Consider the following 208442-nt stretch of genomic DNA (forward strand, 5'->3'; position numbering starts at 1 on the left):
TTCCCTTCTCCATGGCATTGACTTTTTGCTTCTCGCAAGAACAGGTTAAAGAATATAAGATATAACATTCAGCTAAATCAAAGAGAGAGAATATGGACAAAAGGTTTTATGTTTACCTTGAATTATGATATGGAGGAAAAAATTATAAAATGATGTACAAATGCTTTTGACACCAAAAGACTCTTGAAGATGTATAAGAGTTTCTCTATCATATGTTGGAAATATAAGCAAAAAGAGGAGACTTTTTATCATATGTGGTGGACTTGCAATAAAGGAAGAAAATACTGGATTCAGAGACTTTCTACAATGGAAGACATCTTGAAGATTAAAGATCAGTTGAAGCCAGTATTTTTTCTATTGGGAATTTTTGAAGAAATATGGAAAAATTGCCCAATATATGTTTGTTACAGCAAAAATACTATATGCGCAGAAATGGACAGATGTAGACCCTTCATCACATGAAGCATGGTTGATAAAATTGTGTGATTTTGCAAAAGTGGACAATTTAATTTATTTGATTAAAGAAAGATCAGTTAGTAATTTTTTTAAAGAATGGGAACTGAGAATGGACTTTCTAAGAAAAAAGGGGGTGGAATAGAAATTTTGGGGTTTGAAGAAGAAGGACTAAGAAGTAGGAATTGATTTTATATATTTGTTTAGAGGAAGTTTAAAAATTTAATAAGTATAACCATCATTTAGTAAGTTGGAATTCATAAATATCTCTTTTCTGTTGTTGTTGTTGTTGCTGCTGTTGTATTGTCATTATATGCAGTAGTTTAGTGTTAATGTATGTATGTATAGCCTATATAGTGTAGTATTTAGATGTAGTAGTTTTCCCCATGTGTGTTGTTTTATAGTATTAAAAGCTGTGTTTTTAATAAAAATATATGTTTTTAAAGATTCGTAGTGTTGGTGCTTGTGTCATGATAGCCCCTCATCTTTATATTTTAGGCATATATGTCTATGTAGGTTGTGCAGTTCTTTTTAACATTGTGTAGGGAGCTAGTGAAGCATTCCTCTCTGCTTTCCTGTTTTCTCTCTGTTTTGTTTTGCATGCATGCTCAGTAAAGGATTTTGAAGGCAGCCATTTACTTTGCCTATTCTAGACAGACGCACATGGTTACAGAAAGATCCAGTCGAGCAGAATCTTCCTGTTTTCCAGCTCAAACATTGCTTATTGCATTGCTTACTGAAAATCTGTGTTTTGACAGCCTGCCTTCATAATCCTCCCAAAGCCAATGCTACCAAAAACCTCCCAGTTAAACAGAGGTTGAGAAGGAAAAGGGGAGCTAGTTGAACATAAGCCTGGAGTTTTGTTGTCAGAGGCTTTTCTTAAACAAAGATATGTCTTTTCCAGGTAGTACCTGATGTCATAACTGGGCTAGGACTTATCAATAAAGATTTGGGAACCTTACCTGAAAATATGTCTTATTCACATGGATATCTTTAATGTCCTCATCTCAGAAGATATATCCACACATATGTACAACTTATGGCAAGAAGGCAGGATCCCAGCCCCTTTTCCATTAAGTATCTGTCTCTCATGTTGAAACCAATGGAGGCAGCTGGCTCTGATATCAATGGGGCAGTGCATCTGGGTTTTAGTCCAGACTTTAAAAGAGCTATCCAAAGGGGTGAATTTTATCCTCCAAATAGCATCTCAAATAGGCTTCTTTAAAGTTCTCCAGATTCATTGCTCCATTGACACTGAAGCTACTGGTCACAACTTGTTGAAAGCTCGGTGTAGGCTTCTGGTAATTCTGAATATGTTTGGCTATCTTATAACACAACACACCTTTGAGGAAACACACAGAGAAGTTGTAGCTTCCTTTCCTTATAGCTAACTGAAATGGCAATTAAAGGAAATTATTTTTGCTACATGTCACTTGAAATTCCCTAAGGCCAAAAGTCTAACACATTGTAAACATCATGTCTTCTTCTGACCAAAATAACCCCACAAACTAACTGACTCTAGTAGCCACTGCACAAAGCAATTGCTCCATTTGTCTAGAGGAAGGTGTGTTTTATTTAACTTAATTTTCCAACACCCACAGGGACTTGATTGTTCCTTGTAGCCATAAAACTCAATAACGTAAGTTTAGGTTTTATCAGAAGATCAGGATTCATGCCTCCCCTGGAAATTTAGCTCCTAATGCGGATTGAGCAGGAACAGAGAGACGTAACTGAAACTGTGAACAATTACTAATTTGATCTAAGAGCCTGAGATCACAGTTTATACAATAGAACAATGGTGAACGCATACAGTTATAACCTGCAGAGCAACTCCAAGTCCATTGATAAACATGGTATTTGAAATTAGACTGAGGAGCGGGGGAAAGCCCCTTAAGTTGTAACAATCACCCAATTTGCAATATCACAAGCGATAACTCTTCACAGCAGACAAAACTGTCTTGAGGTTTTCTATTTTTTAGAAAAATTTCTTCCTTGATATTATTTTGGACTCTCTTGACAATCAGATAACACACACCAATGGCAGGAACTGTTTGGTTAAACTAAGGATTGGAGACCTGTAACTCTTCAGATGTTGCTGGACTATATATCAAACCCAATCACCTACAGCCAGTATAGTCAACGGACAGGGATGATGGGAGGTGGAGTCCAATATCTAGAGAGCCACAGGTCCTTCACCCATGAAAACCCTACCAGCAGTTCTTGTCCATATCTAACGTATTTTTAAATGCAAAATGATCAGAACAAGGAAGGGGAAGATTGCCAATATAATGATTTCAAAAGCTCAAAACATATGGGAATACTTAGCTTGCAAAATTTCTGATTTACCAGCATTTCTTTGGGGGCTCTGCATTTGAATCCTTTGCTGGGGGCTTAATTGAAGCTGGTCGATAAACAGCCATCATATTTCTCTCCAAAGTATTCTCCCTTTCTCAAATTGCAACATTCAGTTTCAGTAAAAGACTACTAATTTATTCTCTATGGAGCGCTCCAGGAAGAACTGAAATTTGTGTAATATTATCAGTGTGTGAGACTATAAGTAATCTACATTTTCAGCATGCCTTCATTTCACATTTCTTTGATTTTATGAAGTGCCAAGAGTAAAAACAGATGTTACATTATTCCACATGTTGGATATCGTATCCTAAACCAGTTCACATATATCTCCCAGAAGGGACTATGGATTGCCTAGTAAGGTTGGGGATAAATTAAGAGGCCCCCAAAAATGCCTGGCTCCAACATTTTTATGCCAAGGTTTTCAAAATGCTCAAAATAAATATGATTCAAATCTAAACTCCAAGAGTGTAGTCAAGCATTACTGGGGTGAGGATTCGGTTTTACAAATCTTAAAGGTAAGGGCCAACTTCAAATGCCATTAGCTCTTGGAATATGTTTATATGGGAGCTCTTCCAGCAAAATCCAAAGAGCACATTGAGCATGCCTAAATCCCACTAAAATCAATGGGGCTTGAACCTCTGCCCATATGTACATGCCATAGTAATGACTGAACTTTCCATAAAGGTCAATCTCTTCTTATGGGCATTTGTTCTTTTACTCACTACAATATTCTATAGATTTTTATATGCTCCTAGATAGCATATTAACTGCTATTTTGACTCTGCACAAACAACTGGTCACTGTTTAGGAAATTATCCATTGCAGGATGAAGCAATCTGATCACTCAGGAGAAATTTACCATTTCTTATTACCATTATTATATTATTACCATTATTTCAAGAAGGCAAGCAGGGTTGATGCAGTTTCCATCGGATCTCATTGAGAAGCTGCCCTTTCTTTGTAAACACTGAATCTGGTTTTTATTGCTTTTTAACTTTTGTATCCTGTGAATTTTTAGCTATGTTGTTTTAATTGTTGTAAGTCACCTGGAGTCACAAACTGAGAAAAGGACAGGATGATGATGATGATGATGATGATGATGATGATGATGATGATGATACCCATATGGAATTTTCCAAAGACCTATCTAGTTCAACATTCATTTCTCGTAGCCATCAACCCAATACCTGTGGAAAGTCTTGAAGCAAAGCAAGAGTGAAATAGCACCCACATCTCATAGTCCCCAGCAACTGATATTCAGACCCAATACTGCCTCTGCTACTGGATGTAATCTAGAATCACAGAGTTGGAAGAAACCCTGAGGGCCATCCAGTCTAATACCCTGCCATGCAGGAATACAACATCAAAGCACTCCCAAAAATGGACATCCAGCCTCTGTTTAAAAACTTCCAAAGATGGCGACTCCATCCCACTCAGAGGCTGCACATTCTACTGTCAAACAGTTCTTACCTGGTATTTAGGTGGAATCTCTTTTCCTGTAATTTGAATCTATTGCTAGTCTCTGGAGAAGCAGAAAACAAGCTTGATCTATATGACATCCTTTCAAATAGTTAACCATGGCTATCATGTCAACCCTTACCTTGTCTTATCCAAGCTAAACATACCCAGCTCCCTAAGTCTCTCCTCATAAGGCATAGTTTCCCAACATTCTGCTTCATTGGATGACCCTGGGATTATGTTTTTAGGAGGGAGAGGAACTTTTATATTCCCACAGCTTCCAGGAATGTAAAAATATTAAGCAAAGCATTTTTAAAGGGGTTGCAGTACTGCTTATGAAAGACAGCATGGTGTAGTAATTTCAGTGGCAGGCTAGGACCAAGAGGACAGGCTCAGTCATGGAAATCCCTGTGTGGACTTGTGCAAGTCACTCTCTCTCGGCCTTAGAGAAAAACAATGACAATCCCACCTGAAGCAATCTTGTCAAGGAAATTCTGTGATAGGGCCACTGTAACTCAGAAATCACTTGAAGACAAGCAACGACAACTACTAGACTGTTTTTTATTAATTGCATGTTTTCCATTGCTGTTAATGTTGATGACACTTTAATTGCATTCCAGTGTTAATCATTTTCATGTTTTACCTATGGAATATTGTGTTTCTTATCATTCATAAGCTGCCTTGACTTCAAGGTTTGGGGACAAGGGCAGGATATAAATATAGTTAATTATTTAATAATAAACGACTTTCCTAACATCATGATTAATTTCATATACTTCCATCATGTCTCCCCTTGTTCTCCTTTTCCCTTAATGGGCCCCAAAACATTACATTTCTTCATAGAAGGGCTTGATCATTTTGGTTGGCCTTTTCTCTGTCTTCTCCAGCTTTCCAATATCCCTTTTGAGATGCAGAGACCTGGGGCCCTCTCACACAACTCTGTTACAGCAGTTTTTTGTGGGTTTTTTGGGCTATGTGGCCATGTTCTAGAAGATCTCTTATAGCACTATAATTTTACTTGGACTATCATGGCTGCATCCTATGAAATCCTGGCATTTGTAATTAGGTGAGGCTCTATGGCTCTTTAGCTAAGAGATGTAAATACAGAGGTACCTCAGGCTGTATTTACACTGTAAAATTATTGCAGTTTGACCCCACTTTAACTACTATGGTACAATGCTATGGAATCCTGAGATTTGTACCTTTGTGCCATATTTAGCCATTTCTGTCAGAGTGCTGTGGCAGCACTGCAACCTACAAATCCCAGGATTCCATAGGATGGAACCAAGACAGTTAAAGCAATGTCTAGCTCACTGTGGAGATAACAAAGAAACTTTTTTACCCCCAAAAAGAAACCCCCAGGAAGAGGAAGGGTATGGGAAGTTACCTCTTCACAAGAAACACTGACCAAATGATCTTGAGATTCATGTGGTACTTCTATCCTTGCAATGTAAGAAAAACCTAGAGGTAGTACTCTGTTTGTTTGAGATGAGAGTCTGAGCTGTGATTCTGGAACCTTGTCTGCTTCCTTAACAATGTCCAGTTCCAAACCATCAGATTTTCTTGCATGGATTGCTACTGAAATGCACATCATACACTTTGTAAGTTTGTATGTAAGTGTTTATATGTTTTGATATTCAATAAAAATATGTTTATAAATAAATAAATAAAATGAGGTTTAATGAAGCTAGAGGCGACTACAGTTCAGCTTTGTGGTCACTCCCCCTCCCCATGTGCCAGGGGAACTGTAGGTGCTTTCCATCACCCACGCACCTGGTTTCAAGATGACAGTTTGTCCACACCAATGTCCTATTTTTAATTAATGTCCTCTTGCTGACGATTCTGCAAGCTTCCTGTTATTCTCTGTGGTTCTGCAAGCTTACATCTGTTCTGTTGGATTTGCCCTGTTGCTTTTGGCTTCAACCCTCGTACCCAACTGTTATGCTTTCTTCCACTTTATCATCTCGTTTGGACCTTCTTCTTTTTTGTGTGTGGAACATGAGCATAGGCTCAGCCAAAAACTCTGATGTGGTCCATGCTTGGCTTTGTGTTGTGCCATAGTTCAAATGGGGTTCATAGTTCAAATGCTTTCATTGTCATCCTGTTTTGTAAATAAGTTGCATCCTCTCCTCAAAATTGGTTGGGAAGTCTAGCATCTGGCAGCATGCATCTGGCCATCTCTATCAAGGATCTGTTCCTTCTTTCAGCAATCCCATTCTGTTCATGCACATAAGGAATGCAACATCTATGTTCAGTACCCATCTGAACAACATCCACCCTAACGTCCAATTCACTATGGAAAAAAGAAAAGGAAGGAACACTGCCATTCTTGGATGTCCTAGTCATCCACAAACCGAACCAATGTTTGGGTCACACAGTATACAGAAAACCCACACATACAGACCGATACCTGCCACAAGAACTCCAACCATCGCCCAGGACAAAAAAGAAGCACAATCAAAACACTGGTAGACCAGGCAAAACGCACCTGCAAACCCCACTTCTTGGAAGATAAATTGAAGCACCTAGACCAGGCTTTACAGGCAAATGGTTATTCCAGCTCAGACATCAGAAGGGCTGCCAGGTCCAGGAAAACCCAGAGGAGTAAAGACTAGCAGCCACCCAAAGGGAAGGTATTTTTACCATACATCAAAGGAGTCACAGACAGAATAGGCAAAGTGGTGAGGAAGCACAACCTGCAAATGGTTTACAAACCGATGAAGAAAATCCAGCAAATGCTTCGCTCAGCCAAGGACCAGAGAGACCCTCTCTCAGCCGCAGGAGTTTACTGCATACCATGCAGCTGCGGACAAGTCTACATAGGGACCACGAAATGCAGTGTGCAAATAAGAATCAAGGAACACGAGAGACACTGCAGACTGGGCCAGCCAGAAGAATCAGCAGTAGCAGAACACGCCACAAACCATCCTGGGCATAAAATACTGTTTGAAAACACCAAAGTTCTGGACCATGCCAACCACTATCATGTCAGGATGCACAGGGAATCCATTGAAATCCAGAAACATCTGGATAATTTTAACCGGAAAGAAGAAACCCTTAAAGTGAACAAAATTTGTCTACCAGTCCTGAGGAATAGCAAAATAAGGATTCAGCAAATGCAAATGGGAAACCATTCAGAGTCAGGGGCTTTCCCAGCAGATAATGATCAACAATTAGCAGACATTAATCCTCTTTTGCATTAGCCTCCCAGCCTGAGGCCTGCCATCAGCAAAGAACAATACACATGCAAATCACTCCTGCATTCCAAGGCTCACACAGTATATATAGACCCACTTTTTCCAGGCAAGCATTCTCTGAAGATGCCAGCCACAGATGCTGGCAAAATGTCAGGAAGAAAATCTTCTAGAACATGGCCACGTAGCCCGAAAAACCCACAAAAAACTATGGATGCCGGCCATGAAAGCCTTCGACTTCATTTTGTAGTCATCTGTTTGATGTTTAATGTCTGCTTTACCATAGTATTTCAAGAAGGCAGGCAGGGTTGATACAGTGTCCATTGGATCTCATTGAGAGAAGCTGCCCTTTCTTTGTAAACGTTGAATCTGCTCCGCTTCTGACTTAAATCTACGCAATACATCATCAACCATCAGATTTTCTTGTATGGATTGCTGCTGAAATGCACATCATACCCTTTATAAGTTTGTATGTAAGTGTTTATGTTTTGATATTCAATAAAAATATGTTTAAAAATAAATAAATAAAATGAGGTTTAATGAAGCTAGAGGCGACTACAGTTCAGCTTTGTGGTCACTCCCCCTCTCCATGTGCCAGGGGAACTGTAGATGCTTTCCATCACCCATGCACCTGGTTTCAAGATGACAGTTTGTCCACACCAATGTCCTATTTTTAATTAACTGTCTCTTGCTGACGATTCTGCAAGCTTCTTGTTATTCTCTGTGGTTCTGCAAGCTTACATCTGTTCTGTTGGCTTTGCCCCGTTGCTTTTAGCTGTTGATATACATTGCACTGTTACAATAAGTAAAAAGAATTGCAAGAGCTATTGTTCACTGTCCCTGAAGTCCATTCTTCTGCTGATGCTCTTCTGATAACTATGCAGCCTGTGGATGACTGGAGTTGTAGTCCAACCCATCTGGGAGGCACTTGCTCCAGCACTTCTGAAGAATACCAAATATGAAAAATCTGCCTTGAACTGAAGTCTTCCAATCTATGCACCCATAATGTTAAGACTTTTGCAATACTTACCAGATGTTAGAATTATGGTTTGGTTATTTGTGGTTAAAAGGAGTTTAGCAGCAGCAGCAGCAGCACAGCAAGAAGTGTGTACTCTACAGGTATTTGGTAAAAACAATTAGGTCTGAGCTTCTGGTAAATAAACATCACCCATGAGCCTGGTTTCAATCTGGCAATTTTTTATTTTTAATTAACATACTCTTACTGACAATTCTGCTAGCTTCCTGTTATTTTCTGCAGTTCTGAAAGCTTACATCTGTTCTGTTTGCCTCTCCCCGTTGCTTTTAGCCATAAATATATGTATGTGCCCTGTTTCAATAAGCAAAAAGAGTGCAAGAGCCATCATTCAGTGGCTTTATGAAGCAGCATAGCTGGAAATCTTTATGTATAGATATCTCTGCCCTCGTCATACCAAGTTAATGTGTCTCTTCTATCCTGTCCCTCAAGGCCATTCTTCTGCTGATGCTCTTCTAACTATGCAGCCTGTGGGTGATAAGAGTTGTAGTCCAAATCATCTGGAAGGCACTTGCTTGACATGCTCCAGCACTTCTGAAGAGTACCAAGTCAGAAAAAAAATTGCCTTGAACTGAAGTCTTCCAAGCTATGAACCCATAATTTTAAGATTTTGGCAATACTTACCAGGAACTTAAGCTAGACCTACCACTGCACTTTGTACATTCGTCCAGCTGTGTGGACAAGCTAGATAAAACTGAAGCTTTTTCAGCTCTGGTTGCCTTTTGGGGTCTTCTTTCAGTTCATTCTAGCATGACAGACTTCATCTGCAACAAACAAAGAAGCTACTCAGTTGAAGGCAGTAGGAAAAGGGGAAGATTGCATTACAGATGGATTGACTCTGTCAAAAAAGGCACAGTCCTGAGCTTGCAAGGCCTGAGCAGGGCTGCTGATAACTGGGGAACTTGGAGTCCTCTCAGCCATCATGAGTCAAAGCTGACTTTACACTTCATATTAAGAAAAATCCTTAAATCCAAGTTGTACCAACCACATCAGCAGATAGGTGAATGGATGACAGGTCATGATTCTGTAGAAGATGCTTTTAGCATGAAGATGTCAGTTCCTGGGACTTCCAAGGGTTAGATCCAAAGAACCGATATCTATTAAATGGAAGCACCGGATGGTCTTACTTAACAGCCTTTTATCCACTGAGAAATGTGTCCCCCTCCCCATGTTTGTTGCAACTGAAATTCTCACAAGCGTTAGTCAACAGAGCCAATGGTGAAGGATGCTACAAAATGCAGTCCAACAACAGCTGGAGGGCCTCCTCCTCTGCTCTATACATACACATTTATATGTATATATGTAAATGTGTAAGTGTTCATATGTTTTGATGTTCAATAAAAATATTTTTTAAAAGTAAAATAAAAATAAAACGAGGCTTAATTAAGCTAGAGAGTAGCACATGTCCACAGTGGTGGTTGGTGGCTTCCATATCAGGGAGGTTTGGGGCTTTAGTCTAAACAGGTAAAGAGCTGTCCATGGTGGCTGCCACACTGCAGAAATAAACCAGTTTGACACCACTTTAACTTCCATGGCTCAGTGCTATAGAATTCCAGGATTTGTAGTTTGGTGGGGCACCTGTGCTCTCTTACAGGGAAGGATAGATAGCTCACAAAAACTACAAATCCCAGAAGTCCACAGCGTTGAGCCATGGCAATTAAAGTGGTGCCCAACTGCTTTATTCCTGCAGTATGGCAGCAGCCCTAGACCCTATCCTCATCCCCCCAAATAGTTCAGCACCTTGGAGAGAGAGCCAGTGTGGTATACTGCTCTGAATGTGAAGTCGAAGGCTTTCATGACCAGCATCCATACTTTTTGTGGGTTTTTCGGGCTATGTGGCCATGTTCTAGAAGTGTTTATTCCTAGAACATGGCCACATAGCCTGAAAAACCCACAAAAAACTACTGGTCTAAATGTTGGACTAGGACTCTGCAAGCCAGAGTTCAAATCCTGCAATGCCTGCCATGGAAACCCACCAGGCAACCTTGCACAAGTTGTATTCCCTCAGCTTCGCAGTACCAAATCCCCTCTGAGCAAAACTTTCCAGTAAATCCCCATGACAGGTTTGCCTTTGGGTCTCCCTAAGCTGGAAAACCAGCATGCAAAGGACTCTTGTAGCACCTTTGAAACTTAACTGAAAGCAAGAAGTTGGTAGCATGAGCTTTCTACATCCTCAGGTGCAAGCTGGAAACAACTCAAACACAGCACACAGCAACCAACCTTGGACAGGTCCCTGAAAGTCCTCAGGACAACCCAAAATATATCTGGACCCAGAATCCAGTAGCTCCCCTTCAGTGGCTTTGGCATCTAAAAAGAGACCTTCCCTCAGGGATGTATTTTGCAATCTCTGAATATGAGTTCCAATGACTCCCAAACTTTGGTCTCCCGGATGTTATGGACTTCAGCTCCCAGGCTGTTGGCCAATCTGGCTGGGGATTCTGGGAGTTGAAGTTCAAATTGCCTGGAGGACCAATGTTTGGAAACCAACCATTCATGCCTGTGGTGCAGACTTGGCAAATGGATGTGTCTCTTCTCTCCTGTCCCTGAAATTTGTTCTCCTTTTTTCTATCATCATCGTCATCATCCTCATCATCTATTTACGGCCCTAGACCAAAATATACAATACAGTTAGTTATAGCAACAAAATCATAACATTCATAAAGCATAAAAGTAATAATAATAATTAAAATCACTTCCAATTAACATGAGAGTAATTAAAAATTAATTAAAATTGTGATTTTAACTCCTTTTTCCCCTAGCCCTTTGAACCAAGAAGCCTGTGGAGGATAGGAGTTGTAGTCCAAACCATCTGGAAGGCACTTGGCTTGACAAAAGTCCCAGCATTTCCAATACACCAGAGAAGAAAGGCAGGCAAAGCCAGCAGCCAGCTCTCTCTCTCTCTCTCTCTCTGCCTTTCCAGCTTCAGCCTCCGGCCAACAGCGCCGCCTAGTGCCTACTCCGCTTACTCCACCTCTCCTCCAAAAAAAAAAAAAAAATCCCAGCCAAAAAAACAGGCAGCTTCCAAAAATCCGAAAGTGGAGGAGGATTCTCTCCGGTGGAGAGGTTTCCCAGCGGAGCAGAGCTCAGCAAGCAAGGCAGGCTTAACCCCAGAGAGTCCGGGATCTGCCCAAGAGAGAGAGCCCCAAAGGCAGGCAAGAGGCTCCCCCAACTCTGGGGCAACCCAAGGAGCCATCCCAGGTACGTGAGCTCCCCGTTCTGGGACCTGGGCAGTTGTTGTTTGTTAAGGGCATCTGGTTTGGCCCCGCTGGGAGGGCCGGGCTCCGTGCTCTGGGATTCTGGGATGTGTAGTTTGTTGGGGGGCACCTCCGTCCCTACACATCCCTGAATCCCAGAGCACGGAGCCCCGGCCCTCCCAGCGGGGCCAAACCGGATGAATGCTGCAGTGTAGATGCAGCCCTGGGTGATCTCTGGCTCTGTCTTGTTTCCCTTCGCCCCCTTCCCCCAAAAGCCTTCCCTTCCCGACCCCCGTCGCCTTAAATCGGAAGCCAGAGAAAGCCTGGCCCCGACTCCTCCTCCGGGGCAGCGACTCCGGGCACCTTCCTCCTCCTCCTCCTCCTCCTGGGCTTTCTTCGCTCTTCTTCCTCCTCTTCATTGTCCACGTCTTTCTTTCTTTCTTTCTTTCTTTCTTTCTTTCTTTATTCCTTCCTTTCTTACTTTCTCTTTCTTTCTTCCCCCTCCGTTCGTCTTTTGTCTTCCTTCTTCATCTCCACCGTTTCCTCCCCGTCTTCCTTCCTCTTCCTCCTTCGCTGCCTCGCCCGCCTCCTTCTCCTTTCCTTCCCCTTTGCTTCTCCTTCCTTCCGCCACCTCTTCCTCCTCTTCTCCCCGTCCTTATTTCTTCTTCCTCCTCCTCCTCCTCCCTTTCCCTCGTCTTTCCCCTTCCTTTCTCTTCCTCCGTTTCACTGCCCCGTCCCTTCTTTCTCTTCAGCCCCGTCCTTATTCCTCCCTCTTCCCCCTTTTCTTCCTTCCTCCTCTTCCTCCTCTCCTCTCCGCTTCCTCCCTTCCTTCCTCCTCCTCCTCGTCATCCCCTCGCTCTCCTTTCTTCCTCCTCCTCTCCCCCGTTCCTTCCTCCTCTTGCTCCATCTCCTCTTGGTGTCTCTTCCCTTCCCCCTCCTCTTCCCCTCTTCCTTCCTCCTCTCGGCAGTCTCCTCAGAAGGGGCTGCCTTCTCTTGCTGCCCCCGTCTCCTCTCCCTTCCTTCCTTCCTTCCTTCCTCCTCTTCTCCAGAGGGGGGTCCTTCCTTTCTCCTCCTCCTCTTCTCCTGTCCGGGGCTCCTTCTCTCTCTCTCTCTCTCTCTCTCTCTCTCTCTCTCTCTCCGGGAGCCCCCCTCCCCCTCCCCCTCCCCCCCCCAGTCCCAAAGGGGGCGTGGCCTTGTGCCGTCGGAGGGGAAGGGGGCGGAGTCCCGGGGCTCGGGGTTTAAATCCCCGACTATAAAATGGGCTCCAGGAGAAGCGGGAGAAGAAGAAGCGCCTGGGCTCAGCGGCCGCCCGGAGCAGGGCCCCTCGGAGGGAGCAGCCAGAGCCGGAGCAGCCTTGGGCTTCCGCTGCCGGCCGTCGGGGCTTGGGTTGGGGCGCCGGTGCGTCCTGTGTCCCGGAGGGGCCTTTCTTTCCCCGATGGGGGCCCAGTCTCCGTCCCCGTCGTCCTTGCAGCAGGCCTTGGCGCAGGTGGGCGCCTGCCTGGTGCTGCTGCCGCGCTTCCTGCTGACGGCGCTGATGCTCTGGCTGCTGGACTTCCTCTGCCTTCGGAAGAAGCTGCTCTTGGCCGCCAAGGAAGCGGAGGAGGAGGAGGAGGAGGAGGAGGAAGGGGAGGAAGGGGGAGCCGAGGAGGAGGAGGAGGAGGAGGAGAAGGAGCCGTCGGAGGGCGACCCGCCGCTCTGCGTCTCGGACTCGAACCGCATGTTCACCTGGGAGTCTCTGAAGGCGGTCTGGCACGGGCAGAAGCTGGACTTCTTCAAGGCGGCGCAGGTGGGCTGCGCGGCGCCCAACCCGGAGGTGATCGGCCTGGAGGGACGCCGCCGGCTGCGGCTGCTGGACTTCGCCCGGGGCCCGCGGCCGCTGATCCTCAACTTCGGCAGCTGCACCTGACCGCCCTTCATGGCCCGCCTGAGGGCCTTCCGCCGCCTGGCCGCCCGCTTCCTGGACGTGGCCGACTTCCTCCTGGTCTACATCGAGGAGGCGCACCCCTCGGACGGCTGGGTCAGCTCCGACGCCGCCTTCCAGATCCCGCGCCACACCTGCCTCCAGGACCGCCTCCGCGCCGCCGAGCTGCTCCTCCGCGACGCCGCCCTGCCGCCCGGCTGCCCGCTGGCCGTCGACACCATGGACAACGCCTCCAGCGCCGCCTACGGGGCCTACTTCGAGCGCCTCTACGTCGTCCAGCACCGCACCGTCCTCTACCAGGGCGGCCGCGGGCCCGAGGGCTACAAGATCGCCGAGCTCCGCGCCTGGCTCCGACGCTACCGACGCCGGCTCCGCGAAGGGCCGGCCCCCGAGGGGCCCAGCGCCGTCCTCGTCCAGGCCTAAAGGGAAGGCCCCGCCGGGGATGGAGCGGACAGGGAGGGAGGGAAGGGAGGAAGGGCCCGGGGGGGGCTTGGAGGGAGCCCCTTCCCCTTCCCCTCCCAAGGGGCCTCCGAAGGGAAAGAGAGAGACCCACCCCCTCGAAGCGCTAGGAAGAACCTCCTGAGAGTAAGGGCTTGTGATGGGGAACCCTTGCCCTCCCTTGGAAGTCATCTCTTGGGAGGGCTTTCATTGTGTATTTCTGCATGGCGGGGGACTGGGATGCAGGACCTCCGAGGACCCTCCCAGCTCCAGCAGCCTCTCCTGGACCCCCTTTTCCTCTCCCAAGTGGCCCCCCAAGAGATGCAAAGCCAAGGGAAAGAGATTCCGACTAAACGTTAGGAAGATCCTCCTGGTAGTAAGGGCTGTTGGCAGGGGAAACAGTCTGTTGGAGTCTCCTTCTTTGGAGGCTTTTCAACAGAGGCTGGATGGGAGAGCTTCAGTCCTGTGTTCCTGCCTGGCAAAGGGTCAGGCTGGGTGGCCCTTGGGAGTCTCTTCCAGCTCTTATCCTGTGAGGCTTTGTTTTTATCCCCTTTTCCACCCGCCCCGTCCAAGCCCCAAACTCCCAAGTGGCCTCCAATGGATGCAAGCTCCAGGAAAAGAGATTCTGCCTCAACATTAGGAGGAACCTCCTGAGAGTAAGGGCTGTTCGACAGTGGAACACACTCCCTCAATGGAGTGCAGTGGAGTCTCCTTCCCTGGAGGTCTTTATCTGTCAGTGGGGATGCTTTGACTGAGAGTTCCTGCATGGCAGGATAGGGTTGGACTGGATGGCCCTTGGAGGTCTCTTCCAACTCTAGGAACCTATGATGCCGTGTGAGTTTTCATGAGAGATGTGCCCTAAGACTCTTTATTTTTTTATTATTATTGTCGTTGTGGTTATGATTCTTATTATTATTATTATTATCTGTATTATTGTTATTCTTTTGCACGCACCATTGGAATCACATTGATTTGCCGAACCTCTCTTGTTAACATTCCTTCCTACGTGCAGGTCTTTTTATTATTATTATTATTATTATTATTAAAATAAATGTCTTTTTTTACTTTTCTTTAAAAAAAGACCGAAAGGAACAGCCTCTGCGTGTGCGTATGCGTGCGTGAATGGACTAGATCTCTCTTTGGGGAGCAGTAGAAATCATGGAGTTTGACCCCACTTTAAATGCCTACAGAACCCTGGGATTTGTAGTCTGGGGAGGCCCCAGGATTCTTGGAGAGAGAAATGGGCCATCCAAAACTACAAATCCCAGGATGCCATAGGAGGGAGCTGTGTGTGTTGTTTGCCTTCAAGTGGTTTCCAACTTATGGCGACCCTAAGGTGAACCTATGTTTTTGTCTTGCTTCCCTCTGAGGCTGAGAGAGTGTGACTTGCCCAAGGTCATCCTTTGGCTTTTCATGGCCAAATGGATGGTGCTACAGCACTTAAACTGGTTTCAAACTGCATTATTTGTATGGTTTGGGTGCCCCCCTTTGATGCGTGGGGTAGAGAGAGGAAGCATTTACTCTTTCCATGGACATTTCTAGGGTGTGTGTGTGTGTGTGTGTGTGTTGAGTTTCTTTTTCTGGAGTGTTTCCAATGGGAGCTGTCCCTGCACTTGTGACTGCTGTCTGAAGGGCAACAAAACCCTTCACCAAAACTGATCTAAGCCCAAGTGGTCTTCTGCAAAAACCAAGATAAAGAGCCCTTTGCTGGGATTTCTAGTGTTTCTGTATGATGACCGGTTTCGAAATGGTGGATCCAGCGCCAGGAAATCGAGTCTGATGTTCTGAGGTACTAGACTTCCCAGTAAAACAACCCTCAATGGAGAAGAAAGTGCTAAAGAATGTCTATATTTATGTGATCTCTTGAGTTGGTTTGTTGGACTTTTTATCATTATTATTATTATTATTATTATTTCCCCTCCTTTCACTTGTTTGTTTGTTTTTTGTAAAAAAAAAGAAAGAAAGAAAAAGAAAAAGAAATCTGTTTTTTTATGAACTTTTTATAACATTATTAATAAAGAGAAATTGAATAAAAGAGACGCCTGGTTTAGATCTTCGGGGAAAATGAAAGGGGAAGAGAGGAGAAAAAAGGGGTCTTCCCAATCTCCCATTCTTGGTTTGCTGCTTGGCCAAAGCAAAGGGTCCCCAACACTGAAAATGAAGTGTTATAGTTGTTGGACTATAACTCCCACCCTGGAGATATGAAGGACAGGTGGGTATCCTCTCTGAGTTGCCAGGAAGGATCTTCTTTCTAGCCAAACTTTTGTTAAGCCTTATACACCTAGATGCCAGGCATCCCCATGCGCTCAAGTCCTGCTTACCTGTCCACTTAGATGGGGCTTAGACCTAAGTGAGTATACAGAGTTTTGTGGGTTTTTCAGGCTATGTTGCCATGTTCTAGAAGAGTTTGTTTCTGACACTTCACTAGCATCTGTGGCTGGCCTCTTCAGAGATGATGCCCGAAAAACCCACAAAAAACTATGGATGCTGGCCATGAAAGCCTTCGACTTCACATGAGTATACAGAGCTCTGAAGTATTGAAGTTTACCACTGCCTTACAAGAATTTGCTAGTTAACCCAAGCAGACCTCTTCTGGTATGGAGAAGCAGCAGAAACTTTTACCTGTGCAGGATGCCTTTACTGTGCGTTTGGGAGTCTTAAACCTCCCCAGGAGAATTCCAAAAGCTTGCTGAGTTGTCATCTAGCAAAGACGGTCGTCGGAGTCCCAAACAGTGATCCCAAGAACACACACAAAATCCTTAAGACTCAGTGCCCTGTCAGAATATTGTCCTTTTATTTATTAGTTGTGTTCCTATCCCACTGCTCTTCCAGTGACCTCAAGACAGTATATATCGCTCTCCTGCTCTGCACTTTATGCCCACAACAACCTTGGGAGGTTGGCCAGACTGACAGTGAGTGACACAAGGTCATTCAGGTGAGTTTTGTGAAGAGCCTATCTGGGATTTGTTATGGCTCATTCTGATGCTCTAACCACCACATATTTAATGTTCCATTTAACTATTGTTCCAACTCTTCCCCCACATGAATTAAAAGAAAGTACATGTAAAGACACGAAAGCCAGTGTGGCACAGTGGTGTGACTGTTGGACTATGACTATGGAGACCAGGGTTCATTTCCCTGCTTGGGCATGAAACCCGCTGGGTGACCTTTGCCAAGCCACATGCTCTCAGCCTCAAGGGAAGGCAATGGCAAATAAAAGTCTTGCCAAGAAAACCCCATGATAGGCTCTCCATAAGTCCCAAACTTTGAAGGCACATCTAAAGACAAAGTTAAATTACAATTAAATGGACTACCACAGTGGTTCTCAAACAGTGGGGCGAGACCCCCAGGAGGGTGCAAGAGTTGTCAAGGGGGCTGCGAGACTTGGAGACCCTGATCCTTCCTCTTCCTTTTCTTCCCCACTTTCCCAAACTTTTTGTGTGCAAATTTTACATATGCCTTGAGTTAAATATTGAATTTACTTAAATAAAACTGCTCTAATTTGAACAATATTTTATTTCCTTATAAAATGTTAAAATATGGATATACCTGAAAATGCAAATGAAAATACAAACACTAAATGCAGAAAATATTTTTATTCATATACTACATTGAGGGGAAGGTGCGGCATCCATATATAGATGTAAAGGGAAGTCCCGAGAGCAGAAAGTTTGAGAACCGATGAACTACCATATATGAGACTTTTCCACAAATAGATAAAGTAGGCATTTGTTGTTGTGTGTCTTCAAGTCATTTCTGTCTTATGGCGATCTTAAGGCAAACCTACCAAAGACTATTCTTGTTAAGATTTGTTCAGAGGGGGTTTGCCTTTGCCTTCAAGACTGTAATTTAAAAGCAACATTTTCAACCCATCCCAGATTCTTTTATGGAGCTTGTAGTTCATTGACAAAGTTTTTTACTACTCCACAGGCCTTGTCTTTTGGGAGGATGTATTATTATTATTATTAGTAGTAGTAGTAGTAGTAGTAACCTTTATTTATATAGCGCTGTAAATTTACACAGCGCTGTACATACAATCTTTTAGTTAGACGGTTCCCTGCCCTCAGGCTTACAATCTAAGAAGACACGACACAAAAGGAGAAGGGAGTGGTGGTGGGGAATGGGATGTATTTATGAACCCCTCCCTCCTTCCTTCCCACTTTGCAGTAATTTTTTAAACGTTGCCCCAAATCATGCAGAACACTAACACAGTAGGACCAAATGTGGCATTTTACCAGTGTTTGTAAAAACTTAACATTTTTGGACCTCAACTCCCGGTATCTGCTCAGGATCCAGCATTTTTGGAGTTACTGTCCCCAAAAATCAGTCCCTCCTCCCAAGCTCCACATTTTCGATCCAATCGCTCTTCTTCCCGCTCAGACAAGGTACATGCCCCCTTTGCCATAACTTTCTAGCTTCTTTAAGAAAGCCTGTCTCACCTCAAGTGCCATGACCCCAGTAACCCTGGAAGAGTCAACAGCTTGCAGCTGAGCAGAGAATGCTTATCTGTTGCTGTTTCCTCCATGTCTTCTGGGCTCTCTGTTTATTTGATTTGAGCAAGAAGGGATTACTCATCTCCCAAGTGATTACTTATTTATTTGTTATATATTTTAAAAGTTATCATTGCATGTTATGCCAAATGCTCTCAAGCAGGGAGACTAGAGCATTTGAATAACTAGCCTATAACTTGAAACTCATGTGATATAGCGGATAGAGCATCAGAGGTACACCAAGGTAATAGACGGTTGAATCCCTACCCAACTGCAATGCTATTGCTGCACATTAGGGAGTGGGTTGGGAATCTTTGACCTCCAGGTGTTTTACAGCACGACTCCAACAACCGTTGGAGGCCATGCCAGGTGAAAATAATTTGTAGTTTGCCCCATGAGGTTGTGTGGGGAGGGATATATTTCAAATTGAGAAAGGGATACTATTCTGTTTAAAGTTGGAGAAAGATGAATTGAAATATCCACTCTGCCACTCATTACTTCTTCAACTACATTGAAGAAATAATGGAGGTTGACACCACTCTAACTGCCATGAATCCTGGGATCTGTAGTTTTGTGAGGCAACAGCAATATTTAGGATAAAACTACAAATTTTGGGATTCCATAGCTCTTCATGACTATTTGTGATAAAAGCACAAGGTTTTGCAGCACCAAAGGTGAATTGTTGTTGTTGTTGTGTGCCTTCAAGTCGTTTCTGATTTATGTGACCCTATGGCTAACCTATTATGGGATTTTCTTGGCAAGTTTCTTCAGAGGGGATTTGCCATTGCCATCGTCTGAGGCTGAGAGTATGTGACTTTCTGAAAGTCACCCAGTGGTTTTCATGGCTGAGCCAGGATTTGAACCCTGGTTTCCAGTGTCATAATCCAAGGCTCAGACTACTATGCCACACTGGCTGTCATGTGATGATGTTTATTGCATTGTGCCAAGTGAGACCACTCTTCTCTGTGGATATATTGCTATGTTTTCTCCACGTCCTCATCCCTACCTAGTTCTCTCCATCATGTCTCTCTGGGGCTATGTACTTGGCTGAGGGAGGCATTGTGGTCTCCAGTTCTGCCACATAGCACAAATGATGCAAATTGTTGTTGGTTGGCAGGGGGGTGCCATTGCCTTTCTCTGTGGCCAAGCAAGTGTGACTTGCCTAAGGTCACCCAGTGGGTTTCCATGGCAGAGTCAGGATTTGAACCCTGGTCTCCCAGAACTAGTCCAACACTCACACCATTATACCATGACAGCTCTCTAAAGAATGCAAAACCAGAGATATTGTGAGCTCTTCACATAGATTTGTATTCTTACATTGTCATAGAACTATAGCGTTGCAATGGACCAATCCCTTGCCAATGCAAGAATCTACCATTGAGCTATAGAAATAAAGTTTCTCCCCCCCCCCCCCCCATTACAGGAGTGGCTAACACTTGGTCAGTGGGTCACATGCAGCTTTTCTATCCTATCCAGTTTTGCAGCCCCACAAATCTTCTGCCCTGCCCCCAAACAGTTTTGCCACTGTGACCTATTGGGAAGAGGTCCATTACTCGTAAGTCCCCATTTGTGTTCAGAGCAAGGTAACCCTCTCCTTGTTGTTATTATTATGATAGTTTATTTCTATAGCACTGTAAATGTATACAGCGCTGTACATACAGATAATCAAATCAATAAAAATATAAAACCTGCCAATGGCATACAGTCTACAAAATACATATATACAGTAGGTGGTAATACAAAATAGAATTTGTTTAAAAAAAAAACAGGCAACAATTAAAACATCAACATCCACTATTTAATCAAATATGAGATAAATATTCACACAGTGCCTGGGAATGCTTCCTTGAACAGGGTCGTCTTCAACTCAGATTTAAAAGTCGTCAATGAAGTGGTGACCCATGTTCATGGGGGAAGAAGGTTCCAAGAGTGAGGGGCAGCAATTGAGAAGGGACAAATCCGAGATGGGGCAGTGGAGATCCTAAGCTGGGACAGCAGACCTTGACTACTAGAACAGAGGGTACGAGTGGGAATGTAAGGAGAAAGAAGTACAGATAAATAAAGGGGGGAGGCAGCCCATGCAGGACATTAAAAGTTAACAACAGAAGCTTACACTGGATACGGAAGGGAAAGGGGATCCGATGAAGGGGTGATAATAAAGGATAAAGGTCCTTGCACAGAACCAGATTAGTGTTCCCAAGAGGTGAAAGTTTACTGAAATACCTTATACCGCATAGCTTTTCCAGTGTTCGTCCTTGTTAAGCATCACAGTGAAACCTCATGCTGCCAACCTCTTTATTTCAGTTAGTCTCAAAGGTGCTACAAGATCTCTCTACAAGAATCACTGCTGGTTAATACCACAACTGACTAACTGAGCAACTCATTTGTGGTGAGCAGCTGTGTATGCCAGCCTTCCACAACCTAGTCCTTATCAGATGTGTTGGAATATAATACCTACTATCTCTAGGTAGGCCAGCCAAGCCCATATGGCCTTCTTCCTTCAGTTTTTGTTGTCAACAAGCCTGCAAGGTCAGTTAGGCTAAACATTGGTGACAGGCCATGGCTGAGTGAAGATTTGAACCTTGGCCTCCTCTGTCATAATTTGACATCCTGACTACTACACTCTACTGGCTCTGTTGCATTGCTTCTGTTCTTCTGAAGGACAAGGTCCTCTGGATTTATCTCCCCAGTAAATATAAAGGCTTGGGTAGAAAATCCAGTTGTTTCCGTTCCACTGTACATCCATCAGTCTGCTGTTGGGAAATGGCCATGCTTCCGTTTCTGCTTACATCTCCATCAGTCCAATTTCAACCATGAGTGAGGGGAAAGTGATAAAACATTTCTTCCCCTACCAAGGAGGTACAACTGAGGATGGGACACCACCACAACATGGAAAATTTTGTTTGCTGGAAAAAAATTCCCAGGGTCCCCCCAGCCAGCATGATTAGGTCAGACATCTAGGTAAACATCTAGGTAAACCTTTACCCTCTTCCTCCCCCTATGTTTCTGGGCTAGACTATCTCCATGCTAAGCTGTTTGCACTGTAAGGTAAGCTTTGTCAGGGATGATGGGAGTTGTAGCTCTTCACCTCTGGCTCTAACTCACCACCTTGTTATGCAGCGGAGCTGACCAGCTTTGGTCAGTGGTTAATGCTTTTCTTCAAAGCAGCAGAGTTTCAGAGAATAGGCTGAAGACCCTAACAAACTCTCCAAGCCTTCTCACTCTTCTTCCTGAGATGTCTCCAAACTTCTCCAGGATTCTGCTGGCTCTTGTATCTTCACTCAAGACACCAGACAACTCAGTAGTCTTATATAAAAGATCTACTTTATTCTACTATATACAAATACTATATGCCCTACAAATCACAATCTCTACAATCTCCAATACTCCACAATATCTCCAAACAACTCCAACTACCCAAACAATACATTGGCAAACATTGCAATTATTATAGCCATTGTTAATCACCACCCACTAGTCAGTTTCCACCCAGTGGGTGTGTACACTCATTTTGATTGGTTCACATAGTTCAACCCACACTTAAGACCAACCCAAGTATTTCATCATTTTACCTTGTACACTTAATGAATCTCAGGTGTTTCCAATTGTACATTCTATAATTCTGTCCTTGACTTTCAAGACTTCTAAATTACATTAGCTTTTTCACCTGTGTAGCTTCTTAATTGCTCTTGCTTAGTCATTGTGACTTTCACATACATATTTTATTTCTATTACTGTATGTCCCATGTTGCATTTTCCTTAACAAGCTTCTGTTTCCTTTTGATACAATCAGGCATGTGAAACCCAAGGTGGGCTGAAACCAAGTGGTATGACATTGTTCTTGGTCAATATGGTAGGTGCACCTATTTACTCTTTTTTTAAGCAGTTCACAAAACTGCTACTTCATAACTGATGTAACAACATAGTGGTGAATTTGACAGGTGACAGTGGTGGTGATCGCAATGATCTTGTAGCAAATCCCTTGCTACAACCTGCTGCTGGTCTATGTTCAGGCTCAATTCAAAATGTGGGTTATAACCTATAAAGTCTAATCCATCTGCGATCCAATTATACAGAGTATGGGACTGTACAGACCAGCCATTAAGGCCAGCCTGGGGCGTGGAGTCAGGACATGGCGTCCACATGACGCACGCCCCGACTCCACCCCCAAGCCAACGTGATACCGCCTACTGAACCACATGGCGCATGACATCACGGTGCTCCTCTGGCACTGCATCTACATGACACAGCACCAAAAGAGCATGGAAAAGCTGCACATCAGTGGCTATGGTGCCCTTTCCAGCAAAAAGTGGCTCCTTTTTTGTGCTGAGAAAGGTGAGATCAGGGCCGCAGCCCTGATCCAGCGCTAAAAGGGGCGATCTGTTGAGCCCCAAAATCTCCTCATATTAGCCTATCTGGGCCATCAGATCCTCAAGAGAGGCTCCCCCCCCCCCCCCCCCCGCAATCCATCCACCTTCAAAGGCACACTTAGTACAGATATATGATAAGGCCTTCTCAGTGGCTGCCTCTAAGCTCTGGAAATCCCTACCTACAAAGTAGCCTACAAAGGCTAGAATGGCTCCCTCCTGGCTTTCTTTCCATACAAAGATTTTTTTATTCCAACTGAATTTTGAGAACTGAGTATTTTAAAATAAGGGCTTTTACAAATGTGCTATACTGATAAAAATGTATTTTTAATTTCCTTTTTGCTTTTTAATTGTATGTTTTGAATTAGTTTAGTGTTGTTAATAATGAAATTTTGTTTTAAGGTTGATCTTTTGTATGTGTGTGTGTATACACACACACCTGTGTTGCATCTGTTTTAATTTGTAAGCCACTTTGAATCCCAATTTTGGAAAAGATTATTATCATCCTCTTCTCCTGCCCCATCCTTATCTAAACATTGCACTAGTCATGTTAATGTACTGTCAACTAACATTATTTATTTTGCAACTCTGCCCATGTATACAATGTTTAATATGCATGTGTTCTAATGAGTTTAATGGGATTTATTCTCAAATAAAAACAGGAGAGCGGGTGCTGTTGCTTGGTTTGCACCATGCATTTAAAAAGCATCACAAACATGTTCTCATCATAGATTCTAAATGTATCAAGTTTATTAATAGACTACCAAAAGAAGATCCTTCAGATTCATCCCCACAAAACTTATACGGTGGAGAATTCAGCTGCTTCAGTTGCACTATAGATCCATTAATCTCCAACACACCTTGTCTTTTGGAGAGAACTGCTCACAAACATCTCTGCCCTTTATCATAATTTGTATACATGGTCCCACCGTAAGGGAAATCCAAAACATCACAGTTCTGTTGTTGTTGTTGTTAACTGCTCTCAATTTGACTTCAACTCATGTTGACCATATGAATGAAAGACATCCAAGTCACCCTGTCATCAATAGCAATAACCTCTTGCAGACAGTTCAAGAAAGGCTAAAGTTATAACCCCAATTACCCCAAGGTTGCTTATGACTGAGCAGAGAACTGCTATCTGTTGCAGGTGTTTTTTTGTTGTTGTTGTTATCTTCATGGCTCTCTGTTTGCTCTGAACAAAGAGGGATTGCTTAAACCCCAGTGATTTTTTTATTTATAATTTTTATATAAACTTGTTTATTATATTGAGGAAGGAGATAATGTCCCAGAGGACAAGTTCAGAATGACCATAACAGACTGGAGAGCCAAGCCAAAACTAACAAAATGAATTTCAACAGGGATAAATGTAAGGTATTGCATCTACACTAGAAAAATGAAATGCACTAATATAGGATGGTGACACCTGGCATGCAGGCAGAACATGTGGAAAGGATCTAAGGCGCTTTGCAGACCAAAAGCTAAAGATGAATCAACAATGTGATGCAACAGTCAAAATTGCCAATGTAATTCTAGGATGCATCAATAGGAGAATAGTGTCCAGATTAAGGAAAGTAGTAGTGCCATGCTGTTCTGCTTTGCTCAAACCTCACGTGGAATAATGTTTCCTGTTTGGGGCATCACAGTTCAAGAAGGATATCAAAAAGCTGGAACATCTCCAGAGAAGGGTAACCAAGATGATCAAATTTCTGGAGAACGATGCTTATGAGGAAGGGTTTAGGGACCTGTGAATGTTTAATAATAATAATAATAATAATAATAATAATAATAATAATTTTTATTTCTATCTTCCCGCCTCTCCCAATGGATTGAGGCGGGATCACAGCAGAGTTAAAATTACACTTACAATATTGCAGCATTAGTTACTGCACAATTAAAACCACAGCTAAAAATGTAAAAACATAAGAACATAAAAGCTTAGAAACATAAAAACATAAAACATCAATCAATCACAGGGTCAGCTGTTCTCGTTCCATACTAGTGGTCTTCATAGGAGGTCAGGAGGGTATGTGCAGCAAAAGAGCTCTGTCTTTACCGCCTTCTTGAAAGTTTCCAAGGATGTGACAAGGCAAGTCTCCTCTGGGAGTCCATTCCATAGTCTAGGGGCAGCTATACTGAATGCCATTTGGGAAGTAGAAACATGTTTGGATGCTGATATCTCAAACAGGTTCTTCCCACTTGTTCTAAGAGTGTGGGGCGGATTGTATAGGGAGATGCGTTCCCATAAGTAACCCGGACCCAAGCCATGTAGGGCTTTAAAGGTAATGACCAACACTTTGTACTGTGCCCGGAAGCTAATTGGGAGCCAGTGTAGATCTTTCAAGATAGGTGTTATATGGTCAAGTCTCAAAGAACTAGTGAGCAACCTGGCTGTTGCATTTTGCACTAGTTGAAGTTTCCAAACTTGATACAAGGGTAGCCCCATGTAGAGCGCATTACAGAAATCGATACAAGAGATTACCAGAGCATGTACTACAGCTTCAAGGTCCCTTCAGTTGAGGTAGGGTCACAGTTGGTGTATCAACCAAAGTTGGTACCAAGCACTTCTGGCCATCGCATCCACTTGAGATGACAAACGTACAGACCGATCCAGAAGTACTCCCAAACTGCGAACTTCATCCTTCAGGGGAAGTGTGACCCCATCAAGGAGTGGTGGACAATTTCCCTCCCCGGACCTAAGGAACCTATGGTAAGTATCTCTGGATTCAGCTTGAGTTTGTTTTTCCTCATCCAGCCCATTACTGACTCAAGGCAGGGATTCAAGAGAGAAGTCATCCTTAGTCGCTGTAGCAGTTGGGGACATAGAGAAACATATTTGGGTGTCATCAGCTTGGAGAACAGAAGGCTGAGAGGTAACATGATAGCCATCTTTAAATATCTGAAGGGCTGTCATGCCGAAGATGGAGTGAGTCTATTTTCTGCTGCTTCAAAGATTATGGGCCTTTATAGATGGGTAGTTCAACGCCATCCCTTTGAGCCCTGGATTGAGGCCACGGCAACCACATGCTGCAGCCTCCAGAAGGAGCAAAAGAAAGCCCCAAAATGGGGGTTCTTTTTGCATCCCGGAAGGGGTGTCATAAGCACTGTGGCACAGCGTCATGATGCCCCTTCTGCGCAGCACCATTTGAGCACTGTGCCCAGCATACATCATTATGGCATGTGCCATGTAAACGAGTGCACGCCATGATGGCAGCCAGGCAGCACAGTAAGGGCTTTGAGCATGCAAACGCTCAGCCCTCACCATGTGGGTCAACTTAGGATTCAAATTCTTATTAATTTGAGCAATGAGACATTACTCAAGTCTATGTGATTAGCAAGTTTTGATTTATTTGCATTTCTTTTCTTTTTAAAATTGCATTTCTACAAATGCAGATATTAACAAGACATGGTTTTGAGAAGGAGTAGTAGCCATGTGTGATGCAGCAAAAAAAAAAACAAAACAAAACAGGGAAGAGGCTTGTGGCACCTTAAAGACCAACAAGTTTTATTAAGCATAAACTTTCATGGACTGCATCCCACTTGCCTCTGATGAAATGGGCAAGAGTCCATGAATCCTTCTGCTAAATAAAACATTCTAGCTTTTAACATACCATAAAACTTGCTGCTTTTTTAAAACATAGCATAGAACATGGGATGTGTATCAAACAGACCTCCAGAGGGTTTTGGAGCTCAAGTACTAGGAGCCTTGTCAGCATAGCCAATGGTGAGGAATGATGGAAGACGCAGTCCAACAGCATCCGGAATGCTGGATGATTCCCAGTCTGGCTATAGAACATTAACGATTTATGAACAAATAAAGGGGGAGGAGAGAACATCAAGCCAAAACAGACCCCAGGGGTACTCCACTGTCTGTGTGTGATTAGGTACCTTGAAGCCACCTGTAAAGGTGACCTCATGAATTTCGTTGGGTTTTCTCAAGTAGGAATATGCAGAGATAGCCTTCTTCTGAATATATCCTATAGCACCTGGCATTTGCTGGTGGTCCACCATCTAAGTATTAACCAAGTCTGATTCTGCTTTGCTTCTAAGATCTAACAGGATCTGATGCCTTAATGATATTTAGGTTCTTAATTCTTTTGCATCCCCTTATTCTAAAAATAATTCAGAGCCCTCCCTCCATGGCCAACTGTCATCATCCAGCCTGGAGGGAGTGAGAGGGCAGGTCCAATCACCATCGGGACTGCCCTGAAGGGACAGAGCCCTCCCTCCACGGCCAACTGTCATCGTCCAGCCTGGAGGGAGTGAGAGGGCGGGTCCAATCACCATCGGGACTGCCCTGAAGGGACAGAGCCCTCCCTCCACGGCCAACTGTCATCGTCCAGCCTGGAGGGAGTGAGAGGGCGAGTCCAACACCATCGGGACTGCCCTGAAGGGACAGAGCCCTCCCTCCACGGCCAACTGTCATCGTCCAGCCTGGAGGGAGTAAGGGGGTGGGTAGGGGCTAATTTTGTACTTCAATTTTTATTGTACACCGCTATGATCATTGCGGAATAGCGGTCTATAAATAAAACATATTATTATTATTATTTCTTATTATTCTCTGCTTCCTGTTCTTCAACCGGTTTTCAGTCTGTAGAGGGACACACACACACACACACACACACACACACACACACACTTTCTTTTCCTTCTTGCTGGAATAAAGTTGATTTTTACTTTTCCTTGAATTTCCCACTTTCCAGAGAACAGTGGGGGAATGGTTTTCAACCTTCCCCCTTGTGTTTTTCAGAAGTGCTTGAGAAGCAAATGTACCGGCTGAGCATTCAAATCTCCAGCACGTGTATTTCTGGATAATAACATCCCATGTTTGCAACACAACAAACATGTGCAGCAATGGCACATTTCATTCTTTTATTAACAGCACACATGCACACTTGCCCATATTGCCAACAGGAAGCTAAGGCAGAAACAAGAATGAATTGACTCAGACCACCCAGTGCGCTGATGGCAGAGTCCTGATCTTATGGCATCTTCACCCAGGAGACTTAAAATAACTCTTGCTCCGTTTGAATTTGGAAAAAGCTGCATGAGAAGGATGTCTGTTTGCATTAGAAAAAACTTCCTTCTGCTTTCTCACCCATTTAAATAATAATCTGAGGAATCAGTCCTTTACGCCAATAGCACCAGAGGTCATCAACAGTAACTGCAAGACTGGATTTACACACAACCTAAGTGAGCTACATATAGTACAGTTTAGATCAGGAGTGTACAAAGTGTAGTCCATGGGCTGCACATGGCCCCCAAGGGCCATTTTTGCAGTCACCAAGCCCCCTGGGGTTTAAAAATAAGACCTTTTCCTAAACCAGGAAAAATAAGAAAGAAACCTCTCTTGGTGGGCAGGGGGCCATAGTGAAATTGTCCCCCAGGCAGAGGGCATTGTGGAGTGAGGGTGCAATGGGAGTGTAGCTATCCAAGGTCTCCTGGGGGTGCTAATGCTCCTAGCCTCCCACAGTTGCCCACCACTGGATTACAGCCTCTGCTTGTAAATAATAAAATAAAATAATAAAATAATAAAAGTTTTATTTTTATACCGCCCTTCTTGCAATCAGGGCGGTGTACAGCAATAAAAACACATTCACATAATCAAAAAAAAAAAACAATACAGTTAAAATCACAATAAAAAACAGTTCTGGCCAGCATGCCAGTGCTATCAGAGGGGGGAAGGCTAACTGGAGCCTATATCCGGGAATGCTTTTCTGAACAAGGTAACAAGAACAAGAAGGGAGGTGGCCGAGCGGAGCTCTCCGGGCAGCGAATTCCAGAGGGTCGGGGCCAAGGTGGTAAAGGACCTCCTAGAAGTGGAGGCCATTCTGGCCCCTGGAACCCTCAATAGTTGCTGCCCAGATGTTCTGAGTGTGCGGGGCGGATTATATGGGGAGAGGCGGTCCTCTAGGTATCATGTCTTGCTTCCAGAGTATGGAAATGGCCTCGGAAGCTGAAGCAGTGGCCTTGCTAGGAGAGAGTTGACTGGATGCCATTTACCTGACTTGGATAGTGAAGAATTTTGTTTGGGATATAAGGCTTGTATTTGCTAAAGTAAAGTAAGTGCTGAACTGTAAGCTGCTCTATGGCTTTGCTTGCTCATTAGCTCCTGGTTATCAGCTGTGTAGCAATCAGCCTTTGGCTGGTTGCCAGGAGTGTGTTTGGGACAGAAGGGCCACTGAACACCAAAATAGCAACAATACCATTTTGAAATGGTAATGTCACTGGCATTGGTGCCACCAAGTGTGGGTTTGGTAAAGGTCTGTGGGACGTGCAAACAGCCTTGCCCTCCTTCCTTGCTCACCTCCCTCCCCAACTGGTCATTTGCCCCTGAGCCAGACCGCTGCAGCATCTGGACAGCTTGTTCAGGGTCTGGCATAGTTGTTCACCCAGCAGCCACACCAGACTCCTGCCGCTGCTGAGGGAGGTGGAGTTGCAGCCTTTGGGAGGTCCATTCAGGGTCTGGCAGGGCCACTCACCCAACAGCCTTACCAGACTCAAAACAGAAAAAACTGCAACCCCCCAGAATGGCCACTGCTAAGGTGGGGGTGGCACTGAAGCCTCAAGAGGGCCCAATTCAATGTCTGGAATGGCTTCTGGACAAGTGAGAAAGGGAGGTGACACCCTTTCTGACTCATCCAGTAGTTGTGGCTGTCCCTTGAGGTATACCACCGTACCAGGTGTACACCCAGCCACTGGGATGTCACCTGGTGTGCTCTGAACTTCCTGCACCCCCTAATGGCACCTCTGTTTTGAAAAATAAGCAATGCTAGGGTGTTGCATGCACTTGACGTAGCTTGCAGCCCTCAGTGAGTTTTATTATATGGAAATGCACTTAACTATGCTATATCAGTTCTCAAGACTCCACCTCTGGATTCTCCAACATCCAAAGATTAGTAACCGGCAGTGGTTCCATTAGGGCAAGACCTGGGACAGCAATTCAGCAACCTGCCAAATAGAATGAGCAGGAGGCCCCCTAAATACATGCTACCATCTAAAGAGCAGTGGTTGTGGAAAACCATTAAGTTGAGAGTCTAAAATTATCAATGGTCCAAAACACACTGCAGAAATAATCCAATTTGAGACTGCTTTAACTGCCCTGGCTCAGTGCTATGGAATTCTGGGAACTGTAGTTTTGTGAGACATTTAACCTTCTCTATCAGAAAACTCTGGTACCACAATAAACTACAATTCCCAGGATTCCCTAGCACTGAGCCAGGGCAGTTAAAGCAATCTCAAACTGGATTATTTCTGCAGTGTGTTTTAGACCTAAGTGCACCACTGTAGTTGGGCAATAACATTATTGCCCCACTGCTGTTTATTAGGACACCTTAGGGTTGACATAGGTCGGAAATGACTTAATGACACACAACAACAACGACAATGACAACAACAACAAGAAGAAACTAAAGCATTTAGAGTTGTAATTGATCAACTCATCTGTCTGCTCCCCTGGAATTTCCCACCCCGAAATGGAAAATGCCACAGTGTTTCATGATCATCTATCCTTGCATACTCTTGTTGCAACCATCAACAGAAATTTCCCAAAGTCTGGTAAAGTAACTTGTTGGGACAACAGATCTCAAAATCCTTCAGCCAGTTTGACCACTGGCCATATTGACTAGGGAATTCTTAGAGCTTTCATCCAAGTAACATTTCTAGGCATTGAAACTTCTTTCTCTGGCACTGTTAGGGGGGATTTCAGAATACCTGGACCATGCAAAGAAAGGGTCAAATATACCATCCACCCACCCCAGAGTTTGACCTCACTTGCCCCCCCAACTGCTGTTTAATGTCTCCTCTTGTGGATTACCATCACAAATTCAATCTTCAGTGATCACATATTCCAAAACTTCTCCTTCTGGCCAATGACAAACCTCAAAGGACTATAAGAAAAGGTTTTTAAAATTATTTATGACAAACGATAACAGCAAATCAAGACAATAAAAAAAGAAGAAAAAGAAAAATAGGTGGAAGCAGACACATACACCCTCCCAAAAACAGCATAATGTCTATCTAGTAACACAAATTTTGTTTTTAAATTGAGCTATTATCCCAGTGCTGTCAGCCCTCCATATCCACAGATTCTTTATCCATGGATTCGACCATTCACGACTTGAAAATATTAAATATGAAAAGCAAACCTTGAGCCAGTGTGGGGTAGTGGTTTGGGTGTTGAACTACAACTCTGGAGACCAGGGTTCAAATCCCGGCTTGGCCATGGAAACCCACTGGGTGACCTTGAGCAAGTCCCACTCTCTCAGCCTCAGGGGAAAACAAAGGCAAGCCTCCTCTGAACAAATCCTTCCATAGAAAACCCCAGGTTAGGGTTACCTTAGGATTACCAGACGTAGGAATCCATTTCTCATATTGTACAAAAAAGGTGAAACCCAAAATCTTTGTTGATGTGACAGTGAGCCTCACAATCCTTGGTCAGATCTTGATGAAAGTAAAAGGAAATCAAACCAGTTTATGAAAAACTTGAACCATGCACTTTGTTATAAATCATGTCACATGAGAACATTGGTGGGAACTTGTCAGATTTAAATAAAATGAATGAATCAATAAATTAAATGCTGTGATTGCCAAGGGAAGAAATTTTTATGAGTGGTGTGCTGTACATTTTCACAGAATCATAGAATACTTAAAAATGGCTATCATGTCACCTCTTAACCTTCTCTTCCCCAGGCTAAGCAGACCCAGCTCCTTATGTTGTTCCTCATAAGATTGATTTTCAGACATTTGATCATCCTGGTGGCCATCATCTGGACATGTTCCAGCTTGTCAATAACCTTCTTGAGCCACAGGGCCCAGAACTAGACACAGTATTCCAGGTGAAATCTGATCAAAGCAGAGTGTTGACGTCTTTTAAAGTTGCTTTGAATTCACTTGTGCTTTGAAAGCATAATTTGTTTAATTTTGTTTTAATATTGTAAGTTTTTATTTTTTTTATCTTATGAGTTAAACATGTTGTGAACCATCCTGAGTCTGAGTTGAGAGAGCCAGTGTGGAATAGTAGTTTGAGCACTGAACTACAACTCTGGAGAATAGGGTTCAGTTTCCAGTTCAGCCATGAAACTCACTTGGGCAAGTGACATGCTTTCAGCCTCAGTGGAAGGCAATGACAAACCTCTAATCAAATCTTGCCAAGAAAATCCCATGACAGGTTCACCTAAGTCAGAAATGACTTGCATAGACTAAATCAGGGAGACAATGGGCCTGAGCCTATAGGACCTGAGCAAGGAGGTAGAGGATAGTGGGGCTTGGAGATGTCTCATTGATAGGGTGGCCATGAGTCAAGGTTGACTCGAAGGCTACTAACAACATACAACAAAGGAATATGTCCCACTAAAGGACCTTAAGTACATTTTATATGCATTTTTATTCATTTCCCCAAAGAGGGGTAAGCAACCTGTGATCCTGTAACTAATTTCAAGTGGCCCTCATCCTAATTTCAAAAGCCCTGTGCAAGGGATGAGTTCATGTTTTTTGCAAGATCAAACTGTCCCTTTCCCAGCAATCTGCTAGTTGGAGAGAAAAAGAAAGGAAAAAGAATGATGAGAGAGAGAGAGATTCCTTTCCCTAGTTTCAGCTACCCTATCCTGAGCTTGGAAAAACTATTGTTTAGGCTACAGCTTCCAGAATTTAGTCCTGGGAACTGTGGCCTCAAAAGTCATTCCTCCAAACTCTGCTATCATAATGTAGCCCCCCACAGTTTACTCTAAAGAAGAGAGAAAAATATTGCCCTGTTTGGGGTAGTCTATACATTTAAAATACTCCTTCACATTTTCACAGCAGAAATGTACACTATCGTATGTGTGGCCATCTGCATTTGGAGGATGTGCATTTCAAGAGAGGGTGAATAGATACAAATAGATGTGAATTTGCACATGAAAGGGAAGTCAAAGGGAAGTCAAAGGGAAGTCAATGCAAATGTGCAAAAATGTGCACCAATTAACATAGTACACTTATGTGTAGACTTTGCTGTAAGATTATCTGCTCCATAACAGGCAACTCAAAGGCACCTACGCACATAAGGTTGTCAAGTCAACCAAAAGTAAGTCAGCCAAAACTACACTCTCCATCGTGCATATGCATTTTCAACTGTTGCTTTAAAAAACCCTGTGTAAGTCCTCTGCTTTCAACAACAATAATAACATATTTGCCCATAGCTACACATGCTCTTTCCACTACATTGTACTTGGTATATTACTAGACATGGTTTACAGCACTCAGTTTCATCAATAATTGGCTGTTTGCTTATTTGTTTAAGCATTCCCATGCTGTTTGGGGGCTGAACCTTACAAATGTGGTTTCCTAAAATCATTTATAAAAATGGTCATCAATAAAAATCAAATAAGAAAGACAATGAAAAACAGAACAGCAGGAAGGAGGAGGAAGCCAAAACCATTAGACTAGACCAAAATATATGCAAAGCCAAGCCAAATAAACAGTCTTTACTTGAGCTGAATGCGCTCCATTAAACCCTTTCAGTGTCAAACTAGAGAGCTACATTTAGCACATTTTGGACTAAGACCTGGAGCAGATTTCTTCCCTTAGATGATGAAAGTCATTTGTTTGTCATAGCAAGTGATAGTCCTCAACAGTGTATCTTGCATTTAGCATGCTTGGTTTTGTGATTAGTCATCAGAAGCTTAACATGGGCTTTATTATCTCACTGAGATGGAGATGCTGAAATATCCCTGAGGAATCAACCCCTTTGAGATGGAAATTTGTTAATTCTGGGGAATATATATATCTCTTTAACATCTAGCTTGACCCACAGTAAAGCAGAGTATTAGTTATGCTGGTTAGGGACTCTGAAAACTTGTAAACCAAGAAAATAATTTTCCCATATTCTGATCCTTTCCTGTTAATATATTTGGCTGAATTTTTATTGACTTATCATCATGATCATCATGATCATCATCTAAGCACTTCCTATCATTCTTCCAAGCTCTGTATTAAGTATAATTCAAATAACTGTCTATGCTTTCCTCATCTGCCATGTCCTCTGTTTCCTTAGTTCTTTCTTCTTTGTTGAATTCAGACTGTACTCATACATTCTTTGGGACAAGGACCTGCCCTTCTGTACTTTGCAAAGCATGCACTTTGATAATGCTAAATCATGGCAATGATAAATCATGATAATCATTATCCAAAACAGAACATATCTGTAATTTACAAACTATATCTGTAACACAAGAAATTAACCACAGCTGCATCTACACTGTAAAAATAATTCAGTTTGACACCCCTTTAACTGTCATGGCTCCATCTACAGAATCCTGGCACTTGTAGCTGTGGGAGGCACCAGCACTCTTTGGCAGAGAAGGTTAAAAACCTTGCAATACTATAAATCCTAGGATTCCATAGGATGGAGCAACAGCACTTAAAGTGCTGTCAAACTGCATCATTTCTACAATGTAGATGCCACCCACTTTGTCTTTCGGCAACCAGCTCAACACTGGCCAAATGCCGGACAATGCAGAAGAATGCCCATGATCTCTTGTTGTAAGCCCTTTTTTCATTTACTTTCTCCACTTCCTGTACATACTATCAGTTTAAATTAAAGTGGATGACAACTCCCCCTCCACCACCACCTCCCAAAAAACTAAACACTTTCCATCAGTAAAGAAAAAGAATTTGTTCTGTGTAGTGGGAAAGTCCCTACAAGAGGTCATCCTTCCCCTTTGCGTAAATCAAGGTTATCTGATCACATCATCTCTCAGTGAATCATAGCTTGCAGTCCCACTGGGTGCTGGTCAATCTTTAGAGGCTTGCTTTAATCAGATTAGAATGAAGGACGGCAACTCTCTGACAAAGCTCCTGCCTATCAGAAGTGCATTTTAGCTGATAAGAGCGCATTGAGAAATAGCTCAAAAACAAATCAGATAATTTTTATTTCCTCTTCTTATTTTTTCTTTCTTTCTAAAAGATCCTCCAACTTACGTATGATGAGCTGCAATCAAAAGATGGCATGTTTCAGCAAAGATATTTACTTGGCAATTGTGTTGTTTGAGTTTTAAGCACAAAAAAGATTTATATCTATGGAAGTGTTTCTAAGGACAAATATCGCAAAAAAAGAATATTACACAATATAGTAGTGTGTATATGTATGCTGTGTATGTGTGTGTTAGTAACTAGATATACACATATTGGGTACATACATCAAACAATAAGAACATTCATCAATCTGCAGTTATTTTTGTTGTGTTTTAAGGTTTTATTATTTATTATTTATTGATAACTTGTTTCTCAAGGTGGATCTCCCTTCCTCTGCATTCTATCTACTTAACAACCCTCCAGTGTGGGTTAAGTTAAAAGTAACTGGCTCAAGAACACCCAGTTAGCTTCAAATCTAGTTGAAGTCTGATTTTTCTGAATACTAGTCCCAAATCAATCATCCACAAGTTGTGGTTGTTGTTGTTATATTTATTTATATCCTGCCCTTTTCCCAAAACTGGGACTGAGAGAAGATTACAAGATTAAAAACAGTACAATTAAATAACAGAAAATGATTTGGACTAGAATTCCAATCAGCCTCAGCTAATAATACTGATGATGAGGATACCTGAGGTCCAAATTTCTGGAATGCTTCAAGTTGAGAAAAACTATCCTACGCTCCAACCATTACACTACATTGAGACACACAATGGGGCTGTACAGACCGCCCTGAAAGAGCGGTCTACAGCCACCTCTTTCAGTTCACGAGGGACGCCACAGCAGCCATACCACATGGGTTCTTTTAGGAGTGAACACCCGACACCCGAGTGTGCCCTTAGTGCACTGTGGCACATCAGTGATGCAAGCACAGCGCATCAATATACACATGCTTGTGTCTTGGATGTGTGCCCCATGTGGGTGGGGCTGCACAGTCATGGCAGTGCCCATACGTCCTAGGGTTCAGGGGCGTGTGGTTGCTGAGCGCTTCCAAACCCTTGTATCAGCGCCACCATGCTGTTTTTGGCCCGTCTGTACTGGGCCAATATATAGTCCACATAAGGTTCATGGCTGGATTCAATCATTCTAAATAGTCTCAGCTGGGCAAAGAGATCGCCTTGGGAGTGACTTATGTAAAGGATAGTTTTCCACCTTGAGTCTAAGGCTGCTGCCACACTGCAGAATTAACTATAATGGCTCCATCCTATGGAATCTTAGGAGTTGTAGTTTGTTGTGGCACCGGAGCTCTCTGTCAGAGGCTAAATAGCTCAGAAAACTACAAATCCCAGGATTCCATACAATTTAGCTATGGCAGCTAAAGCAGAATCAGACTGCATTATAACCACAGTGCCGATTGAAAAAGCTTATGCTACACCTTCTTTTAGTCTCAAATGTGCAAGAAGATACCTTTTCATACTGATATTCCAGAGACAGATGTCAAAATGCATGAATTCAGTGTAGACTGAAAAATTGTCAATGCACTGTTCAGACCCAACTGCTGAACTGATGTTTGAAGTAACTAAAGGGCCAGTAAGTTGAAGGTAAAATCCTGACAAAATGGAGGTGCTATGGTTAAGTGGTTCTCCATACCCTCCAACATTTCAGAGATGAAAACACATGTGGCCAAGACACATTGGAGTGAGATCTAGATGGCAAAAGTTATTAATGTGGAAGAACAGATAAGATAGGAGAGGCAGGAGCAGTTTGTTTTTACCTGCATCTACTGAGAAGGGCAATATTTCATCCCTCCTCTCCTCTCCCTCCACTTTGAATGCAGTTTGCAACAATTGAGGTAAGCTAAGGAGAAAGAAACTGGGACATTTTAAAAGCAGTTGAAAAAGTGGGTCAGCAGAAGATTAATCTGAACTATCCCTGCCAAATCAGAATAGTAAGAGGGTATGGCTCTCCTGTCTGGGGAAAGGGCGTGTGCAAAGTTCTAGATAACATGGCACTCCCCCTGAAAATTCATATTTATCACTTGACAATACACTTGGCCCTCCACATTTGCAGCTTTGACTTTTGCGGATATGATTATTTGCAGTTTTGATTCTTGCAGTCTCTTCCAACTCTATTATTCTATGATTCTATGATTCTAGATAAAACAGTGTTATTTTTATGTGCAGATTTTCCACATTCATGCAGATTCCTTCACCCCTAACCCCAGAAAATATGGAGGGGCAACTGTATTAGAATATTTTATGGCATAGCCAGGAGGAGTTAATATTTCATCAGTTTCAAATTAGCTGCACTGACTGCTTAATCATCTCCAACTCATGTCCAAGCTGATGGCATTTAACAGAGCCCACAATGGACTGGGACCCAAACACCTGAAGTAGCACCTCTATTTTTATCAGCCTGCTATGACTTGAGAATTTCAGGGGGGGCTTCTCTGCAAATATCCTTGTTACCAGAAATATGCAGAACTCAAGAGGGAAATTGGTATTCAACTGCCATAATTTCAGTTCCCAGCATGGGCATGTGGGCTTGTGGGAATCATACTCCAAAAAGATAACTTTTCCAGAGTCTGGAGATACGTTAAGAGATTTTTAGGAAGAGAGACCCAGTTATAGAATAACCTCCGCAAGGAGTATGACAAGCATCAGCTTTGCCATTTTTATTGTTGTTTGCCTTCAAGTTGTTTCTGACATATGGTGTGTGTGAGAGAGAGGGGTAGTGTTTATTTGCAGTGCTGGCTTGTGGTGACTCTAAGGAGAACCTATCAAGGGGTTTTCTTGCCAAGATTTATTCAGAGGGGATGTGTGACCTGGCCAAGGGCACCCAGTGGCTTGCCATGGATGAGTGTGATTTCAAACCGTGGTCTTGCAGAGCCCAAGCCCAATACACCATGCTAGATCTCTGCAGTCTTGTTGCACAGGTTCAAACCACTGTATCTACCCAGGCATCTGATATGGCTTTCTGTTTGCTTGTCTGTCTGTTGGATTGTGTTGGGTGTCTCCTTAATTGTTTCATCTTAGGGGATATTTTTATATAACTTGCTTTAGCTATACCTATTGTACACAGTCCCAATATATAAGGAAGACAAATGAGGATAGAAACTAAGAAATGGACATGGGGCAGTGATTTGCAGTCCCTGACAGATAACTGAGGGAGAGCTCTCACAATTCTTCAGACTTTCCACTTGGATAGAACTTGGAAGAATTACTTTTCTGGAGGACAGCTCTCCAAACTTCCTAGTTGCCAGTCTGGCTGGGGGATACTGGGAATTTTATTTCCACGCATCCCTCCCCCAAACAAACTTTTTCAGTCTCTGCTTCTGAATTTTCTGGCCACACTTATCTGCCCTAGGGGGACAGAGATGGGTGGAGAACTCTTGTCTTGAAATAAAGATTCACCTCCCAATCTAAGAAATCCTCCAACATTTCACAGATTTAAACTGGGACATATATGGCTGAGCCACACCTGAGCATATTCAAGATAGCAAACATCATTAATGAAGAAGACACAAACTAGGATGTAGCAGTTTGCTTTTGCCTGTATCTACTGGAAAGAACAAGATTCCACCCCTTTCTCTCCTCTCCCCACCCATGGGGAGCTACATGCAAGCTACTTTTTCACTTTGAACTCAGGTTGCATCTGCATTTCACAAGTAATGCTTTTGACGCTACTTTAAATGCCATGGCTCAATGCTATGGAATTCTGTGATTTGTAGTTGGGTGAGATATTTAGCCTTCTCTGTCAGAGGGCTCTGGTGCCACAACCAAATCCATAGTTTTTTGTGGGTTTTTCAGGCTATGTGGCCATGTTCTAGAAGAGTTTCTTCCTGACGTTCCTCTTCTAGAACATGGCCACATAGCCCGAAAAACCCACAAAAAACTATGGATGCCAGCCATGAAAGCCTTCGACTTCACAACTTCAAATCCCACAATTCAATAGCATTGAGTTACGGCAGTTAAAGCCACAACCAACTGCATTATTCCTGCAGTGCAAATGCAGACTGTTTGCAGCAAGGGAAGTATGCTGAGATGCAAGAGGGAACGTGTGAAGAGGAGAGGAAAGCTGGAATATTTTAATAGCAACCAAAAAAGAAGATCAATCAATACTGTCCCTGCCTGACTGGGACAATTGGAAGCTATGATCTAGTTGACTCAAGGTGTGGAATTGGCATCTGTTCTGTACCAGATGTAGGTATTGTTCCAGGCCTTCCCAAGACTCCATTCAGTGTTGAACGGTGACAAAATTTACTGCTGTAAGATAAGCTTTATTGGTAGTGAGTGATGCAGCAAGTGTTACAGAAAGCAGAGGAGCATCCCAGTCCTTGTGCTGATGTGGCCCAGCATCCTCTCACAGCCATTGGTAGAATTGGGTCACGAAATAACAAGTCAAACTATCCTTATCCAGCAATTCAATTCCCCACCACTGGCTAAATGGGCCCCCTGGGCCGGTATGCATCCCGCACTTGGATAGGGCCGATTCAAGATGGACTCCCAAAGTACAGAAGGAAACCATGAAACAGGGTGCAAGTGTGTTCTGTTTCTTTCATCATAGCTGTGAGAACTTTGCAGGTCAGAGAAAATCCATTCCCCCAATCTGTTCTCAGCCTTCATATTTTTCCCATACTGCCAATATAATACAAAGAGTATCAAAGGAAGTCACTAACACAAATTGGCTCTCTATACTGGAGACTTACAGTATGAGCATTTGGCATAATGCTAACAAGGTCCAAACACATTGCAGAAATAATCTAGTTTGAGACCGCTTTAACTGCTCTGGCTCAGTGCTACGGAATGCTCGAAACTCTGTGTCAGAGAGTTCTGGTGCCATAATAAACTACAATTCTCGGGATTCCCTAGCATTGAATCAGGACAGTTAAAGCGTCTCAGACTGGATTATTTCTGCAATGTGTTTTGGACCTCAGACTTCAAAACCCGTGGCTGAGGAACTTACTACAAGGAGTATGAATGTTGCTCCAATATTACCTGAACCGAAAGCAGCCACTTCTTGACAATATGCAGGCTTGGAACTAACATTGTCTTAATTTTTTCTCTTTCTTGTATGATTTTTAACATATTTGCCTGATGAAGAAGGCAGTGGAGGTTTGAAAGCTTGCAACGTGTATTTTGTGCATTTTGCTGGTCAAATGAAGGTATCAATGTTTTATGGATTTTGGATGTTATTGTAAGATGTCTTGAGATAACCTTGTTCCCCAGGGCTTTGGGATCCTTGCCTGCCTGCATCAGAACCTAAATAGTGGCTGGTTGGGACCCTGGTGTTTACTTTTGGGCTTACCTCCCCCTGAAACACATTCTAGAAGCAACACCATGCTGAAAGTAGGGGAGTTGAGGGAGAGAAAACTCCTGAAAAGTTTCAGTCATTTAATAGCATCACTTAACATTTCCATTGAAGGACAATCAGGAAGTGCAAGGCTGTTGTCAACCAGATTCACAGCACATGGACGTTGGAGAACAGGCTGTACTTGAGACACATGCATGCAAATCCAAACAGCAATCAAAATTAGTCCAAAAGTAGGAAAGGCGGAGGAAGCTGTGCACATTAATGCTTGCTACAAAGGGAACAATTTATTGGGGAAAACAACAACTGCTCTAAAATGGGAGAAAACTGACAAGACTTATGCTTATGTTTCTGTCTTCCCCCATTCCCTTCACTTTTGCAAAAATTAGAGTCCTGAAACTTAACTATATGCTAGATAAAAAGTAGACTTTGTAAAAAGTTGACTTTATAGCAGTGCTGAGTGCACAGAAACTGGAATCACCTATTTCTGTCAGCAGTGCTGGTTCAGTTACAAATCTCCATTAAGGTATTTTTATCAGGTACATCAATATTTGTAATTTTGGGACCACAGGATTAGTACAAATTACGTAAAACCTAGGAGCAAACTGCAGCCTGACTCCATATAAGTCATTGTGACTCTAACTGTGTGTATATTTTAATCTGTTGTTTTGTTGAATTATATTGTGTATTAATTTTGTATTATATTCCATTTTCTAGAATGTACGCCACTGGCAGGTCTATTTTATTTTATTTTATTCCATTTTATGTACAAAACTGTGTAAACCTACAGTGCTTTATGAATAAAGTTTAATAATAATAATAATATCTGAATATATAAAACCACATTGCCAACATAATCCCCAGTGAATGTAACTAAGCATGTTATGTAGATGACATGCACACTGCTCAATTATAGCACTTTGATCCCTTTAATGACCATGGTTTCATCCTACAGATTTCTTGGATTTGTGATTTCATGTGATACTTAGAATTCTCTGCCAGGGAGTTGTAATGCTGTGTTTTAGGGAGTACACTAGAAAATGCTAAATATCTCATGAAAGTACAAATCCCAGAATTCCATAGGATAGAGCCATGGCAGTTAAAATGGAATCAAAGTGCCCTGTTATTGGAGTGTGGTTATATAGCCAGCATAGGGCTATGTGGATAGAAGCACTTTTTATGCTTTGTGGCTGGCAAAAACTAGAAGCAGCAGATAAATTCAGTCTCCTCTAATGTTCTTCTAGATAATAAGGAAATAGAAAGAGTAAAAGAGTCCCCATACCTTGGATCAAACATTGATCAGAACAGGGACTGCAGTCAAGAATTCAGAAGAAGACTTGGAATGGGGAGGGCAGCTATGAAAGAAGTAGAAAATATCCTAAAGAATAATGATGTAAATCTAAGAACAAAGGTTAGAATCGTACAAGCCATTGTATTCCATATTTCCAGTTACAAATGCGAGAGCTGGACAGTTAAGAAACTGCATAAGAAGAAACTCAATTCATTTGAGATGTAGGGCTGGAGAAGAGTGCTGAGGGTACCATGGACAGTTAAAAAATGGGTCCTTGAATAGATTAAGCCTGAAATCTTCCTGGAAACCAAGATGATTAAACTGAGACTGTCATACTTTAGCCATATCATGAGAAGGCACAACTCATTGGAAAAGACAATAATGCTAGGAAAGGTGGAGAGAAGCAGAGGAAGGATGAATAGACTCTATTAAGGAGGTCACAAGTATGAGTTTACAGGACCTCAGCAAAGTACTGGAGAATAAGAAGTCTTATAGATGTTTCAACCACAGGGGTGTCTCAAGATCAATTTGAAAATGGTTAACAACAACAATGTTCTTCTGCAAGCCAGAGGTGGGAAACATGAAGCCCTCCAGATGTTGTTGGCAGAACATGGAAATGTTATTTCTGGGGGACCATAGTTCCACAAATTCCCGAGCCAGTGGGGACACTGACTGTGGGATTCTAGGAGTTATAGTCCAAAACATCAACTTTTCCAAGGCCTGGTTGTTGGGCTGCAGTTCCCATGATCCCACACTACTGGTTACACTGGTCAATGAGATGGAGGTGGCAGCCTTAATAACATCTGGAAAGCCCCAAGCTGCTCACCCTTGACATAAGAGAGTGGCTGGGCCACAATAGAAAAATATGTGACTGTGTAGACTAAGGAGAAGGGTGATTGAAGGAAAGAAAGTCAAGGAAATTATTATCAGAGAAGGAGGGTGGTGGTAAGTGTCAAGAGTGAAGTAAAGAGGCTGGGTTCATCCCTCTCCTTTGGTCTCTGTTGTGAAATTTCACAAGCCTTTACTCAGAAGGAAAGAAGGAAGGAGGAAGGAGGGAGATGGGTAAAATATATTCTGCATCCAGCATCCTCAAGCAGGTTTATGGAGACAGAAGAATACTTGCTTCTGATTGACAGGTGTCCAACAATAGGTGTAATAAAAATGCATACAGACACACATCTATGTCCCTGCTGACATCATTAAAGACATAGTAAAGTATTGATTTTTGCTGACAGCATCAAGATGGCAACTAATCAGTAGGTTTCCATCTAGAAAGATGTGGATTGTTTATTTCTTTCATCAAGCTCTTTCTATAGTATGTGTGCATATAACTCAATCCAAAGTTTCACAATAGGATTTATGACAGAACTTGAAAACTGTCTTTTAGGAAGAATGAATACAATGACATTCTCAAGCCATCCAGACCTCAGCAGAAATCTTATTATGCCGCTCTCTCGGTTATGGATGAATTTAGCATGTCATTATAAGCATCCTCCTGAAAAAGAACTTTTCAAATTCTGATTCAGGACAGTATCCCAAATCATTGTGCAATGTTGCTGGTCCCATTTTGGGAGAAAGGTGGGATATAAAACCAACAAATAAATAAATAAATGTAATATGCTGAAGTTAGCACCATGAGTTGAATTCCACGTTTGATTAGCTATTATCCCTGTCTTATTCCATCCCTGACACTTGGTTTGCTTTTTGAGTCCAAGGATCACTAAGGAAGTATTAGATAGGACTATGGGCCAATGTCTCCTTACCAAGAAATGGAGTTGCTTCTCTAAGGCCACATCTACACTGCAGAATTAATGCAGTTTGACACCACTTTAACTGCCATGGCTCAATGCTATAGAATTCTGGGGTGTATAGTCTTGTGAGATATTTAGCCTTCTTGGTCAGAGAGCTCTCTGGTACCACAACAATCTCTGCTCATTATATGACTGGCACTGTAGCACACCAGAGGGTCGATCAATTGTGATGGCACAAGAAGTTGGACCTTCCAAACCCTGTTTCCAGAATCCTGTACCCCAGCTCTTGGAATTCATAGCAGAAATAAATGTTTGTAGTCTTATTTTATCCAATCATTAATCAAGCCCTCACATTTTAATGTCCCTCCCAAAAGAGCTCATCTCAGCCCTAAAACCACCTTTGCTGAAATGGCATTACCCACAGAGCACGGGAAGTTCTCATGACTTCATGGGAAAAGTAACACTGGTTTAACAACCAAGAAGGAAAATATTTTCAACCCTGAAGTAGCCCAAAGTCAGGCTTCTTAATCCATATTTAATTTCCTCAACAATGCCATAATTGGAGTGCTTTTCAATGAAATCCCCTTGAACTCCATTGGAGCAGCAGGCGCTCAGCTCCATTGAAGAGCACGCCAGTTCTTTTGATTTTTTCCTTTTGTTCATTGGTCTAAATATGGGTTGATGAACTTAATTTTAACACAACTTAGCATACGTTAATATTTTTGGCCACTGAGTAAAGTAGCTGACGGGATGGATTTGGAGCTTTGGTGGCCACGGTGTGTGTTCATTGGCTCCAAAAATAATAATTTGCTATTAACATCATTTCCCCTCGCTCTCTTAGCAGCTTACTTTGATTGCCTTTAAAAGGCGCTTAAGCCTGGTATTAGCCATCCTCAAACAGAGAAGTGTTAAGTAAGTCTTAACTGTCTTATATAGCTAGGAACATTATGCAAGTCCATACAGGAACAATACAGATCTTTTATTGACTCCCCCCCCCCCAAGAGGATACGTGGTTAAAATGAATACAGAAGGGAATAAATGAATCAGCAGAATTAACAAACACACCATGTCCAGTCTTGAGACAAGATAGAGAGATGATAGATGATAGATAGATAGATAGATAGATAGATAGATAGATAGATAGATAGATAGATAGAATCTCAGCCCCAGGATTCCATAGGACATTGCCATGGGTGTCAAAACAGAATATAGTGCTTAACTATGTAGTATGATAGGGCCCATAGTTATGGTCCCAGTGATTGTTTAAAAAGCCTTTAAAGATTTTCTTAACATTTCTGACTGTGTTTTATTATGTTTGGTATTTCTTGGCTGCTGCTTATGCAATTGCCCAAACATTTTCATTCCTAAAAAGCTCAATGGAGTATTATACCTTAAAGGATGATTTAGAAATCTTTGAATAAATGGTTTTTTAAAATCTTGTGTCTCTTTCAAGTAGGTCAGGGTATCACACAGAGGTCTCCCTCCACCAACCCAATTTAATCCTGAAAACAATGCTGTGAAATGAATTTAAGCTTTCCTTCAATTCTACAATATTGCATAGTATGATAGGACTATACAGCGGAGCCTTGTTCTACTCCAAGATTTCCCATGTATAACAAAATTGGTGGGTGCTCAAGTCCCATTAAATATAATGACATAGCAAAATGGTGTCCCTAATAAAAAATGGAAAAGCAAGATTTGATCTTTGAAATTTATACTTTTTTAGAACATTTTCAAACCGTGGATGCTTGAATCCATGTATAAAAAATCCATGTATAAGAAGGGCCAACTGTATATCTTTGGGAAGGGACTTCCAAATGTGTGGGGTCACTGCCAAAAACCACCTTGTCTGTTAGTTGCCAATCTTGCCTATTATTGTGTGTCAAAGAGCAGAGCCTCTGAAGCTGTGTAGTTGGGTGTCCATTACATAACCTGGTCCAAATCATTTAGAATTTACAGTGTAAAAGCAGCACTTAGATTGTACTTTAAAAGTTTGTTCTATAATGTTTGAGGCACCTCCTGAAAGTTGGCACAGCTGCCCAACTGAAAACTAAAATAACTCTGCATGAAATGATAGCCCAATAACCGATGGATAACTCAAGAGTCACCCTACAGTACAGTAATTTTAGCTGGTTCAAGTAACACTCTCAAGGTGCAAAAAAGTCAAAGTTTGGCCAGATCTGTACAGTTAGTTCTTTGACCTATAACTCCTAGTTGCAGCGGTGGGCGAAGGGATTCTGAGTAATCTCCTCCAAAAGTGATACTACTTCAGTCACCATTCATTAAGAGAGAACACTAACTCACCATCACCCCATTTCTTTGCAAACAGCATACCCTCCAACTGTCCTGACTTGACAGCGACTGTCCCTATTAATCCTCTGTTGTCCAACTCTTTCAGCTGCTTTTAACATGTTCCAGCTTCTCTTTCTTCCTCCCACTTTCCCACTTTGTCCTCAGCATACTTCAGTAGTTGGAAACTGAGTTCAAATTACAAAAGTAACCACTAAAGAAAAGAGTTGATGAGTTCAAAAGAAATCTGTGTATTAAGATACACAATATACAAGAAGTAACTTAAAAGAAAACGATTTTTCTTTTTACTTATTTTCCATTAGATAGAAATGTAATGTTTAGTTACCTGAGGTGGAAACAGACCAGCAGAGATTATTTCTATACATAAGATTGAAGAACAGGAAGTTATAAAAAGTAATAAAAATCAATATGTCTATTGAGCTATGAAAATATGTTTGTTAGCAATTTTATTGGGTTTTTTGGAAATATTAATTTAATTTTTTTTAAAGTAGTTTTCACTCAGGAGTTTGTACTTGTGACGGGGAGAGAAGAGGAAGGGAGTAATTTTTATGTTCCCAGTAGGCTCAGACAAAAGCAAACTGCTGCATCACCTCTTAGCCTGTGTGTTTTTTCTCATGAATAACTTTAGCCATCTTGACAATACACAATGTTCCTTGGCCACATGTTTTCCAGTTTTCATCTGCTGGAGAGAATGGAACAACACTTTAACAAATAAGGCTATATTTCAGTGGCCTTGCTTCAGGGAGTTTCGCAGGGTCAGTCTGGACTGCAAAAGAACTATAGCTGGCTCTAGTGGTGAATCAAGGTGTGCCCACAGATTCATTCATAAGAAAGAGAAAATGCTAATATTGGCCAGCATCTCAGCTCTTGGGGATCTGTGCTAAAGTCAAAGAATACTTTGTTCATCTCCAGCTTCCAATGAGCTTTACACTTTCACAATTAAAGCCACATTTCAGTGGCATCACATCAGGGAATTTAGAGGAAGAGGGATTACTATACTCGAAAGTATGGGCAGAAGGTAAGATGGTGGTAAACACTTTTCTCCTGATTGAAGACCTCTGTTTTGCAGATGCAATAGAAAGGACAAGGGGAAAGAGAAAACAACGTTAATGAGAAGAACACAGAGAAGGCAAGGGTCAGCCCAGGCAACCCAGAAAATATTAAGCTCAAGACAAAGGATATTGGCTCTATTAGCTGTATTTGAAGAGCATATGGGAGGGTTGATTCCCCTGCCTGCAAAATAGAAGAAACCAACCATGGGACTAGGAAGCAATTTTAAAAAAACAGATCTGAAGAATTGCTCCCATGTCTGCCAATAGCAAAAATAATAGGCTGGCCCGGGATGCTATATCAGCTTATACTTAACTAGGTACTTAACTAACTGTAACTGTATTGACAGCTAATCAGCCACAATTTTGATGATCAAAACTTGCTCCCCAACCTGCTTAACCAGACATTAGCTGCATGGAAAGAAGCAAGTTTATTCTGCCAACAATCAGGGCATGGTTGAAATAAGTTCCATTAGGTTTGGAGGGGTTGGGCCAGGAGAAGTTACTTGGTTAAGTTTTTACTTAAGTATAAAATGATTCAGGATTCTGACCATAATAAATAATTTTTCTATATAATGTTTATTAATGTTTTTGTAAAGTTTTCATCTGTATTTTTTAATATGTTGAAAGCCAGCATGACAGTGGTTTGAGCATTGGACTACAACTCTGGGAACTAGGATTCCATGCTCAGCCATGAAACCCACTGGGTGACTTTGGGCAAGTCACACTCTCTCAGCCTCAGAGGAAGGCAATGGCAAACCTCCTCTGAATAAATCTTGCCAAGAAAACCCATGATAGGCTTGCCTTAGGGTTGCTATAAGTCAGAAGTGAGCTGTTTTAGCCTCAGAGGAAGGCTTTGGCAAACCCTTTCTGAACAAATGTTTCTAAGAAAACCCCATGATAGGTTCACCTTGGCCATCATAGAATCATAGAATATCACAGAATCGTAGAGTTGGAAGAGACCACAAGGGCCATCCAGTCCAACCCCCTGCCATGCAGGAAATCACACCAGCCCCAATTCTAAATTACCTGAAGGCACACAAGAATAAACTGATTTACAGCTATCTGTAAATTATCATGGTGAAGGCTATGTTGCAGGCAACCACTCATGAAACTCTGTATGGCATTGCTTGACCTTACTTATGTTAATGTTTCCTCGACTATAGCTTGCTTTTAGGTTAAATCACTATAGCTGACTGGCTATAGACTTTGATTATTCTCAAACTGGTTTTCATACTTAGACCACGGATAGCCTCATCTATGTTTCTGTTCTTACTGACACTCTTTGTATGATCCTGGATTTGATTGATTTTTCCCTCTGGCTGTTCTTCATTATTATTATTATTATTATTATTATTATTATTATTATTTCTTACCAACCCCTCACCATGGATCAAGGCAGAGAACAACAGGCCAACAAATACACATCAGTTAAAAACCTCGATCAATTTAAAAGAACAAATGAAACCATCTAGATAGGCACGTTGGAAAAAACTGGTACTTAATGCTGTTTTAAATTTGAACAGCGTATTTTTCAGCTGTCCAAGCTTTGACTATAGGTATGCTCATCCGGGCACTTACTGCTCTTGAACAGGACAAATAGGTGGAGATAGGTTTGTTATTGTTGTTGTCATTGTGTGCCTTCACATCCATCTGTGGTGACCCTAAGGCAAGCCTATCATAAGGTTTTCCTGGCAAGATTTGTTCAGAGTGGGTTAGTCATTGCCCTCCTCTGAGGCTGACATACCGAAGGTCACGAAGTGCATTTCCATGGTCAGGTGGGGATTCAACTTTGAATATAAAGAACCCATGCAAGCATCCAATAAACTTGGTGCGCTCTCTCTCAATCTCTCTCTCTCTCTCTCTATCTCTCTCCCTTCTGGAAAAATTTTCCAGAGTGACATCTATCCCATAGACCTTCCCACCACCTCACTGGGGAAATGTGGGTGGTGTTAGCACTTCTCCACCACGGACTCTGGAAGAGGGGGCTCAAGCCCCACTGAAACTAGACTGGAGTGGCTAAGCCACTCCCCCACCCCAAAAATGATCAGGCCAAATTGGGCCACCAAGACTTCTATGTACTTGAGTCCCCTCAAGAGTTATCAGACAGAGGTCTACTAAATGATCATTATTTTACTAGTGCTTTCATGGTACTCCAATTGTTACCATCTTCAGCTGGAGGAGGAGGATTGTTTTAATGCCATGTCCTGCATATTCATTGGTTTGAAAAAACGTACCTGCAAACAATCAAAAAGAATAATGACTTGCTTGCCAATGTTGAGGCCCCTGCACATTTTAAAATTTGTACTTGGATTCCTGCTTTCCACCAGTGGCTCAGAATTTCTTTTGGCAACTCAGCTGTTGCAAACAGGATTGCTCCCTGAATTGCCTCTTCTTTCCTCAGATGTTTAGACTGTTCAATCCCTCTTGATCATTTAAAAGATCCAGTGAGATAGGAAAGGGGCATTGGGAGGCATGCCTTTAGTGAACAATACTGTCCCCAACCCTTAAATCTGTGTCTCCTTTTCCTCCCACCTTTCCTTATAGAACACTCAGAAGAATAAAAATATCTGATGAGTCTTTCATGTTGTCCAGCAGTTTCAGCAGATCTATAAGAAAATTACATGCCATTTCCACGTTTGGTGCCCAATTTTTTAGTTCACAAGAACTGTCTATTTTTAGCATTAAAAACATGAATCTTTATTTGTACTGGACTCTTCAAAGAAAGACTCTTTTACTGGACTCTTCATGGAAAATGTTGGAAAACATTTTGTTTTGAAACAACCCTGTTTATCCTTCTTTTCTTTGCTGGGACTCTCTTCTTCACACACTCCTTGGCTCCTGCTGGTTAATAATCCCCCTAACTGAGAGCATCCTTTTTGTCCTAATCCCAATCCTACACCACACTGGGCACCCAACACAGAACAAATTTGGCACCATGCAGGACCTGAATTTATAAATGGTACAATTTATTATAGACAAGGTGAATGGAATGGCAAAAGCAATGGGGCTTGACAAATATTTGACGGCTGCAGGTGAGTGGTGAGCAACTGAGGAAGACTAGGGGATAGCGTAAGTCCTCCAGGAAAGCTGCACCTGGTCTTGCAAAAAATAAAAATCCATCTTTTGCCCCCAAGTCGACTCTAGGAGACATGGGGGGCATGTTTTTGGATCTTCTTGGGCCCCTAGAATGTATTTTGGGGCATTTTCAGTTATAATATTCTTTTGAAAAAATTGAAAAATTTCATTTTGACCCCAATGTGAAAATGCTCTCCGTCCCCACTGAGATTGTTTTTGAACATTTTGCAGAAAAACAATTTTTTTAGGCCACAGAAATGGCCCTGGGGGACCACATTAGACCTGTGGGCCTCACTTTGCCTACCTTTGTTATAAAAAGTGACAACAATTCATTTGTGTGGGTGAAACAGTGGGCTCCTCCCAGCCAGGTAAATGTGCTGAGAGATTTTGATATGCTTTGCTGTAGTTCTCAGGACTCTTTAAAAGACCCAAACAACCTTTCTGTTGTCCTGGATTGTTTTCTGGCAATTTCTGGTACCAGCAGCAAAATTTTATTCTCAGTCCTTTTAAAACTTCTAAAAAGTTCCCTTTTAATTTCAATACATATCGGAACAATAACGTCTCCTCCTTCTCTCCTTTCTCTCTTTTTCAATTATAAGGCATTAGTTAAATTGCACTTTTTCATTCAAAGGCATATTGAAACAATAACATCTCCTTTTCTCCTTTTTTAAAATTTTGTTTAGTTATAGTGCTTCAGCAAAATTGCACTTTCACACTTTAACACTAGAAGAACAAAAAAAAATTAAAAATCAGAGAGGAGAAACTTCACCCTTGAAATCATAGACCACTTCAACAAATGATGCTGTTGGGGTTTTTTTAAGCCTCTTTTGAATAGTCTACTGCAGATCTAAATAATCACTAGAAACATTCTCCAAAATGATTGCAATGAGTGGATGCAGAGGCGATAACAAATGGCAAAGCCCAAGGCGCTACAATCAGCCCTCCACATTTGCGGCTTTGACTCTTGCAGATCTGATGATTCTTGGATTTGATTAATATGTTCTCTCTAGGAATTTCTGGGATCTTCTCTAGGTATTTGTAGGTCCTCCAGAGCAATTCTATGGACAACTCTGAGCATTCAGTTGGCATCCTCTGGCCACAAAACAGGCTCAGTTCTCACTGAGGTGTTTGCAGTGATTCCACCATTTTATGGGATTCCTTGCTAAAGATTTATCCTACTGCAAATCTTAGGGTTCCTCACCCCAACTCTTTAGCCCCCCCCTCTCTCTTCTGCTTCTCTTAATTATACAAGCGAGCTTTCCTCAACCTGATGCCTACCAGATGTGTTTGATTACAATTCCCGTCATCCCCAACGTTTGACTCTATTGGCTCAGCATGGTGAGACTTTTAGTCAGTCACATGTGGTGATGTCCCAGGTAGTTATTTTCCTCACCATCTGGACCCAGTTATTTGTTTGTTCTCAGTTTGTCAATGGGATCTGCAAATTTTCTCATATTTTCCTCAAACTGCCTTATCGCACATGTCAATTCAGGCATGGACATATGCCCAACATTCTCTGAAGTTTTTTAAAAATGCAGATAATTCATTCAGCTTTAGAGTATCAGCCACATCAAGTGGTCCAGGTTTCTATGAATTATGCCACTTCAAACTGCAAGGGGAGCATTACGGTTTGAATGGAGAAAACTCCATGCAGTCAAGAAAGTCAGCCCATGAAGAACACAGGCTCAGCCTAGCCACCCACTGAACATGATTTTCGTATGTGCATGAGGGAGTCACCCAAACACATTATGTCCTCTTACTGTCAATGTATGCATTTCTACTGACCTCCACTAAGGAAAGCCCTACTGTTATATAGACCAAGAGCGACATTCATGGATTGAGATCTGCCGAAGGGACCCTTTTCTGTGTCCCACCACTGAGGATAATAAGATGGGGGAGGCCATGCACTTCCCTTGAATGCCTGACTGGTGCCAGTGTTGGGGAGTTTTCAGTGCCAGCTCAACACATGGCTTTTCATTAAAGCCTTTATGGCTGAATTTTAAACCTGCACCTGACTTTAACCTTTTTAAAGCATGTTTAACTTATTCTAATTGTTTAATAGGTTTTTAGCTTGTTTAAATTACTTATGGATTTTTATTTGGAAGTGTGTGCGTGTGTGTGGGTGTGTGTGTGCGCGCGCGCACATCTGTTTGCTGCCCTAAGATTTCATAATGAAAAGGCCAAATAAAAATATTGAACTCAATAAATACCTCATGAAAGAAATGTTTCCAGTAAAGTTCTCCAACAGAAAAGATGCTACTAGCATTATGGGCAAAATAATACAGCTTGCCCAAATCAAGGGACGTAGGGGAAAATACAATTAGCGATAACTATATTGTCTTGTTATAGACAGTTCTCAGCTTAATTTCAATCTGGCCCTTGCCCTGCTCATCCTATTTCCTTGATGAAATTATGGCTGTGACAAAAAGTTATTGGTTTTTATGGGACAAGTAATAAAAGCACAAGTCAAAGTAGGTTGACTTTGGGAGTGGGAGTGAATAGTTCTGCACTGCAATACAAGGTTAGCCTTTATTAGGCTGAAAAAAGTATCTGTTCAAGGGACTGAGTGTGACAGGCAGTGACTCACACTCACATACACCCAACCCAAGGGACCCATCTGTAGCACCAAATTTCAGTGTGGTGATGTCAAAAACAGAGTGTCTACTTTTCTTTTAAAAAAAGTTTAGGTATGTATATGTCCTGCCTCCCAGAAGCACTAATCATCTTGACAATGTCTCCCCCCAGAGGCCTTAAAGGCAAATCACTGTTTTGGTGGGGGAGGTTCTGAGGGTTTGTTTTGCTGTTGCACCACCAAATGTGGGTGGCAGTGGGAGGATATGGAGGACTGCTGGTTTCATGGGTACAGTGTACACCACCCACAGAAGTCGTCCATCCCTAGTTTACAAGACATCAGGAGAACTGGAGAAATAACCAAGTAATGTCTATGTAGGTAGATCTTGTAGCACATGTCAGACTAACAGGAAAAAAAGTTAGCAGCATGAGCTTTCATAGACTTAGGTGTACTTCCTCAGATGCAATTGGAAATGCATCTGGGGAATGTATCTGAGTTAGCAAATCCCAGTGAACCACTGTGGTGTAGCAGTTTAGTGCTAAAGCAGAGAACCATGTTCTGATCCCCACCTCACTATAGAGCTCAGAAGTTGACTGTTTCCAAATGTATCTGAGGAAGTAGAGCTAAGTCTACAAAAGCTGATGCTGCCATCTTCTTTCTTTCAGTTAGTCTCAAAGGTGCTACAAGATCTCTCTACATACTGTTTCAACAGACTAACACAGCTATATCTTTGAATTCTTCAAGTAAAGGCTAGATATTCCTTTCCTTTTCGTTGATGGGATTCCTACTTCATATTGGCATTTTAAATGGGAAAACTTTGCAAGGGGTCTTGCCTTTCTGATTAAATGGAAAGAGTTTCATTTCAGTGGGCTGACAATATTTTGTTCGTAAAACTCAGTGTACCTTCCAAGTTGAATTTGTATTATCAGAAGGAAGTGCATTAAATTCAGTGGAGCTTACGCTCAAGTCACTGTGCATAAAGCCATGCTCCATCAATGTAATTGTGACTTTGATTTGTGGCTTAGATTCTTTGCATATAAATAATGGAAAGGCAGGATCATCATAACAGCTTCCATAACCAAAGAGAATCTCTTGTGATGTAGAAGGAGAATCCAATCTATATTTATATCTGCATTGAAAATATTTAAAATCTCCTGGAGCATGGGTTGTGGAGGTTCTCAGCTGTCCTGAATTCCTGCACTTCATAATTTACCTCTGCTACACTGCTGTCAACTCAAACTATCAGCAGCCACCACTTCTCTAATCCATTTCATCAATTTGGGAATGAGAAAGATGGATGGGATGCTTTTACTTAGAAGTGTGTGTCTCACCCATTTCTACAAAAGCTTCTGTCTAAAGAGGGTGGGGGGGAGACAACAGCCACATGTAAATCGGTTACATACATCCATTTCCAAAGAAAGATCTTGCGGGGGTTTTATAATGCTGTTGAGAAAATGAAATGTCTTGCCCAAAAAAAGCTTAGGTTTCAATTAGCTAAGAATTGGATGATCTCTTTTTCAAATAGCCAAAGGATTAGAGACCACCAAACTGCTGGTATTTTAAGAATCTAACTGTGTGCTGCTCTGGACTTTATCATCTGTGGTTGAAACTCTCAAGCACTTTAAATTCTTTTAGTTATGGTGTGTTTTTTTCCTTTCAAGGGAGACAAATAGAAAATGATTCCAAATGGGCATTCATGGTGTTCAGAAACATTACAGGCCATCAAAATAATTTCTTTGTAGGTGTTCCGATTTTTTAAAAGTCAGATATTTTTATATTTTTAAGTGGGGGAGGAGGCAACTCTGTTTTCATCTAAAATTTAATTTCCTGTATATGAGTGGAAACGAAAGGAAATACTGAATGTTTAGGTATTTGGGACCTAACGTTTAGTGCCTACACAAACAAGTATTACAGGCATGGTGCAGCCAAAATTAAGCACTTTTAAGTCTCGTTGATTTTAATGAGAAGGAAGTAATGGTATATGATGAGGTTCTTAAAGGCATAACTTGGACTGCTGTGTATTTCATGTCTTAGGCTGGCAAAAAGAGATGTCATAGTTTAAGCAGGAAAGTGTTATTTGGGGGGAAAGTGGATGGCTTCTGTTTGCAGTCTGCAAGTATTTCTTGGTGCCCAGGTGCCCAATGTGGCAAGGAGTACTTTTACTGAGCTTTGGCTGGTACATCAATTGTGGAGTGAAGCATACCACATTCACTCTTCATTATGGTATTTCAAAGCACACTGTATAGGATTACTCTTTAAAAAGTGGATGTTGTTGGTGTTAGATTTATTTGTACCCCGCTTTTCGCCAAAAATTAGGACTCAAAGTGGCTTACGTCTAAAAACACAGTATAATTAAAAGCCTACATAGAATTAAAATGTAATTAAACTATTACAATATTAAAACAGATCATTTGTTAAAAAGGAAGACAGTGGACGTTTACCTTACATGGGGGATCTGTTCTGGGGGGGGCCTGCGTAAGGCAAAAAATGTGTATGCTCAAGCCCCATTGAATATAATGGGGCTTGGGCGCAGTGGTGAACCACGGGCATAAGCACCATTCATTGTATTGCTGTGCAGCTTCAGCATAAGCTGAAAGCCATGTATAGCGCACCCGTGTATGGTGTGGGTGTACTGTACAATTTTAAAAGATAAAAGCACTTAAAAACCATACACTTTAAAATAATACAACACCTCCAGTAAGTTATACTTAGTTGGAGCAAAAAACCAGCAACCAGATCACTTTCTGATGTGTGTATGGTTTGCTATCACATTTCACTGGTTTTATATTAATTGCTATGGTTTCTGTTTTGTTTCCAGGGCCAATTCAAGTGGCTGGTGCCCACCCACGAAGACCTAAATGTCTCACAGCCCGAATATCTGAAAGACTGCCTCCTCCTATGAACCTACCAGTGAGCTGTGATTATTTTATTTGTATGTCTCATCACCAGACAAAAAGGTTGTGTTGATGGGTATCATAACAGGGCCTTTTCAGTGACAATACACTGGTTGTGGAAGTCCTTGCCAGAGGAAGCTGGAATAGTTCCACCTCTGATGATTCTGAAGCAGGCAGGAAAAACATTTTTATTCCACCTGGCTGTAGTAACAATACAGCCTAGAAAAGCTACTGAAGCATTTCTATGCAGTCATATATCCAGTTAGCAAAACCCAGATGCTCTGAAATCCCAGTGAACCACTGGTGTAGCAGTTTAGTACTAAAGCAGAGAACCATGTTCTAATCCCCACCTGATTATAGAGCTCAGCAGTTAGACATAATAATAATAATAATAATAAGTTTTATTTCTATTTTCCCGCCTCTCCCGACGGCGCGAAGCGGGATTACATCCTGCCATGATTGCTGGCTAGATATTGTGTATATGCTTCACTTGTAATACTGAGTGAGGGGTTATGTTATACTAGCAGTGATGCTGGGTGAAAAGAATGTTTATCTTTTGGGAAGCTGGTTAATGAGCAGATAGAAGGAAAGAGAAAAATGTGCTTCGAACTATCAAGGTCAAATTGACGGGAATTTTTGGTACAGAGTGGAAAAGAAGGGCAGTCTTACAAACAAGATTGTTTGAGTTGAAAGATTAATGGGGTGTGAGCATGGGAAACTGTTTGAACTGCTATGTGCTTTTAATGTACTTTGTAACTGAAAACTGCTTCACTCCTGACAATATCATTTATGATGTGAGCATCTTTAGTTTCTGAATAAAGTTTTGCGAACTTTCCTGAAACTTGTGTTTCTGAACTGAAGACTGCCAGTACATGACAATGACCCTGGACCAGATGCTATCACTCAGCCTAACTTACCCCCACAGGGATGTTGTGTCAATAAAATAATAATCATCATCATCATCATCATCATCATCATCATCATCATCATCCAGTTGTGTCCTATCTTTTCCCCATAACTGGGACTAAAATGGATGGGGAAAAACTGTGCACAGTGTTCTAAACATACTGGAGAACTAGGGGAAATTTTTAAATGAAATAACAATAATGTTGTTTTCAAATATTTCTAGAGCCTGGTCATGATTTATGGCCTCTGTTGGAAGGAGAGTGCTCCTTATATTCGAAGCATCCAGTCCCCAAAATTAGAACTTTCTAAGCATTCCCTTAGTTGCTCCTTTCAGCAGTGTATGTCCATGTTTTCCAAAAATACAACAAAAATGACATCTTGACTTACCACCTAGGAAGTGTTTGGATCTTTTTGCTAGCCAATAATAGAAGTATAGCTCTCTTCTGTTGGAAGAAAAGTCTTAGAAAAATATGTTAGATTGTCAAAGAAACTAGTCAAGATTCTAAAGAATGTGTCTGTGGCAGAGACACTAAAGCTTTCATCACTGGTCAGGATATTTCTGGTTTGGATTGTTTGTGACCATATGTTAAATCATGTGGTATTCTTCTGTATGTTTGACTTTGTGTTTTATGATTTTTCACTATATTTCATTTCCATATGCTATTTGGCTTTTTATGAAATGGTGAACCACTTTCTTACAGCGAGTCGGGGGGATGTTCCTATCATTATGTTGCCCCTGTTCCAACAACTGGTATTTTTGAAGCTTGTTCCTATTAAATCATGCCTTTTTTTCTTTAAGGCTGAAGACTACTCTTGCAGCATCCTGTTAGGGAAAGATCTAATCTAATTCAACTGCATTTACATTAGAAAAGCAAAATACATAACACAATGAGGTTTATCGCATGGGGGGAAAACGTTCCCCGATGCATTTTAACAAGCACGAGCGCGGGTGCGCATGGAGCGTGATGGGAACCCGATGGGTCCCAGAATGCTAGTTTACCGCACGGCGGAACACTGCCATCGCCGCCAGGCGTTCCCATCGGGTTCCCAATGTGTTCCAGGGGGCACCATTCTGGGAACGCTTTTGAAACTGTTCCCAGAAATGGCGCCCTCTGGAACACATTGGGAACCCGATGGGAACACCCGGCGGCGGCATTCCACCGTGTGGTAAACTAGCGTTCTGGGACCCATCGGGTTCCCATCATGCTCCGTGCGCGCCCGCGCTTGTGCTTGTTAGAACGCATCGGGGAATGTTTTTTCCCCCATGCGATAAACTTCAATGACATTAAATTACCATTTAAGTTTAAGTTAAATGACTTAATTAAAAGAAACTTACTAAAATCTAAGATCAGTGTCTCTTCATACAAAGAAGGGGAAGAGAAGAGCCAGGATGACAGGCCCCAGTTAGATCTGAAGGAGGTGTAGGTAGACCCTGGTCCATCACAGAAAACAGCTGCAGATCAGGAGACTGTGGCAAGCACTTCACCTTTTCAAGTGCCAGGTGCAAAAGAGCAGGAAATGCCTTGCTCCAATTTAAATATAAGACACTGAGCCAATGAGGCTAGTTGGGGTGACTATAAATTAGTTCAGGCCAGACCATTCCACTCTTGAGATCAGCAGCTCCTAAAGCTCTGTGCAAGCTTGTGTAATACCTTGGGCTTCCTGGCTCTCTGGCATTCATTACATACACTTGGACTAATCTTTCTAGCAGTTCTCCTCTTGGTTTGGATTCTGCTCAGGATTGCTTTCTCTTTTTCAACCTTGGACTGCCTGGACCAGACTTCTGTTTGCCATCCCATGTAAGCCTTGGGACTGGACTAGTTTTCCCCTAGCAGTTCTTGTGCACTACAGCTATGCACATCAGGCCAACTTTAAACAAGACCCTCTAAAATGCCATGTATAATTTTATTCACCCCATCTCTCTCCCTTTAATTGCATGTCTGTATATATACCTACAGGAGGGATCCTCCTCTGTGTCCCACCAGTGGGGGTAATATGAAGTCAGAGGACATGGAAGAAGGAATTCTTAGCTATAGCATTTTGATTGTGGAATGTGCTCCCCTTAGCGGTCTGACTGTCACCAATATTGGTTTCTTCCTAGTGCCAAGTTCAAACATGCCTTGTTATTAAAACTTTTATTTCCATATATGTACATAGTTTTGAATCACTATAGTTTTTAAAGTTATTTTTGCTGTTGCTTTCAATGTGGTTTTAATTATTGCTATGTTTAATACAGTGGGCCCAGCACACCAATGGACTATTGATCTGTGGATTGGAACATCCACAGATTGCCACACACCACATTATTCAGTACCAACGTGTGCACACAGGCATGCTGATGTAGATGTGCACATGTTGCCACCTATTGAATAATATGGGGTGCAACCATTTTCATTTTTTCCCATTGGGTGGCAGAACCAAACTCCTGTGGATGGGAAGAATCCACTGTATGTTTTCAACTTGTTCAAATTATGTAGGTTTTTAATCTGGGGGTGTTTTAAATTGTTTAAATTGTATACCATGTTAAAGTATTTTAATATTATTAATACTATTTGCTGCTGCCATCATCATCATACACCTTTCTTTAAATTATGGCTCCCACATCAGTTCCGGTAAAAGTTCAATTTGGGAGAAAAGCAGGATATGAATTATATAAATAAAGGTCCCCGGGTCAAGAGAACTATCGGGATACAAAGATAACCCTCCACTAAGCTGATCTTATTATTTCTTGTGGTAGATAGAAGATGACTCCCACTTGCCATTTTGGCCAATATATGGCCCAAAAATGGAGGGGTGGGCATTTAGGAAACATGGGGTTGTATGTTTTCCGGAGTTTGGGTATGTTTTTACAAGCAAAGGATCACCCAAAGCCACAACAAAAATAGGGGTTCATTGGGCTTTGGAAGGTGGTGGGGTGCTTCTAAGGACATTGAGAGTATTGTATTTTCTACCTGTTATCTTTCTCCTTTCTAGTGTACCAGTGGAATATCCAGTTCCTGAGTAACGCAATTGCTAGACTCAGCAGTTCGTTAAATAAAATTTGGGCAAGTACCTTATTCCTAACAGAATTTTCTAAAAATCTAACTTAAAACAAAACATTCCTGTCTCCTCTTAAAAATAATTTTTTTCTCAGACCGATTTTACAGTCTACACATTGGCAGTCATCTGTGTAGCATATGTAAGGGAATATATAAACTCTTTCAGTCAGCCTAACCTCATATTATTTATACACTATTTCCCATATAACTCTGGAAGATATTCAGATTTTTCATTTTGGAATAGTGCAGGCTCTGGCATGAAGGTGAGTATTTGGTAAAAAATTTAGAGAGCCATGACTGATGTGGTTAATGCCTCTTTACACAAGATTAGTGAGTCACATTTTCAAATCCTATGGGGAATTTGGCTCAGGCATTCACCCCTTTTGATATTTTTAGGGGAAAGCATTGGAAGGTGCTAAAATGCACACAAACCATTTTGGCAGGAAACTGATCAAAGGCATGTTAGAAGGAAAAGAACATTCCATAACACTTTGGAGATCAGGGAGAAGAAACAAACTAGGTGGGAAGAGAAAGAAATGGCTTTAATGGGATTACATGAGTCACATTACTGAAAAGAACCATTGGCAACAACAACAAAAATTACTCAAAGAGACACAGTAAAAACCTTCACTGAAATCTTTGGGAAAGTTTCCTTCACTGAGTCAGATTGCAATCCAGGGTGAATGAATGAATTACTGAATGAACACACACTGAAAGCAGGAAGTCCCATTTGACTAAAACTGTATTTTCATGTCTGTTCTATTCACAGCTTCAGCTGCACTTGCGGACGTGGGCAACGGGGGGGGGGGGGGGTAGGGGGTGGAGTTGAGCATATAGATATAGTCTTGTACCTACCCACGAATATGCCCACTAACCCAAGAAACTCACATGCAACCCACTCCCAGTGGCTCCAGGCACTTACCCTGTTTTTAAATAAATGAACTTTAAAAAATATTGTAGTAGTTTAATTCCTTTTTAACTGTCATTTTTGTTCATTTTTAATTGTATGGTGTTTTTAAACTGTCAGCTACTTTGAATCCCATGGGGGGGGGGGGGAGCAGGGTACAAATAAATATAACAACGACAACCCAAGATGCAGTTCAGTGCTGAGACACACAGCATTACTGTGGCATACAATTTATCTACATTTAGTACAGGACAAAAGTTGTGTTTGGGCCAGTAATGGGAGCCCACAGAGCAGCAAACAATTCAAGCTCTAAATCAGTGATTCTCAGTGGGCAGTATGCCCCCTACCAGGGGTGATGGAAAGATCCAGGGGTGATAAGGGGGAAAGGGGGTGGCAAAGGGGCTTTCAGTCAACATATTGATATGCAAGAAAGATAAAGGGAGCCAGTGGCCTTTAAGACCATGGCGACGGATAAAGAGGGTTACATAGAATTTCTTTTCAGGGTCCCATAAAACCACCACACAGCCACACTGATTACTTCGTGTGGTGATGTCTCCCAATCTTCACCTCCCCACACGAGCTCACTCCCTTAGCCACATCTTTTGCTGGTAGTGGCAGTTGGGAATTTCTCCTGAGGCTTGGGTGCAGAGCTTCACTTCTGTAGCTTTACGCAGCGCCATTTGGGACAGACTGACTAACTGGAGTGAAGCATTAGACCACATGGTGGCTGGGGGGTTGAGTGGTGGCAAGAAGGACATTTCAAATTTGTGGCCCTGCTTAAGCTTTGTTAGCTTTGCCTTGACTTGTGTGAGTGGGGTGCCAGAGAACCCAAGGATTCTTTGTCCTTCTAACTCCCAAATCAGATGCCCTGGATTCCTCCTGCTGCCATGCATCCTGCTCATGAATGTTCTAACAGCAACTTTCTGCTTTGGGAGTTAAGAGGAGAAAGAATCCCTGGATTGCTCCTGCACCCCACCCCTGAAGCTGAGGGCTCTTGTGTCATTGGAGGGAGGGAGTTCCAAAGCTTGAGAGCAGCCACTGAGAAAGCCTTCTCTCTTGTTCCCACCAAATGCATCTGAAAGGGTGTTGGGAGAGGGAGAAGAGCCTCACCAGATGATCTCAGTACTCTGGTGGGCTCATACAGGGAGATACAGTCCTTCAAATAGCCTGGACCCAGGCTGTACATCTGTGACTTTCATTTTGTGGATTTGATTATTCATGGATTTTGTGTATATGTTCTCTCTAGGAATCTCTAAGTCATTTATGGCCAACGTCTACCAGATATTGTGCTGGGGGACTTAGAAATTCCTAGAGGGAAGACTTCTCTAGGCATTTGTAGGTCCTCCAGCACAATGTTATAATCAGTGTCTGCTGGATGTTGACCATAGAGTTGTGCTGGAGGACCTATAGATTCCAAGAGTGGTGTTCTCTCAGGTTAAAAAATAATGGATTTTTTATTTGCTTTTTTTCTACTTTCATAGGGGTCCTGCATCCCTAACCCTAGCAAATATACTCCTTCATCAGTCCATGAGCCTCAGGCCCTTCAGTCTCGGGAGACTGTTTTTCCAGCAGTGCTTGAACCTTGCCCTCTGAAACTGTGTCCAACTGTGGTGGCTGTTGACATCCATGCCAATTGGGCAGTGACTCCAGGTTCTAGTCCACACATTAAAGCAGCTATCCATGGTGCTAAACTCTACCCAAGTCTACAAATATAATCAGCACCCTGGACAGCTCATTTCAAGCTACCCTCAATTCAGAGTGGATTCATTGGCTCCTTGAGAACCATCAGCTACTTCTGGCAAGGTACAGACCTCCCCTTTGGGGCGGCCTGCACCCACCCCTTTCCGCGGAGGATTGGGGTCAGGGCAGCCATACCGGCAGCCCCTGCAGCCCCAATCCGGTGCTTTTCCAGGCCATGGAGAAGCGGCAAAACACTGTTTTCCCATGGCCTGAAAAAGGGGTATACTTGGGGCTGCATGCCCCCAGACACCCACTTGGCCTCTTTCTCCCTGGCTTCATTCCTGCAGTAACATAGTTGCCGCAGGAATGAAGCATGCACCCAAAAGGAGCTCCGTTTCAAAGCTCCTTTCTGCTCAGCAAATGGGGTGCTGCAAGTACCCTCCAGAGGCAGTGATGTCACGCACACTCCGGTCCATGTGGAAGCGGCATGTATGTGACGCCATCGTCACATGCTGTATATGGATGGTGCGCCTTCAAAATGGCACCGTCCATACGAACTAGGGCTGGGGAGCGTGCTGTGTGCTCCCCAGCCCTAGTTTTGGCCTTAGGATGGTGCTTCCACGCTGTCTGTATCAAGCCTCTGATATCCAAGCTAGTCCTTGACCATGAAACTGAGCACAGGAAGATGGTTCAGAGCCATAACACTTCAAGAGAGCCATGCTCCATCAGATGGCTGGGAAACTCTTGGTGTCATAGAATTTCTTGCAGACAGCAAAGTCATCTCTCTCCCTTTTTCATTTACCTTTTAACATTAACATAGGAAAACCTTTTTCTGCTTGTAAAGAATAAAACAGTACTTAGAATTTAAGACCATAGGTGGCAGAATGCACTCACATAGACATTAATGGACAAAGTAATTTTCTCTTATTGGAGGATTTTCAGCTATGAGATGGAAACATTCTATAGTACTACAAAGAAAACTCCAAACCTTGACAAGCTACTTTTTAAAAATAGTAATGATTAACAGCTGTAGTTCCACTTCTCAATAAGCAGTTAGTTATCATTATTGTTGTTGGTAACTGCTGTCAAATAAGCTTCAATTCATGGTGACCTTAAGAAAGAGACACCTCCAAGTCATCAACGGGTCCTGCTCAGGTCTTTGTAGACTCAGGCTTGTGGCTTTCTTGACGGAGTCTACCCATCTTTAATGCAGTCTTTCTCTTTTCCTAATGCCTTCTACCTCACCACATGACTACCAGAGTAGTCCTCAGACAACATTGGCTCTTTGTCTTAGAAATGGAGATGAGCACTACCTTCTCCAGTTGGTCATGACTAGTCATTCATGTCAAGGGTCTACCTTTACCTTTACTTGTGTATTGATTTACCATTTAGTCATCAGTTCAATAGGTCTCACTGAAATTAGGCACTGGACTGAAGCAGCAGGATTCATGTACTACTTTTATGATTGGGCCTGGAATAATAAATGCAACTCATTACTTTCAAAAAATATGTTTGGATGGAACTGATACTGAAAAAGGGAGAGAGATGACTTTGCTGTCTGCAAGACATTCTATGACACCAAGAGTTCCCCAGGCATCTGATGGAGCATGGCTCTCTTGAAGTGTTATGGTGAGCACCCTTTGGGTTCGGCTGGTCAACCAATTACAGATCCATGTAACAGTTACTTTGTCTAGCCCACATTTTACAAGCTTGTTTGCAAGAATATCATGGGAAACCTTGTCAAAGGCCTTACTGAAATCAAGATATACTATATCCACAGCATTCCCTTCATCTACCAAGCTGGTAATTTTATCAAAGAAAGAGATCAGATTTGTCTGGCATGACTTGTTTCTCTGAAACCCGTGTTGACTTTTTGTGATTATGGCATTGCCTTCTAGATGTTCACAGACTCTCTGTTTAATGATCTGCTCCAGAATCTTTCCTGGTATTGATGTCAGACTAGGAACAGCTTCACCAGCATAAGGCTATCAGAGACAATTCAGTGTAACTTTGTTAGACATTGTCATGAACAGTCTAACAGTATGCAGTCTTGGACCGTTTTGTATCCCTAGGCTCCCCAAATTAAAAATCTTTTAAACAGATTTTTAAACACACACACAAACGCACACATTGAAAGCATCACAAACACTTGCAGTTATGTTCTCTTTCCCTCCCCACTTTCCCAAAACTCTTTGTGTGTGGGGGGGGGGGGGGGCAGTGCCTAGAACCAAGAGTAATGTGATGTTCCTTCTGGTCACATTAGGAGTGGCCATGTGGTCATACCAGAAGGTCACACTGGGAGATGCAGGATGGCAACTATTTCATCTAGCAGTGACCACCAAATTGCATAATGATAAGGTGTTGTGAAATTGTGAGTAGAGAGAATATACAGTGAACTAAGTGCAAGCTAATTTAACCCCCATAAGTGAAAAGACCTAGTGCCTTTCTGGTGGTTCTTTGCAGAGAACCTCTCTTCCAAATCTGGGAATATCTTTCACTGGGCTGCATAGAAGGGTTGTTTCTATGGCCATTGGTTTTCCATTGGCTTTACCTGTTGTTGTTGCTGTTGCTGTTGTTTGCCATGCAGTCAACTTCGACTTCTGCAGCCCAGTGAATGAGAGTCCTCCAAGAGACCTGGTAATCAACTGCTCTGCTCAGGTCTTGCAAACTCATGGCTCAGGCTTCCTTGATTGAATCAGTCCACCTGCAGTGCAATCTCCTTTTTTCCTACCGCCTTCCAATTTTCCCAGCATCATTGTCTTTTCAAATGAACCATGTTGTCTCATGATTTGTCCAAAGTACAACAGCCCCTAGTCATCCTGACTTGGAATGAGAGTACAGGCTTCCTCTTTTTAGCAGTCCATGATACCTATAGAACCCTTCAACATTTCAAATGAGTTGGTTTTCTTCCTGTCAGTTTTCTTCACTAGCTTTGCAGACAGTTGGATTCAGAAGGCTGTTCTCCTAAAATGTCTGCATTAAAGAAATCCATGTGCTCCTTTTTAAAAATCCAATTTCCTTTATACAGTTGGCCATCCATATCCACAGATTCATTATCCATGGATTCAACTCTCCATGGCTTGAAAATATTGTCATACGATATAAATTCCAAAAAAGCAAACTGTGAATTTGCTATTTTATATAAGGGGCACTATTTCACTCATTGTTCTGTGCCTTCAAGTCATTTTCAACTTATGGCAACCCTAAAGCAAACCTATTATGGGGTTTTCAAGTTTCTTCAGAGGGGGTTGCCATTGCCTTCTCCTGAGGCTGAGAGAGTGTGACTTTCCCAATGTAATTAATAGGTTTCTGTGGCTGAGCTGGGATTCAAACCCTGGCCTCTCAAACCACTACACCGCATTGCCTCTCATTACTCCATTGGATTTAATGGGGCATGAGCATTTACACACTTTGGTATTCAAACCCCAGCTCATACCAAGGACCCACTGTATTTAGCTCAAAGTGATCTATTTAATGATAATTTAAAATATTCTTTTTATCAACTTTAAATATGTAAATATAGTCACATAAATATTATCTTATTTGCATGAGAACAAGCATTTACCACTAGATGGCATTGTTGGCATACCTTAGTATCCCCCCCAAGAGCTAGAATGATCCATGCGCATGCACTCATGCGTGTGTGTGTGTGTGTGTGTGTAAGAGAGAAAGAGCGAGATCAAAACAGGGCAGAGAAGGAGTTATTGATTTACCATTTAATGCGGTAAAGATGTTTATCACTCTGTTCTTTTCAAGCGTAGAGTTTGCAGGCACAGGAAACACTGAGGTTTTCTTGTACTCTAAAAATAGAAATGTCACACACTGCATAATTGCTTGTGACTAATCTGCTGTTTTATAACAGCTTCTGTTTTACTGTAGAGAAATGGGTGCAGTTTCTCCCAGACTGAAGCACTGAGTGTAGTCTGTCATTTAGTAATAATAATAATAATAAAAATAATAAATAAAAGCTTTATTTATATACCGCCCTTCTTCAAATCAGGGCGGTGCACAACAAGATTATACAGTACAATAAACATCAAAACTGTTACAATATACAAAAACCATATCACAGTAAAAAGCCTAGACATGTTAAAAACATTACAAGCTCATGCCAGTCTATTGTGCTGGCAGAAGAAGGGGGGAGGTGAATAGACATTTTAGGGGGGGAATATTCAGGGGTAAGCCTGCTCAAATAGATAGGTTTTCAACCCCTTCTTAAATTGGGGTAGGGAGGTGGCTGTGCGGAGCTCTGTGGGCAGCGAGTTCCAGAGGCTGGGGGCCGAGATCGTAAAGGCCCTCCTAGAGGTAGAAGCTAGCCTAGCCAGCGGAACTCTTAAAAGTTGCTGCCCAGATGATCTGAGGGTGCGGGGCGGATTATATGGGGAGAGGCGGTCCATCAGATACCCTGGGCCCAAGCCATTTAGGGCTTTATAGGTAACGACCAACACCTTGTATTGCGCCCAGAAGCGAATAGGCAGCCAGTGCAACTCTTTAAGCACAGGTGTTATGTGACTGGCCCTAGATGTATTAGTGACCAGTCGGGCTGCCATATTCTGCACTAATTGCAGCTTCCGGGTATGGTACAAGGGTTGCCCCATGTAGAGCGCATTGCAGAAATCCAAGCGAGAGGTTACCAGAGCATGTACAACAGTTTCAAGGTCCCTCTGGCCCAGGTAGGGACGCAGCTGGCGTATCCGCCGAAGCTGATAACAGGTGCTACTGACTGTCGCGTCCACTTGAGATGTAAGGTGGAGCGACGAGTCAAGGAGCACCCCCAAGCTGCGTACAGAGTCCTTCACGGGGAGCGTGACCCCGTTCAGGACAGGTGGAATTACCGCCATCCCTGGACCAGGAAAACCTATCACAAGTACTTCCGTTTTCTCTGGATTCAGGCTGAGTCTATTTTCCCTCATCCAGCCCATTACCGACTCCAGACAGGCCACGAGAGGAGAGATGCCATCCCCGGTCACTGCATCAGTCGGAGGCATAGAGAAGACTATTTGGGTGTCATCAGCGTACTGATAACCCCGCGCCCCATGTCTCCGGATGATCTCTCCCAGCGGTTTCATGTAAATGTTAAAGAGCATAGGAGACAGGATGGCTCCTTGAGGGACCCCAGATGTTAGGGGTCTCCTGTCAGAGCACACGTCTCCCAGCTGCACCATCTGGAACCTCCCAGAGAGGTAGGACCGGAACCACTGGAGCGTAGTGCCCCCGATTCCCACCTCCGCCAGGCGCTCCAGAAGGATACCATGGTCTATGGTATCGAAAGCCGCTGAGATGTCCAAGAGCACCAACAGGGACACGCTACCCCTGTCAATGCCCAGACGGAGATCATCGACCAAGGCGACCATGGCAGTCTCAACCCCGTAACCCACCCGAAAGCTGGTTTGAAATGGGTCTAGATAATCCGTTTCATCCAGGATCGATTGAAGCTGGAGAGCAACCGCCCTCTCAATCACCTTCCCCAAAAATGGCAATAGCGAAACTGGCCGATAATTGTTATGCAACAGGGGGTCAAGGGAGGGCTTTTTTAACAAAGGTTTTACTATGGCCAATTTCAGATTAGATGGAAATTGCCCATCCCTCAAAGATGTATTAATAATCCGGTGTAACAGTAAAGTCACAGCCGGCCCCCCCTGTGCCGCTAGCCATGAGGGACAGGGATCGAGAGAGCAGGTTGTCTTCCTAACACTTCGAAGGATCCTGTCCACATCCTCAGTACTAACAGACTCAAACTGATCCAGTATAACTGAGCCCACGGAAGCTCTGGATACCTCTGCTCTAATGCTGGCTTCAAGACCTTCGCTAATCCGAGAGATTTTATCCGTGAAGAAGTTGTTGAATTGTTCACAGCAGGCCTTAGAAGGTTCAAGGATCTGGTTCAGGGCAGGAGGGAGCTGAGTTAGCTCCCTCACAACCCTGAACAACTCTGCTGGACGCGACTCCGCAGACGCGATACGAGCACCATAGAACGAATTCTTAGCTGCCCGTATCGCCTCTCCGTAGTCCTCCAAGAGGTGGTCTAGGAGAGTCTTGTCGGCTAAGCGTAGGTGTTTCCGCCAGCGATGCTCTAGCCGTCGCAGGACCCGCTTCCGTGCCCAGAGATCTTCCGTATACCAGGGCTTTCGTTTGGAAGCAGGCCTGAGAGGGCGCTTGGGAGCGATACTGTGTATAGCCCTGGAAAGACCGGTATCCCAGATACCAGTCAGGGCATCAACAGAGTCGCCGTCATTTCCAACCATATACCCCTCTAGGGCTTCTTGGAACCTTTTGGGTTAATAATAATAATAGATTTTATTTTTATCCTGCTTTTCCACGATGATCAAAGCGACTTACAGATTAAATTTCAACATAAAAATACATACATATCAATAAAGACAATGTAAAAAATATCATATTAAAAACTATTACACAGCCAGCTTGGTTGAATTGATCCAAAAACATTGCGAAAATCGTTACACAATAGGGGGAGAGGGCATAATATCACATCTCATGCGGGGAAAGCTTCGTGAAAGAAAAAGGTCTTAAGGTTCTTTCCGAAAAGATCCAGGGAGGTGGTGGAATGGAGCTCGTCAGGAAGATTGTTCCACATTTTTGGGGCTGAGATGGAAAAGGCCCTTTGCGAGGTCACCGCATATTGCGCAGTTGGGACCTTCAGCAGATTCTTCCCGGCTGACCTGAGTGTGCGGGCAGATTATATGGGGGGAGGAAGTCCTCCAAGTACCCTGGGCCCAAACCATTTAGGGCTTTATAGGTAATTACCAACACCTTGTATTGGGCCCGGAAGCGAATAGGCAGCCAATGGAGATATTTTAGGATAGGTGTTATATGGTCTGCCCTGGAACATCCAGCGACCAATCTCGCAGCCATGTACTGCACTAATTGAAGCTTCTGGGTTTGGTACAAGGGTTGCCCCATGTAGAGCGCATTACAGAAATCCAATTGAGAGGTTACCAGAGCGTGTACTACAATTTCAAGGTCCCCCCGGTCCAGACAGGGTTGCAGCTGGCGTATCAGCCGAAGCTGATAACAAGCGCCTCTGACCGTCGCATCCACCTGAGATGTCAGTTGGAGCAGCAAGTCCAGAAGCACTCCCAAGCTGCGAACTGAGTCCTTCAGGGGGAGCGTGACCCCATTCAGGACAGGTGGACAAATTTCACTACCTGGGCCTGAGGGACCTATCACCAGTACTTCCGTTTTCTCTGGATTCAGGCTGAGTTTGTTTTCCCTCATCCAGCCCATTACTGACTCCAAGCAGGCATTTAGAGTAGAGATACCATCCCTAGTCACTGCATCAGTTGGGGACACAGAGAAGCAGATCTGGATGTCATCAGTGTACTGATAACACCGCGCCCCGTGTCTCCGGATGATCTCTCCCAGCGGTTTCATGTAAATGTTAAATAGCATGGGGGACAAAATAGCTCCTTGAGGGACACCAGATGTAAGTTCCCTCTTATCGGAGCAGACGTCCCCCAGCTGCACCATCTGGAATCTACCCGAGAGGTAGGAACGAAACCACTGGAGCGCAGTGCCCCCAATACCTAACTCCCTCAGGCGTTCCAGAAGGATACCATGGTTGATGGTATCGAAAGCCGCTGAGATGTCCAAAAGCACTAACAGGGGCACGCTTCCCCTGTCCATGCCCAGATGGAGATCATTGACTAAGGCGACCATGGCAGTCTCAACTCCATAGCCCTCCCAGAAGCCAGTTTGAAATGGATCAAGAAAATCTGTTTCATCCAAGATCGCTTGGAATTGAAAGGCAAGTGTTAGGTTTGTTAAAGGTGGCAAATAGGGTGGACAGTATGAATCTCGCAATTTTATTTGATACAGGCCTGTCACTTGGAAATAAACCTATGGTCTTTTTCCTAGGATATTGCCAGATCAGGGGAATCCCGGACATCAAGGCCTGCACCCTGAAGCCTAATAATGTTTGAGAGGGAGCAGAATGAAAGGAGGAATGGGCGAGGTAAAGCCCCTGGGGAGCCTACAGCAGACCTTCTAAAGCATTCTACAGGGCTAATCTGCATTGTAGAAATAATGCAGTTTGACACTAATTTAACTGGCATGGTTCAATGCTATGGAATTCTGGGATCTGAAGCTTTCCAAGATATTTAGCATTCTCCATCAGAGAGCTCTGGTGCCGCAACAAACTACAATCCCAGGATTCCATAACATTGAGCCATGGCAGTTGAAGTGGTGTCAAACTTCAGGTCTTTAACCTTCTCCGCCAAAGCATGCTGGAGCTTCACAAAACTATAAATCCCAGGATTCTATAGGATGGAGCCATGGTGGTTTCAAACAATATTATTACTACAGTACAGTTGCACCCTAAACATGCCAAATAGCTACTGGACCACAGCAGTAATGACAAGTAACATTGGCAGAAGTTCTTTCAGAGACAACTGTAATGGCACTTTAACTAACTCTAGAGGAAGCTAGTACTGTGCATAAGAAAACTGTAATAAACCACTCCTGAATGCCTTTTACACTGAATGGAGTTCATTACACCGGGGGGGGGGGGGGGTTGGAAGAATAAACCGTGGTTAACCTGCTATAATCGCACCATTGCACTAATGGTTTTCACACGACGTCATGTTCAAAGTGTTATTATCCCAGGAATATCCTGGGATAATCGTGCAATTGCGCTAATGGTTTTCACATGACATCGAGATTAAACGTGATTAAAGTGCCATTATCCCATGAATAACCAGACAATAAACAGCAGCACACTTTTTGCTGTTTATTGCCTGGTTATTCCTTGGTTATCAATGGGATAATGGCTCTCGTGTAAATTACATTTTAATCCTGTTTTAATCTCCACTGACAGGTGAATAATTGTTTAAACTACCAATTTTCCCCCGTGTGATAAACTCCTATGATGAACAAGAGATAGTGCTGGATGGTAAGACTTTCAGTCAGAAGTCATTCTAAGCTACTGGGCAGAGCAGAAGACAAATATAAAAAGCAATGTGTCTAATCATGCCTCTAGGAGATAGCATGGCCTAGTGGTTTGAATGTTAAACTATAACTATGGAGACCAGGGTTCGATTCCTAGCTCAGCCATGAAACCCGCTGGGTGACCTTAGGCGAGTCACACTCTTTCAGTCTCAGAGGAAGACAATGGCAAACCTCTGAACAAATTTTGCCAAGAAAACCCTATGATGGGGCTCACCTTAGGGTTGTCAGAAATGACATCTGTATATGGTAATAGGGAAAACAGTAGATTGGGCAATTCTAACTTCAGTGCTCAGTTGTATATCTTTATTCTTTAGGATCTCATCTAGTTCTTTCATTACTGCCCTTCCCATTTCTATTCCATTATTTCTTGATCACAGTCTCCGTTCTGATAAGTGTGTATATATATATATATGTGTGTGTGTGTGTGTGTGTGTGTGTGTGTGTGTGTGTGTATATATATATATATATATATATATATATAATCATAGAATCATAGAATCGTAGAGCTGGAACAGACCACAAGGGCCATCCAGTCCAACCCCCTGCCATGCAGGAACTCTCAATCAAAGCATCCCTGACAGATGGCCATCCAGCCTCTGTTTAAAGAGGCTGGATGGCCATCTATATATGGTTCTACACACACATATATATGTAGAACCAGTGTGGCCTAGTGGTTTGAGCGTTGGACTATTACTCTGGAGACCGGGATTCAAATCCCAGCTTAGCCATGAAACCCACTGGGTGATTTTGGGCAAGTCATATCATCGCAGCCTCAGGGGAAGACAATGGCAAACCTCCTCTGAACAATCTTGCCAAGAAAACCCCAAAATCAGTTTGCCTTTAGGTCGTCAAAATCAGAAACTGCTTGAAGGCACACAACAACAACAACATATAATATAATAATGATGATTTATTTATAGCCCGCCCAATCACAAGGAATCTGGGCAGGTTACAGCAATAAAAATATAGAGAATACAATAAAATACAATACAAAAAATAAATAAAATACAATAAAATAAAAGAGAGCGACGTGAGTTACAGAAATTCACAGTTAGACCTGATGGAATTGGGCCTGTCTTTTTCACTCTCTCCCAGGTCTGATGATGCAGGTTGAAGTTGGGATGGAGAAAGGGCTCTACTTCTTGAGGCAAGAATATAATTTTTATTAATTTTAATTCCTCTCATTAATTTAAATGATGCCACTGGACTCAAGGAAAGACTATTCAGCTGCTGATATATTCATATATGAAAAAAAAAGTCTGTCTCAACCTAATTCTTGCTGCTAAGTGCGTCATTTCCGACTATCTGGCATCTGATTTTCCATTGTCTGACCATCATTTAATTTCTTTTACTCTTACTTATATCCCACCTCCTCGTCGTACTGTCCAGCGCCATTTCCGCGACTTTCAGTCTGTTAACTCTGACCATCTCAGTCAGACTTTGAATTCATCTCTCTCTTCTCTTGATCTTGGGGACTCTGCTGATTCAGCAATGTCTTTATTTAATTCCATTCTTTGTTTAACTCTCAACAGCTTTGCTCCTGTATCTGTACGCGTGTCTTCCCCCATGACTAGGCCTCAGCCCTGGCTCACTCCCACTATCAGGTTCCTCCGGTCCTGCTCTCGAGGTTCCTCCGGTCCTTGGAAAAAGTCTAGGAAACCAGCCGATTTCATTAATTATAAATTCATCTTTTTATCTTTTTCATGTGCTCTGTCTTTGGCAAAACAGAACTATTATAAATCGCTGATCTGCGCTAATAGAGGCATCCACAGCATTTGTTCTCCTGCTTCAATACACTACTAAAACCTTCCTCTCCCCCTGTCTTCTCATCATTTCCCCCCACTGACTTCACCAACTACTTCATCACAAAAGTCACTACTATTCAATCTGAAATAGTTCCTCCTGACTTGCCCCCTACCACTAACCTCCTGGTACCTTCTACTAATAAACTCTCTGGGTTTTCCCCTGTTTCTCTGGATGAACTCTCTATGCTGTTAAATTCTTCCAAACCTACTACCTGCTCTCTTGATCCTATTCCCTCCCGTCTCCTAATCTCTATAGCCCCTGCTCTTCTGCCCTCGCTCCTCTATATCTTTAATCTCTCTCTCTCTGTGGGTTCCTTCCCTTCTGACTTCAAACATGCTCTCGTTTCCCCAATTCTGAAGAAACACTCTCTCGACCCCTCTTCTTTGTCTAGCTAGCGTCCAATTTCTCTTATTCCTTTTCTTTCTAAGGTCCTAGAACGGGTCGTTTATTCTCGCTGTATTAAGTTTATTGAAGCCACTCCAACTCCATCCTGGACCCTTTCCAGTCTGGCTTCCGCCCACGGCACTCTACAGAGACAGCCCTCACCAAGATCTCAAACGATCTCTTGCGGGCCAAGTCAAACGGCCTCTACTCTATTCTCATTCTTCTTGATTTGTCTGCGGCCTTTGACACTGTTGATCACTGTCTCCTGGTTGATTTACTTTCTGACCTTGGGTTCTCCGTCTCTGCTCTCGACTGGTTTAAATCTTACTTGTCAGATAGATCTTTTGCAGTGGTCATGGGTGGTCAGACTTCGTCCTCTGTTCCCCTATCTGTTGGAGTTCCCCAGGGCTCTGTCTTGGGTCCCCTTCTGTTCTCTCTATACACACTGTCCCTAGGTAAACTCATCAGTTCTTTTGGTTTCTCCTATCATCTGTACGCCGACGACACTCAGTTGTATCTCTCCACCCCTGACCTTTTGACGGGGCTTGAACACCAAGTTTCTTCTTGTCTGACTGCCATCTCTCAGTGGATGCGGCTTCGGTTCTTGAAGCTCAACATGTCTAAGACTGAGCTTCTCATCTTTCCACCTAAACCCACCTTTCATTATTCCTTTTCTGTTTATGTTGATGACACTTCTATTCAACCGGTTCATCAAGCCCACAGTCTTGGCTTCATTTTTTACTCTTCTCTGTCATTTATTCCCCAGATCCAGGCCACTGCCAAGGCCTGTAGATTCTTTCTCCTCAACATTGCCAAGATCCGTCCATTCCTCTCAGCCTCTACTGCCAAAACTCTGGACCATGCCCTAGTGGTTTCATAACTAGATTATTGTAACCTTCTTCCGATAGGGCTTCCTCTTTCACACCTCCATCCTTTAATCTCTGTCCAGTATTCAGCTGCCCGTATTGTCACATCCGCTCACCGCTTTGACCATGTTTCTCCTCTTTTATCCTCCCTTCATTGGCTCCCCTTCCCCTTCCGCATCCGGTACAAGCTTTTGTTATTGACTTTCAAAGTCCTCCATGGATTGCCCCCCCTTACTTATCTGACCTTCTTTCTCCTTACATTCCTACTCGCACCCTCTGCTCTGGTAGTCAAGGTCTCCTGTCCCAGTGTAGGATTACCACTGCCCCCTCCCGAATTCGTCCCTTCTCACTTGCTGCCCCTTACTCCTGGAACCTTCTTCCCCCACATGCACACCTCCTCACTTCTCTACACAGTTTCAAAACTGAGTTAAAGACTATATTGTTTAGAGAAGCGTTCCCAGGGGCAAGCCCCTCTCTGACCCAGATCCTTTGGATCTCTCTGATCCTTTTAACCATCCATTAAGAAGCCAAGCCCTTCCTCCAGTCCATCTGCCTTGGTCCAGGCCTCTGAGGTGGAGAAAAACTGCTGGACCTGATCCCCTTCCCCACCACCATTCCCTTCACCTTTTGTGTCGTGTCTTTATAGATTGTAAGCCTGAGGGCAGGGAACCATCTAACTAAAAGATTGTATATAATAATAATAATAATAATAATAATAATAATAATTGTTTATTTATATATCGCTTTTCCTTGTAGATCAAAGCGGTGTACAACATTTGAATAATGACCAATGTCCTATTACAATACGAGCACATTAAAAACAATATACAAATTCCAATCCAATAAAATTATCTAAAAAACATGAATTCAGCAGTATTAAAAACATAAAATATATAATACATAATCGAACAGTTTGGGGGATACTTTATTACAAGAGATTGGAATATACAGCAATGTGTAAATTTACAGCGCTTTATAAATAAAGGTTAATAATAATAATAATAAGCCAGACAATGTATGTATGTAGCAGGAACATGGAATGTGAGAAGATAATGCTTGCTGAAGTAGAAGGGAAGACCACACTACAGCTGGATTGATTCAGTTAAGGAGGCCACAGCCCTGAGTTTGCAAGACTTGAGTCGGGCTGTTGATGATCAGGGTTCATGGAGGTCTCTTATTCAAAGGATTGTTGTGAATTGAAGTCAACTTGGTGTCAGATGAAGATGAAAGAAGCAGTGGGGAAATCTGGGAGGAGCACACTTTGAGGGTACCATATCTGAATCCCCTCTTCACCTCTCATCCCAAAGCACCTCATGAGTTAGGGTTTGGTTTGGGGTTTGCATTGCACGTTATCTCTTTTGATCCATTTTCTCCTTGTGCTATGACATTTCAATTGCGTGAAAGCAGGGACTGTCCTGAAAACCTTTATGGGCTCCTCTTTTGCCTGCAGATCAGGTTAAATATGCTTAAATATATAACTGAATAATAACCTGTTGTGTTATTCTCAGAACAGCATGTCAGATTCTATGTATTAATTGTGTGAATGTCACAGAAGTACACATTGTGTTTTTGCCTGGAAAAAAGACATAAACATAATATGATTCTTGACAAAGAGCATTTTGATAAATCAGGAAATATGATTTAAGAGCAGATGCTCTGAGGCAGGGAGCAGAGTGATAATTTAGGTTCACACTGCTGACTCTCTCTTTTTAAGTTTATAATCAATAACTTACTTTCTTCTTAAACAGTAAAATGCCTTTTTAAGACACATTATCAGTACTCTTATGGCAGTCTTATGGTAGCCTTCCACAATCTGGCATCTCATCTTCCCCAGCCAGGAGGGCTGAGGATGGTGAGAGTTGTAGTGCATTTGGAGGGCAATAGGAAACAGTGGCCTGTTACAGACTGCCAAAATAAAGCTGCTTTGGGTCTCTTTGGAGATATGCTATTTAAATGATGCATGGGTCCTAAGAATCCGGAAGCTGCACCAAAGCTGCACTCCAGTGCTTAGAAATGGAGTGTGGCTTTGGCGCAACCTCTGGAATCTTAGGACCTATGCATCATTTAAATAGCATATCACCAAAGAGACCCGAAGCAGCTTTATTTTGGCAGTCTGTAACAGGCCTGAGTCACATAAAATAATTCAGAAAGAGATGCTCAGTGATCAGAGACTGTTTCCCCTCAGATAGATTGCCCCTGGTTTTTGAAGGCTTGCAGACAGGCAGTATGCTGTTGGTGGCATATGATCTGTGAAGGGAGCCCATATAACCAGCCTACTCAAATGGGATATCAGAGACTGGAATTAACAAGTTACAGTGTGGTTTGGATGTTGTACTATCTAGGGGGCTTTATCACATACAGCTAATAAGCCATGATTTCCACAGGAAGGAAGTGGCATCGGCAACGCTGATCGCATGACATCACTTCCCTCCCATAGCTGCCCTGTCTCTGACCTGTGCCTTTTCATTCACGGGGAAAACCTGTGAACGAAATGCCAATCGCGCACCGCTGGGGGTGCGGAAAGCCATTCCTGTGGCAGTAGCATGATTAGCAGTCACATGGTGTGACTGACCCCTCCCCTTTTCCCTCCTCCCCCTCCCTTTTAAAAAAAACCCAACTATTTATTTATTTATTTATTTTGGAGCACGGAAGCCCAAAAATTTCAAAAAAATAATTTGGGGAGCTAAATGGGGCTGTGGAGCTTTGTAATTTTGCTGTTGGAATTCTTAAAAAATACATGTTGACAAGGCATAAAAAGGGAGGGAGGGGTTAAGGGAAAAGACAGGAATGGAGCACGATGCCAGCAGCAGCCCCAGTCCCTCAAAAGGAAGAAGCATGGTGATGGTTGCTCCTATGCCGATACGTTATTTTATTTTTACCGTATGTTCTCGACTATAAGTCTACCTCAAGTATAAGTCGAGGGCATGTTTTGGGGAGAAAAATTATGGATTTTGATATGACCCGTGGATAAGTTGAGGGTAAAACTTAGCAACATGTAGCAAAGGATGTAAAGGATGAACCAAAGGATAACAGTGCTAAAGATCTTTAAAATTTTTGACAAATGTAACTCTTTGTGCCCATCCTAAATGCTGGATGGATGAGATAGTGGAGGGGGTTGGTGCTTCTTTTAGGTGCTCTGAGAAGAGATTAAGCTCCCACCTTTCACCAGGGCATGGTTCGCTTTTTGATAAGAGTTAAAGTACAGTAGTTACATTGATACATGGATAAATTGACCTAGTTTTTTTGAGTCAATTTTTGACTAAAATGAGTATATACAGTAGCTTGCACGACTGCAGTGCAAAAAACACTGGTGTGATAAAGCCCTAGGACTTTAGGAAACCAGGTTTCAAATCCACATTCAGCCATGTTAAACTCTGTCAGCCTAGAATGAAGGCAGTGACAAATCTCTGAATAAATCTGGTCAAGAAAACCCAATGATAGGATTGCCATAAATTGGAGTTGATTCAAAAGCTCATAGCACAACAATAATTTGAGGGCCCTAACTAGGGCTGACAGTTGTCCCTTATTATAAGGGGTGTCCCTTACTTGAGGACAAGAGATCTTCCCCTTACAGGGCTGGCCACTCTCCTCTGTTGTAAGGTAGTTGCTGTGTGTCTCCAAGGTGTTTCTGAGTTAGGGTAATCCTAAGTCAAACCTATCACAGGGTTTTCTTGGGAAATTTTGTTCAGAGAGAGTTTGTCTTTGCCTTTCCCTGAGGCTGAGAAAGTGTGACTTACCAAAGGTCACTCTATCAGTTTCCATGGCAATATAGGATTTGAACCCAGGTCTCCAGAATCATACTCCAACACTCAAGCCACAAAACCATATTGGCTGCCCATTATTTGCAAATTAGAAGGCTTTTCCATTTATGTAGACTGAACAAGATGCCAAAAAAGGCCCATATTTTTAATTTATGGGCTCTCTATAAAGACAGAAATAAGAGCATCATGTACCATATATACTCAACTATAAGTTGACCTCATGTATAAGTTGAGTGCAGGTTTTGGGGCCAAAATGATGGATTTTGATGTGACCCATGGATAAGTCAAGGGTAAAATTTGTGAGCATGTAACAAAGGATCTAAAGCAGGGGTCGGCAACCTCCGGCCCGCAGGCCGGATGCGGCCCGCGGAGTCCTTTCGGCCGGCCCCTGCTCTCTCCTGCCACTGCTGCCACCGATTGCGGCATTTTGCCGCTCCGGGTGCTGCCATTTTATTTCTCAAAATGGCGGCGAAGTCTCGCGCAACCACATGAAAGGTCACGCGAGACTTCGCTGCCATTGGCAGAGGCCTCTAGGAGGCCCGCTGCGGCCTCTAGAGCCCTCAAACAGGGCTCCGGCAGCCGCAGCGGGCCTCTGGGAGGCCCGTTGCCGTCGCCGGGGCCCTCCACCTCTGAACAAATCTTGCCAAGGAAATCCCATGACAAGGTTGCCATAAATTGGAAATGACTTGAAGACCACAAGGGCCATCCAGTCCAACCCCCTGCCATGCAGGAACTCTCAATCAAAGCATCCCCAACAGATGGCTATCCAGCCTCTGTTTAAAGACCTCCAGGGAAGAAGACTCCACTACACTCTGAGGGAGCTTGTTCCACTGTCGAACAGCCCTTACTGTCAGGAAGTTCCTCCTGATGTTGAGGTGGAATCTCTTTTCCTGCAGCTTGCATCCATTGCTCCGGGTCCTGTTCTCTGGAGCAGCAGGAAACAAGCTAGCTCCCTCCTCAATATGATGTCCCTTCAAATATTTAAACAGAGCTATCATATCATCTCTTAACCTTCTCTTCTCCTGGCTAAACATCCCCAGCTCCCTAAATCATTCCTCATATGGCATGGTTTCCAGGCCCTTGACCATTTTAGTCACCCTCCTTTGGACACGCTCCAGTTTCTCAATGTCCTTTTTTAATTGTGGTGCCCAGAACTGGACACAGTAGTATAGGTGGAGCCTGACCAAAGCAGAATAGAGTGGCAAAATAGATATGTTTTTCAGTTTTGATTTATTTTTTACTGCTTAACATTTTACATTGTTTTATGGTACTTGAACTGATTTTACTGTACACTACCCTGGGATTCTTAGAAATATGACAAAATACAAATATAGAGAATCTTCAAACATTGCCCCTGACTAGAGTAGCCAGATCTCATGGCCTGGCCCCACTTCTCTATTTGCATGAAGGTGGCCCCTGTTCCAGTTTCCAGCATCTCTAGCTGAAACTAGGATGAATACTGTCTGAAACTGGGTGGCTTGTATGAGTTTTTGATGAGGGAGTAATTTGCACAAAGATAAACCTTTGTACAAATAATAAGGGACATAAAGAAATAGAGAAGGAAAGCACAGAGAGAAAGAGATACTGATGTATAATCATTTGGTTCCACTGCCACCCAGATAACTGTGGATGGTGGGCACTAGAATTATTATCAGACCTTTGAATTTTACTTTTAAAGTAATTAGTTCCAATTTTAAATCAGGGAGCAAATGTAGTTAGTTGCTTTCAAAGCTACCCTTTTTTAAAAAAAAAAGTTGTTTTCATTTCTGAAAAGGTGCCTATAACAAGAGATATTTTTGTTATTTATTTTTTAAAATTCTAAATGATAAAATCAACTGCAATACAAAATACATGTTCTTCCTGTCTGCTTTGTCATCACCTCAATACTCTGCAAAGCATGAGTCAGCCCACTGAACACTGGAGATATTTCTTCTACACTGTGTAGTATAACCACACCCCTACAATTAGAAAAGTACCATATATACTCAACTACAAGTCAACATCATGTATAAGTAGAGGACAGGTTTTGGAGCCAAAATTATGGATTTTGATGTGACCCATGAATACATTGAGGGTGAAATGTAGGGGCATGTAACAAAGGATCCAAAGGATGAAGCAAAGGAAAACACTGCCAAAGAACTTACAAAATTCCAGCAGGCATAACTGTTTGTGCTCAAACTAAAGGCTGAATGGATGAGGAAGCAGACAAGCGTCAGTACTTTCAAAACTGATTACATGCTTGCCTTTCGCCAGGAAATGTTTCCTTTAAAAAAAAAAAGAGTTAAAGTACAGTGCCTATATTGACCCATGAATAAATCGATTCAGTTTTTGGGTCAATATTTTGACTCAATATTTCTAGACTTATGCATGAGTATATACACTAACTAGAAAGTCACCATTGCACCAAAGAAGATAGCTATTGCTTGCTTAATTCCAATCTTAATGTAACCCAGACACACCTTAGCAGCTAGATGTAACTAGTTAATTCCAATCTCTGATATCCCATTTGGATAGGCTCATTATATGGACTCCCTCCACAGACCATATTCCATCAAATCATCTTTTCACAATCATCATCCATCCAGCCTTTAGTATGTGCACAAATACTTATACCTGCTGGACTCTTTGGCATTGTTTTCTTTTATTTCGTCCTTCATTACATGCCCCTAAGTTTTACTCTCAACCTATCCATGGGTCATATCAAAATCCATAATTTTGGCCCCAAAATTTGCCCAAATGTGATCGATTTATAGTCGAGTACCTACAGTAATTCAACAACAGTTTTCAATAAGAAACAGCTGAACGAGTATGTAGAGAGATCTTGTAGCACCTTTGAGACACTGAAAGAAAGAAGTTGGCAGCATGAGCTGTCATAGATTTCGGTCTACTTCCTCAGATGCTTTTGGTGAGGAAGTAGACTGAACTCTACAAAAGTACATGCTGCCAACTTCTTTCTTTCAGTTAGTCTCAAAGGTGCTACAAGATCTCTCTACATACTGATTCTACAGACTAACACGGCTATATCTTTGAGCTGAACAAGCATTCATCAAAATCTATTTTTTGATCTACATGTGTCAATCAACTCATTAATCCAATTATTTGTGTGTTACTATTCAAATGCTATCTTATAAATTAACATTCTGTACTTTTTGCAATTTATTTTTCTCTGACCATACTGTTTATGATCCCCATACACCCATGCAAGCACATATATAGACATCAACCAGCTGATGAAATGGACAGTGTCCATAACAACCTATGCCCTAATAAAATGTAAGGTACTACATGTTATTGCCAGATTTTCAAGAGGGTAATAAGGGACAGCCAACCCTTCAGGACACGCAGGGTTAACCATTAGGAAGTTGCTATTAACAAGTCTGTGTTCCGTCTAAATACCAAATGCAAGTATTGATTTCAGTTAGCCTAGCCATATGTTCCTCTTTAAAATTAACATATTGTCCACATTCATAAATGTCAGGATTCACACATTTCTGTCTTTATAAAGGGCCCACACACCCCAAAATACAGGGGGTTTCAGCATAAAAGGGAAAGCTTTCCAATCCTCAAATAAGGGACATCTGTTATAACAAAATAAGAGCACTGTGACATAATGGTTTGGGTGTTGGAGTATGTCTCTGGAGACCAGGGTTTGATTCCCAGCTTGGCCATGAAATCCACTGGTGACCTTGGTCAAGTCACACACTCTCAACTTCAGGGGAAGGCAATGGCAAGGCTCCTCTGAACAACTCTTGCCAGGAAAACTCAAAAATAGTCCCCCCCTTAGGGTCACCATAAGTCGGAAACGAATTGAAGGCACACAATAACTTATAACAAAGGACACATGGGAACCCCAGTATCACAAGAAATTTTATTATTTTTACTGCAACAGATGTTTATTGCTTTCCCTCTGAATATCTGCTAGAATTATTTAGTTCTTTCTATCCATGTGTATTCAATCTACCTTTGTGAAGGACAAAGCAGTACCTTAAATAAACAGTGTTTCATCGTTTAATGTCAAAAATGTTCCACAATTCTCTTTGAAGTTATCACTGCAACTGGCTAACACTTTTACTTCTCTAGAAATAGTATTTCGGGAGAACTGCAGCTCAATGTTAGGTAGAGATCATTCTTTGCATGTAAAAAATACAGATCTACATTCAGCTACCAGCATCTTTAAAGGGGGCTGGGAAAGAATGAAAGAATGAAATCATGGAGAGCTGTAGCCAATGAGTTTATAAAGTACTGAGCTAGATGGATCAGTGGGCTTGATAAAACATACTGAGAAAAATTGAAAACCAGTATGAGACACCAGTATGGAAATACTGTATCACGCCAATATGAATAGAAAAAGGTATGTTTCCCTCTTCCCATATAGTTCTACGGAACAAGAATATAACTAGTGTTGTCTGTTCCTTTGTGTCAGCTTTTCAGATTGGTGGTTTAGTAGTTTTAGTGTTGGACTATAACTCTAGAGACTAGGGTTCAAAGCTCAGCCATGAAACCCACTGGTTGACCTTGGGCAACTTACATGCTCTCAGCCTCAGGGGAAGACAATGACAAACCTTCTCTGAAAGAATTCTTGCCAAGAAAACCCCATGATAATCTTGCCTTAGGGTTGCCATAAGTTGGAAACAACTTGAAGGCACAAGACACAGAGAGAGAGAGAGAGACCACTGAATCTATTCACTGCAGCAAATACAATTGTCAAGTCTTCCTTCAATGTGGATGTTTGGCATAATTGCACCAAGGCTAATGAATGCCAATATTTGTTAAGAACAATCTGGCTTGAAGTAGCTTTAAAAAAATCTGTTTCCTAACTGTCTCATAACAGTTTTTTGAGCAGATTTTGAAAAATATAATGCGGCATCAGACATATTCATAAAATCACATTAAAATCAGACATACTCATTTATAAAATCACATTAAACATCCTCAAACCACCAGCAACAGTAAAATACAATTTTAATATACTCATGGGTAACAAATATGATTAAGAAGCCAAGAAGAATAAATTAGTTTTTAAAACCCTCTTTTCCTTTCCATCTTTCAGGAATTCTCTTCTTCCCACAACTGTTTTATAATCCAAGTCCTCAATTGTCATGCCTTCCAGCTCCAATGGCCTTTGACCACTCAGTGCACCTGCCACCTCTCTGTACACTTAGGATCAGTATCAAATCTCACAACTTCAGTGGAAGTGGATTGTGAATGAAGCTGTCAGGTAGTTAATTTTACATGGGCTGCTGTCATAAAGTCGTTTTCATAAGCTAGTTACTTAGAGACAGAAACTACCGTATCCATTATCCAGAGTTCCCTTGAGATCTGGTTTGCTGATCCATGGATAAAATGCCATCAATAATTTATTCACAGTTTGCAATCTCATTTCAGTTCTGACATAAATCCCTTTTGATGTTAGGCAGCTGCTCAATTTACTGTATTTTGTGTGTTGCGGAGATGCTTTCCCATGCTGCCCATTCGAAGTAAATACCTTTGTGTCCAGAGGTTAAAAAGTTAATTGCAAAAAGCAATCAGTTACATTTTTTGTGTATGAAATAATTCTAATTCCAAATTACTAACTTTTCTGAGGCCTAGAAATAGTTGTAACTAGTGAAGACACAGTTTTTAAAAATAACTGTTTACCAGGGCCAGCTCTAGGTATTTGGCCATCCTAGGCGAGAAATATTTTGGCATCCCCTGTCACCCCTCATAATTATTTTCGCTCCTTGATTTCCACTTTTTTAAAAATATATATTTTTATTTATTTATTTATTTTATTATGAGAATTAAAAAAAGTCCATTTACTAAGTAGGTTTGGTTAGGTTAGACTAAGTAGGTGAGATGAGTAGGTTGGTTACAATTGTGTTTTGCTATTTAACTAACTTTTTGTATTATTTTATTGTATGGGTTGGAGTGTTTAGTCAATATAAGCCGTTCGTCTCCTTTTGTTAAAATTTTAGCCTTCTGCTTGTATTGTCTCTGTAGCCTAATTTATTGCCTTTTATAGAACAACATTCTTTTTCTGATTTCTGATTACATAATGATAAAAGACATAGGATACAGGGCGGCTGTGCACCCCCTATCCCCTAAGATAATGTAATAATAAATAGAATACAGTCGGCCCTTCTTATACACAAATTTTTTATACACGGATTCAAGCATCCACAATTTGAAAATGTTCAAAAAAGTATAAATTTCAAATATCAAACCTTGATTTTCCATTTTTTATAAGGGACACAATTTTGCTATGTCATTATATTTAATGGGACTTGAGCATACATGGATTTTGTTATCCACGGGGGATTTTGGAACCCAACCCCAGCATATAACAAGGGTCCGCTGTACTCACCTAAACAACTAAAACTTCCTCTTTACAGTACTTAGTTTAAAACTTGTCCTAAGAACGCAACACAGTATTAAACGTACTAGGCAAACATTCAAAATCAAATGCAAACATTGAAACACTATTGCATGATCACTACCAAAAATGCAAAACGTGATAACAGACTCGTTTGTTTGTTGTAAACAGTAAACTCAAGTTGACTGGCGACTGGTGTTACGTGTTGTGGCACCAAGGGTAAGGTGGGTGGGCGGCGAGAGGAGATCTTGAGGTTACATTCAAGGTGCATGCAGAAGGCGGAGGATGTATCATGTGACTGTACCACGGACACAGGGGGGGAGCACACATTTATGTTTTGGTCACTGTACAAAGAATCTGTCATACGGTAGCTTGCTTTTACGTTGCTTGCTGTAATGAGTTTTCACTTTAATATGGTTTAAATACGCAAAAAAATATTCAAAAAAAGCTGCAAAGCTGCCCCTAAATTTTGCCACCCTAGGTGGCTGCCTAGTTCACCTGTATCAGTGATGGCGAACCTATGGCACGCGTGCCAGAGGTGGCACTCAGAACCCTCTCTGTGGGCACATGTGCCATCACCCCAGAACAGAGTTTGCCAGAGTTTGTTACTAGAAAGCCAGAGGGACATGGCACTTTGCAATTAATAAGTGGGTTTTGGGTTGCAGTTTGGGCACTCGGCTTCTAAAAGGTTCACCATCACTGACCTATATGGATGACCCGGCCCTGTTCTTTACTGATCTGTCATTCAAAAGTAATGGAATAGTTTATTTTTGTTACTTTAAAAAAAACTCAGGATGTTCCAAGTTGTTGGCTTATACTTAAGTAGTGAGACCACATGATGCAAAGCAATAATAATCACTAAAATAATTATAGTTGTACTCAAAAAAGAATAAAGTTATCTCTTTACAATCATAACATAATAATACCTTCTTTGCTGGAAAAGGGAATTAATTAAGAGGAACATGTTATTTGTAAAGAGTTACTTCGACGCTTGAGAGTTCCTGGATGGCAAGGTGTTGGACTGGATGGCCCTTGTGGTCTCTTCCAACTCTAGGATTCTATGATTTTATGATTCTGATAACAACTCAGGAGACTAGGGTTCAAATCCCTGCTCAACCATGGAAACCTACTGGATGACCTTGGTCAAGTTACACACTCTCAACCTCAGAGGATGGCAATGGCAAACTCCCTCTGACGAAACTTGCCAACAAAACCCGATGATAGGGTTGCCTTAGGGTTGCCATAAGTCAGAAACAACTTCTTGCCACATTGAGTTTTGTTTGTTGTCCATTTTTTGACAGTCTGACTCCCAGAGGGTCTCCGGGATAGAAAACTGCCTTTCAGACCCACCACAGTTGCCCGCCTCTGCTCTAAAGGAAGGGTGGGTATCATACAACCCTACAGACCCTACAGATATTGATGGACAAACTAAAAATCCCAGGATCCTATAGGGTGGAGCCATTAAAGCAGTGTTGAACTGCATTATTTCTACAATGCAGATTCAGCCTAGGGGAAAGACAAGATCCCACTCTTTCTTCTCCTCTTTGCTGCAGTCTTTGCACATTGAACTCATTTTTCATATACTGAAATAAGATTTAAAAGCAGCTGAAAAGGTAGGATGACCAGGGATTAACTGGGACTGTCCCTGACAAGTCAGGATAGTTGGATGGTATGTGATTCACATCCTTTATCTATCATAACCTTGCAGGAACTCAACCTAGATCACTTACTTTAGAGCAGGGATGAGCAAAGTGGAGCTCTCCAGATGTTGCTGGAGTGAAACTTTCCGCATTCCTTGTCATTGGCTGTGTTATAGGGTTGGTGGAAGTTGCAGTCTAACAACATCTTGTGGTTTGCATGTTGCCTGCCCCTGCTTTAGAATAAAAAACTAAAAGAATGCTATCTGCATGCTGCAGGTAATGGATAGTTTTACCCCACAAAATAGGAACCAGGATGGTGTCGAGCCAATGAAGATTCCAGGACTACACAGATAGGCTCAGGCTTAATTTTCTGAGGCTAGAGTCACCACAGTTGTTTTCGTATCCATCCCTAATAATGTGTTCCTGTGTACTCTTTATTGTTCTTCCAGCTATATGTACAACTGCTATCTGTATCTATGGAAGGAAGCAAACCATTGCATTTGGCATTGAGAACAATGCTTACTCCCCATTTCTGTTCTTTACAGTCAAACTAGACATTAAGGGGAATGCATATTCCCTAATTGTAATCCATTTTCAATCCCACAATGGGATTTCAGCAAACAGACCTGCAAATTAAATTCATGTGCTAATAACCAAACATCAGACAAAACACACTAAATGCACGATATGGAGGTAAGGAAAATAAGGTACTGTTGCCAGCTGGAGGGAGAACTTCTCCAAAATATGTAGTAAAATTATCATCTGCTTTGAGCCTGGGTGGCTATCCTTAGGTGGGAAGAATCTGATGGAATGGTTGGGAGGAGACTTGTTCTAACCGTACCCACCAGCTCAGAGTTCTGGAAAATGTAATCCTTTCCTCCATACATGTCCCATCACGTTGACAGACATCTTGCTAATGGTCAAATAAGTACACAAATAGGTTCTTGTTTATCCCTAATATTTCTGGCTGAGACATAAGGAGATCAAGTGATCTGCTCCCCTGAAGTTATATGATTTTGTATTAAGATAAGTTGTATTATCGTCTTTGTGATATGTATGCATAAAAACATCCCGCAGGCAAAATACATCACATGGAACATTCCTGCTGGTGTGAAACAAAAAAAAAGTCACAACCTTTTTGCTTATTTTTTCTGCTTTTTTTGGTGGGGGTAAGCATTTTTAAACTTAGATATCTCCATTCCCATGACTGCCAAAGAAAGATGTTTCTCTTTTTAATTCCTTTGCAACAGTTCTGTGCTTAACTGGAAGATGTAAGACACAAATATTCCTGTCAATCTGTTTTTCCCTCAGATTCTGACTTTCTTAGGGTTTTCCACACCTTGGTTGCATTGCTGCTTTTGACACTTCTAATAACTTTTCTCATAAATGAAAAATGTTATTTTATATACTTCTTTATTTTTTTATTTTATTTATTTCCAGGATTTATATCCCGCCTTTCTCCACAATGGGATTCAAGGTGGGTTGTATATCAAGATTTACGGATCACGTCATTAAGATGTCTGAGCAATAGACAAATATTGCTTCCATCACACTTATCTTTTGTCTTTTTACAATATATTGTAATACATCGTACCAATGTACAATAAAATACACAAACAGACAATATACAAATACTAGCTTGATAAGACGGAAAGCAGTAGGAAAAGAGAAAGGCCACATTAAAAATGGATTGATTCAGTCAAGGATGTCTTGGCTCTGTGTTTGTAAGACTTAAGCAGAGTTATAGTAGATCTGTATTCTAGGTTAATTGTCATGGCAGTGTCATTGCTAGAGTTGGCATCACCTGGTGCAGCAACTTATGCTGTCACCCCCAACATTGACCTACTCCCATAACACACCACACACAATCCTTTGTAATATTCTTATGTTACTCATAAATCATAATTCCTGTATATCACTGAATGTAATGGCAATAGTTGTAACATAAACAACTAAGCAAAATTAAAATGATACCTTTAAATCACAATATCATAAGAACACAGAGGCTAAATGTATATTTACATTTACATAGTTTCATGTGATTAAAGTGAAAATTTGGTAAGATGTGGTTTTTTAAGAAGATTTATAAATAACATTTTAAAAAGAATAAATTTTTAAAAATTAAAATTAAAATAAATTAAATTAAATTAAAATAATTTAAAACTGGAGGCCTCTCCTTTCTTTGCCTACTGAGCTTCGCCCGATTCTCACCCTCTCTTCTGCTGAGCTCCAGTATTTTAAAGGGATGCAGGCAAATGCCAAAGCCCATTTCTGCCCCAAAGGCAGATGTTTGGGGAGCAGCGGTGTCATCCAACCTTAGGCTGTTACCTGGTGCTGTCTGAATCCCCTGCAGCCCCCTAGTGATGTCCTTGCTTTCCTCCTTTGTCCTCATCTTACTTCAATTACTACAAGTTGAGTTAAAGTAGATTGCACTGAACTCACTAGTGAGGAAAGGAGGGGGCAGAATCTCTCCCTTGCTTTTAGGCTCAGTCAAAAGCACACTGCTGCAGCTTCTCTGGACATTCTCTTCAGCCCCAGAGGTTAGGATCGTGTCTAATGGTTCAAAATTACATGATGATAGATTTCAGTTGAACATTAGAAGAAACCTCCTAATAGTAAAGAGCAGTTTGGCAAGAGAATCAATTGCATAGAGAGCAATGGTGGGGCCTCCTTCCCTGTATGTCTTCAAAATGAGACTGGACAGCTACCTTCTGGGAATGTTTTAGCTGGAGATCCTGAATTGAACAGGGGATTGGACTTGGTGGTCCATGAGGCCCCTTCCAAGTCTGATTCTATGACTCTATTCTCTTAGCTTGCGTGTTATTTCACATCAATAACTTTTTGTCATTTTCACCACATGAAAGCTGGCCACGTCTCCCAGTTTTCATCAGTGAAATGTTGGAGGGCATGCTGTTGTGTAATATTTTTAAAACTAGGTTATATTGCATTTGTATTTTTATCACTGTTTCAACTGCTTTTCAAAAACTGTTCGAATGGTGTGTGTTTTTTAAAATATGATTTTAAAACATTTTGCTTTACCCATTGATTTAACTGTATTTTGTTTTAACTCAAGTGGTGAGCCACCTTGGGTCCCATATTGCAAGAAAGGCAGAATACAAATTAAATAATAAATAAATGCTTATTTGATGTCTCCAGACTGGCATAATGATGAAGATGAAAGACATCTCAGTCTCTTTTATAAATGGGGTAATTTGAACTCATAGGAACACCGAGTCCATTTTAGTCCCATTCAGGAGAATGGCTGGCTATAAAGCAAATAAACAGAATACCCTGGTCACTGTGTGATGTAATGACTGACCCAATTCTACCAACACAGTAATCTTTTGTCTTTTTAAAAATATATATATTGTTTATTACTCAAAAGTCATGTAAGGGCAGGGGTGAACCCATGAGGAATATTTATAAGTTTCAATTAAAGACCTCAAAAAGAAGGTCCATACAAAGATGCCTTCTTTGCATTATACATTCAAATGTTGAAAAAGCTGTAAGGCCTTGCATCCAATGAATAATAGGTGGACATTTATCTTTCCAGTGTAAGTATTTTAGTCACACTAAGAGCACAGAGAATCCAATTCCACAAACCAGTAATTAACTTCTAAGAAACAAGCAGATGGTTTAAAAGAACTGTACACGAACGCCAGCAAAATTAAGGTTGGGTCAGTGGAAAATTAATGAGCAATTATCTTCCCTCCAAAATAAGTTATAACTGGATATAGACAGATCCTACACTTAAAACTGATGAGATTGCTTACAGTGTCAGGAATGAGACAAATTATTCATGTCTCTATACTTAAAACACTTGGGGTGTTCTGTATATCCATCCTTTTCTGTTGAATAAATCATAACCTAAGAGCCATAGCTATTGTGGTCTTGCTTTTCCCAAATACTTTTATAGGCTTAACTGCCAACATGAACTTCATCTTTAATTTTTTTTGCCATATAAATCTTTCCTGGTCAACTTTTAGATCTATAAATTAATTTGATAGTTCCATGCGCAGCTAGTTGAAAATAGCCCTGAGTGGACAGGCCCAGAAATGCTTTCCTGGCCTGGGTGTTAACCTGGGTTGGTCCCCAGGCCAGCATGGAGACAGGCAGCTTTTTACATGCCTGTCCCCATCTCAACCTTCCCTTCCCCCTGTGCCTCCATTATTGGGCAGACCCCTCTCTCTGCACCTGAAACAAAAACAGGGTGCCTGGCCATGTGGGTGCAGCCAGACATCCCATTTCCATGTCAGATGCAACCATAGGGGCCTGTACACTGTGCAGGGGAAAAGTAAGGAACGTGGGGTGTCAAAACAGCCGGGGTTTGCTACAGAGGTTTCGGGAAACGCTATGGCAAACCAAGGGTCAAATTGACTCACATTTAGGCCTGTTTACCCTGGGATTGGGCTGAATTTTTTGAATCCATGTCCAATGTGCCAGGATCTGGCCCAATCCTAGCCCTGAAGTTTTGGTCTGCATCATCCAAACAGGATGACATGGGGCCAGGGAGAACACAGACTTTTTGGCCTGTGTGGATAGCCATGATACCACACTTTTCAGATTGCCCCTGCACAAAATGTGTGTTAGGAGCATTGTTGTTGTTGTGTGCCTCCAAGTTGTTTACAATGTGCCCGAGAGATTCGTGCCTGTCTGGAACTTTCAATGCTGTTGATGGCGCTGGTGCTTTCAAACAAGTTCATTAATATACAAGAAACGTTATGAGAGATCCAGACAGTCTTGTCCTCCAGTTCCATCCCTTCACTCCCTGCGTTTTCCTATTATTACTTCCATCTTTTAACTTACACCCAAAAATAAATACATTTAAAAGAAACTAGCTGTCTTGGGTTTCTTTTCGGAGAAACACAAGATACCCATTAAATAAATTCATACATGTGGAGATATTTTTTTCTGAGTGGTATTTCTCTGTTAATAAAAAGTGTGGAACAAAACAAATAAAAAACAATGGGAGGATTTCAGATTCAAGATAAAGGTGTCTAAAGTTCCCACAAACCTCCATAAGTGAGGCAGCGCAGGTGTACACTGGAAGTTTTATGTGGCAGCATTTATAGTCCAATCACCTCTCTCCCTTGCTTCTGTAAGGCAATTGAAGTTTCCAAAAGCTTCAGCTTTTAAATACTGCTTTTAAATAACAAAAATGTCAAAGCCAAGCCTGTTACGGTCTGCTTTAACTCAGCAGAATAGCAGGAATGTGCCTTTGTCTAACTATGGGGCAAAATAGACCAGCAAAAAATGTCAGCTTGGGGGCAGCATGAGGGCATCACTCCATGCACCCAACCAGACGGTGGGCAGCATTGGACTGCTCTGGCAGCATGACGTTTATACGCCACATGCTGTAGGAGCACTGAAAAGCTGTGCGCCATGGCAGAAAAGCCCTTCTTTTTGGCCTGGAAAAATGCTGAATCGGGGCCACAGCATGTGGTTGCAGTGGCCCCGATTTGGTGATCAAAGCGGCAGCATCAAGCCGCCCCTTTAGGGCCATTTGTACTGGCCCTATGCTGCTTCCCTAAGAACTGAGACTGACAAAAAACAACACAAGTAGCTTGTAGTTCAAAGAAAAGTTTACTAATGGCATTAATCTATATATACATAGAAGCTATAACCTCATCTAGCTAGTGAATAGTTCAGGTAAAAAGAAATCTTTAACTCACTATCTTTCCAAACACACACACACACACACACACACATTCACTCTCACATATTCTCACAGTCTCATACTCACACATTCAGTCTCACTTGCACTCTCACACAATCAGTCTCTCTCACAGTCATGCTCTCACACACACACATTCAGTCTTACTGTCACTCACTCTCACACTCACACATACTCTCTCTTACACACACAGAGTTTGACTCTCTCACAGACACACTCTCATACTCAGCCATGCTCCACAGACATTCAGTTTCACTCTCACACTTTACACAGACACACTCACACATACTCTCCCACAGACACATTGAGTTTTACTCTGGCACACTGGCTCTGCCCCTCCTGACACTCTCTCTGACACGCATTCTACACGCATCCCCCGTTCAGACGTGGCCTCCCTGGGCGCCCCGTCCTGAGAGGCGACCTGAGGCGGGGAGGGGGAGAGCGGGGCAAGAGTCCCTCTGCCTTCCCCTTCCCTTCCCTTCCTGAGGCCTGGGACCCTCTAGAGGGAGGGCCCTGCTCCTCCGCTCTGTGACTGAGGCCAATGCTGCTGAGACTGAGAGAGAGGCGAAAGGCCCGGGCGGGAAATGGAGGCGTCGGAGGACGTTGGTGCCCACGTGACTCCGGGGAGCCAATGGGGAGGCGCCTGGGGAGCCCCGCCGTGAAGCCGGCCGCCTAGAGACTGAGAGGGCTAGTGCTGCTGCTGCTGCTGCTGCTGCGAGAAGGAAGGAAGGAAGGAAGGAAGGAAGGAGGAGGCCTGGCTCTCGCCCACGGAGAGGGAAGCGTCCTGCGCGGCGGAGGGCTCGCGGCGGAACCAGGAAGGAGGGAGGCCGGCTGCCCGCCCGCCCGCCCCCCGCGGGACTCTAGTGGCCGCCGCCGCCGCCGCCGCCGCCGGCGCTTGTGAAGGCGAAGGGTCGGGGAGGGGGAGCATCAGCCCGGCTTCCCCGCGGGACGAGGCTCCGACTCCCCGGCCTGGCGGGCCCCCAGCAGCCCCCCAACCCCCGGCCGGCCATGCCGAATAAAAACAAGAAGGAGAAGAGCCAGGTCAGCAGGAGCCCCCGGGAGAGGGAGAGGGAGAGGGGCCCCGGGCGAGGAGGGAGCCTCTCCGGTGGGGACCCCCCTCAGGGCAGAAGGAGGAGGAGGAGGAGGTCCCAGGGAAGACTGCTTCGCCCAAGGGCTGCCCCTGGCTGGGGTCTCTCTCTCGCCGCTTGGGACACTTGGGAGTGTCTCTCTCTCTCTCTCTCTCACACACACACGGCTACCTTCTGGCACTAGGGAAAGGGGGTGTCCCTGGGTGGGATCTTTGCCCGCTTGGGAGTGTGTCACACACTCACACACACCTACTTTCCTGTGGGTGTGTAACACACACACACACACACACCTAGTTTCTTGAGGGTGTGTAACACACACACACACACTTACTCTCTTGCCTTAGTGAAAGGCGGTGTTCTTGAGTGGGACCTTTTCCCACTTGTGATCTTTGGGAGTGTGTAACACACCTAGGCACACAGGCACACACAAATACCTGCTTACTTCTTACACTGCAAATACTTACCTCTTGCACTAGTGAAAGGTGGTGATCTTGGGTGGGATCCTTTCCCACTTGGTATACTTGGGAGTGTGTAACACACACACACACACCCCTATTCTCTTGCACTAGTGAAAGGTGGGATTCTTGGGTGGGATCCTTTTCCACTTGTGAGTGTGTAATACACACACCTACTCTCTTCCATAAGTGAAAGATGCTGTTCCTGAGTGGGACCTTTTCCCACTTGTGGTCCTTGGGAGTGTGTAACACACACACACACTTACCTCTACTCTCTTGCACTAGTGAAAAGTGGTGTTTCTGAGTGGGATCTTTGCCCATTTGAGATACTTGGGAGTGTTTAACACACAGGCACACAGAGGCACACACAAACACCTGCTTACTTCTTACACTACAAATACTTACCTCTTACATTAGTGAAAGGTGGTGTACCTGGGTGCGATCCTTTTCCTACTTGCAATATCTGGGAGTGTATAACACACACAACCAATATATAAATACCTACCTACTCTCTTGCACTGGTAAAAGATGGGGTTCCAGGGTGGGATCCTTTCCCCTTTGTGATACTTGGGAGTGTGTAACACACCTGTGCACATAGGCGCGCGCACACACAAGTCAGGGTAAATACTTCTTCACTAGTGAAAGGTAGTGTTCCTGGGTGTCAGCTTTTCCCACTTGTGATACCTGGGAGTGTGTAACACACACACATAAATATAAATACTTACCTACTCTTGCACTAGTGAAAGATGGTGTTCATAGGTGTGATCCTTTCCCACTTGTGATACCTGGGAGTGTATAACACACAGGCGCATGTACACACACGTGCACACCTACCTGCTCTCTTACACTAGTAAAAGTTGTGTTTGTGGGGGTGTAATACACAAATGCACACAGGCACACATACACAGAAATACCTGCCTACTTCTTACACAGCAAATACCTCTTAAACTAGTGGAAAGTGGGTGGAATCCTTCCCCCACTTGTGATACTTGGGAATGTGTAACACACACAGGTGCGCACATGCACACACAAATACCTGCCTGCTCTCTTGCACTAGTATTTTTGGATGTGATCTTTTCCCACTTGCAATACCTGGGAAGGTATAACACACATTCACAACCAAATACAAATACCTACCTACTGTCTTGCACTAGTGAATGGTGGTTTTCCTGGGTGAGATCCTTTCTCCACTTGTGATAACCTGGGAGTGTATAACTAACACACACACACAAATATAAATATCTGCCTACTGTCTTACAGTAGTGAAAGATGGTGTTCCTGGGTGTGATCCTTTCCCACTTGTGATACCTGGGAGTGTATAGCACATACAGACACACCCACATATGCATGCACACACGCCTTCTTACACTGTTACACTAGGGAAAAGGTGGTGTTCCTGGTGATGACCCTTTCCCACTTGTGATACTTGGGAATGTATAACACACCCACACATATATCTACCTACCAGTCTATTACGCTAGTGAAAGATGGTGTTCCTGGATGTGTTTCTCCCACTTGTGATACCTGAAAGTGTATAAAGCACACACACAAAAACCTACCTACTCTCTTACACTAGTAAAAGGTGCTGTTCCTGAGTGTGAGCTTTTCCCACTTGTGATACTAACACACACAAAGGCACACTCTTTACAAATACCTACTTACCTATGCTCTTCCTGATCTTCTCCCTCCTCCATTGCAAAAGAATAGTACTTTGAGGGGGGAGCAACAAAGACCCTTGTGGCATTTTAAGGCCTGATAGATTTATTGTGGCATAAGCTTTAAATCTGTTAGTCTTTGGCCTGTTACAGACAGCCAAAATAAAGCTGCTTCGAGTCACAGTGGAGGTATGGTGTTTCAATGATGCATGTGTCCTAAGAGTCCAGAAGTCGCACCAAAGCCACGATCCAGCCCTAAAGACTGGAGCATGGCTTTGGTGTGGGTTCTGGACTCTTAGGACGCATGCATCATTGAAACACCATACCTCCACTGTGACTCGAAGCAGCTTTATTTTGACTGTCTGTAACAGGCCTTTGTGAGGTGCTATAAGACTTTTTGTTGTTGTTGGAGCAGACTTGAAACACAGCTACCCCTTTCTGTAAGTTGTTACTGTTGAGATAGTTTTCTAGATATGTTGACTGTTCTCTTGGTAAAGAGTGATAGGTTTATTGTGGGTGATTTATTGTGGCTTTATTGTTTATTCTGTTAAGAATATTGTGTGTGTGTGTGTGCGTGCGCACGTGTTAAGACTGGCGTAACTAAGGGCAGAAAAACTCCCCAGCGGAGTTGACAAGGTGGAATCAAAACTTATGGCATTTAAAGGGAGCGTGTACCTACCTTACCAATACTTTTCTCATTTTTCTGGGGGTTGACTCTCTGCTGTAGTAGTTGCAAAGGTGCCAGCAAGCAATTAAAATAAATGTTAAGGTTTAACATGCTGTCTCCTGTTCAAGTAGGAAATCCTATTTATAGCTTGAGACAGGCCTAGTCATTCTGAAAGAAACGGCATTTAGGCATAATTTTAAGTAATGTTGTAATCGTATGCATGTAAAATTGGGGGTCTTATTATTGCTCAGTGTCATGCATAAACTTACATAGGATCAGGCTAACTTGAGGCTTTTGTCCTAAATCCTGTTTTTAGCCCTAGAGCAGACCCACTGAATCAATAGCACTAATAGTTGATTTATCAAATTTCTGGGGTGGGGACAGTTGGATTTAAGTCTTTGTTTCCTAGCTGACAGATTAATTGAGGCAGAGACCTGGCCTTTTACAGGCATTCCTAGCAGTTTATTTTAGTGGAAACACTAGAACAGAGGGCCCTTCTTCCACTTAACAGCTCCCTATACTGTTGAATTCCATGTAGCATCTCCACATCTGTTCAGAATTTGGGTGTGTTTATTGTACTGTGTATTTTATTACTTTTAAGCATCGCTATGATGTTATCCCACTGGTCTGCTGCAGCCTTTTTTGGACCTAGTAAATCTCAAAAAAGAAATACAGTCAGCCCTCCTTTTTCACGGGGGATACATTCCAGACTCCCTTGCGAAAACGGAGTTTCACCTATATTCAAGCCCCATTGGCTTGGATATAGGAGTGGGGGCCCATGCCCCATTCATTCTCCTTCCGTTCATCCCTCACACAGAAGCGAGGGACATGAGTCCGAAGACCGCAAGAACGGAAGGAGGACTGTATATTGATAAAAGAAATATATTGGGGGATGAGGGGTCCAGGTGTCGTATAATGGCTGCTAACTTAGGTTCTATTTGTCAGCTGTGTTATAGAGTGCTAGAAGTGTGATGCAATAGCTAAAAAAGCCAATGCAATTCAAGGTTTCATCAATAGAAGTGTAGTGTCTAGATCAGAGGAAGTAATAGTACCACTATATTCTGCTTTGCTCAGGCTTCACCTGGAATACTGTGTCCAGTTCTGGGCAAACAATTCAAAAGTAGTTTTTTATGGGTTTTTCGGGCTATATGGCTATGTTCTAGAAGGAGGAACATACAGTGGCATTGTAAGCTATCCTTTGGGTCCCTTTCACCATTCAAAGTTAGCTGTATCTCCTACATGCAGTGGGAAACTTGTCCACCACATGGTGCAGGGAATCTTCACTGTGAACATAAGTAGAACTTATGCATGGGGACCAAGTGTGAACTAGACCTCAGAATTCCTTTACTTGAAGTGGTGTCATCACTTGTTAAAAGTCTGCTATTACAGGAGTCTCTGACATTCATCAACATCAGCTGTGGCTATCAAACCTGCTTTTAAAATTCTGCAGGGAGTGATGTTTCTCAGAACTCAGTGTGCCTGTTAAAATTGCTACACTGTTCTTACAAATTAGAAAGCTTCATCTGATTGCCCTACTTGCTTCAGCTTTCAATGAACCATGCTCCCCTGTTTGTTCTTTTTCTGAGAACCTCCTTTGCTATTTTAAAACTATTGCATGTTTGCCTTGACTTGTACAGTACTGAGATAGTTTCCTTTGTCTTTTAAAACTACGCTGCTTGCTGAGAATAGACAGAGGCCAATTTTCTCTTGGTTCTATTATGCATGTTTCATTTTACTCAGAAAGGGGAGCTTTAACAAAAATTGTGCTCTGTTTCTGTTCCTGCTTGACATTTATTTATTTTTTTCTGTAAATTCCAGGAACCTCCAAAAGCAGGGAAAAGTGGGAAAAGTAGCAAAGATGTGCAAGATAACCTGGATATTGAGGTAAATGATTTTTTTTTTAAAAAAAACTGCTGATATTCTAGAAAATTCAAGATTTCCTTTGTTGGTACAGTACATGTTAGTCACGGCTTCTCACTTCTCCTGGAATCACCAGTCATTACAAATGTATAAAAATAAGTACAGTACACCTGTGCCATATGTGGCTTCCTGCTTTTGCGGAAGCCGCACGACAATATAAACAATGGCACGCACTTCGCTGCCGCATGCACACATCCCATTGTTTCCTATGGGGCGCAAGCATACACGGATTTTCCCTTACACGGGGGGTCCAGAACGGATCCCCCACATAAGGGGAGGGCCCACTGTAAGCCTTTCTTGTTTTGTAAAAAGTGGCAATGTTGTATGTTCAATAAAATCTTTACTCAAGAATTTTCAGTTCATTCTGAAGAAACTGACAGATAAGAAATCAGCTGGGAACTGGGAAGGCTACTATTTTGTTTCACCTTGGCAATAAACATTCTAAGTAGCCTTGGGTCAGGGATGGGCAACTTGTCACTCTCCAGATCTTGGACTGTGGTAGCCATAATCCCTTATAATTGGGTGTAATGTCTGGGGCTGATAGGTGTTGCAGTCCAACAACATCTGGAGCACAACAGTTTGCCAGCCGTTTTCTTCACACTTATTCCCCAAGTTCCTCTTTCCTGAAATCTAAAATAATGTTGATAATAATGCAGGCCTGCCTTACAAGAATATTGAAGGGTTCTTGTGATCATTCGCAGGAAATGCTTTGAATACTTACCAAAAAAAAAAGTACAAGATAAAAGCTAAGATTATTATTGGTAGGCTTTCTTTCTACTTGATTTTGAAATACTTAGTAAATGCCATGTTTATCTGTTCCTTCATCCATTCCCATTCTCTATAAATAGCTTTCGGCCCAACAATAAGGAATGACTTATGCCATTTAAAATTCTGCTGAGTACTATTTTAAACCATCTCTTTGGTTTAATAAAAAGATATGCTAAAACCTGTGCATCTTTCCTATCCTAAACATCATACTACTTTCCAGAGGGTTGTAGCACCTTTGAAACTAACTGTGTGAAAAAAGTTGCAGCATGAACTTTCCTAGACTTGTTCTACTTCCACATGAATCTTCACACATCTGAGGAAGTAGACCAAGTCTACGAAAGCTCATGCTACCACATCTTTCACACAGTTAGTCTCAAAGGTACTGCAAGATCCCTTTGCATACTGATATTCCAGACTAACATGACTATGTCTGCAAATCATACTTCTCTGAGAGCCATTTAAATACAATCTCAGCAGCTCTAGCTATTTCTTATTGATTTTAGTTTCATTCTTTCACAGGCATAGAGTAATCAGAATAAATTTTAAATTCCAACACAATAGACTGGAATAACTATCTTTCTGCAATCATGTTCTTCAGTGCTGAAGGTGTATATTCTTAACATAAACAAGAGATACTCTTTTCCACTATTATCTCTGGAAAAGAAATAATCTAAGGTTTTCATGTGTAAAACTATAGTTTGCCTCATTTTTTAGATTTCAAAATAAAAAATGTGTGTTTGTGTGTTTGTTGTTGTTGTTAATTGCTCCTGAGTCAACCTCAACTCATGGTGACCCTGTGGATGAGACATCTTCATGATCCCCTGTCCTCCACTGCTCTGCTTAGTTCCTGCAATTTCATGTCCATGACCTCCCTGATTGAGTCTATCCATCTGACGTATTGTCTTCTTCTCTTTCTACTACCCTCTACTTTTCCTAGCATTGTTGTATCTTCTAGTGATCTGTGCCTTCTCATTATGTGGCCAAAGTACAACAGCCTCAGTTTGACCATGTTGGCTTCCAAAGAGATTTCAGGCTTAATATCTTCAAGGACCCATTTGTTTGTCTTTTTGGCTGTCCATGATATCCTAAGCACTCTTCTCCAGCACCACATCTCGAATGAGTTAATTTTCTTTTTGTCTGCTTTCTTTACTGTCCAGCTCTCGCATCTGTACTAGGTGATGTACGTGTGTACTGAAGTATTAGGTTTAGTAGACCATGAATGCATAGCTGTTATGACTTTTTAAAAATAGTTAAAAACCATAGACAACAACTTCTTAAAAGTTCCAAAGTATTGAAAGTTTCCAGATACTCTGATGCTGAAGCAAGTAGCATCTGAAAGATTTTCATGTGGTGCTGTGTACCACTCACATTATTCTTTGTGTGTGCTATTAGCATAGATTCACTATAGCCCCACCTTATTTTCAGCATAACTTGCATGTGATGTCAACACAAATTTATTGTTAGTCAAACCAGAATCAACTCAGTGGGTCCAGAAGCTGTGTTTGTGAGCAAAGTTTAGAACTAATAGTGGCATCTGTCCTGCTGCCCAGCAGTCTGGGTGTATGGAAGAGTAACTTCTGTGCATGTTAAAGAAAAGCATAGTTTCTTTGTCATCCTCTGATAAATTCACAGCCTCCTGTTTGCATGTTGGAAAATCTTATGTTTAGAAACATGATGTATAGTTGGCCCTTGGTATCTGTGGACTTGTCATCCGCAGATTCAAGGATCCATGGACGGCAAGCCTGCAGTTGTCCCCCATGGCAGTGCGTGCTCATGGTTGCACCACCATGGGAGACAACGAAAATTAATGGCAATGCAGCCACGTGCATGCACTGCCACAGGACAACAGGCTGTCTCTAATGCTGCGACCACGGGCACACACCCCTCATTTGGGACAGTGCAGGCTTGAGCATCTGCAGATATTGGTATCCGCCAAAGGGGGGAGGGTGTCAGGAACGGATACCAAGAGCCGATGTATTTCACTTGCAAATTCAGCCTTTGGCGAACTGCAGAAAATTTATTTAGAAAATCCTTTGTGACCCTAAGTTTCTGTACAGCAGCTACCATGAAAAGGATACATGCAAAATTCTGTAGCTTTTACCTGCAGCAAAACTTAACACAAAAGAGAATATGTGGTTTCCTGCAACTTTAAGCCATTGATCTGCAAAAAGAAGTTATAGAGAAAAAATCTGTGTTGCTAAAGAGAACTGAATGATAGCACTGGCTGAGATGTGACTCTATATGTGCTGTGGTTAGCATCCATGGATGATACTGTGTAATGGCTAAAACCATGAGAACTAAGCACTGATGTATCTCAGCACATAATTTATTATTGACAGAATAACTATATGGAGTTGGTACAGATTTGATATTCTTTTCCATACATTTTTAACCAGAATATGCTAGTTACTATACTATGAGCTTGGGGAGTGGAATTTTTCTTGGTCCACAGAATGAAATAATCTTCTATGATCACATCCTGAAAGACTATGAACATGCTATAAAGACCTTACAAACTCCATGCTAACTTACTCTTTGGTGTGCTGTCCAGTGCGAAGTTCTACCAGTGCAATATCTATTGGCTGAGAAGTAGTGAATCTTGTAGAAAACCAAGCAGTTGGATGCTCCCTAGATAATAGAATCAGCACAACCTGTGCACAGTGTGAAGCAGCTTAATCAAAAAGTCAAATATAGAAGCTGGCTTCAATTTGTTTCCTTACCATCAGCTCTTGATTACATTCATCAGTATCTCCAAAACATATATCTGTTCAGCTAGTGTTAATATCTGTACCATGAAAGGGACCGAAGTTATTTAGTTTAAAAGTCAAGTAGATATTCTGTCCAGTAAAAGGGACAGAAAGGGACTGTTCAAGGCCCATTGTTCCCAACATTGCCTCTCCTCCTCCCATTTGAATAGCTGTCTTACATACTGTACTTTTGGCTAATTTGGAAAATATCATCTTGGAGCTCTGTATCTAGCAGTGTATTTGCATGTGTTGTTATTTCAAGTTCTTGTGAAAAAAGCCAGATTGTGAAGAATAGAGACAGTCCTTTGTTTGAAGAACATCCCTCAAACATTTTATTTATAGAGCCCTTGTGTAAACCTTATCGTTGTACTGCTTGTGCTTATTTTTACATTGCTTTCTTTGTATATTTGAAAGTGGTGGTTAAATGGCTAGGTTGTGCGTGTCATGCTTATTCTGGATAGCCTTAGGCCAGGGCTACCCAGCGCAACATGTATGTGCCATGAGACTGCCCTATTTGAAGTCTAAACAAAAGTGGATTCATAGCCAAAGTTGTATACTGTGTTAGACAAGAACTACATGCCATAACTGCTGCTTTGCTGATTCCTAAATTACGTCTTTGTTTTTGCTGTGCTGATTGCTTCATGTTATTTTTCTTTTCTCAGCAATGTCTAGTATAGCAATGCTGTGAGATTTCCTGATTGGCTAATTAAGGGAAGCTTAAGTGAGCAAGCCCACAAATGATGTGTCATATGTTTTGTATTACCAAATATCAGGAGAAGAGCAGGAAATTCACCACTGCAGTTTTTGGTAACAGTTGTATGTCTCATTCTGACCTCAGATTTTTGTCATTCATCCATCAGAGTCTTGCACATTTAATAATAGTAATAAACTTTATTTCTACCCCACCCTTCCATAGAAATGATCAAGGCGGCTTACAAAATATAAAACATTACAGTACAGGAGGAAAATTCAATATAAAAGTTAAATCTTTCCAGTGGGATATCTGGTTGTCATAAGTGCATTTTTAAAACTACAGTTCTCATTATGTAGCAATAGCAAGTACATTTCTATACCGCTTATCAGTGCACTTAAGCACTCCCTAAGCGGTTTACAAAGTATAAGCTAATTGCCCCCAACAATCTGGGTACTCATTTTAGCCACCTCGGAAGGATGCAAGCCTGAGTCGAGTTTGAGCCCTTTCGCTGGTATTGAACTTGCAACCTTGTGGATTGTGAGTGAGTGGCTGCAGTACAGGCATTTACCAGGGTTCCTTCTCTGCACTCCCAAACCTACTTGAAACAATCCAAGAAGCCCCACAGAAATTTTCTTAAATAATTCTGAGTAATGGTTCTCTGAAATTTTGTGATGAGTTTTTTTTTTCCTTCATGTGATGGAACAGAAGTGTTAAGTTCTGTGTTTGCCTTCAAATCAGCAAAAGGATTGCTTACAAGGAGCTTCCTAAAACTGAGGCAGCATATGCCCAGTTGAGGAAGCCATTTACTTTTGAGCTGCCAAATTTCTTAACATATCTTTTTATTTCTTCTAATAGGTAGGAAGGAAATAAAATGTGACTAGTAAAATTACTTATATTTTTTCCTTTAAGAAAACACTGGTGGTGGTGTTCACCATTTCTGATGGGATCAGATTAATATAAGAAATACTTTTTGTTGAATTTGTGGAGGTCAACTTTGCCCTCAAGCATTCAAACACAAAAGTCTGTAGGTGTGTACCATCCCTTGTACATTCTGATAATCACATGAGGGAATTTTTAGTAGCTGCAGGTGAGATACTTTTTATATGCCCCCCCCCAAAAAAAAAATTATTGGATTTTATTCCAAAAATGATTTTAGGAACTAAATAGAAGCCTATCAGTGTTAGTACTTTTCTTACTGTGTTTTGATTTTATTTGTCCAGTGGTGTAGGACTGTTCTGAACCACCATCTGTGAAATTTATCAAGGAGAGAAGACTGGCTTCAGCTTCTAGCCAAACAGATACACTTCAGAAGATATATATGGATATAAAGCTTTCAAGGAAATTTAAAAACTTGGGGGAAGGAGACTGTTGGGTCATTTGTTATTTAAAAGATCTGAAACATCTGCAGTCAGTCCTTTTAATTTCAAAGCCTTGTTCAGTTTTTTAATGCTGCTGCAAGCCCCTTTCATGCATGCACATGCCTGCAGTTGTAGGGAAAAATGAAAAGTGAACCAGGCTGAGCTCAAGGGACAATTGACAATGATTTCTGCCAATGTTGTAGTACTTTTTCTAGCTACCATGATCGTGGGAATTACTGTGACTATGTCCTTGTACAGCCTTGTTAACTCTTCTGTTTATCCATGTGATTGTGGGTGTGTGCGTTATGGAGAACAGGTTGCAATTGCTTATTTGGAGTATGAGAACAGAATGTAGTAGGTGTGGTATAAAACAGTAGGCACATAAATATTATGAAGCATTTTTAAAATTTATTTATCTATTTCCCTTACAGAATTGCTTCTTTATCTGATTTTTATAGCAGCAGTTCAGATCATTTTAGAAAGTATTACTTTACACACCATGGCCCAAATCCTGTTGTTAATCCTAACTACAGTGCAACCATTTAATCAGTTTGATTTACCTATGTGTTTTCTCATCATTTAACAATTTATTCAGTGGGTCTCCTGTAGTTGTGACTAATAGACAGGATTCCATCTTGTACCTCCAAGACAGTTTAATTGATCATTGCTTGTTCCACATTCATGTTGCTATTTATAGATGCTAGGGCTACCATGATATCAAGCAGTTTTAGAAAAGTTACCCATCCTGCATTGTTTTCTGCAGTTTCTTTACCAATATTAATTCATACAATTTCATCCATTATGGCATGCAGAATTACTGAAGTGGCATGGCTCTCTAGGAACAGTATGAGTGATACCCATAGAATTGATGTTCTTCTTCAGCAACTAGAGTACCAAGACAAGACATACAAAATTCCTGTGTAATTTGGAGTGACCTCTACATTAACATCAATGTTATTTCTTCTGTCTGGGTTAGATGAATGAACAATGTTTAGAGCAGAGCTCATTCTCCATCTGTCTAGTTACGATATTTGGTAATCTTATTCATTTCAAGTCTCACTTAGAAAAACACTGTGATTGCTGTGGCAAACAGATACCTGGAAGTACCCTAGATCAATAATGTGGTCTGAGCCACATTTCAACAATAGACCTTTATGCATTGCTCAAATGTAGAGATACTAACTAGACAGACAAAAGTGCGGAGATTCTAGTTTCTTGTTTGTTGTTTTGCCTTCAAGTTGTTTCTAACTTCTGGCGACCCTAAGGCTAAATCCTATGGAGTTGTCTTGACAAGATTTATTCAGAGAGGGTTTGTCATGGCCTTCCTCTGAGACTGAAGGAATGTGACTTGCCCAAGGTTATCCAGTGGGTTTCCATGGCTGAGTGGGGAGATTTGAACCCTGGTTTCCCAGTTTCCTAGTTCAGCTGGTTCTCAGCTGGTGTCTTGTAGTTAGGCTGAAAAACTCATTAGCTAGTTTCTTTATATGGAGCCAATTTTCTTCACCTTTAAGCAGGAGCTAGTGAGAAGCAGATACTGAAGAAGTCATCTTCTTGTATTGTTAATTATAGGTTTCCTCTCAAAAGATGTCTCCACAAAACAGCCTCTCCTGCAAGAGATAAAGCAGGTTGCTATTTACATAGATAGTGACTGTGATGCCTTTGGCATCATGGCGGTTGTGCTAAAAGTCAAATCAGTCAGAATTCCAAAAGTTTATGAGGTTCACTTGGTTTCTGTAGGGTTTTTTTGTTTTGTTTTGTTTTTTGTACAAGTTTGTCATTTATGTTGCCCATCTCCTGGGATTGCAGTCAGTATGTTAAATACCAAACTGGTTTTTTGTATAGATTTATATGGAGGATGCTGTGCATTCTGTGCTGATTCTTTCCCTCAACTTCTTGCTATAGAGTCTCTATTTACTTGGGAATAAAAGGCCTATTAAACTCCCTGGCATTTTCAGTCTATACCAGTGACGGTGAACCTTTTGGAGGCCGAGTGCCCAAACTGCAACCCCAAACCCACTTATTTATTGCAAAATGCCATGTCCCTCTGGCTTTCTAGTAACAAACTCTGGCAAACTCTGTGCTGGGGCGATGGCACGTGTGCCCACAGAGAGGGCTCTGAGTGCCACCTCTGGCATGCGTGCCATAGGTCCGCCATCACTGGTCTATACGATAGAAATATGTTGTAAGATAACACAGTACGGTCAGTCTTATTCACATACTGTAAAAGTAAGCAGCTGTCATTTAACTTCAGGCAGATTTTCCTGAACCTGTCAACCCATGCCTTACCAGTTTCTTCACTATCATCTATCTCTTTCTAACTCACTGTCTTCATTCATGTTTCAATCTCTGATTGTTTTTTGCTTTTATGTGTTGACTTATCTGAGAAGGTCAATGTAAGTACTATATTTCAACATTTATCAAAAAAGGAACCATCCCATTCTTTGCTACATGTCCTTAAGTTGTACCTTCTATCCATGGGTCATGTCAAAATCCATAATTTTTGCTCCAAACCCTGTTCTGAACTTATACATCCGGTTGACTTATAGTTGAGTATATACAGTAACTCATTTTGTTTATTGAATAAACCTTGTCAGTTAGAGGCATTCATTCACTGTATTCCTCAGCTCAATTTTTCAAGATTTCTTAAACTTATACTATGATGATATTAATATGAATATCTTGATTATATTAAGCCAAAGGTCTTAAACTAAATATCAGTTAATAACCAAAGCCTACAGAATAATGATTTATTTTTCAAATTTCAGTATAGCACAAATTACAATTTTTGTGGGTTTTAGACTATAGAGTAGACATTTACATTTTTTTTAAAAAAATATTCCATTTTCATTGTTGGTATTAGTTGGGGACTATTGAAAACCACACACTTTGAAAAATTATCATTGCACACTGAGCTTCATAGGTATGAAAGCAGTTTTGCTGTTGTTCATTGTGTTCATTTGTAGTTTTCATAAATATTTTCTTTTCTCACAGTGAAATTTTTAGCGCGTTGTGAAGCCATGATATCCAACCAAAAATACAGACCTTCTTTTCCAGTAATAATTCTGTTATTTTTTTATCTTAGAAAATTGTCGTACCATTTTTTCTGACATAGCAAAATGCGTGTTGATAGGACAATTAGATCAATATCCAATATAAATGGGAATATTCTTAAGCATTAATATCCAATATATATATAGGAATAGTCAGAAAACATTTTTCTAAATTGTCCTTCTGGTAAAGAATTGGTCAGCTTTTTGCTTCTTCATCGTTTATAAAAGGTTCACCAGACAGTGGAGTCTGTGCATTCTTGCTACCTTGGATGCGATGATCCATAGTAATTACCATCTAAACACACATAATTATATAACAAAGGTCCCAAGTGGCCAAATTAGTTCCCTTTATTGGTGAAATTCCTCATAAAATCCTGCCATTTGTCTTGAAATAACATGGTCTGGAAGTACTCACCCTCTGGTTCCAGTACCATTTTGTTTTTTTAAGTCCCTTAATTGGGGAGATGTCTATCCCAGATGTTTGAATGAGACACTTCCACAATATCACTGCAGCTAAAAAACTGGACAGCAATAATTCATCAAAATCTGAGGCATATAGCCTCAAAATATTTGTAAGTGCTCTTCCATCATATGGACTTGGATAACTTGCTATTAATGTCTGTGTCATGGGTTGTTTTTCCCCCCGAAATGAATTTTTGGCTGCTGCTTGTTTCAGAAAAAAAATGCATAATTAAGAGTGGCCCCATGGTGGGGCCCTGGAGAGCAAGTTTGGGTCTGAAATCTTCTGTTACTCACCCTGTTATCTATTCCCAATTACTATTCTATTGTACAGAAACTACAGTAGTTTGGTACCTGAAAGCATCTGCCTGATCCAATCCTCCCTGATCTATAGATTACAGTGGTCCCTTGCTATCCATGGGGGATCTGTTCTGGACCCCCTCACCCCTCCACAGATAGCAAAAAATGCTATCAAATCCTGTTGTTTTCAATGGGCGCACATGCATACACATCAATTTTAAAAGCCAGGGTTTGCCATTTGCAGAAACACAAATCCATGGATGGCAAGCCTGCGGTTGGTGCGGGCACACTGTACAAGTGTTTTCTGGCTAGAAAACCACAGCTGTTGGTGAAGTGCTTGGATGATTGAAGACCATCAAATGTAGGTAGGGTTGCCATAATTGTCCACTAAAACCTCGGACAAAATGTAGGACAAAATCTAGACCAAACTGTAGGACAACTGCCTGACAAAACTCAGCCCAAAATGTAGGACATTTAAGAAAAAATGAGGACCTTAACTGTCCTACATTTTGGGCTGAGTTTTGTCCTGCAGTTGTCCTACAGTTTGGTCTAGATTTTGTCCTACATTTTGTCCTGGGTTTTAGTAGACAGTTATGGCAACCCTAAATGTAGGGAAATGAGGAATGAGATGGGCCTCACAAAAATGAGATTAGTAAGTGGCCTTTTCCTTTTTAGGGTATGCATTTAAGGACAATACAAGAAAATTTGAAATTGCCTAGTGCTTTACCTCATTTCCAAGCATATAGCTTACAGCATGATTAATTTTTTAAAAGCTATTGTGGGTTACTGATACTTCTTTGTGATCAGTTGGCAGTCCCTAAATTAAAAAGTTGTAACTAGAAACAGCTATTTTGACAGTTGAAGATACACTGCTGAAATATGTGAAGTAGTAGCTAATTGATGAGAAAACGGTACCGATTGTTGCAGGGATGGGGGGGATACATACACAGTCCAAGTAGCACATTCAGAGGGCATTGTGTGCAACAATTAACATTGTCATCTCCAACATGTAGAGAAATAGGAATTCTTGGGTTTGATCCAGAGTGACCTTTAAAGTAAAGGCCTTGTTGTTTGAGTAGGATGAAGGTGGGGAAGATTTGTGATTTCTGCACTCTCCCTTTGCAGTTCTTGAAAGTCCTTGGGATGGGATTAAACAAAGGAGAGGTGGCTCTGCTAGTGCAATTTCACTTCTGATTTTTTTAAAGTTCTAGCATGTAAGCACTGGGTTGCAGGTACATGCAAGATAGTATATAGGTGATTGATACCTTTTATGTACATTGAAGATTAAGGTGACAGTGAGGTGTGTCAAAAAATAAATACAAGATCAGTGCAAGAAAAGTAATAATCTTTTAAATAAGAAATAGTGTGGGCGATTGGCCTAATGCATCATGGTGATTTCTAAAATACATGGAGGTCAAGAAGTCAATATGGAAATCACATGTGAGCTAAAAATGTCCTCTTACAGTTGCCATCAACCATAGTTTCTCTCATTTTCAAAAAGTTTATGTATCTTGTTGAACCATGCAGGTGAGTCTGGGAACTTCAAAGTGTTTCTGAAATGTGAATAAGCAAATCAAATATTAAGTGAAGCCTTTACTAACTTATTTATCAGACCTTCACAAAGAGTCTTACTAAAGCAAATTGAACAGTAATCATTGCTTTGTTTCTCCAGGATGTTTACTTTCTGAATCTTGACATGAATGTAGCAGCTATTACAGTTTATGTTGGAACTTCCTGAGTCTGTCTCCTGTCATCATGCTGGTGTCCCTTTTAGGTTTTCCAGTGTAGGTTTAAATACTGACATGAGTGGCCAAAAATAAGGCTTGGCCACTCATGTCATTAGAAATGAAAATTATTGTTGCCTGTATTATATTATGTTTTAGAAATCTAATTATGCTTTGCTTTACTTTTTATGAACAGGTCACATGCAAAAAATCAAATACTATACCGCCTACACCACAGTTATCTAAAATCAAAATACCTCCTGCTCAAGCTGTAGTGAAGAAAGAGAAACGACAGAGTTCTTCAAGATTTAGTATTAACAATAACAGAGAACTCCAAAAGCTGCCAGCTTTAAAAGGTATTTGTTATATTTCTTTCCATGATCCTTGTCAATTGAATCATATTGGTAATGCAAGAGTGGGAACCTTTTTGCCACTGTAGCTTGTGTTTTAGAAGGATTTTGGCATGCACAGCAAAGCTTCTGACTGTTTCTCCTCAAAGATCAAGTCAACAAGTGTTGAATGCAGTATGTGATAGTGTGAATTTCCCATGTTTCAGGAGTGACTTGTCAAGCTGTGCATAAACTGCTGTTGATGGAGAGAAGGAAGAACAAGCCAGTCCCACTCCCAGCACATGCAGCTAACAGATGCCCTCTCTATTGTTGCCTCAGGGCACTATCAGAAAATTACATTCCAAAACACATGGGATAGTGTTGTGCTGCCCTAATGCCTGAAAACAAATTAACTGAGAGCTACTTTGGGTGTCACTCTACAGTTATTTTCTTCAGGGAGGTACTTGATACAGAACCAAGTTTACTGCAGCACTCAATGCGACAGTTAAGCTTTTATAATATGTTCAGGCTGTTCAATAATTTTAGGAGCCAGCATGGCGTAATGGTTTGAGCATTGGACTATGACCCTGGAGGCCAGGATTGAATTCCCGCTTGGACATGAAGCCCACTGGGAGATCTTGGGTAGGTCATATGCTCTCAGCCTCAGGGGAAGGCAACGGCAAACTTCTTCTGAACAAATCTTACCAAGAAAACCCCATGATAGGTTCGCCTCAGGGTCACTTTAAGTCAGAAACAACTTGAAGACACACAACATACACACAGAATAATTTTAGAGGGTATGGATTGGATCTTGAAGATTCTGAGTGTTCATGTTTCACAGCCAATAAGCAGCTTCCAGTAGGTCTTTCACTACTTTAAGAGGCATTGATTCTTAAATTAGTTTTAAGAGATGGTGCAGATTCAGCAGTGAGTATTTTGCCATTGTGGTAAACAGGTATGGAGTAAGCTCGGTTTAAAATTCTTGGAAAATTATGAAGCTGTGGGAAGAATAATTCCCCTTTTTGGACAGTGTGGGAAGAGATGTGATGAAGAAAATAGATGCAGTATATATTCATGTATAAGTCTAGAACTTTAGTAAAAAAAAAAAAAGACCCCAAAAACCTCAGTCAACTTATCCACAGGTCAGTGTAAGTACTGTGCCTTACCTCTTATAAAAAAGAAACCATCCCTTGGTGAAAGCCAAGAGTGTAATCTATCCTGGAAGCCCTGACTTTCCTCTACTCTCTCAACCATCCAGCCTTTAGGTTGAGCACAAACAGTGGTGCTTGCTGGAATTTTGTACGTTCTTTGGCATTGTTTTCCTTTGCCCCGTTCTTTACATCCTTTGTTACATGCCCTTAAGTTTTACCCTTGGCATATCCATGGGCCATATCAAAACCCATTATTTTGACCCCAAAACCTGCCCTCAACTTATACATGAGGTCGACTTATAGTCGAGTATATACGGTACATAAACAATATTTATTAAACCTAAATTGAAACTTGGACTGCTACTTTATCAACATAAAAATGCACCATTAATAACTTAGCATGTGCCATACTTATTTAAGTATTTAGTAGCTACCTTTAAGGGTAAAATCCCTCCCAAAATAAAAAAAAAGGCCTACACAAATGTTAGTTCAATAAGTTTAATAAGTTGCCCTCAAAAAGTATAATTTTTTAATTCAGGATTATGAATGAGCCCTATACAAGGGACGTAAAATACTGCACTCTTTTCTTTAAACATTTATCTTTTTGCCATTGCTGCTTGAGAAGGGGAGAAATCAAAAATAGCTATCATAATTTGTTAGTAAACAAAAGAAAGTGTACTTCGTTAACTGAAACAGTTTGTATACAGTACTAATCTTAAAGTCTAACAAAATATTTACAAATCAGATTAAATTTTAAGATTCTATAGCATACACAGGATAATCATTTTCCTGTGCTATAGACTGTCCTACATAAAACTGTTTACAAATCATATTTTGAGTATGTAACACCTTGTCTGAAATGGCATTTCACTCATAACAAAAAGCAGAGGTCATTTTTAGCATTCCCCAGAATGTCTAATTTTGTATTAGAACAACAAAAAAGTCCCTCTTCCTTTTCTTTTTATTGTTGGATTTAATATTTCTAAGTGCTGCAAGATCACGCTACCTTTTCCTTCACCTGGACTGAATTTGACCATCCAGACTGGTCACTAGTGCTGAACTTGGTTTTATTGGAGGGTATGAAGCTGACTCTAAATCCTGTTAAAACAGCATGGTATTGGTTTGACTGTTGGACTAGGATTCCAGGAGTCCCAGGTTCATATCCCTGCTCAGCCGTGGAAAACCGCTGGGCACGTCACACTCTCTCAGCCTCAAAGGACAGCAATGCTACAGCTTGGGTTTTAGACTATTTGAAAAACTGTATCTCCTTATATGAGCCTTGTTGAACTCTAAGATCTGTGGGGGGAGGCTTTCTCTCTGCCCTACCCACCATCATAGGCATGCCTGGTGAGAACCCAAGAAAGAGCTTTCCCAGTGGCTACTTCCAAGTTGTGGAACTCCCTTCCTTGGGGGGTTCAGTTGGCCTCTCCCTGTTGTTTTTATTCCACCAGCAGATAAAAACCTTTTTATTTAAGTAGGTCTTTGGTTTGTAATATATTGTGGAAAACAGAGCTTTTAATGGGGGTGTTTTCTATTTTATCATATCTTGTATGTGTTTTCAAACTGCTTTTAACTTGCATTTTAAACTTTTTTTTTAAGAGTAGATGTCTAGTTGAATTGTGTTGTAACTTTTGTATCAAGAGCTGCCTAGTTGTTTGGTGTTTTTTCAAAAGGTTCCTTGGAACCTACTGGAAGAAACATAACAACAAATCAGAGGGGTCACTACACAGTAGTAACTGTGATATATGCAAATACTCATGGTGATGTTTAACTGCAGCAACGGTGAATGAGGGAAAGTTGTGTCTGGGATGAATGAGTGCATTTTCTTATAGCACCACAGTCTATTTTTACAAAGGTAGATGGTTCAGATTTGCCACTGTAAACGTAACCAGTCTTTTTGGAGAATACTGTGCTCACATGTAGAACTTTAAATATGCGACTTGATTGTCTGGGCTTGATTTAGGTATTAGCAAGTAGGTGTTTTATGTGCTTTTTGCTGGTTATCAAAAGTTACCATACCTCAAAGCTTGTAATTAACTAAGTTGTGAGAAGTGACTGGCTGTGACTGTATTATAGAACTCACTGGGATTAGTAATTTCATGCATAGATTTTGGTTTCCTAAAGCTGTGTGCTTTCCCTGTTATCCATGCTTGATGAGATGTTTGAAACATGTAAATACTGTTTGCACTGTGAGAACATTTAAATGTGATGGGCAAACTTCTTTACCCTGCATATCTACCTGTCCATAATCTGACCCTTGCCATGCAGTTGAACATATGTTTGATTGACCCTTCCTTGCCTACCAGGATGGACTATTTGTTACTATAACACTCCTTATGTTGTTGTTTTTAAAGAAAGTCACAAATTCCACAGATTCTCAAGTTTGTGTGTAATTTACATTTAAATATTAAATGAAAATGTGGCACAACTCACATTTGTATCATTTTGAGAACAGAATTGTTCAGATTAAAACCCGCTGTAGTCAGTTATGTTCGATCCCCTTTTCTCCCCCTCACTTACATACACCTATGAATTGGATTTTAATTGTATATTGTAATTAATGTAATGTGGTTTTAATTTTATGTTTTAATAATTTTACTATGTACACCGCTTTGATCACTGCGGAAAAGCGGTATAGAAATAAATTTTATTATTATTTTATTATTATTTTATTATTAAATGTGAAATCTATGTGAGGGAAGTTACTTAAAATGTGTTTTATTTTATTTCTAATAATAAAAGCTTTTATGGATGTGATTTTTGTCTTGAATATACCAAGTGAGCTGAAACATGGAGTTTTGGAACCGTTCGTTGTTTTTTGTTAACTGTGGGTATAGTCACCTTCAACCTATAGTGACGCTATGAATGAGAGACCTCCAAGTCACCCTGTCTTCAAAGCTGGTCTCAAGTCGTGCTTACTCGAGACCATGGCTTCCTTGACTGAGTCTACCCATCTGCATTGCAGTCTATCTCTTTTCCTACTGGCTTCCACCTTGCCAAGCATTATTGTCTTTTCTAGTAAGTCATGACTTTTCATTATAATATCCAGAATACAATAGTCATTTTGGCTTCCAGGGAAAGTTCACACCTGATTAGCTCTAGGGCCCATTTATTTGTGGTTTTTTTGTTTGTTGGTTGGTTGGTTTGTGTTTTTTTGTTTTTGTTTTTGTTTTTTTGCAGTTCAGGGTATCCACATAACTCTCTTCCTTCACCACATCTCAAATGAGTTGATTCTCTTTCCATCAGCCATCTCCACTGGACACCTTTCACAACCATAAATGAAAATTGGAAATACAGTACAATGGTACAGGCAATCCTGATATTGGGATTTGGGACCGTACTACACTAGTATCTGGAAGTTGGGACTGTTACTTTTTTATATTACAACACCCAGAATCAGATATTTTAGGGAGTAGTAATAAAAAAGTAACCAAACCTGATTTACCTGTCCATACCTGTATAATCAAATCCTATATTTGTTTCATCTTTGTGATACGGTTAGGAAGTCTGATCCACAAATAAGATTGTAAGCCTGAGGGCATGGAACCGTCCAATTAAAAAGATTGTATGTACAGCACTGTGTAAATTTACAGCACTTTATAAATAAAGGTTAATAATAATAATAATAATAATAATAATAATACAGTCGACCCTTCTTATACACAGATTTTTTTATACATGGATTCAAGCATCCCCGGTTTGAAAAAGTTAAAAAAAAGTATAAATTTCAAATATCAAAGCTTGATTTTCCATTTTTTATAAGGGACACCATTTTGCTATGTCATTATATTCAATGGAATTTGAGCATCCACAGATTTTGTTACCCACAGGGGATCTTGGAACCAAACCCCAGCGTATAACAAGGGTCTACTGTAGTTTAACATGCTATATTTTCTGTGCCTAACGAAGTACAGTAATTTCATTCAAATATTTCAATGTAGCCATCTGGTATCTTGGATGGCTGCTTTCATGTTCTCAAAATAGTTAAAAGAAGAAATGTGTGCATCATTGTGTGGCTTGATCAAACTACTGCTTAATAATTGTGAATATCAGAAAGTTGAGTGTGTGCCACCTAGTGGGTGTAACATTCGGTCTTGATCTGCAACTTTAAGTTAAAGCACATTTTTCCAAGAGTAGGTAGTGGTTGTTTATGATGGGGAAGTTGCTTTTCTTTGTGGAGAACCTAGATTAGATTAACAGGTAAAAACTAGTTTTTACTGGGGAAAAGGGATTGGCTATATAACACATGTCTTGTGAAGATGAACATAAGAACAGAGGAGCAGGTGCAGTCCATTAACATCCGAAGCTATCACCCTGTATAGTACGAATATATCCATTGGAATATATCCAGTACTTTTCTCAGAAGAAAGTAATAGTTTTGTGATGTAATCAATATTATCTTACAGAATGCTGTCTGGCCATGTGGATCTAGGCTAGTAGTCTCCATCTGTTTGTACTTCTTTAGTGCTTAATGCAGAGTTCACATGGATCTTTTTGATTGTTAATTGCATTATGTTGAGTTTTAACTTTTACGGTGGAAACATATTAGCTCACATAATTTCTTTGGAGGAGATGCAGGTTGCGTCTCCTTCATCCGGAATTCCAGAAACCAAAACTTTTTACATGCTTGTCTGAGATAGTGACACCTTTGTTTCTGATGGTTCAATGTACACAAACTTGTACATTTCACTTGAACCACATTTAGGCTGTGTGTATGATCCTGTCATTTAAAGGTATAATTTTAATTTTGCTAGTTGTTCATATCACAACTATTACCATTACAGTCAGTGATATATGGGAATTACCATTTGTGAGTCATGTCAGTCCAAAAAAACATTGCTAAGGATTCTGGGTGTGGTATGGGAGGAGGTCACTGAGGGGGGGGGGGCATGAATTACTGCACCGGGTGACACCAGTGTTGGTGCCACAACAATGTACAAGATTCCCTAGCACTGAGCCAGAGCAGTTAAAGTGATCTCAAACTGGGTTATTTCTACAGTGTATTTTAGACAATAATCATGCTTAATTATATACACAGATGGGTATTTTATTGTTCCTTTTGTTAAATCTTTGGATGTATAAACTCTTGCTTATCTAGAAATCATGCAGGTATCAGCCAAAAGGTCCTTACCCGACTATTGCCTACTCCTGATTTAGAGAACTAATTAAATTTTAGGAGAAAATAATTGTCTCTTAAAGAACATATATCACTTTTGGGCTCTAAAACAGCTGTCACAGCTTTCATGTCCCATTCAGTTTTTTTCATAGTTCTGTCTTGCCCTTTTGAATTCAGAATTTGGAAAATGGATGCATCTTTCATAGAGATCTCTAACAAGGTAGGCAGTCATTAATAAGTTAAGAGTTGGGACCCATGGATGTAAGAGCTTCTGTTGATTTTTGGCCTTTAGGCTCTGCAAGTATAGGATAACCACAGTGCTGAACAGTTCTTTGGTGTGTTTCAATTACAATAGCTGCATGTGACCTTTAAACTAGAATCATATTCCATGAAATGTATAAAATTAAAAGTTTAAGAGGCTTTGGGAATGATTTTTTTTTCAGTTTCATTTCCTTCTTTAGATACAGCTAATTTATATTGTATGACTTTGAAAACTGCTCTGATAGGCTTTTACTTTGTTTAAAAGTGAGACCAGGCAGTGTGAATGTTCCTTAAATGTCAAAAATAGTTTACCCAATTCACATCTCTGGAGACTCAGTGAAATTTAGTTTAAAAAGTGTCTTCCTGAAAATATAAGCTTTACCTTTGCCATGGTTTTCTTCTCTCTGTCAAATGAATACAAGTGAAATTATTGTTTCTATAAATACTTCCATTTTTGAGAAGAGATCTTGGCCAGCGGAAGGCAGACGTTGCCAAATTTAATCTATAACATTATTTCTGCCTTCCTTTATGAAGTTTGTTTGTATGTGAGTGTGAGAGCAAGTGAGCATATGAAATCTGATTGATAAGATTGTATTCAGGAAGCTTGAAGTGCATTTATATGAGCCTTTCTGCATGGATTTGAATAGACTTGCCAGTTCTGCAAGCCACACCTAACCCTATGCTACTTTTCTACAAGCCTGTGCTTGAATTTTAACAGATTGCAATATATGTGGGATGTGACTATTTACACCGGGATGAAAAAAATACATATAATGTAGAATGTCTATATTCTACCTTTTTGACTCATGGGGACTCCCAAGGCATCTGACATGGCAAACATTAATATTTATTTGGGGTTTTTTATATTGTATAAAACATCAAGAAAAAACATATTAGGAAAACATTAGGAGGAGCATACATTCAGCCAGTGTGCAAGTCAAAGCCATTCCAAAATAATCTAATATTTCATTAAGTGTTTAAATGGTAAAGGGGAAACAACCAATTGAAACCCTGACCCAGCCAAAAATTCTGCTGCCATGACTGAGAAGATCCTCTCATGTGTATCCGTCAACTGTATTTCCTCGAAATAACCTACACAGGTGGGTGATGTCACATAAGAGAAGACTGTTATTTAAATTAAAAGTACATGCCTATTTCTAGTAGGAAGAAAGAGCCTGTGTGCAGAGGTTTCACATATCCCTGTGTAAATGATGTATCCATGTATCATTCTAAGCATTTATATGCTTTCACTCAATGTAGTTAGCAGACAGTTTTACTGCAGAGTACAAATGTAGGGTTACTGAAAATGAGTGAAGTTTCATGGTTCACATAGTCCATGGTTCACTGATAGTCCAGTTGGCACTCCATATCCATGGATTCTGCATCCACAGATACAACCAGCCATGGTTCAAAAATATTCACAATTCTCCCCACCCACCCACCCCCAAAAACACTTTATGTAAGGGACACCATTTTACTATGCTATAGTATATAATGGGACCTGAGCATCCGTGGATTTTGATATTCACAGGGGGTCCTGGAATCAAACTGTGGCAGATACCAAGGGCCTGGTGTACGCTGTTAATTCCCATATATTCACTGCTCTACTCCCCATGTCCCAAAAAGTATGATCAAAATTGTAGTCTAAGAGCATTTCCTTCATTAATGGGAAGAATATTCTCTATAAACCAATTCTGTATAAACCAAATTCATAAGTACAGGAAGAGTATCAAAACGTTGGAGCAGATTCAGAGTGGGGTGACAGGGATGATAGAATGGATAGCAAGAAGTAAGGAGAACAAAATAGATGAGGATAGGTTGAGGGAAGTGTGGCTGTGAGATAACTGTACTCTTTAAGTATCTAAAGAGCTGGGCAGAAAGGAGGCTACAGGTTTGTTCTCGGCTGCCTCAGAGGATAGGATGAGGGTACATTTCAATACAAGAGGGTAGATTTCAACTGAACATTAGAAGGAATAGCTTGATGGTAAGAGTGGTTTGGCAATGGAATTATTTAACTAGAGAGGTGATGGAGTCTCCTTCCTGGACAGCTACCTTCTGGAGATGCTCTAGTTGGAGTTCCTGCATTTAGCAGGGAGTCGGACTAAATGGACTATAGGGCCCCTTCCAACTCTGTGATTCTGTGTCATCATCTCCCACCACCATCGGTAATTCTTACGACACTCTCTGGGTAGATTTCATGAAAGTGCCTGAAGCATTTTTGTCGCCTGTTCCTGAACTCCATTCCTATTTAGTCTTGGTTACTGCAGAGCATCAATTTTGTAGTCATTTGCTTCCTTACCTTAATTGAAAACCTTTATCCACACACTTAATTTCTCTTTATATTAAACTTCTCATTATGTAAGGGCTTTCCATTGCTAGCCGCAATTTGTGTATATAGGCCCCACCATTTAGGCATTGTCTTAATAGCATCTCTAATATGGTTAACTAGGCTTGCTAGTTCATTATCTCTGCTGTGACTCAGCATCTTTAGGTACCATAATAATTTAATAAACATTTCCTGTCTCAAGAAAACAGACTCCCTCCCAAACTGTGTTTAATCCTTTTTCATTTGAGACTCTACTTTTTTAGAATTTAACCAAAGATGTATTTACTTCATACTACTGTAATAAAAGGAGAGAAAATGTGTGTGGCCCAGGCAATCTAAACTTGTTGGTCACAGGGAGAGGCAAGGAAATATGTAGGCACTGAAATACTGTATGCGCCAACCCTTAGAAATCTTACTCATCTACCCATTTCATCAGACCTTGGTTCTGCACCCCAAAGAAACACTGAAAAAAGGCAATAGCAGCGGCAAAGGCGCCCTTTCCCCCAGCAGCTTTCTGCTACTCCCTTTTTCACTGGGAAAAGGCCAGATCAGGGTTGCAGCATGTGGTTGCTGCAGCCCCAATCCAATGCACAAAGCATGATGCTGTCTGTTTACTAAGTTGTTTATAGAAAACAGATAATGGCTTCCTAAAAACATAACATTCAATTGGAATTAAGATGACATTCTATTGCTAATGGACACCTAAAGATTTAACATTCTATAGGAATTATTCTTTTTGGTTTGTGTAATATTGTTGTGAATACTATCCAGTTCTTAGAGTTTAATGAGAATGCAAATTCAGGATAACACAGATGGCCTCTGAATGGGCAGTTACAGATTATGGAACGGCCTGCTGGAGGAGATCCGTCACATTACCATCTTAGACAGATCTCTTCCGGCAGGCCTTTCCTGAATAGAAAACCTGGCCACTAGTTTTTAACTTGTAAGCTGCCTCGATTGTCATTGACAAAGAGGTGGTATATAAATAAAGTTTTATTATTTTATCTTTATTATCATTTCAATCATGTCTTCTGTTATAAGGCCTAGATTTGTTTAAAAGGTGAGATTTTGCACAAGCTGCTCCAGCTTCTGGATTCACTGTTTCTGTAACAGAGCTGAAAAATAACTGTTTCTTTTCCTATTCAAACTGTTCATTACAATTATCTAAATACAGCGGACCCATATCCTTTGGGGTTTGGTTCCAGGACCCCATGTGGATAGCAAAATCCGTGGATGCTCAAGTCCCATTAAATACAATGGCATTGCAAAGTGGTGTCCGTTATATAAAATGGCAAAATCAAGGTTTGCTATTTGGAATTTACTTTTTAAAAAATATTTTCAAGCCATAGATGCTTGAATCCGTGGATAAAAATCCATGGATAAGAAGGGCCGATTGTATGTGTAAGTAGCTGAATATTGAGCTTCATTTCTTGTTTCCTAATATATTTTGGTTTTAGAAATGAATGTATGTTTCAAGAAGTGAAATAGGTTTGGCAGGTTTCTATAACTGTCTGTAAACTGAAAATACCTGAAAGGGCAGTTTTTATAATATATATATAAATAGTACTACTGGGAGGGCTTGTTTGTTTTTTGAAAAACCAATTAAATCTTGATCTAATTTAATCTCAGTTAGAGTAGACCCACTGAAGGAATAGGACTTACTACGTCAACATGTGTAAATCCTGTTGATAAAATAATAAATAATAAATAAAAATTTTATTTATATACCACCCTTCCAACGATCAGGGCGGTGAACAACATAATAACATAATAATACAAATACATAATAAAACACATATACATATACACATCTTAAAACCAAATTTAAAACCTAAACAGCCAACCCTCTTGCCGATAAAAGAGGGAGGAAGGCCAACCAAGGCTTCATTCGGGGAATGCAGCTCGAAATAAGAAGGTCTTGCTTAGATTAGCAATTGGAGTTAGCTGTAAAAGTTGGTTATTTTCAATGGGAGGAACCAGTCTGCGATCCCTGGAGAGCTCTGCTCTGGTCACACACTGTCACAGACTGAGTCTAGAGCCAGTGTCATGTAAGGGTTTGAGTGCTGGACTAGGCTTGGGAGATGGGTTCAAACCCCTTCACATGATCTTTGGCAGATCACACACACTCAACCTTAGATGAAGACAATGGCAAACCTCTTCTGAAAAAATCTTACCAAGAAGTCCCTAGGGTCACCACAAATTGGAGTTGACTTGAAGCCACCAAATAACAACAGAAGAGATTAAGCCCAGAAAGACAGAGACAGAATGTCTTGATTGCAACTAATAGAACTTAGTGAGATTCTCTGGTAGTTACTCCTCTAGGATCTACTTGACTTTAGGAAGTTTCAGTTTAACAACAGAATAATAACTGAAAAAGATCCACATCATGATCTCTGAACCACTTACTTACTTAGGAAGGAAATAGCTGTGCTTGATGGATCTCAGTGATCTTTTAGCAATCAAGAGATGAAGGCCCCTAAGAACAAAACAAAATTCCAAATCCAGCTATAATTTCATCATATTGTTGTGTAAATTTTGAGATCTCCAGAATTCATTAGGGAGAGGCAAGCATTTAAAGCTTGGCAGACATCTCCTCAGAGGCTCACACTAACCTCTCATAATAAATACCCTGTGCTTTGGAGAATAGGGTTCCACTGTGGTACTGCCTTCCTTTCCCCATTTTCCATGGGAGTACAGCTCTGTCCATGGTTAATAGCAAACCTAACAAATTATGTATTTAAAGAAGAGTATTTTCTGTTCTAATCTAAATCTAATAATTAGGTGTAGGTTGTATGGGTTCTTAGAAGATTAGAAGCCTCCATATCTGGGTTATAATTAGCACAGATGAGATGCCTATGCACTATGAAAGTGGACAGAAATGTACTACATGAATGATATTTGGTGTAGTTAACTATACTTGCCTGATTTGCAGTCATGCTTACTTTTTCAACAATAACTAAATATGATCTTGTAGTGTGTGTGATTCATGGCTAGTCACATTAAGGGAGGTTTTAAACTGGCTGAGGCCTTCTTTCTCATTGGTTTCTCTGTGACCCTTTTAAATAGAGGAACTAAGTAATTTCCCTATTGGAATGGAATTATCATTCAGATTGCTCAGATGCAAAGAAAGAGTGTATCGTCCAGTATCTAACTCCATCTGTAGTCAACCCAAGTAGTTTAGAAATGTATTCGCTGGAAAAAAATGGAAATAGTCTCTGTGTACATGCCTTAAAAAGGGATTTGTTACTCATGAAAATTGTGTCCTCTCTGCTGTTAACTACAAGATGCTGTTAACTACAAGATTTAAATGCAGCCTTCTTGTTCAGAAGAAATGTAGTAATCCGTGGGATCCCAAATACATGGGATAAGCAAAAGTGGATGTGATGATAAATTATGTTATGTTATATTGGATTGGTATTTTGTCATTTTTGAACAAGCTACTTGAGTTCTAGTATTTGGAGAGATTCATGGTTCTCTCCACTCCTTGTATCCTTTATGATTTGATAAATGTTAATTATCCTCCCATAATACCTTCAATTTACTCTTTTCGTGAACTTAAAAAAAACACAGATCAGCAGAGAAGGTGATTTAGCACTGTTCATTGTAGCTCTGATGTGCATCTTATAGGTGGTGTACTTGAATTCTGCAGATAAGAAGGGCAGTTGGTATAATGTTTGTAAAATGTTCCAAATTACACTTTCTTAAATTACTAACAATGTGATCTTAGATTTCCTGTACTAGTGCTGGCAAGGGCTATATCAGAGCTTCACAAATTGTAGTACTCAACACATGAAATGCCAATGTTTTTGTGGCATTTATGTTATCACAGCAGACAAATGTACCAACATAAGCATTTAGGACCAACTTGTATATACAGTCATACAGATCTTTTAAAGAACTTTCCTGGAATGATAAGAATGAATTGTAATAATAATAATAATAATAATAATAATAATAATAGGTTTTATTTATATACCGCCCAATCACTGGGAATCCTAGCGGTTTACAATAGAGGGGATAACAGACAGTTCCCTGCCCACAGGCTTACAATCTAAAAGACACGACACAAAAGGAGAAGGGAATGGTGAGGGAGGGAGGGAATAAGGTCCAGCATTCTTCTCTCCCTCTGAGGCCTGGACCAAGGCAGATGGACTGGAGGGAGGGCTCTTCTTCTTCAGGCTAGCCCCTGATGGAACTGGGCCAGCCTTCTCTCTCCCTCAGAGGCCGAAAGATGACAGTTGGGGAGGGAGGAGCCTCTTTCTTCAGGCTAGCCCCTGATGGTACTGGGCCAGCCTTTATTATTATTATTTATTATTTTATTATTTATTATTTATTATTTTTATTGAATTGTTTTTAACGAATTCTGTATAGTTTGCTGCTGTGTTGTTATGTTGTTATGTAGTTGTTGTTCACCGCCCTGATTTTTAGAAGGGCGGTATACAAATAAAATGTTATTTATTTATTATTATTCTCTCTCCCTCAGAGGCCGAAGGATGACAGTTGGGGAGGGAGGAGCCTCTTTCTTCAGGCTAGCCCCTGATGGTACTGGGCCAGCCTTCTCTCTCCCTCAGAGGCTGAAGGATGACAGTTGGGGAGGGAGGAGCCTCTATCTTCAGGCTAGCCCCTGATGGTACTGGGCCAGCCTTCTCTCTCCCTCAGAGGCCGAAGGATGACAGTTGGGGAGGGAGGAGCCTCTTTCTTCAGGCCAGCCACCTTTGAAACTACATTTTGCATTTATTGCCTGACTGTTGATTATGCTTTGTTTAAGCTGTCATTCTGAACAGAGGCAAATAGATCCAACTGGAAAGGGGAACCAATTTGAGGAGCTCCTATATGTTAACTCCGCATTCAAATAAAGCTTGTTCTCTTTATACCGTACATGTTGGGGTTTTTTGCTTACACCAAGATCTCCTTTGTTGTTCAGAAGAAAGCATAGGATTATCAATTTATGTTTTTCTTGGTTTTATTTCCCCAGAATAATCAACAAATCTTTGCCAGCTTCATAAACTGTGGCTTGTTTGCTCCTCCCTCCATTCTCCCTCTCCTTCCATGCTAACTAGTGGCTTGCATTGTTTGTTGTGTGTGTATGTGCTTTCAAGTTGCTTGCCCCTTAGGGCAATCCTATTAATTTCATAGGGTTTTCTTAGGCATTTGTATCACACCTCTCCTCCAGTGAGCTCAAGACAGCATACATGGTTCTTGTCCCCATTTTATCTTTGCAACAACTCTTTGAGGTAGATTGGGCTTAGAGTGACTAGCCTAAATCACCAAGTGAATTTTATGGCTCAGTCAGAACTTTAATCTCCAGAATCCCAGCACTAACCATTATATCACACTAGTTCTCAAGCCTAATTTAAATCACAGGTCACCCTGTTATGTCCAGTTTTATTAGCTTTGCCTTATACTGATTTATTATACTGGTTAGTTGCCCAATGTTAAGTCAGAGTCTTCTGGTCTGGACATGATGGGGTATTTTGATTTAATGCAAACCAGGAACGAAACACCAAAGCAAGTAAAGGAAGAGGCTCCCAACTTCATCTGGGCTGCTGTATTGTTGTACACAAGATGGAAAATAATCTGTATCTTGCAGAATTGGGGAAGGATTGGGTTGTTCATTACAGAAAGATCTAATTGAAAGGATCTTGTTGGCTTAGGCATCTGAAAAGTTGTTGGTGGTACCTAAAAAATTATGTAGCTTGGATTAAGAGTTTTTCCCAGATGCACAACCAGATTCAAGATGACAGTGGAATTTATCAAACCATAATGGACCTACTGCTGAAATGAACTTTGTATAAGTGTATGGAACTGCAGACCATGGAACTGGCCTACCTACCCTAAAGACACCAAATGCTGTCTGATATGGAAGCTAAGCAGGTCAGCCCTGGTTAGTACTTGGATGGGGAGACCACCAGTGAATACCAAGTGCTATATTTCAGAGGAAGGAACTGGCAAAACCATCTGAGTATTTCATGCATAAAGGTGCAACTGTACTAGAGAAATAATGCAGTTTGTCACCACTCTACATGTTGTAGCTCCATCTTGGGGATTCCTGGGATTTGTAGTTTTACAAAGGTCTGTAGCCTGCTCTGTCAAAGAGTGCCTCACAAAACTACAAATCCCAATGGAGCCATGGCAGTTAAAGTGATGTCAAATTGCATTATTTCTACAGTGTAGATGCACTTTTTTTAGAAAAAATAAGACATTTATGGGGTTGCCATAAGTCAGTAGGCAACATGAAGACACATACACATGTTTGCTGGGAGATCAGCTTCTGAAGCTATTTTAGCAAAAGCCATTGTGGGGCTAGAGCTGCATCTCATCTCTCCTGTCTGGTGTTCAGGTTGCATCTCCAAAAAAGACATAGGCGCCTTACAGACGGGCCTAAGCGGCGCCGTCGTTGCGCCAGGAATACGCGTGAGGGGCGGCGCTTCCGGGTTGCCGGAAGGAGTGCGATTTCTGCATTCCTTTTTTGCAGAGCGGAGGAGTCGCGCGGTTTGGCTGCTGCGGCTCCTCCGCGCTGCAACCGGCAGCGGCCCAAGACCGCCCCTTTTGGGCGGTCTGTAACGGGCCATAGTCACCTTTCACTAATGCTTTTATTTGCTTTGATAGCACCAATTACTAAGCCTGCCCAGCACATTGGCATCGTAATATTGCTGGTGGCAGATACAGTATAATATATTAGAATTATGTTCCTAACAAAAATTTCACACATTTTACCACCAGTCATAGCTACTGATAAATGTTGTTATGTGAAACATGTTTTGTAATTATGTGTCTTTAGTGTTTGCAGTCATACATCACAGTTTTAATGTATGAAGAAGCCTTAAAACTTAGATTCTGATCCAAATGTCTTATAAAAGAATTTTAATTTAATATTGGTTGAAAGGGGGGAGATCACTGAATGAATTAAGACAAATTTAGGTATGATTTCTTACCTTTGTGGGCTTGGCAACCCTCAGGGAAGTTCACAGGTAGTTATGTGTATGTGCCTTCAGTTTGCCTGTGGACATATGGTAACCCCAAGATTTTGATAGGATTCTCTTAGGCAAGGAATACTCACAGGTGATTTTGCCAGTTCCTTTCTCTGAATTGCAGCCTACATCATCTGGTATTCCTTGGCAGTCTCTTATCCAAGTACTAACCAACACTGACCATGCTTAGCTTCCAAGATCAGGCAGCACCTAGTGCCTTTAGAGTAGTTAGTAAATGAATGCAATAGACTCTGCTACTCTCTTCCCCAGTGAATAGTATCAAGTGATAAAATGCTGAAGGTATTGTATTTTACTATAGCCATCATGATTACAGAAATTTGTCAAGGTATTGATGACAAGGGCATTCTAAATTCTGGAGAATAAAATACTATTATTATGCATATTACAGGAGCCAGTGTGGGATAGTGGTTTGAGTGTTTGAATCCCCACTCAGCCATGGAAACCCACCTTAGGTAAGTCACACTTTTTGAACCTCAGAGGAAGACAAGGGCAAATGTCCGCTGCGCAAATCTTGTCAAGAAAACTCCATGACAGGTTCATCATAGGATTGTCAAAATTTGGAAATGACTTGCAGGCACAAAACAACAACAGCAATACAGGACCATCCCAACTTGGATTCTGATTACCTGCTCAGGCTAACACTTGTGACTCACATTTGGTGTGAATCTTATAATAGGGAGGATAAGAAATTGTTTTGGATCCTGGATCAAAGGTTCTAGAATGGTGATAAGAACATTTGTTGTAGTTTAAAAACACATCTGTAAATAAATGCATCTGAGGAAATAGAATTATGTCTAGGAAAGCTCATGCTGCCAATTTCTTTTAGTTAGTCTCAAAGGTGGTAAAAGAACGCTCGACGTACTGATTTTACAGACAAACATGGCTATATCTTTGACATCTGTAAATAACTTTAATATACCCCATGCATTCATTCCTTTGAAGAAAGGGTGTGTTTGTGGTAGAGAGGATACGTGTGTATGTGTGTATGTATGCATGGGCAGAGTGGGAGAGTTAAAAGGTTTTATTTGTGCTGGGCATGGCACAAAGCAAACAACAGCATGTGCACAAGGTTTGCACATTTGGCATGACTGCAAAACAGGAATCAGTACTTCCATCAAATACTACCAACACAAAAAAGGAGCAAGTGAATCTGTTTGGTCCAAGACGCACTGCAGAAATAATCCAGTTTGAGACTCCTTTAAGTGCCCTGACTCCGTGCTAGGGAATCCTGGGAATTGTAGTTTATTGTGGCCCCAGAGCTCTCTGACACAGAAGGCTAAATCTCTTCCAAAACTACAGTTCGCAGGATTCCCTAGCATTGAGCCAGGTCAGTTGAAGCTGTCTCAGACCGGATTATTTCTGCAGTGTGTTTTGGACCTTTGCAGATCTTTGTTCTTAAACTTACTATCTTTGGAAATTCCTGCGCTCTCAAAAAAAAATCCTATTGCTCCAATGAAACTAATATGTGAAAGTTAAATTATCTTTTTTGCCACAATAGGCTTGTTTACTCTGGAGGTTTGGGGGCTTGTATTTTCAAACAGGGCCCTGGGCATTCATTTACTAATGATGAATGAAGGGTGCAAGAGAGCTGGCAAATGTATACGCTTAATAGACAGTGACAGCCACACAGAGAGCTCTTTTCATTTGCAGCTTTTTAGAGTCATTTTAAGTTGGCACGGCCAGCCAATCAGCTCCTTCCTTGCTGCTGACATCACTGACTAGCCAGTTCCCTCCAGCTGCAGAGAGAGCTTCAGTTTCTCTTTTTTTAAAACTAAAATGGAGGCTGGTTTCTTGCCTTAAGGAGGAGTACATTGCTCTCCTGCTGAAGCCTAGATGTTGACATGTAATAAAACTGGCAGCAGGATGGTTGTGGACGCAGCCAACTCAAACGGGCCATTCCAGCCTGTGGCCCTTCTGCACATCCGAGGTGAGCTATTTTGTGTTTGAATGAATTGTTTTGCCTCTGTGGTGGTGGCTGGCTCATAGCAAGCCTATTGTGATCTGGAAAGCAGGAAGTCCTTTGTAGCAGGATCCATTTTTGTTCTGGAGCAGATTTATTGAAAGTTGCAAGACCTAGGCAACAGAGTTGCTATTAAATGTTAAAAGATTATGAATCAGAGGGGTTGCTTGCATCCTTAATATGGCTTTTGCCGCTTTCAGCCCTATTCCTCTCCTCTCCCCCCCCCCTCACTTTCAAGCTGTGCTGATGTCAAAAGGATGTGAAGTCACTACCCTGAAAGCTGTTTTTTGTGTAGGGTGAAAGGAAAGGGAGGCAGGGCACTTAAGTTGCATTGCAGTTATTTCAGAAAATTGTAGTTCTTTTCAACATAAGTAAACAATTATATGCAGAAAAATGATTTTTATTTTTATTACTACTATTATTATTATTATTTTTGCACATACATGCCTCTATAGTTGCAGTGTAGGCTGTAACCAGAAAGGAAACTAACTGTAGGATGCTTTCTATTGCTTTATCAAAGATGCTTACTGTATAAAGCATCTGCGGAAGCAAGCCTTTTGAAAGATTGTGACACAGATTAAAGCAATGCCAAAATATATATGTGTGTGTGTGTATCTGCATATTGCACATATCTGTATATTTACATTCATAACAGTTGTAAAAGGCATGAATACATATTTTGGAATTTTAAAAGCCTGTATGGAATGTTAAATGCCTAACAAATACTACATTTTTTCATACTGGTTTCCTATTTGCTAGATAGCAAATATTTGTGATATTAATTGATGTGAGCCTCTAAAACAGCATTCCTCAATCTTTTTACCCAGGGGGGACCCTTGAATTAATTTTCGGGTCTCAGGAAATCCCTCGATAAAAAGTATTATCTCTGTAGCTGGGGAAAAAAGTGTGGGTTTTTTTAACCACAATCTCTCAGAGAACCCCTGCTGACCTCCCAGAGAACCCTTGGGTTGAGAAACCCTACCCTAAAGCGGTCAGATGCTGTCAGAGAAGCTGATTGTCTAGCTCTCTTTGAACCTGTCATTCTAATGCACTTATAATATTGTTCATTGATGGTTTCCTGATTTCTTTTCCTCCTAGTTTTAGTAGCAAAATAATTCAGTTATAAACTGGCATCTTCCCTCATTTTCTTTGTGTTGTTCTTGGTGTATTCTGAACTAATTGGTGGAATGAAGTTCTAAAGGCAGTTGGATTTAAGTTTTATTACTGTGTATATGTCCAGAATAATTTTGGCAAGGAGTGCTTTTTCTTATTTGTACATTGATATAAAATTATATATAACCAGAATAAAGAACGTAAAGGTAGTTGATATTTCTTGCATTTTAGTCTTCAGGATTTAATTTTCTTATTGTATTTACATGAAAATGTCTGTTTTTGTTTTTTTGTTGATTGTATTTAATGAGTATTTTTATATGGAAACTACAAGAATAACTTTTAATAATTAATGGCATGTTCAAAACATGCAGTTAAAGTGAAATGTTGCTGTTTCTTCTAATTGGTTTTTAGAGTGCTTCACTATACTGCAAAACAGTAAAACCATAATATTTTGCCCCGAGATGGCATATTGTGATTTTCAGTAATAGACTAAATATCTACATCCACATGGCACTTAACTTCATCTACCCAATTAGATTATTTAATAAATAAAATAAGCCAAAACAGTTTGATTAAAGTTGAGCCTTCTGAACAGTCTGACTTGTCAGACTAGTCACTTCTGTGTCATTTTTTTCTTTACACGATGCACATAGAACGCCAACTTTTTACACATTTCTTTTGAAATAGATTTTTACATGTATTTTGTTTAATTCAGTGTTAATGACGACTAAAGCACGTCACTACAGTTGATGCTGCCATTCCATGAGTGCCTCTTGCATACCAGTCATATCTGCGTAGATGAATATTTTTAAATTCAAATCTTACTATTCACAATATGATGCCCCGATTATTGTTAGCTGCTACAGATGTTTTGGGGTTACCCAGAATACCAAAATCTGAAATATTCCAGAATCCAAAATTGTCCACATGGGTAGCTAAGATAATGACATCATTGCTTTCTGATGGTTCAGTGTACAGAAATTTTGTTTCATGCACAACGTTACTAAAAATATTATGAATTAAATTACCTTCAGGGTATGTTTATAAGGTGGGTGTGAGACATAAATGAATTTCATGTTTAGAGTTAGGTCCCATATATATGCAAATATTACAAAATCCAAAATACTTCTGGTCCCAATCATAAGGGAGACTCCACCTGTATCTATATTTTAGTGAAGACTAATCACAGACTATCATCGTTTGGTAAGCAGATCTTTGCTCCTCTCTCCTTCTGCCTATGTACTTAAATACCCTAAAATGGCCCTCCAGAGCAGATTTGTGGGGCATACGCATTGTGAGGGGAAGATTAACCCTATTCGGTGGTCTCAAGTGTTATATTGTAAGTGAGACTATTTAAAAATTGTTTTTCTGCAGTGTTTGTTTCAATAAGACGAAGGCATGTATGAGTACTATGCCCCCTATCTTGCTACATTTAGTTCTGTGGTGAGAGTTTTAAAAAGTATATAGTAATTGCTGCTGGGGAGCAGGGGGAGCTTTGCTTTTTGGAATTATATACAAGTTGTGGTTAGTTGAATCCATAAATACTAAATCTGTGGATATGGAGGGCCAATTATACTAGTTGCTGTAAATGTGGCATGATGGTTTGGATAGGTTTATCGATTCACTTGGTGACTGTTATTTACTCATATACAGCTTTCAGTGCACTGTTAGAATTACTAATATTACTACTAATAAGTGCTGAATGTGTTCAGAGAACTTCACACTACCTTGTGGTAATCCTTATAATGACCCTGTAAAATTAGTCAGTAAAATGAAACTGTATCAGATGGTGGAAGGATACTGAGGCTGTATCTACACTGCAGAATTAATGCAGTTTGACACTGCTTTAACTGCCATTGCTCAGTGCTATGGAATATTTGGGATTTGTAGTTTTGTAAATATTTACCTTCTCTCTCTAAGAGCTCCGGTGCCGCCACAAACTACAAATTCCAAATTTCCATAAGATGGAGCCCTGACAGTCAAAGTGTGGCGGTAGTCTGAGACAAGAGTCATTTCACTGTTCTCCAAGTCCACAGCAGATCATTGCTGGAGGTTTTGCCAATCTTAGCAAGTGTATTAAATCAGCTTTTAATGCGTAGCAAACCATAATGTGCTTGCTCCCTTCCTGATCCATCCATATGTATCCACACGGTGCCATTGTGCTGGCCTCAAAGGATAGTAGCCCTGCACAAAAGTGGCAAATCAGGGCAAGTAGGTAAGCTATTTGGGGGCATTTTGTTAAGGCTAGATCATATTAGACCAGACTCCACACAGAAACACCATTTCAACAGTTTCTGTGTTGTGTTCGAGAAACCACGTGTCCTGATTTTCGATCTTCTGAACAGTATTCCCAAGCTTACTCCACTCTGTCTCAAACAACAGGTTGTGACTTGCCATTTTGTTGATGAAACAAAGTACTGTAGTAGAATTTTTCAGACATGTATACTACCTGTTCGCAGTGTTACTAAATATCCAAGGTCTGAAAAGACCCATCACACCCTTTAATGGCTTAAGGTGGCTTTTCTGGTGAGTGTAGTATATTGTGTATTTTGGCTTGGGGAGATCACCACAGGCCAATAGATCTATTTGTGTCCTTTAAAAGACAAGCCTTGCTAACTTTGTGAACATCCTTTTGTTGATCATTGTTTTTCAGGTTTGTTTGTTTGTTTGTTTAAAAGCATGGTAGTGCTTTTTTTCTTCTTCTCTCAGCTTTCTTTGGAAAGATGGTGAGATAAAGCTCTCCTTTTACCTGAATTATTGACTAGCTAGATTAGGATATAGCCTTTATGTATATATAGATTAATTCAATTAGTAAACTTTTATTTGAACTACAAGCTACTTGTGTTGATTTTGGAGTCAGTCTCAGTTCTTAGAGAAGCATAGTTAGACAAGAGCACATTTCTGCTGCTCTGCTAATTTAAAGCTAGACTGTAACAGGCTTGGTTTTAACATTTTTAATACAGTAGAGTCTCAATTATCCGACGTAAACTGGCAGTCCCATAGGTTGGATAGTCGAAATAGTTGGATAATCCGGAGGGTCATAGGAAAAGCCTAGCGATCACTATGAAAAGCCTTGAATCACTATGAAAAGCCTTGAATCACTATGTAAAGCCTTCCAATCACTATGAAAATACAAATTGTAAAAAAAACCACTGAACAACAACATTTTCATGTACCTGGTGGGGGTGGTGCTTGGGGCTGCTGCCGCCTCCGCACCTGTGGCCTGGTGGGGGTGGCGCTCAGGGCTGCTGCCACCTCCGCACCAGCGGCCTGGTGGGGGTGGCGCTCGGAGCCGCTGCCGCCTCCGCACCTGTAGCCTGGTGGGGGTGGCGCTCGGGGCCGCTGCCGCCTCCGCACCTGTGGCCTGGTGGGGGTGGCACTCGGGGCTGCTGCCGCCTCCGCACCAGCGGCCTGGTGGGGGTGGCACTCGGGGCCGCTGCCGCCTCCGTGCCTGCGGCCTGGTGGGGGTGGCGCTCAGGGCTGCAGCCACCTCTGCGTCTGCGGCCTGGTGGGGGTGGCACTCGGAAGGTCGGATTAACGAGACTCTACTGTGTTTCAATATTTTCGTTTCTTTACTAAAGAAGACTGAAGCCTTAGGAAACTTACATTACTCTACAATTTACATGGCTGACTGGGGATTCGAACCCTAGTTTCCAGGCTCGTAGTCCAACCCCCAAACCCCTACTCCACACTGTCTCAGACAAAAGATACTAGATATAAAATGAGATGCCTGAATCTATTACCTGAAACATTCATTCTTACCTGTTATAAACTTTTATTTTTCTGTCATGCTGTTTTCAAGTGTCCAGTTGACAGCAATGATGCTTCTGTTTGATATTTGAACGAAAGGGCTGTGCGCAGTTCATGCCCTGAAGTACTGTCTTTGCAAACAATCTGCCATTATGATTTTAATATTGCTCACCCCATACATTTAAATTTGCCTAAAAGTAAGAGTTACTTCATTCTTTTTCCTTCTCTTTTCTGAGTAGACAGGAGTAGTACTGTCATATTACTATTTACCTGCACATATCCTATTAATTGCATATATCCCCAGTAGTTTGTGTTTGAGAAAAACTTTGAGAATTGGATAGCCATGAAGTCTGGGATAAATGTAGTTCTGTTATAGAATTCTGGTGACTCATTACCACCATCACCACCCCACTTTTGGCTCATGTTTTGATCATTTTAATTGTTACAGTATATTCCTGAATATCAGAGTGAGGAACTGTCAGGGGCTGAAAGGGTAGTTACTAAATCAGCACTCCATTTTCAGGCCTTTTGAAAAACAAGAAATAGACATACGATTTTGATGGTTATAAACGTAAGATTTTGATGCTGTATGCCTTCAGATCATTTGCAGTTTATGGTGACTCTAAGGTGAACTATCATTTTATTTATTCTTTTTAAAGGGGGGAGAGGGAAGTTTTTGTATATATTGTATTGTATTTTATTATTGTTAGCTGCCCCAATTGACCTCAAAGGGGCGGGATATAAATAAAAATTTTATTTATTATTTATTTATTATCATGAGGCTTTCTTAGCAAGATTTATTCAGAATGGTTTTGCCTTTGCCTGCATTCAGAGGGTGAGAGAGTGTGACTTTCCCAAGTTCACCCAATGGGTTTCCATGGCTGAGCAGGGACCAAAACTGTATTCTGCCCAGTGCTCAAACCACTACACCATGCTGGCTGTAGGAATATACAGACCATAAAAAGGTGACTAAGAGCTTGAGAATGCCCTCAGTTATAATGAAATTGTCAATAACACCTCCTTAAAGGCCATTTGAGGGGAAAAATAATTATCTCTTCCCCCAAAAATGGTAGGTTTGTGTTTGAGAAACACACTTTGGGGGGCACATAATGCCCATTGGCCACAGTTTCTCCACCCATGATGTTTCCCCTACTGTAATGTACATAGTGTAATGAAAAAAAGATCAAATTTTACAAATGTAAAATTTGCAGAACTTTTGAAACCTATATATTGGGGGGGGGGGTGAAAAAGCATTTTAGCATCTTGTGTGGTTTGAAAGCCACCTTGTTAATTTAGGAATATAAAATTTATTATTTATAATTTGGTTTTGATTTAAATTTTTATGCTTGACATATTAGAAGAACAATTTGCTTGGGCATTAGTTACAAATTTACTCAGTAAGCTTACTGTGTTTTTAAATGGTTGTAAAGCCACCTTGAATCCCATGCTGGGAGATATAAACTAAATAAATAATTACATAAATGTAAATTGAATTTTCTTTTTAAATTTTAAAATTTCCTGAACTGTGAGATACCACTTTGCCAGGTTATTAACATGGAAAAAATAATAAAAAAAGAAGAAACTATCAACATTAATGAAACAGAGAAGATTATTTTAATTTCCTTTAGTTATCCAAGTATCAAGCAGATACAAAACACTTATTTCCATAAAAACGACTCAGGAAAGGAATCCAAGACAAAAGAATTACAGTAATCAGATACTGTGCATTGTCTTATGCTTGTTATAAAGTTTAAGGGGAGTAAACATATGAACATCATATCTTAAACATTTTATTCACCTTTTTCAAAAGAAAATATTCCATAATCCATTTTTTTCTAGTTTTTCCATGAAAAAAAGTTTTTTCCTTATTTTGGGGGGGGGGCATTTAGAATTCTAGGCTTATAGTGCAGAAAATAGTTTGGAGGAAACCACAGAGGAAGGGAAGAAGGGGTAAAAGGAGGAAGACTATGCTATAATTTCTGTTATGGCTCCCATAATATTAGGAAGTGGGGATTAAATGATTGTGCCAAAAACATAACAGGAAAAAGAGAGCTTTGAGAAATACATTCAGCTTTTTATATCAATGGAACCTTTATCCATGGCTTGAAAATATTCATATATATAGCAAAAGCAAAATGCCATTGTATTTAATGGGACTTGAGCATCCATGGATTTTGGTATCTGCAGGGGATCATGGAACCAAACCACAATGGATACCAAAGGGCCACTGTAATTTGAAAAAAGTAGAAGTGGTTTCACAAAGTAAGGTGTTCTAGAAAGCAGCTTCAGCCTAAAGAGCAGCAAGGCAGAAATATTGATTGTGTCAGAACGGTGTATAAAGAGACACAACAAATCAAAACATGGAGGATTTTATGTTTGGTACAAACAGCTTTTGCAGGATCCATGAATGGACAAGTAGCCATTGTACAAGTCTCAGCATATCCAGAAGTAGCCATGTTGGCCATATGGCAAAGTACAATAACGTCTAAAATACACAAAACAGTGATACCTTTATGGGGCCATCCAAAATGCATAAAATATATGTTGCAAGCTTTCAAAGCTCATCAGGCCAGGGTGTGGCCCTCACATTCAGGGGCCCTCACAATCACTGAGGTTAGGGGCACAGGCACCCTATGAAAGTGGGGAAACCGCAAATAAAAAAACACCTTTTTTAACCTGAAAGAACACCTCTCTAGGAATTTCTAGGTCCTCCGTTGTAACTCTGTGGTGAACATCAGCTGGATGTTTATAGAGTCATGCTGGAGGACCTACAATGCATAGAGAAGTATTTTTCTAGGAATCTCTTGGGATACCAGCATGACTCTATTGTCAGGGTCCCCTAGAGTCATGCTGGAGGACCTAAAGATTCCTAAAGAGAACATATTATTCAAATCCATGGATAATCAAATACCCATGGTATTCGTGTTTTATATAATTGTTTTTATCTATTTTTATGAGATTTTTGCAATAGTTTTTTAGTCTGTAAACCGTTTTGATCTATGGAAAAACGGTATACAAATAAAATTATTGTTGTTGTCGTTGTTGTTACAAAAGTCTAAGCCACAAATGTGGAGGACTGTCTGTCATACAGGAGAAAAAAATTGGCAGTGTTAGTCATGGGCCTGCATTTTGTCAAGATGTTGTGGGGGTATCTGAATATGTCGGGATATGTATGTACGCCCGGCCACTCTTCCCTCTGGCTATGTGGTACTGAGAGACAAAGCATTTTAAAGTCCAGGAAATTTAAATTCTATTAACAAAACAAAAAGGTACTTTCTACGAGATCCAGAATGTCTCAGTCCTTTGTGAAACATTGTGAAACAGGACTGTACCATCAGAACATTAAGAAAAGTAAGTGAATTTGACAGCCGGAAGGAGTTGGATAGAGGTGAAGGGACAGATGTGAAACAACAGAAGACTGCAGTCTCCAAGGCAAGAGACAAAACAGGGAGTTAAACAGAGGTCTTACAATGCTCTGTAGTATTGTAGTGGGCGAAAAGACATGATTTTGTGGTGGATGGTATAGGTAACAAAGGAGCCAGAATCGTGCCTGATGTGTGGGAGGAGAGGTTGATGATGTCAGAGAATTGGAGAAAAGGATTTGGGAGAGCGTATGAAAGGTTTGGTTTTGGATATGACAAAGCATTGAAGTGGAAATATTGGAGAGGCATTTAGAGAAGCAGAATTGGATGAAAGGAGAAGGTTCTGGGATAGAGAAAACACTGAGTAGTAATCAAAATGAGCATAGTATTGAAAATAATGGTATGTGACAGCATATATATAGAGAGAGAGAGAGCAGCAGAGTGCCATTCTTACACATCTCATGCTGATATTATGTATCACAAATGTAGGATATATTTTACAACTACTCAAGATCGTGATAAATGTTCATATCATTACATCTACATATATCACATGAGTACTTTTGCTGATGGGCATCATTCCAAATATATAATGTTACTAGTTTGAGTTGTGGACCACTGTTCTGGTTTGATCATTCTTTGCTGCCTCATGTGTTTCTTGTATTACAACTAGGGACTATAACATAATACCTAAGACTTGCCATGTCATGTGAGCATTCTGTGTAACGTGAGAGAGAATCACATTATGGCAGCATGCAACAGACTCATAAAACACAATGGTCATAATCTTAGGCGGGTTACACACCGCCATGAAAGTATGCGCAGAGCGCGTACTAGGGTTAGGGAGGTGCGGTGCTTCCGCACCTCCCTAACCCTAATATGCACTCTGTGAGTAAAAAATGACGGCGGCCGTTCCAGACGGCCGCCGCCATGAGGACGTCATGGCCGTGCCACCTCTACACGGGGCGGCGCGGACGTGATGTCCTCGCTCCGCGCCAGGGCGCCCTTAGCGCGAACCAGGAAGGAGCTCCGTTTCGGAGCTCCTTCCTGGTTTGCAGCGCCGCTTTGCTTCGCTGGGCGCAGCCTTCAGACGGCTGCGCCCAGCGAAGCAAGGGAGAAAGGGGCCAAGCAGCCCCTTTCTCCCCCTCCCCACCGCCGCGGGGTGTCCTTGGGGCTTGAAGCCCCAAGAACACCCCTTTTCAGGCTGCGGGGAAGCGGCGTTTTGCCGCTTCCCCGCAGCCTGGAAAGCAGCGGATCAGGGCCTCAGCGGCTGCCGTTCTGGCCACTGAGGCCCCAATACACCGGGGAAATGGCGGGTACAGCCCACCCCAAATAGGCGGTCTGTAACCCGCCTTAGTAAGTAATGCACAAATATAATAGCATTTACCTACTATCTGGTGATGCTTCCACCCTTATCTATGCTCACTCATTGTTAAAATTTAACTGAGACCTCTATCTTAAACAGCAATAAACTGGAACTTTTTCTATAATTCTATTAAATAAATAGTAAAACCACAAGTTTTAAAAGCTACCATATGGTTTCTGGATTTGAGGAATTGAAAGTAAAATTGGGCAAGTCTCACACCCTTAGATCAGATACAAATAGTTATAGGGTGTGGATGTATTTATCTTTGTTCTTGTTGTGGTTGTTGTGTGCCTTCAAGTTGTTTCTGACTTATGGTGACCCTATGACAAATCTATCATGAAGTTTTCTGGGGCTGGGAGTGTGTGACTTGCCTGTGCTTACCCAGTGGTTTCTATGACCAAGCGGGGAATCAATCCCTGATCTCCAGAGTCGTCGTCCAATGTTCAAACCTCTATCCTGTGCTGGCTGTCTCTGACTGACCCCTTTTTTTAGTTTTGAACTGGAAATCTAAAGTAAATTTGTCCTTTACTTGTTAAATCAAGTAACATAATAATTTTACAGTAAAACCTCTGTATTCACTGATTCAACCATCCATGACTTGAAAATATTTTTCAAAATATACACATTCCAAAATGCAACCTTGATTTTGCCATTTATATAAAGGACACTATTTTGCTACACCATTGAATTTAATGAGACTTGAGTATCAACAAATTTTTGTATCCACAGGGAACCAAACCCTTGTAGATACCAAGGGCCAAACGTACTGCTAGTTTTGTTTTATTCTTTCTTTACTTCCTTTTTTTCCTTCTAGCAAACATGGTTTTCACCCAATACCTTCTCAAAATTTCTATAGGAAATCAGTGGCCTGGATGAATGGTCTCTGTACTTAGTAATATTTTACCCATTGTGGTTTGTATGTCTCATACTTTACAGATGAATTTGAAGTTGAATTTGGAAGCTGCTAGTTTACAGTGCATGGGTATTCTGAAGGTATGGAAGTGTCTATGAGATTAGGACCTGTGTCTATCCCAATTGATTCAAAACCATTTAAAAAAACATTTTTGTTTGCTGACGAATAATCCATGATGGATCATTCCTGCTGGAAAAAAATAACGGTCCTTAGAGAGGAAGATGGTTAAAGACTACTTAGCATGCCTCTATGACAAAAAAGTGTGTGTGTGTGTGTGTGTGTGTAATATATATATATATTAATCAGTAAGTAGTCCAAGCCTCTTTCCCACAGTAGGTAGTTATTTTGTATTGCTGCCATGTTCGTTGGTTTCCCAGTTCATGTACATATAGTGGCAAAAGACATCTTCACTGTTATTTATGTGCTATAAATCTTTTGGAACCACTGTAATCTTTGCACTGGAAACATACAAGGATCCTGAGTGTAGGATATTGGCCTGCAGTTTCAGGTACTTGTACACTATGGTATGTTTTTGCTTTTGGGGGGAATATACTAGTATTCTGAGTTTTAAATTTATTGTAATAGAGAGGCCTTGTGATCTTTGGCCTGTTACAGACTGCCAAAATAAAGCTGCTTCGGGTCTCTTTGGAGGTATGCTATTTAAATGATGCACGGGTCCTAAGAATCCAGAAGCTGTACCAAAGCTGCCCTCCAGTGCTTAGGAATGGAGTGTGGCTTTGGCGCGACCTCCGGACTCTTAGGACCCATGCATCATTTAAATAGCAAACCTCCAAAGAGACCCGAAGCAGCTTTATTTTGGCAGTCTGTAACAGGCCTTTGTTTCCAGCCAAATGGAGATACTGGGTTTACAGGACCAATAAAAATACAGTATCGTGTCCCATCCATTCTGCAATGCTAGTTCTTTTCAACAAACTATAGCACATTGTAATAATAATAATAATAATAATAATAATAATAATAGGTTTTATTTATATACCGCCCAATCACTGGGAATCCGAGCGGTTGTAGAACAGTATAAGAGTTCTGTCCTAATAAAGAATTATTTCTGTATACTTTCCTAAAATGCTGCATATGGCATAAGCAAGTACATTCTTTCCATCTCTCCCTTATCACAGAATCAGACTTTTACCTTACCACACAGTTCTACCATAAGTAGGAAAGCATCCCTTTGGATTTCATATATGTTATGGTTTCCATGGTAATAAAATGCCACAGAGACATCTTGAAACAATATACCCATAAGTTAGCACAAATATAAAAATGCTCTTTCACCATAAGTAATCCCCTGCTCTATTCATTAATTCTCTCTCTTTTTCCATTTTCTTCAGTGTTTTTTGTACAGTCAGCTGGTTGTATTAATGTATAATAAAAGCAGAAATGCTTTGTCTGTCATTTGATCCTGATTAATTTAATTCCAGTTTTGAATAAATCACCCATTATTAAGGTAGTGCTACATAATTTGTTCATTGAACAAAACTGATGGTGATGTTTTCAAAGAAGTAGCCACATTACTCTCTTACAGCATAAATAGGAGGAACAAAGGAGAAGGAGGTGAGGAGCAGGAGGAGGAGGATCCATGGAGTCCACAGACTGTTACCTTGTCCTTCTTATAAAGTTGACTTTTTTAGTTTGCTGTTATAATAGCAGTGATTCCAGATTGCAAATTTTCTCTACATCAAGTCTGTGTAGCCTGTTTGCAGAGCCTCTGAACAATTGGTTCATTTTTATACTTGAAAGGGTAATAATTGTGGGGCCTTTGAGGAGTCTGAGGCATCTACCTAAATTACATGCCTCACAGGAGCTATGCACAAATCCTCCTTAGGAAGTCCATCTTGGTGTGAAACTAAAATTAGAATAGCTACTGCTAGTACCACATAAAGAATTAAGGTTCACACATATCTTTTCCAGTTGAACTTCCAAAATATTCAAGGTATTTTGAATAGAGTTCAGTATCAAATGCCAATATGTTTTGTGATATAACAGTCCTAACCAGATTGTAAGCCTGAGGGCAGGGAACCGTCTTATTAAAAATAATAATTGTAAGCCGCTCTGCTAGCCTTTAGGGCTGAAGGGTGGCGTATAAATACCATAATAAATAATAATAAATAAATAACCACTTACTCTTCATATAGTAATTTCAGTTTTGGATGGCATGATGGCTACAACAGTACTCTCTATTAATGTTCAATCTGTGATAGCTGTGTAATTAATTAACATAAAACAGTTACATCCTTTACTATTATTTGAACTGTTTCCCTACAAAAGCAAAACCTAGTTTGGTGAGAATTTGAATACTCCCTTCTTCTCTCCTACTTTCCTTTGTCTCTGTAGTCTCTGAAGCAGTCTGTCATGACCTGTGTACCCCTACACTGTGTTGTACCACTTATATCCAAATGCACGTTTTTGTTTTTAAAATGACACCAGGTTTATACTGCGATTTATTATTTTTAGATAATGTGATTAGGAAGCCATGTGTAGGTAGAACAATGGCCGGATAAAAATCAGTTGTGTGGTGTAGTGGTTTGAGCATTTTATTCTGACTCTGGAGACCAGGATTCAATTCACTGCTTAGCCATGAAAATCTGTAGGCCTTGGGCAAGTCACAGACAGCCCTAGAAAAGCCTGTGATAGGGCTGCCTTAGGGTCATCATAGAAATTTGGGGAAGGCACAGAATGGAAACCATTTTTGCTAGGAAGAAAAAAGGAGGGAGGGAGGGAAGGAAGGAAGGGCCCAAACAAAGCTAGCAATACAATAGCTTTGTTACTTGTTCTAACAGGTAAAGTGCACGTTTTAATTTCCTGTTTAAAACTTTAAAAGGAGGCAGTAAGACAAAGCCAGTGTGGTATAGTGGTTTGAGCATTGGACTATGACTCTGAGGATCAGGGTTCAGTTCTCTGCTTTGCCATGGAAACCCATTTGTTAACCTTGGGCAAATCACACACTCTCAGCCCCAGAAAACCCCATGATAGGGTTGCCTTAGGGTCACCAAAGTTGGAAATGACTTGAAGGTACACAACAACAACAAATATATGGAAGAAGAAAATGTAATTTACTTGGGAATTTACAGTCACAAATTGCAAGGAATGCTGAATTTGCTGTCTACTATATCTTTGGGTTCAGTTTCCCCCAACCCCTCGAAAATGAAATAAAGTGTTTGGAAAGTGCTCCAGATGTGACATGAAAAAGCCGACTCGTATTTTTTCCTTGATGTTTAGTAAATATCAGAAAAGGGAAAATCTCTTAACTGACCATGAAGTATACAGAAGAGTTCTAGACCTAGTTGTCTGACTTTCATGACACTGACATTTGGTAGGTTGAGATAGAGGTAAATCATCACACGCTCAAATCGAATCAAATGCCCATACATTGGTCAGTATGTCTGTCTCTTCAGTAATCCATTTCCTCATTATTTGTAGTTTATGTCATTGTTATGTGTTTGTAGAGGAGAAATGGTAACAATAACAAAGCAAAAGCTGTACAAATGCCAATTCTTAAAATTATAGAATCTAAAAAGTGGCTTTTTTGGAGAACTACACTCAGTCTCAGAGGGTGGCAATGGCAAACTCCCTCTGAAGAAAGTTGTCAAGAAAATCTCATGATCGCCTTAGGGCCGTCATAAGTCAGAAAAGACTTGAAGGCACACAACAACAACAACAAAAATATCTGCGTCTGTGAAGTATACTTTAGATTAGGCATGTTTGTTTAAAGGAAAAGTACAGAGTAGCTTTGCCAAAAGAGAGTAGAACAGCAGCTGAGAGATTTGGAGAAGTGATCTTTTGTTTATGGGCTTTAGAGTAATGCTTCTTCAGCTAGCTGATGCAGAAACTGGCATTCTTCCCTCCCTCCCATTGAGCCAGGGACCAGTTATTTTTTCTCTCCTAGAAATTCTCCAGGGATCAACATTGGTCCATGGACCACTTTAAGTAGCAGTTCTTTAGAGTCATGTATGAAGTATACATAGCTGTTCCACAGTTTTCAGCTTGTATTTACCAAGCTGGCTTTGACTTTTGCGAATTTGATTATTCAAGGATTTTTTTAATATGTACTATCTAGGAATATCTAGGTCCTCCGACGCAACTCTGTAGTCAACTTTAACCAAAAGTCACACTGGAGAACCTAGAGATTCCTAGAGAGAACACGCCACTAGTTTTTGTAGCAGCGCAGTTCTGTGGTCAATGTCTGGCAGATGTTGACCACAGAGTTGCACTAGAGGACCTAGAGATTCCTAGAGAGGTGTTCTCTCAGGTAAAAATATACAGTTTTTGTTATTTGCGATTTTTCCACATAGAATCATAGAGTTGGAAGAGACCACTTCAGTCCAACCCCCAGCCATGCAGGAACTCATAATCAGCACACACACACACACACCCAACAGATAGCCATACAGCCTCCAAAGAAGGAGACTCCACCACATTCCAAAGGAGTGTGTTCCACTGTCAAAAAGATCTTACTGTCAAGTTCTGAGGTCCTGTGCACCTAACCCCAGCGAATGTGGAGGGACAAGTGTATTTATACATTTATACTTTACTATAAGTCAACCTCATGTATAAGTGGAGGGCAGGTTTTGGAGCCAAAATTATGGATTTTGATATCACCTGTAGATAAGTTGAGGATAAAACATAGAGGCATGTAACAAATGATGTAAAGGATGAAGCAAAGGAAAACACTGCCAAAGAACTTACAAAATTCCAGCAGCCATAAAAGCTTGTGTACATACTGAAGGCTGGTTGGATGAGTAGAAGGGGGTCAGTACTTCCAGGACAGATTACACTCTTGCCTTTCACCAGGGGATGATTTCCTTTTTTGTAAGAGTTAAAGTACAGTACTTAAATTGCCCCATGGACAAGTCAACTCGGGATTTGGGGACAATTTTTTGACTAAAATTTCTAGACTTATACATCCACAACTGTTTTGGTCTGTGTGGTGATTTGGGACGCTCAAAGCTGAAAGTGAAAAAAGTGCTTTGTGTAAATTGGAATTTTTTATACCAAAGATTAAAGCTTGAAATGTGAAATCAGTGCTGTCAGTTAAGGCACTTCCACACAACTCTTAAAGCTACAAGCTGGTATACACGTGGTCCCAGGCACTCTCATTACTAGAAATGTCTGAACTGTGAGATGTTCTTTATATGTAATAGTGAAAAATGTAAGTTTGCCTTATGCAGATTGAGGCTCTCTTATCCTAAATGCTCACAGGCACACACCCAATTCAAGCCATTAGGGCTTGAATATGCATGAGTCTCCATTTTCACAAGGGTCCGGAACGTATCCCCCGCAAAAACAGAGGGCAAACTGTATATTGTTTTAAGTATTTTTAACATTAAAAAAAAATAATTGTATTTTTTTCTTTTAATATGTAACTTGTTTTAATATTGTAATAATTTAATTCTAGTTTAATGTACTGTTTTGTATGCTTTTAATTGTACCTTTTTTTTTTAATGTTGTGAGCTGCCCTGAGTCCCAGTTTTGGGAAAAGGGTGGTATATAAATGATGATGATGATGATGATGGGAGTTTTGTATCCACAGATTTTGGTATCCATGATGGAGTCCTGGAACCAAACCCCAGTGGATACCAAAGGCTTAATATAACTGATAACAGCCTAAACATTATAGATAACACCACATTACAGTGGGCCCTTGCTTTACGCAAGGGATGCATTCTGGACTCCCCCCCCCCCCGCATAAAGCAAAAAGCGTGTATGCTTGAGCCCCATTATATCCAATTGGGCTTGTGCTCGCTCTGTGCACACGTGCCCCACACCCACGCGCGCCATTCGCGAGCCCCATTGGAAATAATGGGGCTCATGCTCGCCGCGCGGCCATGCACACGCCCTGGGCATTCACCCGTTTCCTGGGTGATTTCAGCGTATGCTGAAAGCCGCGTATAAGGAGCCGTGGGCTCACTGTATCTATACAGGCTACCTAGGAAAATGTGGAAGGTGATGTATTTGAAGAAGGGACAACAGAATCCACAAAAGTGTGATGTCTTTATTGGCCAACCAAAATGTACAGAATGCATCTTAGCTTTCCAAACCTCCACTGGCTTCTTCACAAGCTTTCTTTAGCTGACCAATAAAGATATCACTCTTTTGTGGATGAGACCATGGCAGTTAAAGTGGAATCACAGTGCCATAAGTGGTTAATGTAAAAGGACCCATAGTCCAACTAGTAACCAAATATGTGTGTTGATGAACAACAGAAAATGAATTAAAAATGCTAGAATTTGTTCTGCATTTAAGCAGATAAAGAGCTACATATGTGCATTCCAGAATAATTTTGTGTCTGTTACAAATCAAAACACCAGCACAATCAGCAAACTTTACCACTGTGAAGCTATAGCTTTCTGTCTAACCCAATAGACAATTTTTATGCATACCATTCTCTAACATGTAGTTCCATGCCAGTGCACATACAGATTTTCTTCGAGAAGGAAATGATAATGCAGGCCATTAGAATATGTGGCTGGTTTAACAGTGTAAATCTATTTTCAAAATGCCATTATGATTGTGTGGGGAAGTCTGCTTGTGTTTCCATCTCAATCTGGTTATGATAGGTTTGCCTTAGAGTCACCATATGTTGGAAATGAGTTGAAGGCACACAGCAAGAAAGCACACGTTGATTTTGTGTCCATTTCCTTTAAAACATACCTTGAGAAGAAAACATTATGTAGTATGATTATTGCATTACTTTCCCATATGTGAATTGCTATATGTTTAGACTGCCTAGGGTTGCTCATACCAGAGGATGTAGAGTGTGCTGTATTTCCTTTTCAAAGGTCTTTTCTAAATTAAACAATAGGGATGAAGGCTAGCTTGAGTAACAATAAATTCAGGCTTCTAAGACAATAGATCTTAAAGAACATGATGTCTTAGGTCCAAAACACGCTGCAGAAATAATCCAGTTCCAGACTGCTTTAACTGCCCTGGCTCAGTTCTAGTGAATTCTGGGAACTGTAGTTTATTGTGACAACAGAGCGCTCTGATAAAGAAGGCTAATGTCTCACAAAACAATAGTTTCCACAATTCCCTAGCATTGATTGAGCCAGGGCAGTTTAAGCAGTCTCAAACTGGTTTATTTCTGCAGTGTATTTTGGACCTTAGTTGCTGTTACAGTAATCCCTTCCCATCCTCAGGGGTTCAGTTCTAGGGACTCCTGCAGGTAGGAAAAAGCACATACTGTTGTATCCCATATTATTTAACGGGTGGTGATGTGAGCATATTTGTGACAGCGCATCTGAATAATATGGGCCATGGTAAGCCATGGATGCTCCAGTCTTCAGATTGCTAGACCACTGACACAGCGGGCCCACTGTATGCTTTTTACACTTTTTCATACAATGGATATGCTGCCTGGTTTGTCTGAAGGTGGATATCTGGGATTATACAGATTTTTCTCCCCCCCCCCTTTCCCCCCCCCCCTTTCCTTCATTAAACCAATCCCCTTTCTTCCATCCCCTTTCTTCTGTTCAATATTTTTTCCCAAGTAAGAGCTGTTCTTTGAGTTTCTTTTTCCCAGGGCAGTTTCACATGCAGTTTTTGTGATAATTTTTCTCTACTAACTAGCTTTCAAATATTTGAAATGTTTTCGTAATTATTTATTTGAAACTTTATTTTGTTAGAACTAAAGAATTTCCTTTTGTCTCAAACTTCCTTTTGTTCTTTCCATATATAACACAGCAAAACCAATTCTTGTCAGCACTTTGCTCTTAAATAGGAGCCATATTCATCTTTAATTAAATTGTATAGAACCTAAAGTGTGGCATAGTGGTTTGAGTATTGGACTACAACTCTTGAGACCAGGGTTCATTTCCCCACTCAGCCATGGAAACCCACTGGGTGGCCTTGCAAGTCATACACTCTCGGCCCCAGAAACCCCCATGATATGGTCATCCTAGGGTTGCCTATGTCACATGCTCTCAGCCTCTGGGAAAGGCAACAGCAAACCTCTGAACAAATCTTGGCAAGAAACCCCATGACCTGTAATAAAGAAATTAGACAAAGGCTAGGATTGGAAAGGGCAGCTGTGAAAGACATGCACAAGATCCTGAAGAACAAAGATATACAACTAAGCACTAAAGTGAGGATTATCCAAGCTGTTGTATTTTCCATCCCCATGTCCATCTGTGAGAGCTGGAAAGTGAAGAAAGCTGACAGCATCTTTATCAATGACTTGGATAAAAGAATAGAGGATAAGCTTATCAAATTTGCAGATGACATCAAATTAAGAGGAGTAGCTAATACTTCAGAGGACAGGATCAAATTTCAAAAGGACTAATAGATTAGAAAGCTGGGCCAAAACTGACAAAATGAATTTCAACACTGAGAAATGTAAGGTACTGCACTTAGGTAGAAAAAATGAAATGTATAGATATAGAATGGGGATAGGGATCTGGGAATCCTAGTAGACCACATGTTGAACATGAGTCAACAGTGTGATGCAGCAGCTAAAAAGGCCAATGTGTCAATAAAAATATAGTGTCTACATCAAGGGAAGTAATAGTGCCACACTATTCTGCCTTGGTCAGGTCTCACCTCGAAAACTGTGTCCAGTTCTAGGCACCACAGTTCATGAAGGATGTTGACAAGTTGAGGCATGTCCAGAGAGAGGGCAAGCAAAATGGTGAAGGGTCTGGAAACCATGCCTTATTAGGAGAGGCTTCGGGTGCTATGTATGTTTAGCCTAGAGAAGAGACTGTTAAGGGCTGTATGATAGCCCTGTTTATGTATTTGAAAGGCTGTCACATTGAAGATGGAGGAAGCTTGTTTTCTGCTGCTCCAGAGACTAGAACCAGGAACAATGGATGCAAGCTACAGGAAAAGAGATTCCACCCCAACATTAGGAGGAACTTCCTGACAGTAAGGGCTGTTTGACAGTGGAACACACACCCTCGGAGTGTGGTGGAGTCTCCTTCCTTAGAGGTCTTTAAACAGAGGCTGGATGGCCGTCTCTCAGTGCTTTGATTGTCTGTTCCTGCATGGCAGGGGATTAATAATAATATAATAAAATTTATTTATATCCTGCCTTTCTACAAAATACAATCGAGGCAGCTTACAAGATTAAAAATATACAGTCCGAACCCTCAAACTCCCCCTTAAAATACAATTAAACAATGTAGAATTTAAAACTTAAAACATACTTAAAAAAAACAATACAATAACTGTGGTGAAGTTAGAGGTCAGCAATTAGATTTTCCTTTTGCTAGCTGGAGAACTATTCAGGAAAGGCCTGCCGGAAGAGATCTGTCTTTATAGCTCTTTTAAAGCTGTTCAGAGTGGTAATATGACGGATCTCTTCCGGCAGGCCATTCCACAATCTGGGAGCTACAGCTGAAAAGGTCCTCTGGGAGGTCGTAGACAGCCTTGTTTTACAAGGCTATAACAGATTTTTCCCTGAGGATCTAAGTGTGTGGAGAGGGTTATATGGAAGGAGGCGGTCCTGAAGATAGGTTGGACCCAAGCTATTTAGGGCTTTAAAGGTGATAACCAACACCTTGTACTGGACCCAGATACTAATGGGCGGCCAGTGCAGATCTTAAGATTGGTGTTATATGGTCTCTTCTGGATGTACCAGAGACCAATTTGGCTGCCATGTTCTGAACTAATTGAAGTTTCCGGACCAAGCACGAGGGTAGCCCCATGTAGAGTGCATTGCAGAAATCAAGGCGTGAGGTTACCAGTGCATGTACTACAGTCTCGAGGTCCCTGACTTCCAGGAAAGGGCGCAGCTGGCGTATTAGCCAAAGTTGATAACAGGTGCTCCTGACCGTCGCATTCACCTGATTTGTCATGTGAAGCAACAAATCTAGGAGCACCCCCAGACTGCGAACACAGTCCTTTGAGGAGAGTGTGACCCCTTCTAGGACACCTCATCAGTTGATTCTGTTATAAGTCGGCTCTTATCTGAGAGATTTTATCTACAAAGTAGTTGTTAAATGCATCACAGCAGGCCATTGTCAGGTTAAGTAAAGGGTTCTGCACAGGTGGAACCTGTTTCAGTTCTCTCACCACCCTAAACAGCTCGGTTGGTCGGGACTCTGCAGACGCAATACGTGCAGAGGAGAAAGCTCTCTGCGCTGCACTTATTGCCTCTCTATAGGAACAAAGGAAATTTCTATGACGAGTCATGCCAGATAAGAGTTGAGTTTTTTGCCAGACGCGCTCTAGTCATTGTCCAACCCGCTTCATCTTTCTGAATTCTTCTGTATACCATGGTCAGTGGTTTGAAGTGGGCTGGCAAGGACACTTTGGAGCAATTGTGTCGATAGCCTTGGTAAGATCGTTATTCCAAGGTATTAACCAAAGCTTCGACAGGATCACCAGCATTACCAACCAATGAACCCTCCAAGGCTTTCTGGAATCCAATTGGTTCCATTAGCCTTCGAGGGCGAACCATTCTAATGGGTCCTCCATCCCCGACGGGATAGATAGTGGTTCTGAGTTCAGCCTTGATCAGGAAATGATCTGTCCATGACAATGGGGAGGTTTTTATTACCTCCACCCATGGATATTCCTGTTCCATACTAAAGACGGCATTGAGTGTATGACCCGCACAATGAGTGGGCCCGCTGACCAATTGGGATAGGCCCATGTTTGTCATGGATTCCATTAACTCCTGAGCTGCACCTGTGAGATTTAATGGACTGGTCTCGAGTGGGATGTTGAAGTCACCCAGAATAAGAAGTCTGGGCGACTCCAGCAGCAACTCTGAGACCAGCTGTGTCAGCTCAGTTAGGAGTCTGTTAGACAATGGGATGGACGGTATACTAACAGAATCCCCAAACTATCCTTGGTCTTCAGGCTTAGGTACATACACTTGAAGTGGACCGTTTTCTGGACAGGTATCCTGGTCAAGATAAGGTTGTTTTTATGAACCAGAGCCACTCCACCCCCTCGCCCACTTCCCCTTACCTGCTCAATGACCGAGTACCCAGCTGGAAGGGCCTGTGCCCAAGTTATTGTACTGTCCTCTCCCAACCAGGTCTCGGTAAAACAAGCCAGGTCAGCCTCTTCTTCTAAGAGAAGGTCGTAGATAATATGAGTCTTATTTTTGACCGACCTGGCATTACAAAGGAGTAAGGCAAGGTCTTGTGGCATGGTTGGTAGGCTCTCCAATCCATTTTGGGGAACAGAGTGAACTGAAGGCGGGATAGCTTTCAAATATCTATCCTGCCTTCCGTTGTAACAGACTTTCGCTCTGTTACCGCCGTACCTTCCTTTCCCCTGCACAACTTCAGTCCTTGCTCCCAGCTCATATCCAGCCATAAACGCTCGTCCCTTAATCAAAGAAGCATCCAAGTCTCAGACAAAGTTGTTAGACTATCGCCACAATACAGTTTGAACTCCAAGCCACTCCCCCTCACTCAGCTGCTGCCTGCTGCTACTCTTGCCCAGGTGGAAGGAGGGACAGAAGAGGCGCTTGCTTGGCGTCCTTGCTGGCTCTCAGGGAGATTTCTGCCTGCTCTTCTCAGGGATAAGGGGGGTGGGTGGAGCCCTTTTAGGTCCAGAAGCCCCAGGCCATGCCCCCTCACAGTGGATATCAAGGGCCCACTGTACCTTTCTCTTTCATCCTAGGAAACCTCTTAGGCACTTTAAACAATTTGTATTTCATCTTCTGTAGGCTCAATATCACATAGCAAGGATTAGTAATTTCCTTTATGCAGTTTAACCCTTCAGACAGTCATTGTAGTTGAAGAGAAGGGTGATTTGTGGAATAGTGTTTGTAATTCATGTTAAACCAGACAGCAGTTGTTACATAAAGAGGCACTATATGCTCTTGTGTGTTCTGATTTTCTAAGGACAAACAGATTTTTTAAAACATTTATCCACTACAAACATTATAGTAAAAGATGATTTGTGATAGCCTAAAATTAATATCTGAATCACTTCTAACTTTTTTTCTCCAAACTTTCTCTCTGAATTTGGCTTGTTTTATCATCATAATCTATAGAAATGGCTTGTCATCACACTCTCTAGACTTCTAAACTAAATTCTTTATGATGCAGGTGATTTTTAACTGGATTTAGTTAAGACAAATCTGTTATAGGATATAATTTGCAAATGATGCCTAAACCTATCAGCTGAAACGTCAAAGAAATTTAAACACTCAAATTTAAACTCTTAAAATAAAGTAATTTGACTCTATGAGTATGTTGCTAGTGTGTCTTTGTTTAGGTCTCAAAATGGGCTAAAGTAAGGTTCTCAGCCTGCCAGTTGTCATAAGAATGATGTTCTCTTCATAAATAGAAGTCATTTAGCACGTTCTTTGTGGTTCTTTGTGGTTACCAAGTTCTTTGCTATCACTGGTTTCCTAGTAACACTGATGAAAGCTGTAATTGAATTTCATTTTACGGTGTGTGCTTATTTGGCCATTGTTGTTATGTGCCTCCAAGTTGATTTTTTGTGTGTGTGTCTGACAACCCTAAGGCAAACCTATCACAGGATTTTCTTGGCACATTACTTCAGAGAGCATTTGCCAATGCCATCCTATACTTCTGTATAAAATTTATTTCATTTATTTTGAAGATGTGGCATAGAATTAATGGCCTGTTACAGACAGCCAAAATAAAGCTGCTTCGAGTCACAGTGGAGGTATGGTGTTTCAATGATGCATGCGTCCTAAGAGTCCAGAAGCCACACCAAAGCCACGCTCCAGTCCTTAGGGCTGAAGCATGGCTTTGGTGTGGCTTCTGGACTCTTAGGACGCATGCATCATTGAAACACCATACCTCCACTGTGATTCGAAGCAGCTTTATTTTGGCTGTCTGTAGCAGGCCAATGAGAGGCAAAATAAAAAGCTATAGTTTCCTATTCTGTATAAAATCTTTTAATTACCTTGTCATTTTTAGTTGATCAATAATTTATTTTGCTAATTGATCACACAGCTAATTTGTTGCACATTTTATGGAACAAACCAGAATAACCAAAATTCTTGACAAACTTCAGTAACATTAAGCATGCTTAAATGCAGAGGTGTCAGTGCAGAGAGCCTTATTGCTTTACTTTCGCAAAGCACGGACCTCTCCTTTTTAAATGTTCAAAACATTTCTCCAGAGACTAGCAGAGTTGAAGGGTAGACTGTAAGGGATATCTTCTAATTCATTTCTTATCAATGTGAAGTCGGAGGCTTTCATGGCTGGCATCCATAATTTTTTGTGGGTTTTTTGGGCTGTGTGGCCATGTTCTCGAAGAATTTCTTCCTGACGTTTTGCTGGCATCTTCAGAGAAAAAGATCTTTCTCTGAAGATGCCAGCCACAGTTGCTGGCGAAACGTCAGGAATAAACACTTCAAGAACATGGCCACATAGCTCAAAAAACCCACAAAAAAACCATTTCTTATCCGTTTATTCTTCTGGTTAAAACCCTTTTTACTTCAGCTTACAAAGCCTGTAATTGGAAGATGTCATAAACAAACAATTGTGGAAGTCTTCTGATATGCTTTTAATACATTCCATTAGTGTACTGCTACCTGTCCTGAGTATAAATTAGGATATAAATTCAAATAACTGTAGTGTTTTCTGAAAATAATGGTGAAAAGTAGCTTAGTTCTTTTTTAAGAGTCTGAAATGTGCTGCAACAGTTTGGGGAGACTTTTGTAACTTTGTGGATTTTCTCTTCAGATTTCTTTCTCGTTTCAAATCAGAGCCTACTCTATATGAAGCCTGTTTCTTAATTCTCTTCCTCACTCCTCACTGAAAAAAAAAAACTAAGTATGATGTTAAGCACATTGCACTATTGTAGCAGAAAGTCTCTTTCCTTATGCAGTTATGGTACAGGTTTGGTATTGCGATTCATTTTCGTAATGTATCTCAGTAGAATGTTACTTAATATACATTGAGAGGTTTAAGTCTGTGTGCACATGTCTTTTTGTTTGCACTCACATATACATGGCCTATCCTGAGATGAGCTGTATTTTTGAGGCCTGTGGGTTCCTAATAAAATTTGATAGATGGTTCTTTCAGGAAAAGCAAGAGGAAATAGTCCACATAGCATGTAATTGGATTATGAAACATCATCATCATCTTTTCTTACCTGCCTCATCATGGATCGAGATGGGAAACAACATCAGTTAAAAACATCAATTTAAAAGAACAAACAAGACCCATACATATTAAAACTATCCACATTTAAAATTTAAAAATCATCTAAATAGGCCTGCCAGAAGAGACTGGTCTTGGACAGCATATTCATATGTCAAGTCTCTTCTGGCAAAGTGTTCCACAGTCTAGGGGTGACTGAAGAAAACGTCCTCTGCTTGACAATTGCCAACCTAGTCCTGACTGACCAGAGTAAATGTCCCCCAGAGGACCCGAGTGTATGGAGCAAATTATACAAGAGAAGATTATCCTATAGGTAACCTGGACCCAACCATGTAGGGCTTTAAAGGTAAATAGCCAACACTTTTGTACCTTGCCCAGAAACTAATTGGCAGCCAGTGGAGTGATTTTAAGATTGATATGACATGATCACTCCTCAGTGTTTCAGTAACCAGTCTCTCCTCTGTGTTTTGAACTAACTGAAGTTTATGAATTTAGTATAGAAGTAGCCCAATTTAGAGAGCACTGCAAAAATCCCACTTTGAGGTTACCAGTGCATGCATTGCCATCTTTAGGTGATGGCTGTTGGTTGGGGTGGCATTTTAAATTGTGAATTCATGGACATCAGGCAAGTTCTAGTGTTTCCACCACACCATTAGGAGTGCTTTTATTCAATATACTGAAAGAGGGATGGTGACTTCTGCACATTCACCCTTCTCACTGCAATCTCCAGCACTGCCTCCTAGGCTTCTCTGAAGGGTTTCCCAATCTTCTAGGTCATATTTTTGGGATACATAGGGATCTACAAGAGGAAAGAGAAGTTGGCAGAAATTGCTTCGATCCCTGTTCCTCAAATAAAATAAACACTTCCATAATGTTTATATCAGTAGTTATTAGCTATGATGGTTAAGTGGAATGTCTTCTATATTCAGAATGAATTACACTTCTGAAATAACAATGCTAGAGTCTAAGGAGCACACACTACTATCATGTTCTGTTTGTCACTCTTTGAAAAACAGTGTAGGCCTAGATGGGCTATAGTCTCCTCTAGAAGGCAGTTCATATCTCAAAGAGTTAGTGGGAGAAAGATTGATCAGGATTTACTGGTACATCCTTGAGTCTATGCATCTGATTGTTTAGCTATAGCAACTACTAAAAGACTTATTAAATACTAGTGAAACTGTCTGGTTTCACACAGGGTGAAATTGTCAGGGATGATGGAAGTTGTAGCTCTTCACCTCTGGCTCTAACTCACCACCTTGTTATTATTATTATTATTAACCTTTATTTATGAAGCGCTGTAAATTTACACAGCGCTGTACATACAATCTTTTAGTTAGACGATTCCCTGCCCTCGGGCTTACAATCTAAAAAGACAAGACACAGAAGGAGAAGGGAGTGGTGGAAGGAAAAGGTAAGAGGTCCAGCAGTTCCTCTCTACCTCCAAGGCCTGGACCAAGGGAGATGGACTGGAGGGAGGGCGAGGCTTCATAATGAATGGTTAATCATTTTCCAGGGAAAATACATACTCTCAAGTAGGATAAAACATATACAGTACATAGCAATACAGGAAATGGTTCAATAAACAGGCACCACAAGAACATCAAATAGTAAGCGACAATTATGCAATGCCTGGGAAGGCTTCTCTGAACAGTATGGTTTTCAACTCCGTTTTGAAGCTGGTTAAAGAAGTGATGGCTCTTGCTTGTGGGGGAAGAAGGTTCCAGGAGTGAGGGGCAGCGAGTGAAAAGGGGCGAATCCGGGATGGGGCAGAGGAAATCCTGGGCTGAGACAGCAGACCTTGACTACCAGAACGGAGGGCCCGAGTGGAAAGGTGAGGAGAAAGAAGGTCTGATAAGTAGGGAGGGGCCAGTCCATGGAGGGCTTTAAACGTGGACAGCGGGAGCTTATACTGAATGCGGAAAGGGAGGGGGAGCCAGTGAAGAGATGCCAACACAGGAGAGATGTGGTCAGAGCGGTGGGTGGAAGTGATAATGCGTGCAGCTGAATGCTGAACAGAGATTAAAGGACGGAGGTGAGAAAGAGGAAGCCCAGCCAGGAGGACATTACAGTAATCAAGTCGTGAGACCACTAGGGCATGGACCAGGATCTTGGCAGCAGAGGCGGAGAGATATGGTTGGATTTTGGCAATATTGTACAAAAAGAATCTACAAGCCTTGGCTGTGGTCTGGATCTGAGGGATACATGACAGAGAAGAGTCAAAGATAAAACCAAGACTGCGGGCTTGCCGGTCTGGTTGAATAGAAATGTTGTCCACAGAGACAGAAAAGGAGTGTTGAAGGGTGGGCTTAGGAGGAAAGACAAGAAGCTCCGTCTTGGACATGTTGAGCTTCAAACGCTGATGGCACATCCACTGCGAGACAGCTGTGAGGCAGGACGAAACTTGCTGTTCAAGCCTTGGAGAAAGGTCAGGGGCGGAAAGATACAGCTGGGTGTCATCGGCATACAGATGGTAGGAAAAGCCAAAAGAGCTGATGAGTTTTCCTAAGGACAGTGTGTAGAGAGAAAACAGAAGGGGACCCAGAACAGAGCCCTGGGGAACTCCAACAGATAAGGGAACAGGAGATGAAGTCTGACCTCCTGCAACCACTGCAAAGGATCTGCCAGACAAGTAAGATCTAAACCAGTCAAGAACAGAGTCTGAGAACCCAAGGTCAGAGAGTATATCAGCTAGAAGACAGTGATCAACGGTGTCAAAGGCTGCAGACAGATCAAGAAGGATGAGAACAGAGTAAAGGCCATTAGCCTTGGCCTGTAAAAGGTCATTCGAGATCTTGGTGAGAGCTGTCTCTGTAGAATGCCTTGGGCGGAAGCCAGACTGAAAGGGATCGAGGATGGAATTGGCTTCAAGAAACTCAAGACAGCGCGAATAGACAACCCGTTCTAAAACCTTAGAAAGAAAGGGAAGAAGAGAAATCGGACGATAGCTAGACAAGGAGGAGGGGTCAAGAGAAGGTTTTTTCAGAATTGGGGAAATGAGAGCATGTTTGAAGTCCGAAGGGAAGGAGCCTGTAGAGAGAGAGAGATTGAAGATATGGAGAAGCGAGGGCAGAAAGGAGGGAGCTATAGAGATTAGAAGACGAGTAGGAATTGGATCAAGGGAGCAAGTTGCAGGTTTGGAAGAGTTCAGAAGTGAAGAAAGTTCATCCAAAGAGGCAGGAGGAAACACAGAAAATTTGTCAGGCGAGGGTGATAGAAGATTAAGAGCAGAAGAAGAATCGGGGGGGACTATCTCAGAGCGAATAATGGAAATCTTAGAGATGAAATAATTAGCAAAGTCATTAGGAGAGAATGATGAAGAGACAGGAGGAGAGGGAGGTTTAAGCAAAGTGTTGAAGGTGGAGAACAAACGCTGCGGGCACCTCTCATTGGCGGAGATCAATGATTTGTAATAATTCTGTTTAGCCATAGAGAGGGCCCATGAGAAGGAAGAAAGAACAAATTTGAAATGGATAAAATCAGCCCACTCTTTGGACTTTCTCCAAAGACGTTCGGCCGCTCTAGAGCAGGACCGGAGAAACTTAATGTTGGGGGTAAGCCAGGGCTGAGGCCTAGTCTTAGAGGAAGAAGTGCGTACAGAGACAGGGGCAAAATGGTCAAGAGTTGACGAAAGAGTGGAGTTAAATAAAGACATAGCTGAATCAGCAGAATCCCCAAGATTTAGGGAAGAGAGAGAAGAATCCAGGGTCAGACCAAGATGGTTAGAGTCAACAGATTGAAGATCACGAAAATGGCATTGAACAGTATGACGAGGAGGTGGAGTATAAGTGAGAGCAAAGGAGATTAAATGATGGTCAGATAGTGGAAAGTCAAGTGCCAGGTAGTCAGAAATGGCGCAGTTTGCAGCAAGAACCAGGTCAAGACAGTGACCAAGAGAATGAGTTGAAGCATTGGAGTGTGGCTGGAGGCCAAAGGAAGCTAGCAGAGAGTTAAAGCGAGATGTTGTAGGGTTATTGGAATCATCAATGTGAATATTGAAGTCACCTAGGATCAAAGTGGGGATTGAATCTGAAAGAAAGAATGTCAGCCATGATTCAAAGTCTGAGAGGAACTGGGTGGCAGAGCCAGGAGGGCGATAAATAACTGCGACCCGGAGCTGTACAGGAGAAAAGAGTCTGATAGGATGAAACTCAAAGGAAGAGAAATGATAGCTGGGGGGGAAAGATAGAACTTGATACTGGCAGGAGTTAGATAGCAAGATACCAACCCCTCCCCCTCGACCCTCAGGACGGCTTGTGTGGGTGAAGGAGAGACCACCAAAAGAAAGGGCAGCGGAGGTTGTAGTATCATGGGCTGGGAGCCAGGTTTCAGTGAGAGCAAGGAGATTAAGGGATTTGGAGAGGAAAAGGTCATGGATTGCTGTTGCTTTAGGGGCAGCAGAGCGGCAGTTCCAGAGGGAACAGAGGAAGGGAAGCAGGGAGAGGCCGAATGGGGATCAGGTTAGGAGAAATGTGGCGAGCCATGAGAAGGATGGGGTTTGCAGAGAAAAGAAAGAGGTGTAGCTGGCTCTCTAACTGAGGTGGTAAAGGAGTTTGAGGGGTTTACAATAAAAGGTCAACAATAACAACAATAACAATAATAACGAAAATAATAATAATATTGCCAGGTCAGGCCTTCTGGGAAAGAGTCCGATGCAAGCAGGAAGTTCTTCCAGGCAGCACAGGTTAAATTTGTCCTTCTTCCTGTGGGGAATTCTGGGACCAGAAGGAGAGGGAGATGGAGCCAGGTGCCTTCTGTTGCGGGGGGGGGGAGCAGAGTTCCTTTGTGGAGGGCAGATGGGGGCCCTTCCTTCTTTCCCCCCAGAGGCAAAGATGGAGCCAGGTGCCTTGTGGGGGAGAGGAGTACCTTTGTTGAAGGCAGATGAGGGCCCTGTTATGCACCGGAGCTGACCAGCTTTGGCCAGCAGAGTTTCAGAGAATAGGCTGAAGACCCTGACAAACTCTCCAAGCCTTCTCACTCTTCTTCCACAGAAGTCTTCACACTTCTCCAGGATCCTGCTGGCTCTTGTATCTTCACTCAAGACACCAGACAACTCAGTAGTCTTATATAAAAGATCTACTTTATTCTACTATATACAAATACTAATGCCCTCACAAATCACAATCTCCAAACTACTCACACAACTCCACAACTACCCACAAAATACATTGGCAAACATAGCAATTATTATAGCCATTGTCAAACACCACCCACTTAGTCAGTTTCCACCCAGTGGGCATGTACATCCATTTTGATTGGCTCTCATAGTTCAACCCATACTTAATGATTTCATCATTTCACCTTGTACACTTAATGAATCTCAGGTGTTTTCAATTGTACACTCTACATTTCTGTCCTTGGCATTTAGGACTGCTAAATTACATTAGCTTTTACACCTGTGTGGCTTCTTAATTGCTTTTGCTTAGTCATAGTGACTCTCACATACATGTTTTATTTCTATCACTGTATATCCCATGTTGCATTTTCCTTAACAGAAATAGCCATTAATTTGACACACCAAACCCCTCAAGATAAGGATCTGTCAAAGTTGGACAGTTTGCAGCTGCTGAATCGGCATAAAGCTGTGGCTTCTACAACCCATAAACTATAACCCTTCCTGTGGCTCACACACCCCCAAGCATATTGAGCAGTCCGCACATGTTCTGAGCAGAAATGTCCCCTGTTTATGCCAGACAGAATTCCACTCTCATCTCAATGTCACACAACACAAAGGAAAGCACACACACACCTCTGTCACTTGCTCTAGCCCTTCCAATTCTGTGATTCTATGATTCTGTATAGCTATATTGGGTAAGTCACATTCTCTCCACAGAGGAAGTCAAAGAGAAACCTCTGAACAAATCTTGCCAAGAAAAACCTGTGGTAGGTTTACGTTTAGATTGCCATAAAGTTGGAAACAACTTGAAGGCAAATAATAACAACAGCCTGCTAGAGATGCTTCAACTGGAGATCCTGCATTGACCAGGAGGCTTGACTCAGTGGCCCATGAGACTGCTTCCATCTATGATTCTGTACCAATTTGCACAAACCTCACTGCTCCAACCAGACAGTTCCTGTTTGTACACATACCAAAATCATTGTTTGAGGTGGCCTTTTTCAGACTCTTGTCTCACAGCCATATATCTTCAGTAATAAAATTAGTGTGGCGGCAAAGGGAGTCTGCTACTTAGAGAATGAGGCTGGTACATGAGGTTAAAACATACAGAAAATTGTAAAATAATGATCATTTGGTTTGAAAACAAAATTGCTCTCATACACATACCACATAGATCCCCATAGTCAGATTGGCCCACTTATAAAGATCTGTTAAAGATAAAAGAGAAAAAATTCGAGACTAAAACCCAACAGGAACTAGGCTTAGTAGTTATAAACTTAAATTGGTTTGAATATCGGCAAATTCAAGAAAGAGCAAAGGAGGACTTAAAAGTATGGGGAGCTACGGAGAAAAAATCTGAATTGGGAGATATATTAGGTACAAAGAAGAGTAAAAGAGGACTCATGGGAAAGATATATAATTTATTACTAACTTGGAATACCGAACAGGAGGTTATCAAGGAATCTATGTTAAGTTGGGCAAAAGATATTGGCCATCCTATTAATTTAGATTTATGGGAGAAAGCGTGGAAACATAATATTAGATATACGGTGGCTCAAAATTTAAAAGAGAATTGGTACAAAATGTACTTTAGATGGCATCTGACACCAGTGAAATTAGCTAAAATAAATAACAAAACAAATAATCTTTGTTGGAAGGGTGATTGCACAACAGGCACCTACTTCCACTGTCGGTGGACCTGTAAGAAGGCTAAAAAAATTTGGGATGAGATAATAGGTGAGATAAATATAATGTTAAATATTAAGCTGGAAAAAAACCTGGAAAGTATCTTGTTGGGGATGTTTGAAGATAAAGTGAGCCAAAAATATGTAAAGATCTTGACATATATGGTTTCTGTTGCTAGGATCTTATATGCCAAAAGATGGAGAGTCAAGGAAACTCCCAATGTAGAAGAATGGGTCAGTTACCTATATGATATGATGCAGATGGACAGACTCTCAAGCATGACGAAAAATATTCCATATGGGAAGATAGAGGAAGAATGGACAAAAGTATTAGAATATATGAAGATGAAATGGAAAGATATCCTAATAGTATATTAGATTAAGATAAGACAGTGTATAAACTTGTAGGTAGATTTTATGTAACATCTGGTGTGCCTTTCTTTCCTCTCTTCCTTAGCTCTGTTGTTAAAAATGAAAGATAACATTGAGATAATGATGGTCTTTCTCTATATACAATTATGCTCCTTTTTGATGTTTTGGGAATAATCTGCTATACATAGAATAAGATAGAAAGAGGATAAATCGTCTCTCGGTTTAAACGTTATAAGAATATACCTTTGGGAATGTATAAGATTATTCATGTTCTGCTCAGTAGAATGGAGATATATATATATATATATATATATATATATATATATATACTGAATAATATGATTTAAGAGAGTACCAGGAAATATAAAGAGAAGGCGGTGGAAGACACGGTATGAAAGAGAAATTGTGTTGAGGTAAACACAAGGAGTGTTAGCTGGTCAGTTCCTTTTAATATGTGAGATGACTGTGTTAAATGTATTTAATGTTTGAAGTAAGATGTATTTTATTTTTTATTTTCTTATTTTTATTTTCTTCTTTTTCTTGTTTTGATTTGATTCACTGTTTAGATTCTGTTGTGTATGTGTTGTATGTGTATAAATTCCACAATAAAGTCTATTTATTTTTTTAAAAAAAAGATCCCCATAGTCAGCATGAAATGCTTCAGATATCTGTCTTCTGTTGCCTTAGAACTATATCTCTTAGATATAATAACACACCTTTTATTATTATTATAGGTAAACCTGGCTGGTGAAATTAAGGTAGCTCAAGGGAAAACCGCGAGTTGATTTATGTTTGAAGGAACCCTCAGCGATATATTGTTGGGTGCCTTCAAGTTGTTTATGACTTACAGCAACCCTAAGACTATCACAGGATTTTCTTGGCAAGATTTTTTTCAGAGAAGGGTTGTATTTTCCTTCCTGAAGGAAACAGTGTGACTTGCCCAAGATCACCCAGACTCATAGTCTAATATTCAAACCCCTACATCACACTGGCTCTGCATATCTTGCCCTTCAGACATTACACACCACTGCTAATGGTTAATAACAGTTAACACCAATCATAAAATAGAACAAATTTTCAGAACAATGTATTAACAGGGGTTGCGAGCATATCTGTATTTTATGGTAAAGGTTATGTTATTTAAATATCATTATATGTTCTACTCACCATTTTAGATCATCTCATGCTGTTGCACAAGACTTTAGGGCAGGAAAATGTTAACAGTTTTCAAGAGCACAAACTTTTTAAAAGCCAGGTTTTGAGTAGGTTTTTGAAAGAAAGTTTTCAATGAATTAAAACACAGACTAAGAGAAGAATAGTTAGCCAATTATAACACTGGGAAAACCACCCTGTACAAAAATATTTTTCCAGTTGTGCTATAGAAGCTTAGATACAAAATTCTCGTATAACAGTATCAGTGCTTTTGATTACCTGGGCAGCGGCCCAGAGGACTCTTTTGCCGCCGGAGCGGCGTTTTTCCTCGGGGGCGGGGCCGGTGAGAGCGGCCCCATAAAGCCGGCTCCCGGCCTCCCCCAGAAGACACCCCCGCCCTTCTTCACCTGGGCAGCGGCCCAGAGGACTCTTTGCCGCCGGAGCAGCGTTTTTCCTCGGGGGCGGGGCCGGTGAGAGCGGCCCCATAACCCTATACCATCAGGGAACCACCGGACCACGCCAGGAGCTGTTTGCGGCTACGGACTGTTTTGCGGCGTAAGGGGCGAGAGAGCTGTGTCTAGTCAGCCTAGAACAGAGGATGACTGCTGTGTCACACCTCTGTTCTTCTTGTGGTTTGCAAGGGGGAGGGAGAGGGCATGGATGCGGGGAATGCTTCGGCTGGGGAGGAAGAGGGTAATATCGGTGTGAGCAGGGCTCCTATTGAGGTGGTGTGGGGCAGGGGGAGGTATGGCGGTAGGAAGGCGGACTTGCGTTACAGAGGAAGGCAAGATCGATGCTTAATATCTATCTCTCCTTCCGGTCCCCCTCCTAACCAAAGGGACCTGAGGGTCATTCCAACCGTGCCACAAACCCTGTCGCTGCTCCTGTGCAATGCCAGGTCGATCAACAACAAGTCCCACATCCTCCATGATCTGTTGGAGGACAGTAGTTGCGACCTGGCTTGCATTACCAAAACCTGGCTTGGGCCTGAGGGAGATGCTGTGTGGGCACAGGCCCTCCCTGCCGGGTTTTCGGTGAAGGACCAGCCCAGGTTAAGTGGGTGGGGGGGGGGTGTTGCCTTGGTCCATAAGAACACCTTGTCTCTCACCAGGAACCACATCCAACAAACTTCTTTTATCAAGTGTATTTACCTGACCCTGAAGGCTAGGGACAGTCTAGGGATTCTGTTGGTGTATCGGCCACCCCGTGCGCTAACGGACTCCCTTAACGAGCTGACACAGCTGGTTGCGGAGCTGATGTTGGAGACGCCCAGGCTGTTAGTCCTGGGCGACTTCAACATCCCCTTCACGGCCAACTATGTTCCATCCGGTGCGGCTCGGGAATTCATGGATACTATGGCAGCCATGGGCCTGTCCCAGCTGATTACGGGTCCAACGCATTTTGCAGGTAATACACTGGATTTGGTTTTTTGTACGGATGCGGAAAATCCGTGGGCGGAAATAACTAATATTTCCCCCTTGCCATGGATGGATCATTTCCTCATGGAGGCAAAAATCAAGGCTTCTACCCAGATCCCCCCCGGGGGTGGAGGACCTATTAGGATGGTCCACCCTCGAAGGCTGATGGAACCTTAGAGGGGCTCATGGTTGGAAATGACAGCGACTCTGTTGATGCCCTGACTGGTATCTGGAATACCGGTCTCTCCAGGGCTATACACAGTATCGCTCCCAAGCGCCCTCTCAGGCCCGCTTCCAAACGTAAGCCCTGGTATACGGAAGACCTCCAGGCAAGGAAGCGGGTCCTGCGACGGCTAGAGCACCGCTGGCGGAAACACCTACGCTTAGCCGACAAGGCTCTCCTAGACCGCCTTTTGGAGGACTATGGAGAGGCGATACGAGCAGCTAAGAACTCGTTCTATGGTGCTCGTGTCGCATCCGCGGAGTCGCGTCCAGCAGAGTTGTTCAGGGTAGTCAAGGAGCTAACTCAGCTCCCTCCTGCCCTGAACCAGATCCTTGAACCTTCTAAGGCCTGCTGTGACCAATTTAACAACTTCTTCGCGGACAAAACCTCTCGGATAAGCGAGGGTCTTAACGCCGGCATTAGGGCAGAACCTAGGGTAGAGGTATCCAGAGCCTCCGTGGACTCCATTAAACTGGATCAGTTTGAGTTGGTTAGTATCGATGATATGGACAAGATCCTTGGAAGCGTTTGGAAGACAACCTGCTCCCTCGATCCCTGTCCCTCATGGCTAGCAGCTCAGGGGGGACCGGTAGTAACTTCGCTGTTACACCGGATTATAAATACATCTTTGAGGGACGGGCAATTTCCATCCAGCTTGAAATTGGCCACTATAAAACCGCTGTTAAAAAAGCCCTCCCTTGACCCCCTGATGCATAGTAATTATCGGCCAGTCTCGCTGCTGCCATTTTTGGGGAAAGTGATCGAGAGGGCGGTTGCAATCCAGCTTCAATCGATCTTGGATGAAATGGATTATCTGGATCCATTTCAAACTGGCTTTTGGGTGGGTTACGGGGTGGAGACGGCCATGGTCGCCTTGGTCGATGATCTCCGTCTGGGCATCGACAGGGGAAGCGTGTCCCTGTTGGTGCTTTTGGACATCTCAGCGGCTTTCGATACCATAGACCATGGTATCCTTCTGGAGCGCCTGGCAGGGGTGGGAATCAGGGGCACTGCGCTCCAGTGGTTCCGGTCCTACCTCTCTGGGAGGTTCCAGATGGTGCAGCTGGGAGACGTGTGCTCCGATAAGAGGGCCCTTACATCTGGGGTCCCTCAAGGAGCCATTTTGTCTCCCATGCTTTTTAACATTTACGTGAAACCGCTGGGAGAGATCATCCGGAGACATGGGGCGCGGGGTTATCAGTATGCTGATGACACCCAAATAGTCTTCTCTATGTCTCCGACTGATGCAGTGACCGGGGATGGCATCTCTTCCCTTGTGGCATGCCTGGAGTCAGTAATGGACTGGATGAGGGAAAACTGACTCAGTCTGAATCCAGAGAAAACGAAGGTGCTCGTGATAGGTTCTCCTGGCCCGGGGATGGCGGTGGTTCCACCTGTCCTGAACGGGATCATGCTTCCCGTAAAGGACTCGGTACGCAGTCTGGGGGTGCTCCTTGACTCGTCGCTCCACCTTACATCTCAGGTGGATGCGACGGTCAGGAGCACCTGTTATCAGCTTCGACTGATTCGCCAGCTGCGTCCCTACCTGGGCCAGAGGGACCTTGAAACGGTGGTACATGCTCTGGTAACCTCTCGACTGGATTTCTGCAACGCGCTCTACATGGGGCAACCCTTGTACCATACCCGGAAGCTACAATTGGTACAGAACATGGCAGCCAGACTGGTCACTGGTACATCCAGGGCCAGTCATATAACACCTGTACTTAAAGATCTGCATTGGCTGCCCATCTGCTTCCGAGCGCAATACAAGGTGTTGGTTATAACCTATAAAGCCCTACATGGCTTGGGCCCAGGATACCTTGAGGACCGCCTCTCCCCATACAATCCGCCCCGCACACTCAGAACATCTGGGCAGCAGCTACTGAGGGTACCTGGGGCAAGACTAGCCAAGGAGGACATTTACCAGCTCGGCCCCGACCCTCTGGAATACGCTGCCCATAGAGCTCCGCTCGGCTACCTCCCTATCCCAATTCAGGAAGGATTTAAAAACCTTCCTGTTTAAGCGAGCGTTCCCCGATACAAGCTCTAGTTAGTCCCCCCCCCCCCCCCCGATAGCCAATGATGAGCTGGCTAGTATGTGATTTTAATGTATATTTTAATCTGTTTTATTGCCTTTGTATATTGTATATTGTATATGTTATTATGCTGTGCACCGCCCTGATTGGAAGAAGGGTGGTATACAAATAAAGCATTTATTATTTATTATTTATTATAACCAGTGATATACTGCCAGTTGTAAATTTATCAATGTGTCAGGTGAGGTTACAGTTCTCCTATCCTTCTTATAAGCCTGTATCAAGGAAAAGACTGGACTGTAGAAGTTTATTAAGCCTTAGAGACAAGTAATTTTGAAACCAGTTACTATTGATGCAAAATTTGGACCCATCACCACCCACGCTTATGCCGGAAACCACTGCTTGAGTTGAATCCCAAAGTAACAGAGTGAATTGTGCAATCTCAGACTTGGTCAAGTGGTACTATTTTTTAAATGACCCCTTCATTTTTAAAGGCATTTTTTTAATAAATTACATTTTAGTCTATAATAAGCTCTTTAGGAAGAAGTGTGTTTAAATATACTGTTTAGCTGTCTGTAATCTAAAGTGGCATTGATCATTGTAACCCCTCTGTTGTAACATGACTGCGTTTAAACATATGTCACACTGGCTCAAGCTGTTTCACTGATGGAACTGAAAGAAAATACAGTGTTCCATCCCAACCCTTTTTTAGTGTACAAATCCCAATCATAGTGATAGGTGAGTCTTATTTCAACACTTAGTGATGGAACAGCATGCTACATTGCCCTTTATTTGTTTACTTATTTTCTATCCCGCCTTTATCTGGGCACCTTACAAGGCAGTTGGGTAGCTTAGGCAGCACAGGGTAAGCTCTGTGGCACCTATACCTTTATCTGTCTCCAACTCTGCCACTGAAATGGCTGACTTATTCTGACTACTAATAGAGCAAATCTTGCGTATGTGCACAAATGATTTATGTGTATCCTGAACTTAGAAATACAGGAATCTTTCCCAGACACATGACGGTACATGGAATAGATGATGCTCTGTACTTCAACAACTGGAAAAATAAGTACTTTCAAAGAAGGAAATCTAGTTGAGAGCAATAATAAAGGTTGTTCAATGCAAGATTATTTTACTACATTGGCACAAAATCATCATCATCATCATCTCTACTATTATGACCATCATCAGCACTGTCATCATCCCACCTTTTTACCAGTTTGGAACTCAAGGCAGCTTACAACAGTCAAGTACAGTGGGCCCTCCTTATATGCGGATTTGCCATTCGCGGATTTAAGCATACGCGCATGGCAAATCCGGGGAAATTCTCCCCAATGGCGGCGCACATGCACGCGCACCGCCATTGGGGATCATTTCCCTCCCCCTCCCTCCCTCCCTCCCTCCCTCTCTAACTAACTAACTACCCTCCCCCTTCCCCTCCCTACTTACCTGTTCCAACGCCGTGCCTCCGCTGCGGAAGAAGGGTCGGGTGCTGCTTGTGCTGCCCCTGGCCCTTCCGCGGCAGCGTGGGCGAGGAAGATGAGGTCAAGCCTCGTCCTCCTCACCCCCGCTGCCCTTAAAGGGCCAGGGACATCTTGGGGCCAAGAGTCTTCCCAAGCTGCTCCTGGCCCTTTAGTGTGGCGGTGGGGAGGAGGAGGGTGAGGCCTGGCTTCCTCCTCCTCCTCACTGCCCTTAAAGGGCTAGGGACAGCTTGGGGCCAAGAGGCCTCTCAGGCTGCCTCTGGCCCTTTAAGAGCAGCGAGGGTGAGGAGGTGAATGAAGCCAGGCCTCATCCTCCTCCTCCCCACTGTGGAAGAAGGGCCGGGGACAGCCTGGGAAGCCTCTTGGCTTCCAAGCTGCCCTTGGCCCTTTAAGAGCAGCGGGGGCGAGGAGGACGAGGCTTGCCCTCATCCTCCTTGCCCCCGCCGCTGCGGAAGAAGGGCCGGGGGCGGCACGAGCAGCACCCGACCCTTCTTCCGTGGCAGCGGAGGAGGCGACAGAGCAGGTAAGTAGGGAGGGGGAGGGGGAGGGATGGAAAGGAGAGTAGGGGAGGAGGGGGATTTTGTCCCCAATGGTGGCACGCATTCATGCGCGCCGCCATTGGGGACTATAGGGACTTGAGCATACGTGGAATTTGGTTGGTTGTCCGGAACGGTTGTCCGGAATTTGGGGGTTGTCCGGAACAGGCCAAGGGCCCACTGTATAGCTAAAAATTCACACTGTATAAAAATTAAAAATACAATTAAATTTTCAATAAAACCTGTTAAAAACATAAACCATTAAAAGGAAAGCAGCAAATTGAAAATCCAGCACATTGTGTAAGGAACTTTCTCTTTGAACATTCAGACTTCCATGGTTTATTGATACAAAAAAGTCTTTACCTGCCTGTAAAAAGATAGCAAGATAGCAAGAAGGGTGCCAATCCAACCTCTTGGGAAAGAGAGTTCCAGAGCCTGGGAGCAGCCATTGAGAAGGCTCTTTCCCATGTTCCCACTAGATTTACCTATGAGGATGGTGAGGCAGGGACAAAGGCCTTCCCAGAAGAGCTCAAGATAAGCCAGGTTCATATGGGAGAAAATAAGCCTTCAAAACTTCTTCATCTGTATAACTGTATTTTTACTCTTTTCAGATGTTCCCCCTGCAGAACAAGAAAAGCTCTTCATTCAGAAGTTGCGACAATGCTGTGTCCTTTTCGACTTTGTTTCTGATCCACTAAGTGACCTGAAGTGGAAGGAAGTAAAACGTGCAGCTTTAAGTGAAATGGTAGAGTACATCACACATAATCGCAATGTGATTACAGAACCAATTTACCCAGAAGTAGTACATATGGTAAGTTTTTAAAATGAAAATATTCGTACATTTTCTCTATTTTTCCCCTTTTTTTCTTTTCAGTAAACTCTTCTCAGTGGAAGCTGAGTTCTGCATTTTGTCTAAAACATTTACAGTGGTCCCCCGGGTTACGAAATTAATTCGTTCCGCGGTTAATTTCGTAACCCGAAAAACCTTCGTAAGCCGAATTCCCATAGGCGCTAATGGAAAAAAAGCCGCGGCTCCGCCGCGGCTCCATTTAAAACAGCGCCGGGGTTTTTTCGTAACCCGAAAAAACCTTCGTAACCCGAAACAATAAATCCCTATGGGATTTATTCGTATCCCGAAAAATTCGTACCCCGGGTAATTCGTATCCCGGGGTACCACTGTATTTTGCACTTCTTTTTTACTTAATATGTAATAAATAATTGTAACAGGACCAAAAGACAATATATAAAAGCACAACCATAAAACTATCAAAAAAGGGGAAGTTGGAACCTCAATGGACCATCCATCCATACCATCCTATCCCATTTCACATGCTCACCTACCACACTTCACACTGCCAAAGAGTCACTGAAAATAATTCAAAGGCTCATACAGGATAAAGGCAGATGATTCTTGAGATGTTTTCTCAAATTGCTTAAAGCCTTCAAGGTTAAAAAAAATACTCTGAAAAAGTATTTAAAATCAGTGCAACATAAAATTTTATGTTGGATAACACTCTGGTAGCCTCATTGTGAATCTGTTACAGTTTCTGAGCTCTTTTCAAGATCTTCCACATTCCAAAACAGCATTAGCCACCAAACAGTTAGTTTGTGAACTCTTTTCAAAGTCAGCTTCCTGTAGATCTCACTGCGATCTTTCTTCGATATCAGAAGAGGCAAAGCCCACTATTTTATTACTGTGACTAGATCCCTTTTGCCTGGGAAGGTCAAAGCTAGAATACAGATCAAAGTTAATAAAAAACAGTCACATACACTTTCACCATAGAACATATTGGATCCAAGAACATTTCTAAATTGCAAATCTGATCTGTAAGCAAGAAGTCCACCATGTTTAACCCAGGCAAATAAAAAAAATTTTGGTCAACAGCCCCTTGAGTAGATCAGTCTTCATCTTGTTCAATCACATCTAATCCAGAATTTGCTTTAGGATGTCTACTATCTCACTATAATTTGAATGAAAAACAGGGCTCAGTGGTGATACTTCATTCCAAATTTTACTAATTCTTACGCTCCTGTACAGTTTGTGTTTTATCTTGGGAGAAAGGCAGTGTATATATAAAACTGAAGGAAATAAAAAAATAAAATTGATTTGTGTTGTTTCCCTATTGGCAGATGAGTACTGAGAAAGACCAGCATAGTTTATGATACCCATTTAATTTATGTCTCCACTGAGATTAAAATTAAGGACTTTAAACTCATAGTTTTGTTGAGTGACATAGATGTGTTAGTCTGAAAAATCAGTATGCAAATGGATCTTAGTGCTACCAGATCCCTTTGCATACAGTCGACCCTTCTTATACACGGATTTTTTATACACAGATTCAAGCATACACGGTTTGAAAATGTTCCCAAAAAGTATAAATTTACCTTGATTTTCCATTTTTTATAAGGGACACCATTTTGCTATGTCATTATATTTAATGGGACTTGAGCATACACGGATTTTGTTATACACGGGGGATCTTGGAACCAAACCCCAGCGTATAACAAGGGGCCACTGTACTCATAGTTTTGTGTTACTGTTACATTACACCAACTTCTTTGTTCCATGTTCTGTTCTAGAGTAGTGACTGTCTTAATAGCCATAATAGAATAGTTAGAAAGGCATTGGAAAGAAAAAAAACATAAGAGGTGGTGGTTTCCTGAGAACTTTTAGTCTTATTATTCTTTCTTTCTCATTTATGGTAATATATCCTAATGAGTAAAGCTCCCTTTTTTATTTATTAGCACATTGAGACATGTTTATTGTAAAGAAAATATTATAGAGTTTGGGGTAGAGGGGTGAACAAACTTGGAAAAAGATGTTCTTAAAAGAAAATGTTGAATAATATTAAAATAGAACTTATCTCTGTGTTTCCATTTGCTTTGTACGTCTGTAATTTTTTGTGCAGAAATATTGTAACATAAAGGTTTACATATGCTAGCACTTAGAAAAAAATGATTTTAGTTTGCAGTTAACATGTTCCGCACACTACCACCATCATCCAACCCAACGGGAGCAGAGTTTGACCCGGAGGAGGATGAACCAACCTTAGAAGCTGCCTGGCCTCACTTACAGGTACCACAGGAAAATAATCATTTCTGCATTTCAACTAAACAAACAGTGATCAAACAAATAGTGACTAAAGGGATATCTATCTATTAGATAAACTGTAGACCAGTTTGTTGTTGCTGGTCTGCAATACACTGTATCTAATGGGTGGCACACATTTAGTGAATTTTCCCTTTAAATCTTAGGCACACTGAAGAGATATATCGGTACTAATCTTAACAGTGGTTAATATAAGCAAGATTCCCCTAACATATCTTGAAAATCAAATTCTGTTTAAACGAAGATGAAGAAAAACCTAATTTGCATTCCATGCAGTAGTTCTGATAAAATATTGACATTTATATTAGTCACAGTTAAGATTTACAGGGAAAATTCTGGGGAGAAGCTGTTTACATCATGTTCCTGATCTCTCACCCACAATTAAGAGAGAGGATGATGATGTGTGTATCAGGCAATAATTTACAACTTGTTGAAAATGTAGTCTGGCTGTATTTGGAACTTTGAGCATTTCCTGCTCAGGCCCAGTTAAAATTATTGGGACCTGAAAAACACCCATGTTACCATTGGAACTTGAGCAGGCAATGTTCTTGGTGATCAGTTTCAGAAAAATGCAGAGGTGGGCAACATTTTTGGTGTGACAGTGGTTCAGAGATTGAGTGGTAGCAGTAAGCATGGACAGAGCCAGCAGTGTGGATACTGCCAAAGGTCCCTACTTCCCCCTTTTTGCCCCATATACACAAACACATACCTAGCTTGTCCCCCTCCCACCCCTCTGATTCTCACACATCTTTTATAGAGCTCTGAAGGCTAGGAGAGGACAGGTGGCTGTAGTAGTCTACCTTGCTGTTCCATGATTTCTCTTTCAATGAGATTATTGCTGGGCAGAAAATCACAGTGTACGCAGAGCTAGAGAGGCTTTTTGTTACGCTAGACCACTGTGTTCTATGGGGATGGGCGGTTGAATAGCCACATACCATAGGGATTATTCCCTAAGGGCTATTAGTTACTTTAGAGGAATAAATAAGCATAGTAATTAATGCTATACACTAGTGCTACTCAAATGGTCTGTGGACCAGTCCCAATCTACAAACAGGTTTCTAGGAAAGAAAGAAACATTTCTAACCAGTTGGTACAAACATGGTACCAGTCCCAGTGGTGGAGAGATGACCAATCCCTAACATAAGACAGCCTGAAGGGTATTGTGGTATACATCATCCTGGTGTGATCTTTTAATTTGAGGGATGTTTAAAACTGAGTAGATTGTAACACTCTTTCAAAATTCAGGTTGCATATTTGTTGTAAAACTAATTTTTATTTTTTTGTGGATCTTTTTCAGCTTGTATATGAATTTTTCTTAAGGTTTTTAGAATCTCCAGATTTCCAACCTAATATAGCTAAGAAATATATTGATCAGAAGTTTGTATTGCAGGTGAGGTTAAAAAAATGAATATATCTTCAAAGTTTAAATCCAAAATAATCTGAAATTGATTAAACAAGTAAATGTGCATCTCTTGCAGCTTTTAGAGCTCTTTGACAGTGAAGATCCTCGTGAAAGAGATTTTCTTAAGACTACTCTGCACAGAATATATGGGAAATTCTTAGGCCTAAGAGCATACATCAGGAAGCAAATTAACAATATATTTTATAGGTATGTCTTTATTCTCCATTGATGTGTATGAACTGGATAAAGTATTTTAGCAATATTGCAACGTCTGTGGTACAAAACTGAAGTGTTGTTGGCAGGGTTTTGTTAAGACTGCAAATAGGGTATATGATTACTTTTACATCTTTTTAATTAAAGCCCTGTGATAAAACAAACTAGATGAAAAGTAGCATGTTAAAAGTAAATTAGGGCTTTTTCCCAATTTTAGATCTTTTTCTGTAATATTGTTACATCCTGTGCTGGGAAACCGGTAAGATTAATTAATTAATTAATTAATGTGTTTTATATTTCTAAAAGGTAGAGCCAAGGCCCTTGATTATCCTTAGTTTATGTTCCATTCTATTTAGTTATAGTAGTTTCTCACAATCCATTTGACAACATTCTGGTATGTGGATTAATGAAATGGTTGGATTACCTTTCCTGTGAACAGTAGATCATAGAATCATAGAGTTGGAAGAGACCACAAGGGCCATCCAGTCAAACTCTCTGCCATGCAGGAAATCTCGATCAAAGCATCCCTGACAGATGGCCATCCAGCCTCTGCTTAAAGACCTCTAAGGAAGGAGACTCCGCTACACTCCGAGGGAGTTTGTTCCACTGTCAAACAGCCCTTACTATCAGGAAGTTCCTTCTAATGTCGAGGTGGAATCTCTTTTCCTGTAGCTTTCATCCATTGCTTCGGGTCCTGTTCTCTGGAGCAGCAGAAAACAAGCTTGCTCCCCCCTCAATATGACATCCCTTCAAGTATTTAAACAGGGCTATCATATCACCTCTTAACCTGCTCTTCTCCAGGCTAAACATCCCCAGCTCCCTAAGTCGTTCCTCATAGGGCATGGTTTCCAGACCTTTCATCATTTTAGTCGCCCTCCTTTGGACACGCTCCAGTTTCTCAATGTCCTTTTTGAATTGTGGTGCCCAGAACTGCACACAATATTCCAGGTGGGGCCTGACGAGAGCAGAATAGAGTGGCACTATTACTTCCCTTGATCTAGACACTGTACTTCTGTTGGTGTGGCCTAAAATCGCATTGGCCTTGTTAGCTGCCGCATCGCACTGTTGACTCATGTTCAATATGTGGTCTACTTGGACTCCCAGATCCCTTTCACACGTCTCGTTCAGCCAGGTGTCACCCATCCTATATCTGTGCATGTAGCATGTAATGGTATGGTTTTCAAAGTGGGTTATATAGGCATGACTTTGTTGTGTTTTCATACTTGCAGCAGGGCATGATTTAAACATGACACATACAGATATTTAACTATATCCTTGTTTTATTCTTCCCACTCTACCCCACAGTGCTTAGCAACAGGGGGAAATACACAGTTCTCCAGTTATTGTTGGATTAATAGCATAGCATTTGGTGAGAAATGATGGGAAGAGTAGTCCAGCAACTGCTGACCTAAGATATTATTGCCCGCTTTTTCAACTTGCCTATCTACATCTTTTTTTTTTTTTTGTACGATTTTCCCATAGAGTAGTGCCCTTTTAAGATTATAATGCCAAAAGTGCTGCAGCATTTTGCCAGTTCATCCATAAAAGACAATAGCACCAGCTATAGAGGGAGCTTAACCTCTGTACAAATTGTATCAGTAGGCATTTAAGGAAGATGTAGATTGCCAGAAAATAGCAAGTAAACACCATCTATCCACATTCAGCAGCTTTTGGCTATACACAGCCAAACCAATATTTTAGATTAACATTTTTTCTCCTCAAGAAATGGCCATCCATAGAACAATGGCATGTAGATTGTAATACATTTCTCACAAGAAAGCTTTGATTTTAAGGCTGGAATGCACATTGTCAGGGCATTAGTAGCAATTTGGGGACAGAGTACTGCTATGAGATAAAAGACTCTAATTCCATTATTTCATTCTGAATATGACCTTTATTTCTTCTCACCGTAGAGTATTACTGAAAGTTTCAGACATTATTTTGAGCAAAGCATTTCTGCCCCCTGTAATTATAATAGTTGTTTTTTGGGGTGGGGGGAGAACCTTTGAAAGCTCAGAAGCAAAGTAAACTAATATCAAAATGTGCTGTCAGCTTTAAAATGAAGTTTTGCCATCTTACCCCACCTTGTCAGTTGAGAAAAGTTCATGGCCCAACATTTATATTTTACTGACCATGTATAATGAATGCATTTCTAGCTGGTTGTATATAGTCTGAACACAGCAATTCTGGACTTCAGTACTACAGATATCTACTCAGACATGATCTCCACTGATAACCAGTACGACTTGCTGTGCATAGAGCTTTTAACTGCTTCAACCCAAGCTATTGAACTCTGGGGATCTTCCAGTTGTTGACCTCATAAAGTGGGGTTTTATAAGCTTGCCTTCAAGGTTGAGCGAGAAGCTTCAGCATGTGTAGATTCTGTCTTTTGAAAGAGGATGAACTTCAAGTAACATATTGTAATTTTCTCCTCTCTCTGGGCTTAGTTTTAAGATATTGGGTACAATTTAAAGTCCCAGAAGCCAGATCGCAGCACACTTTTAATTGTGTTACATCCCTCTCCCTTTCAATTGAACAGATGAGGCCTTTTTTGATAATCCCACATTCACTGATGAAAGATGATGCTGTGGGTTTTACTGCTTGGTTTTGGTGTTTTCTTTGCAGGGAACACAGAATGCATCCTTTTCTGTAGTGCTGCTTATGCTTTGGAACTCTTTCACAGCTAGTTCTTTGTTCGGTTTTCATCTGCTGAATATGTTGTAAAAATTACTTTTGAAGGCTTTTTGGCCACTGGTTAGTTTCCTGAATATTGGCCAGGATTTTACAATGTGGGACAGTTGATATAATGGACTATGAAGTGAGTGGGCTTGATGTTCTGTGCTAATGTAAGGAAATATCCAAGATTTCTTTACACAAGAGCAAGGCCTGAAACAGATGGGCCAAATAAAGCAGCTTCTGGCTGCTTTGGGGGCATGGCGTTTACATGACGCACACCCTGAAAGCAGCCAGAAGCCACATGGAGGCTGCCTCTTTTCAGAAGCAGATTTAATCCGCTCCTGCCAGCAGCCTATTCAGTACTGCAAAGAAGGCCTGTTTTGGGATCAGGCCATGCATTTGGTGCGGCTCTGGCACAATCAGTGCCGGAATGGCCAAAGGCCAGTCCTTCTGGGCCATCTCCTTCACCCCTATGAGCAGCAACAATAGGTGACCCTGGAAACCCACTATGTGTGTGCACATGTATACCTGCTAAAAGAGAAAGTGGACACCTATTTCCTACCAGAATGTAGTTCACTTTAGAGCTGCTTATTTCTTTATTGCTTTGTTTTGAGAGGTCCTCAGGGCCAACACATTGTGCTCAAGGTGGCTTGGAAAAACTATGCCAAGGCACAGGTGATTTTCACAACCATCCCTCCCATAGTACTGTAGCTTTGAAGATCCGTCAGAACCAGATGTTAAAGAAATAGGCTAAATTAGTAAGGATTGCATCTTAAATTCTTTGGTAAATTTCATTCTGACTTTAATCCCATTCTGATCAGATAAATTTTTAAAATCCAGCTGATCTTCTAAGTAGTTTATAGAAATCTTAGCTTTCTGTAAATCTGAGATTACCACATCTAATGCTACTTGTATTTTCCTGCCATATTCTTCAAATTTGAGGTAGCGGGGGATATGTAATGGACGTTTACAATATTTTAACTTGCATTAATGCAAGTTGGGCAATAATCAGATATAATACCATGACAGAAGTATTCTCCACTTACTGCTTATGTACTCTATACTTTTGTGTTGAAGCACTGTTAGTAAATCAAAAGTGTAATTTTTTTGTAAGCTCATACATAAGATGTGTATTGATTTGTCTGGCTGTGTTCAGTCGTTGGTCTAGAAATAAGATAGAAATATCAGCTAAGTAAGTATAAAGCAGTCATAATACTTGATGCTGCTTTTAAACAGATGACATCTGAATAGTTCATTTATGCAACATGTAGCAAACATATCAAATAGATACAAGTAACTTTTCTCACCTAGCATAATGAATTTATTTTCTCAGGTTTATTTATGAAACAGAACATCATAATGGCATAGCAGAATTACTGGAAATATTGGGAAGGTAAGCTGCTTGCATTTCAAAGAAGAGAGTTTCAGAGGGAATGAAGATGGGTCTTGTATTCAAAGACATGAGTGAAATTCTGCACAGCTTATCTTAGTCCTAATTGCAAAGAGTAATCAGTTGCAGCAGGGATGGGTAACTAAATTGGCAGGGGCCATCATCCCCAGTTCATATGGAAACATCTCGTGTCACCTTCCTATATTTATTTTCAGCTGATTTGTGGGTGATTTTGGGCATGTATTAAGGTACTTGAGGTGGAGCTACTGGGATGTTGCATTTTGTGGTGGTTTTGAATACAATTCTCAGGGGGTACACAAAATGTTGATGGACTGCAAGTGATCTACACCTTCCCCAGCCCTGATTTAGATAGCAAAATATCACTAGCCAAAGCAATACCATATTTTATGACAAGAAAGTTGAGGTAAAGAATTTTTGTATACTTAATATATGAGCATCTGTAGTGCTTAATTTTAATCTTAAATGAGTAGTTCTACTTTGTTATTTTTAAAAAATGAAATTAAAAACACGTAAGAAAACCAGAATAAGCATTTTTTAAAAGAGAGAGAGAGAGATGTTACAGCTTTCTGAATTCTGAGTCTTTTTCCCCCTGCAGCATAATTAATGGATTTGCCTTACCATTAAAAGAAGAGCACAAAATTTTCCTTCTCAAGGTGTTATTACCTTTGCACAAAGTGAAATCACTCAGTGTCTACCACCCACAGGTAAAGGAATAATACATTTTCATTTTAAGAGTGCTGCTTGATAGGTTACAAAACTAATTTCTCAATATTTATTGGAAAAGGTAAAGTTACACTGATGGTACAGAATTTTTAACCTTATTTTCAAGGTTCTTTGTCTAGCAGTGGCTGTAACTTTTTTTAAGATTGGTAACTTAATGCTGATTCTGATTTCCTTGTGCTTTAGTTGCTTTTAGATACAATTCAAAACTACTGTAATAGCTTTCTTGTATTTTAAAGCTTAAACTTTGCTTGCATGCAAAGCTGAATAAATTTAATTAGTGCTTCTGTAATACTCTCTCATGAGACATTGGAGGAGACTGAGGCAAGAAAACAGCTTTTTATATTCATAGCCCCAAAATTAGCTTTCCTCAGCCCAACATCCTCCAAAACTTGACTGTAGTTTTCGTCAGCCACACTCCACATGCCATACAGTGTGTGAGTAATGGGATTTGTAGTCTAACACATCTGGAGGGTGCTCAGGTGGAACAGCCTACCCACCAGTGAAGATCACTAGTAAGCATTTGTCTCATCTATCTGTTAGGAAAAAGTTAAGCTTTTTGGCGAAAAATTTTGGTATTCTTCCCCCCCCCCCCCCCCGGCTTTTTTAATAAACCAGAAAGTGCAAAAATATAATACATATGTGATGCCCCCATCTGTCCAAGAGTCCATTAATATCATTTTTGCTTTTAATGAGAAGAGCTTTTAAAGTTGTCATGAGTTTCAGTTACATAGAGAATCCAGGATAAAGTGTTTTCAATTCTTGTATGTATATTTTTCAGCTATCTATCAGAATACTGCTTTATAATTACTTGGGTAATTTCTCCTCACTCATTCTACAGCCAACAGGCATATTATTTTTCCATTTACTAGGCAGCAAGATGGTGTGTGTTCTCTCTTACATAGACACTGAGAGCCATCTGGACAAACTCAACTCTTCTTTGAGCAACTTCGTAGTTTATTGTTGTTGCAATGGGAACTATACAGCTGCCTTTCCCTGATGAATCCAAGCTCAAATAAATGGCACAGTAGATACAGCCTTTCTGGTTTCAGCTTACATTTTTTATCACCTGCCTTTCATCACTCTCTTTTATTTATGCTTTCCAGTAAACATTTGTAGGAAGAGAGGGAAGAAAGATTGTTCATGCCTCAATAGCTGGGGCTGGACATTATTTGGGGAAATGTGAAGTTTTGAATTCCCCTGTTTAGAATCTTGTAGTGCCATTTTCTGACTTGTCTGTTATTTCCAATAAGGTGTGCTGTAACTGCAAACTTTGAATAACTTTCATTCAAGTTGCTTGATTGTGCAAAAATGCCCCCACATGTATTAACACATTTGTGATGGTTTAGAGAGAATTATATTGAAATTGAAACCCCTTGCTTCCTGGACTAATCTTGCAGAGTTCTTCCTGATCTAATGGAATGCAGAAATCAACATCTCAATAAGAGCAATAGCAGCTTGTATTTGGCAGGCTGGGAGACTGAATTTGGTCCATGGACAGCTGCCAGTTGATGCCATACTGACCTGTGTTTCCCTTTAGGTAGCTATCAGATGTTTTCTAGTGGGCTGAGATTAAAACTCCAACCTTCCTCAGTGCTTGTGGGAACAGATTGTCATCATACATATATTTTACTTGATATTCATGATAGGAACCTATTACTAAAAATGAAGATTTCCTCTTATCTGAAAGTAAAATCTGTAGAAGGATGATCGTGTATGGTGGTAGACCTGAGAAAACATATATCAACAAACAGGCTGTTTTATGACAAGGAATTACAGCCCATTAAATGTGACATCGCCTCCCCTTTATGGGTGACTCCAAAAAAGCTCAGTTAGTATCAACAGAGAGAATAATGCTTTTTATATTGTGTATCAGCACACTGAACCATGCTACATGTATTTATTGTCTACATGCCAGCACAAGCAATGTTTGAGTTATAGGCATGGGCCAAATAGTCATTTATAAATGTTGACTATCTCATAGAGAACAAATACAGAGAAGTGTTTTTGACCATCTCACATAATGGCCTCATATTTAAATTGGCACATATAGTAGACCTCTTTGTTGAAATATTAATTTATTTGTGCAGTGACAATAATTTATTACAGGAAGGGACAGATGAAATTTTCTATCAAGGAAAAAAAAGACTAACAATTCAATTAGAAGTGTCCCACAGAGTTCAGTGTGGCTAATTTTTGTCCTTTATGAGTCAGTTTAAATTGAAGCACTGCTCACTAAGTGCCCTTTTGCTTTCTGATAATGTGAACCTTAACTTTACCCCAGAGTTTACAAACATGCTGCTTTGTATTCCTTAATTAATAAAGAGTTTAATTAGGTAGTAGCTCTTATAACTATAAGTGGCAATTTGAAACAATCTACTGGAAACCTCCTAAGGACAGCTGCCATCTACCAGAGAGCCAATGTGGAGTAGTAGTTGGATTGTGACTCTGGAGACCAGGGTTAGATACCTAGCTCAGCCATGGAAATCCACTGGGTGGGCTTGGCCGAGTCATATGCTCTCAGCCTCAGGGGAAGGCAATGGCAAACCTCCTCTGAACAAATCTTACCAAGAAAACCTCATGATGGGTTTGCCTCAGGCTCACTATGTCAGAAACAACAACTGCAAATAAACAAGTATTTTAAACAGCATATGTAATACTTTATATTGAGCTAAACTGCTATATCAGTGTTTTAGGGAGCAGCCCTAAGCTCCTGAATTGGTAGGAAAGTAAGCAGAAAAGGCCACTGCCAAAGACCATTTTATTGCATTGATAGAAAGCTCTACTGCCATTGCTTGTCCACCATTGGTGCTCCAGCAGTGGATAGTAGTGAGTGTGTTGTGGACAGATAGGGAAGGGTTTCAAAAGCACTCAACACATCCCCAATAAAGAAGCAAAACTTTGCCAGTTCCTCAAAGGGCAGCCGAGTATTTAAAAGAGAAGATAAAACCCTCTGCCTTGGCCAGTGTGTAATCTCAATTTCTCCTTCATATAGAGAGCCATATTTATATATTGTAGCTGAATATAAAATTTCAGGTACAAGTATGCCTCAGTTAACAACAGTAGATGGGTTCAAATTTGGTACGAGTGGCAGAAATAATATGGAAGGAATAGGGATAGGTTCCTACACCACAAAAAAATAATAATAGTGATTCAACATGTTTCAGCAAACTTTTTATTGAAAACTAACAATATGTACATGTGAAGTAAACAACCAGAACAAGCAAGCCTTGCAGATGTAAACAAAAACGTGTGAACTTTCTGGAGATCCCTTGAAAACTGCTTGAAACGTTTTTAACATGGGGGTAATTGATGATGCAGTCTAATTTCTTTTCCCCTTTTCTCTCTTTTCTGCTATTCACACATACTCAATAATAATAATAATAATAATAATAATAATAATAAATATTTATTTATAGCCCGTCCAATCACCTTCTGGATGGGTTACAACAATAGCAAAAATGCATAACAAATAACAGTTTCAATAAAAAATAGCAATACAAATGTATATCAAATACACTACAAAATACATAGCAAATAACATAACAAATCAATTAAAATGCACATTAATTCCTTCACACCCCATTCCAATTCTAAATAAACAATAATTAGATAATTTACAGTCATAAAGTAAACATAATCCAAGATACTAGACATAGCAATACGAGATACAGAATCCAGTAAAGGATTTGGGAGGCAGCCGCTGTTTGCCTGCCCTGTTGTAGACAGGCTAGAGTAGAATGCCATTTTTCTCTTTCAAGCTTTATCACACTGTGAAGTCGAAGGCTTTATCACATTGTTTACTACAGACACACAGCTGCAACCAGCTCTTAAAGTCTGTTTCTCCATCCTTCCTCCCAGTGCCCATAATGCTAAAAAGAACTTCTAGCTAGACAGAGGAGAAGGAAGGAAGGAAGGAGGAGCTGGGTGGGCATAAAAAGACTTTGTAAAGCAGAGATTCGTTGTCAGAGGAAGAATCTCATTAACTGAGATAGGTCTGCATTTAATTTCACAGTTATCCTGCTTTACATTTCAGAGCTTAACATGAAATCAAACCTTTTGGGATTTTGCATTTTGTAACATTTTAAAATTGGAATTCTTTGCCTTTTATTCACCTAGACGAAGCATTTAGTAGCAACAAAGTGTTTTTGACATCTCTAGAATTATTACAGCCTAAAAATATTAGTCTTGTTTCTCTCTTTGTAGCTGGCATACTGTGTAGTTCAATTTTTAGAAAAGGACAGCACGCTTACTGAGCCAGTAAGTTTTATTTCTTTATTTCTTTCTTAACATTGTAAAGTATTTTGTAAAGTATTTTTTTAAAAAACAATTTCCAACTACCTAAAAATGTGAAATGAATAGAAATATGTAATTGTAAAATCTAAGGCTTTCATGGCCGGCATCCATAGTTTTTTGTGGGTTTTTCGGGTTATGTAGCCATGTTCTAGCAGAGTTTTGTTTTTGTTTTTCTGATGTTTCGCCAGCATCTGTGGCTGGCATCTAAGATGCCAGCCACAGATGCTGGCGAAACGTCAGAAAGAAACTCTGCTAGAACATGGCCACATAGCCCAAAAAACCCACAAAAAACTAAATATGTAATTACTTGGTACCATGCTTTGCTTGGCTCAAATTAATTTTGATTTCACAAATATCTCATCTGTACTATTCATAAGGTATTGTGCTTGAGAACCATCTGTGTTTGAAGGTGGTTAATTTGTCAAGGCTTCACTTCAGAGAAACAAAACCTATCTGTAGAAATGTCTCATTAATCTTAAGCTTCCACTATCACAAGTTGTGACAAAATCTTTTGACTAAATGGCTGCTTCCAGCACACAACAGCTCTTTTTGCTGATTGCGTAGCTCCGGTAGAACATGAGATTATTTTTTTTGTTCCATTTGTTGCAGAAGATGGAAACAATGGCCCCATACAGACAGGCCAAAATAAAGCTGCTTTGGGTCACTTTGGAGGTATGCTGCTTAAATGATGCATACATACTAAGAGTCCGGAAGCTGCGCCAAAGCTGCGCTCTAGTCCTTAGGACTGGATCGTGGCTTTGGCATGGCTTTCGGACTCTTAGTACACATGCATCATTTAAACAGCATACCTCCAAAGTGACCCAAAGCAGCTTTATTTTGGCCTGTCTGTATGGGGCCAATGAAAGATGAACTGAGTGATGTTTCTGACTAGTCATGTTGGAGTCTTTGATGCCTTGTGCTAAATTTATTTAATTGTGGACTCTAAAGAAAATCCTACCTGTTTTGCAATGTTGAGACATTAGCTAGGCTTTCCATTGTAACTTATGAGGCACAGCAATCAGAGTGATAAATATCACCAAAAGCGACAATATTTATTCTCTTCAGGGGTCAAAACCTCTCCTGATAGAAAACTCAATTTCCCCAGGAGTCTAATCACTTAAGCACATCCTTCCTAAACAGTGTGGCTTTCATTTGGCTGCATATACCTGTACACATAAAAATGGTTGAGAAACTTTTAACTTGAATAAACAATGCTAGGAAATAGGTTTCCTCTTAATTTCATAGTCTCTTACTCCATCATAGTTTTTGAATATTCTTTTTTGAGCTAGACTCTTATTCAGCTTTACAGGTTTTTAATTAACAGAGTTTTGATGTAAACTGACACTCAGCCCAACAGAAAGTTTTGGAACTCTAATATCCAGTTCTGTTTGTTTCAAGTCAACATACTTAAGTGTATGTTGGTGTTAAAGCTGGTAGCAGTATCAACTGATCCAGTGAACTATGATAGATCACTGGAAGACATACATAAATAAAGTTCAGGAAATTAGACATATTTCCTTCTTCTTCATCATCTTCTTTTTTCCTCAGGTGGTGATGGCACTGCTAAAATACTGGCCAAAGACTCATAGTCCAAAAGAAGTTATGTTTTTAAATGAATTAGAAGAAATTTTAGATGTTATCGAACCATCTGAATTTGTAAAGGTCATGGAGCCTCTCTTCAGGCAGCTAGCAAAATGTGTCTCCAGTCCACACTTTCAGGTTGGTCATTCCAAGAATACTTACTTGAGAGTTTGGCATTTTGACATTACACTATATTTATTAATTGCTGCTTAGTGGAATTGTAATATACACCATATTTCAGTATGCTGTTGCACACAGTATTTAAGGCAGACTGTGAGCAGGTTAAGAATTAAGTCAGCTGCTTCAACTGTGAAAGCTTCTCCTCTGACTTCACAGACAGATGTTTTTCTGTCTTCTGTAAAACTGTTAAGTGTCAGCTTTAGCAGCAATCATACAGGTGTCATCTTCAAAACTAAATAGAAATTGCGTGTGGGGAGGCAAATGAGCTACTTGGGGAAAGCTCAGTTAACATGGAAGGAATAGTCTCTGTGACCAGAAATTGAGTAAAATGGGAAACATCATGTCTATGTGTGTTTCTAAGTGGTATAAATGTCTTTTAGGTTGCAGAACGAGCACTATACTACTGGAATAATGAGTATATTATGAGCTTAATCAGTGACAATGCAGCGAAGATCTTGCCTATCATGTTTCCATCCCTGTACCGGAATTCAAAGACGCACTGGAACAAGTAAGGAGCTATTGAAGTATAGTGCTTGGTGCACTGAGATTTAAAACTGCCCAGCTCACAGAATTTCTCATCTGCATACAAATTTTTGGTAACGTTTCTGTAGTGCACTTTCCTTATATACAATTGTATGTCAAACAGGACAGGTGAAGTTACATGTCATATCACAATAATGGAGAAAAAATGGGTAGATAGATGATTGAATCATATATAATCTGGTGATTTGTGCAGTTTTCAAACATACACTCATGAAGGATATGAAACTGAGTATGAGGTTAACAAAAATTCCTCCTGCACCTCTGTATATAGCAGAAGTAGACATCCTATAACCTATGGACTGCATACAGCCGCTGAGGGCTCCATTACCTTTCAGTATCTTTTTAAGCAGTGTTTGCGTGCTCCCCCCCCCCCCCCCCCCATCTATCTATCTGAAAAGGTGCCTTGTGTTCTCTGAGAGGAATTTGGCAGGATAATTTCACTATTATATTTCCTTCCCCTCCCACCCTCCAAAAAACCCATCATGTTTTAGGACAGAGGAGGCCTTTTTTAAAAAAACACAAGCGGCTTCCAAGTCACTTCCATGTTTCTTAAACTAAAAAAGCAAAGCAAACTTCTCTGGGTTTAAATCACACCAGGGTGGGTGAAGACAGTTGTCCCCTAGAGGATGAATGAATGAAGTTTATTATGGTCAGTGACCAGTACAGAGGATGAGAGGGTACTTTTCTATTGAAGAAGGTGGTGAATCTTTCGGAGGTGCAGCAAGGAGAAGTGAATCCTTCTGACGTCTACCAAGGGACAACTGAAGCCCTCAAATCTAAGAAATTTCCCCATTCATTGGCCTGTTACAGACTGCCAAAATAAAGCTGCTTCGGGTCTCTTTGGAAGTATGCTATTTAAATTATGCATGGGTCCTAAGAGTCCAGAAGCTGCACCAAAGCTGCACTCCAGTGCTTAGAAATGGAGTGTGGCTTTGGCGCGACCTCCGGACTCTTAGGACCCATGTATCATTTAAACAGCATACCTCCAAAGAGACCCGAAGCAGCTTTATTTTAGCAGTCTGTAACAGGCCATTGTGTCACAGAGAATCTTCAACATATAGTGGAAGATCTAGGCAGAAAAGGACAAGACCAGTAGGTTTTAGCTCTCCAGATTCATAGGGGCAAAGTCTTTCATGAATCTTTTTTTAATTAGCTGGTTAGAACGGTAAAAGACAGTTGTAATGGTATCAGGCTCTGCCAGTTTTACTATGGATCTATTGATTGAGCACGTTTCAGAGCAATAAGTGAATACAACTTGGGGGACCATGGAGAGAAATGTACAAAGGCAATATGTCATATTTCAGGACATTTATCCAATCAATTTGTAGATCAGTTCAAGACATTTATTCAGCTGATAACATGCCCACATCCAGATATACAGCCATATTTCTCATCATATGTATTTTCTACTGCTGCTCTTTCTTATGGCTATCCATTATCTATAGAACAGTAAATTTGGGACTTTGAATTGTGATCCATAACCACCTTTTGAAATTATTTAGCTTTATCAGTTTTAAGATCATTGTATTCTCCCTTTCTTTTCTTTTCCCCTCTCTTTCTATATTTCTGTCCAGTTTGTTTGTTCTTTTGTTATATACAGGTGTGTCTTCTGTCAATTTTCAGCCACACAATAGTTTAGAATTCTGGCATGAACCTAATTCTGTCCACTTTGATTCTGCAACTGTTTATGTCTAAAGAAGCTTGTATTTGAGCTGCTGTGTGAATGCTGGCTGCACTGGCTGTTGCAAAGCCTGGTGCTAGTTATGGACTAAAAAATACTGGTGGGGTGGCCAACAATGCATGATAAATCTGCCCTTCAACAGTGTATAAACAAAACATAGTAAATAAAAGAAACAGCATAAATGGTATCAATAAGGGTTGGTTCTTATTAACTGAATGTAATTAATCCATAGATATACTGATTTTGAAGTAACATGGGTTACTGTATTAAAAAACAAACTATTGTTAATTTTCTTAACCATTTGTGGCCATCCTGTCCTGTGCATGAATAATGTCACCGTACACGCACCGTATGACACATCTTTTCACCTGTTTATCTTGCATGGTGCAAGTAACCATAATACTTTGCCTCTTTGATCCAATAACATAACATGTGATAGATTACTTTTACAGAATAACTTAACTTCCCTGGCAATGAGTGCTGTCTGATTCAGGTGAAGAGCTTTTTCCCTTAATTTTTAAATACTGATCTCTAATCTTTGAAATGGGCTTTAACAATGAACGGACGGGGTAACCTAATATATATTTTTCACCAGTGGCCAGTCTAGGAGGAATGCATCTTGCATATTGCTGTTTCCAGGGAGCAGCCTAAGCCAGTATGTTTGCAAATGTAATGCAACTGACTAATTTTCATAGCCCCATGCATGTCTTTTGGCTAATGTTTTTATTGCTATATGGAATTTAGCCATGTTAGTTATTATATGTCTTCACATTCTTAAAATCAGTTGAGTGTTAATATAGAAAGGTTAACATGAAATTAAAAGTATTACATTACAACTTCTAGTATTTGATAGGCTGAGTGATGAGAGGTTATAAGTCTAGAATGCCTATAATAATGTATACTTAATTTTTTCATGTAATTTGGCATGTTTAGATTACACAGTTATAATGCAAGAATTCAATTTTAACTGCCATGGTTCTGTCCTGTGAAATTCTGATATTTGCACTTTAGGGAGAGATGTTTAGAATTCTGTCAAAGAGCTATAGTATCTCACCAGACGACTCCCAGGATGCAGTAGGATGCAGCCATGGCAGTTAAAGTGGAATCATAGTACAGGTTTGAATATCCCTTATCTGAAATGCTTGAGACAAGAAGTGTTCTGTATTTTGGATTTTTTTGGATTTTGAAATACCTGTATTTGCTTATACATAATGAGACTGGAAGAGAAACTGAAGATCTGTGAAAGGGTGGGTGGGAATCTTAAGCATAGTGTTTGACATGAATCCATCCAGGGTGGGAATCTAAATGTAGTGTTCAGCATGAATCCACTGTTTCATAGATCCTTTCATCTCTCCAGCCATATTTCTCTCCAGCCTTGCAAATACATAGAATTATAGAGTTGGAAGAGACCGCAAGGTCCATCCAATCCAACCCCCTGCCATGCAGGAACTCTCAATCAAAGTACAGTACAGATACATACCTCTAAAAGTTGGATTTTGGAGTATTTCAGATTTTGGAGTTCTGGATAAGGAACTCCAATACTTAACCTGAAATACAAAACGTATTGTTTGAAAGAGCCCATAGCTTAGCCCATGGAAACATCCATTGATTTTTGTGTGTGTGTTTCAAAACATAAAATGCAAAATTTACTTTATAGGACAATACATGGCTTGATTTACAATGCTCTGAAACTCTTCATGGAGATGAACCAAAAACTTTTTGATGACTGCACACAGCAATTTAAAGCAGAAAAAATTAAGTAAGTTTTCTCTTAATATGCTTTCTTATTTATTTATTTATTTATTTATTTATTCATCACTTATTTAGAAGAGCTGTTGTGATTGTATTTCTTTCTTGGTTCTGTGGAGCCAACTATACCTGAATATTGCAAATCTAATCACAATTTAGGTCCTGATGTATATTATTTTTAACAGCAGCACAACTAATTATATATTAAATTTGACAGATATCACTGTCCCAAAAGTTCCATGCATCCAAAGAGAACCCAGTACAGAACCTGATTGCAGGACTCTTCTGCTTTCGGAGCTCAGTAGTATTGTAATGTTTGGACGTACACTCATCCCTCCCTGTTCGTGGACTTATAGTCCACGGTTTTGGTCCTTCGCGGACGGCAAGCAATGAAGGACAAAATGGTGTGCGCAGGAGCATGCCTCCATTATAACCAATGGGGTTTGAAAATCGGAGGGGGTGGTGGTCCAGAATGGATCCCCATGAATCGGGGGGGACGAGTGTAATATGAAATCTCTTACACAAGATAAAAAGACCATCTCCGTATCTGTGGCAACTGCAGCTCCTCTTCAGCTCCCCTCTCTTTCTGACCTCATCTAACAAGTTCAGCTTCTGTACGGTTTCCCCAGCCACTTTGTCAAACCAGTAATTCACAAGGGTTACATCAGTGTAAAAGAAGCCTGTTTGTTTCTCTAAAAATATCCAGTGATTGCTCTTAGCATTATTTTACATTGCACTTCTGCATAAATCGTCACATGAAATGTATGAAATTCAGCTGAGTTGGAGTTGGAATGCTACTAGTCTTTCCAAACCTGTTTTGAGTAATACTTGGGAATTTTTCCAGAAGTCAGAAAGATGGAATCTGAGTTTCCAGTTCTTCTGTCCCATCACTTTCTTCTCCACATTTTTCCTAATTAAATATTATGTGGAATGTTGCAGGATGAACTGCAAAAGGCAATCGCTATCCCTACACTTTCAGTTTTCTGTACTGAAGGTCTCTGTGTCTTGCAAATACCCTATTTTTCTCAGGAACTGTGGGAGTTGTGTGTGTGTGTGTATTTCTGTTCCTTTGGCAAATAAATAAGGTAAGGAAGAGTTCTTCCTACAATCAGCCATCAAGTTCTCTGTGTGTAGAAGTGTTCAGTATGGAGTGAACTGTCTACCTTAGAAATGTTTATACTCCCTTACTTTACAGTTCAAGGTAACGTAAAAATAGCCTGTGGCTTGGTTCTACATACTTTTGTGTTCTTTTTAATTAAGGAGGAAAAACATTTTGACAGATCCCCAAAAATTATCTTGCAAAAATAGTTTAAACAACCTTCAGTATTGTCCCTTGCTTCTGTAGTTCAGACATACAGCTACATTCTTTACTTCTACATTAATCTTCTGAAAGTGTGAGAGAAATAAAGAGAAATTGCCAAATCAAAAGTAAATGTGCCATTGGCTTAGGTTATAATGACTTGGATTTTAATACACCAATTTTTTCTAAAATTATTCTCTATCCGAAAGCTCTACTGGCATTGGTCGCACATTAGAAAGTAATAAGTTGTTATTTTGATAATATGTGTAAAACTCTAAAATAATAAAATGTTTAAATCCCATGCTTTTACATGTTTCAATAGTTTTTATGGTAATTTAAATTCTTTGAACAGTTAATGAGCTTTGCCTGTGATGTGTGTAATCTTTTTTTCTTTAGGGAGAAGCTAAAAATGAAGGAACGGGAAGAAGCATGGGTTAAAATAGAAAATCTAGCCAAATCAAATCCCCAGGTATCATTCAAAAGCTTTTTATTAAACTTTTTATTAAATCTTTCTGGAAGAATAAGGGCCACCACAGATATTTCCCTATTCATATTTTTAAAAGAATGTGAGGATAATAGCTAAATAGCACCATCTCATCTAATTTTGAAAACTAAGCAGGGTCAAGTCTCATTAGAACTTGGATTACAACAGTTAGGAAGTACTGTGAGATAGAGAGAGGCTGTACCTTTGTGGTAGATAGAACATGTGCTTTCTCTAAAGCGTGTCCCAGATTCAATCCCTAGCTTCTCCAGGTAAAGCGTCTCCCCATGAAAATAAATGGTGTAATTTAGGCTTTGCTCTGGATTAAGGCCAGTGAGCTATGAGAAAGTTTAATATTAAATTACATATTGTTAATCTAAATCCTGCTATCTGAGCAAGATCAGAAGCTATACTTTTGTTTAAAAAATTGCAGCAATGTGATTTCCTTTTTGGCAACAATTTTGAAAGTGGTTTGATTTGAGATAGCTGACTATTTTTGTTCTTCTCTCTTTTGCACCCCTGCATCTGCACTCAAGAGTCTCTTAGCCTTACAGGACACATATTGAGGGTCCATGGGGAAAGGTTAATTACCTCCCAACCCATTTTCTGACAGAAACCATTAAGGGGTTAATCAGATACTGCACCATAAGTTTCAGCATTCCCCTATTGCTAACCATTAAACAGATATGAATACAGGTTTAAATATATATCTTGGACATATTAACTGCACAGATGAATAGTTCTTTAATTTATAAAACAACACATAGTGTCCTGGTTTAAGAGTTCATTTAACATAATATACAGTAATATAAATAGTTTGGGAAGTATTAATATGTTAATTTTAGTTTGAATACTTTTAATCTGTGGTGATGCTGTTTTATTTATTTTATGAAATGGTTTGTTTGAGATGCCAGAAGAATCCTGCTGAGAGTTCCCAATAGAAAATCTTGTGCCTTGTCAGTTGAGATCCTTGAATTAAACTTCAGTCCTAGACAGACTTACATAGGAGTAAATCCTGTAAATCACAGTGGGATTTAATTCTTAATAAAGATCTATAAGATTCCTCTATGAGGAAAAGTCTATAAGTTTGCATATCATTTTTACTTTTACTTTCTACCCAAAAAAAGGCTCTCAAAGTAGCTTACAAAAATATATTGAGATTGCCCCTGCTCTTAAGCTTAGAGTCTAGAGAATATGACACCAAGGAAAAGGGAATGGAAGGGAGGTGGAGAAAGGGGCACTTTAGGTAGTAGAATCATAGAATCATAGAATTGGAAGAGACTGCAAGTACCATCCAGTCCAACCCCCTGCCATGCAGGAACTCTCAATAAAAGTATCCCTGACAGATGGCCATCCAGCCTCTGCTTAAAGACCTCCAAAGAAGGAGACTCCACTACACTCCGAGGGAGTGTGTTCCACTATCAAACAGCCCTTACTGTCAGGAAGTTCCTCCTAATGTTGAAGTAGAATCTCTTTTCCTGGAGCTTGCATCCAATGTTCCAGGTCCTGTTCTCTGAAGCAGCAGAACACAGGCTTGCTCCCTCCTCAATATGACATCCCTTCAAATATTTAAACAGGGCTATCATATCACCTCTTATCCTTCTTTTCTCCAGGCTAAACATCCCCAGCTTCCTAACTTGTTCCTCATAGGACATGGTTTCCAGACCCTTCACCATTTTAGTCGCCCTCCTTTGGACACGCTCCAGTTTCTCAATGTCCTTTTTTAATTGCGGTGCCCAGAACTGGACACAATATTCCAGGTGGGGCCTGACCAAAGCAGAACATAATGGCACTATTACTTCTCTTGATCTAGACACTATACAGTAGTCCTACTTACACATTTCATTAACTTGCAAAAACTGAAATACTTTCTCAGGAGTTGCTGTAATGTAGTTGGACACAAACCTTATGATATGGGGCCTCAGAATTCTGACCTGTAGGAGAAATCTGCCATCTCCCGACCCCTATCATGGAAAGTAAGCATGTATTGGTCCAGATGATGCACCTTCCAAGCATATGCACTTTTTGCTGTAGGCTACTCACAATTCAGAAGCAGAAATTTCTTATAAACAGCTGCAATGCAGCTGGAAACTGCCAACCCAGAGAACAGAGCCTTATCTGTCTGAGGCCTTGATAAAATCTGTCCTTGCTTGTCCTTACTCCTGCATTGCAGGAAAAGTTTGAAAAGACTCCAATGGTACCTGCCTTGGAAGACAGTCCTGTGGCTCTTAATTATTGAGCAATTGGTTCCAGTGACCACTGTGTGTGGTGATGAGAGGTCCTACCCACTTATTGAAAGCAATAGCAAGTGAAAGAATGAAGATGGCAATTTGCCTTGGTGTCTGCTATTCATATACAGTTACCTTTGAAAGCATTCCAGCATATGTAGCTTCATTAAATTCCATTTTAAAATAGCTAAGAATTTTTTTTCTATAAAAGTAGATATTTATTCTAATAATTTCAGGAACCATTGGTCTGAATCCTGTTGGTTAATCTACAGTAGACTTATTTGAATTACTTGTGGAATGATGAATCAACACATAGGTAAAACCACTGATGCAAAGGATCTGTTGTATTTGAAACTAACAAATAGGATTTAGGTCATTGTTTTATTCCAAGTTAATTTAATGTTTGTCATGTTTTTCCCTTTTTTTAAACATATATTTCATGTATCAAATATTAATGGGACTTTTGGATAGTTGTTCAAGTCAGTAACATGACTTGGCGTAGATTTGGTGATTCTTACACTAGGATGAATGTAACTTGTATCCTTGCCTCTTATTGTTGTAGGGTTTTAATATAAATTGTTAGAAGATCTGAAGCTGACTTATATGTACCCACCAACTACGTGGTTTTTTTTTGAACCACACAATCATTTCATGAATCACAATTTGTTTTTGAATCTGTCCTTTCAAAAGTGTTAGAACATAGGGAAGAAGAATTTAAATATGCAAGTTTGAAGTTACAATGGGAAAACATACAATGTCCATGTTTCTTTAGTGGATACATAGAAGAAGCCCTTTGGATAAGCCAAAAGAAATTGGGCTTGGAAAAGGTATCCTTGGGCTACAGTTTCCCAAATTCTCCAATTAGCATTCTATCTGACATGGAGATTCTTGGAATTGTAGGCCAAAGTGTAATTTCCCCAGTCTCTGCCTGTAGTGCTGCATCTTCTTTCTACAATGGCAATTCAGGTGCTCTAGGAAGCTCAGAGCATCTAAAAGCCATAAATCTCGCCAGTTGTTCCTCCCTGGGAGATGATTAGCATACTGTTCCTGAATCTAGATGGCGCATATAGGCATCATGACTTATACTAACTCATAGATTCATAAAGCATGGATTTCTCTGATTCTCCTTTGAAGTAATTGGGGCTGGTGACTATTAATACACCTTATAGCAGCAGATTACATAAATGAAGTTCTATATGAGAATTTTCCTTACAACTGTCAATATTCTGGCACTTACATTGAATTAAATTCTGTAACAAGAGGAAGCAAAATTGTACCAGCTTTCTCTAGAGTGCACTTTTCCTCCCCAATACATAAATACATAAATTAATCTTCTCTTCTCCAGGCTAAACATCCCCAGCTCCCTGAGTCGTTCCTCATAGGGCATGGTTTCCAGACCCTTCACCATTTTAGTCACCCTCCTTTGGACACGCTCCAGTTTCTCAATGTCCTTTTTAAATTGTGGTGCCCAGAACTGGACACAGTATTCTAGGTGTGCCTGACCAAAGCAAAATACAGTGGCACTATTACTTCTCTTGATCTAGACACTATACTTTTATTGATGCAGCCTAAAATTGCATTGGCCTTTTTAGCTGCCGCATCGCACTGTTCACTCATGTTCAACTTGTTACTGTACCAATGAAAGAAATCTCACACAATATTTATATATAAATTTCTTGTTTTTTAAATTGTATTAGAATTCAGTAAGCTGTCAAATTCCTTTATTTAAGAAACTCAAGCTATTTTTTTTGTTCATGATTCAAAGGTAAAAAGCATTAGAATGTGTAAGATAGTAGTAAGGTTAACATTCCTAAAAGTGAATTGCCTGAATTGCTATAGCTTTCAATGTTAAGTTTTACCATCAAAATTCTGACATAAACATTTTGCATTTGGTTAGTACTCAGTATATAGTGACACCTGTCTGGTGAGCAGTCCTGTTGCAATGGAAACAGATGGGCCTTTAATTGAAGACTTGCATGTGCTGAAAAATACAGTGAAAGAAGAAGCTTGTCCGGTAAGCACGTAGGAAGAAAAATTAGCCTACTCGTTCCAAACTTGATCCAGAAGTATTTACTCCTTTTAGTCATAAATTCTACCTTTTTTCTTTAATTGCAACAAATTTGAAACGAGCAGTATAATTTTAGTAATTGCTTAAGCATAGGTTTCCTCTTGTTCTAAGTGAAATGGTTCAAGCAACTATTAACCCAGTTAATAGTGAAATGGTTCAAGCAGCTCTTAACTTGTGCAAAAAGTAGGTATTGTCTTAAGAGCATTAAATGGCTTCCAAACCACCAAGTTAATTTGAAGCTAGCAAAGTGGCTTTTGTTCCTAAGATCATATAGGCAAGTGACTGCTTAACAAAAGCTGCTAATTGACATTTACGTATTATATTACCCCATCCCACTTTGGCATTCTCAAATGTTTAATAACTAGAACACTCTGCCATGTCTTCCCTGACATTAGAAGAGCTAAGCCAGTGGCTTCCAGTAGGGCTGTAGTCTCTTTTTAACAAAGCTCCACTGAGAAATCAAGAATTCATCTCTGGACAGTATTTAAAGTATGAAATACACCAACACTGTATAATTCAGTATGATGAAAAATTAAGGAACAGTGGCCACATTTGGTTGCAACAAAAAACAGAATTCAGGCAAACTCCAGTTTGTCAAGAACAAGCCAGCATTTTGGTCCATGGTTTGTTTATTGTAATTTGGATACCCAGAGGAACCAACTGTTTACCTTCTTCAGCAAGCGGGAACAGTTCAGTAGAGTTCAATGGCACAGTGTTTACCCATGGTAAGCCAGGAGTCCCACAGATCTTACGACAGTGTGAAATGGGCCAGCAAATTTCATTAGGGGCTTCATGGTCTAGTGCAGGGGTGGGAAACCTGTGGCCCTCCAGGTTCTGACAAACTACCATTGCCATCATAGCTCACCAACAGCCAAGCTGAAGGAAGTTTTAGCCAAGCTCATGAGGCCTTGGTTGTAGCGCCTCCATAGCATCACCATAAGGTGAGGAGCTACAGCTAAGCCCCATGAACCTGACTAAAACTTCCTTCAGCTTGGCTGGTGGTGAGGCATGGTGGGAATGGTAGTTCATCAGAACCTGGAGTGCTGTAGGTTCCCCACCCCTGGTCTGGAGGAACTATGTTAGTTGCAATAGGTGAATGTTTTAATATTGCTACTTCCCCTGCTTCCTACATACACTCTATCCCTTGTTGCTTTATTGATCAGAACAAAAATGTGCTTTAACCATTATATGTATATTAACACCAGTTTTCACATATGTGGTTTCTGGACTTGAAATATACTTTAGAACATAATTACCAAATAAGAATGCCAGTATTTAAAGGGGCACTTATCAAGTCCATCCATCCCCATTTCAGCTGTCACTAAACCCAGCCCAAAATCCCACCACTGATGCTATTCTAGATGCCTGCTTGGCACTGAACAAAGAGACTGAGAGCTCCCATAGCAGTGTCATATATCTCATAGAATCATAGAATCGTAGAGTTGGAAGAGACCACAAGGGCCATCCAGTCCAACCCCCTGCCATGCAGGAAATCACAATCAAAGCATCCCCGACAGATGGCCAGGTAAGGAAACAGTTCAAAGACTTTTTCTGATTGAGTGCTTCCGGACATTTTCCCAGGTAGCAGAGGAAGCCAGGCAGATGTAGCACAGCTGTGTCTCCCCAGACATAAAGCTGTGGCAGCTACACACACAGTCTTGTGACTCCCTTCTGGCCTGATTGACCTATTTAGAAGCTGCAAATACAGTCATTATAGTGCTGTACTGTACTTTCATAGGCAGACTGCTACGGTGTTGCTCTCACAACTTGAACAGGCACTTGTGGTGGCAGGAGAGTTAAATACAGTTTGCTACATGACTGCTCACCAGGGGGAACTAGGCAATGCTCAAAGTTCATACTATATAATTATATCCAGTATTATCTTGGACTACACAAAATGGTTAATTTGTGTTCCCAATGTTATTTGGGACTTGGTGGCTTCCTAGAGACCCAGAGACTCAAATAGTTCATAATGATACCTTGTGTGCCATTTGTTAGTTTGTAAAACTTAGTGACTTCCTGAAGAGCCAGAAAGAGTTAAAAATAAGTTCATGGATAGCATTGCATCACCCAAATCATTATGGCATCATCAAATAGATTTCCCAAGCTGCTGGAATGAGTTTGTTAATACTGATTTTTCCACTCTTCTTTTAAACAAAATGCCTGTTGTATAAGACATAATTGAATTTTTAAAACATTGCATTTTGATTTTAGGCACCGAAGGATCAGAAGAAGGAGCATCCTATGGTGCGGCGCAAGTCAGAACTGCCTCAGGATATCTATACCATGAAAGCCTTGGAGTCCCATTGCCGAGCTGACGATCTAATATCACATGATGGGCATTAGACTATTCAAGTAAAATTTGGAGGAAAACCCTTTTGTTCAGGACTCTGTTCTACAGTAGAGAACTTACTTTTTGTGCCATACTGATCAGTTACACACAAGTCAAACTTTTTTCAACCCCATTCTGACCGGCAATAACTTTGATACAATATGCACAGCTCAAGATTAATAGTTCAAACAATGGTAAATTGCCTGATTCTGTATGAAGAAACTTGGGGTGGTTAGTATTAGACAAAGACCTTTTGTTGGTGCTGTTTGTATAGGACCAACCAATTGGAAACATGCACTTTTTCATATTACTGCTAGGAGAAAAAAGCAGTCTTCTAGGACAGATCTGCAGGCCCTGGTGCTGTGCAACCCCTCAGTGTCTGTGTGCACATAAAGCAGTTCTGCATAAGAAAATCTATGAAACCATAATGTCTATCATGTTTGTGGCACATACATCTGCTGGAAAGCTACAGTTGGCTGCAGCTTCTGGTTCTTGTACATCAGACATGAATATGACAAAATGTGTGTGTGACTGTCAAATGGGACAATCTACACAGAAGTTCCATGTTTTTTGTTATGTGGAACAGCTTCTTACAAGCGTACTATCTGAAATAACCTTACGTGAATTTTTATCAATAAGCACCACTGAAATGATTGGAGATTGGACTACAGAAGTGCCTGGTAGACTAAGCCCTTTTTCTTTTTCTTCCTGCAGCAGCTGAAGTTGGTGATTTGGCAATGGGATTCTAAATTCATAATAGGCATTTTTATAAGACTGAAGGGAGGGGGAACTTGAAAACTGTTCTGCATTACTGTCTGTAGTTATATTCTGGCAGTTTCAAAACACACAGTTAAATTGTTCTCTCATTGCAGCTTACAAAATGGTAATTTTCATGACAATCTTCAATCACAGCTAATTTCTAGGAGCACCAAAAATGTTCCAGAGAGAGGCACTCTTATCCAAGTACTTTATACGGACTGAAGCCATATTTTCGAGTGCTTTAGCTTGTAATGCAAACTGAGTATTTTGGAACAGAGCTGGTAGAAGAGGAATTTGTTTTCCTAAAAATGAAATTCTGTCTGCCTTGACTAGAAATAAACTGCATTTTAAAAAGTGATCGCATACCTCTTTTGTTTTGCAAAGCTATTCATTTATTTACCAAAATGGCCTCACTGCTTTCCACCCTTACTTGAGCTTATATCGTGTGGCGTACTTTGGGCTGTAAGAGTTCTTCCCACAGCCATCATGATGCCAGCTAAGTCACATACATTTCTGTGCATAATGTAGTTCAGCGAAAGTACAACATCAATACTTTTTAAATTATTTTCAATAAAGCAAAACATTTTCTAATGGCATTCCATTTTCCAGATGCCTGTCTTAAGAAATGAATTAACATTAGTCCTGTCAATATTCTCTTCTGCGGTGAAGAGCACATGTAATACATGCACACCTCACCAAAAAATAAATTAATACATTGATCATTAAAAAAAATCTGAGTTGGTGTTGACCTTCAAATGCTGCTATATATTCCATAAGGTTACTTGTGTGTTATGTGCTCTTTTTTCATTGTTCTAGATGGAAAGCACGGATACATTTTCCAAATATACATGTAGTGCTTTGTCTTCAATATTTGATTTTACTCAGGGTGACAGGTATTTTAAACTTCATATTCTGTTTAGGAGCTGTTTTAGATGAGTTTCCCCACCAAAATGAATGACTTGTTTCTTTTGTCTCTGGCAGTAATACTATAACAATATTCAGTATCTTGATACAGAAAAAAGTTAACTGTGTAGCTTCTTTAAAATAGTTCTTTAAAAGCAGTGAGGTATCCTGAATCTATGAAAATGATTGTGCAAAACAGGCTTTTGTAGTAACCTTCCTGCGGATGTAATGTCTGCTGTCTAGTCTCAATTAAAAACATCCAGTTTGTATTGGAAAATCCTTGTGGGGAAAATCAGATCAGGTATGATGGGAATTACTGCTAAGACAAAGCTAAATTTAAAGACCGTTCTAAACTTCAAATAAAATACCCATTCAGTATAAAATATAAGTAAATAAATTCCTGTTAAACTTGAAAATATATACACTTTTGCCATAATCAAAAAATAAATAAAACTAATAAAGCGGCTTAAAGATGTCTCCTTCCTTTTGAGGTGGGAATGGGTGCTTTTATAATTGCATAAAACAATGTCTATATGTATTTTGATATACCATTGTTTGAACTTCCATCTTTAGCTGATAACTTATCAGTTTTTAAAATATAATTTGGCCATTCAATAGGTTGATGAAAGAAGTTTCTGGAAAGAAGCTCTCTAATTTTATCCGGTGGGGGAAGTGGGAAAATATTGTATATCAATGTTTGGTTGACTGTGTAACTCAACATATAAGATCTTTCACTGTCTAGATTTTATTTTTGCTCTTTACTGAAGATAAACATTCACCAAAAATTAATGTTCTGGGATAGATAGAGGAATTATGCCATGGCAATTTGCTCTTGAAATTTTAGGCCAGTTGACAAACTTGCCTGAGCAATATTCTAAAATTTAGCAGCACTAATTGTTTGGCTTGTTTGTTACCACCATTTTTATGCTCTGTATAAATTCTGTATTAAATTATTCTAAAAACTAATACATCCAAAATAAAAATGTGCAAATAAAACAGTTTTGGTGATTGTTGTTCTTCATAAAGTTCAGTGGTAGCCACCTTCCCATATTCTCTAAAATTTTATGCCTGTACATCAGGAATGTCGAAAAGAATATTTCAAGTGTCTTTTTTGTGTGGCTTTAGTATGGCTTCATTTTAATATTGTACATACATTGTACTTGGTTTTATTGTAATGAATAATAAAAATGTAGACTTCATATTTTGTACAGAATGGTCCTATGTACAGAATAAAAAGTTCCTAGAAACTGAAAGAAAATAGGTAAGTGGCACAATTTTCTTTATATTCTATCTGTATCTTTATGCTTTAGTGGAATGCTACATTCAAATGTACCAACATATTTTTAAATATTTTGTAATTCAAACCTTTTTTGTTCAGACATTGTTTTTGAAGAAAAACTTCATACGCTTGCCATTTAATACTCTCTTTTATTTAGTTTTTAAATTCTAAAAATGGTGTATTATATGGACTAAATAAAGAAATGGAATTTTACATACTCATCATAAAACTACTTTTAGATTTAGCACAAGACCCTCTGATGAGAGTGCATACTGTATAGGTATCAAAGAAGAAAGCATATGAAATAAAATTGCTGTTACAGTGGACTTGTAAAGAGCTGCAACATGTGCAGAAGACCCAGCCAAACCCTCCACTTTCTCTTACAACAACAAAGTAATTGGCGTTGGTGAGACAGCAGAGAGACTGGATACTCTTTGTTTGTAACCCGTTAGCAGTCAGACCTACATGATCATTCTGTCCATTATCGGGAATATTACAGAAAAAGTCTGCCTGAAAAATTGACTTGTGATGTTTGGTTTTCCTCATACAAAGCCTGGAAAGTTTTAGCATTTTCTGTTGTCTTGTTGCTCCATGTAAACACAGCTAATTTTCTTCAAGGGTGTGCATGATCCAAGCAACTTCTTTCAAATTAATCTCATTAACTAAAATTGCAAAGGATTTGAGGAATTGGGTATGCTTAAACTGTGTGTAGCTAAACTGACATAGTAAATTTTTTCAGGGATGCACCACGGTTGATAGGTGCAGAGAAATCTCCCTCACTGCCATCCAGATTGGGGACTGTTGGTTTCTGAAGAGCCTTTCTGCACAATGTCTAGCTTCAAGTGGGTCCTCAAACCTAAAGACACTCCAGGAAGCCTTCCAAGTCTGCTTTTCTAGAGCACCTTCAGTTAAACCAGGCACTGCAGAGATAGACAGCTCAAAGAGGAAGAAACTGGACAGTGAGATGGTCTTCTGCCTTCTTTATGCCACTGTGCCTGCCCATTTTTTATGTACTCTTGATGCTGCACTTTCCATATGTGCTGGCACAACAACAAGCAGAATATTGGCCTCAGTCTACATTTACTGAAAAGCCAATCCATTTTCCTTTGATTAAATTATTTCATTAGACACAAACCAGTTGAGATACGTTTCCTTATCTTTAGTTGGCTGACAGATGTCATGAGCTTGTGCTAGAGATTACAGTAGGACTCTGTATTAGGCACAAGATCAGTTTTGAGACCCTTTGCTTACAACAAATTTCATATATAATCCGGAACACTATTTCTCTTTCCTGAAATGAACCTAGAGACCCATAGCCCCAAATCCAGTTGCTAATCCCAACTATAATAGACTCATAGGACCTATATCGGCTTGGTTGAGCCTATGATTTAGGCTGCGATCTGAAGCTTGTTTTTTTTGTGGAACATAGCTTGTATGCATTTTATTGGCCAAAGTTTATGTTTACCATATATACTTATGTTATAAATCAACCTCATGTATAAATCAAAGGGTAGGTTTTGGGGCCAAAATTATGGATTTTGATATGTTCCATGGATAAGCCAATGGTGAAACATAGGAGCATGTATCAAAGGATGTAAAGGACAAAGTAATGCAAAATCAAAATTACAAAATTCTGCTGGGGTAACTGTGCTCACCCCAAAGGCAGGTTAGATGAGGAGGGAACTATGATAAATAGCCCCCCCCCATTCCCCCAAAAAACTGTAGGGCTAACATGCCAGTAATAGTAGCCATTTAGGCGGATGATAGGGGCGCAGTCTCAGCACAGGGCTGCTTGGATCCATTCCACAGAGAGATGAAAGCACTCCTGGCTGCCCCAGTGCCGTTTTCCCACTCAGGCATTCAAAAAGACTTCACCATTCAACTCAGAGAAGAGGGATGGCTCCTTTTTTTAATTGAAAAATTAAGGTCTGGTGTTAACTTTTATTTTTTAAAAAAGAACAGCCATTTTGATCTCTAAGTAGATTGACAAAAGGCTTTCCTGAGTGCTGAAAGTTTTGCCTTAGTCCATTCCAAAAGAACCTAAAAGAAGCATTGATCCCCTGACGCCAAAGAGCCACTTCCACCATTTTTGCACCCACACATTCAAAAAAACTAAACACACTGCTGCAACAAAAAGAGTAGAACAGTGATTCCCAAACTTTTTCCTCCAGGTATTTTGTACTTCGACTCCCAAAAGCCCCAGCAAACTTGGCCAACAGTCAGGAATTTTGGGTGTTGAAGTCCAAAACATTTAGAGGACCAATGTTTGGGAACCACTGCAGTAGGATGAACTACTGGGTCTTGAACAGCAAGTTTCATCTTGTCTTACAGCTGTCTTTCAGTCAATGCATTGACGCTTGAAGCTCAATATGTCCAAAACAGAGCTTCTCGTTTTTCCACCTAAGAGGTTGTTCTCACTAGGTGAAACCCCGCGTTCTGAATCGAATCCAAGGAGTGGCGTTCCTATTAGGATCCGATTTAAACCTAGAACGGTTCTAGAGCAACCTGCAATCGTCTCCACTACAAATCAAATTGTAGAGCGGAATAAAATTTTGATTCGAGTTTTCCTCATTTAACGCGTGTTAAAAAAACACTAGGGTCTGACCTACGTTTTTCCATTGATTCGATTTAGGAACCGGAGCATTTAAATAGGAACGACAGCCTTTGAAATTGCGTTAGATGAATGGGAGGAGCGGAGTGCGATGGGGCTGTCCTTGGGGGAGTTGCCCTTTCTGTCCCCATCCGTCTGGCTGTCGCCATTTTTGCTTCCCTCACCCCTTTGTCCACTGTGGTCTTTCAATAAGAGATAAGGATTATTTTTATTTTTTATTTTAATGGTTTACAGGCGCTTAATCTCTTCAGCGCTTTAAACACCTGAAGTCCCGGCTGCTCAAGGCTTCCCCCGGTGGATTGCAACCTCCCCTCTGTGTGGGGAGAGCCCATTTCTAACGGAGGAGAGGCAGGAAGGGAAGGCTCCTCTCAAAGAGGCATTCCCTGCCCGCTTGGGCACTGATCTCGCCCAGGCAGAGAAGGGAAGGCTCCTCGCGAGGAGGCATCTGATCTCACCCAGGCAGGGAAGGGAAAGCTCCTCGCGAGGAGGCATCTGATCTCACCCAGGCAAGGAAGGGAAAGCTCCTCGCGAGGAGGCATCTGATCTCACCCAGGCAGGGAAGGGAAAGCTCCTCGCGATGAGGCATCTGATCTCGCCCAGGCAAGGAAGGGCTCTGATCAATGGGGGGGGGGGATAGAGCCTTTCTCCCTCCATTTCTCAAATGGAATCTGCCTTCTCCTCCAACCCTGGAAAGAGAATCTTTGGGAAGAGTGCTCCCTCCCTGCTTTTCCAGCAGCCTCCTTCATTGATCTCTGTGCTCTCTGAAGGGATTCTCCCTGGCTGTCAATGAAATGGAAACGATGCCAAAAGATAAATCGCTTCCAAATATTCCGGATTAACGTTACGTCATTCTGACGTACTATTGATTGACAGCTCCAAATAAGGTATGGAGGAGAAGAATCGCTTTATTTAAACACCGATTTCATGCCAAGTAGGAACGCTTGCAGGTAAAAACTTCGATTTAAACAACCAGATGGGAACGATGAACAAAGCGATTCGGATAGCGGGATAAGAACAGTGTTATTTTGAATCGATTTTATTAAAAACGTAGTATTTTAAATCGTTTCAAATCTTAAGTGGGAACATCCTGAAAGTCTATTCTTCAATACTCCTTTTCTATTTCTGTTGATGACATTTGTATTTGACCATTCCAGGAAGCCCGTAGTCTTGGTTTTATTTTTGATTCTTCTCTCTTGTCTATCCCCCAGATCCAGGCCACAGCCACAGTCTGTAGATTCTTTCTCTACAATAAACAAACAAGCTTCATTTATATACTGCTTCATACCACCTAAGCAGTGTCTAAGCCGTTTACAACTGTAGCTAATTTGCCCCAACAATCTGGGTACTCATTTTAACGACCTCGGAAGGATGCAAGCCTGAGTCAAGCTTGAGCCCTTTCTCTTAGCCTCTACTGCCAAGACCCTGGTCCATGCTCTGGTGGTCTCGCAATTAGATTATTGTAACCTCCTTCTGGCAGGGCTTCCTCTCTCTCACTTCCATCCATTGATTTCTATCCAGCATTCAGCTGCATGCATTATTACATCCCCTCGCCGCTTTGGCTATGTTTCTCCTCTATTATCATCCCTTCACTGGCTTCCCTTCCCCTTCCATATTCAGTATTAGCTCCTGTTGTTGACTTTTAAAGCCCTGCATGGGCTGGTCCCTCCTTATTTATCTGAACTTCTTTCTCCTCACATTTCCACCCGTACCCTCCATTCTGGTAGTCAAGGTCTGCTGTCTCAGCCCAGGATTTTTTCTGCCCCATCCTGGATTCATCCCTTCTCACTTGCTGCCCCTCACTCCTGGAATCTCCTTCCCCCACGAGCCACACGGGTCATTGCTTCTTTAACCAGTTTCAAAACTGAGTTGAAGACTATATTATTCAGGAAAGCATTCCCAGGCACTGTGTGATTGTTTATCCAATTGTTATCTGAGATCTGATATTTGATTTTATATTTGATCTTTATAATTTGTTGTCTGCTTTTTTATCTAATTCTATCTTGTATTATTATCTGTTGTTTTATATATATTTTGTAGAATGTATGCCATTGGCAGGTTTCATTTTTATCAATTTTATTTTTTGTATGTATAGCGCTGTGTAAATCTACAGTGCTATATAAATAAAATATAATAATAATAATAATAATAATAATAATAATAATAATAATAATAACAACAACAACAACTAAGCTCTCGCCTTTCCCCACTCAGAAGGGGGAATGGTTCCTTTTTTGATAAGAATTAATGTACAGTACTATTGACCAGTGGATTAATTAACCCAGATTCTTTGAGTTTATTTTTTGACTAACGTTTCTCGACTTATGCACAAGTATGCATTGTATGTATATGCAGGAAGTTCCTTCTATATGGCATATAGTTATCCATTTCTGTATTAAATTCTGTTCTTTGCATATATTTCAGTTGATTTTGGGAATAGATTATGCTGGAAAATTTATGATTGCATTTTCCTGTTCCTCTTTATTTAGATAGGGATTTCCTCCCTTCCCTCTCTGTCATTCTGTCAGTCTTAAGTGGCAGTTTAACTAACAGAGCCCTCCTCTGAGTGAAGCTAACAGATTTCTTCCTGCTAGATTAACACCAGTTAGATTAGGTTTTAGTTTTCTTATTTATATATTTATTAAAGCCATGAATTTTTGTTTTTTAAAGCCACAAACTACATGTTTCTTGTTTTTGAGTTAGTCTTTATTTTTTAGAAAAGCATATTAAAATATTGTCTGACCCACATTTATTTATTTATTTATTTAGCTTTATTTGCAAAGCGCTGTAGGTTTACACAACACTATACATACAATCAATTAAGATAAAATAAAATAAAATAAAGACCTGCCAGTGGTGTACACTCTACAAAGAAGAATTGAGATTAATACATATATTAAATTAGAAGCAATAAAATAAACAACACAGGTTAAACACACGTTTTTTGCTGCTTTGCTGATGAAAGCTGAACTCTTAACAAGTTTAACTTTCACACCTGCATATTTTAATTTACCTTTAAAAGGGTTAACACACTGGGAAGTTAAAATTGCACCCTACCGGTTCACAAAAACAAAAAGAGAGAGACCAATTAAATGACTTCCACATTCATACAGAATACTGGTTCAGGAATGGGAAATTATAATATATTGGGGGGGGGGGGTTAAAGGTCAGATTATTCACAGATAAACCCAGCAGTAATAATTAAACATTTATGGAGCTTTGAGCTCCTTAAATAATGCATTTCTTTTTATATTGAAGCCTTGACCTCATGCAACTGTTACTCATTAAAAATTCAAGATAAAATGTTGCTTGTGTAACTAGTTCTCTTATGAGTTTGATAACCCTCAGGGCAGTAATTTACACTGAATGGTTCTTTTCTAGGTCTAGGAGAGGCATTTGCTGTTAGCAGATTCAGATACTGCAAACAAGAAGTCAAAGCTGCCATGCTAGGCATCCTTAGCCAAAGGAGACATCTCCTAAATTCAGGCTTACATCTGTGTAAACTGTGTAGGATTACACATCTTGTGTTGTAAAACTACACTGTTGTAAGAAGCCACAAGGTGCTCATGGTCACCCAAGCCATAACACAGTTACCTCCAAACAAACTGTATATTCTAAATTACAATATCTCTCTAGCAGAGAAAGTAAAAAGGATGGAGGGACCTTTTACCCTTCAGTTATTTTGTCCTACAACTCCCGCAAATAGTGCTGAGTGGGGCTGATGGGATTTGTAAGCCAAAACATTGGCAGCCAGTGTTTTACCAGTCTTAATTCAGTAATACAAATTTGCCAAAAATGCCTCCAAAATTGGATGAAAATGGAAGTGGCCATAAACGTACTTTAATTGTCCAGTGTGTGTGTGCACACACAACATAAAAACCCAATAGGTGACCTAAGGTAAACCATACACTCTCATTCTCAGGGCAAGGCAAAGGCAAACCTCCTGTGAACAAATCTTACCAAGGAAACCCCATTATAGGGTTGCCATATGTGAAAACCAGTTTGAACGCACGTGACAACAAACTTTGAAAGACCGTCTATTTGGCTAGTCTATTATATACATATGGTGTTTTGGACTCCGTAAAGGAAGGACTATATCTGTGGTGGCAAACTTATGACACACGTGCCAGAGATGGCACATGGAACCATTTTTTGTGGCAAAAGGAGGGTGGGGAAGAGGAGGAGCAGGTGCACACCTGTTTCTCCTCCTTCACGACTGTCCCGGGTTTTCAGCCTTCACAGCCGTCTCAGGCCACAGAGGCAACTGAAGGCCCAGGAGGGTGCGGGAAGTCTTGCCCCTGGCACCAGGTAAAACCCAGTACCTGAAGGCCGTTTAGTTTGGCCATTTCATCCCTAAAAGGTTTACAATCGCTGGACTAGATACTAATTAATTCAAATAGAGCTCACATGCTGGAATGACACAAAACCAATTGTAATTGAAGATGCTCCTCAAATACAGGTAAGTAGGAGGACTCATTAAAGTCTCAAACAATGGATGGGCTTGATTTGGGGGGGGGGGGAATACAATTGCATAGTAAGATTTCTATGAGGGAGAAGGACAAGGAGACACTTGTAGATGTCAGGTGATAGCAGTGAAAATCATCAGGGAAGATGGAGCAAGCAGCAACAAGCTAAGATGCACCATACTCACTGCAAATGACTAAATCATTAGAGTCTTCTTTGAAATATCATCTATAGCTCTTCCTATGTCGCGTGACATAAATAAAAAAGATAGTTGTGTGTCTTCAAGTTGTTTTCACCCTGTGGTGACCTTAGGTCGAACCTATCACAGGGTTTTTGGGAATGATTTGTTCAGAGGGGGTTTGCTTTTGCCTTCCTCTGAGGCTGAGAGGGTGTGACTTGGCCCAGGTTGCCCAGTGGGTTTCCATGGCTGAGTGGGGATTTGAAACCTGGTCTCCTAGTGTCCTAGTCCGACAAACCACTGCACCATGCTAGCTCTCAAGATACAGTAAGTGAAATGTAAAGAGAAATGTTTACAATATTCCAGTCACTAATACACTTTAGCTTTAAAGGTCTTTAAAATTCACTCATTGAATCAAGAAGATACAATAAGTGAAATGTAAAGATCTTGAAAAATAAAGTGCATTTGGGACCTGAATATTGAAAGGAAAGGAAAGAAAGAAGACCACAACAAGCTTGGTGACCATTACAAGCATATGATGGTTCATTCAGTTAAATGAACCAACAAATCCCTGATCTTCTTTCCCTGTGTTAGTTGTGTTACAAAATGGTGGCATTCACATAGGTAAGTAAATGGATGAAGAAACCTACAAAATTGGTTGTTTTGTTTTAATGGATGGGGACATGGTTTTTGAGACAAGGGGCTAATATAAAGCAACAAAGTGCTGGGTCACTGACAAAAATGATATGAGTAGAAGGATCATGGAACCTGAACACCTGCCACAATCCCCACTCTTGCTCTAACTCCTAATTAAATAACCAGTTTGTTTTAGTTTAGGCAGAATGAATTAGTGTAATTTTTGAGACTCATGTATGTAATGTTAAATGACAGTTTGATCTTAAGTACAGGCCAGGCCATTATATCCCTGCATTATATCCCTTTTTGTAATCAGGAAAATTTCCCTGTGCATATAAGCAGATGCAATTGGACTACTTTTTTCATAGGGAGCAGATGGGAGAAAGCATGGGATGGAATGGTTGTGTGTAAATTAATGTTACATGAGAGGTTCATTATCCCCATGGATTAGAATTGTTTGTTACCACTGTTTTTAATTCTTGGTTAACACTGAGACACTGGAATGAATGTGTGTCCCCAAACAGTATCAGTGTGTCGCGCTAATTCCGCCTTTTCAGATATATTCCTAACATCGGAATAGTTCTGTTACCTGAATTTTATCAGCAGATATTATTTGTTCTGTAACTTTGTTCCATGATCGGCCTCAGAGGAAGACAATGACAAACCTGAACAAATCTTGCTGAGAAAACCTTGTGTTGGTTTTGCCTTGAGATCCCCGTACGACTTAAAGGCATCTGACAGCAAACTTGAGTATAGTCAGCCCCCCATGTCCACTGATTCTTTTTTTATCCATAAATTCAAACATCCACAGCTTGAAAATACTTTAAAAATATATAAATTGCAAAAAGCAAGCTTTGATTTTGCTTTTTTATAACAACAACGTTTACTGATTAGTCAGCTGACCATATCAACAAAAAATACAAAATACCAAAATACACAGATAAACATAATTACTATCCTAAAACTCGTGTAAAAGTTAACTAAATAAATTTTAAAATAATAATAATAATAATAATAATAATAGGATTTATTTATCAATGGGAATCCGGGCGGCTTACAACAGAGGGGATAATAGACAGTTCCCTGCCCTCAGGCTTACAATCTAAAAAGACACGACACAAAAGGAGAAGGAAATGGTAACGGGGGGGGGGGGGGGTGGGGAATCAGGTCCAGCATTCTTCTCTCCCTCTGAGGCCTGGACCAAGGCAGATGAACCGGAGGGAGGGCTCTTCTTCTTCAGGCTAGCCCTGGTGGAGCTGGGCCAGCCTATTCTCTCCCTCACAGGCCAAAAGATGACAGTTAGGGAGGGAGAGAATAAACATAAAACATAAAGGTTAAATGAATAGTAAATTTGATAAAAATAAATTGCAAGATAAAACCAGGGAGAGGGAGGAAACAGGTATTAAAAATTCAATCAGAATAAAACATTATTTGGTTTAGAAAAGTACCTTAGGCTGAACTTAACACAGAGACAGAATAGCTTTCACCAGAGCTAGATCTCAGCAAGTGAATTCTATGGTAAGAACAGGACAGTTTCAAAAAATATCCTACCACGAAAGAACATATATCTCTGGTGCTCCAGTCATAGAGGACACTGTGCATACCTTGTTTGATTGTTGTATATATGCCAAAGAGAGATCCCATTACTTACAACTATTTTTGGTTAGAATGGCCAATTGGGATCCAATTGTTAAATTGTCCTATTTCCTTTCTAGGGACCATTTACACTTAGTACGTTGCACTGCAAAACTTATTACAAAAGCTGCTCACTTGAGAGATTTATTTATCACACAAAACGGGGTCCCTTGCCATGGTGATGAGCTTTTTTATATAAGGGACACCATTTTACTAAGCCATTGTATTTAATGAGACTTGAGCACCCATGGATTTTGATATCTATGTGGAGGTCTTGGAACCAAACAGCATACCAAGGGCCCATTGTATAGAATTTCAGCCTCGTGTTGGATAGCCAATCCAACATTTTTAATTGGAATGTGATATTTTCCACCTGAGACTATTTTCTCATTCCTGGCTGTGCATGTTTCAAGTGGAATATCTTTTGCAGCATGATCTCATATAAGTTTATAGCATCAGGGTAAGATTTGAAGGCCATCTTGTCTGCACACACCCTCAATGCAGGAAATCTCTGAGCTGGAGAGAATCCCAATAGATGGATGTCCAACCTTTGTTTGAAAACTTCCAACAAGCAGAGCTGACGCTGCATTTTATTATGTAACAAAAGTACAAGCCAGGCATTATACTGTGCCATGAATGCCAATTTGCAAAACTATGCATTAACAATGATAAAAATGAAAACAAAACGGAACAAAAACTCAACAAAATGCCATTGTGACAGGCTGTGATGTCATGGGTTTGTATTTGAAAATATTGATTGATTTATTGACTGGGAGGGGGGAAAGAATGGGATGTTGAAGAGAATGCTGTTGGAGAAATCTGCATAAGGCTGATGATGATAGACAGTTGGAAGTTCAGTTAGGCAAGGGGTTTGAGTAGACTAGGGTTGGAGGGAGAAAGGAGAGTTGGGCCTGTTACAGACTGCCAAAATAAAGCTGCTTCGGGTCTCTTTGGAGATATGCTATTTAAATGATGCATGGGTCCTAAGAGTCCGGAGGTCGCGCCAAAGCCACACTCCATTCCTAAGCACTGGAGTGCAGCTTTGGTGCAGCTTCCGGATTCTTCGGATGCATGCATCATTTAAATAGCATACCTCCAAAGAGACCCGAAGCAGCTTTATTTTGGCAGTCTGTAACAGGCCTTGGTTTGGGGTTTGGTCTGTTGTGAGTCAATTTGAGAGGAGTGTGAGAGGGCATGTAGTGTTTTAAATGTAATAATCTAATATGTTTTACTTCTGTAAATAACTATTTCTTTTTGTTTTTATACACTGCTGGGTTTCCAGAAAAGCTGACTACCAGAAAGCTTGGATTCAGACAAGGTGTCAATTTTAGCAGCAAAAATGGAGGAGTAGCGTCCATCAAAGATGCTGTGGTTGTGTGCCTTCAAGTCGTTTCCAACTTATGGTGACCCTAAAGCAAACCTATCTTGGGGTTTTCTTGCCAAGATTTGTCCAGAAGAGGCTTGTCATTGCCTTTCCCTGAGGCTGCTCAGGATCATGGCTGAATTGGTTTCGTGGCTGAATTGGGGTTCAAAACCTGTTCTCCATGTTGGAACAATGGATTTGAAAAGAGACTAATTGAGACAAGGTACTATAAAAAGGCTTTATCTATGGCGGGTTACAAACCACCAAAAAATATGTATGGAATACGTATTCGGGTTAGGAAGGGGCGGTGCTTCCGCACCCCCCTAACCCTAGTACGTATTCCATACGTACAACATGGCGGCGCCCCTTCCACATGGGGGCTGCTATGTTTACATATCGGACGCTGTGCGTCCGCACGTGTCGTGGCGTCTATGACGTCGCCAGTCCGCCCCTGGCGCCTCGCGACATCATAGAGGCGCCGCTTAAAGAAGCTCCATTTTGGAGCTTCTTTTTCGGTCCGTGTGGGAGCCGCGCGGTGTGGCTGCTGCGGCTCCCGCACGGAGCAAACGGCGGCGGCGGCAGACCGCCTCAAAGCGGCAGTTTATAACCCGCCCATAAGTGCTTAAAAGGGTAACAAACAATATATATAACAGAATCATACAAAACCCATATATACAAAGGATACAAAATAAAGCATAATAGTAATGGCAAACAATAATAACAAATAGCAAATGATTATACAAACTATATAATACAATCAAATAACACAAGTATAATGCAACAGAAAAGAAGGCTGAGAATAAAGTGAGCAAAAGAGGGAGGGAGGAAGGCTCACTACAAAGCTAGCCTCATTAAAGCTCAAAAGTTGATTAGAGCTATGCATATACAACTGTAGGTCATCTGTGTTCCCAGTAGCTCTCCATTAACCCTGTAATGGTTACTAACCCTATAATGGCTCAAGTGTAGAGCATGTTACTGTTCCAACACTCCAGAGTCAGAGTTCAACACTCAAACCACTATGCCACGCTGGCTGTCCTAATATAGAGTTCTATCACGGGGTTTTCTTGGCAAGGTTTCTTCAGAGGGGTTTTGTTGCATCAATCCTGATAAGTAACTTGAAGGCATTTAGATTGTCCCCACTGTTAGTGTCACACAGAGGGAAAGGAGAAAGTCCTTGCACTGGAGGCAGAAGTGAGGATCGGAGAAAGCCCTCACTCACTGCCCTTGGTAACTCCAGTGAGCACCATGGACATCTTCACAGTTGGTGGGTTAAATGGTAGAAAATTCACACTTGGCCACAGCGGTGGGATTGTCTGAGTGGAGACCCCAACCCTTGGTGGGATAAGGGTTGGAAAGCCCCCATATTTGCTGGCAGATGCAGGATTGCCTGAGAGGAGAACCCCACACAGGCAATAGTGAATCCCACCGTGGGAGAAAGGCCGGAGGTAAATCCTGGAAATAAACAAATAGGGGATAATATACCTGTGTTTTAACAGATGAGTCGGTTTTAGTAGAAGTCAGCATTTGTGAAGTGAGCAGAACTAGACAGTGAACTCCTCATTCCATTAGCAGATGCCTTTCCAGAATATGGACGGTGACTGTTGTACCAATCGGTCTTAACCATGTTGATTCAGATAGCGAATGAAGGGAAGCCATCTTTCCCAAAATGCATCCTCCTCCCGTATTCCTTGGAGTTTATCAGACAAGGGACATTGGAAGTATAATCCAATGGCAATCTGAAGACAATCATGATGTTTAACGTTATTGCGTGATAGACTACCACATGCAATTTTGGGCAGTGGCAAGCTATTTTCGGGCAACAGGAAGTCAGTTTGAATGCAGTTCGAATTCACGTAAATTCGCTGAACTAGTGAATTCACATGAATGCGTTCTGGCCCCACTTTCTTTTCCTTTGAAATTAAGAGAAATTCCTCCCGTGTGATAAAGTCCCTTGTGTTGTTCTGGACAGGTTGGTTTCTTTTCTGCCCAGCAAACAGAACGAGATTCTTGGCTCCAGAAATGTCTGCA

At 41.0% G+C, this 208442-nt stretch overlaps 2 protein-coding genes across 8 annotated transcripts; both read left to right on the top strand.

Moving 5' to 3' along the window:
- Positions 1 to 12872: 12872 nt before the first annotated feature.
- Positions 12873 to 16244, top strand: DIO3 (iodothyronine deiodinase 3). The gene has a single exon (XM_089522546.1). It carries the CDS (start codon positions 13123 to 13125, stop codon positions 14029 to 14031), a length of 909 nt encoding a protein of 302 aa, XP_089378672.1. The 5' UTR covers positions 12873 to 13122; the 3' UTR covers positions 14032 to 16244.
- Positions 16245 to 91626: 75382 nt separating this feature from the next.
- On the top strand, positions 91627 to 195452 carry PPP2R5C (protein phosphatase 2 regulatory subunit B'gamma). 7 transcript variants are annotated; one of them, XM_089522547.1, is made up of 16 exons: positions 91632 to 92060; positions 96703 to 96768; positions 108101 to 108260; positions 165231 to 165430; positions 167585 to 167695; positions 169026 to 169118; positions 169207 to 169337; positions 173353 to 173412; positions 174026 to 174134; positions 178357 to 178410; positions 179995 to 180165; positions 180588 to 180715; positions 184089 to 184190; positions 185877 to 185949; positions 190087 to 190203; positions 192472 to 195452. In XM_089522547.1, exons 1-16 carry the CDS (start codon positions 92028 to 92030, stop codon positions 192601 to 192603), a joined length of 1740 nt encoding a protein of 579 aa, XP_089378673.1. In that variant the 5' UTR covers positions 91632 to 92027; the 3' UTR covers positions 192604 to 195452. The 7 variants fall into 7 exon arrangements, with proteins under 7 accessions (XP_089378678.1, XP_089378676.1, XP_089378674.1 ...); XM_089522550.1 differs by lacking the exon at positions 190087 to 190203 and having other exon boundaries at positions 91630 to 92060; XM_089522548.1 differs by lacking the exon at positions 178357 to 178410 and having other exon boundaries at positions 91630 to 92060.
- The last annotated feature ends 12990 nt before the right edge of the window (positions 195453 to 208442 follow it).

The sequence above is a fragment of the Sceloporus occidentalis genome, unplaced genomic scaffold, assembly GCF_023333645.1.
Source record: "Sceloporus occidentalis isolate IW3139 unplaced genomic scaffold, rSceOcc1.0.p SCAF_4, whole genome shotgun sequence".
In the NCBI taxonomy this organism is placed as follows: domain Eukaryota; kingdom Metazoa; phylum Chordata; class Lepidosauria; order Squamata; family Phrynosomatidae; genus Sceloporus; species Sceloporus occidentalis.

Coding starts and splice junctions, on each gene's coding strand:
- PPP2R5C (XM_089522547.1), top strand. CDS start 92,028: ATGCCGAATAAAAACAAGAAGGAGAAGAGCCAG. Junction 169,338..173,352: donor ATTAACAATATATTTTATAG/GTATGTCTTTAT, acceptor TTATTTTCTCAG/GTTTATTTATGAAACAGAAC. Junction 185,950..190,086: donor TAGCCAAATCAAATCCCCAG/GTATCATTCAAA, acceptor GCATTTGGTTAG/TACTCAGTATATAGTGACAC.